The sequence below is a fragment of the Hyperolius riggenbachi genome, chromosome 1, assembly GCF_040937935.1.
Source record: "Hyperolius riggenbachi isolate aHypRig1 chromosome 1, aHypRig1.pri, whole genome shotgun sequence".
Taxonomy (NCBI): Eukaryota; Metazoa; Chordata; class Amphibia; order Anura; family Hyperoliidae; genus Hyperolius; species Hyperolius riggenbachi.
The window spans coordinates 161691891-161980248 of record NC_090646.1 but is presented as its reverse complement, the minus strand read 5'-3'; positions in this window follow the sequence as shown (position 1 = coordinate 161980248).

The following is a 288358-nucleotide window of genomic DNA, read 5'->3' as shown; positions in this document are numbered from 1 at the left end:
ATTTCCAACAGGTCCAATCTGATTTCCGATCACTTTTTTCGCCAAGCGGATAGCTCAAGTCCAGTCTTATCAGCTCAACGACAGACTGTACACATGCCCGATTTGACGTCCAAACGACAAGTCGTTTGTGAAAATCCAACGTGTGTATGTACCTTAAAGGGGAGCTGAAGAGAGAGGTATATGGAGGCTGCCATGTTTATTTCCTTTTAAGCAATACCAGTTGCCTGGCAGCCCTGCTCATCCTCTTCCTCTAATACTATTGGCCATAGCCCCTGAACAAGCATGCAGCAGATCAGGTGTTTCAGACTTTAAAGTCAGATCTGACAAGACTAGCTGCATGCTTGTTTCTGGTGTTATTCAGATAGTACTGCAGAGAAATAGACCAGCAGGGCTGCCAGGCAACTGGTATTGATTAAAAGGAAATAAATATGGCAGCCTCCGTATACTTCTTACTTCAGTTCCCCTTTAAGGGAACAACACACACCTAGTCATGGAACAGTGAAGAAGCCAATTGTCCCATTTCTTTTGTTTCCTTTACAAGTGGGAGGCACATATGCAAACTATTGTAATTCCTACACCGTTCACTTGATTTGTATGTAAATACCCTCAAATTAAAGCTGACAGTCTGCAGTTAAAGCACATTCTGTTTGTTTCATTTTAAATCCATTGTGGTTGTGTAGAGAGCCAAAAATGTTACAATTGTTTCGATGTCCCAATATTTAAGGACCTGACTGTAAATAGCTAATTAGAGCATTATTATACTTGATTAATAAAGCACCAACAAATTCTGTGGTGCTGTACAAATTAAGAAACAAACATGGGGTACAAAATAATACAGACAATGCTATACACCAATATATGAAATTACAAAATACAGAATCAATACAAAAAACAGAATTGGTAATTTCAGCGACAAAATCAATATGAATAAATGTGTAATAAATTCCAAGGCAAAAAATGGTTAGTGAGTGCTGTCCATGTGAGCTTACAATCTAAAGGAATGGGGGGGGGGAGGGGGTGAACAAGAGATGGAGTAGTATACAATATTCATACCTAGAGGTAGAGGCAGTGTGTTTTAGGTTACCTTGTAGGAAGTACAACTTGGCCAGAGGTCTGAAGAGGAATGGACCTAAGGTAGAGTGTATGCTTGACGAAAAAAGTGAGTCTCTTTAGGGAGTGCTTAAAGATATCAAAGGTTGGCGAGTGACAAATGTATTTTGGCAGGGGATTTTAGAGGAAGGGTAAAGCACGTGCGAAATCTTGTATACGTGAATGCAAGGAGGTGATTCTAGAGGAGGACAATAGAAGGCCATGTTCAGGTCTAAGATTGCAGTTGGGATGGTATCTTGAAATTATTAAGGAGATGTACAGGGGAGAGAAATAACGGAGAGCTTTGCAGGTTAGGGCTAAGATTTTTAAATGGATCCTCTGGTTAATTGGTAGCAAATGAAGAGCTTAACAGAGAGAAGCAGCAGAGGAAGATAGAGAAGAAAGATGAATGAGATGAGCAGCCGAGTTCAGTACAATTGGAGTGGTATCAGTCTGTTAGTTGGCGGTCCACAAAGAAGTATGTTACAATAGTCCAGAAGAGATATTATAAGAGCATGTATTTAAATTTTAGTAGTGTTCTGAGTGAAAAAAGGTCAAATGCGAGATATGTTTGGAGATGACAGGAGCTGGTAAGTGAATGAATGTGAGGAATAAAAGAGAGAGAAGAGCCAAATATTACCAAAGGAAAAAAAGAACACAGGAACACCTGGAGCGCAATCTGGGTTTTGTCGTACAAAAACCAAGGTATGATAAGAGTAAGTGATAATATATACTTACAAGGCTGGGTTGCTATCGGAGGCTACCACTCAAAAGAGCATGTGAGGTAGTACCGTCCCCAATCGGCCTTGAGGTTAAGAGGTAGTGGCACCAGGGAAAAGTTCACTTTTGGTAGAGTGCGTTTCCCTGATTCAGAGGTAGCTTAACCCTCCTGGCGGTTTGTCAAAATCCGCCAGGGGGCAGCAAAGCCATTTTTAAAAACCTTTTTTTTTTTCATGTAGCGAGACAAGGTCTCGCTACATGATAGCCGCTGCTCAGCGGCATCCCCCCAGCCCCCGGCGATAGGAGATCAGGAGATCCCATTCAAAGAACGGGATCTCCTGGAAGGCTTCCCCCATCGTGACATCAAAGGGGACTCCGATCCACCCCACAGCGCTGCCTGGCACTGATTGGCTAGGCAGCGCACGGGGTCTGGAGGGGGCGGCTGCGGTGCGACAGATAGCGGCGGATCTGCAGGTAGCGGCGGCGATCGGATTGCACACGCAGCTAGCTGTAGCAAAAAAAAATTATGCAAATCGGCCCAGCGGGGCCTGAGCGGTGCCTTCCGGCGGCATAGCCCGAGCTCAGCTCGGGCTTACCGCCAGGAAGGTTAAGGTAGTTAGGAAGTAACTGGAGGCGGACAAAAAGAACAGACAATGGCCTTGATTCACTTACATAGTTAGCACGCCTAAAAGCTTTGGACGTGCAAACTAGGGTGCTAAGTAGTTTGCACATCTAAAGCTGTTACTGATCGTGCGCAAAGTTTAGCAATGTGCGGTGCGCACAAAACATTGTACTGATGCGCGTGAAATGTTGCACCGTTCGTGTGTTAAATAGCTTATCAGGCTATTTAGCATGCAAACGGTGCAACGTTTTGTGCGCACCGGTGCAACGTTTCGCGCCCACCGTGCAGCGCTAAACTTTGCGCGTGAAAACTTTTTTGCGTGCGTATTAGCGTGTGCAAAGTGCCTTTGCACATGCTAAGGGGCTTTTCACTGGTGTTCTAACACTTAGCACCCTTTAGTGAATCAAGCCCAATATATGAAAAAAATGAAGGTAAGAGGATCCTTCCTTCAAGAAGTTGTTTTCACGTAGGGGTGATTCAAAAAGGTTCTTAATTTTATTGTACACTTTTATACAATGCATTTAACAGTGTAAGCCACTTCCTTAGGTCAAATTTCATGCCTTATAGGTAGATGGGAGTAGCCTCGGGCGCCTGTGGGAGGGCTTATTACATGTAGGGTCATCTTTGTTTGTTCTTTTTGTGTGCCTCCTGTTACTTCCTGCCTTCAGAGAAACAAGTTAGTCTAATGTTTAACCAGTTCGGCCTATCTGGACGAGCTTCCTCATCCAGATAGGCACTGCTGCTGCCGCCAGCTGGTGCGCGCGATTGGGCTCCCGCTGCCTGCCGCTAGCCCCCCGATCAGTGAATGGGAATATAATTCCCATTCACCGATCTAACTTCCCCGCAGAAATACCGACACTTTCTCTCCAGAGAGCGCAGTATTTCTGCCCCCAGGAAACTTCTCCCCAGCATTTTAGTTCCTGGATACGAGATTGTTTGCATCCAGGCCTTTTTTCACTGTGGCCATCTTGTGGCCAAATAGTAAACTGCACCCACATACATTTTTAATAAAAAAAAAACATTATTTTACATTTAAAATTAGCAGTTTCCCTCCCACACCAAAAATTACAAATATACACTTTTTTAAATAAAAAAATAAAAATAAAAAATACAATAAAAAAAAACAAAAATAACATAAATAGTTACCCAAGGGTCTGAACTTTTTAAATATGCATGTCAAGAGAATATGTTATTATATTATTTAAAATTATAAGCTTATAAATAGTGATGGACGCAAATTGAAAAAATGCACCTTTATTTCTAAATGAAATATCGGCACCATAAATTGTGATAGGGACATTGTTTAAACGGTGTAATAACCGGGACAGATGGGCAAATAAAATACATGAGTTTTAATTACGGTAGCGTACATTAATTTCAAACTATAATGGCCAAAAACTGAGAAATAATGATTTTTTTTTTCATTTCTTTCTTAATCTTCCTGTTAAAATAGATTTAGAAAAAAATAATTGTTAGCAAAATGTACTACCAAAAAAAAGCCTAATTAGTGGCGGAAAAAACAAGATATATATCAATTCATTGTGATAAGTAGCAATAAAGTTATAGGTGAATGAATGGGAGGTGAACGTTGCTCGGATGCATGAGATTTTCGGACTGCGGTGCTGAACCAGTTAAGCATGTGCTTAATTCTACTGAGAGTTTTGAGCACTACAAATCTATAAAGTGTTATCAAGTAAAAAATAACTCACACACATATTCAGGCACAGTTTGACTGAAAGCTTATGCCAGGTATAACAAACTGAGTTATAACAAACTTAGTTTAAGTCTAATGGGCAGTCTCCTACCTTTTACTATATTTCCTGCCCATTATGTAAATCAGGTGATGTGGACCTATTCTAGTATCTCTGGCATGAGATATTCAATATCCCTTCCTCCTGAGAACTTAATTGGCAGTATGCTTTTTCTGAGATCTTTATTCATAACGTACTATATTTCCTGTTTCAGAGATCTATAAGCAGTTAAGCTGAGACACTTCACAATACACCACTAGCCTAATAGCAGTAGGATATTTAACTGCATAATCTTTTCACTTTTTATTGTAACAACATAAAGATTTTTACACGTTAAGAAATATTTCCAAACGATTAGAAAATATATTTCCAGTAATTTGGACAAGTAAACTTTATCAATTGTCTTGAGAAAACAAACAACAACAAAAAGCTTCTTTGAGTAAATTGTAAGGTAAAAATTGAAAGCTTGAAGTAGTGTTTAAACATATTTGTACAAATATGCTCAAGATAACTTTGGAAATGTATGTTTTTAAAGTGAAATGTTTGATCAGTTAATCTGATTTTGAAAATCAACACTGTTGCCTGAAAGTTTCACCAAAAAATAATATGATTCAGTAAATATAATACTAAAAATGCCACTACCCACAATGCCCTTTTCTTCCTTTCGTCCTTTTCAGCCTGCATCAGATTTACTCATCATTTGCACAATCCATAGTAAGAGCAAAAGGTTGGTGCTGCCAACTGTAGTGTGGATGGTGCAACCACTCATAAGCCAAGCAAAAGAGATCCAGCAACCACTCTAATTCAAAAGTCTACATCAAACAGTCTCAATATTCAAAAATGTCAGGGCCACAAAAAACTTTTTTATCGAGGAAAATGGGTCTTGCAAGGGCAAGAGAATTTCAATAAAAGAATTGAAAACCAAAATCAGAATCAAAGATCCAGGAGAAGAGCAACCAAAGCCACAAACTATGTGCTTAAAGGGATACTGTAGGGGGGTCAGGGGAAAATGAGCTGAATTTACCCGGGGCTTCTAATGGTCCCCCGCAGACATCCTGTGTTGGCGCAGCCACTCCCCAATGCTCCGGCCCCGCCTCCGGCTCACTTCTGGAATTTCTGACTTTAAAGTCAGAAAACCACTGCGCCTGCATTGTCGTGTCCTCGCTCCCGCTGATGTCACCAGGAGTGTACTTCGAAGACACAGACCATACTGGGCCTGCGCTGTGCGCTCTTGATGACATCAGCGGGATCAAGGACACGGCAATGCAGGCGCAGTGGTTTTCTGACTTTAAAGTCAGAAATTCCAGAAGTGAACCGGAGGCGGGGCCGGAGCATCGGTGAGCGGCTGCGCGGGCACAGGATGTCTGCGGGGGACCATTAGAAGCCCCACGTAAGTTCAGCTCATTTTCCCCCGACCCCCCTACAGTATCCCTTTAAACAAAGATGAAAATAAAAACCATGAACTCAAACCAGCCTGCAATTCTATTAGTAACTGCTATGTCACCAAACATTGTGCTGCACAAGGTATAAACACAGGGAATACAGATACTAAGATACAGATACTAAGGCTGTATTTTCACGCTAGGCATAAGATCGCAATGCAACATAGCCAAAGAGTTGCATCACATGGTAGCATTGCAGTGCAACCATAAAGTGAGGCTTACAGTACAATGAAAGTACTGTGAAGTAGGTCTTGGCAGCAAGCTGTGTTTTGCTACAATTATGTTCTCCCACTTGTGGGCAGAGTTGTGATGAATCTTCTCCAGTTCTCCTACAAGTGGTTTGGCTATAACAAGAGCCTTTTCTTGCAAGTCGCTGCTTCTGTGTAACAAGTACAAGAGTAAACCTCTACGAATGTTCCCCTCTCTGGCATCGCATGATTTGTTTACTTTCTGATATCCCACCTTGAATTATATGAGTACCATTGTAGTGAGGAGTTAGATGTGGTGGCTCCTACTATTGGCTGGCTTCATTCTAAATTTTTACTGAATGGCTGTTTGTTAGTTACCAACAGCTCCAGGCTAGAGGTAAAATACCACAGGCTCTAATCTTAGTGTATTGAGGTATTTACCACACAAGTTAATCATTTACCCCAATCGTTGGTAATTTACCTCAATAGTCTAAAATTTACCTCACAAATCCATAATTTTAGTGTCCCTTGTGGTAGAAGCCCTAGTGAATTGACATTTGACAAACTGTTCAGTAAAATCAGCTGTTTTCTGCATTTAGGAATGTGGTAAGGCTTAGGAAATTGAAACTAGTGTGAAAGTATCTATCAACTGAAAATAAAAGCTTTGGATTGCATAAGTGAAACAGTGCAGATGTAATAGGCAAAAGGTAGAAATATTGCCCAGCTCAGTACTCAAATAAGTGAGGGTGAATTTACAGAAAGCACATTTGAGTACATAAGGCCACAAAATGCTAATAAGACAGTGTTTGGAAAAATTAACTTGCTTTTTTCACAGCCAGTGTTGATGAAAACCATATTTTTGGGGAACAGACAGTTGAAAAGCTAAAAGCATTTGCGAAATTGACACCAGTTTAGGTTCATACTACAAAAAACCCTTTTAATTTTATAAAAAGTTCTTCAATTATATTTTTGGGCATGCAGAAAGAAAAGTATTTAAAAACAAATGTTCACAAACAGAGCAAGTATTTGCTAAAAATGTATGGGGACTCAGAAATGAGGATTTCTGTAACAGCAATTCTAGTATTAACAGACTTTATGTGGCTAATAATTGTCTTTCTTATTTTTCTTGCGAAGCCCCATAAAATGGACCCTCCCAACGGCTGTGAATATTTTGCCTTTTTTTTAAACAGTAGCGTGTTCCTTAGATATTTGGTGCACTTTCTATGTTTTGTACAATTTTATTGCGTTTGACCAAAGCACAGCATAAATTTTCCCCTCATAGGCTGCAATGTGATTTGGAATCTTGTCCTACCTCACCCTAAATTTACAACCATTGTACTACCCAGCTAAGCTTCACTACCCTTGAATGGAGGTGAGGCAAGTTTGAGCAATACTTTTCATGTGGGACTAATAAACAAAAAAAAAATGCTTCAAATTGTCTTAGAATGACCTTTTTTAGTTTTTCCTTTCTTCATTGTTCAGTTTAAATGCATCCCCACAGTCCATATCAGTACTGGATAGCTGCACGGCCCACACACAATTCTCCTCATTGCATGTAATGATAATACTCAGCTATGCAAGTGTGTATAGATGGTAAAAGAGCACTGTCTTTATCATATATAATTATTATTATTTAGTAATTATATAGTGCTGACATCTTCCGCAGAGCTGTATTGTTTTGTCACTTAAAGGGGCACTACAGCAAAAAACTGTAAACTTTAAAAAATTTGCAAACATATACAAATTAGAAGTACGTTTCTTCCAGAGTAAAATGAGCCATACATTACATTTCTCCTATAATGCTGTCACTTACAGTAGGCAGTAGAAATCTGACAGAAGTGATAGGTTTTGGACTAGTTCATCTCTTCATAGGGGATTCTCAGCAAGGCTTTTATTCTTTATAAAGATATTCCCTAAAAAGGATTTAAACAATGATGCTGGCCAGCTTCCCTGCTCGCTACACAGTTTTTTGTCAGTTGGACAGAGCAACTGCCATTCACTAAATGCTTTTGAAAATAAATATATCCCTGAGAATCCCCTATAAAGAGATGGACTGGTCCAAAACCTGTCACTTCTGTCAAATTTCTACAACCTACTGTAAGTGACAGCAACATAGGAAAACAGTAATTTATGGCTCATTTTACTCTGGGAAAAAAATGTACTTCTTATTTGTATATGTTTGCACATATTTAAAATTGTACAGTGTTTCACTGTAGTGCCCCTTTAACTGTCCCTCAGAGAGGTTTGCAATCTACTCCTACCATAGTTATATGTCTATTTTTGTATCCTATAGTGCAGAGTTCCCCAACCCTGTCCTCAAGGCCCACCAACAGTACATGTTTTGCAGAAAACCACAAACATGCACAGGTGAGGTAATTAGTGTCTCAGCAGAGCTGATTAACTACCTCTGTGGATTTCCACAAAACATGCACTGTTGGTGGGCCTTGAGGACAGGGTTGGGGAACTCTGCTATAGTGCATGTGTCATAGTCTAGGGTCAATTTAGGAGAAAGACAATTGACATATCTGTATGTTTTTGGGATGTAGGAGGAAACCAGAGTGCCCACAGCAAACCCACACAGACACGGGGAGAACATGCAAACTCCATGCCTTGGCTTGGATTTGAACCAGGACCTAGCATTGCAAGGCGAGAGCACTAACCACTATGACACCATGCTGGCCATCTACTGTACTATGTTTTTTTACAGTCTAGCTGCTCTGTGACAGATTTTATTTTAACATTGTTACAAAAAATAACAGTTCAGCACAAGCATACTGTATAAAGGGGACTACATATTTATTAACACAAATAAATTATAAATACATACCGTATATAATAATGCATCACATATTTTTGAAAAATGTTAGTTCTTAGATAGTTTGCTTTCTTTGCTTGGCACATTTACTATTTTTTTTAATGAATGCATTTAGCTAAAGTGTTTATTTACTTGGCAACCAAAGTGTGAAGGATTGTTCATCTTCATTATTGTAACTCTGTACTATTAGATCCAGCATATGGCTAAATTGTCACCTTGAGCAAACATTGCAAATGATTGCATTTATTGTAAGCCTCCCACCAACTTGCCAGCTGACTTTCCCCATAACTTTATTAATTTGTGAATTCCTCTAGTTTATTTATGTTACCAGTTGTTGTATCACAATAGGGGAGATGCAATGAGCTAAGACACATATTAGAACTTCCCAGAGTGCAAAACCTGTCCAACTCACTTGTAATCACATAATTTAAAATAATGTTGGAAAGGCTGTCTTATGTTATAATGAGAAACAGTCTAAACATTTGGCTCTAAATAAATAGTTAATGGCTCTGCATCTCATTCTGGTTATTAGAACAGAATAAATTCAGTGGAGCCACAGCTGCTAACTGAGATTCCCTTGACCACAGTAGATGAGGGTGGATACTGTAACTTCACTGGCTACTAAGATATGAAGCTATTGGGCATATTAACCTTCTGGTACTTGCTAAAAGCTTCAACATTATTTGAAATTATTTACATACCTGTGTATAAGGACTGGATATTAAATTAAAGTCGATTCCACTTTTCTTTTTTTACAATTATTTTTACAGTCCATAGTAAAAGCCATGATTAGCAGCAATGAATAGTAATTGCGGCTTTTACTATTGTCTCCTATGGCGACAGTGGGGCAGTTTTAAGGGCTTAGGTTAGATACGTGGGGAAGTTTAAGGTTAGGTATAGGGTAGTTACGTTTAGGAATGTGGCAGTGGTAAAGGCAGCCAGGGGTTTGGTTAAGTTCAGGCAGCGGGAGGTGTGTTTAAAGTTAGGCATGGGGGAGGGGGCAGGATGATGTGGTTAGGAAGCATCAGGTAGTGTTCTGTCTAAGATAGGTAAGAGAGGTAATGTTCTGTCTAAGATTAGGGTTAGGTAACATCACAGTAAAATATTGGTAAAGATTACCGATATTTTACTATAGGAATTAAGTACTGACAGTTTCTGACTAACTATTTTTATTGGGCACCATTTTTATAGGTATGGGAGTATTTTTTGTCTTCATACATAATGGATAAATGGAAACATATATAGTAAAGATTGTACTTCATTTTGCACAAGATAATTTTTCATCTGGAATGGGCTTTTTTCCTTCTTATTCTTTTTGTGTGGGGCAATAAATGGTGTGAGGTGTGACCTATCATCTTCCTGCACTTTAAACTTTAGAGAAATTTGGCTGTGACTGTTTAACCCCAAACTGTGCTGTAAAATGTGTATATCCATGCTTTAACTGGCTGGCGACCACCCCACGCCAATGGGCGTCGCCACGGCGGCGGCAGCCCCAGGACCTCCTAACGCCAATTGACGTCAAGTCCTGGGGCTGCAGTTTGTGTGAGATCGCGCGCATCTCCTGCTCGTGGGCGATCGTCGCTCGGGAGACTGTTAGACAGCGAAACCGCCCTTCTTTATAGTTAGTATAGAGCTGCGATCAGCAGCAGCGCTGTACTGGGGACAGCCGTGGCAGAAGAGTGCGATCGGCTCTCATAGGCAGAAACCTATGACAGCCGATCGTCAGGATTGGCTGGCTGGGGGGGGGGGGGGGGAGGGAGGGGTTTAGAAAAAATAAGATATATAGTAAAAAAAAACACAACATAAATACTTATTACAAGAATAAACCGATGGGAGGGGGCGATAAGACTCCACCTACAGAAAGCTCTGTTGGTGGAAGAAAAGGAGGGGGGGATCACTTGTGTGCTATGTTGTGTGGCCCTGCAGCGAGGCCTGGTCTTTAGGGGAGTTTAACACTGCGGTCCTCAAGAGGTTAAAGTATTGTGACTTCACCCTAACTGAGAGTTAATAATATTTTTTGGGCACTTTACTACACTTTGGGATATATTTATTCCTGCATTTAAATGTTTTATATAAATAATTGTTAATTCTTCTGCACTTTCTAGCAATCATGTATTAAACTAGCTGGCAGTGCAAATTATTGTCGATTTTTCATCTACTCCAGTGTCCATTTTTATATGTTGTTATTATTATGGACTGAATAACAAACTATGTGGGGCCTTGTTTATAAAGGTTCATGAATTTAATTGATTGGTAGATTTTTTTTACTGGGGAGTTTGTCCCATTTTGTTGTCTTCCCAAATAGATATTGGCAGAGAGCCTTAGCAGGGGCTGGCTAGTGTGCAGATGCATGAACAACCACCCAAAGGCCAGATAACTACTTACCAATCCCTGGGAATGCAAATAATGTCACCTCTAAGTGACTTGGGATCTGATTGAACAGAAGCAATTGGTGAACAACAACATTTGTTAATGATTACCGGTATGTTGTGCAAAACAGCACTAGTTATCATAGTCTAGTGTTCTGCAACTGCAAACCTAATAGACTATGTCCCATGGAACAACGCTACAATGAGGTGTAAAAGTAGTTTATATCTATGCTATGCAAACAAGCAACTCTAATGCTTAATGTATAGCAATGTATTATAATAAGCCCGTTAGTACATAGCCATGAACAGATGTTTATAACACAGCTATTGTACACTACTAGTCCCAAATGAGTAGCATGAATAAGTTATGCTTCTCCTTCTCCAGCACAAAACTAGCTAGACTACCAGACAGCAGATGCCAGTGGTTAAAAAATATCTGTATTTAAAAGCGCCACTGGATGACCCCTATACCAGGTGATCACAGATGTTTAATAGGACAAACATGGTGTCCATGTTAGGAGATGCACATACTGTAGGAATTCATGTCCCTGCTTGTCTATGGCAACAAAGTGGATGCTGCTGATGCTCAGAGCATTATAGAATTCATGCATGTAATTAAGGCGCTAGGAAATTTGGGCACAGGGCAAAGCCGAAAAATGGCACACCCTGCTCCTGCGAAAGTCCCAGCGGTGTTAATTACTATTTCCCCTCCAGGCCCGTAAGATGAAAATTTGTCTGCCAGCTATTGCTGGTGGCTGAATTACACTTGTTTTTATAGTAATTTGGGTGCTTTCTTGGCCAAATTACTGTTTGAGCACCGATATATCCATAATTCACATTAAGGCCTATGGCAGAGCATGGTGTTCCCGCATTTCCTGTGCCGATTTTGCCTGTCTCATTATGCAACTGCCTACCAATGTTTCCTGCATACATCAGCTTGGTGGCATAGTGGTTCTCATGCTGCAGTTGTAGCTGGATCCCCGGTTTGAATCCCAGCCAGGTCAACATCTACAAGGAGTTTGTATGTTCTCCCCTTGTCTGCGTGGGTTTCCTCTGGCCACTCCGGTTTCCTCCCACATCCCGAAAAGATACAGATAAGATAATTGGCTTCCCCCTAAATTGGCCCTAGACCATGATACATGCACTATGCAATACATACATAGGCATATGACTATGGTAAGGATTAGATTGTGAGCCCCTATGAGGGACAGTTAGTGACAAGACAATATACTCTGTACAGTGCTGCCTAATATGTTGGTGCTATATAAAATACTTAAATATATAATAAATAAAATAAATCACAGTTGATCCACGATTGTTGCCAATCCTAAATAAAACAACAGGGATCAACAGGGATATGAGAGGGAGCAGGCTGGTGTTGTACATTGTTTTCTGGTTGAACTGGATGGACGTATATCTTTTTTCAACCCAAATAACTATGTAACTATGTAACATGGAATGTTATTGAAAAATGTTACTTTTCCACAAGCAGAAACACTGATGTTGATAAACACTTTTGATATTGGGAACAATGTACTACTTAAGCAAAGATATTCAGTAACAGTGGTGAATAATCTGTGGAGTTTGTGGAAAGCTAATCAAACTTCATGAACTAATTGTACATGTTTTACTTTCTTGTTTTCTGTTAGCAAGCTAAAAAAAATCTAATTTACATCAAAGCCTATTGAATTAAGATGTAGTCATTCAGCTGACTCCTCAGTATGCACTTTTGATAGTAATTAATTTTAATTTGAGCTAAATAAACAAATAGGGGGTTTCATTTGACATTACGGCTTTTGCAGACATAGCAGGGAGTACAGTAGAAGGAAAAATTTAATGAATTGGCTAGACTGTACTTTGCTGGACAATGAAAAAGGCATTAGTAAACCATATAGCTTTGATCAAATAAATACTGCTGCCAACGTATTGTGTTGAAATCAATTTGAATAAAGTTTAAAAGTGAAAGGGTAAACTATGCAGAAGTTATTGTGCTTTTGAAAAGGCTTTCCACATTATGGATATTTGCACTGGAATGACAAAAAAGGTTAGATACGTTTTAGATGCTCTTTAAAGTCAACACAGAAAGAAATAACTTTTTTTAAGCTTCATTATACCCAGAATAGAATGTCACTTTATGATCATCATGGGAAATCAACAACTGAGCATGTTAAATAATTCACTCATTACAAAATACTTGAATCTTACACATTTTGCTGTTGTTTAATGCTAAGACTTGAATGTAGGCAAAAAAAGAACACAAAATGTCAACTGGTAGTTATCACGTAAATGATTACTGAATAGGAAACCAGGTGTGTGTTGTGAAATGCTGCCCTCTCTCTACCTATGTCATTTAACTAGTTACCGTTTTGTAGACAGTATATCTACACCTAGAAGGGCTTCATTTATCATCCCAGGGATGTAGATAATTCTCTGCGAACTCTAATGTGTGGCGCGTGCAGAACTGTAAGCCAGCAACTCCCCCTGATGCAGAGTAGTGATTGGTAATTGGGAACGTGTTCCTATTCACAGATTAGAGGCCTGGTAGTGGATGATCATGATCCAGCATCAATAAGATGCCGTAGGTCATTCACAAAAACAAAAAGTAAACTCACATGTTTACACTACTTCCTGTTTACTGTTCAGTACACAGGATAGTGTGGTGACATCTAGAGGCCACAAATTTAAATTACACACACATATACACATACATATGTGAAATTAAATGAAAACAAAATCCTGTATTAATTTTAACCTTTTACTTACCCTTTTGCTATAGTTACCAAAATAAAAAAAAATGGTTTAAAAAAAGTATAAAAAAATTATTAATAGTTATGTTAGGGACTCAGCTTTTTAATATGTATGCCATTAGGGTATATTACTGTTTCTTTTTAGTAAATAAGGGCTTGTAATTATTGACCAGACACAAAAAAATGTTATGATAGCTGGGACTAAAGGTCAGATAACATGTGTGGGTTTTATTTATAGTAGCATTGCTTATTTTGTGAAAACTACAGAGATGGAATTGGAGAAATAGTGTATTTTTTCTTTTTTTTCTTGTTTTTACCTATAAAATGCATAGAAAATACAGTAATTACTGAAAGCAAGAATCATCCACAAAAAGCCTAATTTGTAGTGAAAAAAAAATAAGGTAAAGATCATTTTGTTGTGATAAGTAGTAATAAAGTTATTGGCAAATGAGAGGAAGAAGCACAGGTGAATATTGCTCTGCTCCATTAGGGTACTAAAATCCCTTAGAGGTGGACCAGTTAAATATCTTCTGTTCTATTCATATAATCAGCAGATGCAATGATAACAGAAGCGTGTCTAGGTAATTTTACAGAAAGTATGTTTTTGACTACCCTGCTGGAGGGGCATCGTATTCTATGGTAAAGGTGTTTTCTCACTGTAAATACCAAGCTTTTCAGGTGAGTCAATAAAGATTTAATTTCTCTAGTGTAAAGTGTAAAGTAAAGTGTAATGATTATTGATGGGCTGGTTCCTTGTTTTTATACATGTAAATAATGCTTTATGTCTTCACGTATTTATTTTATTAAATGTTTTGTCCCTACACTGAAAAAGATCTTTGTCACTCTTTCCTGTTGTCATGTGCATGCATACATCTGTCAGCTATAGTTTTGAAAGTGACAACAGTGTTGACTGTGATGTAGCTGGAGAATGTTGGGAAAAGTTGGGGGCCTTGAGCATGAGTTGGGTTGGGCTATGGAGATAAAGGGCAGAGGAGGAATAATGTATAACAAGCAGCATCAGGCTAGAGGCACAGCAAGAGGCAACAGGAACCTTACACTTAGAGAAGAAACAGGGCAGAGGAGACATGCTATGAGCATCCATGTGACAGACAAGGAAGCCTAAGGATAAAAAATGATATGATGGTTTGGCAGAGGATACAGTATATCCTCAATAGGTGTGTGCACTTATAACAATGCAATACCCTACAATCTCTGCCTGTTTCCCATCATCTCCCATCCCCCCCCTCTCTCTCTCTCTCGATGCAGTCTCTCTCTTTTTTCAAAATCTTCTGACTTGCTCAATCTCCACCAACGATCTCCCTCTAAATAGCAATCATGTATGTGCATCATCTTTGGCTTTTGGCCACTCCACCAACCTACATCTTTGATTTCAGCCACTTTGCTCTCTCCCACTTGATGAGCTTCTTTACACATGCTTTCCATGCCTATAATGGTCTGATAAGCAGTGGGTAATATGGGCTCACACAGAGTGTAAAATTTAAGCAAACTCACTGGTCTGCAATAGAACAATCCACAAGGGGATCATGGCCTGGTGCTCCTAGTGAATTCCAGATCCTTAGGTGCCAAGTACTGCAAGGCTATGGCCCATAGGATCACTCCACTGCTGACTGGAGGTCCCTTAGGGCTCTTTCACATTAGGGCAGATTTTCTGCGTTTCAACGCAAAGGGTAAAGTTTGCGTTACCCAAGGTGAAATGAAAGTCCATAGACTTTCATTTTAGCTTTCACATATAACGCAGCCTTTTTGTGCGTTGCGTTACACTGCACCCAGGCGCAGTTTTTCGGCCGACGCTAGCTTTATGCGTTACAATGTTAGTCAATGTAAAACGCACACTATGCGCGTTTTTAATCCGTTAACGCAGGCAATCAGTCCCAGAATGCAACAGAGGAACAATGTAGAAAGTTGAAAACTAAAAGAAAAAAAAATTACCTGCGTTTTTCTATGTGCAGTAACGGATTGAAAACGGATTAAAAACGCACACTCACTGCAGTGCAACGCATATCAAAACGCATTAAAACGCATACAACAAAACGTATGCTTTGAGCATTCTCCAACGCAAGCTCTGATGTGAAAGAGCCCTTACTCTAGGGAGACAGGAGAAGAGGTAAGGCATCAGATTAGCCAATGCCAGGCAGCATTTAGACAATATGGTGAAAAAGTTGAGATAAGCTCAGACAATGTTCGATCACTATGGTAGACACACTACGGTTAGTACATAGAGAAGCAATTAAAGGTTAGTAAAACCAACTAGAGCTGGCAAATAAACTCAAGTCATGATGCACAGAGATGCTGTTAAGACCACAAAGCACCATGTCCTCATTGTCCTCATTAGGACCATGGCTTAATGCATTTCTGAGGTTTGAGACCTGTGGAGGCTGCCAAGTGTTACTTCATGAAAGTGACCGCGATTGCTGCTGGAACCAGGACAGGTAAGACATACTGACAGAGTATTGACAGAGTATTGATCCCCTGTGCCTGGTCACTGCAGGGGGAGTGGTTAACTGGAGGTAATCGGGTGGGGGGTTTGAACCCCAGGAAGGGGTTCCCTAAATAGTGTAGTTGGGAGGAGGAGGGTTAATGAGCACAGGCACGAGCTAGCATGGGAGCTGTCATATTGACATACACTGACTGACTAATATTCAAGTTGCTTGGTTTTCAATGGGTGAAATCAAAGAAGTAAATATACTGTATGTCAGTCTTACCGTTTATTAATGTTTCCCTGTCCATATCCTTATATTGATTGAAGAGCCTAAAACATTTCCACACTCACTGATATTCCAATGTTCTAATCTAAGAAACTTCCTTAGCAGGAAATTTACCATCTATAGCAAGCTCATATGAGCAATGATGTCATCAAGATGGTCACTGCAAACCACCTGATCCAGTCAACCAAACTAAGGCTTGGATCAATAAAAGCATGGGTTTTCATGGCTGGGACAAGGGAGGGCAGACATCTAGGAGCAGTTTAACATTACAGAGGGCGTCTAGATTCAACCATAAGTCAACTCAGAGGCGCTCAGTGTGGTTTTGATGCTGTTAAGCTGTATGCTCCTTTTTTCATTGGCCTGATGAAGCGGGATTGAGCCCGTGAAACGCGTTGCCTATTTTTACTGTGGAGTATAAATAAATTGTTGTTTGACTGTTGATGCCACAGTCCTTCCTTTGTTTGCTTTGTCCGCATGGATGGGATAGGCCCACCACTGCCCCATCGGTTTTAAGCTCGTTTAAGTGACTTTTATTCTATTGGCGCCTCTGGAAAGCTTCTACATATAAGTCAACTCATGGGAGTTACCCCCACATTCATGGGGTTGTTATAACCTTCTTCTTCCTGGGCAATGGAGGTGGGGATGAGTCCCTTGCTCCTAAACTTGGCCAGAGGTGATCTGCAAACTGTGGAAGGCTTTGCCATACCCTGTTTGCAGAGTGACCAGAATTTTATAAAGCACATGGGTTGGTGTAGATTCCCTGAAGAATACCAGCTTACTTGGGAGACAAAGCATTAAAATAGTTTGGGATAGGGGACCTTCCCCTCTCTATTTGTAAATGTTTAAGTTTTTAAGTTCACAAGTGGGTCAGTTCATTGAGCTGTGGAATGCACATCAGGTTTGTTTACCTTTGCTCATTTTTTAATATTATTTTACTTTATAGACCGTGCATGTCATGTATCTCAGTAGTTTATGCTCTTATAAAATACACATTTTATATACTATTTGTTTTACTTCTCAAAACCCCATTTATAATATCTTCTGCCTGCTATGGACATTTTTACTAAGTTCACAAGTGAACTGTTGGGGTGCAACTCAGCCCAAAAACCTATTGTACCTCCCCTTATTTTCACTAAAACTAATGAGATTTCTTACCTGCATGTCCTCAAAAGTAACCTTGATGCATTCAGGAGTTTTGCAATTAAGCCAGAAAGTCAGCACCTTAGGCTTCAAAGCAAAATACTCAGGATTTATGAGACTCATAAGTATGCAATGTCAGAATTTTGACAAATCAAAATTGGACAGTTGTAATCATTACTAATAGTCAGATGGAAAGGAAAAGGTTAGCATCGGAAGCAGATGGTCATTGTCAATGAAAAACAGTCAAATGAGTGCAACCTTAAGACAGGAGCATGCATCAAAAAAGGGCGTCTGGAAAAAAGGGCTTGTGATATAGCCGAAATTATAAGTTGTAATGTAAAACAATATTTTTCGTTTATAGCTTATAAACAAAAATCTAGTGCTAAATAGGTTATATAAATGAAAATGAAAGGGCAAAATACCATCTATAACAACAAACGATATCGGAAATGAAACGTCAAATAGTGTCTATAACAGAAAATGATATTTACACTTGTATTAAGCATAGTAATACAATGGTTGATTTTACAGGTATTTTACTGCAATTAAACCTAACTGTAGGCTCTCACAGATCTCTCCCTATCATTATCCCTAACCCCTAGACTCCCCTTTGTGTAAATATACATAATTTAATAAATTGTATATATTACAAATATTGTACTGTAACTATACCTAACCCTACTCTCACACAGAACCCTCCCTGTACCTATTCCTAACCCCTAGACCCCTCTGGTGGTGCCTAACCCTAAAAACCCCCTGGTGGTGCCTAACCATAGGACCTTCCTGGTGGTGCCTAACCCTAAATCTTCCCTGGTGGTGCCTAACCCTAACCACTCACCTAGTGGTGCCTTAACCTAACCATCCCCCTGGTAGTGCCTAACCCTAACCACCTCCACTGCACAAACACCCTTACACACATGTAAACAATAATATATTTAAAATACTTCATTATAAATAACTTGAATAGAATAATTCATATATTTGTAATAAAATAAAGAGCCTTAAAATCACGTACAGATTAATAATAGTATATATATATATATATATATATATATACATATATATATATATATATATATATATATATATATATATATATATATATATATATATATAAGAATTAATAGCCTTACAATCACGTCCGCATTAAAAATCTTAAAATAACGGTAATATTAAAACCAATATATTAGTAAGTTAATAAATCTGAAAACTATCATCTACGCATTATAAGTGTAAAAAACTAAGATAATACCAAAAGTGATGTATTTCTAATAGAATAAGGTTGAGAACGATATTTAACCACTTGCTGACCGCACACTCATACCGTGCGGCGGCAAAGTGGTAGCTGGAGGACCAGCGACGCAAATCTGCGTCGCCAGGTGCCTCCCTAATTAATCAGGAAAGGCCGCTCGCGCGAGCGGCCGTTTCCTGTTAGATCACGGAGCGGGTCTCCGTGAATAGCCTGCGAGCCGCTGATTGCGGCTCGCAGACTAAATGTAAACGTAGGAGACATATGTCTCCTTTGTTTACATTGTACGGCGCTGCTGCGCAGCAGTGCCGTAATGCAGATCGACGATCCCCGGCCAATCAGCGGCCGGGGATCGCCGCCATGTGACAGGGGACAGCCTGTCACTGGCTGCACAGGACGGATAGCGTCCTGTGCAGCCCAGATCGCCAGGGGGGACAGGGAGGAGATGGAGGGGGAAATTTGCCGTGGAGGGGGGCTTTGAGGTGCCACTGCCCCCCTCCCCCGCAACACCCAGGCAGGCAGAAGAGATCAGACCCCCCCTGCACATCATCCCCATAGGGGGGAAAAAAGGGGGGCAATCTGATCTCTCTGCCTGCTACCTGATCTGTGCTGGGGGCTGCAGAGCCCACCCAGCACAGATCACTAAAAACAGCGCTGGTCCTTAAGGGGGGGTAAAGGGTGGGTCATCAAGTGGTTAAGCATTATACGTATGAAAAATAATTTTAAAATGATAATATAAGTGTAAACGAAAATTTACTTGTTACAGTCGTGAAAGCAAAATTTAAAAATGAATAATAAGTAAAACCTCCTATAAGCGAAATTTAAAAACGAAAAAATAAGTTAAACCTCCTTTAAGCGAAATTTAAAAATGAAAAAATAAGTATAACACAAAGTCAAAACCACTTTGTAAACGATATTTGTAATAAATCTTATTCTGTAAACACAAACTTTTGTTAACACGATCCCTGCAACTGCTATTTTTTGAGCGCTTAAATTTCCTGTCAGGCGCCCAATAGCCGATATTTTGCATTGCAGTCTATGGCCGTGCCCTTTTTGTCCATTAGCCATATGCACCCTTTTTTACTGCTTCCAAGACAGGATGCTGGAAACCAAAAACAAGCTTTAGTGAAGAGATTGAACAGAAGCTTGATGTATAGCTAAATGTTAGCATACAAAAAATAATGAAGGTCATATTTGTTTAGGTACAAAAGGTTTCTATACCATACTCACAAATTTGGTAGTAATGTAAGAAAAGTATTGAAAACATCTTAAGAATAGAGATGGCCCGAACGTCCGATTTTCGGTTCGTGAACCGAGAATGCGAACTTCCGCAAAAGTTCGATTCGCGCAAACTTTCACGAACCGCAATAGACTTCAATGGGGAGGCAAACTTTGAAAACTAGAAACATTTATGATGGCCACAAAAGTGATGGAAAAGATGTTTCAAAGGGTCTAACACTTGGAGGGGGGCATGGCGGAGTGGGATACACGCCAAAAGTCCCGTGGAAAAATCTGGTTTTGACGCAAAGCAGCGTTTTAAGGGCAGAAATCACATTGCATGCTAAATTGGAGGCCTAAAGTGCTTTAAAACATCTTACATGTGTACACATCAATCAGAGAGTTTAATTAGAGTACTGCTTCACACTGACACACCAAACTCACTGTGTAATGCACCGCAAACAGCTGTTTGTGTAGTGACGGCCGTGCTGGACTGGTGCGCACCATGGCAAGAGTGCAGGCGATAGCGGTTTTCAAGCCCATATGGTCGCCAGGCTGAGGTCACTCAATGACAGAACAACAGAACAACAGTGACTGTCCAGCTGATCAAATTTGGTCTGTCCACAATGAAGCAACGACCTTATTATCTTTGGTGTGCCACCCCCTGAGACACTCATTTAGCCGGCGGTCATTGCATCATCGTGATACGCAAGCCCGTTCACCGTGGCAAGTTAAAGATCACAAAGGGGAATTGACACATGTACATGCCTTTTGTTTTGTTGCATCCGCAGTGCAGCCAGAAAAAAATTTGGCAGGCAAGTACACGCACCAGAAAAATTATTATAGTAGCCGCTGCTAGAAGTGGCCTTAAAAATTCAGGAATTCGCCTGCACATTCCACTGACCGCCCCTGCAGCCATCTACCGGACTAATATCTGACATCAGCTGCAGCCGCTATGCTTATTGGCTTGCTTAGGTCACACCAGAATTATCTTCTGCTACACGCTGCTGTCCCTGCTAGAACCGCAATTGATCTACCGTAAATGTTGTATTACTCCTGTCCTGTTGTATTGCTCTTGTTCCGCTGTACTACTCTTGTTATGTTGTATTATTCTTGTCTGTTTGTATTACTCTTTCTGTGCCAACCAATGTGCCAAACCCAATTCTGGGCACGGTCCAACCGTGCTTGGCAAAATAAACAAATTCTGATTCTAACGCACTGCAAATATCTGTTTGTGTAGTGATGGCCGTGCTGGACTGGTGCGCACGATGGCGAGAGTGCAGGCGATGGCGGTTTTCAATCACATATAGTCGGGCTGAGGTAGCTCAATGACAACACAACAGTGACTGCCCAGATGATCGAATTTGGCCTGTCCACAATGATGCAACAACCTTATTATCTTGGGTGTGCCCCCCAACACACTCATATAGGTCATTGCTTCAATGTGATATGCAAGCCCCTTCACCGCAGCAAGGTAATGATCACAAAGGGGAATTGACACTTGTACATGCCTTTTGTTTTGTTGTTGCAGCCACAGTGCAGCCAGAAAAATTAGGCAGGCATGTACACGCACCAGAAAAATTATTACTCTTTTTGTTAGCAGCTGCTGCTAGCAGGAACCCACCTGGAGTCCTGAACCCTGTTGGTGGTGGCGGAGAAGGCAGTCAAGCAGCCTGCAGGCAGAGATGCTGTGTGGGGAGCGACTTAGTCATGGGGCAGGCAGTCACACGGTGTGCAGGCAGAGATGCTGTGTGAGGGGACTGAATTAGTTTTTAGGAGGGCAGTCGCCCTCTGGGATACATGCCTCATTCATTTTGATAAAGGTGAGGTACTGAACACCTTTGTGACGTAGGCGACTTCTCTTCTCAGTGACAATGCCTCCAGCTGTGCTGAAGGTCCTTTCTGACAGGACGCTTGAGGCAGGGTAAGACAGAAGTTGGATGGCAAATTGTGACAGCTCTGGCCACAGGTCAAGCCTGCGCACCCAGTAGTCCAAGGGTTCATCGCTGCTCACAGTGTCTACATCCACACTTAAGGCCAGTTGGTAGGCTACCTGCCGGTAGAGGCATTGGTGGAGGGTGGATCCGGAAGCGCTAAGGCTTGGACTAAAGAATTTCCACATGTCCGACATCACCATGAGATCTCTGGAGCGTCCTGTCCTTGCCTGCGAGGACATGGGAGAAGGATTACTTTATTGCATTGTGCTGTGACATTACCCTTAAATGCATTGTAAAGCATAGTTGCCAGCTTGTTCTGCAAGTGCTGCATCCTTTCTGCTTTCATGTGATTTGTGAGAAGAACAGTACCTAATAGCTGCCATTGAGTGGTATAGGTACACCCTAATGAATTCATTACACATGCTGAAATTCTTCAAGAACCTGAAGCTGATGCTCAGGACCACACCAGAAGAGACTGTAATGTTTAGTCAGCTGAGGTGTAGAGCAACTCGTCACCTATTAGAGCTGCACTGCTCCACAAGTGAAATCAATAAATAAATAATTAAAAAGGTCAATGCTATACTTGAGTAGAGATGGTCCGAACGGTTCGCCGGTGAACACCCTTTCTAATTGCTATACTGTGCCAGGCCCAGCACAGTCAGTCCTACTTTTTACTGCATCTGTGTGACTGCACATTGTATTATACCAGTCAGCGCATACCTTTCACCTCAGCTGTGACTGCACATTGTATTATACCAGTCACTGCATACCTTTCACTGCATCTGTGCGACTGGGCCTGGCACACTATAGCAATTAGAAAGGGCCAGCTGCGACAGACAGGGCTGTATATGCAGTGTCAGTGGCACACACACAAAAAAAACACATCACAAGAACATTAGCTCTCAAAAGAGCTTTTTGGTGGTGCTTTTCGGCAACAAATATCAGCAAGGAGCAAGCTAACAAGACCTAACTAACACATTCCCTATCTCTTCAGTAACCTCTCCCTTCTCTCACTAAGCAGGCAGCAGACAGAGTGAGAAAATGGCAGACGCAGCAGTGTTTTTATAGGGGGGCGGGGGTCCAGTAGGAAGTTCAGCCTGATTGGCTGCCATGTGTCTGGTGACTGTCATGTAGAGGGTCAAAGTTTAGCTCAATGATGTGGTATATGGGGCGGGTTGAACTCGCTATGTGTCCGTGGTTCGCCGTAAACGCGAACCGTTCGGGCCATCTCTACTCAAATATAGCATTGACCTTTTTAATCATTTATTTATTGATTTCAGTTGCAGTGCAGTCCAGCTCTAACAGGTGACGAGTTGCTCTACACCTCAGCTGACTAAAAATTACAGAGTCTCTGCTGGTGTGGTCCTGAGCATCAGCTTCAGGTTCTTGAAGAATTTTAGCATGTGTAATGAATTCATTAGGGTGTACCTATTCCACCCAATGGAAGCTATTAGGTACTGTTCTTTTCTCAAATCAAATGAAAGCAGAAAGGATGCAGCACTTGCAGAATAAGCTGGCAACTATGCTTTACAATGCATTTAAGGGTAATGTCACAGCACAACGCAATAAAGGTACCACTGCCAGTAATCCTTCTCCCATGTCTACGCAGGCAAGGACAGGACACTCCAGCGATCTCATGGTGATGTCGGACATGTGGACATTCTTTAGTCCAATGCCTCGCCTTAGCGCTTCCGGATCCCCCCTCCACCAATGCCTCAACCGGCAGGTAGCCTACAACCAGTGTGGATGTAGACACTGTGAGCAGCGATGAGCCCTTGGACTACTGGGTGCACAGGCTTGACCTGTGGCCAGAGCTGTCACAATTTGCCATCCAACTTCTGTCTTACCCTGCCTCAAGCGTCCTGTCAGAAAGGACCTTCAGTACAGCTGGAGGCATTGTCACTGAGAAGAGAAGTCGCCTAAGTCACAAAAGTGTTCAATACCTCACCTTTATCAAAATGAATGAGGCATAGATCCCGGAGGGCAACTGCCCTCCTAAAGACTAAGTCAGTCCCCACACACAGCATCTCTGCCTGCACGCCGTGTGACTGCCTGCCCCATGACTAAGTCGTCCTCCACACAGCATCTCTGCCTGCAGGCCGCTTGACTGCCTTCTTCACCACTACCAACAGGGCCCAGGACTCCAGGTGGGTTCCTGCTAGCAGCGGCCACTAACAAAAAGAGTAATAATTTTTCTGGTGTGTGTACATGCCTGCCTAATTTTTCTGGCTGCACTGCGGCTGCAACAACAAAACAAAAGGCATGTACAAGTGTCAATTTCCCTCCGTGATCATTACCTTGCTGCGGTGAAGGGGCTTGCATATCACATTGAAGCAATGACCTATATGAGTGTGTTGGGGGGCACACCCAAGATAATAGGTTATTGCATCATTGTGGACAGACGAAATTCGATCAGCTGGACAGTCACTGTTGTTCTGTCATTGAGCTACCTCAGCCCGACCATATGGGCTTGAAAACCGCCATCACCTGCACTCTCGCCATCGTGTGCACCAGTCCAGCACGGCCATCACTACACAAACAGCTGTTTGCAGTGCGTTAGAATCAGAATTTGTTTATTTTGCCAAGCACGGTTGGACCATGCTCGGAATTGGGTTTGGCACATTGGTTGGCACAGAAAGAGTAATACAAACAGACAAGAATAATACAACATAACAAGAGTAGTATAGCAGAACAAGAGCAATATAACAGGACAGGACTAGTAATACAACATTTACGGTAGATCAATTGCGGGTCTAGCAGGGACAGCAGCGTGTAGCAGAAGATAATTCTGGTGCGACCTAAGCAAGGCAGTAAACATAGCGGCTGCAGCTGAAGTCAGATATTAGTCCGGTAGACGGCTGCAGGGGCGGACTAAGTTCACGTTCACGGTTCGCAAACCTAAAATCTGAGGTTCGAGCCATCTCTATATTTGAGCCATCATTATCTAAATATGTATTTATGATTTCTAAATGGAGTGATATTCCCATTGTAGCCACAGTTTGAAGCAATGTTGTGGTTTCCCCTAGGGCTGTTTATGTCTGATTTTACACGCATGAATATGTATCTGGAATCTCTGCCTGTTGAAATCAATGGGATGCTTCCAAATTCAAGTTCATGAAAAAATTCTGAAACAGGGCTTCAGAATTCTGGATAACGTGTCCAAATCTCCATAGCCATGCATGAGACAGCTACAGGGACTTGGATGTGTGATTGGTGTGTGCAAGTTCTTGCATCCATCTCAGAGACGGAAGTTCGGCACTAGTGGAAATGCGCCCTTACTTCGTAACTAGAAGATTTTTGAATTGAAAAAAAATGATGAGTTGTCTGCTGCCAGACAGCTAACTTTCAATTGTGTAGCTTGGGAAAAAGATTTGGCACAAAAGTTGCAATTATTTCTGTTTTGGGTCAGGACTAGCATATATTTCAAAAGGAAGGTTTATTGTTATATTTGAAATAACTATGTAAGACAAGGTTCATGAGCCTGATTGATCAAAAGCTCTTTATATAATTAGCAATTATATGATTGCAGTACCTAAGCTACAAGAACACATGCAATACAAGAGGGCTTTGATTTAGAAAATCAACAATTGGAAGCTATATAAAAAGGTGGTAAATGTAACAGACATGCTTGAATATATAGCTACTCAGCTATGTGTATAATTTTATAGCTGGTCAGTATAAATGCACTATATTGAAGGCTACATTCAAACTTTCTCACAAGTTTAATGACCCATACTCACGGGCTACAATTGTCGCCGCAACAGGCGGCGCGCGCATGTTGTGGCGACAGGTCACCTGTGAGTATGAGGTGCAACACGGTCACGCACCCCGAACCGTCGCTGCTGTCGTCAGGCAATTGCCGCGGTCAATCGCCCAGCGACAGTTGCCGCCGCAACTGTCGCTAGTCCACGTGTGTATGCGGACTAGCGACAGCAACCTCTATAGAGACCACGGAGCCTCCAGCGGGGGGAGGAGGAACGTCGGTGACAGCTTCCGTCGCACCGCTGATCCCTCTTTCGCGTGTGTACGCGGAGGGACGTGGTGACGAGCTGTTGCCGAACTGTCGCGCACACGCTCCCGTGTGCTAGCGACAGTGAATAAAAGTTGCCCGTGAGTATGGGCCATAATGGTTTAATAAAAAAGAAGTTCCTTTAAAGCAGGTTCAAATGCAGTGAACAGCTCTGAAGGAAAGGACTGTTATCTTCAGAATACACAAGCTGTGACATAGTGGCTCTGATTTACTAAGACATCTTCAGAAGACTTCAGGCATCTCCAGGGGTCTAATACTATTACAATTATGCCATAATTATAAATAGCCTTGCAAAAAATAAAAAAATGCAGCTTTATAATTGCAAGATTCATGTGAACAAAGAGGTTCTAATCAATTGCAGAATTAGGGTAAACCTTGCAAAAGTGAGTACAGGTGGCAAGAGGCAAGGAAAATTCTCCCTCTCTGCTCATGTTTTCCCCACCACTGCTGCACAGGTATATGTATATATATATTGCCCAGAAACAGAAAAAGTGGGATCTGTAATCTCTTTGTTGTTCTACGTCACCTTTACTCACCTTGTCTTCCATCGCTTCTCCTGAGAAAACAGCCACACTTTACCACATTTTCACTTGAGCCATCAACCTATTTTCCTGTTTTACCAATGCTCAATCTCATCATGTCACCTACTGTGGCATGCTAAAAGCACGAAATACCTAAAAAGGCGTTCTAGAGTGGCCATGCACTGTTGGAGAACATGCAATACAGATAAGGACTTCCTGTTTTACAAACAAGATCTACATAACTTCATATATGCACAGCCACATACAAAGTAGTAGGTTTTATATTCCTTATTAGTCTAACAGTCCCTCTATCCAGAACAAGTGATTAGCACCTTTAATGTTTTTACTCCAATAATATCTCATTCTTCTACCTTCATATTTAACACATTTTCCACCTCTGTGTCTTACATCTAATTGTTCTATTGTGCAACAGAATAATAATAATAATAACAATAATAATAATAATAATAATAATAATAATAATTGAAGGCCTCAAATAAGCAATAATGGATAGTTTCCTTTATTTGGTTAAATTGTCCATATATGTCTATGTCACACTATTAAATTATGAGGATCTTTTCTTTATAGAGCATACAATGATTTTTCCGTCCTTTGCTTCTTCTTTCTGATAATAATAAAAGCAACTTCTGAAACAATTTTTTTTTTCAAATATAGTAGGCGGAATATAGAACAGTTTAAAACATCTGTAAGCATATGGCAAAAAAAGAAAGCATATGGCCACAAATGTTTTAAGTGATGGGTTAGGTACAGAAGACTGACATGTTATTTAGCAAAATGTATGCTTGGCATACATGCTGCTAGGGTTTTGGTAAATGCACTGAAATTATATGAAATGAAACAGCAAAAAAAAAGGGCATACTTATACTGCATTTGTAAAAGTCATGGCTGACATATTTTCTTTTAGAATTGTGTTTTCATTTTACTGGTTTCCATTTTGGCTGAAACATGAAGTTGTCCATAAAACTTTCTACATACTACGAAAGGGGGTTTATTTAACAACTTTATGAATGTGAAAATATACAATAAGAAAAAAAAAATCAACAATCTTTACATACAGCTAGTTATTAATAAATAAACAAAACTCATTGGTAAGAGTGACCAAACCACAGAAATAAAAAAAATGATTCTCGTGGGCAACAATACAGTTGTAGTGAGTTTTGTTCTCTTTGGAAAACCCTAAAAACAAATGTATTTATTTGTTAGCTATGATGTACATTACAAAACCAAGCTCCTCTGAGTCTTGCACAGTATGATCTATCTATCTATCTATCTATCTATCTATCCATCTATCTATCTAAGAAGTTTTAATTTATTGCCCTGTCTTGTGTTATCTATAATAAGTATATTTTAAGTCTATTACAGATTGTCACTGCAATGATCTATACATAAATTGAAGTGAAAAGATTTTCACTTTAGAATGATCACATTAGCATAAAGGGTGCCCATTGATGTTAGAGATTAAAAAAGAGGTTTAATCTGCAGCAGCTGAAAGGGTTCTCTATCAGGAATAGTTCTAGCAGACATAGTAGATACATTTAAAAAATAAATTGGCTCTTTTGTGTCAAATAATTAAGGGAGAGAACTATAGGGATTTTCAATAATAAGTTGTAGGATGTTGATCCACGGATTTTGTCGAATTGATTGGATCAAGTAGTTTTTCTGAGTTAGATTTTTTTTTTGCTGTTGATAATCTCACCGAACAAATGTCTTCTTTTACCTGCACTAATTATGGGATTCTACAATTCTGATTTATTGCTTTCTTATTTCAATTTATTATTATTATTGTTATTATTATTATAATTATTATTATTATTATTAATGATATAGCACCATCATGTTCTATAGCACTGTAGAATACAATCAGAAGACATGGATTCTTAAAAAAAATTCCAACACCAGCATAACAAATAATTTTCCAATATGTAAAAAGTCCAATAACTACACAGTGGTTACTAAAAACAATCAGGAAGAAAGTGTGATTACAGTCTAAAGGATCAGGGAAAATAACTACAAGGTTGAGTAGTAAGGAAGACCTTGGCCATGGTGTGCCCCCATTTTCTATTCTTGCCTGAAAATGTGAATTTTGAGGGATATAGACTTTAAAGATTTAGAAGTTAGGGGGTGATGAATGTGTTGGGGAGAACGTTCCAGAGTAGGAAAGAGGCCCAGTGGCATAGCAATAGGGATTGCAGAGGTTGCGACCACACCGGAGCACCTGCACCAGAGGGGCCCTCCTTCATCCATCTTATTAGCTTTTCATTGTTGCCATGCTGGTAATATACACCTCTATAAGTGCATTGTATAGTGGTAATCGTAAAACAAACTTACTTTTAGGGCCCGCTTCCACTAGGAGCGGTGCGAATTGGCTACATAGCCGCATCGCACTGCAGGTGTCCTGAAACACATGCACGGCAATGGAAGAGTTTCCATTGCGTGCATGTTGTGCGGAGTGGTGCGGAGCAATCCGAGAATCTGCAGCATGCTGCAGATTCTCGCACGGCCGCATCCGCCCGCAGCCGCGTCCCATCTCCTCAATTGACTTCCGCATCGGGAGATGCAGAAGTGATGCGGCCAGTGGCGGAAGTAATGCGATGTGGCTAGGTAGCTGCATTCGCATCACTAAGAAGTGGAAACGGGCCCTTACTCTGATTACATCTTTCAGACTCTGCAGCTGTCCTTGGTAGGTTTTGGTGCTCCATATCAATACAGTGCTTTCGGCCCCATGTAAAACTTGCACCGGGGCTCCAAGCTCCTTAGTTACCCCACTGGAGAGGCCCATGAGAAGTCTTGTAGATGTGGATGTGAGGAGATGATTCTAGAGGAGGATAGAAGAAGTTGCTTTGCAGAACATAGGTTGTGGCGTGGTTGGAACCTGGAGATTAATGAAGAGATAAATGAGGGAGACTGTCTGCATGTAAAAATATTTCTTGCTCACCCCACTTGCAAAACAGTGTCAGGTAGCTATACGATTTGCAGGTTACTGCTGAACAAGTCAGCACTATCAGTGTTCTTTGTTTTTCTCTTTTACCTTGAGTAGAAAACATTCCTAAAATGTGGTAACCCAAGTTGTGCTATACTTCTCACCGATATCAATTACAATCAAAATATTAAACAAAATGTGATAAAGGGCTTCACAGTGATAATTGTTATGTATTGTTTTTATGATTTCTAAGATGTTCTTTAAAATTTCAGTCTGATCAAGCTAAACTATCCCTTAATAAGTACCGTATGTTCATGAGAATATACATGCTGTGATTCATAATGTATATGAAACATGCATTAAATAGCCTTATCACTGACAGGGAGGCTCTTGATTAAGATGAGCTTTAATTAAGATAGATGAGATTTGCTGCCTCATCTCCTTGGAAAGATGAATTTTGCATTTTAAACATACTACTCAACATAATGAATATTTTCCTTTTTTTTTCTTGCTGCTGAAAGCAGAAATTAGATTTGTGCTGCGCTGCAAGCCCACCTGTGCTGAGTAAATACACATAGCAATGCATTGCCTCCACAATTTAATTACATCAATTTTAAAAGACTTCCAGGGCCAAACTAAGATGCAAGTCAGCAGATTTTAATCCAACAAAAAGTGTTTCTTAAACAAGGTTATGAATAAATGACAGTAATTAGAACCCTATTGCTTTCAAAATATTAACAAAGTAGCTTCTTCCATAGATTAAATAGCTCAGGTATAATCAGTTACGTTATTGATCAACAAATATGTATTGACTAGTGTTGGGCGAACATCTAGATGTTCGGGTTCGGGCCGAACAGGCCGAACATGTCCGCGATGTTCGGGTGTTCGACCCGAACTCCGAACATAATGGAAGTCAATGGGGACCCGAACTTTTGTGCTTTGTAAAGCCTCCTTACATGCTACATACCCCAAATTTACAGGGTATGTGCACCTTGGGAGTGGGTACAAGAGGAAAAAAAAATTTAGCAAAAAGAGCTTATAGTTTTTGAGAAAATCGATTTTAAAGTTTCAAAGGGAAAACTGTCTTTTAAATGCGGGAAATGTCTGTTTTCTTTGCACAGGTAACATGCTTTTTGTCGGCATGCAGTCATAAATGTAATACATATAAGAGGTTCCAGGAAAAGGGACCGGTAATGCTAACCCAGCAGCAGCACACGTGATGGAACAGGAGGAGGGTGGCGCAGGAGGAGAAGGCCACGCTTTGAGACACAACAACCCAGGCCTTGCATGAGGACAAGAAGCGTGCGGATAGCATGCTTTGTACCACCATGCAGTCATAAATGTAATAAAGATAAGTGGTTCAATAAACAGGGACCACGCGGCAACGCTAACCCAGCAGCAGCACACGTGATGGAACAGGAGGAGGCGCAGGAGGAGAAGGCCACGCTTTGTGAGACACAACAACCCAGGCCTTGCATGAGGACAAAAAGCGTGCGGAGAGCATGCTTTGTACCGCCATGTAGTCATAAATGTAATAAAGATAAGAGGTTCAATAAACAGGGACCACGCGGCAACGCTAACCCAGCAGCAGCAGCAGCAGCAGCACACGTGATGGAACAGGAGGAGGCGCAGGAGGAGAAGGCCACGCTTTGTGAGACACAACAACCCAGGCCTTGCATGAGGACAAAAAGCGTGCGGATAGCATGCTTTGTACCGCCATGTAGTCATAAATGTAATAAAGATAAGAGGTTCCATAAACAGGGACCGGCAACGGTAACCCAGCAGCAGCAGCAGCAGCAGCAGCACACGTGATGGAACAGGAGGAGGCGCAGGAGGAGAAGGCCACGCTTTGTGAGACACAACAACCCAGGCCTTGCATGAGGACAAAAAGCGTGCGGATAGCATGCTTTGTACCGCCATGTAGTCATAAATGTAATAAAGATAAGAGGTTCAATAAACAGGGACCACGCGGCAACGCTAACCCAGCAGCAGCAGCAGCAGCAGCACACGTGATGGAACAGGAGGAGGCGCAGGAGGAGAAGGCCACGCTTTGTGAGACACAACAACCCAGGCCTTGCATGAGGACAAAAAGCGTGCGGATAGCATGCTTTGTACCGCCATGTAGTCATAAATGTAATAAAGATAAGAGGTTCCATAAACAGGGACCACGCGGCAACGGTAACCCAGCAGCAGCAGCAGCAGCAGCAGCACACGTGATGGAACAGGAGGAGGCGCAGGAGGAGAAGGCCACGCTTTGTGAGACACAACAACCCAGGCCTTGCATGAGGACAAAAAGCGTGCGGATATAGCAGCAATGCTTTTTGCCGCCATGCAGTCATAAATGTAATACAGATGAGAGGTTCAATAAACAGGGACCGGAAACGCTAAACCATCCCAGATGTTCATCGGTCATGTTACTTGGTTGGGGTCCAGGAGTGTTGCGTAGTCGTTTCCAATCCAGGATTGATTCATTTTAATTTGAGTCAGACGGTCTGCATTTTCTGTGGAGAGGCGGATACGCCGATCTGTGATGATGCCTCCGGCAGCACTGAAACAGCGTTCCGACATAACGCTGGCTGCCGGGCAAGCCAGCACCTCTATTGCGTACATTGCCAGTTCGTGCCAGGTGTCTAGCTTCATGCCCGGTTTCAGGTCCAGCGGTGCCAGCCACAAATCCGTCTGTTCCTTTATTCCCCTCCAAATTTCCTCCCCTGTGTGCTGCTTATCCCCAAGGCAGATCAGCTTCAGCAACGCTTGCTGACGCATGCCAACAGCTGTGCTGCACTGCTTCCACGATCCTACTGCTGCTGGTGCTGGGTTAGCATTTCCGGATGAGGTACAGCTTTGAGATGCGTTGGAGGAGAAGGAGTCAGAGAGGTAGGTGCTGCTGTTGTTATCCAGCTGTTTGCGGCGTGGGCAACACCCGCGCCGTAGCAGGTGAGGAATCGCTGCCAGGCTCCACAAGGTTCACCCAGTGCGCGGTAAGGGAGATGTATCGACCCTGGCCGAACGCACTCGTCCAGGTGTCAGTGGTGAGGTGAACCTTGCAGGCAACGGCATTCTTCAAGCTTCGGGTTATTTAGCTGACCACGTGCTCATGCAACTCAGGCACTGCAGAGCGCGCAAAGTGGTAGCGGCTGGGAACAACGTAACGTGGGATGGCCACTGACATCATGCCCTTGAAGCTGTTTGTCTCCACCACTCGATATGGCAGCATTTCGCAGGCCAGAAGCTTGGCTATGCTGGCTGGCTGTTACTGCCACGGCCCGGGGGTCATTTGCTGGCAATTTCCTCTTGTGCTCAAACATCTCAGAGACAGACAACTCAACCGTAGCGCTGCACACCGAAGGGCTGTTGGTTGTTGTGTTTGATGAACACTGGGAGACCTCAAGAGCACTAGTCCGGAAAGTGACAGTGTCAGCATCGTCTGATGTTTGTGAATGTTGTGAACCACGCAATGGCTGGGCTACTGCTGCTGCTGAGGCGGGTCTGGTGGTGAGTCTGGTGAACCCAAGGGAGGCAGTGTTGCTGGTGGTACCCTGTCCTGCCGCGTTTGCCCACAGAGTGGGATGTTTGGATAGAATGTGGCGGCTCATGCTGGTGGTGGAGAGGTTGTTAATACTTTTCCCCCTGCTCAGGCGGGTCTTGCACACCTTGCAAATCGCCATGGTAACATCCTCAGTGCAGTCTTCAAAGAAAGCCCAGACTTTAACTGGCTGAGGACTCGGACCTCGTGCGTGATGTGCTGGTGCTGCTTAACCCACTGCTGGACGCTTGAGAGGTCATCCAAGTAATTATCTGGTCCTGTTCTTTTGGATCTGTGAGGGTTGTTGTCCTGGACAACATGGGCAGTATTGAGTGGGTTTTCTTGGGTGCTCCCCTGTGGCCTGTACGTGAACCGTCAGGGGAAACACCTCTTCCCTTGCCCCTCCCTCTTTCACCGGATTTCTTCCTCATTTCACTTATCCTTAAAGTACACGCTGACTGGCAGCAGTACAGTGGCAGTACAGAAATGCTATACAGTGGTGGGTGAGCGGTGTACCACTATTGTCAGCAGTGACACAGAGCACAATGCTATACAGTGGCGGGTGAGCGGTGTACTACTGTTCCCAGCAGACACAGAGTGGAAGTAAACACAATGCTATATAGTGTGGCTGAGCCGTGTACACAGAGTGGCATTAAACACAATGCTATATAGTCTGCTATATAGTCACCCCGAACAGGGTGATGTTCTGCAGAACCCGAACAGTGGCAAACACTGTTCGCCCAACACTACTGGGAGGGAACGCAGATTTTAGTACCTAAACACACGATACAACATGTTTTCCGGGGTCGGACTCTGAGGCACATACAGATGGTCCCGATCATCATCCTCATCATACAACTCTTCTCCTGAGTCTGACCCACCCACCACCTCTGCCACCCCAACATCCCCAGACACAGACCCCTCATCGTCCTCAACATTAACTTGGGATGCTGGCCTGAGCCAGACCTCCTCCTCCACATCAGGCCCCATCATCTCCTCAATGGCAGCCCTCATTAATCGCTCTGGCGACGGACTGATGGACACAACGTTCTCCTCCGGGGAGGGCTGCTGCTGACCACTGGCTGCTGGGGTGGATGTTATAGCTTGCGTGGGGCGTTGGCTGTTGCTGTTGTTGGGAGTGCTGCTCACAGCGGAGGTCTCTGGGGAACTCATGTTGAGCTCATATAGTGGTTGACGGTGAGTGGAGTATTACTGATCCCAGCAATATACACACTGACTGGCAGAGTACGCAATGCTATATAGTGTGGCTGAGCGGTGTACACAGAGTGGCAGTAAACACAATGCTATATAGTCTGGCTGAGCGAGCGGTGTACTACTGTTCCCAGCAGAATCAGAGTGGCAGTAAACAATGGTATATAGTCTGGCTGAGCGGTGTACACAGAGTGTCAGTAAACAATGGTATATAGTCTGGCTGAGCGAGCGGTGTACTACTGTTCCCAGCAGAATCAGAGTGGCAGTAAACAATGGTATATAGTCTGGCTGAGCGGTGTACACAGAGTGTCAGTAAACAATGGTATATAGTCTGGCTGAGCGAGCGGTGTACTACTGTTCCCAGCAGAATCAGAGTGGCAGTAAACAATGGTATATAGTCTGGCTGAGCGGTGTACACAGAGTGTCAGTAAACAATGGTATATAGTCTGGCTGAGCGGTGTACACACAATGCTATATAGTCTGCTATATAGTGTCAGTAAACAATGGTATATAGTCTGGCTGAGCGAGCGGTGTACTACTGTTCCCAGCAGAATCAGAGTGGCAGTAAACAATGGTATATAGTCTGGCTGAGCGGTGTACACAGAGTGTCAGTAAACAATGGTATATAGTCTGGCTGAGCGAGCGGTGTACTACTGTTCCCAGCAGAATCAGAGTGGCAGTAAACAATGGTATATAGTCTGGCTGAGCGGTGTACACAGAGTGTCAGTAAACAATGGTATATAGTCTGGCTGAGCGAGCGGTGTACTACTGTTCCCAGCAGAATCAGAGTGGCAGTAAACAATGGTATATAGTCTGGCTGAGCGGTGTACACAGAGTGTCAGTAAACAATGGTATATAGTCTGGCTGAGCGAGCGGTGTACTACTGTTCCCAGCAGAATCAGAGTGGCAGTAAACAATGGTATATAGTCTGGCTGAGCGGTGTACACAGAGTGTCAGTAAACAATGGTATATAGTCTGGCTGAGCGGTGTACACAGAGTGTCAGTAAACAATGGTATATAGTCTGGCTGAGCGGTGTACACAGAGTGGCAGTAAACACAATGCTATATACTCTGGCTGAGCGAGCGGTGTACTACTGTTCCCAGCAGACACAGAACAGTGAACAGAATGCTATATAGTGTGGCTGAGCGAGCGGTGTACCACTATTCCCAGCAGACACAGAACAGTGAACAGAATGCTATATAGTGTGGCTGAGCGGGCGGTGTACCACTATTCCCAGCAGACACAGAACAGTGAACAGAATGCTATATAGTGTGGATGAGCGAGCGGTGTACCACTATTCCCAGCAGACACAGAACAGTAAACAGAATGCTATATAGTGTGGCTGAGCGAGCGGTGTACCACTATTCCCAGCAGACACAGAACAGTGAACAGAATGCTATATAGTGTGGCTGAGCGGGCGGTGTACCACTATTCCCAGCAGACACAGAACAGTGAACAGAATGCTATATAGTGTGGATGAGCGAGCGGTGTACCACTATTCCCAGCAGACACAGAACAGTAAACAGAATGCTATATAGTGTGGCTGAGCGAGCGGTGTACCACTATTCCAAGCAGACACAGAACAGTGAACAGAATGCTATATAGTGTGGCTGAGCGAGCGGTGTACCACTATTCCCAGCAGACACAGAGTGGCAGTAAACAGAATGCTATATAGTGTGGCTGAGCGAGGTACACAGAGTGGCAGTAAACAGAATGCTATATAGTGTGGCTGAGCAAGCGGTGTACTACTATTCCCAGCAGACACAGAGTGGCAGTAAACAGAATGCTATATAGTGTGGCTGAGCGAGGTACACAGAGTGGCAGTAAACAGAATGCTATATAGTGTGGCTGAGCAAGCGGTGTACTACTGTTCCCAGCAGTGACACAATGACAGGGGGGACCCTGGCTAGCGTGGCTGGAGCGCGAACTACCCTGCCTGCCTACCCAAAGCTAAACCCACAGACAAATGGCGGAGATATGACGTGGTTCGGGTATTTATTTACCCGAACCACGTGACCGTTCGGCCAATCAGAGCGCGTTCGGGTCCGAACCACGTGACCCGTTCGGCCAATCACAGCGCTAGCCGAACGTTCGGGGAACGTTCGGCCATGCGCTCTTAGTTCGGCCATATGGCCGAACGGTTTGGCCGAGCACCGTCAGGTGTTCGGCCGAACTCGAACATCACCCGAACAGGGTGATGTTCTGCAGAACCCGAACAGTGGCGAACACTGTTCGCCCAACACTAGTATTGACCAGGAAATAATGTTTCTTCTAAATAATCTAATAATGTTTAATTTCACAGCATTATGCTATTCTTGAATTATACCGAGTGACTTTAGGAAGGGACTACTTTTTGCTTTTGAAAAAAAATGTCTTCTATTATTCTAAAATAGATAAAATACTAGTTTTGTCAGTATGAAAGATTCCAGATCATGATAAAGAAGAATCACGGAATTGTCATGCTCGTAGCTGAAGTTTTACTCACTTAACTAATATGAACAGAAGTAATTTGCACTTAAAATTTTTGAGACGATCTTTGTATTTGTTCATTTTTTTTGTTAGGCTAACAAACGTCTAAAGAAATTTTCATCAATGCCCCTCAGTGTGTATCAAAACGGCGACCTAGTACAAAATCTTCAAATCGTCAACCGGGAATTAATACGTACTGAGTTTATTACACTGCTGTCAGATTTGCTGCTGCTATACCACAAAGCTTGATGAAAGCTATAGCAATGGGAAAAACAGTGAATGGTTCCTAATGAGCTATAGCTTAATTCCACTCAGGGACCAGTGTTTTGATCACAGGGCCTGCTTAACTATACGGAGGCATTACATGTCAATCAAGTGATTCGGGAAAATTCAAATCATATATTAAAAAAGTTACTTGCTACCTGGGATAGCCCTTCAGGAATTCACACACTGATTCCCAATCATTGCTGTCAGTGTCTATGATCCAGTGAAAGCAAATAGCTGGCAAAGTTTATTTGTCAACAGATATTTTTCCCTCAATAAATATCTTTCTGATGAAAGAAACAGATTTTGACATGCAAAAATATATTTAAAAAATGTCCCTGCAAAGTAAAATAAGCATTATAATATTTTAATTTCTATTTTTCAAAACAATATTGTCCTCCTCCTCAACCTCTAACCATGTAACATTTGCACAAAATGGGATACTTATGTACACCAATTTACTTAACCTCCTTGGCGGTAACCCCGCTGAGGTTTTCTCAGGCCCTGCTGGGCCGATTTGCTTAATTTTTTTTTTTTGCTGCACGCAGCTAGCACTTTGCTAGCTGCGTCAACACACTGACGCCGCCGCCCCGCACTCGATTGCCGCTATCCGTCGCGCCGCCCCCCCCCCCAGACCCCGTGCGCTGCCTGGCCAATTAGTGCCAGACAGCGCTAAGGGGTGGATCGGGACTCCCAATGACGTCCATGGTGATGGGGGAAGCCCTCCAGGAAATCCCGTTCTTTGAGCAGCGGCTATCATGTAGCGAGCCCTGGGCTCGCTACATGATTAAAAAAAACAAAAAAACTGCTGCGCTGCCTCCTGGCGGAATTTTTTAGACTGCCAGGGGGTTAAGGAAGATTGAGAGGTGTGCAACACATTATATATATATATATATATATATATATATATATATATATATATATATATATATATATATATATATATATATATACAGGATCTTCTCAAAAAATTAGCATATTGTGATAAAGTTCATTATTTTCTGTAATGTACTGATAAACATTAGACTTTCATATATTTTAGATTCAAATACACACAACTGAAGTAGTTCAAGCCTTTTATTGTTTTAATATTGATGATTTTGGCATACAGCTCATGAAAACCCAAAATTCCTATCTCAAAAAATTAGCATATTTCATCCGACCAATAAAAGAAAAGTGTTTTTAAAACAAAAAAAGTCAACCTTCAAATAATTATGTTCATTTATGCACTCAATACTTGGTTGGGAATCCTTTTGCAGAAATGACTGCTTCAATGCGGCGTGGCATGGAGGCAATCAGCCTGTGGCACTGCTCAGGTGTTAGGAAGGCCCAGGATGCTTCGATAGCGGCCTTAAGCTCATCCAAAGTGTTGGGTCTAGCGTCTCTCAACTTTCTCTTCACAATATCCCACAGATTCTCTATGGGGTTCAGGTCAGGAGAGTTGGCAGGCCAACTGAGCACAGTAATACCATGGTCAGTAAAGCATTTACCAGTGGTTTTGGCACTGTGAGCAGGTGCCAGGTCGTGCTGAAAAATGAGATCTTCATCTCCATAAAGCTTTTCAGCAGATGGAAGCATGAAGTGCTCCAAAATCTCCTGATAGCTAGCTGCATTGACCCTGCCCTTGATAAAACACAGTGGACCAACACCAGCAGCTGACATGGCACCCAGACCATCACTGACTGTGGGTACTTGACACCGGACTTCAGGCATTTTGGCATTTCCCTCTCCCCAGTCTTCCTCCAGACTCTGGCACCTTGATTTCCTAATGACATGTAAACGTTGCTTTCATCTGAAAAAAGTACGCTGGACCACTGAGCAACAGTCCAGTGCTGCTTCTCTGTATATATATATATATTTATTATTATTTTTTTCATATACAAACATGCATAACCTATTCACTAGATTTAATAAAATAAAATGTAAAATCACTATTTAAAAACTACTAAACATATTAAGATTAACCTCATATATATATATATATATATATATATATATATATATATATATATATATATATATATATATATATATATATATATATATACTAGCTGGTCGCCCGGCGTTGCCCGGGTATGTATTTGGCTAGTGTTGGCTCTGCCCACTTTTCCTAACCCTAATACACAATTACTTAATGACCAAGTATGTAAGCTTTGTGGTCTTTGGCATCAATAATTTGCAATTAAATAAAATTAATCTGATTGGATGTAGCTCCACCCCTTCTCTGAATTTGAACCCCAATCACCCAATGGCTAACTGTACCAGGTACAGGTGATTAACAGAATGGCAGCAATTAAATATTCCTCTTAAAAATCAATAGGTGGATTTTGATTGGCTTTTATAGGCTCCACACACTTTTCTGAATATTAATCCCAGTCACCCAGTGACCAACTGTGCAAAGTTTGAGAACCCTACCATTAACAGTGTAAGAAGGGCTGCAGTTTACATTTGCGCAATGAAATTTGTATTTTTCTCCACCCACTTATTTCCTAACATTGTTCAGGTATGTATTTGGCTGGTGTTGGCTCCGCCTACTATTTCTAACCCTAACACACAATTACTCAAAAACCAAGTTTGTGAGCTTTGTGGTCTTTGGCATCAATAATTTGCATTGAGATTAAACAAATCTGATTGGCTGTTTGTGGCTCCACCCCTTTGTCTGAATTTGAACCTCAGTCACCCAATGACCAACTGTACAAGGTTTAAGGCTTGTGCCATTAACAGTGCAAGAATGGTAGCAATTACATATGCCCCTTGAAAATCAATAGGTGAATTTTGATTGACTTTTGTAGGCTCCACCCACTTCTCTGAATATTAACCCCAGTCACCCAGTAACCAACTGTGCAAAGTTTAAGAACCCTACCATTAACAGTGTAAGAATGGCTGCTGTTTACATTTTCCCAGTAAAATTTGTATTTGTCTCCGCCCACTTATGACCCAGCGTTGCCCACTTATGTATTTGTCTGTGTTGGCTGTGCCCACTTTTCTAACCCTAATGCACAATTAGTTAATTACTCAATTACCAAATGTGTGAGCTTTGCTGTGTTTGGCATCAATCATTTGCATTGGAATGAAACAAATCTAATTGGCTGTTTGTGGCTTCACCCCCTTTCTGAAATTGAACCCCAGTCACCCAATGATCAACTGTACCAGGTTTGAGGCTTGTGCCATTAACAGTGCAAGAATGGCAGCAATGTAAATATTTCCCTTTACAATCAATAGGTTAATTTTGATTGGATTTTATAGACTCCACTCACTTTTCTGAATATTAATCCCAGTCACCCAGTAACCAACTGTGCAAAGTTTGAGAACCCTACCATTAACAGTGTAAGAATGGCTGCTGTTTACATTTTCCCAGTAAAATTTGTATTTGTCTCCGCCCACTTATGACCCGGCGTTGCCCTTTTATGTATTTGGCTGGTATTGGCTGTGCTTACTTTTCTAACCCTAACACACAATTAATCAATTACTCAATTACCAAGTTTGTGATCTTTGCGGTGTTTGGCATCAATAATTTGCATTGAAATGAAACAAATTTAATTGGCTGTTTGTGGCTCCACCCCCTTTCTGAAATTGAACCCTAGTCACCCAATGATCAACTGTACCAGGCTTGAGGCTTGTACCATTAACAGTGCAAGAATGGCACTTCAAAATCAATAGGTTAATTTTGATTGGCTTTTATATACTCCACCCACCTTTCTGAATATTAATCCCAGTCACCCAGCGACCAACTGTGCAAAATTTGAGAACCCTGCCATTAACAGTGTATGGCTGCAGTTTACATTTTCCAGTGAAATTTGTATTTGTCTCCGCCCCCTTTTTGGTTATGGGAATAAAAAGTATCCTATAATTTATTCCAGGTAATGTACTATGTGTGTGCCAAATTTCATTTAAATCCATTCAGCCATTTGTGCGTTATCGAGTAACAAACATCCAAACATCCAAACATCCAAACTTTCCCATTTATTATATTAGTAGGATAACGACTAATAGTTGTCCTATGGACAGATTCCCCCACCTGAGCTGTAGATCTCTGCAGTTCGTCCAGAGTCACCATGGGCCTTTTGACTGCATTTCTGATCAGCGCTCTCCTTGTTTGTCCTGTGTGTTTAGGTGGATGGCCGTGTCTTGGTAGGTGTACAGTTGTGCCATACTCCTTTCATTTCTGAATGATCGCTTGAACAGTGCTCCGTGGGATGTTGAAGGCTTTGGAAATCTTTTTGTAGCCTAAGCCTGCTTTAAATTTCTCAATAACTTTATCCCTGATCTGTCTTATGTGTTCTTTGGACTTCACGGTGTTGTTGCTCCCAATATTCTCTTAGACAACTTCTGAGGCCCTCACAGAGCAGCTGTATTTGTACTGACATTAGATTACACACACGTTCACTCTATTTAGTCATTAGCACTCATCAGGCAATATCTATAGGCAACTGACTGCACTCAGATCAAAGGGGGGCGAATAATTATGCACACACCACTTTGCAGTTATTTATTTGTAAAAAATGTTTGGAATCATGTATGATTTTCATTCCACTTCTCATATGTACACCACTTTGTTTTGGTCTTTCATGTGGAATTCCAATAAAATTGATTCATGTTTGTGGCAGTAATATGACAAAATGTGGAAAACTTCAAGGGGGCCGAATACTTTTGCGACCCACTGTGTGTGTATATATATATATATATATATATATATATATATATATATATATATATATATATATATATATATATATATATATATATATATATATATATATATACATATATATATATATATATATATATATATATATATATATATATTCAAACACGTAACACTTAGAATTCTTTTTTTGAGCTTCAAATTAAATATTTAATAACCTAGAGGTTTACCTCTAACCTAAAGTGGAGCTCTTGGGACATATATATTTATTGAAATTAAACAACTCTTAAAGAGACTCAGAGATGAGTCATACTGACATTTTTACTTACCCGGGGCTTCCCCCAGCCCCATAAGTATGGATGTGTCCCTTGCCGTGCTCCCGCAGTCAACCCCCGGTATGCGGCTCAGTCAGGCTCAGTCTGACTGAGTGACGTCAGCCGGAGGCCTTGTACGCTTGTGCAGAAGGCCCCCCGCTGACATCACTGAGCCACTTACCGCAGAAAACTGCGGCTTAACGGAGGTGCAAAGGAGGATGGCGAGGGAACATCCATGCTTATGGGGTTGGAGGAAGCCCCGGGTAAGTAAAAAAACAGCAGCATGACTCATCTCTGAGTCTCTTTAACCACTTGAGAACCACAGTCTTTCTACCCCTTAAGGACCAGAGCCTTTATTCCCATTCAATCCACTGCAGATTAAACGGTTTACAGCTCGGTCATACAACCTACTATCTAAATGAATTTTCCCTCCTTTTCTTGTCACTAATACAGCTTTCTTTTGGTGCTATTTGATTGCTGCTGCTATTTTTAGTTTTTATTATATTCATCAAAAAAGACATGAATTTTGTCCAAAAAAATGATTTTTTTAACTTTCTGTGATAAAATTTGTCAAATAAAATAAAATTTCTGTATACATTTTTGTCCAAATGTATTGTGCAACATGTGTTTGATTAAAAAAAAAACATTCAGTGTATATTTATTGGTTTGGGTAAAAGTTATAGCGTTTACAAACTATGGTGCAAAAAGTGAATTTTCCCATTTTGAAGCATCTCCGACTTTTCTGAGCACCTGTCATGTTTCATGAGGTGCTAAAATTCCAGGATAGTATACATACTCCCCAAATGATCCCATTTTGGAAAGAAGACATCCCAAAGTATTCACTGAGAGGCATGGTGAGTTCATAGAAGATTTTATTTTTTGTCACAAGTTAGCGGAAAATGACACTTTGAGACAAAAAAAAAAGTTTCAATTTCTGCTAACTTGAGACAAAAAAAAAAATGAAATCTGCCACGGACTCACCATGCCCCTCTCTGAATACCATGAAGTGTCTACTTTCCAAAATGGGGTCATTTTTGGGGTGTGTTTACTGTCCTGGCATTTTGGGGGGTGCTAAATTGTAAACACCCCTGTAAAGCCTAAAGGTGCTCATTGGACCTTGGGCCCCTTAGCGCAGTTAAGCTGCACAAAAGTGCCACACATGTGCTATTGCCGTACTCAGGAGAAGTAGTATAATGTGTTTTGGGGTGTATTTTTACACATACCCATGCTGGGTGTGTGAAATATCACTGTAAATGACAATGTTTTGATTTTTTTTACACACAATTGTTCATTTACAGAGAGATTTCTCCCATCCAGCATGGGTATGTGTTAAAATACACCCCAAAACACATTATACTACTTCTCCTGAGTACAGCGATACCATATGTGTGGCACTTTTTTGCACCCTAACTGCGCTAAGGGGCCCAAAGTCCAATGAGTACCTTTAGCATTTCCGAGGTCGTTTTGAGACATTTGGTTTCAAGACTACGCCTCACGGTTTAGGGCCCCTACAATGCCAGGGTAGTTTAGGAACCCCACAAGTGACCCCATTTTAGAAAGACATCACCACAAGGTATTCTGTTAGGAGTATGGTGAGTTCATAGAAGATTTTTTTTTGTCACAAGTTAGCGGAAATTGTCACTTTGTGAAAAAAAAAACAATATAAATCAATTTCCGCTAACTTGTGACAAAAAATAAAATCTTCTATGAACTCACCATACCCCTAACGGAATACCTTGGGGTGTCTTCTTTCTAAAATGGGGTCACTTGTGGGGTTCCTATACTGCCCTGGCATTTTAAGGGCCCTAAACCGTGAGTTGTCTAGAAACCAAATGCCTCAAAATGACCCGTGAATAGGACGTTGGGCCCCTTAGCGCACCTAGGCTGCAAAAAAGTGTCACACATGTGGTAGCACCGTACTCAAGAGAGGTAGTATAATGTGTTTTGGGGTGTATTTTACACATACCCATGCTGGGTGGGAGAAATATCTCTGTAAATGAACAATTGTGTGTAAAAAATGCAAAAAATTGTCATTTACAGAGATATTTCTCCCACCCAGCATGGGTATGTGTAAAAATACACCCAAAACACATTATACTACTTCTCCTGAGTACGGCGGTACCACACGTGTGGCACATTTTTGCACCCTAACTGCGCTAAGGGGCTCAACGTCCTATGACTTTAGGATTTCACAGGTCATTTTGAGGCGTTTGGTTTCTAGACTACTTCTCACGGTTTAGGGCCCCTAAAATGCCAGGGCAGTATAGGAACCCCACAAGTGACCCCATTTTAGAAAGAATACACCCCAAGGTATTCCGTTAGGAGTATGGTGAGTTCATAGAAGATTTTATTTTTTTGTCACAAAGTTAGCGGAAATTGTTTTTTTTTTCACAAAGTGTCATTTTCCACTAAATTGTGACAAAAAAAAATAAAAACTTCTATGAACTCACCATACTACTAACGGAATACCTTGGGGTGTCTTCTTTCTAAAATGGGGTCACTTGTGGGGTTCCTACACTGCCCTGGCATTTTAGGGGCCCTAAACCGTGAGGAGTATTCTGGAAAGCAAAAGCCTCAAAATTACCTGTGAATAGGACGTTTGGACCCTTAGCGCACCTAGACTGCAAAAAAGTGTCACACATGTGGTATCGCTGTACTCAAGAGAAGTAGTATAATGTGTTTTGCGGTGTATTTTTACACATACCCATGCTAGGTGGGAGAAATATCTCTGTAAATGAACAATTGTGTGTAAAAAATTCAAAAAATTGTCATTTACAGAGATATTTCTCCCACCCAGCATGGGTATGTGTAAAAATACACCCCAAAACACAATATACTACTTCTCCTGAGTACGGCGCTACCACATGTGTGACACTTTTTTTGCAGCATAGGTGCGCTAAGGGGCCCAACGTCCTATTCACGGGTCATTTTGAGGCATTTGGTTTCTAGACAACTCACGGTTTTGGGCCCCTAAAATGCCAGGGCAGTATAAGAACCCCACGAGTGACCCCATTTTAGAAAGAAGACACCCCAAGGTATTCCGTTAGGTGTATGGTGAGTTCATAGAAGATTTTATTTTTTGTCACAAGTTAGTGGAAAAAGACACTTTGTGAAAAAAACAATAAAAATCGATTTCCGCTAACTTTTGTCATACACCTAACGGAATACCTTGGGGTGTCTTTTTTTCTAAAATGGGGTCACTTGTGGGGTTACTTTACTGCCCTGGCATTTTAGGGGCCCAAAACCGTGAGGAGCAGTCTGGAAACCAAATGTCTCAAAATGACTGTTCAGGGGTATAAGCATCTGCAAATTTTGATGACAGGTGGTCTATGATGGGGCAAATTTTGTGGAACCGGTCATAATCAGGGTGGCCTCTTAGATGACAGGTTGTATTGGGCCTGATCTAAAGGATAGGAGTGCTAGGGGGTGACAGGAGGTGATTGATGGGTGTCTCAGGGGGTGATTAGAGGGGAAAATAGATGCAATCAATGCACTGGGGAGGTGATCAGAAGGGGGTCTGAGGGGGATCTGAGGGTTTGGCCGAGTGATCAGGAGCCCACACGGGGCAAATTAGGGCCTGATCTGATGGGTAGGTGTGCTAGGGGGTGACAGGTGCTGACAGGAGGTGATTGATGAGTTTCTCAAGGTGTGATTAGAGGGGGGAATAGATGCAAGCAATGCACTGGCAAGGTGATCAGGGCTGGGGTCTGAGGGCGTTCTGAGGGTGTGGGCGGGTGATTGGGTGCCCTAGGGGCAGATAGGGCTCTGATCTGATGGGTAGCAGTGACAGGTGGTGACAGGGGGTGATTGATGGGTGATTGATGGGTAATTAGTGGGTGTTTAGAGGAGAGAACAGATGTAAACAATGCACTTGGGAGGTGGTCTGACGGCGGGTCTGCGGGCGATCTGATGGTGTGGGTGGGTGATCAGATTGCCCGCAAGGGGCAGGTTAGGGGCTGATTGATGGGTGGCAGTGACAGGGGGTGATTGATGAGCGATTGACAGGTGCTTGACAGGTGATCAGTGGGTTATTACAGGGAAGAACAGATGTAAATAATGCACTGGCGAATTGATAAGGGGGGTCTGAGGGCAATCTGAGTGTGTGGGCGGGTGATTGGGTGGCCGCAAGGGGCAGATTAGGGTCTGATCTGATCTGATGAGTAACAGTGACAGGTGGTGATAGGGGGTGATTGATGGGTAATTAGTGGGTGTTTAGAGGAGAGAACAGATGTAAACAATGCACTTGGGAGGTGATCTGACGGTGGGTCCGCGGGAGATCTGATGGTTTGGGTGGATGATCAGATTGCCCGCAAGGGGCAGGTTAGGGGCTGATTGATGGGTGGCAGTGACAGGGGGTGATTGATGGGTGATTGACAGGTGATTTACAGGTGATTGACAGGTGATCAGTGGGTTATTACAGGGGGGATAGATGCATATAGTACACAGAGGGGGGGTCTGGGGAGAATCTGAGGGGTGGGGGGGGGGTGATCAGGAGCTCCCAGACGGCAGTTTAGGGCAATAAAAACATAGCGTTGACAGATAGTGACAGGGAGTGATTGATGGGTGATTAGGGGGGTGATTGGGTGCAAACAGTGGTCTGGGGGGTGGGCAGGGGGGGAGTCTGAGGGGTGCTGTGGGCGATCAGGGGGCAGGGGGGGCAGATCAGTGTGTTTGGGTGCAGACTAGGGTGGCTGCAGCCTGCCCTGGTGGTCCCTCGGACACTGGGACCACCAGGGCAGGATGCAGCCTGTATAATACGCTTTTTATACAGTGCAAAGCATATTATATGCTTTGCATGCGGCGATCGTGGGGTTAACAACCCGCAGCGCTTCTGAACAGCTGGCGGGTTGTCGTCGCGGGTGGGCGGAGCCAAATGCCGGGGGAAGCGCGTGTCACCAGTGACGCGATCGCTCCCCGCACATGCTGAAAGGGCACAATGCGTATTGCAGTCCTTTCAGCGTCCACTTTGCCGCCCATCGGCTGTGGGCGGTCGGCAAGTGGTTAAACTCTAGACAATTCCTCTAAATATACTTTCTGACAATTTACTAATCAGAGTGACTGGATGATTTTTATTTTATCAAACAAGGTTTCAGAAGCAGTAAGGATTGTTTTTATTCAGCCTGCAAGGTGGTAGGGCCAAAGAGAACTCTCAGTGAAGACTGCATCCAGAAGTGAATTCTGGGCTTCAAGTCTGAATATCAGGTACTTTCAAAATATATTGTCTTCTGAAAACAGAAAGTATTTGCAATTATGCAGCTTTATGTGAGCAAAAAAGGTGTCCCAAGGTGCATCACTTCTGAATATACAAATCTTCTCTTTCTTAAAAGCGAGACACACATACTGAGCTGCTTGAGAGCAAAGTGTGTCCATGGCCTACTCATCCATACTTGATGTTGTTATGTCGCCATTCTGTCGTGTATGACTATCTGCAACTCCATGGACCATAGGGTGCCAACCCCCTCTATCCCCTGCTGACTCTTGAGGCTTGTCTAAGCTCATGTTTTTTGCTTCCATGATACTATATAGCTATCTCATTTGCTGCTGTCCCCTTCTACTTTTGACTCAATATTTTCCAGCATCAGGGTCTTCTCCAATGAGTTATGCCTTCTCATTGAGGCCCATATGCAATTAACTTTCTCTCCAAAGTTATCTCCTAGGAAATAATTTTCATATTATCTTTAAAATTACTTTTAGGCATTTTACAATTGAAAAAGTACCCCAAAGTTGGCTTAAAAAAAGTACTAATACAATTATTTTGAGGTTTTTCTTGCTTGCTAGTGGATTAAAAATAATTTTATGGCAAGGTATAAAAATATCACCCAGGAGAAAACTTAGGAGAAAAAGTGAATTACATATGGGCCAAAGTGAATTGCATATGGGCCTGTGTGTTCAAATTTAGCTTCAGCTTCAGCATTGCTTCTTTCAATGAAGTAATAATTTCTTTAAGGATTCCTTGGGGCTCACCCTTCTTTATGGTCCAACTCTCACAATCATACTACTGCAAAAAGCATGGCTTTGACTATATGAACCTTTGTTGACAAGGTGACCTCTTTGCATTTTATTACACTGTACACATTTGTCATTGCTTTCATTCCAAGCACTAAATGTTACCCTAGAACCATACTAGTCCAACATAAATATAGCTTTTTGGAATTGGTTGCTCCTCTTTAGTGCAAAGCATGGATAATACATACTTTCAAAGTGATATATTTAACTTCATCTAATACAAATAAGAACAAGCTCTACCAGCAAAGTGCCTACATAGGACTGTGTAAACTTTTGTGCATGGAACTGGGCTTGAAGTCACTGAACCAACTAGCATTAAAAAAAAAAATAAGAAACACTGCTGATTACTCCAGTTTTATAAATGTGTCCTTCTCTTGGTTATGTAAAACCACAGTGACCATAAAAAACAGAAATTTGCCTTCTTAAAACAGAAGGTATTTGCAATTACTCCGGTTGAAGTGAGCATATGAGGTCTCCCACAATGCATCACTGTTGAATTTGCAAATTCTCTTTGTTGTCCCTGAAAGCTAAACACACTCCAGAACCGATGGAATGCAATGGTGTGCTTGTCAATTGTACAAAGCCACACTAATTCAACATGCATACAGACTGTTTCGGGCTGGTTGGTCCTCAACAGTGCATGGCGTGGATTAATGAGACTCTATGAGGTAGAACCCTGGAAGAAAGTTTGTTCTATTTATATTATAAAGGATAGCCATATTTGAAAAGTAAATAGATATTATTCCCTGGAGTTACAGGTATGCTTTAAAAATACATTTTGTGTTCATGATTGGGAAGGAAATACTTCTTCTTTAAAAAAAATATTTAAACACTCTTTTTGTAAGGAATATTTTACATTTTACATTGAAAGTGTCATTTGTAGGCGTTACCCATATGTGTGGTTTTCAGTGGTTTAGTACTCTGCAATTTAAATAGTAATCACAGAACATAGAAATGCATATTTCCTTCATATGAGGGCTTGTTTTGCATTCTAATTTGCGGTTCCTGTCAAATGCTCTATGATATATTCATGACATTGTGTGACTTTGTTTAATGTATTGTTACTGAGCACTGACAGATTTTACTGCGGCTATAAATGATATGCGGACTAATTAGAACCCATCAGAATCATGCCACATATATAATGCACTGCACACTAATGCTGAAAATTTTACATATCATAGACTGACAAGATTAACCGCATAATTGCTGTACTTCTACACTTTGTGGGTCCATTTATGCTTTTGCTTTTAAAAACATTTCAAAATATATGGACTTGCAGGGAATGATGTAAATGGAATGTTGATCTGGATACATTTCTACTAGCATACATGAACTTAACATTTTGCAACAAAAGCTAATTGTGAGTTTCCCCTCACAAAGAAAAGTACACAAATACAATTTTTATGTATATTTCTTGATGTTCTCAGAAGATAATGGCCTTTTACACTATTGACTCAACAGGATTGACTCACAGCTTTACCATAATATCGGATAACAGCCTTTATGAAACAAAGACAACATATCCTGCAGGATCTGGCCAGCAAGATCCTGTGACAAAATACACTGGAAGCACAATGTTATGCAGGCATGTAAAGCACATTTATTCTGTATCTATAACAATAACATTTCTATAGTGCTTTTCTCCCATATGAATCAAAGCGCTTAGGCTCTCTCAGATTCAGTAATTGGTAGTAGGAGGAAGTATTACCAAATAGTGAGGGAAATACTGCACTCCACTGGAACAATAAAACTTTCAAAATCAGCGTTCACTTCACCTCCGCAGCTAATAGTACACAAATCACTGCGCCTGCTTGCAACCCTGTAAAAGAACCATATAAATGCACATAGTGCCCAGTACTGCTTATGTCAAGCCACACAAAGCACCCCGTGCTGCACTCCAGGGGGTAGTGCCACCACCTTATGAGGACAGAATCAGGATCCCCCTTTGTGGTATTTCTTCAAATGCCAAAGTTAACAGGTGGGTTTCCAGTCTGAATTTAAAAACGTCCAGAGATGGAGCTGTCCTGATCTGCTGAGGTAAGGAGTTCCATAATGAAGGAGCAGCATGACAGAAGGCTCTGTGACCAAAAGTTTTCAGGTGGACTTTGGGTATGATTACAAGAACCTGTGGATCTGAGATTGCAGGGATTGCTACACAGCTGCAACATTTCTTTAATGTATCCAGGGCCCAGATTATGTAGTGATTTAAATGTCAGTAGGCCGATCTTGAATAGGATCCTCCATTTTATAGGTAGCCAGTGAAGGGAGTGCAGGACTGGTGTTATGTGGCAGTGACGGGGTTGATCAACAGTCTGGCAGTGGTATTCTGTATCAGATGTAGGCTGTCCAAGTCCTTTTTTGGAAGGCCAGTGTGCAGAGCATTACAATAGTCCAGTCAGGGTGTAATGAAGACATAAACTAAGGTTGGCAGATCTTCTGAGAAGATGAGGTGCTTGATTTTTGTGATGTTCTTCAGGTGAAAATAGGAATAATTCACCACAGCACCACAAATTTCCATCAATTAGAACTCACAGGCTACATACATGCTGAGAGCTGTGTAGATCTATGCCTCCTATTCCCAGTAGTGAAGACTGCAAGTGAAGTTGTTTTGTTGTTGTGCACTGCCCTCCGATCAGAAGGTATTCAGTTTTATCTGCGTTTAGTCTCAGTCAGTTGTCACTCATCCATTACTATAGTTCGGCTAAGCAGTCATATATAGTTGCAGTTGAGTCTGTCACAACAGGCTTGAAGGAAATATAAAGTTGGGTGTCATCAGCATAGCAGTGGTATATCAGGTGGTGTTTTTTGGATTAGTTTTCCAAGCGGTAACATGTAAATTGTGAAAAGCAGGCTAGAAAGGATTGAGCCCTGGGGCAACCCATACTTAAGTGGTACAGAGGTGGACAGGAAGGGCCCTATAGGCACTGTTTGGGTTCTTCCACTCAAAAAGGATTGGAACCACTGGAGAATTATGCCATCAATGCAGTCTTTGTGTAGCCTGCTTATCAAGATGTCATGGTCAACTGTATCAAAGGCTGCAGAAAGGTCTAGCAGTATAAGGATGGAGCATTCTCTTCTGTCTCTTGCCATGAGCAGGTGGTTGCAGATTTGGATGAGGGCAGTTTCAGTGCTGTGGTGTTTCCTGAAGCCGGATTGGAGTGGATCATAAATGTTGGTTTATAAGATGCTGGCTTCTAACTAAAAGTATACGGCTTTGATTACCTTCCCCAGTAAGGGAAGGTTAGAGACAGGTCCATAGCCAGTCATTGCATCTGTGTCCAGGAAAGGTATTTTGAAGAGAGGCCTGATGATTGCTTCTTTCAGTAAAGTAGGAAATATCCCCAATTGTAAGGAACTATTTACAATTTTGAAGAATACCGGTATAAACAGGTTGGAACATTTTAACACGAACTTGTGTTGGGCCAGGACCCAGGTCACAGGTAGTTTAATGGAGGTGAAAGAGGATGCTTGATGTGGCGTCTTCATAAATTTCCTTGAAGTTTGACCAAGGTGTTACGTTGTCTCTGCTAATGGTCTTTGGTGCTATATTAGGCTCAAATGCTGTAAGATGGATGGCAGACCAGTTGATCACAGAGGTCAAATTGGGCAAATTGATCACAGAGGTCTTTTGAAGACTGGATATTACATTTTTGGGATGCTGAGTTGCAGAGTTTTTCCATTTTGCAGAACAGTTGAGCTGGTTTGTTGACTGCATTTGCAATCTTATGTGATAGAAAGGATGACTTTTTCTTGGTGATTACCTTTTGGTAGTTCTTCAAGTGGAGGATTAAGGCATGTTTGTCTTTTGGTGACTGAGACTTGCGACACAGGCTTTCAAGTTTTCGGCCTTGTCTCTTCAGCTCTTTTATAGAGTTATTAAACCACTGTAGATGATGGTGTTGAGCAAGGTATTTGGTGCACAGATGAGCAAAGGACTCAAAGGTGAACCAACATTTGTTGCTGCATGGAGGTGCGGCATGGTGGTGCTGCTGCTCTGACTGGCCTTTAATAAGATTAAATACGATTAAGATAGACAAGGCACCTGGCCCAGATGGCATCCACCCCCAGGTGTTAAAGGAGTTGAGTCCAGTTATCGATAAACCATTTTATCGTATTTTCTGTTATTCTCTTTCAAGTGGATCAGTTCCTTATGAATGGCATACATCTGATGTTTTCCCCCTTTTTAAAGGCGGAAAAAAAATAAGATCAAGGAAACTATAGACCAGTAAACTTAACCTCAGTTGTGTGTAAATTGTATGAAGGTATCCTATGGGATATTATACAAAATAATGTAGCACAGAATAATCATTTCAGTTCGACAGCATAGTTTTACTAAAGACAGGTCCTGTCTCACCAACATGCTCAGCTTTTATAAAGTGGTGAATGAAAATTTAGATCTTGGAAAAGCTGTATGTGTAGTTTATTTGGACTTGGCAAAGGCAGAATGCAGAATTATGCAGAATTATGAACACTGAGACTAATAGTGACATATTACAACAGGACCTTGAGTGCATGGCCATATGGGAAGGAATATAAATTTAATGTTGATTAATATGCACCTTGGACGTACCAATGGAAGATCATCATATAAAATAAATGGCATACAGCTGGGAACATCAGACTTGGAGAAGGACTTAGGAATACTGGTTGATAACAAGTTAGGTAATCGTATACAATGCCAAAAAGTGGTAGCTAAGGCAAATAAAATGTTGGGATGCATAAAGAGGGAAATAATAACTTAAGATGCTTATATACTAATACTACTTCCTCTCAGTGGTGCTCAAATACCCCTTTTTAAAATTCGAGTTTGGTCGAATTCGAATAGTAAGATATTCGAGGTCAGTCGAATATTCGAGTCGAATAATTTTTACTATTCGATTCGACCTCGGACTTCGAGCTCACTATTCGAGTCGGTATTTGAGCTCATTATTCGAGCTGACTATTCGAATTGGCCTTAAATAGCTTCCAACACTTGTTTTGAGGGTGAATGATGCAAGAAACATCTTTTTTTCCAAGTAACAACAGCAAGTGATTATGTGGGGATGTTCCTTTAAAAAAAAAAAAGGTGGAAAGAGAAGTTGTGGCCAAAATTCTGTTCAGTACTGTATATACTTCTTCTTCTTCTTCTTCTTTATCCTCTATATCTTCTTCTTCTTCTTCTATATCTTCTTCTTCTATATCTTCTTCTTCTATATCTTCTTCTATATCTTCTTCTTCTTCTTCTATATTGTCTTCTTCTTCTTCTTCATCTTCTTCTTCTTCATCTTCTTCATCTTCTTCATCATCTTCTTCTTCTTCTTCTTCTTCTTCTTCATCTTCTTCTTCTTCATCTTCTTCATCTTCTTCATCTTCTTCATCTTCTTCTTCATCTTCTTCTTCTTCATCTTCTTCTTCTTCATCTTCTTCATCTTCTTCTTCATCTTCTTCTTCTTCATCATCTTCTTCTTCTTCTTCTTCTTCTTCTTCTTCTTCTTCTTCATCTTCTTCATCTTCTTCATCTTCTTCTTCTTCTTCTTCTTCTTCTTCATCTTATTCTTCTTCTTCATCTTCTTCTTCTTCTCCTTCTTCTTCTTCTCCTTCTTTTTCTATATCGTCTTCTTCTTCTTCACTTATTTCTCTTTTCAATTTTTTTTTAAAGAAATGCAGCTATTTTTGAGCGTAACAAATAGCTGATGGCGCACGCATGTTGGAAGCGCCATTGTATGTGCTCCCTGGCAGTGGAAACACACAGACAGCAGGAGGTAAATTCAGCAGCAGGAGGAGGAGGATAAGTGTGTGGCAGCAGGCAGTCAATGAGGCAGGCAGCGTGACATAATAGCCCTGGTACCTATCGGTGATACCAGGGCTGTAAATAAACACAGCAGGCAGGAGGTCCCAGACAGCGGTCGTGCAGCCCACATCATGTCCAATACACAACTGGGACAACACAGTTTTCAACCCGGGCACCTCAGAAAAATTAAACCTTTTTTTTTTAATGGTTTTGTAGTTTTGGTTTTACAACCAATTACAGATATAGCTATTGTTTGATGTAATAGCTGGTGGCAGAGTGGCAGCAGAATGTAATTCTGTGTACCCTGGCAGTGGGAAACACAGACCGACAGCAGCAGCAGCAGGAGGAATGGAGGAGTAATTATGTGAGCAGCTATTGTTTGACGTAATAGCTGGTGGCAGAGTGGCAGCAGAAGGTAATTCTGTGTACCCTGGCAGTGGGAAACACAGACAGACAGCAGCATCAGCAGGAGGAATGGAGGAGTAGTGTGAGTGTGGCAGCAGGCAGGCAGCGTGACATAATAGCCCTGGTACCTAGCGGTGATACCAGGGCTGTAAATAAACACAGCAGGCAGGAGGTCCCAGACAGCGGTCGTGCAGCCCACATCGTGTCCTATACACAACTGGGACAACACAGTTTTCAACCCGGGCACCTCAGAAAAATTAAACCTTTTTTTTTTTTAATGGTTTTGTAGTTTTGGTTTTACAACCAATTACAGATATAGCTATTGTTTGACGTAATAGCTGGTGGCAGAGTGGCAGCAAAATGTAATTCTGTGTACCCTGGCAGTGGGAAACACAGACCGACAGCAGCAGCAGCAGGAGGAATGGAGGAGTAATTATGTGAGCAGCTATTGTTTGACGTAATAGCTGGTGGCAGAGTGGCAGCAGAAGGTAATTCTGTGTACCCTGGCAGTGGGAAACACAGACAGACAGCAGCATCAGCAGGAGGAATGGAGAAGTAGTGTGAGTGTGGCAGCAGGCAGGCAGCGTGACATAATAGCCCTGGTACCTAGCGGTGATACCAGGGCTGTAAATAAACACAGCAGGCAGGAGGTCCCAGACAGCGGTCGTGCAGCCCACATCGTGTCCAATACACAACTGGGACAACACAGTTTTCAACCCGGGCACCTCAGAAAAATTAAACCTTTTTTTTTTTAATGGTTTTGTAGTTTTGGTTTTACAACCAATTACAGATATAGCTATTGTTTGACGTAATAGCTGGTGGCAGAGTGGCAGCAGAAGGTAATTCTGTGTACCCTGGCAGTGGGAAACACAGACAGACAGCAGAAGGGCAGTACACAGCAGCCCACTGTAGGTGTAAAATGTGTGGCTGCAGGCGACGTAATAGTCAAAGTGAACCAGGCTGGCTTAGTGAGCAGGAGCCAGGAGGTGGTAAAGGGTGGTAAGGCACATTAACGATGGTTCTAAGTTCCGGCAGCCAGTTCATGTCCCCCTCTCGCCGACAACAGGGGCCAGGAACTCGCCTTCCACCCACGCCTGGTTCATCTTGAGAAACATCAGTCTGTCCACAGACTTGTGAGACAGACGTGAGCATTTCTCGGTGACCACGCCACCAGCTGCACTGAAGCAGCGCTCGGACAGCACGCTGGAAGGGGGACAGGACAGCACTTCCAGGGCATACTGCGCCAGCTCGCTCCAGATCTCCAGGCGCTTGACCCAATACTCCATGGGATCAACAGGGGCATCGCTGTCAATCCCGCTGTAGGACCCCATGTAGTCAGCCACCATGCGGGTCAGGCGCTGGCTGTGACCGGAGGAGGATGCTGCTGCATGCACCTCCTCTCTAGTCACTGCTGCCGGAGCCTCTACAGTCCTGTAGAGCTCGTTGCTGAGAGACAGCAGGTCTGTGGGGCGCTTGCTGCTGGATGCAGGCACCTGCTGCTGCCTCTGTGCTGGCTGGACAGTGGGGGTGGAAGGCTGGGGGAAGGCTTCCTCCAAGCGCTCAACAAGGGCCTGCTGCAAGCTCCTTATTTGTTGCGCTGGGTCTCCTCCTGCAGGCGGCAGGAACTGGCTCAACTTCCCCTTGAGGCGTGGGTCCAACATCATGCTGATCCAGATGTCCTCCCTCTGCTTCATCTGGATCACCCTGGGGTCCTTGCGCAGGCACGTCAGCATGTGCGCTGCCATTGGGAAGAGGCGGGCCACGTGTGCTGGCACATCGACGACAGTGCTGTCCTCATCCTCCTCCTCTGCTGCCTCATCCTCTCTCCACCCCCGCACCAACTCAGCTGCAATGTGCTGATCCCCCTCATCAGCAGCAAGGTCAGGGACCTCCACCAAGTCCTCCTCCTCCTCCCCCTCAGAGGTGGACTGTGCAGCTGCTTGCCGCTCCTGCTGGTCCAAGGCTGCCGCTCCCTGTTCCAGCAAAGCATCGAGGGCCCTGTTCAGCAGACAAACCAGGGGCACCCACTCGCAGACCATAGCATGGTCCCTGCTCACCATGTTGGTGACCTGCAGAAAGGGAGCCAGCACTAAGCACACCTGCTGCATGTGCCTCCAGTCGTCATCGGGGACGATGGACGGGATGTTGCTGGTCTTGTCCCTTTTCTGAGCGGCGGACACAGTGGCCAGGGCAAGGTACTGGTTGACAGCGTGCTTCTGTTCAACCAGACGCTCCAACATCGCCAGGGTGGAGTTCCAGCGAGTTGGAACGTCAATGATCAGCCGATGGCGTGGCAGCTCCAGCTCCTTTTGCACGTCTTCCAGGCTTGCACAGGCTGCAGCCGAGCGCCAGAAGTGACGCACAACCTCCCTTGCCGTTTCCAGCAGTTCGCCCATCCCCTGGTAGGTGTGCAAGAACTTCTGCACCACCAGGTTCAGCACGTGGGCAAGACAGGGGATGTGGGTCAGGTTTCCCCTGTCTATTGCGGCAACCAGATTGGCCCCATTGTCGGCCACCACCTCTCCGACTCTGAGGCCTCTGGGGGTCAGCCAAATCCTCTCCTGCTCCCGGAGTTTGGCCAACACATGGGTTGCCGTCAGCTTGGTCTTCCCAAGGCTGACCAACTGCAGCAGCGCTTGGCAGTGGCGGGCCTTCACGCTGCTGCTGAGGCGGGGGGTTTGGCCAGGTGTGCCGGAGGATGGCAGAGGATCGGAGGAAACTGCTGCAGTTCCCGTGACCCTGTGGGGGGCACCACCCACTGTGTTGCTGCTGCTGCTGCTGCTGTGCCCGCTGCTGCTCTCCCATCCTCACCCCCTTCCACCAAGCTGACCCAGTGGACAGTGAAGGACAGGTAGCGGCCTGTCCCGAAGCGGCTGCTCCAGGAGTCCATGGTGACATGGACCCTTTCACCAACTGCATGCTCCAGCCCTCGCTCCACATTGGCCATCACAAAGCGGTGCAGTGCAGGAATGGCCTTGCGGGCGAAGAAGTGTCTGCTGGGGAGCTGCCAGTCTGGGCTGCGCAAGCAAGCAGCGCACGCATGTCGCTCCCCTCCTGCACGAGCGTGTACGGCAGGAGTTGGGAGCACATGGCCCGTGCCAGCAAGCCGTTCAGCTGCCGCACGTGACGGCTGCTGGGAGGCAGAGCCCTAACCACCCCCTGGAAGGACTCGCTCAAAAGGCTCTGGCGTGGCCTTTTGCTGGCACGGGAATCAGCAGACACAGCAGAGGAGGCCACTGAGGACTGGCTGCCAGAACAGGCCTCAGTGTCGGCGGCAGGAGTTGCAGAGGGGGGAGGAGCAGTGCGTTTCCGCACTCCTGCTGGTGCTGCTGGAGGAGCAGGAGGGTGGATGGCTGCTGTTGCTGCTGCTGCTGCTGCTGAAGGCTGTGCAGTGATGGGTGTGGTGCCACTGCCAGCACCAGATACCTTCAGCCTCTGGAACTCCTCATGCTGGTGGAAATGTTTCGCAGCAAGGTGGTTGATGAGCGATCTCGTGCTGAACTTTAAGGGGTCTGCACCTCTGCTCAACTTCCGCTGACAGTGGTTGCAAGTGGCGTACTTGCTGTACACTGTGGGCATGGTGAAAAAACGCCAGATTGGTGACAAAAACAACCCCCTACGGCATGGAACCGCTGCTGCCTGTCTCCCTGTGGTGGTTGGGGGGGGGCTTGGGTGTGGCTGGTGGTGGTACTGGCAGATGCTGCTGCTGCTGCTGCTGAGCCTGAGACACCAGCAGGCTGTGGGACCTGCCTACTGCTGCCAATGCTTGCAATGATGCGCCTCCTTGCAAGGCCCACAAGCACATCCTCCTCCTCAGAGCTGCTGATGACGACATCCCCTAGAGCTGGTGGCACCCAGTCTCTGTCTGTCACCGTGTCATCATCATCCTCCCCCTCTTGAAACATGTCCTGCTGGGATGATGACCCCCCAAACTCCTCTCCTGATGCATGGATGGGCTGCTTGACTGTCGCCACAGTCTTGCTGTCCAATCCCTCATCCCCCAAAGTGCCCATCAGCATCTCCTCCTCCAAATCGCCAACAACAGCAGACAATTGACTCATCATGCCTGGGGTCAAAAGAGTGCTGAGTGACAGGTCGGCGACTGACGGTGAACTGGCCTCCTCCCCAGGCCCTGCTGGGCGGCTGCTGCGAACAGGGGTGGTGGTGGTGGTGGTGAGGGTGGAGGCCTCGGATGCAGAGCTGATGGCGGGCTGCTCATCCTCCGTCATCAGTTGCACCACAGTGTCTGCATCCTTTTCCTCAATGGGACGTTTCCGACCCGGCTGGAGGAAAATCGGAGCAGGTGCTACACGCTGCTGCTGCTGTGTCTCTGCAGCGTGAGTTGCAGATGCTCCTGCTGGGCGGCGCCCAAGGCATCCACGGCCAGTGGCTATAGGAGGAATGTTAGCCACTGACGCTGCTGCTGCGGAACTGTGCATGGTGGCGCGGCCGCGCCCGCGCCCGCGGCTTGCCACAATGCTGCTCCCTCTCCTCCTGATTCCCTTGCTGCCCTTACCCTTGCCCAAACCGCGCTGGCTGCCACTTCCAGACATCTTCGATGTTTTGGGCGTAAACACAAAAGTTTTTTAAAAGGGCGGGTGAAAAGTGGGGTACTTTAATGGAGTGGGTTGGTGGGTGAGGTGACTGAGTGAGTGTCTAGTACAGTAAGTAAGTAGTAACAGTCAGGAAGTACAACTAGCAGTTACAATAATCAGTAGTAATCACAAGGAAATTGAGTGTGTGTACACTACAGACAGTGAGTGCACGCACGCGCAAACACGCGCAGGAGCTGGCCTATGAACAGAGACTGAGTGAGTGTCCCTAGTACAGTAAGTAAGTAGTAACAGTCAAGAAGTACAACTAGCAGTTACAATAATCAGTAGTAATCACAAGGAAATAGAGTGTGTGTACACTACAGACAGTGAGTGCACGCACGCGCAAACACGCGCAGGAGCTGGCCTATGAACAGAGACTGAGTGAGTGTCCCTAGTACAGTAAGTAAGTAGTAACAGTCAGGAAGTACAACTAGCAGTTACAATAATCAGTAGTAATCACAAGGAAATAGAGTGTGTGTACACTACAGACAGTGAGTGCACGCACGCGCAAACACGCGCAGGAGCTGGCCTATGAACAGAGACTGAGTGAGTGTCCCTAGTACAGTAAGTAAGTAGTAACAGTCAGGAAGTACAACTAGCAGTTACAATAATCAGTAGTAATCACAAGGAAATAGAGTGTGTGTACACTACAGACAGTGAATGCACGCACGCGCAAACACGCGCAGGAGCTGGCCTATGAACAGAGACTGAGTGAGTGTCCCTAGTACAGTAAGTAAGTAGTAACAGTCAGGAAGTACAACTAGCAGTTACAATAATCAGTAGTAATCACAAGGAAATAGAGTGTGTGTACACTACAGACAGTGAGTGCACGCACGCGCACACACGCGCAGGAGCTGGCCTATGAACAGAGACTGAGTGAGTGTCCCTAGTACAGTAAGTAAGTAGTAACAGTCAGGAAGTACAACTAGAAATTAAAATAATCAATCAGTAATCAGAAGGAAATAGAGTGTGTGTACACAGACAGTTAGTGCACGCACACGCAGGAGCTAGTAGCCTATGAACAGTGACTGAGTGACTGTCCTAGTACAGTTACAGTATATAACTACAATACAAAATACAATCAATCAGTAGTAAAGGACAGCAGAAATACTGGTATAGATGAGAAATAAACAGAGAACAGGAGAGAACAGCTGCCCACACAGGCAAGGCCCTGAGGCCTAAAGCTGTAAGCCTGCAGCAGCTGTCTCTATATAGCACAAAAGCTACTAACTAAAATACAATGTCTATCTAACTAACAACAATATAGGTGTGTATAGGAGGTGTATGTGAGCAAAAACGCTAGGTAAATGACCACAATAGAGCTCTTGCTAAGCCAAAGCACAAAGGAGCAGATCTCTCTCTGTACAAGTCTCAGGCAAGGACGGAAAAACGGAACATGGCGGCCGCTATTTATAGGGTAGGGGCTGGCCAGGGTCCCCCTCTATGATTGGCTGCCGTCAGAGGGCCTGGGAGCCCTCTGATTGGCTCTAAGGACATCAATCTGGGCTATGACGCTATTCGAGCTCGGTATTCGAGCTCGAATAGCGCCGTTTGCTCGAATAGCTCGAATAGTGAATGGGCTATTCGAGTTTACTCGAATAGCCCATTCGAATAGCTCTAGCTATTCGGAGCTCGAATACCGAGCTCGAATAGCTGAAAAAGAGCTCGAATATTCGAGCTACTCGAATATTCGAGCTCTGCTGAGCACCACTGCTTCCTCTGTATATATTACTCGTGAGGCCACATCTGGAGCATGGAATATAGTTTTGCACACCACACTATAGAAAGGACAATGACCTTCTGGAATGGGTACAAAGACAGGCAACTAAATTAATCAGAGGGATGTAAGATCTCACTTACCAAGAAAGGTTGGACAAACTGGGCTTATTTAGCTTGAAAAAAGGCTACTGAGAGGTGACCTGAGAGGGCAATTCAAAAGCTTGGCAGATGAGCATTGTGTCCCTAGGGTTGTACAACAGACAAGGGGATAGGATTTGGGCAAGAGAAGCGCTCCCTCTACGTATCTCTCTGGCAGCTGCTGGGGAGATACGAGTGCACTTCTCTTGCGTCAGACTGGTCGCGACTGCAGGAATTTATGGGACCCGATCCCAAAGCAGGAGAAGGTTTAGGATGGTGGCGTGGGAGCGATCTGTGCGGTTGGGGCTGGAGGAATCAACTGGGATCAACTGGGATATGTGCAGGTTCAGGATGGTGTTTTATTTATTTATACATTTTATTTATTATTATTTTATTTTTTTCTGTTTGGACTTGATAGACGAATACATTTTTAAACCAATTTCTCCTGCTGGTCTCCTCATTCCCCTGCAGGCTCCCTTGTTTGGATTTCCCGCTGTGGGAAACTTCGGCAGTCTTCGCAAGCACTCAGGTTCCCAAAGACCGGCGGCTCTGTACTGCACATACACAAATGCGTGAGAGAGGAGGCTCGCGCATGCACAGTATGGATCGGCCCATCTTCAAAAGCCAGAGTGCTTCCGAAGACTTCCGAAGCCTACACAACGCAGAATAAAGCAGTCCACAACCGAACGGTCGTAGACTGCTAACGGGGGAGCCTGCAGGGGAACATGGGCACCAGCAGGAGAACGAGAAGGCTCTAGAGGACCCAGAGCCTTCCCTCTCCTTAGGTGAGTATCTGTTTTTTTATTTTAAAAATTGCTTCAGACTTCTCGTTAACTTAAGCAGAAACTTATTCAAATAACACTACCATCCAGATTCATGAATACATGAGCTTGATTAATTCGTCAGCACCATATTCACAAGTAATAACAGAAGAGAAAAGCCTTTTATTCTCAGATGTTTTGATCATCTTGGTCCTTCCTTTGGATCAGAAAAGGCTGGTTATCCTGATAAATATTACCTTTAACTTGGGAGCACTTATTGTTGTCAAGCCCATTTAATGAATTGTTGCTGTTCACCTTTATCTTGCCTAATAGTCACTCTTAGATCGCACATTAGTATTGTATAGAGTACAATGAAAAGTTTATTTCCCTAGTTTCTTTGAAAAACAATGTGAGATTGATAGCAAGCCTAATAGCAATCTAAATCTTCAATGTGTCACAGTGTGGCTAGAACCACTGATATTTTTACTGGTCCCCTACTTTTCAATTTGTAAGAATCAACCCATATAGAGCCATTCATTCCACATCACTCATTTAAATACAACATAATTTGGACAGGTAAGTATTTTTAAGATCAGCTCTCTTGATGCTCAAAAGAGAAAACTCCTTGTACTTTTTATATGGAAAAGTATTATATTGTCGATGCTTATTGTAGTTTGAAAGGATAGCCTTGCAGTTTATGAATTCTTACTATTTATTTAGATTTTTCTTTATCATTCCTTTAGCACAGTGCTGAATGCAGAGTAAGCTACAATCTCAAAATACAGATATACAAGGAAAGAATCCCGCTCACAGAACTGAAATAATTTGCACTTTCAGACAAGAAATATCACCGAGAAAAGAAAATAGAAATTGAATTATGTCTATATATATATATAAAAATGGAGTGTCCTAAAATAGCACCTGTTATAACACAGAAGTTGTTTTATTTATGCCAAATGTGTTCGTATGAAGTGAAAACAAGCACATTCACATTTCCTGTCCTGTGAAGACAAATATATAATGTGTTGGATGTAGCAGAATTTTCACTTTGCATTTCATACACAATGAGTGTGTGTAACTGCTGTCCCTGAGCTTATTGCCAGATATGTTTGTCTGTGACTCCTATGATAATGGAAATAGCTACACTATAATGAAATCTACACTTCAGTAATAATACACAGTGTTTTACCCTGCTGTACTGATTACAAAATTACTTAGATTAAAGAAGGAACATAGAAATAATCTTTCTTTTGCTATCTGTGTGCCTGCTGAGGAGATTTCTCCTCATTTCACTTTTTCTTTTTATGACACCCAGGGTCTGCAATATGATGAGCTTCCTGTTTCTCCTCTCTGAAAAGCATGTTTCATCTGTTCTTTTAGTGTTAAGCTACATACCAATAGAGGGATATGTAGCCAACTCTGTCAGCAAGAGTTCGGATACCGATCCTCGGCAGGCAACAGAGCAGCCATGATGCTGTACATACGCATCATTAGTCTCTGATTGACAACGTGTATTTTGCTATGTGGGGGGTGGAGGGACAAAGAGCACATGTGACGGAATGGCTACTGGTGGGAGGGGTAGTAGCGAGAACAGTGCTATAAGGTGTTGAACACCGCTAAAGATCTGACATGATAGATCTTTAGCTATGGTCATTGTAGCCATGCTGGTCTGACTGCCCTATTCTTGGGCAGGGGGGTCTATATCATACACCATAGCCAATTTCAGAGCAATGTGGGTATGGGCAGAAAGAAAACCAGTGTCCATGCAATCGACTCCTGGCAAGTTCTTTAAAAAAATAAATAAAACATGTCTATGAAAAGATGACACTTAATATCACATACAATATATTTTCAGTGAAAATATATTTTTTTAATTTTTGCAAAAGTTCCACACAAAAGGAGAGTTTTTGTGTTCTGTTACAAATAAATGACACTCAGTTGTATAGATAGTTTTGTTGAAAATAGACATCTCTCCATCAAGTCCATCAGGAGAAAGAAAAACAAAAAAAGGAGGTGCATTTCTGTTCTGCACCCTCACATAAATAAGTTGATAAAGAGTAAGGCAATAAACCCTTTAAGAGAAACAAAAATCCTTTTCGACTCTAAGTCGTAGTCAGATAAAATCCTTGGATCAACTTTGGCTCGGACATCCCCACTAGAGATGCATACATGTCTTGGTAAATACAGAGCTGCTGATATTATACTAAACGGCCAAGATAGTCACTAAAACAATATGTTTGGTCTAATTCAAGAGGAATACAATATAGTGGGCATCTCTGCTAAAAATGATGTATACCTGGCTTTGGTGCTAATTTTCTGAATCTATATTATTTTTTTCTGAATCCCTAACCTAGAAGAAGTATGCAAATAGTTTGTTCTAAATCCACTCATATTCCACTGTAGCATGTTTATTTCAAATGCATGGATAAGGAACTACTGGAGCCAAAAAGTTAGCATGACAGCCAAACAACTGCCATTGAAATACCCAGGCAGCCTTAATAGACCTCATAGGTCAGGTTTATACATTTTACCTGCCAAATATTTCACAAACTGAACTGAGATATGGCTGCATACTATTCACAACAATTGTTTTAAAACAATGATGCTAGGGAGAGTCTTATCAAGTCTTGCTGCATCTGTACTTTTTGGTACTGGAGTATAACCACAGCAATCAAAGCAACCAAAGCCACATACCTACATACACCATACTCCAGCCCACTGTAGAAAAGGTTTTCTTGCACTAAGGCATCTAGGGATGGGGCATGGATATTAAGCCACACCCATCCCACTTAGCTGAATAAGCTAGCCAATGCACAGGTTAGACTATGGTTGTGTGTAGATGCCTGATTGCACGCCAATAATGAGAAGTACAGATGCAGCTACAGCAGGAAATGAAAGAGGGCAATGCGACCTTTGTTTTTTCTGTTTTTTTTTTCTTCAATATGATCTGCAGAAAGGGTTTAAGACTGTATAGTATGCAACCTAAAGCCTGGTACACACTTTCAATTATTATTGGCCAATCGCTGACCAATTGTATCACCTCCATGTAGTATGAGGACCAACAGATATAGAATACTATGAGGAGATTGCATAGGTAGACCCTCATACTACATGTAGGTGGTTTATCATAATTGAAAGTGTGTACCTGGCTTTACCCTTAATCAATTTTTACAACTTAGGCCACAGGTTCATTCCATACACCTAACATAATGGTGCCAGAAGGTTTTGCATGAAATCTCAATGTATTTGCTGAGGCTAAAGCCTAGTACACACATCCAAATTTCTTTGCCCATTGATTGGCCAATTTTTAACACTACCGTGTAGTATGAGAGCTTACCTACATGATCTGCTCCGCATTCAAAATCTGTTGGCCCTTCTACTACATGGAGGTGGTAAAATTGGTAAGTGATTGGCCAATCAAAATTGGATATGTGTATGCACCACAAGAATGACTACTGCACAATCTGCTTAGATTATTTTGCATGATTTAGTAGGCCTCATAGGTCAGTTTTTTTAATTGTACCTGACAATTATTTCACAAACTGAACTGGGATATGGCTGCAAGTGTGTACCAGACATGACAGTGATTATTTCAATTAACTAGGGAGCTTGGTGGCTATTTTTATTTCACCACTTCACCCCAAAGGTGTTTTTACCCTAACAGGCAGGAGCGATTTTCACCTTTCAGTGCTCATCCCTTTCATTTGCCAGTAGCTTAATCACTACTAATCACAATGAAATGAGCTATATCTTGCTTGTTTCACCACCAATTAGGCTTTTTGGGGTTGATATTTGTTTTCAGTAATTACTCTATTTTCTATGCATTTTAAAGGGAAAAAAATGAAAAAATACACTATTTTTCCAATTTCATCCCATATAGTTTTAATAGAAACACTGCTACTGTACATAAAACCCACACATTTTATCTACCTATATGTCCTGGTTATTACAAGATTTGAATTATGTCCCTACCGTGTTTCCCCGAATTTAAGACCTACTCTGAAAAAAAGACCTAGCTTATATTTCGAGTATGCTCGAAATATAAGCCATCCTCCATATATAAGACCTAGTGCCAGGGACATAGCCTGCAATGGGGACCTGTTCCCCGACCCCCCGCCCGCCCGCTTTACCTCTTAAAGTGGACCCAAATTAAAAATACAAGATTTCAGAAATAAAATCTATTTTCTAAATTATAATAATAAATAGCAGCCTTTTTCAGCTGCATGATGACAAATATAAAATATTTTACATTTATTGGAGGAACCCCTCCCTTCCTTTCAAATTGCCGGGATTTTTCCTGCAAACTGGTGGAGTAGATGGTGTCTGGCAATGGAGGAATTGCTAATGGCTGCCCCCTGTATAACCCTAGCTATGAAAAGAGAAGGGTGAAAAGCATGCACTGAAATGATCATAGGTTTGAAGGAGTGTTTATTTATCTTTGTATGTGTCAGAGTGATGCAACTAAATATTTTTAATTAAAAAACTGTTTGGTTTGGGTCCGCTTTAAGTTCTCAGCTCCCAGTCCCCTCCATTAAGAAAGTCCGGATCCCCTGCTGCTTATCCTCCGCATAATTTACACCGCAGATCAGCGGTGACGTCAGCCATGTAGTCCGGTAACAGCGCCGCCCTGTACAGGAAGTAAACAGAGATGACTTACTGTTCAGGGCAGCGCTTACCAGACTACATGAGCTGCCTTTACTGCTAATCCGCGGTGTGAATTTTGCGGAGGAAAAGCAGCAGGGGATCAGGACTTTCTTAACGGAGAGGACCGGGAGCCTAAAATTTAAGAGGTAAAGCGAGCGGGTGGGAACTGAGGAGCGGCGGGCAGGCAGGCGGATCAGATTCTATACAATGGGGATTTAGCTATAGCCAGGAGGAATCTGGCTATATACTAATGGGAGATCTAGCTACCCCCCAGAATGTAAGACCTCCCCGAAAATAAGCCCTAGCACATCTTCTGAAGGACATATTAATATAAGACAGGGTCTTATTTTCGGGGAAACACGGTAGTACAAAGTATGGTGACAATATATTATTTGGAAAGAAAGGTGTATTTTTTTTCTGTGTTTTTTTACTGATCTCACGTGCACACGTGGGAGCGTTCATGGGAGCGTGGCCAAGAGCGCACGTGCATGCACGCAAGTGCACGCGCACAGCGGCAGCAGCGCTGCTTAAACCTCCCTGGCGTTCTGATTCCGTGCTGCGCATGGCTGCGGGAGGTTTTTTTTTTACCTAATTTTTTTTTCCAAGTAGCTAGCCGATCGCTAGCTACATGCTTCCTCCCTCTCTGCTCTATTCCTCCCACCCTTCTGATCGCTGCCAGCGTGAAGACCCGTCCGGAAATCCTGTTCTGAACGGGATTTCCTTTAGGGCTTCCCCCATCACCATGGTGACGATTGGACTGCCGTCATCGACGTTGTGACGTCAGACGGAGTCCCGATCCACCCCTCAGCGCTGCCTGGCACTGATTGGCCAGGCAGCGCACGGGGTCTGCGAGGGGCGGGCCCTCTTTCGCGTGGGGTAGTGGCGGATCGGCGGCAAGCAGCGGCGATCGGAGAAACATGCAGCTAACAAAGTCCAGAACGCTAGGGAGGTTAACGTATAAAAACGTCCTGGAGCCATTAAGAGGCTCCAGCAGGATGTTTTAATATGCCTGCTTATCTTTAAGTGGTTAAACTAGCAGACAAGTCAATTTTGTGTGTGAGAAATGAACATATATTGCTCTGCAGGGAAAGCTGAAGACGACTTTTGAATTTCCTTAGTCAACAGAACTTTTGGGAAAGGTGGAGATACAAGTAACTTTTTGAAAAGTATTTCAAAATATCTGCTGAGAAAAGAAATCTTATAACTGCAGTTTCATATTGTCTGAGAGATGGATTTATAAAATTACAATACTTACAGCAGTAATTTACAGCTGTAATATCACTACACTTTCTCTTTAATTTATTATTGTATTTATAGAACCACAGTGAATGAAATCTCTGCAGTGTGGAGCAGTGATAAAGGAAGCCCGTCCATTGCATTATCAGATAGCTTCCTGCAGTGATACGTCAATGCTAATGGCAACAGGAAGCCATGCTAAAACCATATTGTAACTGACAGGCAGGGAAATCAATTGATGCTTCTTTTTCATTAACTTGCATTGGTACCGTTGTCTCCAGGATGGCGATACTAATGCTGTGTAGATAAGCCAGAGATAATACTCATTGCTGCTTTATAAATATGGGATCCCTGTCTGAGTCTACAATATAAAAAAAAGTGCAATTGTAAATGAAGACTAAAAAAAAGGAAATCATGTGGTGAATAAAATATTCCTGAATTATTATGGCTTCCTAAATTGCCCCCCAAATGTTCAAGCTGATGTTATTCATCTAAAATAAGTTCTCTCTTAATCTGTTTTCCATAAGAATCACATTGTGAGTAAGCAGAGCACTTAAAACCATGTGTGCTTAGTTTGCATTACAATTTATGAAGAACCAAGAAGGTCACATTAAATGGATGTAACATCAAAAAAATCCCAAAGCATTATTTGTAAAGTGCATTAAAAGCTTTTAATAACAGTCACCAAATTGCTTCTCTTCACAAAGTAAACAGTGCACAGTTCCAAAATACTTTATTGGCTTGAAATATTGATTGTGTGATCTGTGCCCTGCTTACCAAAACAGGTAAGTTACTGTGAGGGAGTCTCACACAGGGAGAAAATAATGTAAGAGCCCCCATTCCCTTCTTCAGCCCCCACTCATTCCCTTTTCTTCAAAGGTATCAAACTACCTATGCAGCCTGTCCTAGGAGGTTTGGGAGGTTGAAGAACTTCTAAAGCCACAAGTATACAGTTGTGCTCATAAGTTTACATACCCTGGCAGAATTTATGATTTCTTAACCATTTTTCATAAAATTTACATGAGAAAACATTTTTTTCACTCATATGGTTGGCTGAAGCCATTTATTGTCCAACTGTGTTTACTCTTTTTAAATCATAATCACTACACAACTACTCAAGTGACCCTAATCAAAAGTTTACATGCCCCAGTTCTTAAAGGGACACTGTAGGGGGGGTCAGGGGAAAATGAGTTGAACTTACCTAGGGATTCTAATGGTCCCCTGCAGGCATCCTGTGCCCGTGCAGCCACTCACCGATGCTCCAGCCCCGCCTCTGGTTCACTTCTGGAATTTCAGACTTTAAAGTCTGAAAACCACTGCGCCTGCATTGCCGTGTCCTCACTCCCGCTGATGGCACCAGGAGCATACTGCGCAGGTCCAGTATGATCTGTGCCTGCGCAGTATGCTCCTGGTGCCTTCAGCAGAAGTGAGGACACGGCAATGCAGGCGCAGTGGTTTTCAGACTTTAAAGTCTGAAATTCCAGAAGTGAACCAGAGGCGGGGCCGGAGCATTGGGGAGTGGCTGCACAGGCACAGGATGCCTGCGGGGGAACATTAGAAGCCCTGGGTAAGTTCAACTCATTTTCCCCTGGCCCCCCTATAGTGTCCCTTTAATACCATGTATTACACTTCCGGTTCCGGCGCCCGCGAGGTGGATGTAACTGCTTGGAGCTCCTGAAAGCTGCGGCCCACGGAAGCAATTTTAGCAGCAATAAGCCTGCCATCAGTACTGCGCTAGTCTCCGGACACCCCACAGATCTCTTGGGCACACGCTGAGACACGGATGGAGTGATACCTCACACGCTCCGAGAAAAAACAGCGAGTAGAGCAAGAGGGGGAGGAACCCAAGATGGCGGGCGGGAAGACGAGCAAGAAGGCCGCTAAAGCGACTGAACCAGAGGCGGCACCACAAGAACAATACCACACCTCAGACGACTCAGGGGATGAATCTGCAGCCGACACCCGACATGGCACGCAGTTCCAGATAGACTACAAGAGACTGGCTGCGGAAGTAGGTAAAGCCCTCATGCCTGAACTCCAGGCCATCATACAGTCCACTATCAAAAAATCCTTGCAAGGAATCAAGCAAGATATACAACAACACAGTAAAAGACTGAAAGAGGCCGAACAGCGTGTAAGTACCTGTGAGGACGATTTACACAAAGCAAAAGACTTGATTGACATCTTACTAAAAGATAATGCTGAGTCACATGACAGAATTGAGGACTTAGAAAACCGATCTCGCAGAAACAACGTTAGACTGGTAGGCCTGTCGGAAGATATCCCACCTGACCAACTAATGGACATTTGTGCTAAAGAACTCCCAGCAGCGTTGGGAATAGACTACCCTCTAAAGGTGGAGAGAGCACACAGAGTGGGCCCGCTGAAAACCAAAACCACCCTTGCCTCTCCCAGAATGATAATAATTCGCTATCTAGATTTTGCTGAAAAAGCCAAACTGATGGCTGCTTATCGAGCGCACGATGACCATATGCTAAATCTCCAAAACTCTTCAGTGAGACTCTTTAACGACTACTCAGCAGCAGTTTCCAAAAAGAGACAAGCTCACGTCCCTCTCTGCAACACTCTGGCAAGCAGAGGCTTCAAGTTCATGCTGTTATATCCAGCCATATTGCGTATCACGGCTGCTGACGGAAAACAACTCACCTTTTTCTCTCCAGCAGAAGCAAGAAGATTTGCACAAAATGCCAACAGCCCTACACGCTCATCACGCTCGGCAACTACCTCACGTCAAGGATCACCTTCCCATGATGCAGACGACAACGATACCTGAGTCCTTATTTTAAAAGCTGCCCCTATTACAGTTATGCAAGTTTTCACATGAAAGGCCTTATCACATCCGTGGACTTGGCTGCGACGGAGCTACTACGGAGGAGAAGATCCGCCACCGGGAAAAAAGAGAAGTACTGTTACTGGAAATGTGTTATTTCTCCCCAATATACTTAACGTTTAATCTGCATTTAGACCTCCCCAGTTTAAAGGGGAATTCTCTTAAGGGGGTAGGGGTGAGGGTAAGGGTGGGCAAACGAGTCACTGATGTATAGGATAGGCCAAGTACTACTAATGTCTTATGGGTTAACAGCTTGCTCATTTTACCTTGTTGAAACTGATAAAACAAGCGTATAGTCTCATGGAATGTTAAGGGCCTTCAGTCTGCAGGCAAAATATCCAGAATTTTAACACATCTCAAAAAATTGTCTCCAGACATTTGTTTCTTACAGGAGACACACTTACAACAACACCAATTTAACTATATGAAAAAATACTGGGTGGGAGAAGTTTACGGAGCCCCGGCCTTTCATAATAAAGTGGGGGTCTTGATCCTGATCCATAAAAGATTACAACTAGAGATTAACGCATGTGAAGCAGATCAGCAAGGTAGATGGGTCACTATACACACAAATTTCGAAAACGATCCTTTTGTTTTCTGCAATGTATATGCCCCCAATGAGCAAAACCAAGGATTTTTTGATAGCTTGCTTGCCAGGCTTTCAAAGATTCCCACCACCAACCTTATTCTTGGTGGCGACATGAATTCAGTGGTAGATGTAAACGAAGACAGGTCTACTAAAGACCTTCTTGCTCGATCACATGACAAGAGACTTGTCGCTCTGATGGAAGCCACCAATCTTTTAGACTCATGGAGATTTTTAAATCCCTCTCAACGAGATTATACCTACTATTCTCATAGGCATAAGACACATTCGCGTATAGACCTACTGCTAATTAGAGGCAATCTATTGTCAAGATTGCAATCCGCAACGATTGAGGACATGATCATCTCGGACCATGCACCTATCACCTTAAATCTCCTAGACCTAACTCCCAAAGGCACTGACATAATTTGGAGATTTCCATCCAAATTATACCAGGATGAAAATTTCAATACCCTACTAAATAACTGGTGGCTTGAATTCATGAGCAACAATGCTCAACATAATGATAATCCAATATTGCTTTGGGAAACTTCTAAGGTGGTACTCAGGGGAAAGATCATAGCCTACCTGAAAGCAAAAAAACTCGAAACAGACACACAATATGCAAATGCAGTTAGCGAAGTAAGACAGGCTTACAAGCCCAGAGCAGACCCCAATGATACAAACCGTAAAATTTGGATAAAGAGCAAAATAGCAGGCGATACTTGGTTTAGAGTAAGAGAAGAATTCTATAGACCTTATAGCACCCTATATTTTTACAAACATGGGGAAAAGATAGGTAGACTTCTGTCTACTCTATCTAAAAACATTCAGACAAATAGAAAACCTATATCGGTCAAAGACAGACAGGGAACTTTAATTCATCATCCTGCCAAAGTCACTGAACTTTTTGCTGAATACTATAGAAATCTATATTCTTCCAATTCTAATCCACAACCTGGAATTAATGCCTTCTTAAATAACCTAAAGCTTAAAACCCTTAAACAGGAGGAATGCGAGACACTAAACGAAAAAATAACAATTGCAGAAGTCAAAATGGCTATCACTTCACTGGCTCTGGGCAAAGCGCCAGGCCCGGATGGCTTCTCTGCAGAATACTTCAAAATCCTAAAAAAAGATATAGCTCCAACCTTGGTCAGGGTCTACAATCAAATCATGCTAACTGGCAAATATCCTACCACGGGCCATTTAGCCCACATTAAAATCATACCCAAAGGAGGAAAAGACCCGCACCTAGTTAGTTCCTTCCGCCCAATTTCCTTAATTGACCTTGATGTCAAGCTCCTATCAAAAATATTGGCGAATAGACTGGCAGACATTATGCCACGCTTAATCCACCCAAACCAAGTGGGTTTCACTAGGGGCAGAGCTGCAGTGTCCAACATTCGTAAGCTCCTGACAGTCCTTGAGCAGGTCAGAGCCTTTCCGGTCTCCTATCGCTCGGCTGCCATATTAAATATTGACGCAGAAAAGGCCTTTGACCAGGTGGAGTGGGGTTGGCTCTTTGGGGTACTCAAGAAGCAGGGCTTTTCTGGGCCTTTTCTCAGCGCGATTCAAGCTATGTATGCGAGGCCCAGGGCACAGATTTCACTGCCAGGCTTTCTATCTAAACCTATAGAGCTAAGGAGAGGAACAAGGCAGGGCTGTCCGCTCTCACCACTACTTTTCAATTTAGCCTTGGAACCTTTGGCAATGCTGCTCAGGTCACGCTTAGGGGTATAAATATTGGGGATAAAATCGTCCAGCAAGCCCTGTTTGCAGACGATATCCTGCTATTTTTATCTGAGCCAATTACACAAGTTCCAATCGCTCTACAAACTATTCAGGAAGTTGGAAAATTCTCGGGCTTCACGATAAACAAAACAAAAAGTGAATTACTGCCCCTTTCCTCCAGAGCTGACACCACAGCTTGGAGGTCCCTGGGGGTCAAATTGACAACCACTACTATTAAGTATCTGGGTATTCTCTTCTCTAGAGATCCCACCCAATTGTACAACTTAAATTACACACCCCTGATAAGTAGTATAAAGTCTCAATTGGAGAGGTGGCAGAATCTGCCTTTGGGCTTCGCAGGTAGAGTTGCACTGATAAAGATGGTCTCTATGGGAAGACTCCTCTACCCTTTGCAAACAATCCCGCTCCTCCTGAAGCATAGGGATATTAAACTTTTGAACTCACTGTGGTCCAGGTTTATATGGAGAGGTGGAAAACCTAGAATTGCAAGACAAAATCTAGCCCTCCCAAAAATTTTAGGAGGTCTGAATCTTCCTTCTTTAAGAGATTATAATCTGGCCTCCCTTCTTAGGCATGTCCATAATTGGATCACTGGAAGTGAATGCTACTCTAATACCAAACTAGAAAATGAACAAAGCCAACCGTGGTCATTAACAGGTCCCCTTCATGCTCAGTACAAAAATTTACCAGTGAGACTAAAACACAACGCAGTCTTTAGAGACACAATTGCCACATGGAAGGCAGTACGAAAAAAGTGTTCCCTCCCCTTCAAAATCTCTAAATATCTACCTCTCTGGGGCAATCCAAATTATCCTCCTAGTATTCAGCAGAAACAATTTGCAAGGTGGGATGACAAAGGCCTGAAAACACTAGGTAACATGTTTGACATACAAAAAGGAAACTGGCTGTCCTTTCCTGAGTTAAGGCAAAAATATCAACTGCCCACTAGTGATTTTCTCTCTTACGCCCAGATTCGCTCGATGGCTGCCCAAAACCTCTCATCATTAAAATCCATCATGACACTCACTAAGTTTGACGTCCTTCTCAAGCCAGGTGACAACACCCGCTCTCTGGCAAATTTCTATCAGGCCCTGAAGGAAATAGATAATAACAATATCTCAGCTAAAGCTATGAAAACATGGGAGCACATCTTGCAAGAAGAAGGAGTCGGGGAGCGCATACTAGCAGGAAACATGATGGTTAGGAAGGTTATAAAGGATGAGAAGTGGAGAGCATCTCATCTTCTGTTCATACATAGAGGAAAGTTCGCATTTAACATAAAATATAACAACCCCCCTATCCACTATAACCCTTGGTGTCCCAAGTGCAGATTTATGAATGCAGATTTACTTCACTGTATGTGGGAGTGTCCCATGATCCAGATCTTCTGGGGTAAAGTACTCAAATACGCAAATAAAATTTGCAAGAAAAAAATTGGGAAAAATAGGCCCCTGCTCTTGTTTAACTACTACAATGCTGCTTCGGCTGATCCCGCCTGTGCGCCATCACAACTGTACCATACAATCTTAATAGCTGCACGTCGAGCTATTCTGTGTAAGTGGATTGATTCCAAACCTCCAAGTATAGAAATGCTCAAGAAAGAGCTCTCATACATCTTCCAAATGGAACGTCTAAATACCCTTCAGGCTAAAGAACAAAAACTTTCTTTAAAACCTGGAAGAACTTTGTAACTCGACAATTCACACCGCCACAAATTCAAGCCTTAATGAGAGACTTCATGTGGACCTCTTGGTATTGCCTTGAAGACCTAGGAGACAATCTGGGACCACTCAAAGTTGCCTCTAGACGCTAATTCCTGGAATTATCTATCTATCTCCATAACTAGGAACTTCATAATACACAGTGACTCGTAGGGTGGAAGGGGTGGGGTGGGTGGAAAGTTTGGGTCAGGGGGGGTTTACTTCTGTATTGAGGGAGGGTTATAAGGGGGAAAAATTGTGGTTGCACTCACTGTACTTATCACCTTGCGATTTCATTTTTCGATGATGTAAATGGATATGTGTGAGCTACCATATAATAAAAATCTTTAAAAAAAAAATACCATGTATTACCCTCTTTAAAGGGGCACTATGGCGAAAAATTATGTTTTACAGTCACTGTACTATGCATAGCTGTTTGTAGAGCATAGTAGTTAACATGTAGTGAGTCGCAGGTTTTTTTTTCTAAAACACTGACATCAGCATGTTATACATTTGCAGTCATGTCGGCAGAAGTACCTTTCCGACGCGACTCAGCCTGATCCATGTAGCTGTAGGAGGCATCTTTCCCTGTTGCTGTAACTGACTCCCCTCTCTGCAGCGCTGGAAGGTTTGTTCTAAATTTCAACTGCATGATCGTGCAGTTATACTGTTCCCCATGTGCCGTAAAGAGAAGCAGCTTTTCTGCTGTGCGGGGAGTGGAACGCATCCTCCCTCTTAGGTGGGACGCAACTGCGTGTGAGGAGGACTGTGGAGGAACGCATCATCATTACTGATGAAGCTGCCCGGCAAGGACCCCTGTAGCGAAGCTGGCATAGAAACAGACACCTAATGTTGTCCGTTTCTATGGCTACCAGGCTTCGCTCTGTGAAGTGCGCAGACAGAGCGGCGGCGGCTTGCAGAGCAGACACAAGTTATTCAGCAGAGTAATAAAAAAAAATGAATAACTACCTGCAATTTTCTTTAGAAAAAAAATACTGAAAAAACGATTGGGTAAAAAAAAAATTCACCACAAAAAAAACAACAATCACAACTACTGTACAATTAGCAGGACACAGCTACAGCGCTTGTGTCTGCTCTGCAAGCCGCTGCCGCTCTGTCTGCGCACTTCACAGAGCGAAGCCTGGTAGCCATAGAAACGGACAACATTAGGTGTCCGTTTCTATGCCAGCTTCGCTACAGGGGTCCTTGCCGGGCCGCTTCATCAGTAATGATGATGCGTTCCTCCACAGTCCTCCTCACACGCAGTTTCGTCCCACTTAAGAGGGAGGGTGCGTTCCACTCCCCGCACAGCAGAAAAGCTGCTACTCTTTACGGCACATGGGGGAACAGTATAACTGCACGATCGTGCAGTTGAAATTTAGAACTAACCTTCCAGCACTGCAGAGAGGGGAGTCAGTTACAGCAACAGGGAAATATGCCTCTTACAGCTACATGGATCAGGCTGAGTCGCGTCGGAAAGGTACTTCTGCCGACGTGACTGCAAATGTATAACATGCTGATGTCAGTGTTTTAGAAAAAACCCCTGTGACTCACTACATGTTAACTACTATGCTCTACAAACAGCTATGCATAGTACAGTGACTGTAAAAGATAATTTTTCACCATAGTGCCCCTTTAACATCAATAACAGCTTGAAGTATTTTGTGGTAGTTGGTGATAAGGCTCTTTATCTTCTCAGAAAACCATCAGTGCAGCGCTGGATGAAAGATGCAAGGGTCTGTCAGGAGTCCAGAAACTCACTGACCTTTTATAAACACCCACTAAATACAAGCAAACAGATCACAGGTGAGGATGGTTACCTTTAATAGCCATTAAAACCTGTTTGTGTCATGTTGAGTGCATGATATCAGGCCAAATCACCAGGGTATGTAAACTTTGAATCAGGGTAATTTGGGTACTTTGTGTAGTAATTATCCCATTGCAACTGCCAGCTCTTTAAACTGATCCTGATAACTGATTTCTTGAAAAAGGGAGTTTCTCAAGAAGGGTGGCATTAAATATGAAGATTGCATGAGTATGGTATAGTCCCCTATTCACCTTCATTTACAAAGATAAATCTAGGAGGGTGAGCTAAGATATAAAGACCTGTTAATCATAAAATAATAATTACTTGGTAAAAGGTGCTGTTCTGTCAAGCATGTTATTATGAACAATTAAAGCGGACCTAAACATTAGCAGCATTATATACACAGCAGCATATATAAGTGTAAAGAAAAAAATACAATGCTGTACCAATTCTGATAAGGTAATTAAAGAGTTAATTTTCTGATCCACCCTTTTGTTATCTAAGGCCCGCCCCTCTAGTCACTCCACACCACGGAACAGTGCATGGCATCATCGGAGCACACTTTCACTCCTGCTGCAGAGATATAGTGGGTGGTGGGTGTCAGGACACCTTCTGGAAAAAGACACAAGGAACAAAAAAACGGGGAGCCCAATGGTGCAGTACGTCAAGATAATTAGGTAATTGTAGAAAGTAAGAATCTACTCACAAAGGTGGGTTGCAGGGGGACAACCGACCGCAGAAAGCAGGTGGAGACAATGAACCCGACTCCACTCGGGGAGGTCACAAAGGACCTGGTTGCCATCGCTCTCCTTGGGAAAAGAAAGGGGACAGATGTCCACCATGGTAAACACCACATGTGGTCTGTCTCCAACCCTCAAACGGGAACCGCGTGGGGGTACAAGTGCACTAGACGATTGTAAAGAGGCACCCTGGAGGTTGATAAAAGCATCTAAAAGCAGTTTAAAAGTGACAAAGTGTTGAGGTGGCTTACCTCACTGATGACAATCCTTGTAAAAAACAAAAGATTTATTTGTAGCACAGACAACGCGTTTCGCGGGTCCAAGCCCGCTTCCGTAGGCCAATACAAGTGCCAAGCTAAATGGAATGTTTAGCTAAGGGAGCCTCTAGAGTTCCCTTGGCTCCCTTAGCTAAACATTCCATTTAGCTTGGCACTTGTATTGGCCTGAGGAAGCGGCCTTGGACCGCGAAACGCGCTGCCTGTGCTACAAATAAATCTTTTGTTTTTTACAAGGATTTGTCGTCATTGAGGTAAGCCACCTCAACACTTTGTCACTTTTAAACTGCTTTTAGATGCTTTTATCTACCACCAGGGTGCCTCTTTACAATCATCTACTGCTGCAAAAATGCCTGATCTACAGCTTTGAACCGCACTGTCATTTCAATTGTACACCATTCATGGCTGCATATCAGTGAAATGTTAGCAACAGGCAATTAGCCACACAAGTGTTTGAGATAGCAGTACAGGGGAGAGATAGAGCAATGAACACAAGTGAGGGGGAGAGAGAGGGAGATGGAGACACATTTTCACTATTATTTTAGCTTTCCTGTGCATAATATAATGTAATGGACATGCATTATTAACTTTGATTTATTCAGTGTTTAGCCACTTTAAGCAAGGAAAGGTGATATGTAGCTTGCTATGCCATTGACCACTAACTGATCACTAACACATTGATGCCCCCACTAACCACTAGTCTGTACAATTGCAAAAATCATTCTGGTCAGGGAATCAGGGTAGCTTTTTAAAGGTTGCCTGGTTGCCTGGGTGATTGTTTTTCTTTCTTGTACGGGGGTGGGGGGGGGGGGGAGTGGGAGTGGGATACAAACTTTTACTATCAGGCCCTGAGACTTCTGGTTATTCTGCTATCAATGCCGATCTGGGCAAATAAGTCTGGTGTACAATATTGTACTGCAAGAGACAAACGAGAATCAAATTTCTTTAAAGTAGATAGGAAAAAGTTCCCATTTCAAAATGTCTTGTTGGAGAAATGTATTAATAGTTATATCTGCTTTGCGCAGTAAGCCTATTGTTGTTGCCAGTGATATGAATCAAAGTGAACTCTGCCACTGCTCTTTGTAAATGCCATTTTGAAAGTTTTTTCCAGACATGACATTCTAAATAAACAATACCGCTCACACATATTAAGCAAACAAAAGTTTAAAAGTTACTATGGAAACCTTTAATGTCACTGGAATGAAGTAAATTTAAATCGCTCAGCATCATTTTAAATAAAGAAAAATGCTTTCAAAAGCTTTGGCTATTGTTGTACGTTAATACTGAGCAACTTTTCACAAAAAAACAATTGCCTTCCTTCCACAGTATACATTTTGACTTGATAGAATAAAAAAGTATAAAATAATAGCTTATCCTGGCATAATAGCTTGATTTAAAGACTGCTGAGCTTCCGCTAACTAGAAACATAATTTCCAGCATAAAATTAATAAACTAATTACAGGTGAGTTATCTAAAGTTCAGAGATGGATTAAGATCTAATGGGGCCCTAGGCAAGGTAGTAGATTTGGGGTCCCCTTGTGGTCCTTCTGGATAATGAAGTGAAGAGAGGTCAAAGAAGGTGGCAGGTGTGCCCATTGTCACCCACTAGGTTTCAAACACCTGTCTAGGTCACCTAGAGGATGAACCTGCTCTGCTTAAAGCGGAACTGTAGATTGCTAATAACCACAGTGTTTCACTTACCTGAGGCTTCCCCAAGCCCCCAGCAGCTGTCCTGTCCCGCGCTCCTCCTCAACAAGCCTCCGTTCTCCCGCCACCACTCGGTCCCGTACCTCGACTTGTAAGTCGATGCCAGCGCAGCTCTGGCCAAGTGTATCCTTTCTTTGTGTTCCCCTCTGCAATAGCGGGGAACGCAAAGAAAGAATACACGTGGCCAGAGCCGCGCAGGTGAAGTGGCCCGACGGTGAAACTGAAACTAGCTGGCGTTGGGCGAACAGAGGCTCATTGAGGAGCGATGCGGGACAAGATGGCTACTGGGGGCTTGGGGAAGCCCCAGGTAAGTGAAACACTGTGTTTATTGGCAATCTACACTGAGGCGCTAATTCCGTTACTACAGATCTCCTGTTGTCCCCAATTTTTGCCTGATGAAGCGGGCTTGACCAGTGAAACGCGTTGCACTTTTGTTTGGGGTACCGTATAATAAATTAATGTATTTATTTATATAAAACAGGTTATCTTGTCTGCTTTTGGGAGGCAAGCCCACCACTTCCTCCAAGCATTTTTAAAGATTTTATGAATTTTTATCCTGCTGGCGCCTCTGTTCCACATTCTAATACACTGTGTCCACTCCTGGTGGAGGGGAGTGCTACCCCCATTCTTGGTTCTTTTCTACAGAGAGCGACTTCTTAGCCCTGAGTGAGGACAGGCCTATTCTCCTCACCTGCCTTTATAGTGGTTGTCTGAACGGTAACCCACGTTTGTGAGTATATACTTCTCACTTTACCATTAAATCATTTGTCTCAACATACTACACCATATTGGGCTCTCGGTTTTCTCTTTTACATTAGCAATCTACAGTTCTTCTTTAACCACTTGCCGACCGCCCACTGCACAGAGGCGGCCGGCAAGTGGATCCTGCAAGGACCGCCGCATGTACAATTGGCGGCGGTCCTTGTACGGGCATGGGCGGAGCGATCGCGTCATCCGTGACGCGATCCTCTGCCGGGGATCGACAGCCGGACATTTAGCCTCTAGCTCGCCGGCCAATTAGCAGCGCCGGCGAGCGGAGGAATATAGAAATCCGCCTATCAATGAGTATAAGGCACTTTGTTAGGTAAACAAAGTGCCTTATACATGCTTCCTCCTCGCCTCGCGGTCTCATTGTTCCAGAGACCACCAGCGAGGAGGAAGCTATTGTGAGTATACACTACACATTGTTTTTTTATGCACCTAGCCCCCCTGATCTCCCACCCCAGCCTTCAGACCCCCCCTAATCACCCCAGCAGACCCTGCCAGCACCCTTGCACCCCTCTAAAACCCCCACCCCTCCCACCTGCCACTAACTATCGGCGCTATCCCTTAGATTAGGTCCCTAACTGTCCCCCTAATCACCCTTGACCCCCCCTACCTTTAGATCACCCCCAGACCCCATCCCAAACTACCCCCTTGTATACTGTATACATCTGTATACAGCTACCTTACCCCCTGATCCCCCCCTGATCCCCCTCTGATCACATGTCTATCACCTGTCCATCACCCCTCAGCACCTCCACCCATCAGAGCAGACCCTAACTGCCCCGCGGGGGCAACTGATCACCTGCCCAGACCCTCGATTGCCCTCAGACCCCCCTCCTGATTACATCCCCTGCGCATTGTTTACATCTGTCCTCCCCAGCAATCACTAACTGATCTTCGATCAGTAACCCCCTGTGTCTGCCTCTCATCAGATCAGGACTCAGTCTGCCCCGTGCGGGCTCCTGATCAACCCCCCACCCCCTCAAATCGCCCTCAGACCCCCCCCCCCATCACCGAGTGCATTGTATTTGACTGTGCTGTGATTGTATTTGATCGTGCTGCGATTGTATTTGATTGTGCTGCAATTGTATTTGATTGTCCTGTGATCTGCTTCGGTTGTCCCGTGATTGTTTGATTGCCTCTGAGACCCCACTTCCCACCAACCCCCACGCCACCACCACCCCCACCCCCCCATCGCCTTCCGAGTGCATCAGGTTTGATTGTGCGGTGATTGGATTTGATTATGCTGTAATTGTATTTGATTGTCCCGTGATCTGCTTCGATTCTCCCGTGAATGTTTGATTGCCTCTGAGACCCCACTTCCCGCCACCCCCAACCCCACCCTCCCCCCCACCACCTCCAACCACCACCTTCCGAGTGCATCAGATTTGCTTGTGCTGTGATTGGATTCGATGGTGCTGTAATAGTATTTGATTGTCCCGTGATTGTTTGATTGCCTCTGAGACCCCACTCGCCACCACCCCCAATACCTCTCAAATACTCCCATTTTGCTAGGTAGGTGCTCTTTTTTTCTGGGTAGTCTCGGAGGAAAACCCCATAAATTTAGCAGTCCACAATGGCAAGAAGGGGGATTTTCGATGAGGAGGTATACAGGTACATGGACCAGTCGGATGAGAGCGTTTGGGAAGACTCAGGCGACGAATCATCCGGGTTCGAATTTGAACCTGTAGAAAGCAGTGGTTCTCTGACCGAAAGTGATGACGAGGTTTTGGTCCCGGCTAGAGCCAGGCGTACCAGACCCCATGTCGTTAGACCGCAGATGGCGCAGGATCCGCCTCAAGGGCAGCAGGGTGGTGCTAGCGCTGATGAGAGTTTTCTTGGTGAGGCAGGCACCAGCAGCGCAGCATCTCCTGGACTTAGTACCAGTACTTCCGTAGACCCTGGTGAAGTGGTGAGCGCCAGCATGGAAGTTGAAACTGGTACGGTGGCACGTGCAGTAGTACCCCCGTCGCAGCCACCAAGAAGAAGACGGGCCCGTAGTACCCTATAGACTCCCAGAGGTGCTGGCACATCCAGATTGGCAATCCCCTGATTCCGCCGCACCTGTAGTGCCCCCTTTCACCGCCCAGTCTGGAGTCCAGGTGGTGACAGCTCATCTAGGAACGGCCCTAGACTTTTTGCAGCTGTTCATCACCCAGGTTCTCTTGGACTTAATTGTGGTTGAGACCAACCATAAAGCCACACAATTCATCACCGAGCACCCGGAGAGCAGCTATGCCCAGCCTTTCCGGTGAAAACCAGTTCAAGTTTCCGAAATTAAAATCTTTTTGGCCCTTGTCCTTCACTTGGGACTAATGAAACAGAATATATTGTGGTCGTTTTGGTCTACGAACCCAGTACACCATGTTCCTTTGTACCCTGCTGCCATGTCCAGGACACGATTTGAGTCCATCCTGTGCTTCCTGCACTTCAATGATGACAAAACCTGTCATGAAAAGGGCCACCCTGCTTATGACAGGCTCCACAAAATTCGGCCCCTCATAGACCACCTGTCATCAACATTTGCAGATGCTTATACCCCTGAACAGAACATCTGCGTAGACGAGTCCCTCTTACGCTTTACCGGGCGCCTTGGCATCAAACAGTACATCCCAAGCAAGCGCGCCCGGTATGGGGTGAAACTGTATAAGCTCTGTGAAAGGGCCACAGGCTATACATGTCGTTTTAGGGTCTATGAGGGAAAAGACTCAAAATTGGAGTCGGTCGGATGCCCTGACTACCTGGGGAGCAGTGGAAAGGTTGTGTGGGACTTGGTGTCACCCTTGTTCCAGAAGGGGTACCATCTTTATGTGGACAACTATTACACAAGTGTGGCCCTCTATCAGCACTTAAAGTTAGAAGGAATCTGATGCTGTGGCACTGCGCGGCCTAGTCGCCAGGGCTTCCCCCAACGGCTTGTTACCACCAGACTTGAATGGGGGCAGAGGGCCGCCTTGCGTACTGAACCTGCTCGCGGTGAAATGGAGGGACAAGAGGGACGTTTACTTTCTGTCCACTATTCACACAGACACGACAGTCCAAATTCAACGGCAACTGAGGTCATTGAAAAGCCCCTTGTCATCCACGAATATAATGTCAACATGGGAGGGGTGGACTTCAATGACCAGAGGTTAGCGCCCTATTTAATTTCCCGGAAAACAAGACGCTGGTATAAGAAAGTGTCTTTTTATCTGATTCAATTGGCAGTTTACAACAGCTTTGTTCTCTACAGTAAGGCTTGGAGAACTGGATCTTTCCTTCAATTTCAGGAACAGATCATTCTGGACCTCCTGTATCCAGGAGGTGCCAGCCCCCCCCCCCCCCCCCCCCAGATGCAACTAGCCGACTGTATGGAAGGCATTACGCCTATCAGCTTCCGAGTGCCCCAGGTCAACGCATCCGAAGAAAACATAGTCGTGTCTGCAGCAGTGCTAGAAAGAGGGCTGACACCAGTTTTTATTCTCCTAAATGTCCTGACCAGCCTGGCCTATGCGTAGGGGAATGCTTTGAGAGGTACCACGAGCAGGTACACTATTAGAACCTAGGGAACTCCAGATACAGGAGTAGGCACACACTCAGTGGTATTTCGCACATTGTCCCAGGGGGAGGAAAGGTAAGCTTGAAAACCAAACAGGTAAGCATAAAAGTCGGAAGAAGGATCAGTTTCCATGCTTGATATTGCTGATCTGTCCTGGGTTGGTGATATAAGACGGCATGTTTGAATTTCCCTTGAGTGTTGACACTCCCAGTTTATATGTGATTTACTTTGGGCTTATGATGATACTTTAATGCCACACAGAGTCATCTATATTGGCAGGCATATTGCTGTATACTACAGGCATAATGCTGTATACTAAAGTTCTGAGGCCCAGTCACATAAGTTGGTGGCTCACCCTGAGTGCAGGGTGGCACGGGGTGTCTCTCTCCTGAGGTTATCACTTCCATTGATGTGGAGGAAGATCTGCCATTGATGTGGAGCAAGGTATGTTTGCCATTCATTTTTCCTTTCAGCCTAGAGTGCATTACCCGTATACCCAATATAAGGAGTATAGCACTCCTAATACTGGTCATACATGTAATGATTGCAGTGACCCTAAAATGCCAGGACAGACCCCACAAATGACCCCATTTTGGAAAGAGGACACCCTAAAGCAGGGGTCTCAAACTCGCGGCCCGCGGGCCATTTTGCGGCCCTCGGGCCATTTTGCGGCCCTCGATACAATATTTTGTGGCCCTCGCCTGCAAAAGCTTCCTTATAGTTCGCTTCAGTGCTCCCAAGTAATCTGCTGCATCCCTGCCGCTAAACAAGGGCTGCAGAGCCCCCAAATTGCCTGGGGGGCAATGCACCGGCATTTTCTGGAAGGAGCAGAGCTTTCAGCTTCAGCTCTGCCCCTCCTGATGTCAATCGCCGCCTCTCCCCGCACCTCTCTGTGAAGGAAGAGTGAGAGGGGCGGGCAGAGGCGGCGATTGTGAAATTCCTTATGCGGCCCAGCCTCATCCTGACTTTGCCTCCTGCGGCACCCCAGGTAAATTGAGTTTGAGACCCCTGCCCTAAAGTATTATGTGAGGTGCATGGTGAGTTTTGTCACAAGTTAGCAGAATTTTTTTTATTTTTTTTTATTTTTACAAAGTGTCATTTTCCGTTAACTTGTGACAAAAAATACAATTTTCAATGACGTTACCATTCCCCTTATGGAATACCTTGTTGTGTATTCTTTCCAAAATGGGGTCATTTGTGGGGTTTGTTAACTGTCCTGGCAAGTGGGCGGGGTGCTAAATTTTGAGCACCCCTGTAAAGCCTAAAGGTACTCATTGGACTCTGGGCCCCTTAGCGCAGTTAGGGTGCAAAAAAGTGCCACACATGTGGTATCGTCGTACTCGGGAGAAGTAGTACAATGTGTTTTGGGGTGTATTTTTACACATACCCATGCTGGGTGGGAGAAATACCTATGTAAATGACAATCTTTTGATTTTTGTACACACAATTGTCCATTTACAGAGATATTTCTCCCACGAGTACGGCGATACCACATGTGTGGCACTTTTTTGCACCCTAACTGCGCTAAGGGGCCCAAAGTCCAATGAGTACCTTTAGGATTTCAAGGGTCATTTTCCGGCATTTGGTTTCCAGACTACTCCTCACAGTTTAGGGCCCCTAAAATGCCAGGGCAGTATAGGAACCCCACAAATGACCCCATTTTAGAAAGAAGACATACCAAGGTACTCTGTTAGGAGTATGGTGAGTTCATAGAACCTTTTATTTTTTGTCACAAGTTAGCGGAAATTGATTTGTATTGTTTTTTTGTGTGTATTTTGGGGTGTATTTTTACACACACCCATGCTGGGTGGGAGAAATACCTCTGTAAATGACAATCTTTTGATTTTTTTACACACAATTGTCCATTTACTGAGATATTTCTCCCACCCAGCATTGGTATGTGTAAAAATACACCCCAAAACACATTTTACTACTTCTCCCGAGTACGGCGATACCACATGTGTGGCACTTTTTTGCACCCTAACTGCGCTAAGGGGCCCAAAGTCCAATGAGTACCTTTAGGATTTCACAGGTCATTTTGCGGCATTTGATTTCCAGACTACTCCTCACGGTTTAGGGCCCCTAAAATGCCAGGGCAGTATAGGAACCCCACAAATGACCTCATTTTAGAAAGAAGACATCCCAAGGTATTCTGTTAGGACTATAGCGAGTTCATAGAAGATTTTATTTTTTGTCACAAGTTAGCAGAAAGTGACACTTTGTGAAAAAAAAATACAAATCAATTTCCGCTAACTTGTGACAAAAAATAAAATCTTCTATGAACTCACCATAGTCCTAACAGAATACCTTGGGGTGTCTTCTTTTTAAAATGGGGTCATTTGTGGGGTTCCTATACTGCCCTGGCATTTTAGGGGCCCTAAACCATGAGGAGTAGTCTGGAAACCAAATGCCGCAAAATGACCCTTGAAATCCTAAAGGTACTCATAAGACTTTGGGCCCCTTAGCGCAGTTAGGGTGCAAAAAATTGCCACACATATGGTATCGCCGTACTCGGGAGAAGTAGTACAATGTGTTTTGGGGTGTATTTTTACACATACCCATGCTGGGTGGGAGAAATAACTCTGTAAATGGACAATTGTGTGTAAAAAAATCAAAATATTGTCATTTACAGAGGTATTTCTCCCACCCAGCATGGGTATGTGTAAAAATACACCTCAAAACACATTATACTATTTCTCCCGAGTACGGCGATACCACATGTGTGGCACTTTTTGGCACCCTAACTGTGCTAAGGGGCCCAAAGTCCAATGAGTACCTTTAGGATTTCACAGGTCATTTTGCGGCATTTGATTTCCAGACTACTCCTCACGGTTTAGGGCCCCTAAAATGCCAGGGCAGTATAGGAACCCCACAAATGACCCCATTTTAAAAAGAAGACACCCAAAGGTATTCTGTTAGCACTATGGCGAGTTCATAGAAGATTTTATTTTTTGTCACAAGTTAGCGGAAAGTGACACTTTGTGAAAAAAAACAATACAATTCAATTTCCACTAACTTGTGACAAAAAATAAAATCTTCTATGAACTCACCATACTCCTAACGGAATACCTTGGGGTGTTTTCTTTCTAAAATGGGGTCATTTGTGGGGTTCCTATACTGCCCTGGCATTTTAGGGGCCCTAAACCGTGAGGAGTAGTCTTCAAACCAAATGTCGCAAAATGACCCTTGAAATCCTAAAGGTACTCATTGGACTCTGGGCCCCTTAGCGCAGTTAGGGTGCAAAAAAGTGCCACACATGTGGTATCGCCGTACTCAGGAGAAGTAGTTTAATGTGTTTTGGGGTGTATTTTTACACATACACATGCTGGGTGGGAGAAATATCTCTGTAAATGGACAATTGTGTGTACAAAAATCAAAAGATTGTCATTTACATAGGTATTTCTCCCACCCAGCATGGGTATGTGTAAAAATACACCCCAAAACACATTGTAATACTTCTACCGAGTACGGCGATACCACATGTGTGGCACTTTTTTGCACCCTAACTGCGCTAAGGGGCCCAATGTCCAATGAGTACCTTTAGGATTTCAAGGGTCATTTTCCAGCATTTGGTTTCCAGACTACTCCTCACAGTTTAGGGCCCCTAAAATGCCAGGGCAGTATAGGAACCCCACAAATGACCCCATTTTAGAAAGAAGACATGCCAAGGTACTCTGTTAGGAGTATGGTGAGTTCATAGAAGCTTTTATTTTTTGTCACAAGTTAGCGGAAATTGATTTGTATTGTTTGTTTTTCACGAAGTGTCACTTTCCGCTAACTTGTGACAAAAAATAAAATCTTCTATGAACTCACCATAGTCCTAACAGAATACCTTGGGGTGTCTTCTTTCTAAAATGGGGTCATTTGTAGGGTTCCTATACTGCCCTGGCATTTTAGGGGCCCTAAACCGTGAGGAGTAGTCTGGAAATCAAATGCCGCAAAATGACCTGTGAAATCCTAAAGGTACTCATTGGACTTTGGGCCCCTTAGCGCAGTTAGGGTGCAAAAAAGTGCCACACATGTGGTATCGCCGTACTTGGGAGAAGTAGTACAATGTATTTTGGGGTGTATTTTTACACATACCCATGCTGGGTGGGAGAAATACCTCTGTAAATGACAATCTTTTGATTTTTTTACACACAATTGTCCATTTACAGATATATTTCTCCCACCCAGCATGGGTATGTGTAAAAATACACCCCAAAACACATTTTACTACTTCTCCCGAGTACGGCGATACCACATGTGTGGCACTTTTTTGCACCCTAACTGCGCTAAGGGGCCCAAAGTCCAATGAGTACCATTAGGATTTCACAGGTCATTTTGCGGCATTTGATTTCCAGACTACTCCTCACGGTTTAGGGCCCCTAAAATGCCAGGGCAGTATAGGAACCCTACAAATGACCCCATTTTAGAAAGAAGACACCCCAAGGTATTCTGTTAGGACTATGGTGAGTTCATAGAAGATTTTATTTTTTGTCACAAGTTAGCGGAAAGTGACACTTTGTGGAAAAAAAATACAAATCAATTTCCGCTAACTTGTGACAAAAAATAAAATCTTCTATGAACTCACCATAGTCCTAACAGAATACATTGGGGTGTCTTCTTTTTAAATGGGGTAATTTGTGGGGTTCCTATACTGCCCTGGCATTTTAGGGGCCCTAAACCGTGAGGAGTAGTCTGGAATCCAAATGCCGCAAAATGACCCTTGAAATCCTAAAGGTACTCATAAGACTTTGGGCCCCTTAGCGCAGTTAGGGTGCAAAAAATTGCCACACATATGGTATCGCCGTACTCGAGAGAAGTAGTACAATGTGTTTTGGGGTGTATTTTTACACATACCCATGCTGGGTGGGAGAAATAACTCTGTAAATGGACAATTGTGTGTAAAAAAATCAAAATATTGTCATTTACAGAGGTATTTCTCCCACCCAGCATGGGTATGTGTAAAAATACACCCCAAAACACATTATACTACTTCTCCCGAGTACGGCGATACCACATGTGTGGCACTTTTTGGCACCCTAACTGTGCTAAGGGGCCCAAAGTCCAATGAGTACCTTTAGGATTCCACAAGTAATTTTGCGGCATTTGATTTCCAGACCATTCCTCACGGTTTAGGGCCCCTAAAATGCCAGGGCAGTATAGGAACCCCACAAATGACCCCATTTTAGAAAGAAGACACCCCAAGGTATTCTGTTAGGACTATGGCGAGTTCATAGAAGATTTTATTTTTTGTCCTTAAGGGGGGTAAAGCCTGCGGCCCTCAAGTGGTTAAGGTCTTTAAAGAGGAACTGCGAAAAAAAAATGACCTGATTCTATTTCACTTACAAAAAAAATGTAATAAATTTTTTTCCAGAGTAAAATGGTGAAACTTCTAACATTTTAAGTGGCAGATCACATTTAAATATACACTAGAAATACAAATATTACTTATTGTTGAAAAAAAAAGAAAGACAAATATTACTACCCCCTCTTTCCCAGTCTCATGTCATGGACCATGGGGGCTGGTATAGTTGTAATAATGACAGCTTGCATGTGGTACAAGAAATTAAAAGAGACTAAGGCTAGGTTCACAGTGATCAGTTACATAATGCAAATTTTACAATGTGTATGAACTGCAATGGAGACTGGACATATTTTGCACTGTGAACCAGGCCTAAGGAAGGAGTGATGCCTATGGCCGACAGACTCAATCCCATTCTGGTTAACCTAATTAACAATGATCAAGTTGGGTTTATACAAGGTAGGAAGGCAGGAGATACTACTAAGAAGGCTATTAATTTGATTGAATTCTCTGTTCCTGAGTTTGGCAGAGAAGGACTTAGACAGGTTGTTGTGTTCCTTCCTGTTTGCTGTACTGGAACACAGGGCTTTTCAAGTCCGTTTCTTACCTGATTAAATTCCTGTATTCCATTCCGACTTTGGTGGTTAAGCTTCCATCTGCTGCTCCTTCCTACTTTCCAATTAGAAATGGCATACACCAAGGGTGCCCCTATATCCAATTATTTTCGCCATAAGCATAGAACCCTTGGCATGTCATGTGCCATTTGAAAGAATGCAGACATACAAAAGGACAATGGGAACATAACATTTCCTTATTCGTGGATGATTTTTTTTCTTACTTAACTCCCCCAATGACTTCCCTTCCTCCCCTTCATAAGCTTTTGAAGGAATATAAAGTGCTCTCAGGCTACAAGCTTAACCATGACAAAATGGAGGATTTACCAATAAATATACCCCACCCTTCCTTGACCCAGCTACAGCAAACCTTCCACTACCACTGGAAATCTCACAAATTCAAAAGAAACTCCGATCAAGAATTGAACTTTATCCCAATCAGTAGCTGATACCCCCTTTTACATGATTAATCTATTCCTTTTCACAAACAGACCATCAGGGGTGCTGTATGGCTAATATTGTGGTGAAACCCCTCCCACAAAGAAGTTCTGAGTACGTTCTCTTGGCAGTTTCCTGTCTGTGAACCGTGTTGCATTGTGGGAAATAGCTGTTTACAGCTGTTTCCAACTGCCAAAACAGCAAGCAGCAGCTACATCACTTGCCAGCATTAAAAATGTCACCATGTGATAAATATCAGAATATAAATTTTCCAACTGCCAAAACCTTAAAGAGAACCAGAGATGAAGCACCCTCATGTATTTTATTACATTTATCAGTGGGAACATGACAGTAAACACCTACCCTGCTTTCAGTTTCATTGTTATCTGCTTAATTAGTCTATTAGCAGCTGTGATAAGAATCCACCGACTATTCAGTCGAGGTTTGACCTGGAATCATTATAGCTGAGTCACTCTTCTGTGAAGTGTTTTCAAGCCCAAGCCTTCCCCTCTCCTGGCTTAGATTTCCTGCTTTGCATACTGAGAGCTGTGATGACTGGGAGGGGCTGCTCTGCTGAGAGAGAAGCTCTGTGGCTGTAATATGATCCCTGTGTGCTCTGTCTGCATAGATACTGATCACTGCAGTTTCATTCCTATGAGAGACACTTCCTACAGGCAGTACATCATACCAAAATGAAAGCACACAGATGAGCCTTTCTCATATAGCCTAGATAGCAGCCTAGTCTCATATAGCCTAGACAGCACATCCAGAACAACTCATATAACCCGGAAGGAGAAGGGATATGAGCTGGCGGCCATATTTGATTTTTCCTAGAGCAATAATGGATAAAAACACTAAAAAAGGCACACCAGAGCGGCAAAATTATCAGGTAGAGCATTTATTCTTTACAAGCTATCAACTAATATGTTTATTTTGTGTGAAACGTTCATCTCTGGTTCCCTTTAAAATAAGGATTTTGGGGGGAGCAGAGCAAAGCACAGTTAATACAGTTTGGTAAACGGACAATATTTTAGGTTCATACAAAGTTTAGTTTGACTTTAAAGGGAACCTGTACTGAGTAAAAATTATTTAAAATAAACACATGAGGTAACTTCAAATGAACATTAAATAGTTGCCATCAGTTCCTCTCAGAAGCTCACCATTTTCTTCTGACAATGATCCCTTCCAGTTCTGACAACATTTTGTCAGAACTGAAATACAGTGGTGTGAAAAACTATTTGCCCCCTTCCTGATTTCTTATTCTTTTGCATGTTTGTCACACTTAAATGTTTCTGCTCATCAAAAAACGTTAACCATTAGTTAAAGATAACATAATTGAACACAAAATGCAGTTTTAAGTGATGTTTTTTATTATTTAGTGAGAAAAAAAACCTCAAAACCTACATGGCCCTGTGTGAAAAAGAAATTGCCCCCTGAACCTAATAACTGGTTGGGCCACCCTTAGCAGCAATAACTGCAATCATGCGTTTGCGATAACTTGCAACAAGTCTTTTACAGCGCTCTGGAGGAATTTTGGCCCACTCATCTTTGCAGAATTGTTGTAATTCAGCTTTATTTGAGGGTTTTCTAGCATGAACCACTTTTTTAAGGTCATGCCACAACATCTCAATAGGATTCAGGTCAGGGCTTTGACTAGGCCACTCCAAAGTCTTCATTTTGTTTTTCTTCAGCCATTCAGAGGTGGATTTGCTGGTGTGTTTTGGGTAATTGCCCTGCTGCAGCACCCAAGATCGCTTCAGCTTGAGTTGACGAACAGATGGCCGGACATTCTCCTTCAGGATTTTTTGGTAGACAGTAGAATGCATGGTTCCATCTATCACAGCCAGCCTTCCAGGTCCCGAAGCAGCAAAACAACCCCAGACCATCACACTACCACCACCATATTTTACTATTGGTATGTTGTTCTTTTGCTGAAATGCTGTGTTACTTCTATGCCAGATGTAACGGGACACGCACCTTCCAAAAAGTTCAACTTTTGTCTCATCGGTCCACAAGGTATTTTCCCAAAAGTCTTGGCAACCATTGAGATTTTTTTTTGCAAAATTGAGACAAGCCTTAATGTTCTTTTTGCTTAAAAGTGGTTTGCGCCTTGGATATCTGCCATGCAGGCCGTTTTTGCCCAGTCTCTTTCTTATGGTGGAGTCGTGAACACTGACCTTAATTGAGGCAAGTGAGGCCTGCAGTTCTTTAGATGTTGTCCTGGGGTCTTTTGTGGCCTCTCGGATGAGTTTTCTCCGTGCTCTCGGGGTAATTTTGGTCGGTCGGCCACTCCTGGTAAGGTTCATCACTGTTCCATGTTTTTGCCATTTGTGGATAATGGCTCTCACTGTGGTTCGCTCGAGTCCCAAAGCTTTAGAAACAGCTTTATGACCTTTACCAGACTGATAGATCTCAACTACAGTACTTTTGTTCTCATTTGTTCCTGAATTTCTTTGGATCTTGGCATGATGTCTAGCTTTTGAGGATCTTTTGGTCTACTTCTCTGTGTCAGATAGCTCCTATTTAAGTGATTTCTTGATTGAAACAGGTGTGGCAGTAATCAGGCCTGGGGGTGACTACAGAAATTGAACTCAGGTGTGATAAAACACAGTTAAGTTATTTTTTAACAAGGGGCGCAATCACTTTTTCACACAGGGCCATGTAGATTTGGAGTTTTTTTTCTCACTAAATAATAAAAACCATCATTTAAAACTGCATTTTGTGTTCAATTATGTTATCTTGGACTAATAGTTAACAGTTTTTGATGAGCAGAAACATTTAAGTGTGACAAACATGCAAAATAATAAGACATCAGGAAGGGGGCAAATAGTTTTTCACACCACTGTATATCAGTTGCTGTCAGCTATATATCAGTTGCTGTCGGTTATAGCTGAGTGGACAAGTGATGTTCCCGGTAATGTCCATGTTGCCCTATGGGCCAGGTGGACGATGTTACAGTTTAACAGTGTGCAGACCAGAAAGCTGTTATGGGGTAATGGTCATTTTCAAAATGGAGGATGGAGAATTCCCTTGATCACAGTGGGAGAGGAGAAAGAGATTGAGGAGTAGACTACACGGGAGTTAAGTATGACTTGTGTATGCTTATTTTGACTTTTAATTTTCAGTTCAGTTTTTCTTTAAGGTGCCCATACATCTAGCGATGTATGGGCAGATTCGACCAAGAGACAAATCTCTTTCTTATTGAATCTGATAAGAGAGAGATCTGTCATCTGCCCATACACCATAGGTGGGTTCCTGATCAATTTCAGCATGAAATCTCTCTGGAATTGGCCTTATGCGCCAAAACAGCCGCCTCGGAGCTGTCCCCTAACGTCAATGTCCCCCCAGTGCCCGTGTAAAGTGTATTACCTCTCTGCAGCCTCCGCTTGTCCCCCACTGTCTTCCAGGATTCCTCCTCTCCATACACGCACGCCCCACGTGGTTTCCTAGTAAGGGCGCGTGTGTGTGACGTCACACGCACACCCTTACTAGGAAACCATGTGGGGAGTGCGTGTATGGAGAGGAGAATGCTCCCGGAAGACAGCGGGGGACAAGCGGAGGCTGCACAGAGGTAATCTCTACGCTTTACACGGGCACTGAGTGAACATTGAAATTCGGGGAGACAGCGTTAGGAGTTTTGCCGTGTTCGTTGATCATCAGGAAATTGCACGTATTTATTGCTGCGTGCCCCATCAAGCAACATCTTGCAACATGCACAATCAAGAATGCGACCAATTTGCGTCCCTAATTGGTCACATTGCCGGTCGATGATGCACAATTCTTAGTTTTCTTCGTTTTTTTAAGTGTTCGACCTATTGGAATTTTTTAATCAGACCTACCGTACACCATTCAATTTTCAACCCAATAAACCTGATTTTTCCAACACATTCAATCAGATTTTATCGAAAAAACTGAATAATCAATCATTTTTTTATTGATCAAAAAAAAATCTTTTTGATTTCTTCTCTATTCCATGGTTTTGGTCGAATAAATTGGAAAATTGAATTATTTGATTGTACCATGTATGGGCACCCTAAGACGTCTTTAAAAATGTGTTTTAAGGTTCTGTGTAAAGAAAAGTTAATATTTAAAGCAAGGTACGTGAGCCACTCCCTCTGCTGTGGACCTATTCCATTAAACAATTCTAAAACTGAACTAAGGCACATTCAAACAACAGCAACTATGTTGAGTAAATTAAGTATGAATGAGCACAACCCATAAACATATACATACATGTCCACACACATATATTTACAACATATCCCTATTTAAAGGTATTACCATTTCTAATTCACTATCAGTTTCAGTTACAGAGATTGTCTTTCTATTAATTTCCATCTCTGCTTTTTTTTTTTTTAACAGCATTGGAAAACTCCCAAGGGATTTTATCATACACAAAGGCTGGAAGGGTCAGAGCAACTGAATCACAATTTTCTGACTTCTTTTCTTTAGACACTGACAAGAGGAACTAAGTAAACAACTTCCATATTTCTTAATTTTCAGGCAATGATAACAGCCAAAGCTTTAGTATCCCACGCTTACAATTTAAAAGCGAGTGGGGTCAGACACCTTTTAGTGACATCTGACATGTTTGTACACTGTAGTCAAAAATTGCTTAAGCAACTGTAAATCTTTCACATTATATTTACACTGATTTATATTTTCAGCTAAAATTGTCGTATGTTTTATATGCTATTTATCTTACACTGCCCAGGGTAGTCTTTCAATTACAAAATCGTTCCCGCTCTGCCATTTTTTAAGTGTTGAATCTTCAGCTAATGGATGATTGTCAAGGCTGTCAGGTAGGTGGAAAACACTGGGGACATATAAACTTTAATTTATAGGATGCTGCAATGCTTTTAGCGTCCTTTAAATCTTGTTTTTGTATTTCTTTTCTATTCAAGTAATTGGTATAGAAGTAATAAAAATGAAGACTTGAGATCTTTATTCATATCACAAAACTTAGAAAATAGACAGAGGAAAGAACATAAAATAGAAATCATCACATAAACTATGCCAAGCTCTAAAGATTTAAACATTTTAATGTCTTCAAAATGATCAGCATGTTAGAAATGTCTACAATACTTGTTATGATCTGTTCTTTGCTCATACGTCTTACATTTTATCTCGTCAGTGATATTATTTCCAGGGTACTAGTGCCATACTGAAAAAATGTATCCACACTTCTAACAGTCTGGCAACTGTTGTTTTCTGTGTTGTTTACTTTGTTCATCAGTGCTGTCAAAATATGTTATTGGTACACCTGCTCAACAATGCTAGGCAACCCAAAAAGAGACTTTATATAAATGGGATCTGCATTTTCTTTTGATACTCTTATTGGTGCTCCACTTTTTTAGTACAATCAAAAAACTTTGAGTTTGAATGTGCATGACTGTGGTAGAAAGATTAGTTTGAAGGTAATGAGAGCAGCAGATGGCCATCGGAGAGTCTGTGAATACTGATACACAATTGGCCAATTTAATAAATGAAAAAAACTTTCCCAAAATGATTGCTAGACATACAGGATCTTCTCAAAAAATGTGCATATTGTGATAAAGTTCATTATTTTCTGTAATGTACTGATAAACATTAGACTTTCATATATTTTAGATTCAAATACACACAACTGAAGTAGTTCAAGCCTTTTAATGTTTTAATATTGATGATTTTGGCATACAGCTCATGAAAACCCAAATTTCCTATCTCAAAAAATTAGCATATTTCATTCGACCAATAAAAGAAAGTGTTTTTAAAACAAAAAAAAGTCAACCTTCAAATAATTATGTTCAGTTATGCACTCAATACTTGGTCGGGAATCCTTTTGCTGAAATGACTGCTTCAGTGTGGGGTGGCATGGAGGCAAGCAGCCTGTGGCACTGCTCAGGTGTTATGGAGGCCCAGGATGCTTTGATAGCGGCCTTAAGCTCATCCAGAGTGTTGGGTCTTGCGTCTCTCAACTTTCTCTTCACAATATCCCACAGATTCTCTATGGGGTTCAGGTCAGGAGAGTTGGCAGGCCAATTGAGCACAGTAATACCATGGTCCGTAAACCATTTACCAGTGGTTTTGGCACTGTGAGCAGGTGCCAGGTCATGCTGAAAAATGAAATCTTCATCTCCATAAAGCTTTTCAGCAGATGGAAGCATGAACCCACTTTTGAACCAGAAACAGCGGCAGAAGCGCCTGACCTGGGCTACAGAGAAGCAGCACTGGACTGTTGCTCAGTGGTCCAAAGAACTTTTTTCGGATGAAAGCAACTTTTACATGTCATTCGGAAATCAAGGTGCCAGAGTCTGGAGGAAGACTGGGGAGAGGGAAATGCCAAAATGCCTGAAGTCCAGTGTCAAGTACCCACAGTCAGTGATGGTCTGGGGTGCCATGTCAGCTGCTGGTGTTGGTCCACTGTGTTTTATCAAGGGCAGGGTCAATGCAGCTTGCTATCAGGAGATTTTGGAACACTTCATGCTTCCATCTGCTGAAAAGCTTTATGGAGATGAAGATTTCATTTTTCAGCACGACCTGGCACCTGCTCACAGTACCAAAACCACTGGTAAATGGTTTACTGACCATGGTATTACTGTGCTCAATTGGCCTGCCAACTCTCCTGACCTGAACCCCATAGATAATCTGTGGGATATTGTGAAGAGAAAGTTGAGAGAAGCAAGACCCAACACTCTGGATGAGCTTAAGGCCGCTATCGAAGCATCCTGGGCCTCCATAACACCTGAGCAGTGCCACAGGCTGATTGCCTCCATGCCACGCCGCATAGAAGCAGTCATTTCTGCAAAAGGATTCCCGACCAAGTATTGAGTGCATAACTGAACATAATTATTTGAAGGTTGACTTTTTTTGTTTTAAAAACACTTTTCTTTTATTGGTCGGATGAAATATGCTAATTTTTTGAGATAGGAAATTTGGGTTTTCATGAGCTGTATGCCAAAATCATCAATATTAAAACAATAAAAGGCTTGAACTACTTCAGTTGTGTGTATTTTAATCTAAAATATATGAAAGTCTAATGTTTATCAGTACATTACAGAAAATAATGAACTTTATCACAATATGCTAATTTTTTGAGAAGATCCTGTATATCAGACAATCATAGAAAGAACATAAAACAAAAAGATTAGCCGCCAACTGCATGAAAGTGTGGTAGCCTGCTTGTATCTTCATCAAATCCAATAAAGATTGTAAAGAGTATTCAAGGCATGTATACAACCCCTCAGGGTTGAAACTTACCCTCCTTCCATCTCTCATATGCACCATCCGGTTGTCTACCACAGGTGTGCTCCCAGCCTGCAACAATTTCCCGATACCCTCTGCTCTGATCAAAATCCAGTGACTGGCCAACTATTTAGTGTATGAGAAGCTTCTCCCCCACAGGAACTTTGGGGCTTGGTGTGTGACATCACTGTATGCACTTAAGAGCCCCACCAACCTATGTGCATTACAGCATGCGTATTCCATAATAGTGTGGTCATGAGGATGGCAAAGCCTTGCTCCTCCTTTGCAGTGCGTCCATGTTCAATATTATAGACAAGGAGAGCATCTTCATTGCTAATGTCAAGCCAGTGATGAGGGTAACTACCACCACACACAGTATAATGTAGGCTCTTGGTAGTAGAGATGTCACGAACAGTTCGCCGGCGAGCAGTATTCTGTGAACATCGGCTGTTTGCATTCACAGCGAACATTTAGTGTGTTTGATTCACCCCCTATACATTATCATTGAGCTAAACCTTGACCCCTTACCTCAAAGTCAGCAGACACATGGCAGCCAATCAGCTAGAACCCCTTCCTGGACCTCCCACCCACCTATCAAAAAGCAGTTTTGGTGGCCATATTGGATCAATCCTCTGCTGGCTGTGGCTGCTGACTGTTAGTGAGAGCAGGGACAGACTTGCTGCAGACAGGTAGGGAAAGCGTTAGCTAGGCCTGTGTTCTTGTTCCTCACTTGCTGTGAAAGCACTTCAAACAACCCTATTGAGGGCTAGCACATCGGTCTCCTGTGTTTTTTTTGTGTGTGACATTCCACAGCCCACTGACACCCAGAGCTGTGTGCACACGACTGCTATTGCTACATTAAGTTTCAGGCACAGAACCACTCCAGTACATTATTATGTTACTGTATTTTGATAGTACTGTAATAAACGGTGTCAGCACGCAAAGAGAATCTGATTATTGGTGATCTGCAGTATCACCAAGAATGCAGATATATACCCGATTATTGATGATCTGCAGTATCACCGATAATCGGATATATTGCTAACCTCTGAACACCTATAGATATGTGAGCGTTTGGTGTAACAGTAACACTTTGAATGAGAACCACCAGAGGAACTGGAGGTCGGAAGATGAAGGGAATTCACCCCAGACTGTGGGTGAATCCCAATAAGCCCAAAGGCTCCCTAGGAGAGGGGCCTGGGCTAGGTTGCAGGAAGCCCTGCTGCTAAATGAACAAACTTGCCCTACTGGATGAGAGATCCTGGCTCTCTACACCCTAGTGGTGGGCTAAAGTAGTAAAGATACACAGTGCTAGTCTTGGGTGTGAGGAAAGTAGTTACAGTACCCTAGAACTAGCATACATGACTTAACATTGACACAGTTTCCTAAGCTTGGGTGTGAGGTCCGTAGTCACAACACCCTGGAACTAGTCTATAGCATAGCATAGCATTAAGACAGTTTCCTAAGCTTGGGTGTGAGGTCCGTAGTCACAACACCCTGGAACTAGTCTATAGCATAACATAGCATTGAGACAGTTTCCTAAGCTTGGGTGTGAGGTCCGAAGTCACAACACCCTGGAACTAGTCTATAGCATTACATAGCATTGAGACAGTTTCCTAAGCTTGGGTGTGAGGTCCGTAGTCACAACACCCTGGAACTAGTCTATAGCATAACATAGCATGACAAAGCGAGAGGATCTAGCTCAGTGTGATTTCCCAGGTCCGTCCTGGTTCCAACACACTGTAGGATCTGACTGAGGTCTGTGTGCTAACACATTAAGCATTTGCAACGGCAGACAACGTGAGACTGAGGGACGAGTGGTTATATAGTGCAGCGCTGATCAGCGCCGCCCAGTCCCTTCCAGCCAATCCGCATGCATCCTAGGATCAGCTGACCAAGGGAGTCAGCTGATCCCTTTCTGTTTCCCATAAAGCTTCTGCCTCTCCGCGCACGCGTGTATTCCTCAGCCTATGTGCACAGGAAGGCTGCACTAGATCAGACACATGTCGCCACGCGTAAACCGCCAGACTAGATGCGGAACAGCCGCCCGCCATGCCGTCAGAGCATGGCGGCATGGCGGGCACTTGCCACCCGGCTTCCCAGGATGTAAGTCATGGAACTCTTTCCTCAATTCCTCTGCGTGCATGCGGCAGTTCTATCCTCCACACCATAACCTTTCCAGTGTACCAAATATTGCACAGAATTTTGCACCAGCCGAGAGTCCAGAATCTTCTCAACGTCATACTCGGGTTGATCATCAATTAATACGGGGGGGGGGGGGGGGGTGGAATCCACCTGTACTGCCGGCTTGAGCAATGACACGTGGAATGATCTTACACCGCGCATACTGGTAGGAAGATCAACAGTATAAGTGACAGCATTAATTCTTTTGGTGACTGGAAACGGCCCAATAAACCTAGGCCCTAATTTGGGTGACAGTTGTTTCAGTGCCAGATGTCACGTAGACACCCAGACCAAATCTCCTGATGAAAAGTCCCATTCAGCAGAGCGTCTCTTGTCAGCCTGCTTTTTCTGAGACTTGAAAGCCTTCCCCAAATTTGTTTTCACCAGTGCCCAAATTTGTTTTAACGCCACCTGCCAATCCTCTAATGCTGGGAAAGGAGTAGATACCACGGGCAAGGGAGAAAACTTAGGAGACCTTCCTGACACCACCTGAAAAGGGGAAAACCCAGAGGAAGAACTCTTCAGGTTGTTGTGCGCAAACTCCGCGAAAGGCAGAAATTTTACGCAGTCAGTTTGTGCATCAGCCACATAGCACCTGAGAAACTGCTCCATGGATTGGTTGACCCTCTCGGTCTGGCCATTTGTCTGTGGGTGGTAGCCTGATGAAAATGAAAGATCCATGCCCATAAGATGACAAAATGCCCTCCAGATCTTAGAAACGAATTGGACTCCCCTATCTGACACTACATTCTCCGGAATGCCATGCAGCCGGAAAATGTGCTGGATGAAGAGATTAGCCAGCTCTTGGGTGGAGGGGAGTCCTTTCAGAGGGATAAAATGGGCCATCTTGCTGAATCTGTCTACTACCACCCAGATGACAGTCATGCCCTCAGACGTGGGGAGTTCACCCACAAAATTCATGAACAGATGGGTCCATGGTTCATTTGGAACCGGCAAAGGCTGTAAGGTCCCCACTGGAGCCTGTCGGGAAGGTTTGCTCCTAGCACACACAGCACACTCTCTCACAAACTCCTTACAATCTGTGGCCAGAGATGGCCACCATGCACACCTGGCAAGGAGATCCTGTGTCCTGGTGGCCCCGGGATGACCAGCGTTCTTATGGGAGTGAAACAGCTGTAAGAGCTGTAAACGAAAGGGCAGGGGCACAAACAACACTCCCTTGGGCTTTCCTTCTGGGACATCCTGCTGATAGGGGGCCAGAGTGGCAGCCCAATCCTTCCAGGTCTGTGTGGCTGCCAAAACCACCCTCCGAGGCAGAATAGTCTCGGGTGCCGAGGACTGTGCCGTCTCGGGCTCAAAACACCTGGACAAGGCATCAGCCTTAACGTTTTTGCTACCAGGAGTGTACGTAATTATAAAGGAGAATCTGGAAAAGAACAGTGACCACCGGGCCTGTCGAGGACTGAGTCTCTTAGCATTCTCTATGTACTCCAAGTTCTTATGATCCGTGTAAACTGTAATGACATGTTCTGCACCCTCTAACCAATGTCGCCATTCCTCAAAGGCTAACTTGATGGCCAGGAGTTCACGGTTGCCTATATCATAGTTTCTCTCTGCTGGAGAAAACCTACGGAAAAAGTAAGCGCAAGGATGAAGCTTACTCTGCAAACCGGAACGCTGAGACAGCACAGCCCCCACCCCCACCTCAGAGGCATCAACCTCTACAATGAAAGGGAAGGTGACATCGACATGTCTCAGGATAGGGGCAGAACAGAACAGTTTCTTTAGGGTGTCAAAAGCCGTGAGGGCTTCCTCAGACCAGTGGTGAGTATCAGCCCCTTTCTTAGTGAGACTGGTGAGGGGCGCAACCACCGTAGAGTACCCCTTAATAAATCTCCTGTAGTAATTCGCAAAACCCAGGAATCTCTGGAGGGCCTTCAGACCTACAGGCTGTGGCTAGTCCAGTACTGCAGAGACTTTCCCAGGGTCCATAGAGAGGCCCGAGGTAGATATTACATACCCCAGAAATGCCACAGAGGTCACCTCAAAAATGCACTTTTCCAGTTTATAATTGATTCTGTCTTAGTCTTTCCAGCACATACTTAACATGTCTCCGATGCTCGGCCAAAGTGGCTGAAAAGACTAGTATATCATCGAGATATACTAATGCAAATTTACCCAGAATTGGTCTGAAAACTTCGTTGATCAGCTCTTGGAAGACGGCCGGGGCGTTACACAACTGAAGGGCATCACTAAGTACTCATAATGCCCATCGGGTGTATTAAAGGCTGTCTTCCACTTGTCACCGTCCCTGATGCGCACTAGGTTGTATGCACCCCTTAAGTCAAATTTCGAGAAAATTTTAGCATTGGAGATCTGGGAGAATAAATCGTCAGTCAGAGGCAACGGGTAACGATTTTTCACAGTGATCTTATTCAAACCCCGATAGTCTATGCAGGGACGGAGGCCTCCATCTTTTTTTTTTACAAAAAAGAACCCAGCGCCCGCAAGTGACCGGGAGGGGCGAATGAAACCCTTAGCTAAATTTTCTTTGATGTACTCCTGCATTGCCAACTTCTCTGGCCCGGACAAGTTATAAAGGTGACCCCTAGGGGGCATACAACCAGATCTTAATTAAATTGGACAATCAAAGGGACGATGGGGGGGGGGGCAATCTGTCTGCTGATTTAGGACAAAAGACATCAGCAAAATCTTTATACTGCTCCGGCAATCCTTCCACCTGAATACTGGTGTTACCCATGGTTACCTTTGCCAAACAATGATGAGAGCAGCGGGTAGACCAGCTCTTTAGCTGACCAGAGGCCCAATCAATCTGAGGGGCGTGAAGTCGTAACCATGGCAGACCAAGGATAATGGTGGAAGTTGCCATCCGTAACACAAAAAACTGAAGACTCTCCTTATGTAAAAACCCTATGGTGACCCCCAACTCTGGAGTCTGGGACAGAGGGTATTTACTCTGCAGAGGAGAGCCGTCCACCGCAGTAACCAACACCTTATGACTTAATGGAACAATAGGTATTCCCAAGTTTCTAGCAAAATCATAGTCAATAAAATTGGCGGCCGAGCCAGAGTCGACAAAGGCCTCAGTAGAAACTGTCTGGTCCTTCCATGAAATGGCGCATGGAAGGAGCAGTCGATCGTCTTTAAGAGGTAAATTCTGCGCGCCTAGGGTGTTACCTCTGACCACTCCTAGGCGGCAGCGTTTCACGACTTTTTGGGACAGTTCTGCGCTTTATGCCCCTCCTCTGCACAGTACATGCAGAGCTGGTCAGCTTTTCTACGACTCTGCTCAACTTGGGACAATTTTGACCGTCCAATCTGCATGGGTTCAGGGGGGGTGACGTAGGTGGAGGAGAAGCATAGGTAATGTATCTCACACTACTCCTACCCCGACTTTGTCTCTGGTACCGTAGGCAACGGTCCACTCTGATCGCTAGAGAAATGGCTTCATCAATAGTTTTAGGCTCAGGATATCCCAGCATCAGATTAGACACTGCATCTGATAATCCTGACAAGAAACAATCTAACAATGCAAATGAGCCCCATCTAGCTGACACCGCCCACTTCCTGAACTCCGCTGCATAATTCTCCGCTGAATCTTTGCCTTGCCGCAACATCTTGAGCTTCTGCTCAGCGGTCGAGGCAAAGTCCGAATCATCGTAAATTATAGCCATCGCTTTAAAGAATTCCTCCACAGAGGTCAGGGCCCCATCCCCTGGTTGAAGGCCATATGCCCAGGTCTGGGAATCCCCAGTCAACAGTGTTTTAATAAAGATAATTCTCTGTGCAGCAGTACCTGAAGTATTAGGTCTCAACTCAAAGTAAGATAACACTCGATTTTTAAAGTTTCGAAAGTCAGATCTATGACCAGAAAATTTCTCGGGCACCGGCATGCGTAAGTCTGTAACAAGAGGGGATCGCACTGTATTAACAGTCATCTGAAGGGCTTGTATAGACCCAGACAAGGCATTGATCTGGGTCTGATGACTATCCAGCACGCTGATGCAATTCTCCACCGAGGTGGTGAGTGCAAGCAGACGACTGTCAAGTGTGTCCATATTGTTTTGGTCTGCCATTCTGTAATGAACGGTGTCGGCACGCAGAGAGAATCTGATTATTGGTGATCTGTAGTATCACCAAGAATGCAGATATATACCCGATTATTGATGATCTGCAGTATCACCGATAATCGGATATATTGCTAACCTCTGAACACCTATAGATATGTGAGCGTTTGGTGTAACAGTAACACTTTGAGTGAGAACCACCAGAGGAACTGGAGGTCAGAAGATGAAGGGAATTCACCCCGGACTATGGGTGAATCCCAATAAGCCCAAAAGGCTCCCTAGGAGAGGGGCCTGGGCTAGGTTGCAGGAAGCCCTGCTGCTAAATGAACCAACTTGCCCTACTGGATGAGAGATCCTGGCTCTCTACACCCTAGTGGCGGGCTAAAGTAGTAAAGATACACAGTGCTAGTCTTGGGTGTGAGGAAAGTAGTTACAGCACCCTAGAACTAGCATACATGACTTAACATTGACACAGTTTCCTAAGCTTGGGTGTGAGGTCCGTAGTCACAACACCCTGGAACTAGTCTATAGCATAGCATAGCATTGAGACAGTTTCCTAAGCTTGGGTGTAAGGTCCGTAGTCACAACACCCTGGAACTAGTCTATAGCATAACATAGCATTGAGACAGTTTCCTAAGCTTGGGTGTGAGGTCCGTAGTCACAACACCCTGGAACTAGTCTATAGCATAACATAGCATGACAAAGCGAGAGAATCTAGCTCAGTGTGATTTCCCAGGTCCGTCCTGGTTCCAACACACTGTAGGATCTGACTGAGGTCTGTGTGCTAACACATTAAGCATTTGCAACGGCAGACAACGTGAGACTGAGGGACGAGTGGTTATATAGTGCAGCGCTGATAAGCGCCGCCCAGTCCCTTCCAGCCAATCTGCATGCATCCTAGGATCAGCTGACCAAGGGAGTCAGCTGATCCCTCTCTGTTTCCCATAAAGCTTCTGCCTCTCCGTGCACGCACATGTATTTCTCAGCCTATGTGCAGGGTACAGGAAGGCTGCACTAGATCAAACACATGTCGCCGCGCGTAAACCACCGGACTAGATGCGGAAACAGCCGCCACGCCATCAGAGCACGCGGCGGCTATTCCGCTATCCTTCACAGTACCCCCCCCCCGAGGAGTGGACTCCGGACACTTGACACCCGGCTTCCCAGGATGTAAATCATGGAACTCTTTCCTCAATTCCTCTGCGTGCATGCGGCATTCTGGTACACAAGTTCTATCCTCCACACCATAACCTTTCCAGTGTACCAAATATTGCACAGAATTTTGCACCAGCCGGGAGTCCAGAATCTTCTCAACCTCATACTCGGGTTGATCATCAATTAATACGGGAGGGGGGGGGGGGGGAGTGGAATCCACCTGTACTGCCGGCTTGAGCAATGACACGTGGAATGATCTTACACCGTGCATACTGGTAGGAAGATCAACAGTATAAGTGACAGCAGTAATTCTTTTGGTGACTGGAAACGGCCCAATATACCTAGGTCCTAATTTGGGTGACAGTTGTTTCAGTGCCAGATGTCGCGTAGACACCCAGACCAAATCTCCTGATGAAAAGTCCCATTCAGCAGAGCGTCTCTTGTCAGCCTGCTTTTTCTGAGACTTGAAAGCCTTCCCCAAATTTGTTTTCACCAGCGCACAAATTTGTTTTAACGCCACCTGCCAATCCTCTAATGCTGGGAAAGGAGTAGATACCACGGGCAAGGGAGAAAACTTAGGAGACCTTCCAGACACCACCTGAAAAGGGGAAAACCCAGAGGAAGAACTCTTCAGGTTGTTGTGCGCAAACTCCGCGAAAGGCAGAAATTTTACCCAGTCAGTTTGTGCATCAGCCACATAGCACCTGAGAAACTGCTCCATGGATTGGTTGACCCTCTCGGTCTGGCCATTTGTCTGTGGGTGGTAGCCTGATGAAAATGAAAGATCCATGCCCATAAGATGACAAAATTCCCTCCAGAACTTAGAAACGAATTGGACTCCCCTATCTGACACTACATTCTCCGGAATGCCATGCAGCCGGAAAATGTGCTTGATGAAGAGATTAGCCAGCTCTTGGGTGGAGGGGAGTCCTTTCAGAGGGATAAAATGGGCCATCTTGCTGAATCTGTCTACTACCACCCAGATGACAGTCATGCCCTCAGACCTGGGGAGTTCACCCACAAAATCCATGGACAGATGGGTCCATGGTTCATTTGGAACCGGCAAAGGCTGTAAGGTCCCCACTGGAGCCTGTCGGGAAGGTTTGCTCCAAGCACACACAGCACACTCTCTCACAAACTCCTTACAATCTGTGGCCAGAGATGGCCACCATGCACACCTGGCAAGGAGATCCTGTCTCCTGGTGGCCCCGGGATGACCAGCGTTCTTATGGGAGTGAAACAGCTGTAAGAGCTGTAAACGAAAGGGCAGGGGCACAAACAACACTCCCTCTGGCTTTCCTTCTGGGACATCCTGCTGATAGGGGGCCAGAGTGGCAGCCCAATCCTTCCAGGTCTGTGTGGCTGCCAAAACCACCCTCCGAGGCAGAATAGTCTTGGGTGCCGAGGACTGTGCCGTCTCGGGCTCAAAACACCTGGACAAGGCATCAGCCTTAACGTTTTTGCTACCAGGAGTGTACGTAATTATAAAGGAGAATCTGGAAAAGAACAGTGACCACCGGGCCTGTCGAGGACTGAGTCTCTTAGCATTCTCTATGTACTCCAAGTTCTTATGATCCGTGTAAACTGTAATGACATGTTCTGCACCCTCTAACCAATGTCGCCATTCCTCAAAGGCTAACTTGATGACCAGGAGTTCACGGTTGTCTATATCGTAGTTTCTCTCTGCTGGAGAAAACCTACGGGAGAAGTAAGCGCAAGGTTGATTCTGTCTTAGTCTTTCCAGCACATACTTAACATGTCTCCGATGCTCGGCCAAAGTGGCTGAAAAGACTAGTATATCATCGAGATATACTAATGCAAATTTACCCAGAATTGGTCTGAAAACTTCATCAATCAGCTCTTGGAAGACGGCCGGGGCACAAGGGCATCACTAAGTACTCGTAATGCCCATCGGGTGTATTAAAGGCCGTCTTCCACTCGTCATCGTCCCTGAAGCGCACTAGGTTGTATGCACCCCTTAAGTCAAATTTCGAGAAAATTTTAGCATTGGAGATCTGGGAGAATAAATCGTCAATCAGAGGCAGCGGGTAACGATTTTTCACAGTGATCTTATTCAAACCCCGATAGTCTATGCAGGGACGGAGGCCTTACAGACCCCCCCTCCCCCGTATGATCCATTCAAGAAAAGGTAAAGATTTCTCATGGGAAAGGACGTATCGGCTACTGATTGGGACAAAGTTCAATACTTAGTTAAAGTTCATCTTTAATTAACTACTTAACAACTGCACCACGCCAATTGGCGAGTATGCAGTGGCAGCCCCAGGACCACCGAACGCCAACTGGCGTGAAGTCCTGAGGGCCGGAGATTGCAGGGGATTGCGCACGCTCATGCGTGTGCATCCCCGCTTGAATGAGGAGCTCTGCTCTGTCATCAGTCTCCCAGCGGCGATTGTCGCTAGGAGACTGTTACACGGCGAAACCGCCAGATATTTACATTGTACAGTGCTGCAATCCACAGCAGCTCTGTACTGGGGACAGCCATGTTACTCGGCTGTCCCCTCTACAGTCACAAGAGTGACTAGGTTCTCAAAGGCTGATGTCTATGAGAGCTGATCGCAGGGATTGGCTGGCGGGAGGAGGGAGGGTGGGTCTACAGTAAAATAAATAAAAGAAATAGCACATTTATTAAAAAAAAATAAAAATAAAAAAAATAAACATCCCAGCAGGGATCAGAGCCCACCCACCAATAGAAAGCTCTGTTGGTGGGCAGAGAGGGGGGATCCCAGGTGTGCTGAGTTGTACGGCCCTGCAGCAAGCCCTTAAAGCTGCAGTGGCCTAAGTTGTAACAAATAGCCTGGTCCCTGGGGGGAGGGGGGTAATGCCTGTGGTCCTTAAGTGGTTGCTTGTGGCAAGAATATTGACTGATCCAGTTGAGGTGTAGCCTAGAAACCCTGCTGAATTATATAATTATATCATTCAGCTGTTTCCATAGACTGGGCAAAGTCCCCAGAAAACAGCATGAAATGTTATTGTTTCATGTATGTCACCAAAGCTAAAAGCCGTTCACCCTGGCCAAGTTACTTATGGAATGGGTTTGGACAGTATTTAAAAGAGGAAGAGGGAAAGGTTAAAGAGACTCCCGTGCTTTTTATCCCTGAAGAAGAAAAATCCTGTTTGGTTAGCATATATCAGAATGCAAAGTTGTAAAAATCCTCCCAAAAAAGGATACTAATACAGTTATAAATATCTCATAAATGTCTCAAAACAGATCCACACATCCTAAATCAATAGATTAGGCATAGAAACAGGAGGACAAAGTAGTAGGACTTTTTAGGGAAATAAAGAATAATCTCTATTTTAAAATGAATTTCAACACAAACAGGACCTTTGAGATATGAAATTAGGGTTTATTTATATAGGAGTTAGAGGTAGGGGGTATAGCTGGGTCAGTGCCGGCTCCAGCCCGGGGGTGGAGGTGATAGAGGAGTTATTAGTTTGGTGTGATGTGCTAACTTTTTTGCATTGGGTCTTGGGTGCAGGTGTGTGTGTATTGTTGCGGGCGGGCGGTGCTTGTCCCAATGTGAGAATTGGTATGGGGATGTCAACACTTGTGGCGGTCGTTGTGGTCATGTCTATGGGTAGTGGCAGTGTGTTGGTGGGAATAAGAGGTGTTTGACCGAAACTTGGTGGCGGTAGAATGTGTTAGGGAGGATATCTGAATGGGGGTGGAGGAATGGTGAGGCTCATGAGAGGGACCGAGGGTGGTGGTGGAATGGTGCTTGGCTATCCCTTCCTCCATCTACTATTACCCCAAAAATCAGACACCACCTATAGTAGATCGCCAAGCCTCAAAAACAGCCCCGACTACACACACCACTTACTGTTGGCACTGCGAGGACCTGCCAAGCCTCTGGTTGCTACCCCTGTAACTAGCCCGCTGCACAGCCTTCAAATTTATTCGAACAGATGTCAACCTCACCTCAAATACCACCAAGATACAGTACCCGATTAGTAGTCATCTCACATGTGAATCAAAATATGTCATATACCTAATATCCTGTCCTTGCCAGCTCCAGTACGTGGGGCGGGCCACCCAGACGACACGCAGCAGAATTGGCCAACATAAAAGAAACATCATTAACAAATTTCCCCTTCACAGTGTCTCACGTCACTTCTGCACTCACCACAATCAAGACCCTGACCTCTTTCAAATTACACTCATTGATTCAGTACGTGCACATCTGCCAGATGCCGTTGATTGACTTTGTATTGGATGTATTGGATCCAGATATTGAGGACCCTTGTTCCAGACTCCAGAGGGCCTCAATGAACAACTGGAAAAAATACACTAATTCATTACCATTACCTATCCGTCATTTTATCCTTGATGCTCTCTTTTAAAAATAATTCCCTCATCATACTTTATAATTTTATTATTTCACCATGAGCATTAGATCAGTTATAGGTTTGATGTCATTAGAAAGGCTGTACCTATTTCTATATACAAGTATATCCATGCTATTAATCCATAACAGACATTTTAACATGGACTATTACTATACAATATTGCATTACAGCTGAATGTCTAATATCATTTAACCTCCTTGCCGGTTATCCCGAGCTCAGCTTGGGGTAACCTGCGCAGAAGGATTTCTCAGGCCCCACTGGGCCGATTTTCACAATTTTTTTATTGCATGCAGCTAGCACTTTGCTAGCTGTGTGAAATATCTCGATCGCCGCCGCTCACCGCCGATTCGCCGCTACCCCCCGCGTCGCACCGCCCCCCCCCAATCAGTGCCAGGCAGCGCTGAGGGGTGGATCGGGATTCCCTCTGACGTCCCGACGTCCATGACGTCGGTGATGTCATCCCGCCCCGTCACCATGGCGACGGGGGAAGCTGAGCAGGAAATCCCGTTCTGAACGGGATTTCCTGCTTGCAAAGAGCGCTGGCGGCGATCGGAGTATGTAGGGGGATGCCGCTTGTCAGCGGCTATCATGCAGCTAGTGCTAGGCTAACTACATGTATTAAAAAAAATGTAAAAAAAAAAGTGCTGCGCCGCCCCCTTGCCAACATAATTGGAATGGCAAGGGGGTAAAAGAAATTGTTTTTATACTTCTATTTTTTTTGTGTGTGTGTGTGTATATATATATATATATATATATATATATATATATATATATATATATATATTCATGCTTTGTTTTAATATCTGGTATGTCTTTTTTATGTTTATGCAGTTTACAGATACCCTCTTTGCACTATTTTTAAGAGATGCAACAGATGCAATTCTAGACCACTGCCACTAGATGGCAGCAATGTCAGTTAATAGATAGACCATGTGATTATCCCTTCTGTGTCTATATATCCCTTGAGCTGTGGACTACATTTAACACTAAGTCCACTCCTTTTTTGTTCCCTATGAGCAGTATATTTACCCCCAACATCACACCCTGCACACCACTTCCCCCCATTATTTTCACACACAATTAGTTTGCCCATTATTTCTGCCCACATTCAACATGGCCACCCCGGGCGCTCCCGCTCTACAGCGCATGCGCCCCCTTTTTTGTTTAGCCACGTCTGACCGCATCAACAGCGCAAACCTAAAATGTTATTTATTTTCTGGTATGCATTTTATGCGCCTTTTTGGTAGCATCCGCCGCACCTCTCGCAGTACTTTGCATTAAGAATAGTGCGCCGTTATTGGCAGAACGTTTATACACATGTCAGCAGCCGATTGGCTGCTGACGCTTCCCTCCACACAATCCGGCCCCACCCACCGCTTCCCCGTGGCCTCCCCTGATTGGGAGCCCTGCTGCTAATTACCTAATTTAAGGAACATACCGCCCTCAACGCCCTACAGAGGCGCTATACGTGCTGTGAATTAGCTACCGGTAAGTTACCTGTTATTATTTATTTATTTATTCTTTTCCCTTTACACCTCATCAGTCTTTCTGGCCCATGTAAATAGCTTGCATTTTTACCAGATACTCTCCGAGTTTTTATAACCTAAATCATTATATCTTGACTTATATTCACTTATGCTTCTTCTTTTGGTTGTAACTTGTGTCACATGTATATGTATGAAAAAGTGAAAAGGGTTTAAAAGAACCCCTTCTTTTGTTCTCATATATTCATTATATGTGTACATATCTTTTATTCCTTTATTTTATATTTATATTTCTTACTACCTATAGGCTGCTATTTTTGCACTACCACACTTTATTCAAGGATACGTATGACTGCACTTTACTGAGTAACATTGCACCAGTCACTTTGGCAATTTATCACTCCTTGAAATGTACTATTCTTTGCATATTGCCTCCTTATGAGGCCCTCGTCTCTCTACTTGTTTTCTCATATAGAAATACCAGAAAAATAGTTTATCGTATTTCGGCCAATCCATTAAATTTATGTATATTGAATTAGGTCGACACACTACATACAACACCTATGCAACATACTTGCAACTATTTTGCACCTTACACAATGTACGAGATATATGTTTTTCTTTTTATATAAAAAAATCACCCTTGCAAATGTAATGACCACAGCAATGTATTTTGTGCCTTTGTCTACAGTTTGTCCCCTACCTATTGCCTAATCAATAGGACCTTATCCTGCGAAACGCGTTGCATCTATTGGGGTACCAATAAAGTATTTATTTATTTATATCAGACAGTTGTCTAGTCTGCTTTTGGAGGTAAGTCCACCACTTCCTCACAGCATATTTTAAAACTTTAAGTGATTGCTTTTATCCTCCTGGCGCCTCTGCTTACCTACGAGTTTATAGTGTCCACCCTTGGCGGAAGGGGGACCCACCCCTATCTTTCTTCCTTTCTACAGAGAGCGACATCTTAACCCTGAGTGATGACAGATCTAATCTCCTCACCTGCATTTACAGTGGTTGCCTTAGCGGCCGGTGACCCTTGTTTGGGAGTATAATTTTTCTCACATTTCATTATATCAACTTACCCTCCACATACTACACTATATTGGGCTCTCGGTGCCTCATTCTTATTGATGCAGGATGATACGCCCTCTCGCTGCCAAGGACTGTAGTGAAGCGGCGCAGGTGCATATGTGCGAGATCTGAGAGGCAGAGAATGAGGTAAATAGGATACATGGCTGGATCAGAAGGGTGAAAGAGGCGTGTTTTATGGGCACAGCGTGATCTATTCTTCGATACTGCTCTGATAAACAGGTAGAAAAGGAGAGCTGACCAATCGACTTAGGGTCAGGGAGAGTTGACCAATCCAACCAGTGAATTGCCTATATACTGTTATATACTGGGTACCACATACAGTACAGCATCAGTATCTGTTCATACATAGCACCATATGATTTTTGAAAATGTGTTTTGGGTGTGCGTAAGAAGAGGGGTAGTCTTATATGGCGAGTATATCACAAACGCTATATTTTAACTGGAAAAGTTGGGTGTCGTCTTATATGCCCAGTCGTCGTATACACTCGAATATACAGTAATTGGAAACGGTTTTCTCTTTGTTAAGCATCCAATAACAAACATCTCATAAACGTATATATTACTATTCAGTAAAATCAAGCATTCCAAAAATCAGAGAAAAAGTGAAATATTTTAAATCAGAGTAAGGACATTTAAGATATTTGGTCATTTGTCTTCAAGCATTACACAGAGGTTTGTCCAAAGTATATTTTTATAGTTAGGTGATGATCAAAAAAAAATGTCAAGTAGCCATAGATCTTTAGAATTATAACTTCAGTTCTAATGCTTAGCTTATCTCAACAGCCCTAATTTGCAGGTCTCCTATTAGTCTAGGGATTCATTTGATATGTATTCCTTTCACATTTTTCAGAGACATGTAAGCACTTTTCACTTGGGTACTAAATCTTAGTCAGCCAAGGAATAACAAAACATTTAAATATCCCCCTGTGTAATAGTTTCTTAACACACAGCCTACATTAGCTCTCAAGTGAAAATAGTGGTGTATTTCAATAAACAAACCTAAGGATGCTGTTTAAAATAGTTTTTTTTAAAATAGGTTTTGTTTTTCAATACAACATAGTTGGTGAAATCATTCATTTATAATGGTATGTACGTAAGGTTTTCTGTTTGTCATGAATTATTGATTAAAGTTGGTCTCTCAAATGAAAAAAAAGTGCATATTAGGCTTCTTTTGCATTGCAAATTGCAATTCCAATTTACGATTCTGATTCCTTTTTTTTATATAAAACTGGATGCTAGTAACACAGGAAGAAAAATGCATAAAAAAACACAGCATGCCTGAATTGCATCAAAATTGGAATCGATTGAAGTGTAAGGCCAGTAACCCACTAGGAGCGATTTTCTGAGTGTTTTGTGATTTGAAAACTCTTGCTAATGTAATGCTATAGGCCTGATCCCACTTGAGCGATGTGATTTTATAAAAATCTCCCATAGCATTGCATTAGCAAGAGCTTTTTCAAATCGCTAGTGATTAGCAATCGCTCCTAGTGGGTTTCTGGCCTAAAAGAGTCTTCACACAAATTGCGTTAATCAGGTTATGCACACAGCATATAGATTGTAGCATTTAGGTTCATGACTGGCTGAATGGGTCATTCTATAGTACACACACCAGCTGCAGAATACAAGTTATGCACATAAGATATGCTGTAATTCACATTAAATACCGTACTTCATGCAATGCCCACTAATCTTTATGTGCATCATCAGTTCACCATACGGGTATTAAGTGCATCTAGCCCACAGTTTCTTAATGAGTATATACAGTAAGGTTTAGGCAGCGCAGAGTATTACTTTTAAAAGATAACACACTTTAATTGGTATCAAAACAGGTACCATACAATAATATTATATATAAACAGTTAAAATCAACCATAAAACAATATTGGAACATCCTCTTGCATTCACATGCCAAATACCCAAAGTGCCTTTTGCCTTACCTGTTATATTATAATTACACCAACTTTTAGATTGTAAGCTTAATCAGGCAGAGTCCCCTTCCCCTGTGTCACCGTCGCAGATTGTGTATATTATGTACAGTATGCAGGTGTGTCATCTACTCCTCACTTTGATTGTACAGTAATGTGTAATATGTGAGAGCTTTATGCATAAAATATTAAAAAAAGAAAATGCAGATATGATAGTGAGGCAGAAACTAGTGCTGTGTTATTTTGATCAGTTAATCTTTGGCACACTATTTCAGGAAAAATCAATGTTCTTGTCATGCAGGCCAATAGGAGCACTACTCTACTACTATTGCAGGTGGTTGAGAAAGGTCAAAAAACAAAAATACTGTTTATTTACCTGCTATATCTGCTGTGGGAAGTTAAGAATGCACAAGGCTACAGCCTTTGCAGTAGATCGGGATTTTGAGCACAAAGAAGTCCGAAACAAAAGAACACTGATCAAATACCTTGCATTTTCTAGATAATTGTTGTTTTCTAGGAAATGTCAATGTTCTTTCAGATCTTTCTTTCACTACTGTTGAACATTTACTAGAAGAATCTTTATGCTACCATGCATGAATTTGGGCAAATATTTTCACACCTTGAATATATCATCTTGGAGTATTTTTAAGTCAGTCCACTGTGTGATAAAGTATGCATACAAAATATTATTAGTAGCAAATTTTTCATTATCATGTCTTCAATAGGAATGAGCAGGTGAAATTGTCAAATATGAATTTGTAGCAATTTTTGCATTATAAAATACTGTGAAACTAGGCCTAAGGCCAGTTTTAAAAGGGTGTTATACTGTGGCCGTGAAAAAAAACATACAGATAAGTTAATTGGCCTCCCCTAAATTGGCCCTAGACTACAATATATGTACTACACAATACATACATAGACCTATGACTATAGTAGTGACTAGATTGTGAGCCCCTCTGAGGGACAGTTAGGGACTAGACTATATACTCTGTACAGCGCTGCGGAAGATGTCGGCGTTATATAAATACTAAATAATAATAATTCCCCCCAGCTCTCTTCAGTGTCTCTGTGTCCCTCCCTGCACATGCACAGTGCAATAACTCACTGACACAGGGACAAAACAGGACTCAGAGACACAGGCAAATTATAGAAATATATTACTGCCAAAGCTTAGCATTTCCATTCAAGTCTATGCAACTGAATTTTGTGGTTGATTGCAAAGCCCCATACATTATATCACCACAAAATTTGGTATTTTGTTGATTTATATACATTACTGTTAGTATGGTGCATGAGGATGCAATATTATATGTTATGATAATGAGGAGCATATGTAGTTAATTAATCAATATGGACGCTGCCTTACTATTTAAAGGTATTTTTTTTTCTAAATAAAATGTCTTTTTATGGTCCACCTTTGTCACTGCCATTTGCCATTACTGTCAGCCATGTTTTCTACTGCAATGCTGGGAAATGTAGTTTGGCTTCTATTGTTCTTTCCACTTTGAGAGTAACATGATCACCCCTTACTAGTGTTGGGCGAACAGTGTTTGCCACTGTTCGGGTTCTGCAGAACATCACCCTGTTCGGGTGATGTTCGAGTTCGGCCGAACACCTGACGGTGCTCGGCCAAACAGTTCGGCCACATGGCCGAACTAAGAGCGCATGGCCGAACGTTCCCCGAACGTTCGGCTAGCGCTGTGATTGGCCGAACGGGTCACGTGGTTCGGGCCCGAACGCGCTCTGATTGGCCGAACGGTCACGTGGTTCGGGTAAATAAATACCCGAACCACGTCATATCTCCGCCATTTCTCTGTGGGTTTAGCTTTGGGTAGGCAGGTAGGGTAGTTCGCTCTCCAGCCACGCTAGCCAGGGTCCCCCCCAGTCATTGTGTGTCGCTGCTGGGAACAGTAGTACACCGCTTGCTCAGCCACACTATATATATAGCATTGTTTACTGCCACTGTGTACCTCGCTCAGCCACGCTATATATAGCATTGTGTTTTCTGACACTCTGTGTACACGGCTTAGCCTAAATATATAGCATTGTGTGTACTGCCACTGTGCACCTCGCTCAGCCACGCTATATATAGCATTGTGTTTACTGCCACTCTGTGTACACCGCTCAGCCAGACTATATACCATTGTTTACTGACACTCTGTGTACACCGCTCAGCCAGACTATATACCATTGTTTACTGACACTCTGTGTACACGGCTCAGCCTGACTATATAGCATTGTGTGTACTGCCACTGTGCACCTCGCTCAGCCACGCTATATATAGCATTGTGTTTTCTGACACTCTGTGTACACGGCTTAGCCTGACTATATAGCATTGTGTGTACTGCCACTGTGCACCTCGCTCAGCCACGCTATATATAGCATTGTGTTTACTGCCACTCTGTGTACACCGCTCAGCCAGACTATATACCATTGTTTACTGACACTCTGTGTACACGGCTCAGCCTGACTATATAGCATTGTGTGTACTGCCACTGTGCACCTCGCTCAGCCACGCTATATATAGCATTGTGTTTTCTGACACTCCGTGTACACGGCTTAGCCTGACTATATAGCATTGTGTGTACTGCCACTGTGCACCTCGCTCAGCCACGCTATATATAGCATTGTGTTTACTGCCACTCTGTGTACACCGCTCAGCCAGACTATATACCATTGTTTACTGACACTCTGTGTACACCGCTCAGCCAGACTATATACCATTGTTTACTGACACTCTGTGTACACGGCTCAGCCTGACTATATAGCATTGTGTGTACTGCCACTGTGTACCTCGCTCAGCCACGCTATATATAGCATTGTTTACTGACACTCTGTGTACACGGGTCAGCCAGACTATATAGCATTGTGTGTACTGCCACTCTGTGTACACGGCTCAGCCAGACTATATATCATTGTGTGTACTGCCACTCTGTGTACACCGCTCAGCCAGACTATATAGCATTGTGTGTACTGCCACTCTGTGTACACCGCTCAGCCAGACTATATAGCATTGTGTGTACTGCCACTCTGTGTACACCGCTCAGCCAGACTATATAGCATTGTGTGTACTGCCACTCTGTGTACACCGCTCAGCCAGACTATATAGCATTGTGTGTACTGCCACTCTGTGTACACCGCTCAGCCAGACTATATACCATTGTTTACTGCCACTCTGTGTACACCGCTCAACCAGACTATATACCATTGTTTACTGACACTCTGTGTACACCGCTCAACCAGACTATATACCATTGTTTACTGACACTCTGTGTACACCGCTCAGCCAGACTATATACCATTGTTTACTGACACTCTGTGTGCACGGCTCAGCCTGACTATATAGCATTGTGTGTACTGCCACTGTGTACCTCGCTCAGCCACGCTATATATAGCATTGTTTACTGACACTCTGTGTACACGGGTCAGCCAGACTATATAGCATTGTGTGTACTGCCACTCTGTGTACACGGCTCAGCCAGACTATATATCATTGTGTGTACTGCCACTCTGAGTACACCGCTCAGCCAGACTATATAGCATTGTGTGTACTGCCACTCTGTGTACACCGCTCAGCCAGACTATATAGCATTGTGTGTAATGCCACTCTGTGTACACCGCTCAGCCAGACTATATAGCATTGTGTGTACTGCCACTCTGTGTACACCGCTCAGCCAGACTATATAGCATTGTGTGTACTGCCACTCTGTGTACACCGCTCAGCCAGACTATATAGCATTGTGTTTACTTCCACTCTGTGTCTGCTGGGCCTGGGAACAGTAGTACACCGCTCACCCGCCACTGTATAGCATTGTGCTCTGTGTCGCTGCTGGGAATAGTGGTACACCGCTCACCCGCCACTGTATAGCATTGTGCTCTGTGTCGCTGCTGGGAATAGTGGTACTGTATAGCATTTCTGTACTGCCACTGTACTGCTGCCAGTCAGCGTGTACTGTAAGGATAAGTGAAATGAGGAAGAAATCCGGTGAAAGAGGAAGGGGCAAGGGAAGAGGTGTTTCCCCTGACGGTTCACGTACAGGCCACAGGGGAGCACCCAAGAAAACCCACTCAATACCGCCCATGTTGTCCAGGACAACAACCCTCACAGATCCAAAAGAACAGGACCAGATAATTACTTGGATGACCTCTCAAGCGTCCAGCAGTGGGTTAAGCAGCACCAGCACATCACGCACAAGGTCCGAGTCCTCAGCCAGTTACAAGGAGCCAGTGGGCACAAAGCTGACACAACCGGCAGCGACACCACGCACACAACTGCCAGATAACCAGTCCGATGAATTACCTCAGGACACAATGGGGTATTCGCAGGAGCTATTCCCAGCCCAACAAACTTCCACCTTTCAAAGGTCAATGGAGGAACAGCCAGAAATGTTGTGCCCGGATTCACAACCATTAACTGTGGGAAATGCACCGCGCACTGAAATACAAGGCGAGTCCGAGGAGGACTCGGAAACCCAAATCCCAGAGCAAGTTGGGCAGGAGGGGTTGCAATTGCAGGAGGTCGGCCAACAAGATCTGGAAGACGACGTTGGAGTGAGCTGCGTAGAGGTTGTTCTGGGGAGCTCTACTCCACGGCGGCGGCCCCCCACAATGACATATGATGAGTTTGAGGAGATGGAAGAGGAGGGTATGGACAATGTGGACATAGACCCAGATTTTGTTTGTGAACGAGAACATCGCCGTCATAGCAGCAGCACAGATAAGTCTGTTGAAGAACCCACTGCTGCACGAGTTCACCTTGTGCCACAAGGTAGGCGGCGTGCAATTTCAGGCACCACAAGCGTGGAAGTTCAAGTGAGAGGCAAAAGAGGAGCAAACAGAAATCGCCAGCAAGGAGGCAGGTGCTCCAAAGTCTGGGCTTTCTTTGAAGACTGCACTGAGGATGTTACCATGGCGATTTGCAAGGTGTGCAAGACCCGCCTGAGCAGGGGGAAAAGTATTAACAACCTCTCCACCACCAGCATGAGCCGCCACATGCTATCCAAACATCCCACTCTGTGGACAAACGCGGCAGGACAGGGTACCAGCAACACTGCCTCCCTTGGGTTCACCAGACTCACCACCAGACCCGCCTCAGCAGCAGCAGTAGCCCAGCCATTGCGTGGTTCACAACATTCACAAACATCAGACGACGCTGACACTGTCACTTTCCGGAGTAGTGCTCTTGAGGTCTCCCAGTGTTCATCAAACACAACAACCAACAACCCTTCCGTGTGCAGCGCTACGGTTCAGTTGTCTGTGTCGGAGATGTTTGAGCGCAAGAGGAAATTGCCAGCAAATGACCCCCGGGCCGTGGCAGTAACAGCCAGCATAGCCAAGCTTCTGGCCTGCGAAATGCTGCCATATCGAGTGGTGGAGACAAACAGCTTCAAGGGCATGATGTCAGTGGCCATCCCACGTTACGTGGTTCCCAGCCGCTACCACTTTGCGCGCTCTGCAGTGCCTGAGTTGCATGAGCACGTGGTCAGCAAAATAACCCGAAGCTTGAAGAATGCCGTTGCCTGCAAGGTTCACCTCACCACTGACACTTGGACGAGTGCGTTCGGACAGGGTCGATACATCTCCCTTACCGCGCACTGGGTGAACCTTGTGGAGCCTGGCAGCGATTCCTCACCTGCTACGGCGCAGGTGTTGCCCACGCCGCAAACAGCTGCACCGCCGTCCCTCCCACTGGATAACAACAGCAGCACCTACCTCTCTGACTCCTTCTCCTCCAACGCATCTCAAAGCTGTACCTCATCCGGAAACGCTAACCCAGCAGCAGTAGGATCGTGGAAGCAGTGCAGCACAGCTGTTGGCATGCGTCAGCAAGCGTTGCTGAAGCTGATCTGCCTTGGGGATAAGCAGCACACAGGGGAGGAAATTTGGAAGGGAATAAAGGAACAGACGGATTTGTGGCTGGCACCGCTGGACCTGAAACCGGGCATGGTGGTGTGTGATAATGGGAGTAATCTCATTCGCGCTTTAAGGTTGGCTAAGCTGACACACATCCCTTGCCTGGCGCACGTGATGAACCTAGTAGTTCAGCGGTTCCTGAGGACATACCCAGGTGTGGCCGATCTTCTGTTGAAGGTGCGTCGAGTGGCCAAACATTGTAGAAATTCCAGTACTGCTTCGGGGGCACTCGCCAAGATGCAGGAGCGCTTCAATCTCCCCCACCATCGCTTGCTGTGTGATGTCCCTACGCGCTGGAATTCTACGCTGCACATGCTAGCCCGCTTTTGTGAGCAGAAGAGTGCAGTGGTCCAGTACATGACGGCGCAGTACCGAGGCGCATCCGGACAGCTGCCAAGCTTCTGTGGATCCGATTGGGCCAACATGTTGGACCTCTGCCAAGTCCTCCAAAATTTTGAGCAATCCACGTTGCTTGTGAGCAGTGACAACTCTTCAGTCAGCATTACCATACCACTGCTGTGTTTACTGAAGAGGTCAATGTTGAAAATCAAGGAAACAGCTGTCATGATGCAACTGGGGGAATCTGAAGGAGAAAACGATCAGCGTGATGGTACCAACATCAGGCCATCCGCCTCAGGGAACGCTGGCCCCAGCAGCTATGACGAAGAAGAGGAGGAGGAACAGCTGGAGTTGGAGCAGGAATTTCATGCCACCACTGACGAGGGCCAGAGCGGTGCACGTTGGACTTCCACAATTCAGCGCGAATGGTCAGCAGAAGCAGACCAGGAGGAAGGTGACGACTATGATGCATCACAACAACTATCACAACGCTCACAAGAGGATGATGAGGATTCTGGTAGGACTCTGGCACACATGGCTCAATTCATGCTAGACTGCATTGAACGCGACCCACGCATTGTGCGCATTCTGGACAACACCAATTACTGGGTTTATACCCTTCTGGATCCACGGTACAAACACAATGTTCCAAAACTGCTTGAAGAAAGAGTCAGACAGGTCAAAATGGAAGAATACCAGCAGGCCCTTGTGGAGACTTTAGAGAGGAGATTGACATCCTCCCCCTCCTCTAGCCAGTTGTACGCCGACAGACTGACTTCCGCAAACCCAGGATGACCAGGAGGGCAGCAAACAACGCAAGCCGCAGCTAGTGCCCAAAAGGGAATGGTATCGGCAGTGTCCTTGGAGTGGGAAAATTTTCTGACACCCATGCAGCAGCAGCCCACTGAACAGCAAGCGTGCAGATCCACCTCCAACACCGATCGCCTGGAGAAGATGGTCAAGGACTACATGTCAGATGACGTAGCTGTGTCGAACAATCCATCTGCACCCTTCAACTATTGGGTATCGAAGCTAGACACCTGGCACGAACTGGCAATGTACGCAATAGAGGTGCTGGCTTGCCCGGCAGCCAGCGTTATGTCGGAACGCTGTTTCAGTGCTGCCGGAGGCATCGTCACAGATCGGCGTATCCGCCTCTCCACAGAAAATGCAGACCGTCTAACTCAAATTAAAATGAATCAATCCTGGACTGGAAATGACTACGCAACACTCCAGGACCCCAACCAAGTAACATGACCAATGAACATCTGGGATGGTGTAGCGTTTCCGGTCCCTGTTTATTGAACCTCTCATCTGTATTACATTTATGACTGCATGGCGGCAAAAAGCATTGCTGCTATATCCGCACGCTTTTTGTCCTCATGCAAGGCCTGGGTTGTTGTGTCTCAAAAAGCATGGCCTTCTCCTCCTGCGCCTCCTCCTGTTCCATCACGTCTGCTGCTGCTGGGTTAGCGTTGCCGCGTGGTCCCTGTTTATTGAACCACTTATCTTTATTACATTTATGACTGCATGGCGGTACAAAGCATGCTATCCGCACGCTTTTTGTCCTCATGCAAGGCCTGGGTTGTTGTGTCTCAAAAAGCATGGCCTTCTCCTCCTGCGCCTGCTCCTGATCCATCACGTGTGCTGCTGCTGCTGCTGGGTTAGCGTTGCCGGTCCCTGTTTATGGAACCTCTTATCTTTATTACATTTATGACTGCATGGCGGTACAAAGCATGCTATCCGCACGCTTCTTGTCCTCATGCAAGGCCTGGGTTGTTGTGTCTCACAAAGCGTGGCCTTCTCCTCCTGCGCCTCCTCCTGTTCCATCACGTCTGCTGCTGCTGGGTTAGCGTTGCCGCGTGGTCCCTGTTTATTGAACCACTTATCTTTATTACATTTATGACTGCATGGCGGTACCTCATGCAAGGCCTGGGTTGTTGTGTCTCACAAAGCGTGGCCTTCTCCTCCTGCGCCTCCTCCTGTTCCATCACGTCTGCTGCTGCTGGGTTAGCGTTGCCGCGTGGTCCCTGTTTATTGAACCACTTATCTTTATTACATTTATGACTGCATGGCGGTACAAAGCATGCTATCCGCACGCTTCTTGTCCTCATGCAAGGCCTGGGTTGTTGTGTCTCACAAAGCGTGGCCTTTTCCTCCTGCGCCTCCTCCTGTTCCATCACGTCTGCTGCTGCTGGGTTAGCGTTGCCGCGTGGTCCCTGTTTATTGAACCACTTATCTTTATTACATTTATGACTGCATGGCGGTACAAAGCATGCTATCCGCACGCTTTTTGTCCTCATGCAAGGCCTGGGTTGTTGTGTCTCAAAATGCATGGCCTTCTCCTCCTGCGCCTGCTCCTGTTCCATCACGTGTGCTGCTGCTGCTGCTGGGTTAGCGTTGCCGGTCCCTGTTTATGGAACCTCTTATCTTTATTACATTTATGACTGCATGGCGGTACAAAGCATGCTATCCGCACGCTTCTTGTCCTCATGCAAGGCCTGGGTTGTTGTGTCTCACAAAGCGTGGCCTTCTCCTCCTGCGCCTCCTCCTGTTCCATCACGTCTGCTGCTGCTGGGTTAGCGTTGCCGCGTGGTCCCTGTTTATTGAACCACTTATCTTTATTACATTTATGACTGCATGGCGGTACAAAGCATGCTATCCGCACGCTTCTTGTCCTCATGCAAGGCCTGGGTTGTTGTGTCTCACAAAGCGTGGCCTTCTCCTCCTGCGCCTCCTCCTGTTCCATCACGTCTGCTGCTGCTGGGTTAGCGTTGCCGCGTGGTCCCTGTTTATTGAACCACTTATCTTTATTACATTTATGACTGCATGGCGGTACAAAGCATGCTATCCGCACGCTTTTTGTCCTCATGCAAGGCCTGGGTTGTTGTGTCTCAAAAAGCATGGCCTTCTCCTCCTGCGCCTGCTCCTGTTCCATCACGTGTGCTGCTGCTGCTGCTGCTGGGTTAGCGTTGCCGGTCCCCTGTTTATGGAACCTCTTATCTTTATTACATTTATGACTGCATGGCGGTACAAAGCATGCTATCCGCACGCTTCTTGTCCTCATGCAAGGCCTGGGTTGTTGTGTCTCACAAAGCGTGGCCTTCTCCTCCTGCGCCTCCTCCTGTTCCATCACGTCTGCTGCTGCTGGGTTAGCGTTGCCGCGTGGTCCCTGTTTATTGAACCACTTATCTTTATTACATTTATGACTGCATGGCGGTACAAAGCATGCTATCCGCACGCTTCTTGTCCTCATGCAAGGCCTGGGTTGTTGTGTCTCATAAAGCGTGGCCTTCTCCTCCTGCGCCTCCTCCTGTTCCATCACGTCTGCTGCTGCTGGTTTAGCGTTGCCGCGTGGTCCCTGTTTATTGAACCACTTATCTTTATTACATTTATGACTGCATGGCGGTACCTCATGCAAGGCCTGGGTTGTTGTGTCTCACAAAGCGTGGCCTTCTCCTCCTGCGCCTCCTCCTGTTCCATCACGTCTGCTGCTGCTGGGTTAGCGTTGCCGCGTGGTCCCTGTTTATTGAACCACTTATCTTTATTACATTTATGACTGCATGGCGGTACAAAGCATGCTATCCGCACGCTTCTTGTCCTCATGCAAGGCCTGGGTTGTTGTGTCTCAAAAAGCGTGGCCTTCTCCTCCTGCGCCTCCTCCTGTTCCATCACGTCTGCTGCTGCTGGGTTAGCGTTGCCGCGTGGTCCCTGTTTATTGAACCACTTATCTTTATTACATTTATGACTGCATGGCGGTACCTCATGCAAGGCCTGGGTTGTTGTGTCTCACAAAGCGTGGCCTTCTCCTCCTGCGCCTCCTCCTGTTCCATCACGTCTGCTGCTGCTGGGTTAGCGTTGCCGCGTGGTCCCTGTTTATTGAACCACTTATCTTTATTACATTTATGACTGCATGGCGGTACAAAGCATGCTATTTGCACGCTTCTTGTCCTCATGCAAGGCCTGGGTTGTTGTGTCTCATAAAGCGTGGCCTTCTCCTCCTGCGCCTCCTCCTGTTCCATCACGTCTGCTGCTGCTGGGTTAGCGTTGCCGCGTGGTCCCTGTTTATTGAACCACTTATCTTTATTACATTTATGACTGCATGGCGGTACCTCATGCAAGGCCTGGGTTGTTGTGTCTCACAAAGCGTGGCCTTCTCCTCCTGCGCCTCCTCCTGTTCCATCACGTCTGCTGCTGCTGGGTTAGCGTTGCCGCGTGGTCCCTGTTTATTGAACCACTTATCTTTATTACATTTATGACTGCATGGCGGTACAAAGCATGCTATCCGCACGCTTCTTGTCCTCATGCAAGGCCTGGGTTGTTGTGTCTCAAAAAGCGTGGCCTTCTCCTCCTGCGCCTCCTCCTGTTCCATCACGTCTGCTGCTGCTGGGTTAGCGTTGCCGCGTGGTCCCTGTTTATTGAACCACTTATCTTTATTACATTTATGACTGCATGGCGGTACCTCATGCAAGGCCTGGGTTGTTGTGTCTCACAAAGCGTGGCCTTCTCCTCCTGCGCCTCCTCCTGTTCCATCACGTCTGCTGCTGCTGGGTTAGCGTTGCCGCGTGGTCCCTGTTTATTGAACCACTTATCTTTATTACATTTATGACTGCATGGCGGTACAAAGCATGCTATCCGCACGCTTCTTGTCCTCATGCAAGGCCTGGGTTGTTGTGTCTCAAAAAGCATGGCCTTCTCCTCCTGCGCCTGCTCCTGATCCATCACGTGTGCTGCTGCTGCTGCTGGGTTAGCGTTGCCGGTCCCTGTTTATGGAACCTCTTATCTTTATTACATTTATGACTGCATGGCGGTACAAAGCATGCTATCCGCACGCTTCTTGTCCTCATGCAAGGCCTGGGTTGTTGTGTCTCACAAAGCGTGGCCTTCTCCTCCTGCGCCTCCTCCTGTTCCATCACGTCTGCTGCTGCTGGGTTAGCGTTGCCGCGTGGTCCCTGTTTATTGAACCACTTATCTTTATTACATTTATGACTGCATGGCGGTACCTCATGCAAGGCCTGGGTTGTTGTGTCTCACAAAGCGTGGCCTTCTCCTCCTGCGCCTCCTCCTGTTCCATCACGTCTGCTGCTGCTGGGTTAGCGTTGCCGCGTGGTCCCTGTTTATTGAACCACTTATCTTTATTACATTTATGACTGCATGGCGGTACAAAGCATGCTATCCGCACGCTTCTTGTCCTCATGCAAGGCCTGGGTTGTTGTGTCTCACAAAGCGTGGCCTTTTCCTCCTGCGCCTCCTCCTGTTCCATCACGTCTGCTGCTGCTGGGTTAGCGTTGCCGCGTGGTCCCTGTTTATTGAACCACTTATCTTTATTACATTTATGACTGCATGGCGGTACAAAGCATGCTATCCGCACGCTTTTTGTCCTCATGCAAGGCCTGGGTTGTTGTGTCTCAAAATGCATGGCCTTCTCCTCCTGCGCCTGCTCCTGTTCCATCACGTGTGCTGCTGCTGCTGCTGGGTTAGCGTTGCCGGTCCCTGTTTATGGAACCTCTTATCTTTATTACATTTATGACTGCATGGCGGTACAAAGCATGCTATCCGCACGCTTCTTGTCCTCATGCAAGGCCTGGGTTGTTGTGTCTCACAAAGCGTGGCCTTCTCCTCCTGCGCCTCCTCCTGTTCCATCACGTCTGCTGCTGCTGGGTTAGCGTTGCCGCGTGGTCCCTGTTTATTGAACCACTTATCTTTATTACATTTATGACTGCATGGCGGTACAAAGCATGCTATCCGCACGCTTCTTGTCCTCATGCAAGGCCTGGGGTGTTGTGTCTCACAAAGCGTGGCCTTCTCCTCCTGCGCCTCCTCCTGTTCCATCACGTCTGCTGCTGCTGGGTTAGCGTTGCCGCGTGGTCCCTGTTTATTGAACCACTTATCTTTATTACATTTATGACTGCATGGCGGTACAAAGCATGCTATCCGCACGCTTCTTGTCCTCATGCAAGGCCTGGGTTGTTGTGTCTCACAAAGCGTGGCCTTCTCCTCCTGCGCCTCCTCCTGTTCCATCACGTCTGCTGCTGCTGGGTTAGCGTTGCCGCGTGGTCCCTGTTTATTGAACCACTTATCTTTATTACATTTATGACTGCATGGCGGTACAAAGCATGCTATCCGCACGCTTTTTGTCCTCATGCAAGGCCTGGGTTGTTGTGTCTCAAAAAGCATGGCCTTCTCCTCCTGCGCCTGCTCCTGTTCCATCACGTGTGCTGCTGCTGCTGCTGCTGGGTTAGCGTTGCCGGTCCCCTGTTTATGGAACCTCTTATCTTTATTACATTTATGACTGCATGGCGGTACAAAGCATGCTATCCGCACGCTTCTTGTCCTCATGCAAGGCCTGGGTTGTTGTGTCTCACAAAGCGTGGCCTTCTCCTCCTGCGCCTCCTCCTGTTCCATCACGTCTGCTGCTGCTGGGTTAGCGTTGCCGCGTGGTCCCTGTTTATTGAACCACTTATCTTTATTACATTTATGACTGCATGGCGGTACAAAGCATGCTATCCGCACGCTTTTTGTCCTCATGCAAGGCCTGGGTTGTTGTGTCTCAAAAAGCATGGCCTTCTCCTCCTGCGCCTGCTCCTGATCCATCACGTGTGCTGCTGCTGCTGCTGGGTTAGCGTTGCCGGTCCCTGTTTATGGAACCTCTTATCTTTATTACATTTATGACTGCATGGCGGTACAAAGCATGCTATCCGCACGCTTCTTGTCCTCATGCAAGGCCTGGGTTGTTGTGTCTCACAAAGCGTGGCCTTCTCCTCCTGCGCCTCCTCCTGTTCCATCACGTCTGCTGCTGCTGGGTTAGCGTTGCCGCGTGGTCCCTGTTTATTGAACCACTTATCTTTATTACATTTATGACTGCATGGCGGTACCTCATGCAAGGCCTGGGTTGTTGTGTCTCACAAAGCGTGGCCTTCTCCTCCTGCGCCTCCTCCTGTTCCATCACGTCTGCTGCTGCTGGGTTAGCGTTGCCGCGTGGTCCCTGTTTATTGAACCACTTATCTTTATTACATTTATGACTGCATGGCGGTACAAAGCATGCTATCCGCACGCTTCTTGTCCTCATGCAAGGCCTGGGTTGTTGTGTCTCACAAAGCGTGGCCTTTTCCTCCTGCGCCTCCTCCTGTTCCATCACGTCTGCTGCTGCTGGGTTAGCGTTGCCGCGTGGTCCCTGTTTATTGAACCACTTATCTTTATTACATTTATGACTGCATGGCGGTACAAAGCATGCTATCCGCACGCTTTTTGTCCTCATGCAAGGCCTGGGTTGTTGTGTCTCAAAATGCATGGCCTTCTCCTCCTGCGCCTGCTCCTGTTCCATCACGTGTGCTGCTGCTGCTGCTGGGTTAGCGTTGCCGGTCCCTGTTTATGGAACCTCTTATCTTTATTACATTTATGACTGCATGGCGGTACAAAGCATGCTATCCGCACGCTTCTTGTCCTCATGCAAGGCCTGGGTTGTTGTGTCTCACAAAGCGTGGCCTTCTCCTCCTGCGCCTCCTCCTGTTCCATCACGTCTGCTGCTGCTGGGTTAGCGTTGCCGCGTGGTCCCTGTTTATTGAACCACTTATCTTTATTACATTTATGACTGCATGGCGGTACAAAGCATGCTATCCGCACGCTTCTTGTCCTCATGCAAGGCCTGGGGTGTTGTGTCTCACAAAGCGTGGCCTTCTCCTCCTGCGCCTCCTCCTGTTCCATCACGTCTGCTGCTGCTGGGTTAGCGTTGCCGCGTGGTCCCTGTTTATTGAACCACTTATCTTTATTACATTTATGACTGCATGGCGGTACAAAGCATGCTATCCGCACGCTTCTTGTCCTCATGCAAGGCCTGGGTTGTTGTGTCTCACAAAGCGTGGCCTTCTCCTCCTGCGCCTCCTCCTGTTCCATCACGTCTGCTGCTGCTGGGTTAGCGTTGCCGCGTGGTCCCTGTTTATTGAACCACTTATCTTTATTACATTTATGACTGCATGGCGGTACAAAGCATGCTATCCGCACGCTTTTTGTCCTCATGCAAGGCCTGGGTTGTTGTGTCTCAAAAAGCATGGCCTTCTCCTCCTGCGCCTGCTCCTGTTCCATCACGTGTGCTGCTGCTGCTGCTGCTGGGTTAGCGTTGCCGGTCCCCTGTTTATGGAACCTCTTATCTTTATTACATTTATGACTGCATGGCGGTACAAAGCATGCTATCCGCACGCTTCTTGTCCTCATGCAAGGCCTGGGTTGTTGTGTCTCACAAAGCGTGGCCTTCTCCTCCTGCGCCTCCTCCTGTTCCATCACGTCTGCTGCTGCTGGGTTAGCGTTGCCGCGTGGTCCCTGTTTATTGAACCACTTATCTTTATTACATTTATGACTGCATGGCGGTACAAAGCATGCTATCCGCACGCTTCTTGTCCTCATGCAAGGCCTGGGTTGTTGTGTCTCATAAAGCGTGGCCTTCTCCTCCTGCGCCTCCTCCTGTTCCATCACGTCTGCTGCTGCTGGGTTAGCGTTGCCGCGTGGTCCCTGTTTATTGAACCACTTATCTTTATTACATTTATGACTGCATGGCGGTACCTCATGCAAGGCCTGGGTTGTTGTGTCTCACAAAGCGTGGCCTTCTCCTCCTGCGCCTCCTCCTGTTCCATCACGTCTGCTGCTGCTGGGTTAGCGTTGCCGCGTGGTCCCTGTTTATTGAACCACTTATCTTTATTACATTTATGACTGCATGGCGGTACAAAGCATGCTATCCGCACGCTTCTTGTCCTCATGCAAGGCCTGGGTTGTTGTGTCTCAAAAAGCGTGGCCTTCTCCTCCTGCGCCTCCTCCTGTTCCATCACGTCTGCTGCTGCTGGGTTAGCGTTGCCGCGTGGTCCCTGTTTATTGAACCACTTATCTTTATTACATTTATGACTGCATGGCGGTACCTCATGCAAGGCCTGGGTTGTTGTGTCTCACAAAGCGTGGCCTTCTCCTCCTGCGCCTCCTCCTGTTCCATCACGTCTGCTGCTGCTGGGTTAGCGTTGCCGCGTGGTCCCTGTTTATTGAACCACTTATCTTTATTACATTTATGACTGCATGGCGGTACAAAGCATGCTATCCGCACGCTTCTTGTCCTCATGCAAGGCCTGGGTTGTTGTGTCTCATAAAGCGTGGCCTTCTCCTCCTGCGCCTCCTCCTGTTCCATCACGTCTGCTGCTGCTGGGTTAGCGTTGCCGCGTGGTCCCTGTTTATTGAACCACTTATCTTTATTACATTTATGACTGCATGGCGGTACCTCATGCAAGGCCTGGGTTGTTGTGTCTCACAAAGCGTGGCCTTCTCCTCCTGCGCCTCCTCCTGTTCCATCACGTCTGCTGCTGCTGGGTTAGCGTTGCCGCGTGGTCCCTGTTTATTGAACCACTTATCTTTATTACATTTATGACTGCATGGCGGTACAAAGCATGCTATCCGCACGCTTCTTGTCCTCATGCAAGGCCTGGGTTGTTGTGTCTCAAAAAGCGTGGCCTTCTCCTCCTGCGCCTCCTCCTGTTCCATCACGTCTGCTGCTGCTGGGTTAGCGTTGCCGCGTGGTCCCTGTTTATTGAACCACTTATCTTTATTACATTTATGACTGCATGGCGGTACCTCATGCAAGGCCTGGGTTGTTGTGTCTCACAAAGCGTGGCCTTCTCCTCCTGCGCCTCCTCCTGTTCCATCACGTCTGCTGCTGCTGGGTTAGCGTTGCCGCGTGGTCCCTGTTTATTGAACCACTTATCTTTATTACATTTATGACTGCATGGCGGTACAAAGCATGCTATCCGCACGCTTCTTGTCCTCATGCAAGGCCTGGGTTGTTGTGTCTCACAAAGCGTGGCCTTTTCCTCCTGCGCCTCCTCCTGTTCCATCACGTCTGCTGCTGCTGGGTTAGCGTTGCCGCGTGGTCCCTGTTTATTGAACCACTTATCTTTATTACATTTATGACTGCATGGCGGTACAAAGCATGCTATCCGCACGCTTCTTGTCCTCATGCAAGGCCTGGGTTGTTGTGTCTCACAAAGCGTGGCCTTCTCCTCCTGCGCCACCCTCCTCCTGTTCCATCACGTGTGCTGCTGCTGGGTTAGCGTTACCGGTCCCTTTTCCTGGAACCTCTTATATGTATTACATTTATGACTGCATGCCGACAAAAAGCATGTTACCTGTGCAAAGAAAACAGACATTTCCCGGATTTAAAAGACAGTTTTCCCTTTGAAACTTTAAAATCGATTTTCTCAAAAACTATAAGCTCTTTTTGCTAATTTTTTTTCCTCTTGTACCCACTCCCAAGGTGCACATACCCTGTAAATTTGGGGTATGTAGCATGTAAGGAGGCTTTACAAAGCACAAAAGTTCGGGTCCCCATTGACTTCCATTATGTTCGAAGTTCGGGTCGAACACCCGAACATCGCGGCCATGTTCGGCCTGTTCGGCCCGAACCCGAACATCTAGATGTTCGCCCAACACTACCCCTTACCACTCCTGGTTTGCCCAAACCTCAGCTAAAGCCAGGCAGGAAGCAAATTGTACCACAGTGGCAAGCATATTTCTCCCATGAAAAATGTATTTTATGCATATTTTGATTTTTGCACACATTTTTTACTCATCTGTCATCCTGATTGCTATTAGAATTTGCCTTATTCTTTTTAGAGTTTAGTTAGTCTAAAGAATCATGCATAAGATCTGTGTCACAATCTCACCTGGGGCATCTTCTGTTTGTTGCAGCTGAGTTGCAGCCAGCCAGTACTGAATTCCTTGAACGCGTGCTGCTGCATAGTGTTGCATGCTTTTACAATGAGTGTAATCTGCAATCATCCTGCAGTCTTCAGTCAAAGAAGCACAGGATGGATTACCATTCAGCTGTGTTGGAATTTGCATGTCTGCTTTCATTAGTGGGTGTCCATATAATAGCTTTTTCCTGCTTAATCACTTTGCATGTAATAGGGATCATCTTACACTATAGCTGCAGTACTTGGTATTGTATAATTACTATTTGTTACCTTGCATTGCTCATCTCTAAATATGCTATTTTGGTGAATAACAGAGTTCTCTCCAGCTTTGTTTTGTGGATGTACCATAGCTGCGGTTGTTATAGGTGATGCTTCTACTAGTCCTGCCTGTCTGGACGTGGCCATCACTGCAGTTGGGATTGACAGTCCTGCGGTGTGGATGTTACAAACAGCTGCAAACTCTAACACTCCTTCTAGTTTTTCCTGTTTGGACATTGTGGCTGGATAGTGTAATGGTTAAGGGCTCTGACACTGGAGACCAGGGTTTGAATCTTGGCTCTGCCTGTTCAGTAAGCCAGCACCTATTCAGCAGGAGACCTTGGGCAAGTCTCCTTAACACTGCTACTGCCTATAGAGTGCGTTCAAGTGGCTGCAGCTCTGGCGCTTTGAGTCCACCAGGAGAAAAGCGCAATATAAGTGTTTGTCTTTGTTATCACTGTGGTTGTGATTGGCAGACGCTCCTTCTTGTCCTGCCCTGTTAATATTACAACAGCTGTGGTTGCTATTGATAATGCTTCTTCCTGTCTAGTCCAGTATTGAGCCTACTGACGGGGTTGTGTCCGCTTTTCAGTTACACATCAATGTAGCAGATGCTGAAAAGTGAACAGAAGCAGATACAACTGTGTCAGTGAGCTCAGGCCTTTTGGATGTTTTCCATTCCTACAGTAGATTGGTAAATGCTCCATCCTGTCTGTCTTGTTCATTGTGGTGCTTACCAGAAGCTTAGAGCTGCGGTCACTCTGAGAAACCATCCTTGTCTTGTTTATTGTGGCGATTAACAGAAGCTCAAAGCTGCGGTGAATCTGAGCAACCTTCCTCCTCTTGACTGTCTACTCTTGTTGTGTTCTTCTAATTCACTCCTCCCCAATGCATTCTGCACTACTTCCTGATATTAGCCAGTAATGCCAGCCCTTGTCCTGAGGGTTCTGGTCATTCTCCTGTCTTCCTGTCCTCTCCTCTATACTTTGCATGCTGAATTCCTGTGCGGTAGCCATAGTTGGGTAGTGTACTTGTCTCCTGGTCACGTGGGGGCTTGGCTTTAGGTGAAGAGCGTGGTGTCAGATTGGCTTTAAGGGATACTGTAGGGGGGTCAGGGGAAAATGAGTTGAACTTACCCGGGGCTTCTAATGGTCCCCCGCAGACATCCTGTGTTGGCGCAGCCGCTCACCGATGCTCCGGCCCCGCCTCCGGCTCACTTCTGGAATTTCAGACTTTAAAGTCTGAAAACCACTGCGCCTGCGTTGCCGTGTCCTCAATCCCGCTGATGTCATCAAGAGCGCACAGCGCAGGCCCAGTATGGTCTGTGTCTGCGCAGTACACTCCTAGTGACATCAGCGGGAGCGAGGACACGGGCGTGCAGGCGCAGTGGTTTTCTGACTTTAAAGTCAGAAATTCCAGAAGTGAACTGGAGGCGGGGCCGGAGCATCGGTGAGTGGCTGAGCCAACACAGGATGTCTGCGGGGGACCATTAGAAGCCCCGGGTAAGTTCAGCTCATTTTCCCCCGACCCCCCTACAGTATCCCTTTAAAGAGGCTAAAGGAAAGCGAGAGATCTGTCAGGCCTTGCAATCTGAATTGCAAGCCCTAATAGAAACAGCACAGAAGACTAGAACATTATGCATTACCCAGCAAAGAAGTTGTAAATGCTGCTGGCTTTTTAAAAAGGATGTCCTCTTTGGTTAATGGAATAGCAAACATAACAGCCCAACTACAGGGAGGCTAAATAGTACATTAATGCAGTCGTTATTCCTGCAGAGTCATTCTCCCATTTAGAAAATAACCTGACCATATTTGTTTTCCTGCAGAGTTTGCACACTGATTGTCCCTGTTCTGTCATTGCTATGCTTCACTACTGCCGGCTGTGGAAGGGTTACTGGTGGTGTACATTCCTCACCTGGGATGCAGTGCTTTTATAAAGAGCCTCAAAGTCAAGGCGAGGTGCAGGAAGGAGAAAAAGGTGGGACAGGTCCTTTATGTCTTTCTGGCGAAATTTGCAGGTTTTTTTTTAAAGAGAAACTTTACTAAATACAACTTAACCCCCTTGGCGGTACGCAGCTTCTGACTCTGCGTCCACCGGGAGGTTTTTTGACCCCAAATTTTTTTTTGCCGCTTTAGCTAGCATTTCGCTAGCTAAGCGTATGCTTTAGGTTGCTCCGGTCCCCCCCCCATGCCCGCCGATCGCCGCTGGCTATACGTACCTTGCCACGATCCCACGAAGAGCGCAGTTTCCTGATCGGCTTCCGGCGTTGCTATGGCGACGATTGGAGCTGACATCATGATGTCATCGACGTCATGACGTCAGCCGCAATCCTGATCGCCGCCATCGCGATGCCTGGAGCCGATTGGGCGGCTGCACCTGCGTGGGAACGCTGGGGGGTACATATCCCGGAAGTAACTGCGGGCGATCGCAGGGGACCGGAGCAACTTTGTGCATATGCTTAGCTAGCGAACCGCTAGCTAAAGCGTATTGCACCAGTTTCTTTGTTTTTTTAAGTCCTGGGGCCATGTGATCCTCTGGGGCGACTACCCCGTGTGTAGCACGGGGTTACCGCTAAGGAGGTTAATGAATAAAGTAGCTTTTTTTTTTTTTTACATTATTACTTTATCATTAATTGTGTCAGAGTTTGCCCACTGTAAATGCTTTCCTTACCACGACATGCTTTCTATAGTGGACCTGAACTCTTGCACAAGACACAAGGAAAACAGAGAGAAATGCACCCCGAGTGTTCTTAGAAAGAAAAGCATGTCTAATTGCCCCTCATCTGTAAGTAATAGCAAGTGTAATTTGATCTCTTAGCTGTGTCAGCACAGGAATTTGGCAGTCTTGGCAGACACAGCTAATATGTAAACACAGGAGGTTAACACTTTTTCTTCTTCCATTAAACCATGAAGTAGACACGCTGCAGATTTATTGCAGGATTTATGTAAGCTATAACAAAGAAATTATTTTCTTTAAAGGTTATTATGCTGTTGCTTATCTGTTAGAGCAGAGAGGAAGTTCTGAGGTTTAGAGTTCAGGTTGGTTAAAGGACAACTGTGACAAGAGGTATATGGAGGCTGCCATAGTTATTTCCTTTTAAACAATACCAGTTGCCTGGAAGCCCTGCTGGTCTATTTCAGAATCAGAATCAGATTCATTCAGAAACTTTATTTCGCCAAGCACGACTGGATTGGGCCCGGAATTGGGCTTGGCACGTACAGGGTACTGATACACAATATAGTTACAGATACAGGACAGGACATGCAGTAGGAACAGAACATTTACAGAATACAGAACATTATATAACCTTTATGCAGAGGGAGACAATGTGGCATAAGTTACAATACAAAAACAACCGAATGGTATGCTTGAGCTGGAGCGCCGTTTATGTGCAGAGTGCTTCAGTGCGTCATGGTATTGTGGGGTGTGGATGGGTATTCCCATGGAGAGAGTTCAGGAGGTTGACAGCTGAGGGAAAGAAGCTGTTCTTGTGTCTTGAGGTCCTAGTGTAGATGGATCGGAACCGGAGCTTCTGGCTCGAAGGGCGCTGATTAAAGAAGCGTTAGCCTTGCTGCAGTAGTGTCTGAATCACACCAGGAAGAATCATGTTGATAATAATCTTGTAAGATTTGACAATAACGACAGAAACACCTGATATGCTGCATGCTTGTTCGGGGTCTATGGCTAAAGTATTAGAGGCAGAGGATCAGCAGGATAGCGAGGCAACTCGTTCACATTGTCACATGCAGATGGCTGTACGATCAGAATGCAATTCGTACGATTGAACACCATCTGCGGTTCCATGCGTTTTGCTAAAAAATGTGTGCATCATGCGTTCATGCACCGCGCTGGTGCGGAATGCATGCAGTGTGAACATCAGACAGTGCAGTCTATGCACTTCTGTTGTTCGTGCGTGTCTGTCTCTTATACGTGTTGCCAAAATACCAACGGTAACACGTGTAATGTGAATGAGGCCTAACTCATTACATGCAGGCTGTGTAATACAGTCTATGTGCAGTCTCCATTGCAGTTCAGACACATTATAACACATTCTTTATGTAACTGACCACTGTGAACATATCCTAAATGAATTCCCTGTGTGCTCTGGGCAGTGGCACTAGAGTTTTAGGGTTGAGGGCCATGTCTTGTGTGTTCTTTTTAGTCACAAACTGAATAAAAAGCAATTACATTTTCACATATTCTGTACCAAGATAAAAGACATGTAAAAGGAAAACAAAGTGGCAGAATATAAATGAAAAAAAAAACATATATTGTTACCTTACTTGGCATTTTAAGTATGTATACCATAAGGGTATATTACTATTATTTTTGCAAATAAGGTCTTGTAATCATCAATAGTGTACAATAGAAAAGCAAAAAACAAAAAATGAAAAAAGGCACATTTATTTCCAAATACAATATTGTCACACCATACTGTACATTGTACTAGAATCATAATCTATATGTTGTAATAACCAGGATAGATACGCACATAAAATGTGTGGGTTTTACTTATAGTTAGTACTGTTTATTGTAAAGTTTTAATGGATGTAAATGGAGAAATATTGTATATTTTTTCCCTATTCCCTATACTGAACAAAATTATCACACACTAAAAGCCTAATTTGTCCTGAACAAAATATATATAGATTATTATTATTTAGTATTTATATAGCGCTGACATCTTATGCAGCGCTGTACAGAGAATATAGTCTTGTCACTAACTGTCCCTCAGAGGAGCTCATAATCTAATCCCTACCATAGTTGTATGTATCGTGTAGTGTATTTATTGTAGTCTAGGGCCAATTTAGGGGGAAGCCAATTAACTTATCTGTATGTTTTGGGGATGTGGGAAGAAACCAGAGTGCTGGAGGAAACCCACGCAGACACGGGGAGAACATACAAACTCCTTGCAGATGTTGACCTGGCTAGGATTTGAACCAGGGATCCAGTGCTGCAAGGCGAGAGTGCTAACCACTACGTCACCATGCTGCCCATATATAGATAATCTATGTGTGATAAGTAGTTGTAAAGTTATTGGTGAAGGTATGAGAGCAGCACTGAAAATTGCTCTTTCCCTGAAGTGGTTAAAAGAAAACAGTACGCTTTCAGTTTGTAAGCTTTCTTCAGGCTGTATTCCTGTTGAATGACAATGTTAGAACACACAATCAGAAGAAGGCAGGGAGATTTTTTTTTGCAAATATAAGTGTCATCCGGATACATTAATTACAAGGGATCTTGAAAGGATTATGAGGAATTTATGGCAAATGGATAAGACCCTTGATTTACTTAATGCCTACACAGACTCAGGCTGACATGGACATGGAGAGTTTATTTGCACAGCCACATCCTGTTCACTGTATGTGCTGGAGCCTGGAAACAATTATATGTATGCTATAGAGCATTTTGGGGCACTCAGGGAGGCACAGTGATTCCCAGGGGCGCCAATGACCCAGCATGCCCCAGTGTAGTGCCGGCCATGGCTCTGGGGCAGAAAACTGTGTGACATCATGGCCTAATTTAAGCATCACTAGGAGGGTGGAGTTACAAACCAATACACAGCAATATATAGTAATAAGAAGTGCTTGTGATGCTGAAACCAGTATAAGTAAAGTAAGAATGGGAGTCTTGAATAATGTATTGCATTCCACTATATCTCCTTGTGGTTCCTCTTTAAATTGAACAAACCTTATAGAAAAAAATATTTTCAGCCATTTACAATGCTATCAAAACTGTCAGAAGCAAACAGAAAAGACAAATGATTAGTTGTATTAGACATTGTCACTGTACTGTATATCTCACGCAAATATAATGTACAGTATTTTTGACTCATGCTCCTTAGTGCTTTTTATTTGTTTTCCACAGAGCTATACTCTGACTATGACCACATGCCCTTTCTCGCTAGCTTTCAATAAAATATTAAAGCATGTATCTGTTATTGATAGTCATCCTTAAGAGACCAGTACTCTTTATAGAATGTTGCTGTATATTTTAATGAATTAGTAAAGAATAAATATGTTCTGCAGCTTGAGTATTTAACCTTTGTTCTCTGGGAGCTTTGAGATTTCTATGTTATACAGCAACATGAGCATAGTTCAGTATATTTTTTCTTTTTCCTGTATGTTTCACATGAGTAGTTTTATATTTAGAAATGGGAAACATTTGTGGCTGTATTGCTTTTCTTGAGTTTTCCCTTCTCCCAGGTTTAGGTCACAAATGTGGTGTTATAAATACAATTATATAGCTTTTATTACAAGCATATAAAACCAGAATTTAATTACAGAAACAGACCATTTTAACAAAAGTAAACATCACGCTGAAAAATAATATAAAAAGAGCAGCTTTACTAGGGCGCTGGATTTCTGAATTTCCTGTTATGTTTTTCTTTTTGTTGTTTTTAATTAATTCATGTCCTCCTCTCTCTCTCTCTCTCTCTCTCTCTCTCTCTCTCTCTCTCTCTCTCTCTCTCTCTCTCTCTCTCTCTCTCTCTCTCTCTCTCTCTCTCTCTCTCTCTCTCTCTCACTCTCTCTCTCTCTCTCTCTCTATATATATATATATATATATATATAAAATCTATACAGGAATGGTAGTTCAGGAAGTAGTGTTCATGAAAACCATGACTACAGTGCTTGGCATTGATGCTTAAACTGCTTTGTCTCTCCTCAGATGTCTGAGAAGATTACAATGGACAGGCAATGGATTGAGCGTAAATTGAAGTGATAGCTGTAGATGGAGAAAACTAATTTTCACTTAGTGGTAGGCATTCTTTAAAGGACTTACGAGGCCAAATGCTAAAAAAAGTTAAATACCTGCATCCTATTTTAAGGCACGGAGGACGCAGTCGGCCGCCGGGTCCCCGCCTCTCAATAACCCCCCGGACTGGCTCACGACCTCACGGCCCGGGTCGGGCTCTCCTGCCTGCAGTAAGATGGCCGTATAAGCTGGCCGTGGCTGCGCAGTCTGCATAGCCGCGAGTGCGGCTGTGCAGCTCTAGGGCCAACCCCCCGATCCACGCTACAGGAAGCAGCCTGTTGCGCGGATCGGGGGGTTGGCTGTAGAGCTGCGCAGCCGCACTCGCAGCTATGCGGACTGCGCAGCCGCGGCCAGCTCATGCTCATCGTGAGCCGGCCCGGGGGACTATTGAGAGGCGGGGACCTGGCGGGACGTCACGGAGGGTGCCGACTGCGTCCTCCGTGCCTTAAAATAGGATGCAGGTATTTAACTTTTTTTAGCATTTGGCCTCGTAAGTCCTTTAAGAAATATAGGATTATCCTGTAGGGTAGGCCACCTTTATTAAGGTAGCCGTACACCTAGTGATGATGGGCAGATTCAACCAAAAGACAAATTTCTCTCTAATTTAATCTGATTAGAGAGAGATGTATCACCTGCCCATAGACTGCAGGCAGATTCTTGATCACTTTCGACATGAAATCTTTCAGGATTTTGCCGCATTCGCTGCCTCACTGATATTCCCCTAATGTATGTATATGTATATATATATATATATATATATGTGAATTTATACACTACCTGTCCTGTGTCAAGGTGCCCATCCTGCTTCCAAATCCACCACTCTTCGCTATACAGGCACATGTGTGACATCACATGTGCACCGGTGTGCTATACGCTGGCAGCATTTATGGAAAGTGTAACGGAGAGCAGCAGATTCAGGCACCTCGACACAGGACAGGTAATGTGTAAAATGCACATACACATACATACACATTTATACACTTGGGAAACAGCACCACGAGTTTAGTTGCTTTTCCCAATATCATTGTCATTACCACTGTGCACCTGACCGACTATGATGGCTTGACATATTGCAGCATGTCTGACCAACTAATGCGACCAATTTCGGCCTGAAATTGGTCGCATTTTCAATCAGGCATGCACTTGGCAGCACTGATTTCTGTCCGATTTGATTATAATAATTGGAATTGGATGGCCGATCGGCTACCAAGTCGCCTGATGTATAGCCACCTTAAGAGTTAGAAGGTTAAAATTAGGCATCAGGAAGAAGGTTTTCATGAAGAGCAAAGGTTAAGTTACAACAATTAAAAAAAAAAAAAAAAAAAGCTGTAGGTAAGTAGGGCATTAGAAAGGAGGGACTCTTGGGGGTGGAAGGTTAGGGTTAAAATAACAATGCAGATCAGATGACAACACTAGGATGAAAGCAGTGTTGCAGAGCTGCAGCAGTACATAACTGTAAGCTGAAACATGGTTATAACCAGATCCGTACACATGGGCTCTGTTTGAGATGGTTAGACTCTAAGGGCATTGAAAACTTGATAGGTGTAACAGGCGGCAGGGATACCGCTGTGGCGGAGAGCGGCATGGACGCCGTCTCCGCGTATCAGCCGGCGGCGGTCCTCGCCTCGCTACACCACACAGGTCCTTCGGCCGCTCACAGGGCACGCATTACGCGTGCGCGCGCCCAGCAGCAGGACCTTTATTCAGCTAGACGGAGAGTTTGCTGACTCGCCGGTCAGCTGACTCAAGCTAGCTCTCGGATTGGCTGGGCGGCTGGGCGGCGCTGCACAAGCGCTCCCAGCATATAAGGAGCTATGTGTCAGTTGCTCCTTGTCTGCTGTCGTAAATACTTAGGTGTAAACGCTCAGACCTTAGTTCAGTTCCCTAGGTGTTGATACCAAGGACGTCACACCTCAGTTTAGGATTGTATTGTATATTTACCTGTGTCTTGACTCTGGCTATCCCTGACTACTCTCTTCTCTTATCGATCTTGTACCTCTGCCTATCTGATTCAAAGTTGCCGACCCTGCCTGTTTACTGACTCTGAATCAGCCTTCCGTTCCTGTACTGCTGCCGTCTTTCTGTTGCCGAACCTCTGCTTGTCTGACCTTTCTCCCCCCAGAGGAACTTCTCCCACTGGTGGGCTATCTCTGAGGCTTGCCTCTTTGAGACGCTTGCCCTAGCAGATTGTTACTGCTAGAGGCTGAGACTCCTCTTCCAGCCTTTTAGAGGATCTCACATACGGGGTTCCCATTCAGAGGTAACCACACCTCTGAGGAATCGCTGTGTGGTGGACACTTCCACGATCTTGTGTTTTGACATTGTCATTATTGTTATCACTGTTTTAGGTGTCCTGAAGTTAGTCATACTTGTATTATTGGTGATTCTGCAGATCATCAATAATCAGGTATACATCTGTATTCTTGGTGATACTGCAGATCACCAATAATCAAATTCTCTCTGTGTGTTGGCACCGATCGTTACAATAGGTATTTTGGTTGACAAAATCTTGCCTAATCACAGCTGCAAGAAGAGAGAACTGAGCAAAAGTCAATTATTGAGTTAGGATCTTGGCTTTTGGTAATGTATCGATGCAGCTGTTTCACTTTGTACACAGTCAGCATCACATGAAAGTATTAGTACCTTTTGGCTGTTTAGGCTTCTACAGAGTAAATGTGGACTTAACCATTTACCGCCATCCTAACGTATTAAAACGTCATGCTTACCGCTATTAACAGCAACATGACGTTTTAATATGTCGCGCATTCCCGCCGCTGCTACCGCCGTGTGTCCGCCGCTACCGCCGCCATTACCGTCGGGATCCCGTGCTGGGAGGATTGGGGAAGAGGACTGAACAGTCCTCTACCCAATCGCAGTGCCTGGAGTGAATGGACGTGACCGCGAACAGCGGCTACGTCCATTCACATAAACAGGAAATGTAACAGTTTAATAAAGTGTGTAAAAAAAAAAAAAAAAAAAAGTGAACACGTCCTATGAGTGTTCACCAGCGCCATCTTGTGGCCAAAAAGTATATTACACTTACAAAATACATACATTTTCAAGTATATACACATCATTAATAAAATTACACTTCCAACCCTCCCCCCCAAAAAAAACACTTGTAAAAAAAAAAAATCAGCTTAAAAAAAATAAATAAATAGTTACCTTAGGGACTCAGCTTTTTTTATTCTATATTTTATGGGGGAAAATTAATTTTAATTTATTACATAGGGGCTTGTAATTATGGCCAGAACAAACAGAAAAATAACCACTTATATTTCAAAATAATATACTGTCGCCATACATTGTGGTAGGGACATAATCTAAACGGTTTAATTATCGGGACCACTGGGCAAATAAAACGTGTTTGTTTTATCCACAGGAGAATGTTTAATTTTAAAACTATAAAGGCTGAACACTGAGAAATAATGATTTTTTTTCTTTTTTTTCTGTTTTTCTCATTAAAATGCATTTAGAATAAAAAAATTCTTAGCAAAATGTACTATCCACAGAAAGCCTAATTGGTGGCGAAAAAAACGAGGTATAGATCATTTTCTTGTGATAAGTAGTAATAAAGTTATTAGGGAATAAAAGGGAGGAGCGCTGACAACTGAAAATTGCTCTGGTCCGTTAGGATAAAAACCCTTGGGGGTGAACTGGTTAAAAAAAAAACAATCATAGCACACTGGATTTGCTTTTTGATTTAGTAGCATTCAATATTCTATTCTTAGTGAATATCATGTATAACTGTTACATCATATCAGAATTCCAGAATTGCTACTATTTAATCATCACCATTTTACATTCACTGTCACTTCTATTTTCTCCTTGAGATTCTTAGTACTTTATTCTGTGAGTAACTCTTATGTTTCCCAAGGTAACACAAAGTTTCATAGAAAGTCACTGCTTTTCATCCTTTAGCCTGGTTTCTCATTTCCAAAATATCCCCAGAGAGCTGCATCAGGTACAATATCTAGAACATTTCTGAATAAAAGTAATGTGACTTTCATTTTTTCTTTCATATTTCCTTTCAAGGACACAGTAAGGATGCCAGATGTGCTTATTGCAACTGGCCTGCATTTTGATTGCCCAATACTTTGGTTGAAGTATAAAACCTTATGTGTCACAAAAACAAGTAGGAAATGAATGATTTACAAATAAATACATAATGAAAACAGCTAACATTCAGTAAATATTAAAATCACAAATATACGTGTGTCTATCTATCTATCTATCTATCTATCTATCTACAGTGGGATGCGAAAGTTTGGGCAACCTTGTTAATCGTCATGATTTTCCTGTATAGATCGTTGGTTGTTACGATAAAAAATGTCACTTAAATATATCATATAGGAGACACACACAGTGATATTTGAGAAGTGAAATGCAGTTTTTATAGGATTTACAGTCAGAAAGTGCACAATAATTGTTTAAATAAAATTAGGCAGGTGCAAAAATTTGTCATTTTATTGACAAAACCTTTAGAACTAATTATTGGAACTCAAATTGGCTTGGTAAGCTCAGTGACCCCTGACCTACATACACAGGTGAATCCAATTATGAGAAAGAGTATTTAAGGGGATCAATTAGAAGTTTCCATCCTCTTTTAATTTTCTTCAAAGATTAGCAACATGGGGGTCTCAAACCACTCTCAAATGACCTGAAGACAAAGATTGTTCACCATCATGTTTTAGGGGAAGGATACAGAAAGCTGTCTCAGAGATTTCAGCTGTCTGTTTTTCTCAGATAAACAAAAGTGACAAATGGGGAGAACAGTCAGAGTCAACCCACAGACCAGCACCAAAAACCTACAACATCATCTTGCTGCAGATGAAGTGACTGTGCATTGTTCTACCATTTAGCACACTTTGCACAAGGAGATGCTGTATGCAAGAGTAATGCAGAGGAAGCCTTTTCTCCACCCACAGCACAAACAGAGCCTCTTAAGGTAGGCTAAAACACATTTGGACAAGCCAGCTTCATTTTGGAATAAGGTGCTGTGGACTGATGAAACTAAAATGTAGTTATTTGGGCATAACAAGGGGTGTTATGCATGGAGGAAAAAGAACACAGCATTCCAATAAAAACACCTGCTACCTTCAGTAAAATATGGTGGTGGTTCCATCATGCTGTGGGGCTGTGTGGCCAGTGCAGGGACTGGGAATCTTGTTAAAGTTGAGGGATGCATGGATTCCACTCAGTAATAGCAGATTCTGGAGACCAATGTCCAGGAATCAGTGACAAAGCTGAAGCTACGCCGGGGCTAGATCTTTCAACACGACAACTACCCCAAACACTGCTCAAAATCCACTAAGGCATTCATGCAGAGGAACAAGTACAACGTTCTGGAATGGCCATCTCAGTCCCCAGACCTGAATATAATTGAAAATCTGTAGTGTGAGTTAGAGAGCTGTCCATGCTTGGAAGCCATCAAACCTAAATGAACTAGAGATGTTTTGTAAAGAGAAATGGTCCAAAATACATTCAACCAGAATCCAGACTCCCATTGGAACCTACAGGAAACATTTAGAGGCTGTAATCTGCAAAAGGAGGATCTACTGATGATCGATTTCATTTCTTTGTAGGGGTGCAAATTTATTCACCTGCCTAATTTTGTTTAAACAATCATTGCACACTTTCAGTAAATCCAATAAACTTCATTTCACTTCTCAAATATCACTGTGTGTGTCTACTATATTATATATTTAAGTGACATTTTTTATCGTAACAACCAACGATTTATACAGGAAAATCATGACGATTAACAAGGTTGCCCAATCTTTCCCATCCCGCTGTACGGGATGCCATACATATAAAAATGGCACCAGGAAATTTGGGCACAGGGCAAAAGTCCTGGTGGCTTTAATTACTATTCCTCCTCCATGTAGGTCACCATGGACTCAGGGGAAAGATGTAATGTGGCTTCCAGCTATTACTGGCGGTCAAATCTGAGCACTGCTATAGCTGTAATACACATTACAACCATTGGTGGTGCATGGTGTGCCTAAATTTCCTGTGCTGTTTGTGCCAGTCTCAAAGCAGGAGACCTCTTGCTGCAGCCCTAGAGAATAGGAAAGCTCCATACCTCCATACTGCATAGAATTGCTGCATCAATCTATTCACTGTCTTTACATTAGCTATCAAAAAAAGAGTAGACAGGGATTTGTCAGTGGTCATTGCATTTATCATGCCCAGGAACTGGTAAAACAAAATGTATTGATATACAGTGGGTTGAAAAAGTATTCGGCCCCCTTGAAGTTTTCCACATTTTGTCATATTACTGCCACAAACATGAATCAATTTTATTGGAATTCCACATGAAAGACCAATACAAAGTGGTGTACACATGAGAAGTGGAACGAAAATCATACATGAGTCCAAACATTTTTTACAAATAAATAACTGCAAAGTGGTCTGTGCATAATTATTCGGCCTCCTTTGATCTGAGTGCAGTCAGTTGCCTATAGACATTGCCTGATGAGTGCTAATGACTAAATAGAGTGCACCTGTGTGTAATCTAATGTCAATACAAATACAGCTGCTCTGTGAGGGCCTCAGAGGTTGTCTAAGAGAATATTGGGAGCAACAACACCGTGAAATCCAAAGAACACACAAGACAGGTCAGGGATCAAGTTATTGAGAAATTTAAAGCAGGCTTAGGCTACAAAAAGATTTCCAAAGCCTCGAACATCCCACGGAGCACTGTTCAAGCGATCATTCAGAAATGGAAGGAGCATGGCACAACTGTACACCTACCAAGACAAGGCTGTCCACCTAAACTCACAGGCCGAATAAGGAGAGCGCTGATCAGAAATGCAGTCAAGAGGCCCATGGTGACTCTGGACGAGCTCTCTAGGGGCTTGATTCACAAAGCGGTGCAAAGTGTTTGCACGCCTGTGAAAAGCCCTTTATCACGCCTAAACTCAGTTTAGGAGTGATAAGAAGAAACTCGCGCGATCTCCCGCGCGCAAAGTTTTGCGCGCGTAGTGCACCGCGCTGCGCGCGCAGTGTGCCGTGCTTCGCGCGCAGCGTCCATTGAGCCCTATGGGACTTTGCGCGCGGGAGCTTCGCGCGAAGAGCAGCACAAATCGGTGATAACTCAGCTTTGCACCGCTTATCACGCCTAAAGTCCTTTAGGCGTGATAACTGAGTTATCACCACTTTGTGAATCAAGCCCTTGATGTGCAAAGCTGGTAGAGACATACCCTAAAAGACTGGCAGCTGTAATTGACTCAGGGGGCTAAATAATTACGCACACCCCACTTTGCAGTTATTTATTTGTAAAGAATGTTTAGAATTAAGTATGATTTTCTTTCCACTTCTCATGTGTACACCACTTTGTATTGGTCTTTCGCAGGGAATTCCAATAAAATTGATGCATGTTTGTGGCAGTAATGTGACAAAATGTGGAAAACTTCAAGGGGGCCGAATACTTTTGCAACCCACTGTACACAGTGGAATTCAGGATTTGGGGTTTACTGTACATATCCTAGTCCTTATGCTGTATATACAGTATTGTATTACATATGTAAATGTAAATTGTCATGTCCAACTTAGGTGAAGGATGGAAAAATTGCTGAAGTATACCTGTGTCTGCAGACTCATCATTATAATTTTATGGACTCCATTGTTTTACATACTAACATGTTTGTAGTTGGACGGGGCAGCAATTCTACACAGTATGGAGATTTCTCTTCCTCTAGGGCTGCAGCAGGAGGTTACCTGCTTCGAGACAGGCACAATGGTGCAGGGAAATTTGGGCGCACCATGCACTGCCATAGACCGTAATGTGAATTACAGCTATAGCAGTGCCGACAGTAATGTTCCAAATGTACTCTAGCATTATGAATGAATCTATATAAAACAGCAGTTCTCATAGACAGCAAAATGCTCATGATTACTGTGATGTGTGAAATATTCTAGTTTGAAGTTCAAGTAAAAACAAAACCTTTTTTTAGATAGAGTATGGAACTCTGTTTTACTGTTGTCTGTGTACACATTAGGGATATTTTTTCACTCTATTCTTATTCCTTGTGGGGGTTATCATTGTTACTGGGACAGAAAGTGAAGTTATTTAACAAACGTATGGATAACACAGAGAAAAACATTGGGATCCCAAACTGGTATCCCAACGAGGACCGTCAACTTTTTTTTAACTATACTTTTTTATTAAATGACACTACAAGGGCACTACTGATTGAGGTTCGGATGTCTGGGAGGTGAAACAAGCATGCCTCACCCTATCCATCTTGCCTTTCTTGAAGGACTTGAGGGACCCTGCAGGGCACCAAGGTGTGGGGTGTGGGGAGTGTTAAGTGGGGGGGGGGTATTGTGGTTAGTCACTTAGTCCTTTCCCATTATTTTCTATGAGGGGAGGTGCATCCCAAGGGACAATGCAGTTACCAGAGAAGACAATGGACAGTCTGTGCCTAGATATGGTCATATGCCCCCAGAATTTAAGAACTCCACACGTGAGAATGAAGTATGAATGGAATTCTGGGTGTTCAAATGCATCAGTGTAAAAATAGTGATTGTTAATTTGGCTGTTGATCAACTATCGCAAATGATGTTCAAATAACAGCTTAACCATGAGAAGTTTTTTAAACGCTATTACCGTAGCTTGAATGTTGGATAAAGCAGATAGTAGAATATCTGTAATATGTTTACAATATTCTACAATTGCTTCCCCTAACCTAACTCTCACATTGCCTCTCTCCTACCTATGCCTAACACTACCAACGCCTAACACTACCCCCCATATATGTCTAACACTATCTCCCCTCACCTATCCCTAACACTATCCCTACTCTTTGCTTCAAGCCACTGCTGCTAAACTAGAGTTTAGCTACATAATCCCTCACACTTTGCCCAATGTCACTATCGGCAGTAAATTACACTGCGACTGTTGATAAATAGTAGCTGGAGTTTGGCTATATTATAGCAAAACTCAGACAAACCATTCACAAACCTACTACCACCACACAATTATGCCGCTACCACCGTTAAAAGTAGCTAGAGATCAGCTATACTGTAGCTGACCTCCGACTCTGCCCAAATTTCCCAGTTGGTGTGAAAACAATGAAATTACTGTGGTGCTAAAATGGTAAAATTGTTGCGGTACCAACATTATATAAAATTGTATTGCCATGAATGGGGTACCCTTTTGAACTGGAACTATTATTAAATGTTTTTGTTCAAGGACCCATACTTATCTTGTGATTTGCCTTATGAAAATGAATGACTTTTACAGGTGTTTTTTTAAACCTCAGCAATAAAATATACATTGTAATGTACACATATTGCACTCCATACTTAGCTAGTAATACAGACTAGCATAATCTTAGCGTATGACCTAGATTCATTCATGCAGAATTATTTTTCAGAGCTAAAAATGAATGCTGTGTAATTAATTTGTAAGTGAAACAGAAGTCAGATTCTTCTCCACTTCTAATTAAATTTCCTTCATAAACAAAACCCATGCACAAGTTAAAAGGCAAAAAAGTAATAATGTATTTTCAGTCTTAATATAATTATTTCACTTTAAATACCACTGGTTCAAGTCACTGCCTTTTGACTTTTTTGATTAATTAGTTTGTTGGTCTGTTTGCAAGTCAAATTTGGATATACTCAATACAGGAGATTTATGCTTAATTATTTTGCTAAAATTAAAAACAATTAACTGCAAGATATCTTTCACAATCAGGGCAATAGGTTTATGATTTGGGCTTCAAACCACTCCACAATTAATAACTTTCATATGTTAATTTTTATTTGCCTTTAGCTTTTCAGGACCAGGTGGTTCTGGCTAGAGATGGCTCGAACTTCAGATTTTGGGTTCGCAGACCGTGGCCGTGAACTTCCGCAAAAGTTCGAGTTTGCGTGAACCGGGCGAACCGCCATAGACTTCAACCTACAAAGACTGTTTCTGGCCACAAAAGTGATGGAAAAGTTGTTTCAAGGGGTGTAACACCTGGAGAGGTAGACATCTAATAGAAGGCACTCCAGTACTTGTTTGAGACGATGTGCCAGGTCAAATGGGAAAGTCAGCACTCCATTCCCGCATTCAGTAGTAGTAGATGAAGACCGCCACCATCTGTATTTTTCAAGCTTTTTTATTTAATAAAAGACACATAACAGTTGCAATGGCGATGTTTCAGAGGGCTATCCTCCTTTCTCAAGCCCTGTAAGTGTCTGACGCAACAAGCTACACATTTCCTTTATACAGTATACCTATTAACATGGAGACTTTACCCAATCAGAATGCATTGCCACTATGTCGCGACCGATCCCCTTCTGTCTCACACTGCGGACCTTATGGGGAACTACTAATTAATATGCATGTCTGTATGCGTGCACTGACGCATCACATCCTACTAGAGTTGGGCCGAACCCCCGATTTTCGGTTCGCGAACCGGGTTCGCGAACTTTCGCGAAAGGTTCGGTTCGCGTTAAAGTTCGCGAACCGCAATACACTTCAATGGGGATGCGAACTTTGAAAAAAAAAAATAATTATGCTGGCCACAAAAGTGATGGAAAAGATGTTTCAAGGGGTCTAACACCTGGAGGGGGGGATGGCGGAGTGGGATACATGCCAAAAGTCCCCGGGAAAAATCTGGATTTGACGCAAAGCAGCGTTTTAAGGGCAGAAATCACATTGAATGCTAAATGACAGGCCTAAAGTGCTTTCAAACATCTTGCATGTGTATACATCAATCAGGTAGTGTAATTAAGGTACTGCTTCACACTGACACACCAAACTCATCGTGTAACGCACCGCAAACAGCTGTTTGTGTAGTGACGGCCGTGCTTTACTGGTGCGCACCATGGCGAGAGTGCAGGTTTTGGTGGCTTTACAGCCCATATGGTCACCTGGCTGATGTAGCTGAATGACAGAACAGTGACTGTCCAGCTGATCAAATTTGGTCTGACCACAATGAGGCAACGACCTTATTATCGTGGGTGTGCCCCCCGAGACACTCATCTAGGCGCCGGTCACTGCTCCATTGTGATACGCAAGCCCCTTCACCACGGCAAGGTAATGATCACGAAGGGGAATGGGCGCATGTACATGCCTTTTCTTTTGTTGTTGCAGCTGCCCGCAGTGCAGCCAGAAAAATTAGGCAGTCATGTACACGCACCCGAAAAATTATTACAGCGGCCGCTGCTAGCAGCGGCCTAAAAAATTCAGCAATCCGCCTGGAGTCCCGGACCCTGTTGGTGGTGGCGGAGAAGGTAGTCAAGCGGCCTGCAGGCAGACATGCTGTGTGGAGGGACTGGGAGCGACTTAGTCTTCTTGGGGCAGGCCAGGCAGCCAGTCACACGGCGTGCAGGCAGAGATGCTGTATGTGCGGGGACTGACTTAGTCTTGGGGCGGGCAGCAGCCCTCCGGGATCCATGCCTCATTCATTTTGATAAAGGTGAGGTACTTAACACTTTTGTGACTTAGGCGACTTCTCTTCTCTGTGACAATGCCTCCAGCTGCGCTGAAGGTCCTTTCTGAGAGGACGCTTGCGGCAGGGCAGGAGAGAAGTTGGATGGCAAATTGGGACAGCTCTGGCCACAGGTCAAGCCTGCGCACCCAGTAGTTCAAGGGTTCCTCATCGCTGTTCACAGCAGTGTCTACATCCACACTTAAGGCCAGGTAGTCGGCTACCTGCCGTTCCAGGCGTTGGTGGAGGGTGGATCCAGAAGGGCTACGGCGAGGCGTTGGACTAAAGAACGTCCGCATGTCCGACATCACCATGAGATCGCTGGAGCGTCCTGTCTTTGACTGCGTGGACACGGGAGGAGGATTAGTGGCAGTGGTACCTTGCTGGCGTTGTGCCGTCACATCACCCTTAAAGGCATTGTAAAGCATAGTTGACAGCTGGTTCTGCATGTGCTGCATCCTTTCCACCTTCCGGTGAGTTGGTAACAGGTCCGCCACTTTGTGCCTGTACCGAGGGTCTAGTAGTGTGGCCACCCAGTACAGCTCATTCCCCTTGAGGTTTTTTATACGGGGGTCCCTCAACAGGCAGGACAGCATAAAAGACGACATCTGCACAAAGTCGGATCCAGTACCCTCCATCTCCTCTTGCTCTTTCTCAGTGACGTCAGGTAAGTCAACCTCCTCCCCCCAGCCGCGAACAATACCACGGGAAGGTTGAGCAGCACAAGCCCCTTGCGATGCCTGCTGAGGTTGTTCTCCTGCCGCTGTCCCCTCCTCCTCCTCCTCCTCCTCCCCCAAAGAAACACCTTGCTCATCATCCTCTGAGTCTGATTCGTCTTCTGCACACGACTTCTCTTCTTCCTCCTCCTCCCCCCTCTGTGCTGCCGCAGGTGTTGAGGAAACAGCTGGGTCTGATGAAAATTGGTCCCATGCCTGTTCCTGCCGTAACGGTTCCTGGTCACGCTCATTCACAGCTTCATCCGCCACTCTACGCACAGCACGCTCCAAGAAGTAAGCGTAGGGAATTAAGTCGCTGATGGTGCCCTCACTGCGGCTCACCAGGTTGGTCACCTCCTCAAACGGCCGCATGAGCCTGCATGCGTTCTCCATCAGTGTCCAGTTGTCGGGCCAGAACATCCCCATCTTCCCAGACTGTTTCATTCTACTGTAGTTGTAGAGGTAGTGGGTCACGGCTTTCTTCTGTTCTAGCAGGCGGGAGAACATGAGCAGGGTCGAGTTCCAGCGAGTCGGGCTATCGCAAATGAGGCGTCTCACCGGCATGTTGTTTTTGCGCTGAATTTCCGCAAAGCGTGCCATGGCTGTGTAAGACCGCCTCAAATGCCCACAGAACTTCCTGGCCTGCTTCAGGACATTCGCTAAGCCAGGGTACTTTGCCACAAATCTTTGAACCACTAGATTCATGACATGTGCCATGCAGGGTATGTGTGTCAGCTTCCCCATATGCAAAGCGGCAAGCAGATTGCTGCCGTTGTCGCACACCACGTTGCCTATCTCCAGGTGGTGCGGGGTCAGCCACTCATCCACCTGTTTCTTAAGAGCAGCCAGGAGAGCTGCTCCAGTGTGACTCTCCGCTTTGAGACAAGCCATGTCTAAGATGGCGTGACACCGTCGTACCTGGCATGCAGCATAGGCCCTGCGGAGCTGGGGCTGTGTAGCTGGAGAGGAGAACTGCCACTCAGCCAAGGAGGAGGAGGACAGCGAAGAGCATGTAGCAGGAGGAGAGGAGGTGGCAGGAGGCCTGCCTGCAAGCCGTGGAGGTGTCACAATTTGGTCCGCTGCGCCCTGCTTGCCATCGTTCACCACCAGGTTCACCCAATGGGCTGTGTAGGTAATGTAGCTGCCCTGCCCGTGCTTGGCAGACCAGGCATCCGTGGTCAGGTGTACCCTTGACCCAACGCTCTTCGCAAGAGATGACACCACTTGCCTCTCAACTTCACGGTGCAGTTGGGGTATGGCCTTTCTCGAAAAATAAGTGCGGCCTGGCATCTTCCACTGCGGTGTTCCGATGGCCACAAATTTACGGAAGGCCTCAGAGTCCACCAGCCGGTATGGTAACAGCTGCCGAGCTAACAGTTCCGCCACGCCAGCTGTCAGACGCCGGGCAAGGGGGTGACTGGCCGAAATTGGCTTCTTCCGCTCAAACATTTCCTTCACGGACACCTGACTGCTGCTGTGGGCAGAGGAGCAGGAACCGCTCAAGGGCAGAGGCGGAGTGGAGGAGGGTGCCTGTGAAGGTGGAAGGGAGAAAGCGGCAGAAGCAGATAATGCACCTGATGGAGGAGGAAGAGGAGAAGGAGGGTGGCTTTGCTTTTGTGTGCTGCTGCTGCTTTTGCTCAGGTGGCCATCCCATTGCTGTTTGTGCCTTTTCTCCAGGTGCCTTCGTAAGGCACTTGTCCCTACGTGAGTGTTGGCCTTTCCACGGCTCAATTTTTGTTGGCAGAGCGAACAGATGGCTTTGGTCCGATCTGAGGCACACACATTAAAAAATTTCCACACCGCTGAGCCACCCTGGGATGTGGGCACTATGGGGACCTCAGCAGCTGATGCTGAAGGGCAAGTTGGCTGGCTGTACATAGGTGGCAATACATGGTGCCGGACACTGCCACCAGCTGTTTCTGACGAAGAGCTGCCCCAGCTTCTTTCAGCAACTTCTCTCCTCCTCCTACTCTCTGACTCCCCCTCTGAACTGTCCCCCTCTTCATCTCCTTTATTGGGTACATACAGAGGATCCCTATCATCGTCATCATCGTAATCATCCTGCCCAGCTTCGCTTGCCTCAGACAAATCCAAACATGCACCAACATCAGTAGGTCCTTCATCCTCCTTACACGTTACATCCATAATGTTGCCGCGTAACTCAGACATATGAGCTGGTGAAAATTCATCTGGCTGTAACAACAATGGCTGTGCATCAGTGATTTCACCACTAAATAATTCTTGCGAAGTGTCAAATGCAGCGGAAGTGGTGCTAGTAGTAGCACTGGTGGCTGAGCAAGATGAGGTGTTCTGTGTCGCTAAATACTCAACCACGTCCTGACAATCTTGGGAGGTGATGGGACGTGCCTTCTTCCGAGCACTGTACTGTGGGCCAGGTCCACACGAAATTACATTTACACGACCTCGCGCAGACCTGCCGGGTGGCCTTCCTCTGGCTCTGCCACTACCTCTTCCTCTACCTGTTTTGTCCATATCGGGTATGCACGGAGTGGTATATCACACTGCGTGCACTCACGTAGGTAGGTGGGTTCACTTAACTGCACAGGTATGCGCACTGATGCGGTGGGTTCACTGAACAGAACAGGTATGCAGTGGCGGGTTCACTAAACAGAACAGGTATACAGTGGCGGTTCACTAAACAGAACAGGTATGCAGTGGCGGGTCCACTGAACAGAACAGGTATGCAGTGGCGGGTTCACTTAACTGCACAGGTATGCGCACTGATGCGGTGGGTTCACTGAACAGAACAGGTATGCAGTGGCGGGTTCACTAAACAGAACAGGTATACAGTGGCGGTTCACTAAACAGAACAGGTATGCAGTGGCGGGTCCACTGAACAGAACAGGTATGCAGTGGCGGGTTCACTTAACTGCACAGGTATGCGCACTGATGCGGTGGGTTCACTGAACAGAACAGGTATGCAGTGGCGGGTTCACTTAACTGCACAGGTATGCGCACTGATGCGGTGGGTTCACTGAACAGAACAGGTATGCAGTGGCGGGTTCACTAAACAGAACAGGTATGCGCACTGATGCGGTGGGTTCACTGAACAGAACAGGTATGCAGTGGCGGGTTCACTAAACAGAACAACTGCACAGGTATGCGCACTGATGCGGTGGGTTCACTGAACAGAACAGGTATGCAGTGGCGGGTTCACTAAACAGGACAGGTATACAGTGGCGGTTCACTAAACAGAACAGGTATGCAGTGGCGGGTCCACTGAACAGAACAGGTATGCAGTGGCGGGTTCACTTAACTGCACAGGTATGCGCACTGATGCGGTGGGTTCACTGAACAGAACAGGTATGCAGTGGCGGGTTCACTTAACTGCACAGGTATGCGCACTGATGCGGTGGGTTCACTGAACAGAACAGGTATGCAGTGGCGGGTTCACTTAACTGCACAGGTATGCGCACTGATGCGGTGGGTTCACTGAACAGAACAGGTATGCAGTGGCGGGTTCACTTAACTGCACAGGTATGCGCACTGATGCGGTGGGTTCACTGAACAGAACAGGTATGCAGTGGCGGGTTCACTAAACAGAACAGGTATACAGTGGCGGGTTCACTAAACAGAACAGGTATGCGCACTGATGCGGTGGGTCCACTGAACAGAACAGGTATGCAGTGGCGGGTTCACTAAACAGAACAGGTATACAGTGGCGGTTCACTAAACAGAACAGGTATGCAGTGGCGGGTCCACTGAACAGAACAGGTATGCAGTGGCGGGTTCACTTAACTGCACAGGTATGCGCACTGATGCGGTGGGTTCACTGAACAGAACAGGTATGCAGTGGCGGGTTCACTAAACAGAACAGGTATACAGTGGCGGTTCACTAAACAGAACAGGTATGCAGTGGCGGGTCCACTGAACAGAACAGGTATGCAGTGGCGGGTTCACTTAACTGCACAGGTATGCGCACTGATGCGGTGGGTTCACTGAACAGAACAGGTATGCAGTGGCGGGTTCACTAAACAGAACAGGTATGCGCACTGATGCGGTGGGTCCACTGAACAGAACAGGTATGCAGTGGCAGGTTCACTAAACAGAACAGGTATACAGTGGCGGTTCACTAAACAGAACAGGTATGCAGTGGCGGGTTCACTGAACAGAACAGGTATGCAGTGGTGGGTTCACAGCACAGGTATGCAGTGGTGGGTTCACAGCACAGGTATGCAGTGGTGGGTTCACAGCACAGGTATGCAGTGGTGGGTTCAATGAACAGGTATACAGTGGCGGGTCCACTGAACAGAACAGGTATGCAGTGGTGGGTTCACAGCACAGGTATGCAGTGGTGGGTTCACTGCACAGCTATGCAGTGGTGGGTTCACAGAACAGGTATGCAGCCAGACAGGAACAAGCTAAGCCTAACTAATCTTTCCCTGAGAGACAGTCTGCAGCAGCTCGCCCTACTCTGACTAATGCAGGCACACGAGTGACCGTAATGGCCGCCGCTGCCTGCCTTATATAAGGGGGGGTGGGGCTCCAGGGGCTAGTGTAGCCTAATTGGCTACACTGGGCCTGCTGACTGTGATGTAGAGGGTCAAAGTTGACCCTCCATGTGCATTATGGGGCGAACCAAACTTCCGCAAAGGTTCGCCTGCGGGACGCGAACGCGAACCACTGAAGTTCGCATGGAACCGTTCGCAGGCGAACCGTTCGGCCCAACTCTACATCCTACACAATTGGGCGGGAAGGCTGAGCTGAAGAACCCGAGCATCCGCCCGGCGTTATTATATACCTATTAACATGGAGACTTTACCCAATCAGAATGCAATAACAGGAGCTCAGTAGATGACATCACCATTTGAATCCACCTATTCTTGTGGAAATCAGATGGAGATACATAAAAAACAGATACAGATCATCAAACGTGAAAAGTTTCAAAGGGATGCTCTTGATTACACTACAGGATATGTATATGGCTAATGGCTGCAGTGGCTGGATAGTGTACTGGTTAAAGGCACTGCCTTTAACATGGGAGACCAGGGTTCGAATCCTGGCTAGGGTCTGTACCTATTCAGTAAGGAGTTCAAGGCAAGACTCCCTAAAACTGCAAGGTGGCCTCATGAGCGTGTCCCAGTGGCTGCAGCTCTTGAGCACTTTGAGTCAGACAGGAGAAAAGCGCTATACAAATGTTCATATTATTATTATATGTGTGGCAGAAACCAATTACAAAAAGGAAGAGATTTGTCAAAGGAAAAGGCTATGAACCTCGTCAGCAGATCCATCAATGAGATTCCACAGGTTTTTTGATACAAACGACTTCATCAGAGAATGTGTCCAGCACAGAAGAGACCATCGAGGGGGCAAGTGGAGGAAATATAAAAGAACGCCTGAGGCAAAGATCGAGACAGCCCAGAGCGAACAACCTGAAGACACCATCACAGAAACCATAGTAGTTAACATTTCTGCTAAGATTCTGACACCTGCCCAACAACGATTTCTGGAAAAAGGACTGTCATTTGCACCTACAAACTGGCCAACTCGTGTACATCTGGACATAGATCTTTCTAGATTCTATCGATTAATACGACTTAAACATTTTTTCAGCTTGCCACAGGAGAGATACCTGCATTATGAATGAGAGAACAGCCAGGACAACTTAAAACTGGAGGACACAAAATTATACATTAAGAGCACTTTTAATCCACCATCATGTCAAATTATTGACAGATATACCAAGAACGTTGCCGAGGAGATCAATAATTTATTAACAACTACCAGTATGGGCCCCAACTTGAGAATGATACATAACCTCAATGAACAGGAACGACAAACTTTGCAAGAATTAAGTGAGGACAAGTCAATAGCCATAAAACAGGTGGAAAAAGGTGGAGCTGTGGTGATTATGGACAAGCAATATTACAAGAAGGAGGTGTACCGATTATTATTAGATATGGCAACATATTGCAAATTGGACATGGATCCTACAATAGAGTTTTTTAACTCCATAAAGCAAATGATTGCGCAAGCATACCAAGAAAACATCATGAATGCTAAATTAAGTCAATATCTTATACAAAAAGATCCTGTCATTCCAGTATCTTTCGAAAGGACAATTTTCTACATATCAGCGAATTTCAAGAACCCCCACTTATGTCATATAGACGTACCCCTTCCCTAAAAGACAAATTGGTTCATGCAAGTCTAGGTACTAACAAAAATAAAATTTTGTCTACAAGACCGAGCGGTACATATCAGAGGTAGTTATGTTGTACATCCATATTCTGGGAAAAAAATTCTATATCAATGGCCCCTTTGATTGTAACTCTAGAGATTCCATTTATTCTTTAAAATGCCCATGTAGTTTACTATATGTGGGACAAACCACACAAAGGATGAAAGATAGATTGTCAGCTCATACAAGTACGATAAGAAAACCAGCTGTGGAATTATCAGTACCATATCACTTTAAACAGGCAGGCCATTCGGTCAATCAGCTTAGATTTCAAATTTTGGAACAGGCATGAAGTTGTTATATTGGGAGTCAATTTGGATTAGAAGATTAGATACTCTGGAGCCAAGATGTCTCAATAAAGAATACAATATAATAACACTAATGTAAATTTAGCTTAAAGGAAAGACCGCACTGGAAATATAAAACAAACTGCACTTACCTGGGGCTTCTTCCAGCTCCTGGCAGTTGATCTGTGCCCTCGTAGCAGCTCCTGCGTCTCCCGGTGTCCAGCGGTGAAGAAGCCGACCTCGCCAGGTCAGCTTCCGGGTCGGCTTCCAGTGCGCTCCACGGCACAGGTCACGTGACATGTAGTAGTTCTGCGCCTGCGCAGTAGAGACCCGGTGACGTCACGTACACCACGTGACCCGCGCCGTGGAGCGCACTGGAAGCCGACCCGTAAGCCGACCTGGCGAGGTCGGCTTCTTCACCGCTGGACACCGGGAGACGCAGGAGCTGCTAGGAGGGCACAGATCGACTGCCAGGAGTTAGAAGAAGCCCCAGGTAAGTGCAGTTTGTTTTATATTTCCAGCGCGGATCTTCCCTCTAAATACATTTTTGCAAAGGAAATCTACAAAATCTGCTAGCATTGGTTTTTTCTATGTCTATTATGTTGTAAATTACTTAATATGGCTCCTATTTATCCTGTCATATTGTATATGTTTATACTGTGTTTATTGTTGCCAAGGTTACGCTCTGCCACTACGCAGTGGGGTGTAGGGCGTGTCTTAGAGTTCCTGACACCGTCTTACTAGTCAAGAGTGCGGAATGCCATCACCGCACACATGACCTAGTGACGCTGGACTAGAGGGCGGCTCTTTGAGCGGCAGCAGTGAGCTTAGTTCCCCATCTGGTCTGCTTTAAGAGTAGGCGGATTCAAATGGTGATGTCATCTACTGAGCTCCCGCTATTGGTCGGATGCTCGGGTTCTTCGGCTCAGCCTTCCCACCCCATTGCGTAGGATGTGACGCGTCAGTGCACGTGTACAGACATGCATATTAATTAAAAGTTCCCCCACAAGGTCCGCAGTGCAAGAAAGAAGGGCATTGGTCGCCACATAGTAGCAATGCATTCTGATTAGCTAAAGTCTACATGTTAATCGGTGTATAAAGGAAATGTGTAGCTTGTTGTGTCAGACACTTACAGGGCTTAAAAAAAGAGGATATCCCTCCGAAATGTCGCCATTGCAACTGTTATGTGTCTTTTATTAAATAAAAGAGATTGAAAAATACAGATGGTGCCGGTCTTCATCTACTAACACCTGGAGGGGGGCATGCCGGAGTGGGATACATGTCAAAAGTCCCTGGGAAAATTGCATATTTGACGCAGGGTAGGATTATAATCCCTAATGGGCAGAAATCACATTGCATTCCTAAATTGGAGGCATAAAGTGCTTTAAAACATCTTGCTTGTGTATACATGGATCAGGCAGTGTAAGTAGTGTACTGCTTCACAGTGACAGACCAAACTCACTGTTTAACGCATATATAAGCCCTCAAAAGGGCTTTTGTTTTAGGGTGCTTTTAGCAATAAAGAACAGCCTAGCTAACTGTCCCTGTCTCTCTGTGGGCTGTATGCAGTGTGTCACCCACAAAGAGAGCTATGCTATAGTAAGTTCAATCACAAATCCAGTGGAAAGATATGCACTGTTATAATACAGTGTGATGGCGGACTACAAATGCCAGCTGGGACTGTGGGCTGTATCTATGCAGTGTGTGACCCACACAGACCTATGGTATAGTAAGTTCAATCACAAATACAGTGGAAAGATATGCACTGGTAATACAGTGTTCTGGCACAGTACAGCAAGGGCCAGCTGTGACAGGGCTGTATCTATGCAGTGTCAGTGTCACACATAAAAAAAAACACATCAGAAGAATATTAGCCCTCAAAACAGCTGTTTTGGGGTGTTTTCAAAAACACATTTCAGGGAGGAGCAAGCTAACAAGAGCCTAACTAACTCCCTATCTCTCCAGCAATGTCTCTCCCTTCCACTCACTACAACAACAGCCAGAACCTGAGAACATGGCCAATGCTGCTGCGTTTTTATAGGGGGTGGGGGCGAGAGTCCAGGGGGATTGGCTGCCATGTGTCTGCTGACTGTGATGTAGAGGGTCAAAGTTTAGCCCAATGACGAGGTATAGGGGGCGGGTGGAACGCGCTATGTGTTGGTGTCCCACCACGGACGTGGACAGCTGAAATCCGCGCGAACTACCCTCAGGGCAAGCCGTTCGGGCCATCTCTAGTTTTGGCACCTTAAGGACCAGAGCCATCCTTTCCCTATAGTAAACAGTGATTATTGTGTTTGATTTGCAGTAATCAAGGGGTCAGGAGCCTATGTCCCTGTGACCACAGAACAATTGGGCTGCAGCATCACTGGATCTGCAAAAACAACAGGAAAAACATGAGTGCGCAGAATAAAAATATGAAATACACCCCCTGTCAGGGATAAATGGACACAAACAGGGTATAGATTTTAACTAGCATTACTATAGAAAAGCTGTCACTGCTCTAGCCTGATGTAATGATCTGTCAAAGATCAGTGTCACACTCAGAGTCTTGATTATTAGTGATCTGCAGAATCACTAATAATACAAGGATTGGCCCGATTATATAGCAATCTGCGGAATTGCTAATAATGCGGGCTGATCAAAAGGTAGTAGACACACGAAACAAATGTAGCAAGATACAATACAGTGTAAATTCACAAGTTTGTGGAAATGTCCATCACACGGTAATTCCTCAGAGGTGTGGTTACCTCTGAATGAGAACCCCGTGTGTGAGATCCTCCATGGGAAGCAGTGGAGGAGTCTTGGCCTCTAGCAGTAACGGTCTGCTAGGGGCGGGCGTTTCAGAGAGGCAAGCCTCAGATAGAGACCCTACAGTGGGAGACGTTCCACTGAAGGGAGAAAGGTCAGACAAATAGAGGTTCGGCAACAGTTCAGGCAGCAGCAGTACAGAAACATGAGACAAGAGAATAGTCAGAAACCAAGCCAATAGTCGATAACGGTATGGGCTGGTGAAGTACAGAATCAGGAAGCAGAAGACTAGTCAAGACAAGCAAAAAGTCATACACAATAAATCAATACGGTTCAATATGCGTATGTATTGGTGATAAACCAGTATATAACGCAATATCAAATACAAGACTAGCTAGGTGTGACAAGAGCCAGGGTCCTGCTGGCTATTTAATCACATGGGAACTGACTAGGTCTGAGTGCTGACACAGGGTATCGCAAACACAGACGAAGTGTGACTGAAAAGCACTTCCTTAAATACTGCCTGGGAGAGAAGTCCCCACCCCAAGCAGCAACCAATCAGGGTAGGCTAAAAATGTCAGCTGACCTCCAGGTCAACTGACACGCTTTTTAGGGGTATAAAGGCGTGCCTGGCGTGCGCACGCACCCCCTAGAGGAAAGATAGCAGAGCCCTGATGAGCAGCACGCCGGTGAGTTTGGCGCGGTGCGCCCGGAGGATCTTGCGTGGCGGATGCGGACAAATTTCCGCATTCCGCATTGGAAGGTCCGCCTGCCGGAATGGATGCGACCATATTTCCCCAATCCGTCCGGCGTCATGGAATTTTCTTTACAATACCCCTCCCTCTAGAGGTGGACTCCGGACACGTCCCACCTGGCCTGTCAGGATGAAGCTCATGGAACCGTTTCCTAATATTATCTGCATGTAAATCATCTGCTGCAACCCAGGATCTTTCCTCAAGACCTTACCCTCTCCAATGCACCAAATACTACAGCGAACTCCAAACTCGTCTGGAGTCCAAGATCTCCTCAACCTCCCACTCAGGTTCACCATTAACCATGACAGGGTGAGGAGGGGAGGAATCTACCTGAACAGCCGGCTTCAAGAGCGACACATGAAAGGCTCTCCCCACCTTTAGAGAATGAGGCAAACTGACTTTGTAAGTAACACGATTAACCCTTTCGGAAATTGGATATGGTCCAATGTACCTGGGTCCCAGTTTTGCGGAAGGCTGTCTCAGAGCTATATGACGAGTTGATACCCAAACTTTGTCTCCTGGTTTAAACTCCCACTCCGCAGATCGTCTCTTATCTGCCTGCCTCTTCTGTATGCAAAAAGCCTTTTTAAAATTTTCTCTGACATTAGCCCAAATCCTTTTAAAAGATTCCTGCCACTCCTCCAGAACAGGGAACGGAGAGGCCGTCACGGGCAAGGGAGAAAATTTGGGAGACTTCCCATTGACTATTTGAAAAGGCGCATACCCAGAGGACTCATTCCTGAGATTGTTATGTGCGAACTCTGCAAATGGTAGAAACTCTGCCCACTGGTGTTGAGCGTCCGCCACATAACATCTCAGGAACTGTTCCAAGGACTGATTGGTCCTTTCCGTCTGACCGTTGGTCTGCGCATGGTAATAACCCGATGAAAAAGACATCGACATACCCATCCTCTTACAGAAGGCCCACCAGAATCTCGAGACAAATTGGACCCCTCTGTCCGAGACGACATTTTCCGGAATGCCGTGTAATTTGAAGATGTTTTGAACAAAAATATCTGCTAATTCTTGTGCAGTAGGGAGACCACTCAAAGGCACAAAGTGGGCCATCTTACTGAATCTGTCTGTGACTACCCATATGACAGTCTTTCCATTGGAAACCGGAAGTTCTCCCACAAAGTCCATGGAAATGTGCGTCCATGGCTCCTGATCGGAGGGCAGAGACTGTAAAGTTCCGGCTGGAGGAGGGTTTGCTCCTAGCACAGACGGTACAAGCTTTAACAAATTCCCTGCAATCAGGTTGTAATGATGGCCACCAGACAGATCTACATAACAACTCTTGGGTTCTGGTAATGCCAGGATGTCCGGCATTCTTATGTCCATGAAACAATTGCAGAACTTTGGGACGCAAGTGACAAGGAACATACAGAACCCCTTCTGGTTTCCCTTCTGGGACTAATTGAAAAGTACTTAGAAGGCTAGCAAGATCTTCAACTATTTCAGTGGCTGCCAGGATGATCTCTTTGGACAGAATATTTTCTGGAGAAGGAGATGGGGCTGTTTCAGGCTCGAAACAACGTGAAAGAGCATCTGCTTTAACGTTCTTACTCCCTGGTGTAAATGTAATTATAAAATTAAAATGGGAGAAAGAGAGCCCATCTAGCCTATCTGAGGGTGAGTCTTTTAGCTTTTTCAATGTACTGTAAATTTTTATGATCCGTGTACACAGTTATTACATGCTCTGCCCCCTCCAACCAGTGGCGCCACTCCTCAAAAGCAAGCTGGATGGCCAGCAATTCCCTGTTTCCAACATCATAATTTCTCTGGGCAGGAGAGGACTTCCTAGAAAAAAAAGCACAGGGATGAAGCTTGTTTTGAAGTCCTGAACGTTGAGACAACACTGCTCCAACTCCGAGGCATCCACCTCCACTATAAATGGTTAAGCAACATCTGCATGACGTAATATAGGAGCAGAACAGAATGCCTCTTTCAGAGAGGAAAATGCCGCACATGCTTCCTCGGACCAATGAGTGGCATCAGCCCCTTTTTTCGTCAAATTAGTAAGCGGAGTCACCACAGAAGAGAAACCCTTAATAATTTCCTATAATAGTTTGTGAATCCCAAGAATCTCTGTAGTGCTTTAAGCCCAGATGGTTGTGGCCAATCCCTCACAGCAGAGACCTTCTTGGGATCCATGGACAACCCTGTCATGGAGATAATGTATCCCAAAAAGGCAATCTCCTTTACCTCGAAAACACATTTTTCCAATTTTGCAAATAATTGATTCTCCCTGAGTTTTTGTAGCACATACTTAACAGGTTGGCGATGTTCAGTGAGATTTTTAGAAAATATCAAGATATCATCTAAATATACGATTACAAAGTGACTCAGTACCTCCCTAAAAATCTCGTTAACAAACTCCTTAAAGACTGCAGGAGCATTACACAACCCAAAAGGCAGCACCAAGTATTCGTAATGCCCCTTGGGAGTGTTGAACGCTGTCTTCCATTCGTCTTCTTCCCTAATACGGATCAAATTATAGGTCCCTCTCAGATCTAATTTTGTAAATACAGAAGCCTCGGAAACTTGTGTAAGCAGATCATCGATTAGCGGCAATGGATAACGATTCTTAATCGTGATCTTATTTAGACCCCTGTAGTCAATACAGAGGCGCAAACCTCCGTCTTTTTTCTGAACAAAAAAGAATCCCGCTCCCACAGGAGATCTTGAAGGGCGGATGAAACCCTTCTGTAGATTCTCCTGAATATAATCATCCATGACCAGTTTTTCCGTGTGAGAGAGGTTATATAGGTGGCCCCTAGGAGGCATGGTTCCTGGCTTCAAATCAATTGGGCAGTCAAAAGGTCTATGGCGGGGTAATTGATCTGCTGCCCAAGGACAAAAAACATCAGAATAGTCTTGATATTGTGGAGGCACTCCTTCCACATGAACCTTAGTAGAACGCAAAGCTATACTCTGTAGACAATGCTGTGAACAATAAGGAGACCAAGTAGTCAACTGCCCATCCCTCCAATTAAACTGAGGAGAATGTAACCGTAACCAGGGTAGGCCTAATATCACCGTAGAGGTAGACATTTTTAAAACAAAGAATTGTATGATCTCTTTGTGCAGAGCTCCTACTTGGAGCGAGAGAGGAGGTGTCTGGCACAGTGGGGACTTTCCTTGTAAAGGAGAGTCGTCAATTGCCGTAACGTACAAATGTTTTTCTACAGGAAGCACAGGAATATTTAAACTTAAAGCAAAACTCAAATCTAAAAAGTTGGCAGTCGAACCAGAATCCACAAACGCTGTGGTAGGAAAGTTTCGCCCCTCCCAATTTATGGAGCAGGGCAATAAAATGTTTTCTTGTTTTGGAGGTGAAACTAGTCCGCTTAGGGTGGTACCCCCAACCACACCTAAGCCGAAGAGTTTTCGGACTTCCTACCACAGTTTTTTGCAATGTGGCCCCTCTCTCCGCAGTACATGCAGAGACCCTCTCTGCGTCTTCTTGTCCTTTCAGCCTCCGTGATGCACCCGTGGCCTAGCTACTTAGGCTCCTCAGTCTCAACTGTTGCTGAGATACTAGCACTTGAACCCCTAGGATACATAGAGTACCTGCCCTCCTTATTGTACCTAAGATGTCTATCTATTCCAATAGATAACGTTATAGCCTCATCTAGATCTTTAGGCTCTGTATAGCTAACCATCACGTCGGTTACCGCTTCCGACAACCCATCTAGGTACCTATCAAGAAGTGCATATTGCTCCCATCTAAAGGATACAGTCCATTTCCTGAATTCTGACGCATATTCTTCTGCTGTACTGCGTCCCTGTCTAAGATTTTTAAGTTTGCGTTCAGCTGTGGCGGCACTATCCGGATCATCATAGATGACCGCCATGGCCTTAAAAAGCTCTTGGACAGAAGAAAGAGCAGGATGCTCATCAGGTAAGCCATAAGCCAAAGTTTGAGAATCTGCATGCAAAAGAGTCTTGATAATAGTGACCTTCTGAGCCTCGGTTCCCGAGGACACAGGTTTCATCTGAAAATATGACAGGACTCTGTGGCGGAAATTCTGAAAGTCTGACCTAGCGCCTGAAAATTTCTCAGGAATTTTCATTTTAGGCTCACTAGGAGCCGGGGGAGGTAGGACGTTTAGTGGTGGTTGCAGCTTCTGGACAGTCTCAGTCAGCTGGGTAATCTGAGCCTCCTGTGTAGCCACAGTAACCTTCAGCTGTTCTAACTCTGCCCTTATGGTCTGAAGCTGATTGACCACCCCCTCCATCTCACTTCTTTATGGTCTGTGTTTATGTAATGATCTGTCAAAGATCAGTGTCACACTCAGAGCCTTGATTATTAGTGATCTGCAGAATCACTAATAATACAAGGATTGGCCCGATTATATAGCAATCTGCGGAATTGCCAATAATGCGGGCTGATCAGAAGGTAGTAGACACACAAAACAAATGTAGCAAGAAACAATACAGTGTAAATTCACAAGTTTGTGCAAATGTCCACCACACGGTAATTCCTCAGAGGTGTGGTTACCTCTGAATGGGAACCCCTGGGGTGAGATCCTCCAACGGAAGCAGTGGAGGAGTCTCGGCCTCTAGCAGTAACGGTCTGCTAGGGGCGGGTATCTCAGAGAGGCAAGCCTCAGATAGAGACCCTACAGTGGGAGACGTTCCGCTGAAGGGAGAAAGGTCAGACAAATAGAGGTTCGGCAACAGTTCAGGCGGCAACAGTACAGAAACGTGAGACAAGAGAGTAGTCAGAAACCAAGCCAATAGTCGATAAAGGTATGGGCTGGTGAAGTACAGAATCAGGAAGCAGAAGACTTGTCAAGACAAGCACAGAGTCATACACAATGGGCCTGATTCACAAAGCGGTGCAAAGTGTTTGCACGCCTGTAAAAAGCCCTTTTATCACGCCTAAACTCAGTTTAGGTGTGATAAAATGAAACTCGCGCAATCGCGCGGCGCACGGTGTGGTGCGCGCGATGCACCCATTAAACCCTATGGGCGCTGTGCGCGGAGTTGCGCGATTGCGCGCGGGACTTTGCGCGCGATAAAGAGCACAAAACGGTGCTAACTCAGCAGTGCAAAGGTTATCACGCCTAAAGTCGCCTTTCACGCCTGCGCAGTACAGCCCGGAGGACGTCCGATGACGTCAGCGCGCACAAGTGACACGCAACTTGGAGCGCAGAAGCAGCCCGACCTGGCAGCCGGCCTGGCCAGGTCGGGATCGCCACCGGAGACCACCGGGAGCCTGCGGAGCGGCGCCGAGGGCACCTCCTGCCTGCCACGGGCTGGAGGAAGCCCCAGGTAAGTGGATTTGGATTTCTATTTTTTACAGCTCCTGCGTGAACCTTCCCTTTAAGAGCAGAGAGGAAGACATGAGTTTCAGTCCACTTAAAGCGTCCAGAGTCTATTAGCTCAGAAAGGGTTAAAATAATATTCTAAATTAATCTTTTCTGATTATTACAGAGGCTCACATATATTGAAAAACATCAATCCAGTTTTTTTCTATTTACCATTACTTACCGTTCCGTAGCATAGCTCCCCGTATTGTAAAGAAGATATTTCTATCTTGATACCATTACATAGGTATTGTTATTAGAAGATAAAAGAAGTGTTTACATACACAATCACAGATCTGGTAAATAGCACATTGTCCTTGGACATCTGAAATGCTTGGAAAGGAATTATATCCACAAAGAAGATAGAAAACAACATATTGTATGGATATTACAGTACTAGCTGAAGGTGTTTACATATTTTTCTATTGCTTATCTATGCATCTAATTTTTCATACACAGTATTTTAAAAGCCTTCTCCACAATTTTCTAGGAGTTATACCGTAATCCATGATTTGTGCGGCTGCCAGGGCCGGCCTTAGGTTTCTCAGCGCCCTGAGAGTGTAACCAGATTTTGGTGCCCCCCCATTCATCCTCCTCACACGTGCGCGCACACGCACACAAGCACACGCACATAGGCCCATATGCAATTCACCTTTTATCCTGAGAAATCGCACAATTCACAGCAGATGTGTGGGTGGTGGCTGGTGGCTCGGTGACAGAAAAGTGCAGGTAGTGGGTGGTGGCTAGGTGACAGTGCAGGTAGTGGATGGTGGCTGGGTGACAGTGCGGGTAGCAACTGGTAGTGTGGGTGGGTGGCTGAGTGAGGGTGGTGGCTGGGTGACAGTGCAGGAAGCGACGGGTAGTGGATGGTGGCTGAGTGCCAGATAGTGGGTGTTGGCTGGGTGACATTGGAGGAAGCAAAGAGTAGTGGAGGGTGGCTGCCAGGTACCAGATATTGGGGGTGGCTGGGTGACAGTGCGGGTAGTGCAGATAGTGGGTGGTGGCTGGGTGACATTGCAGGAAGCGAAGAGTAGTGGAGGGTGGCTGCCAGGTACCAGATATTGGGGGTGGCTGGGTGACAGTGCGGGTAGTGCAGATAGTGGGTGGTGGCTGGGTGACATTGGAGGAAGCGAAGAGTAGTGGAGGGTGGCTTCCAGGTACCAGATCTTGGGGGTGGCTGGGTGACAGTGCGGGTAGTGCAGATAGTGGGTGGTGACTGGGTGACAGTGCAGGTGGCGACAGGGAGTGGGGGGTGACTTATGACAGTGCAGGTAGTGACAAGTACCGGGGGGTGGCTGGATGACAGGAAGCAACAGGTAGTGCGTGCGGGGGCTGGGTGATAGTGGGGTTGCGTCAGGTTCTGGGGGTGACAGTGCAGGTAGCGACAGGTAGTGGGGGTGGCTGGGTGACAGTGCAGGCAGTGGGGGTGGCTGGGTGACTGTGCAGGCAGTGGGGGTGGCTGGTTGACTGTGCAGGCAGTGGGGGTGGCTGGGTGACAGTGCAGGCAGTGGGGGTGGCTGGGTGACAGTGCAGGCAGTGGGGGTGGCTGGGTGACTGTGCAGGCAGTGGGGTGGCTGGGTGACTGTGCAGGCAGTGGGGGTGACTGGGTGACTGTGCAGGCAGTGGGGGTGGCTGGGTGACAGTGCAGGCAGTGGGGGTGGCTGGGTGACAGTGCCGGCAGTGGGGGTGGCTGGGTGACAAATAGCGCAGGCAGTGGGGGGAGGCTGAGTGAATCACAGTGCAGGCAGTGGGGGTGGCTGGGTGACTGTGCAGGCAGTTGGGGTGGCTGGGTGACTGTGCAGGCAGTGGGGGTGGCTGGGTGACAGTGCAGGCAGTGGGGGTGGCTGGGTGACTGTGCAGGCAGTGGGGGTGACTGGGTGACTGTGCAAGCAGTGGGGGTGGCTGGGTGACAGTGCTGGCAGTGGGGGTTGCTGGGTGACAGTGCTGGCAGTGGGGGTGGCTGGGTGACAAATAGTGCAGGCAGTGGGGGGAGGCTGGGTGAATCACAGTGCAGGCAGTGGGGGTGGCTGGATGACAGTGCAGGCAGTGGGGGTGGCTGGGTGACTGTGCAGGCAGTGGGGGTGGCTGGGTGACTGTGCAGGCAGTGGGGGTGGCTGGGTGACTGTGCAGGCAGTGGGAGTGGCTGGATGACAGTGCAGGCAGTGGGATGGCTGGGTGACAGTGCAGGCAGTGGGGGTGGCTGGGTGACAGTGCCGGCAGTGGGGGTGGCTGGGTGACAAATAGTGCAGGCAGTGGGGGGAGGCTGGGTGGCTCACAGTGCAAGCAGTGTGGGTGGCAGTGGGGGGTCACTTGGTGACAGTGCTAGGAAGTGGCATAGTGGGAAACCTCACAGAATATGTGACCTGGTCCTACCTATCTCTGGTGGTAGTCAGTAGTAGGACTGCCAGTGTGACAGGCAGCAGTTATAAAGTCAGAACCTCTTCTCCCTTCCAGCCTCGCAGCCCAGCTCTTCTCCATGTGCAGGGGGCTGACCCTCTCCCCAGGCTGGCAGCTGGGCGGGCTTCACTGTTAGAGTGACAGCTCCCCGAATGCAGGCAGACATGAGGGAGGCAGAGCCTGTTATTCCTTAGCCCCCCTCTTAGCCTGCCGTGTACCCAATCACGCGGCGAGGGCGGGGTTTAGGAGGTGGAGCTAGCACCTGGGAAAGTGCCGATGGGTCTTCTAGGGGCAGCTGCAGCTCACAACAGTTTGTTGGTCTTCGCCCCAATCACCCTCTGCGGCACCACGGGGCGGGGCGAGACAGAGAGAGCGAGTCGGACCCAGCCGGAACCCACAGCCAGGAGCCAGGCAGATATGTGGCCAGAGCGGCAGGAGCGCCCCCTGGAAGCCGGCGCCCTGAGCGATCACTCTGGTCGCTCAGGTCAAAGGCCGGCCCTGGCGGCTGCTGAGAAGTGAAAGTCGCCTCTTGCACAGTAGTTTTTCTACTGTGCTGTAAGCTTCCCTTCGTAACACCTGGGGCTTAAAGTTCATTCATTTTTTTTTTTTGCTGAGAACTTAAATGTATCAGTTACTTCCAGAACTTGTAGTTAATCAATGGAACTGGGGCCTGTTATTCATTTCATGGGCGTGGCTGCTACCTTTGCAGTTGGTGAAAGTGTACAGAAAATCCTGCTCTTCTAGCACCTTTACAAGCATTGGGTTGATTTATTATAAAAGCCAAACTTTTCTCAGTCATGATAAAATGTATTATTTTGAAAAGAGGGGAAAGACATTCTAGCTAACTGCCACTTCCAGTGAGAGTGGACATACCTTCAACTGTTCAAATGGTTTGAAAATAATTTCTAAAATGAAGTGAGATGTTCCACAACAACCAAACCAAATGAAGGTATATGAGGTTGAATTTGAATTGCACTTGCCAGAATCTGTGTAAAGTTGAGTTTAGAAAAGGTTCTATTCAATATTGCATTATTAAAGTGGACCTGAACTCAGAACGTCCTCTCTGCTGTAAAAGCTATGCAACAGCATAATAACCTTTGAAGCGGATCCGAGATACAAAACTACCTGTAACAAGTAACTTGTCTATATAGCTTATCTAAAGTTTAGATAGTTTACACCGCAAATCTAGCTGCAAACAGCTTCAACATTATATGATTATTTCTTCCTGTGGTACAATGAGAGCAGCCATGTATTGTTTGTGATCATTACACACAGGCAAGCTGATCTGCATTTCCAGCCCTCAGCCTGTGAAAACTTCACTCCCGTCTCCTCCTCCCTCCTCTGCCTCTGAAATCTCTGGCTAATAACACCTCCTCCTCTTCCTGCCCAGACTGAGCTCCCATACGCTCTTGCTACATGGGACTGAGAGTGCCAAGGCACTGGAGAAGCTGTGGGCAAGGCTTGTTTAATTTATAGGGAATTAGAGTATTGAAACAAAAAAAAAGTACCAGGCTTGAGGAATGCCCTATAAACTATATGAAAGGAACACCATTATGCAATGAGTAAACGTTTATCTTGAATCCACTTTAAACAAAACAAAAAAACAAACATTTCTTTGTTACAGCTGATACAATTCCTAAAATATATCTGCACTGTTTCTACTTCCTGATTCATGGAAGCAGACATATTGTTAACATACTGTGCTTTCAAATGAGCGTATCTGCCATCTCTGCCATGGCAGTCATGTGACACAGGGAATAGATACAATTACAACTTGTGATTAGACACAAATAAGGGGGAATTAGACAGGCTGCATTTCTCTATGTTTTCCTCCTGTTCAGTGCAAGAGTTCAGGTCCACTTTAAGTTCCTGTAGACCTATAAATCCACAAGCAGAAGGAAATTCCAATACCATTTGTATATGGAGACCTGGTTTTTGCACTGCTTTTTTATATAGTAGGAAATATGTATATATGGTTTTACCTTTTGGATATGTACACTTCTTCATCAGCTGTGACACTTTGGAAAATGCCAGCCCTTCAGCATATGTATGAAATGTCACCTATTTCAGGTGACATTTAATCATGCATTGCACATTCCCCTTTCAGCTCTTGTGTGGTATATAAGAAGAACATTACTATTCCTATCCATCAATAACATGAATTTAGTATTTTGTGACACTTCATGATCTGTATCAGAGTCCTCTTTTTCTTCACTGAAACTCTGGGTTACAAAACCTGTCAGTTTCAAAAACGAGGGCAGGCATTCTGGCTGAAGGTTATAATTTCCAGATGACTCCTAGACACACCACAAACTTCAAAAAAGTTTGAGCATGGTTTCAATAGAAATGTCACAGTCCTGTGCCCTTTTCTTCTGTCATTTCTAAAAAGTTACTTATATGTTTATTTTCAGTGGTACAGTTCATTGGCATGTTTATAAAAAATAGTCACAGATGAATAATTTAAAAATAATGGTAATTAAATGTAGCCTATTTACAAAATATACAAATAATGAAATGAGAAAAAAGACAAAAAAAAAAAAGAGACTGGAAACCTATTACTCAGCTTGGGTGCCAAGACAACCTGGGCCTGATTATTTAGACTTCCTCAGTTTAGGAGGCCTCCTCATCTCCACTGTCCCACATTTGTTGCTTGGTCAATGACTAAAAGAAAGCATAATCTTCCTAAACCATTGTTTTTGTGTCTTTTTTGTGGTTGTCTTTCTTTTCTTTTTCTTACTTCAAGGTACCTTTAATTTGACATCACCCAACTTATCTGCGAATGATACTTTTTCCACTTTCCTCTGATTTAAAATATTGGTTCCTAGAAAATTAAAGGTTTTTCTTTTCTTCTTCACCCTATGTCCGTCTATCATTTAAAAAAATTGTAGTAGCAGTAAGGTATTGTACCGTGTTAGCCATCAGTATAAGCAAGAAGTTTTAAATCAGGATGATACCATTTATTGGCTAACTAAAAATGAATAAAAATAAGCAAGCTTTCGGCCTTGCAGCCTTCATCAGGCAAACATCCTGTACAGGATGTAAGCCCGACGAAGGCTGCAAGGCCGAAAGCTTGCTTATTTTTATTCATTTTTAGTTAGCCAATAAATGGTATCATCCTGATTTAAAACTTCTTGCTTTTAAAGAAATTGAGACACTCTATCCCTCTGATCAATTAAGTTGCCTGTCTTTGTACCTGTCTTTGAACGTCACTTTCCTTTCTATAGTGTGGTACCCAAAATTGTATTCTATACTCTAGATGTGGCATCACAAGTGATTTATACAGAGGGGGTAGTATAGTAGTATCTCATGATTTTATTTTCTGCTTTATGCATCACAGAATTTTATTTGCTTTAGCTACTGCTTAGCATTGTATACAATTACTTAATTTTTTATCATCCAGCATTCTCAAGTCCTTCTCTAAGTCTGATGTTTAAAACTCAGCTGTATGACAGTCATTTTTATATGGTGCTCTACCTTTGGCATGTCCAAGATGCATTAATTTACATGTATCAACAATTCATTTCATCTGCCATATGCCTGCCCATATGGCCTTGTTGTTTTATGTCCCCATCCGGCTTAGTTTTAGTAATTCTGCATAATTTTGTATCATCTGTCAAGATAGCAACAATAATTAAGGTGAACAAAAAGAGGTAAGGTCTTCCTAGTTAATGGCAGGCAACAGCTAGCGTGGATTGAAAATGACAATTAGATCACAAACCTCAATTTAAACTTATGTGTCAGTGTCCATTGAGACTTTCAGATGCAGTTGAAATAAGCAAATTCCTTTACATTGGCACACAAAACAGTGAGCTGTTTGTGAAGAAGACATTGCAAATCTTTGCAGAATAGAGCTGTAATTCTTTTCACCCTGTTCACCAAGGTGACACACACATAGCACAATAATGCTAATCTAATGTGTCATCAGTTTATATAAATTACTTCCTCAGCCAATTTGGGAATTTATATTTGAACCCCATGAGCTTTAAGAAGTCTAATATTTATAAAATATCTACAAATGCACAAGATGTGCTTCTCGTGTTAGGAAATTAATTACTTATGTAATTAATCTTTGAAGAATAATCCGTGAAAAGGTGAATGTTAAATATCCATTAAATATGTACTTGAAAGGCTAACAGGGTGGTCAAGGATACAGTATGTATTAATTAACCACTAGGGACAATCTAATTTACACAGTGCTGCTATTAATGTCACTGAGATCTTAATTAGTGTTCTTTCATTCACTAAGATACAGAAGGGTCTGCTAAAAGCTTTAAAACTGCAGCTGGACCAACTTAATTTAAAAAAAATGAATATGTTTCCAGAGTAAATGAATATCATTTTGCTATTTTGAGGTATACTACTAATATTACTACTAATTATCATCATTAATATTGTTATTATTATTGTTGTAAACAGTAAGGATTGATATGCTCATTAATTCTTCAAACTGAAACTAGAACAACACATTTTACTTTGACTGTATTGCATTTGTGTTGCTTCAACAGTGTTTTCACACAAATTGCTAATTTGTACATAGACCAGATATGTAGGCAAACTGCAAGCATCTGTTTTATATAGAAAATAGCTTTTCTGAAAATCAGTCCAATTGCATTTACATATTATATGCATAAACCCAATATACATTTTCAGATTCTTATGTTATAATTTTTTTTGTAATAATCATTAAAATTACTATGAGATGGAGCTTTGCCTTCAAAGACAATTACCCCACACCACGCTTGTGATTTTACAAATATAGACAAGTACATATTGGATCTGTTACTAAGATGAAGGATTGAAAATTGCGATTCTTTGGCTTTGGATTGAAAATTGTGATACTTTGGATTTGGGTTGAAAATTGTGATTCTTTGGCTTTAGTACTCTGGTTGTGGCTGCAGTTGCCCGGATAGATATGATCAAATTTAGCCAAAGCAGAGGGCAGATGCAGTGTGCAGAAACCATGGACTCTTGCAGCTTTCTACCAATCAGGAGCTGCCTTTAACAGATTCCATTGAAATCCAGATGGAAAAGTACATGTATATGTATATTTTCCCAAATTATCACTGGGTGGGCAATGGGCATCACATTGCCTAGTGGGCAGTCCCTTGCACTCTATACTCAATTTATACTATTTTAAGCAGAGTTTCAGATTATCCACACTATCCACACAGCTCCAGGATTGCATTGTCTTTAAGTGGAATGAAAATAAAATCTCATCTATAGTCTAAAGTATTGAACAGAGCATAAAACTAATAAGGAAAAAATATAGTTGTGATGCTACTGGAAGGGTTAATACTCATTCCATTGCTTCACTTCTTCACTCATAAGCTAATCGATAGTTGTGCTACTGCCATACTGAAATTATCAGATGTTCAGCTTATATTTGTGTTCATCTTACAGTATATTGAGCTGTGTAAATAATGCAGACAATCTTCTCCTGTATCCAGGGGGAAGCAAAGAACTTTCAGAGCACAAAAATGGTCTTATGGTCAAACTGAGTCCTCAAAAGGACTATTGGGAGGGTCCCTAGTGGGTGCACTTCAAGTGGCAGAGCACCTAGAAATCAGCTACCCAGCACAATATCACAAATACAGTCTATCTAACACTGTCCCTGTATTAACAACAGCAGCTCCTCTCCCTACACTAACTACAGATAGAGTGAAAATGGCTGCTGGGATTGTACCTTTCATAGAGAGGGGAGTAGCCCAGGTGGTGATGCTGTCTGATTAGCCGTTCTGCCCCATGTAAGTTCAGGGTGAAGGGTCAAAAAAAATGGCTCCATGGAAAAGAATAGGGAAGTTGTGAACAGCCCATATAGTTTGCATTAGATGAGAGTGGGCAAACAGTGGCCATCCAGCGGGAACTGTTTGCCCGGCCAATGGTCCTGCCATCATTATTGCTCAGTTATTACTTAATTACAAGTCAATCTGATCATTTGGCCTGCAACCGACAAGCCTAAAATTAGCTGCTGTGATGTGTAATTATGCCTTGGAAAGATATCAGATCAGTCATTTTATGTTTTACTATAAATTATTTTCTGTTTAATGTTTCAGAGCAAAAAAATAATTTTGAGTTTCATACCGCTTTAACCAGTTCCAGATTTCTGCTACGTATATATACGCCCCTGTGTTTACCTCTAGCAGATCAGGGGTGTATATATACGCACTGTTTACTCACCGCCGCCAATCGCGATTCCAGCGCCGTTTCCGCCGCATCCCCATTCTTCTGTGTTCAGGGCATGAGAATAATCCATTCTCAGCCCTGATCCCTGTGCCGATATGAATGGGAGAGAGAGCATCTCTCATTCATAACCCCAAGGAAACTGTTACAAACAGTTTCGTTCCTATCTGCTGTAAACAGCAGACAGTGAGCTAAGTGTAGTGCCATCTTGTGGCCAAAAAGTAAAGTACAACCATATACACCCCAATATACCATAATACACTCTTACATTCAAACATTTATTTAAATATTTACTATTGTTAAACCCCTTCCACCCCTAACCCATAGTTACCAAAATAAAACTTGTAAATAAAAAATAAAAAAAATTACAACATTAAAAAAAAACATACATAAATAGTTACCTTAGGGACTTTTTAAATATGTATGTCATGTCGATATATTAATGTTGCTTTTGTAAATAAAAGCCTATAATTATGTTTATAGTATAAAAAAACACTAAACTGAAAAAATACACCTTTGTTTCAAAATAAAATATTATCGCCATACGTTGTACTAGGGACACAATTTAAGTATTGTAATTAACGGGACAAATGGGCAGATAAAATGTGACTGTTTTACCTACAATAGCACTTTTTTTTAAACTACAATGGCTGAAAACTAAGAAATGATGAATTTTTGCAATTTTTCTCTTCTTCTTCCCTGTAAAATGCATATATAATAAAATAATTCTTAGCAAAAAGTATTGCCCAAAGAAAGCCTAGTTTGTCCTACAAAAAACAATACATAGATCTTTTCAGTGTGCTAAGTAGTCATAAAGTTATTGGCGAATGAATGGGAGGTGCGTTATGTGAAAATTGCTCTGGTCTTGAAGTGGAAAAAACCTGTGGTAGGGAAGTGGTTAAAATAGAAAAAAAAAGTGTCAAGTACCTGTATTTTAGACAGCTGATGATTAACTAACTTTCTCCACTGCAACTGAAACTTTCCATGAATTAAAGTTCAAGGGTATATAAAAAACGGTACTATTCCATTTGCCGGGCGCAACTGAGTTAAGTAATGTACCGATTCATATTTTTACTGGCCATCTCGCTGCAGCCAAATGTATCAAAAGTGAGTTAATTGAATTAAATTAAGCCGGGGGCGATGTAACAGATGAAGCCGCCGGCTTCGGCTCTGCCTCCTCTCCTCCCCCTGCCTCTCTCCTATAGGACACTGGCAGCCGGGGGACACACATGTCCCCGAGAGTCGTTCGTCGCAAGAAACAAGCAGAGCCAGGAGGCTGCAGACATTGCTTCTGCCAGCACCCGCTCTGCAAGAACGAACGACAGGATTCCCTGCCGCGATGAACGACTCTGGGGGGACACGCATGTCTCCGGCTGCCAGTATTGTATAGGAGAGAGGCAGGGGGAGGAGAAAGAGCTGAAGCCTTTGATACATTTGGCCGCAGCGAGACAGCCAGTGAAAACATGAATCGGTACATTACTTAGCTCAGTTGCGCCCGGCTAACGGAGTAGTACCTAAAAAACTCCTCCTCCCCCACCCTCTCATCTACCAAGCATTCTTTATTAAAAGTAATTTATTAAATATTTTACTTTAAATGCCATTATTGTAGTTTCTGCCCAAAAAATATGTAACTACTGATGTCTGCTTTACCAGCCACACTGATAAACCACCTCCTGTCCTGTCCAAAAGCCTAGCCATCCATTCTATAAACTCCTCTAACAGGATTTTGCTCTATAGAAGAGGTTTTTGCTACTCCCATAAGCTGGTTCTGAGTTATTTTCCTCTGTGGCACAAAACGTGCAGGAGAGAGAGGAAGTGGAAAAGAAAGAGCCTGGTGGCAATAAGCCGAGCACCACAAAGATGTCCATGAAAGTATCTACAACCTATTTTTTTCTAAATGCTGTTACACAGAGACTGTCCGGAGTAGGGTAGGAAGAATAAGCAGTGTTTTACCTGTTGCTTTTGAACTGTCTCAAGTTATCTGAATCATATCAAAAACTAGACAGTATTACAAATTGTATATTAGGCTGTTTGCCCAGTGTTCAGCTGTAATGCATTGCCGCAAAGAATTGTATCGGTTTCTGCAGACATCTAAAACCACAAATGTCATTATTTAAGGAGCTTGTTTATAAAAAGTAAAACAGGCTTACAAAATGAATTTCAGTCCCTAAGCATACATCTTCCCTGTCATAATTTGTCCATAAATCTAAGCACTGACTGGAGAAATACAAGCTCTGCTTGCAAATAAATAAATTAGGTTCATCACCTTCAGCTTTGATATTTCACTAAAGCTGGCAAACTATATACAACTCCACTGCTAGATGGCAGTTCCCTTACACTATCCTTCCAATAAGAGAACATGTAATATCCCATCTTGAAGGTGGTGCATTAGAAGTGTCGTCTTTTGGGGCATAGCAATGGGGAATGCAGAGGTTGCAAGAGGTTCTGCACTGCGGTCACTGGACAACAGTAGCCCACCAGAGGCCTTTCTGCAACTTCTGCATTAGCTCTTCATTAGCACTACGCTGGTAATAGTCATCTGTAAATGAGCTATGCATCATAATTAACCACTTTGCATTCCGGGGTTTTTACCCCTTAAAGTGGACCCAAATTAAAAATACAAGATTTCAGAAATAAAATCTATTTTCTAAATTATAATAATAAATAGCAGCCTTTTTTCAGCTGCATGATGACAAATATAAAATATGTTACATTCATTGGAGGAACCCCTCCCTTCCTTTCATATTGCCAGAACAGAATCCAGCAAACTTGTGGAGTAGGAGGAATTGCTAATGGCTGCCCCCAGTATAACCCTAGTTGTGCAAAGAGAAGGGTGAAAAGCATGCACTGAAATTCCCATAGGCTTGAAGGAGTGTTTATTTATCTTTGTATGTGTCAGAGTGGTGCAACTAAATATTTTGAAATAAAAAAATGTTTGGTTTGGGTCCGCTTTACGGTTCATGACAATTTTGGTATATCAGCTGTGTCACTATTAATACAGCAATAACTTTGTTTGTTTCAGGACATTCTATGATTTCTTTAGGTAATATTTTTTCCCAAATATTTCTTACTTTAACAGGCACCTAATCAAAGAAAATTAGGAGTAAAGGCAAAAATTACACATTTTTCCATGTTTTCCCCTTCTTAATTTTTAAGTGCCACAATTGTAAAACGCATCAAAATAAATAATTTTGCTCATCCCCAGATAAAATGATACCAAACATGCCATCCTTCATCAATAGTTAGACATGTAAAGTTCCATTATCGCCAGCCGGTATGTCTGTAGCGATTGCTAGAGTGCACAGTTTGGGGACTCCAGTACTGTATACATGCATTGCTAGGCAACAATATTTCAATGCATCCATATAGTGTTGTGTCCCAGAGCTGTCACCTTAGTGATCGCATCCGATCCCTATTGGCGGCAGCTATTACACGTGTTCATGAATCTTAGCGCCAAGCATAGGTGACACAAGGGTATTATTAGGTAGGGGTTAAAACTTAAAAAAAAGAAAAAAAGAAAAAAAAAAAACAACTTTATTCTTTAATGGGCTCACTGTCCCTTTAAACTTAAAAAAAACAACCCCCCCCCCCCAAACTTTATGTGAATGATTGCTGGTAGCAGCAATTACAGAAGAGTGCACCTGAACGTGCACGCGGACAGGGGCGCACACATGCGCAGGCTGGGCGGCATTCTGCACTGGACATACCTCTTACATCCAGGAACATAGAGAGGCACAGATCTGGACATACACGGTCCAAAAAATGGGAAGAGGTTAAAAAACGATTCCCTTTCCCCATTTGCACCTCTGGCACTGGAGCTGTCCTTGGTAGGTTTTGGTGCTCCATATCAATTGTAGTATATAGAGTGCTTGTGGTGGCCCAATGTTAAACTCCCATGGGGATGCCACTGCTCAGCTTTATAGATAGGCTAGCTATATTCAAGCTGTTAAAACAATGTATAAGCTAATTACAATGATGGCAGCTTGAGTAAATTGTCACTACTCACTACTCTTTTATAGAACAGAATTGATTTAGAATTTTTCAAAAATTGTCAAATAGGCAACATTTATAAATAGAGATTTTAGTGTAAGCCTTGTCTACTCACCATTTGCACATATGCAGTAGTAAGATCTGCTGAGCCTAACCCTTTGGCTAAAAACACATAACTTAGATAGCTAACTAGTACTTAGCAAACTTGACTCCTTACATTAAATACATCTGACAAGTTAATGTGAGATTCAAATCAGTATTGAGTCATTTTTAACTATCATTGCTCTGAAACCAAAGTTGCTTTTTTTTTTACTTCTGTTTATGTAAAAAATATGGTTCTGCTCTGTTGTCGGCTAATTTACTTAAAGTGACATTCTTTCACAAAACACACCTTTCTCTTGCTAGAATATAAGATTTACAAAATGGTAACTGCTTCATGCTTTATTTGTTAAAAATGCATTTGTTAGGAACTCGTCAAGGCAGATATGTGTTCAGCTTCATTATTATTAAGGTGAAGTCAAAAGCTATTAATAACGAAATGTTGAATTAGCACCTGCGGGTGAATCCAGTATGCTTGTCATTCATATTAAATTCATATCAACTTCAGAGACATTTATCATCATTACTCTTTCATAGCAATGTTACAGCTTCTCTGCCTGGAGGAGGTAATGTACTTAATGTGACTTTTTATGAAGCTTACCTGCTATACTGATTAGATGCCTCTTCTAAAATGTGTTAAACAGGATGCAGTAGAGGTACATCATTTATCATCATCATCATTTATAATATGCTTGAACTGATGGGCAAAAAATGAAGTAATTTTGACAGCCCTCCATATGATTGCAGAATGCACCATATTGCATGTTTTGTTACATTTTCAAATATGCATATGTATTGTATATAAAGTTTGGTAAGTTTTCAAATACTTAAAAAAAAATTTTTTTTAAATACTATGGCAGAAATGTTAACTATACTTCTTTAGGTTTAAAATGAATGTATGAAGATAGAAATAAATAAAAAATAAACACTGAGGTACAAGCTCCAAGGCTTTAGTCCTGAACATGGCTTTATTAGGCATTTGAGTCAATAACCTTGAACAACTGTGTTGTCAGCACTGCCCTGTTTCCTGGGCGCATGGGAGGCTTACACAAGGTGCCCTTGTTGAGATGCAAAGTATTTTGCCTGGGCCAACTCCTGCGGACAGGGCATAGCAGGTAGGTAGTTTTAGACCCTGCCCATTCTGGCAAGCAGATGCAATATGCATTTGCTGTGCCTCTTTAAACTTGTCAATAGACAGTATATAAGTCAGGTGACTCCTGGTATGAGCCACACCTCTTTCTCTTTTGGATGCGGTTGACCAACTGTGTTGTCTGTAAAGTCTGAGCTCCTATCTTGCCTTTTTGCTCCAGATCAATGATTGACTGGACAGTAATTAAGGCAAGAATCCGAGTAGAAACTATGTAACTTGTTACCTCAAATACAAATTTCAATGGTCAATAATTAGTTTTTGATATACTGGGTTAGAGTTCCTAGGTTCTGAACTCGATTTTTTTAAATTGTCTGCAATTAGGTGTTGAAAGTTTGCAGTCCTTGCCTTGGCATTTCAGACCATAGCAAGGATTTAATAGGTGCTGCAACAACATATAGTAGAATGTACTACATTGTTCGATATGGTGCACACTACGCTGTATGAGTTGCTGGCACGGGGAGCCAATGAGCTCTGCAACCAATCAGCGCCATGGCCACAGTGAACCGTTGTGGCCAATAACTGTAGCGCTGCGTAATATGTTGGCGATTTATAAATACAATAAATAAATAAATAAATAATGTGAGCTGCACTAGCTTTTGCCAATTAGATACATTCTTTAGATTATAAACTGACATTTTAGATTGTAAGCTCGCAAGGGAATTTGTTATATGAATTTGTTAGGGAATTGGAATTTGTTATACATTTTATGCATCTTGTTACAATTAAGTTGTATGATGTTACATATTTTTTATCGATTCTGTATTTTGTTACCAATTGTGTATTTTGTATATTGGGGTACTCCATTGTCTGTATTATTGTGTACCCCATGTCTGTTTTTCACTTTGTACAGTGCCACAGAATATATTTATAAGTCAAGAATAATAATTATTATTATTATGGTGGAGCAGGAGGGTGTGTGTGTGTGTGTGTGTGTGGGGGGGGGGGGGGGGTTGCAGGGCACACAGACAGACTTAAAGGAATACTATCGATGTATGCATTTATTTTTAAATGCTGTATGTTGTAGCACACATTAGGGCAAGTACTAGGAGCCATTTCCTCCGTCAGTTTTGGCGTCAGTGTTGGATACAAATGTATCTAATACTAAGGGCTCCCAGAGGGCTAGACCATATCTCTGCAAAGGGGAGATGCTATCAACTCCTCAGTTTATAGTTTAATTATCACCTTGCTGAAAGAATCTTGTTGATATGGTGGTAAGGGGTTAAAGATTCTAGCAATGTGTGTTTATTATCTTTGCTTCTCTTTACTGATAAAGATACTAATAATGCTAATTGTAGACAGTGGTCTGCCCCTCTCAGCAGCTTGTAAAGTGGATGCAGCCTGGAGTGAATGCCTCAAGCAGGCAGCCAGTCTGAGTGTAAACACAGACTATTGTTATAGCTAGTTATATTCCAGCAATATTACAGCTCATTTAGTTACCTGTTACCACCTCAGATCAGCCTATTTCTCCTCATGTCTGCTGCATGCTGTGAGTGACACAGTGAAATATATTTGTGAGCTGTGTGACAGAGTAACCAAGCAGCACAGGGTGACCCAAACTACTATGAGCTGTGTGAGAAATGAATTTTTAAGCAGGGATAGTGAGAGAGAGACCTGGGTGAATAAATAAAGTGCCCCTAGCACTAGTGGTAATGTGTACACTAATATAGAGTATTAAAAAAAAAAAAGTCGTTTCAATCGATAGTACTCCTTTAAGGCAAATGGCATGGAAATTATAGATACCCAATTTTACATGAATTATTCTGGTTTCAGCATCAAAACATTTCCTCTATCTATATATTGCTGAATATTGGTGTGCAACCCTGCTCTCCCAGTGATTTTTTGAGACCCGATCAGGCTCAGCTGTTTCCACTGGAGCCCAAGTGGAAATCTGCTAGTGCGCCTGTGCAGCTAGGTAAAAGTTAATATTATTGTTGTTGCTGGTTCAGGGGTCCAAGTGCTGGAACGAGCTGGCTGAGGAGGACGGGGAAGTCTCATTAGGATCCAGAGGCTTCTTCTTCCTGAGGTAAGTATCAGGTTTTATTTATTTATTTTTTACCTCACGGATCCTCTTTAAGGCTTTTAAACCTTTGCCACCTCACAGTATTACAGACTATCCAGAAAGCTTATGGTGAGCCAGAAATCCTAGGAATGTGTAAGGGGCTACAAAGGACCAAAAAGCTCTCTTACTAAAATGTTATGCAAAACAGAAGTTTGCTCACTCCAACCTGAATTATTACCTTCTGTTTTAAGAAGGCAAACGTTTGTCACCTCACAGTACACATATTAATTCAAACCATCGTTTCTGAATCTCTTCAGTTCTTACTTTTTACTCTTTTGATCTCAAACCCTTGAGACACTTGCTCCAAACCTCCTCAGCTCAATCCATCTTGAGCTTTTTGTAATGAAACCAAAAATGCATCTTATAAAATATAAATTCCTTCTGAGAAACATTTATGACAGCACACAGATATATTAAAGTAGGTGCCAATATTTCCCTTCTTTGGAGAAAATGTTGACTCGTGTACAGCTCTACAAGATTGTATGATTGCTTCTGGCGTGCTCAAGGTTATACAGAGGCATTACACTATTTACCACCTACCTAACGTAGTACCATGAATAACTAAAGTAGTAGGGGTTACATAATCAGCACTGTAGACTGCAGACAGAACTCAAGTACTGATCTTAAAAGATATGAACTTATAATGTTTACCTGTTTACCTTGGGGCTGCCATTCGCTCATTTGACAAAGAGTGGCATCTTTGTATAATCTGCAAGATTGCCTTCCTTTAAGCACACAGAACTGTAATAAGGTATTGAAAGGTGAATTTCATAAGCCAATGAGGAAAAACAAAAGATGTGCAATCTTGCGCTAACGCAGGTGAGAGGTCAAAGTGGACCGCAGACTGATCACACACTGGCAGCTCCTCAAACACTCGGCTGTGAGCGGACTACTGGAAAAGGAAGCAAAAGACAGGAGGAGCGCTCCGTAGTGTGATACCGTTTAATAAAATGAAAACTGCGCAATAAAAGATACACTTACTAGATGTGTATGAACAGTAGGCATTTAAAATTGGCATATAGCCCAGAATAAAAAGGACATCCCCTCTTGGAAGCGAAACCTGAAGCTGCAGTGGCCAGCGGCAGCAAGGATCCAGATGGTAAATGGATGACAGGTGTCCCTTCGGGGTGACTGTGTGCAGGTTACGTCAAGACGCGTTTCGGCGTGTCCACGCCTTCGTCAGTTAACGTACCTGCATGCACACTATGCTCCTATTTATAACAGGAGTCAAGGGAATGGCTTCCCAGAGCAAATTGAGGTTAACGAGGGTGAGAGGGTAGGGGGCGGGGTTGCAAAGTACTGCAAACAAAAACCCTATATTTTCCAGCCTCCTGACGGAAGCTCAACTCTAAATCACCAGGGCATAAAGCCCTGACGGCAAATGACTGATTGATTCAACTGCAACAGTATGAAGTGTTGCAAGAAAAAAAAAAAAAAACGGTGACCCCAGCATCCCTGTAGAGGCAACGGGGGCGGGTCAACAGCGCTGATGGCAGTGAGTTGCAAAGTGCAGCAAACAAAAACCCTATATTTTCCAGCCTCCTGACGGAAGCTCAACTCTAAATCACCAGGGCATAAAGCCCTGATGGCAAATAACTGATTGATTCAACTGCAACAGTATGAAGTGTTGCAAGAAAAAAAAAACAAAAAAAAAAAAAACACGGTGGCCCCAGCATCCCTGTAGATGGAAAAAAAAACAAAAAAAAAACAAACAAAAAAAACGGTGGCCCAAGCATCCCTGTAGATGGGAAAAGCTGGAGCTGGAAACCTCGGCTTCCCTGATGGCATGTTGACTCTCCAGGTGTGCTGGAGGGGAGGAAGGCGAGGGACATGACTGGTGGCCCCCAAGTGCAGGAATATTTACCTCACGGGCAGGGGCGTGGTCAGTAGCGCAAGTGGCAACAGAGGGCGTGGCCAGCGGTGCACACATATGGTAGCCTTGGCCTTCCAATAGAGACAAGGGAGGGGGGTGTGGCCGACAACCCAAATGACAGCGGGGGGCGTGGCCAGCGGCGCCTGTGTATACAAGTACATGCCTCGGCATCTCTGTTGGCATGGGTATATTCTGTATGGGCTGAAAGGGGAGAGATGCAGAGCCCTGCCCAGGGGGCTGTGGCGCTGGATGTCATAAATGCAATTTTGGGCAGCACTGAGAGTGCTGCACATGAAACCCAGCAGCAAGACTGTATAGAAAACGCTGGCCACCGCAACAACAATGAGTCTTATGTACAATGCAATAAACAGTACATGAAAAACATATATACAAGATATATATATATATATATATATATATAAGCGAAGGACCAATATAAATGAAAGTATAAACAAAAACAATAAACAAAAAAGTGTATGAGCACACAAGAAAGGCAGCGTATACAGTGTTTTACATCGGACATGCAGGCATCTGTGTATGTATACACCAGTGTCTGCAATGTCTGTGCCTGTGTCCATCTACATACGGCCATATTTCCCACCAGCTGCAAAGTGCGGAGGGGGGGGGGGGGAGAGGCAAGATTTGGGATGGCATGAGAATTGGGAACTAGATCAATGGGAACCCGGTTGGAGGTGGACCCAAGTGGTGGTGCATGGCAAGTCGTGCTGCACCTGGAGGGAATCATATAAAGTTGGCTGTTTCTACCTCCTCGTTCAACCCTGCTGGACACAAGGTGTTCAGTCTGAAGATCCAGTATGCTTCTTTTTCGCACAGTTTCCTGTATCTTAGGCCCATGGGTAGTCCAGATGAAATGGCCTCCAGACCCATGATTGTTAGGTGGTCAGTGGACTGGTCATGGTTCTCAAGGAAGTGCCGAGGGACACTATGAGTCTGCAGTCCATCCTCGATTCCTCGTCTGTGTTCCCCAAAACGTTCCCGTAGTGGGCGTGTGGTGCGGCCGACATAGTATTTTGGGCAATCACAAGATGGTAGATACACTACATACGGAGTGCCACAGTTTATAAATTGTTTCACCTGGATGGTGTGCTGGTCTGTCTGTACAAGCTTCTGGCGATGTTGTATGAAGGGGCAACATTTGCACCTGGCTTTTCCACAACGAAAATTTCCAGTTAGCCCAAATGCGTTTGGACGAGAGTCTCTTTGATCTTTGGAGCCGATATTACTTTTTGCTATCTTGTTCTTGAGGGATTTCGCCCTCCGGAAAATGGTGTTTGGTTTTGTGGGTAGATGACGGCTAAGAACAGGGTCACGCAAGAGGAGGGGCCAATTCGTGCGAATGATGTGATTGATATTGCCTGCTCTGTTGTTAAACGTGGTTACAAACTGCGGTCCTTTAGTAGGGGTTCTTTCACCTTCTGTTCCTTTCCTTTTGGGGGTTTTCTTGTCTCTGTATTCTGATCTAGCCTTCTCTATATTAGTTGTGTCATAGCCTTTGTCCAGGAATTTTTTTGTTAGGTATGCCCCCTGTTTGTCATAGTCTTCCTTGATGGAGCAGTTTCTGCGGAGACGGCAGAACTGGCTCCTTGGGATGTTGTTGATCCACCTTGGATGGTGGCAGCTCTCTTTGTGTAGGAAAGAATTCCCAGCAGTCGGCTTGAAATGTGTTCGCGACGTGATTTGACCATGGTCATTGTGACCCAGTTCCAAATCAAGGAACACAATGTTGCTTTCATCTGATACTGAGGTGAACTGTAGACCAAAGGTATTGTTATTGCAGTATTCAACAAACTTGTTGAATGTGTCCTCCGGTCCTTCCCAGATGATGAGGACGTCATCTATATACCTAAGGTATAGGGCGAGGTTTGCCCCGAACGGGGAGTTGGACCAGATGTAGTGGTCCTCCCAGTAAGCCATATATAGATTTGCGAAACTCGGAGCAAACCCCGCCCCCATCGCCGTCCCACAAGTCTGTAAGTAGAAATCTCCAGCGAATGTGAAATGGTTGTGAGTGAGAGAAAACTCCAAAAGATCCAGAATGAATTGGGCCTGGGTGTGATGTATGCAACCATCAGAGGTGAGGAAATGGCTTACAGCATCTAGACCTTTCTCATGTGGGATGCACGTGTAGAGTGAGCTGACATCCAATGAAGCCCATCTGTAATGTTTACTCCACTGTACATCCCGAAGAATGTCCAGAACATAGCTTGAGTCTCTTGTGTATGCTTTGGTGTTCACCACTATTGGTTGTAAAAAGTGGTCCACATATTCTGATAGGGGGGCTAGAATCCCATCCATACCAGCAACTATTGGTCGGCCCGGAGGGGAATTTTCGTCTTTGTGGATCTTGGGTATATGGTAGAAGTACGGAATTAATGGATGTTCATTGATAAGAAAACGGGATTCATCCTTACATATCGTCCCCATCTGCAGGGCTCGTTGGACTAGAGTTTTGAGTTCTGTCAGATATTCTACTGTAGGATCTTTGCTCAATTTTTGATAAGTTGAAGAGTCTTTGATAAGTTGAAGGGTTTTTGTTTGCTGCACTTTGCAACCCACTGCCATCAGCGCTGTTGACCCGCCCCGTTGCCTCTACAGGGATGCTGGGGTCACCGGTTTTTTTTTTTTTTTTTTTTTTTTTCTTGCAACACTTCATACTGTTGCAGTTGAATCAATCAGTCATTTGCCGTCAGGGCTTTATGCCCTGGTGATTTAGAGTTGAGCTTCCGTCAGGAGGCTGGAAAATATAGGGTTTTTGTTTGCAGTACTTTGCAACCCCGCCCCCTACCCTCTCACCCTCGTTAACCTCAATTTGCTCTGGGAAGCCATTCCCTTGACTCCTGTTATAAATAGGAGCATAGTGTGCATGCAGGTACGTTAACTGACGAAGGCGTGGACACGCCGAAACGCGTCTTGACGTAACCTGCACACAGTCACCCCGAAGGGACACCTGTCATCCATTTACCATCTGGATCCTTGCTGCCGCTGGCCACTGCAGCTTCAGGTTTCGCTTCCAAGAGGGGATGTCCTTTTTATTCTGGGCTATATGCCAATTTTTAATGCCTACTGTTCATACACATCTAGTAAGTGTATCTTTTATTGCGCAGTTTTCATTTTATTAAACGGTATCACACTACGGAGCGCTCCTCCTGTCTCTTGAATTTCATAAGCCATAGGGCTTTATTCCTTTAGGTTGCATTCAAACGCAAAGGGTTTATACTGGAAATCTGCAAGTATGGCACATAAAGAAAATGTGTGAGATAAAGTCAGTAGAGGAAAACAGGAATTCCTAATTTTCTTAGAAGCTCTCAGTATTGATGGCAAGAAGTTTTGAATCAGGATGATACCATTTATTGGCTAACTTAAAAGTATATATAAAAAAGTAAGCTTTCGGCCCTTGGGCCTTCGTCAGACTGAATCCTGTAGGCTTATAAGACAGCTTTATACATGCAGCATCAAAGGGGATACATGGATTTTTTTTAGGAAACATAAATACATGTCATTATGATGCCTTCATTGAAACTAAACATCCAAAATGGTGTCAGAGGCTGTTAGGTTGTAATTACAAACAGATAAGACACAATGGGCTCAATTCTGGTAGTTATGCAAGGTGAAGTAAACACTAGTCGGGAAAATACCTCATTCGTTATTTTTTTTTTTGCTTTGTTTAACCACTTGAGGACCTAGGGCTTTCTACCCCTTAAGGACCGGCCACTTTTTTTCCATTCAGACCACTGCAGCTTTCACGGTTTATTGCTCGCTCATACAACCTACCACCTAAATGAATTTTGGCTCCTTTTCTTGTCACTAATAAAGCTTTCTTTTGATGCTATTTGATTGCTCCTGCGATTTTTACTTTTTATTATATTCATCAAAAAAGACATGAATTTTGGCAAAAAAATGATTTTTTTAACTTTCTGTGCTGACATTTTTCAAATAAAGTAAAATTTCTGTATACATGCAGCGCGAAAAATGTGGACAAACATGTTTTTGATAAAAAAAAACCCATTCAGTGTATATTTATTGGTTTGGGTAAAAGTTATAGCGTTTACAAACTATGGTGCCAAAAGTGAATTTTCCCATTTTCAAGCATCTCTGACTTTTCTGACCCCCTGTCATGTTTCATGAGGGGCTAGAATTCCAGGATAGTATAAATACCCCCCAAATGACCCCATTTTGGAAAGAAGACATCCCAAAGTATTCACTGAGAGGCATAGTGAGTTCATAGAAGATATTATTTTTTGTCACAAGTAAGCGGAAAATGACACTTTGTGAGGAAAAAAAAAAAAAAAAAAGTTTCCATTTCTTCTAACTTGCGACAAAAAAAAATGAAATCTGCCACGGACTCACCATGCCCCTCTCTGAATACCTTGAAGGGTCTACTTTCCAAAATGGGATCATTTGTGGGGTGTGTTTACTGTCCTGACATTTTGGGGGGTGCTAAATTGTAAGCACCCCTGTAAAGCCTAAAGGTGCTCATTGGACTTTGGACCCCTTAGCGCAGTTAGGCTGCAAAAAAGTGCCACACATGTGGTATTGCCGTACTCAGGAGAAGTAGTATAATGTGTTTTGAGGTGTATTTTTACACATACCCATGCTGGGTGGGAGAAATATCTCTGTAAATGACAATTTGTTAATTTTTTTTACACACAATTGTCCATTTACAGAGATATTTCTCCCACTCAGCATGGGTATGTGTAAAAATACACCACAAAACACATTATACTACTTCTCCTGAGTACGGCGATACCACATGTGTGGCACTTTTTTGCACCCTAACTGCGCTAAAGGGCCCAAAGTCCAATGAGTACCTTTAGGATTTCACAGGTCATTTTGAGAAATTTCGTTTCAAGACTACTCCTCACGGTTTAGGGCCCCTAAAATGCCAGGGCAGTATAGGAACCCCACAAATGACCCCATTTTAGAAAGAAGACACCCCAAGGTATTCCGTTAGTAGTATGGCGAGTTCATAGAAGATTTTATTTTTTGTCACAAGTTAGCGGAAAATGACACTTTGTGAAAAAACACAATTAAAATCAATTTCCGCTAACTTTTGACAAAAAATAAAATCTTCTATGAACTCACCATACTCCTAACGGAATACCTTGGGGTGTCTTCTTTCTAAAATGGGGTCATTTGTGGGGTTCCTATACTGCCCTGGCATTTTAGGGGCCCTAAACCGTGAGGAGTAGTCTTGAAACGAAATTTCTCAAAATGACCTGTGAAATCCTAAAGGTACTCATTGGACTTTGGGCCCTTTAGCGCACTTAGGGTGCAAAAAAGTGCCACACATGTGGTATCGCCATACTCGGGAGAAGTAGTACAATGTGTTTTGGGGTGTATTTTTACACATACCCATGCTGGGTGGGAGAAATTTCTATGTAAATGGACAATTGTGTGTAAAAAAATCAAACAATTGTCATTTACAGAGATATTTCTCCCACTTAGCATGGGTATGTGTAAAAATACACCCCAAAACGCATTATACTACTTCTCCTGAGTACGGCGGTACCACATGTGTGGCACTTTTTTACACCCTAAGTACGCTAAGGGGCCCAAAGTCCAATGAGTACCTTTAGGATTTCACAGGTCATTTTTGTTTCAAGACTACTCCTCACGGTTTAGGGCCCCTAAAATGCCAGGGCAGTATAGGAACCCCACTAATGACCCCATTTTAGAAAGAAGACACCCCAAGGTATTCCGTTAGGAGTATGGTGAGTTCATAGAAGTTTTTATTTTTTTGTCACAAGTTAGCGGAAATTGATTTTAATAGTTTTTTTTCACAAAGTGTCATTTTCCGCTAACTTGTGACAAAAAATAAAATCTTCTATGAACTCACCATACTCCGTACGGAATACCTTTGGGTGTCTTCTTTCTAGAATGGGGTCATTTGTGGGGTTCCTATACTGCCCTGGCATTTTAGGGGCCCTAAACCGTGAGGAGTAGTCTTGAAACCAAATGTCGCAAAATGACCTGTGAAATCCTAAAGGTACTCATTGGACTTTGGGCCCCTTAGCGTACTTAGGGTGTAAAAAAGTGCCACACATGTGGTACCGCTGTACTCAGGAGAAGTAGTATAATGCGTTTTGGGGTGTATTTTTACACATACCCATGCTAAGTGGGAGAAATATCTCTGTAAATGACAATTGTTTGATTTTTTTACACACAATTGTCCATTTACATAGAAATTTCTCCCACCCAGCATGGGTATGTGTAAAAATACACCCCAAAACACATTATACTACTTTTCCTGAGTACGGCGGTACCACATGTGTGACACTTTTTTGCAGCCTAGGTGCGCTAAGGGGCCCAACGTCCTATTCACAGGTAATTTTGAAGCATTTGTTTTCTAGACTACTCCTCGCGGTTTAGGGCCCCTAAAATGCCAGGGCAGTATAGGAACCCCACAAGTGACCCCATTTTAGAAAGAAGACACCCCAAGGTATTCCGTTAGGTGTATGGCGAGTTCATAGAAGATTTTATTTTTTGTCACAAGTTAGTGAAAAATGACACTTTGTGAAAAAAAACCAATAAAAATTAATTTCCGCTAACTTTTGACAAAAAATTAAATCTTCTATGAACTCGTCATACACCTAACATAATACCTTGGGGTGTCTTTTTTTTCTAAAATGGGGTCACTTGTGGGGTTCCTATACCGCCCTGGCATTTTACAGGCCCAAAACCGTGAGTAGTCTGGAAACCAAATGTCTCAAAATGACTGTTCAGGGGTATAAGCATCTGCAAATTTTGATGACAGGTGGTCTATGAGGGGGCGAATTTTGTGGAACCGGTCATAAGCAGGGTGGCCTTTTAGATGACAGGTTGTATTGGGCCTGATCTGATGGATAGGAGTGCTAGGGGGGTGACAGGAGGTGATTGATGGGTGTCTCAGGGGGTGGTTAGAGGGGAAAATAGATGCAATCCATGCACTGGGGAGGTGATCGGAAGGGGGTCTGAGGGTTTGGCCGAGTGATCAGGAGCCCACACGGGGCAAATTGGGGCCTGATCTGATGGGTAGGTGTGCTAGGGGGTGACAGGAGGTGATTGATGGGTGTCTCAAGGTGTGATTAGAGGGGGGAATGGATGCAAGCAATGCACTGGCGAGGTGATCAGGGCTGGGGTCTGAGGGCATTCTGAGGGTGTGGGCGGGTGATTGAGTGCCCTAGGGGCAGATAGGGGTCTAATCTGATAGGTAGCAGTGACAGGGGGTGATTGATGGGTAATTAGTGGGTGTTTAGGGTAGAGAATAGATGGAAACACTGCGCTTGGGTGGTGATCTGATGTCGGATCTGCGGGCGATCTATTGGTGTGGGTGGGTGATCAGTTTGCCCGCAAGGGGCAGGTTAGGGGCTGATTGATGGGTGGCAGTGACAGCGGGTGATTGATGGGTGGCAGTGACAGGGGGTGATTGATGGGTGGCAGTGACAGGGGGTGATTGATGGGTGATTGATAGGTGATTGACAGGTAATCAGTGGGTTATTACAGGGGAGAACAGATGTAAATATTGCACTGGCGAATTGATAAGGGGGGGTCTGAGGGCAATCTGAGCATGTAGGCGGTCGATTGGGTGCCCGCAAGGGGCAGATTAGGGTCTGATCTGATAGGTAACAGTGACAGGTGGTGATAGGGAGTGATTGATGGGTGATTGATGGGTAATTAGTGGGTGTTTAGAGGAGAGAATAGATGGAAACACTGCGCTTGGGTGGTGATCTGATGTCGGATCTGCGGGCGATCTATTGGTGTGGGTGGGTGATCAGATTGCCCGCAAGGGGCAGGTTAGGGGCTGATTGTTGGGTGGCAGTGACAGGGGGTGATTGATGGGTGATAGGTGATTGGCAGGTGATTGACAGGTGATCAGTGGGTTATTACAGGGAAGGACAGATGTAATTAATGCACTGGCGAATTGATAAGGGGGGGGGGGTCTGAGGGCAATCTGAGCGTGTGGGCGGGTGATTGGGTGCCCGCAAGGGGCAGATTAGGGTCTGATCTGATAGGTAACAGTGACAGGTGGTGATAGGGGGTGATTGATGGGTAATTAGTGGGTGTTTAGAGAAGATAACAGATGTAAACGATACATTTGGGAGGTAATCTGACGGCGGGTTTGCGGGCGATCTAATGGTGTGGGTGGGTGATCAGATTGCCCGCAAGGGGCAGGTTAGGGGCTGATTGATGGGTGGCAGTGACAGGGGGTGATTGATGGGTGATAGGTGATTGGCAGGTGATTGACAGGTGATCAGTGGGTTATTACAGGGAAGAACAGATGTAATTAATGCACTGGTGAATTGATAAGGGGGGGTCAGAGGGCAATCTGAGCGTGTGGGCGGGTGATTGGGTGCCCGCAAGGGGCAGATTAGGGTCTGATCTGATAGGTAAAAGTGACAAGTGGTGATAGGGGGTGATTGATGGGTGATTGATGGGTAATTAGTGGGTGTTTAGAGGAGAGAATAGATGTAAACAATGGATTTGGGAGGTGATCTGATGTCGGATCTGTGGGCGATCTATTGGTGTGGGGGGGTGATCAGATTGCCCGCAAGGGGCAGGTTAGGGGCTGATTGATGGGTGGCAGTGACAGGGGGTGATTGACGGGTGATTGATGGGTGATTGACGGGTGATTGACAGGTGATTGACAGGTGATCAGGGGGATAGATGCATACAGTAAACAGGGGGGGGTGGTCTGGGGGGGGGGGTCTGGGGAGAATCTGAGGGGTGGGGGGTGATCAGGAGGGGGCAGGGAGCAGGGGGGGGGATAAAAAAAAAATAGCGTTGACAGATAGTGACAGGGAGTGATTGATGGGTGATTAGGGGGGTGATTGGGTGCAAACAGGGGTCTGGGGGGTGGGCAGGGGGGGGGTCTGATGGGTGCTGTGGGCGATCTGGGGCGGGGGGGGGAGAAAATCAGTGTGCTTGGTGCAGACTAGGGTGGCTGCAGCCTGCCCTGGTGGTCGCTCGGACACTGGGACCACCAGGGCAGGAGGCAGCCTGTATAATACACTTTGTAAACATTACAAAGTGTATTATACACTTTGTATGCGGCGATCGCGGGGTTAACATCCCGCCGGCGCTTCCGTATAGCCGGCGGGATGTTGCGGCGAGCGAGCGGTGACAGGCGCCGGCGGAGGATCGCGTCACGGATGACGCGATCGCTCCGCCCATGCCCTTAAATGGACCGCCGCCTCTGTGGGTGAGGCCGTCCTGCAGGGCTCCACTTCCCCGCCGCCCCTGTGTAGTGGGCGGTCGGGAAGTGGTTAATACTGGTACATTTTCCCACCTGCTGCTTATGTTCGCTAAATTACAGACACAGGGGGAAAACATGCCATACCGAGTGCTATTCACTCGGAAAACAGTGAGGTATTTTCCCGACTGCTAAGACTACCCTCCCGACCCCAGCCTCTCATACTGCTAAGACCCCCTTCCCGACCCCAGCCTCTCGTACAGCTCGGAACCCCCTACCGACCCCAGCCTTTCATACTACTCCGACCATCCCCCGTCCGCCTCTAACAGTGCTCTAACCGCCTCTATGTTCTGATAAGTAAAATGTAAAAGTGTGCAAACCCTCTTCATCTCTAGCCCCTTGCCCCCGACTCCACAAAACTGCCACCCAACCCCCCTGCCTGACCGCACGCCCCCCCCCCCCCCCGCGACCGCAGCACCCGGCTGGACAAGCAGCTGGGTACGTGGCTTGATGACGTCATCAAGCCACTTCCTCGGTATGGTAAACAGCCGGAGCTGTACGGAGAATAGTGCCCGTTCAACGCAGCATAACGGTGAGTAGTAGCACCTACGCATTTTCTAGCGCTGCAAGGGGAACCGGTTTGATTTGATTGGGAGGGGGATGGATGGAGATGAAGAGGGTTTGCCACTGTTACTTATCAGAACATAGAGGCGAATGGAGCACTGTTAGGGGGGTGGGGTGGGGGGGTGGAGCACTGTTAGGGGGTGGGGGGCGGAGCACTGTTAGGAGGGTCAGAACACTGTTAGAGGGGTTTGGGGGGGATGGAGCACTGTTAGGGGGGTGGGGTGGTCGGAACACTGTTAGGGGGGAGCAGTAAGAAAGGCTGGGGTCGGGAGGGCGGTCGGAGCAGTATGAATGGCTGGGATCGGGAGGGGGTTGGAGCAGTAGGAGAGGCTGGGGTCGGGAGGGAGGGGGTCTGAGCACTGTTAGAGGGGGGGTCAGAACACTGTGAGGGGGGGTCAGAACACTGTTAGAGGCTGGAGGGGGGTTGGAGCACTTTTACTTTTAGAGGGGGGGGTCAGAGCACTTTTACTTTTAGAGGTTGGGAGAGGGAGTCAGAGCATTTTTAGAGGCTGGGGGTCAGGATGGGGGGGGGGGGGGGGGTTGGAGAACTTTTACTTGTAGAGGCAGGGGGTTGGGAGGGGGGGTTGGAGTACTTTTAGAGGATGGTGGTCAGAGCACTATTAGAGGCTGGGGGTCAGAGCACTTACTTTCAGAGGTAGAGGGCCGGAAGCGGGGATGGTTGGAGCACTTTTAGAGGCTGGGGTTCGGGAGGGGGAGTCGGAGCACTTTCAACGGAATACTGTAGGGGGGTCGGGGGAAAATGAGTTGAACTTCTACAGACACACAGACATCCTGTGCCCACGCAGCCACTCACCGATGCTCCAGCCCCGCCTCCAGTTCACTTCTGGAATTTTAGACTTTAAAGTCTGAAAACCACTGCGCCTGCATTGTCGTGTCCTCACACCCACTGACGTCACCAGGAGCGCACTGCGCAGGCCTAGTATGGTCTGTGCCTGCGCAGTATGCTCCTGGTGATGTCAGCGGGTGCAAGGATACAGCAATGCAGGCGCAGTGGTTTTCAGACTTTAAAAACTGAAATTCCAGAAGTGAACCAGAGGCGGGGCCGGAGCATCGGTGAGTGGCTGCCTGGGCACAGGATGTCTGCTGGTGACCATTAGAAGCCCCGGGTAAGTTCAACTCATTTTCCCCTGACCCCCCTACAGTATTCCTTTAAACTTCTATATAATCCCTTTATGGGGGGGCGGACAGTCTGACTATATATACTGGCTATATATATGGTGTATCATGCAAGAACACAGTACCACCTTCTATCACCAAAGGTGTTAGATTACACAATTCCACCTTGTACAATCTTCCTGCACATGCAACCAGTATGCACCATATTAAATTCAATAGTCCCACACTGCATACAGCTAAATAAGTCCCACGGTGCATATTGGTTGCATGTGCAGGAAGATTGTACAAGGTGGAATTGTAGCACCCTTTGTGGTAGAAGCTGGTACTGTGAGCGCCAAGCTCTGATACTATACATATATCTGGTATAGACTGGGGAAAACATTTTCAGGCTACCTGTAATGGGGCAGCTATTCCACGCTACCTACACGGGGGCACCTATACCTGGCATTACCCGCCACAATCACTTTTTTGGGGAGTTCATTAAATACCCAGCACCCGTGTCGTCCCTGCTGGGGACACTTAAAGGAGTCGTCAAACAATATTTCCTATGCCAGATCTACTTACCTGGGGCTTCCTCCAGCCCCTTGCAGCTGACATGTCCCACACGCACATCCGCTCTCAGCCACCGGCTCCGCACGGTGTCTCGCCAGGCTGTCCTCCACTGCGCCTGTGCAAGCGCAGCAGTCGATCAAGTCCACGTCCGGACTGTACTGTACAGGCGCAGAACTACTGTCGCCCTCTGCACCAGTGGGGACCCCAGGCCTGCAGCTGAGATCGGAGCTGCAGCATGGGATATGTCAACTGCGAGGGGCTGGAGGAAGCCCCTGGTAAGTAGATCGGGGGTAGGGAATATCACTTGATGACTCCTTTAATAAGTGTTTTTGCTACACTGGTTAAAGTTATCCCTGTCTTTGCTATACTGGATACATTTTTACCTGTCTTATACAGTGGTGTGAAAAACTATTTGCCCCCTTCCTGATTTCTTATTCTTTTGCATGTTTGTCACACTTAAATGTTTTTGCTCATCAAAAACCATTAACCATTAGTCAAAGATAACATAATTGAACGCAAACTGCAGTTTTAAATGATGGTTTTTATTATTTAGTGAGAAAAAAAACTCAAAACCTACATGGCCCTGTGTGAAAAAGAAATTGCCCCCTGAACCTAATAACTGGTTGGGCGACCCTTAGCAGCAATAACTGCAATAAAGCGTTTGCGATAACTTGCAACAAGTCTTTTACAGCGCTCTGGAGGAATTTTGGCCCACTCATCTTTGCAGAATTGTTGTAATTCAGCTTTATTTGAGGGTTTTCTAGCATGAACTGCCTTTTTAAGGTCATGCCACAACATCTCAATAGGATTCAGGTCAGGGCTTTGACTAGGCCACTCCAAAGTCTTCATTTTGTTTTTCTTCAGCCATTCAGAGGTGGATTTGCTGGTGTCTTTTGGGTCATTGTCCTGCTGCAGCACCCAAGATCGCTTCAGCTTGAGTTGACGAACAGATGGCCGGACATTCTCCTTCAGGATTTTTTGGTAGACAGTAGAATTCATGGTTCCATCTATCACAGCAAGCCTTCCAGGTCCTGAAGCAGCAAAACAACCCCAGACCATCACACTACCACCACCATATTTTACTGTTGGTATGATGTTCTTTTGCTGAAATGCTGTGTTACTTCTACGACAGATTTAACAGGAAACGCACCTTCCAAAAAGTTCAACTTTTGTCTCAGCGGTCCACAAGGTATTTTCCCACAAGTCTTGGCAATCATTGAGATGTTTTTTTAGCAAAATTGAGACGAGCCTTAATGTTCTTTTTGCTTAAAAGTGGTTTGCGCCTTGATATCTGCCATGCAGGCCGTTTTTGCCCAGTCTCTTTCTAATGGTGGAGTTGTGAACACTGACCTTAATTGAGGCAAGTGAGGCCTGCAGTTCTTTAGATGTTGTCCTGGGGTCTTTTGTGGCCTCTCGGATGAGTTTTCTCTGCGCTCTTGGGGTAATTTTGGTCGGCCAGCCACTCCTGGGAAGGTTCATCACTGTTCCATGTTTTTGCCATTTGTGGATAATGGCTCTCACTGTGGTTCGCTGGAGTCCCAAAGCTTTAGAAATGGCTTTATAACCTTTACCAGACTGATAGATCTCAATTACAGTACTTTTGTTCTCATTTGTTCCTGAATTTCTTTGGATCTTGGCATGATGTCTAGCTTTTGAGGTGCTTTTGGTCTACTTCTCTGTGTCAGATAGCTCCTATTTAAGTGATTTCTTGATTGAAACAGGTGTGGCAGTAATCAGGCCTGGGGGTGACTACAGAAATTGAACTCAGGTGTGATAAACCACAGTTAAGTTATTTTTTAACAAGGGGGGCAATCACTTTTTCACACAGGGCCATGTAGGTTTTGAGGTTTTTTTCCTCACTAAATAATAAAAACCATCATTTAAAACTGCATTTTGTGTTCAATTATGTTATCTTTGACTAATAGTTAACGTTTTTTGATGAGCAGAAACATTTAAGTGTGCCAAACATGCAAAAGAATAAGAAATCAGGAAGGGGGCAAATAGTTTTTCACACCACTGTATACCTGTCTTAGCCATACTGGGGACATGTACAGTATACCTGTTTTAGCTATACTGGATACACTTATACCTGTCCTAGCTATACTGGGGACACCTATATCTGTCTTAGCTTTATTGTGGACTCTTGTACCTTTCTTAGTTGTATTGGGGACACATACCTGTATTAGCTATACTGAGGACTCTTATACCTTTTTTAGCTATACTGGATACAATTATACCTGTCACAGAACTGCATTTACCATGTGGTAGAGTTAGGTCTAATTATGTGAGGTAAAAGACATGCAAACATGCCCCTTATTTCACTTCAGGATTCAAGTGTGAGGTATTTTACTACTAAATACCGCACATTTTTAGTCGAAAATTACCACACGAATTACTGTACCTCATGAAATTATATGAGGTAAAATTTTACTTAAACTGCTAGAATTCAAAAGTTAATTTTCCTCATGAGGTAAATCAAATTCCACAATGTAATTATCCACTAAACGCTACCAGAATTGGGCCCTTTGTTTACTAAGTTCTCACACAACTGAGAGACTGCCAGGTACACAGGCATCATAAATTCCTTGTTCAAGAGTTCTGTTCAGTTTGTCTGGGCTGAGAAAGAAACAGATGATTGTCAGAAGTTCTTTGAATAGGCCACAACATAATGGAACATCGCCCTGCCAACAAAAAAGGTGTGAGACCTGCAGACACATCTACTCCACTGACATGATATCAATACCAGGTACACAACAGGAATACAAGGTAAAAGGCAAGTTTTCCTGTGACTTCACTAATCTGGTGTATCTGATCATGGGCTTGATTCACAAAGCAGTGCTAACCTACTTAGCACGTCTAAAGTCTTTAGACATGTTAACCAGGGTGCTAAGTAGGTTAGCACCAGATTTCTCAATCAGATCGCACGCAAAGTTTTGCGCGCAAAGTTTTCCGCGCGCAAAGTCCTATGCGCGTGCTAAGTCCCATAGGCTTTAATGGGCACGCAGTGCGCGCGTAAAGTTTTGCGCGCGAAAAGCTGGTTTAGACGTGCTAAGGGGGCTTTCACAGGCGTGCTAACAGTTAGCACCGCTTTGTGAATCAAGCCCTATGTGTGCAAAATGCCCCAAAGGAACTTATGTGGGAGAAACTGGACAAACTCTGCATAAACGTATGAACGGACACAGATCCACTATTAACAATACCCAATCCAAACTCACAGTCCCCATGCACTTTCGTTCCTATGGACACAGCTTGAATGATCTTCGGGTCACTGTCCTGCAGGGTGGCTTTACATCACAAAATGAGAGACTGATAGCAGAGACAAAATGTATACATTGGTTCAAATCTGTAGATGAGTGGTGCTCATCCAGATCTCGTGATCACAGATAACCCGTGATCATGAGTTTTTCATGATCACGGGCTTGAATTCGGATCCCGTGATCGATACAGATCACGGGTCAGAATTCAAATGCACCCGGATTTTGCACTCGAATCCGGCCGTGATCACGAATCCAGATTCTGCTAGGCGTGCGGTATTCAGGGGATGACGTTGTTGGGCCTAGCTATAGAATCAATACTAGCTATTTTTTTTTACAACAAAATGTAGCTATTGTAGTGGCATAATAGCTAGTATTGATTCCATAACAGCTATAATGATTCCAGAGCAAAGGCAGACTGAGTTCTCAGTTGGGGATTTTATCAGGGCTGATAACAAGCAGAATGAGCAGTGAAGAATAAAACCGAGAACAGGGTAGTTGTTTTCTCTAATGTCCCCACTGATATATATGGTAAAATACATGAGGGTGCTTCATCTCTGAATCTTCTTTAAGTACCTAATATAATAAATTTCATAGCCGCATTTACTAAAACTAATTAATAATGCTACTCTTTTAAACATTAATCACAAAACAAATACCTAAAGATGCTACCTAATAAGATGCATTTAGTAAAATTACCTGCTCAGACACATCAAATTGCAATACCTTATAAGGCCCACCCAGCTACATTGTAAGACAATATTTTATACGCCTTAATAACATGCACATAACTTTGCTACCTTATATAATGCATTTACTTACACTGCCTAAGGCACCTACTTACATCACTTCATAAGATATACCCACCTATGCTACCTAATAATGTGCACTTTCCGTATATGGCATAATAAAGTGCACCTACATACACTACCTTATAATATGCACTTACTCACACTAAACCCCTAATTTACATGAAAGAAAAAGTGGCAAGAGTAGTTGGCACTACAGCGAAATATAGCGATTAGAACACAGGAGGGGGTATGTAGAGTACATCCACATCAAACTTTAGAGCAGTGTGCTCTGACTATTGCAGCAGTTCTGTAGTGCATGAAAAGAAGCAAGAAGTCTGCACCAGGGCCGGTTCAAGTAATAATTGGGCCCTAGGGCAAAATTAGCCTGGGGGCCCCCCAACAGACACCTCTGACCAAAAAGCGTCATTAGAGGCCCTTTGTTGCAGCCAAATTTTTCCTCCTGGACCCCTGAGCTGGCTGCTGACCCTTCCCCAATCACCCCCCAACTTAACATACTCTGCAGAGTCCCTGGGGAGCAACAGTTAAGGGGAGGGACAACTTGGAGGCCCTGGGGCAATTGCCCATTTTTTTCCTATGGTAGCTCCGGCCCTGGTCTGCACTGCTGATCACTGTTCTCATTGCAAGATTGTGCATATAAACATAACACTTGTGTAAAGAATAGCGGAGATGCTGCCACATGGGCAAGCGGCATGGCGGCCATCTCCGCGTTCCAGCCGGCGGCTTCTGCCGCACAGCTACATGCTGCTGGTTCGCCTGGTCCTTCTAGTGCACACAGATTAAGAGCTACCGCGCCAGGTGACAGGACCTTTATGCAAGTAGAAGGGGAGTCAGCTGATCAAGCCGATCAGCTGACTCCAGCTATGCTCCGTATTGGCTGAGTGACTGGGGAGGCGCTGTGGAGCGCTCTGGGTATTTATAGGACTTGCCTGTCAGTTGCAAGTTGTCTGCTGTTGTGAATGCTTACATGTGAGCGCTCAGACCCTAGTCAGATCTTACAGTGTATTAGAACCAGCCGGAGCTGGGAATTCACACTTAGTCAGATTCTGTTGATAGCTTTAAGTACTATCATATAGTAAGACATGTGTACCATTCTTTAGTCTAGTTCCCAGGTGTTGAAACCAAGGACTTCACACCTAGACTAGGATATTGCTATATTACTATTGTTTATCTGTTATGATCTTTCGCTCTCCTGACTACTCTCTTGCTTACTGATTCGGTACTTCTGCCTATCTGATTACTGTTGCCGACTCTGCCTGTACCTAGATACCGAATCAGTCTTCGCCTCTGTACTGTATCTGTCCGTTCATTGCTGACATTGCTTGTCTGACCTTTCTGTCCTCACTAATGGGGTTACCACTAGTGAGGGAAATCTTAAGGGCTGTCACCTAACCCTTAGGTGATCAGCCTTGCTGTACTGTCTGTGACACTTGTTCTTCAGGTGTCTGTTAGCTGCAAATAGTGTTTGTTGATCACCTGCTCCTCAGGAGATCATCTTGCAGCACAGTCAGTGGTCCCTGCTCCTCAGGGGTCCACTGGCTGCAGAACAGTCTGATTCCCTGCTCCTCAGGGAATCCTTGGCTGTAGTACAGTCATAATCACTCATTCCACCTGTGACCTCACTTGCAGCACAGTCAGTTCTTGGCTGCAATATTGTCTGTATCTCCCGCTCCTCGGGAGAGAACTTCTCTTATTACTGTTGCACCAAACACTATACCACATAAGGTGTCCTGTGTCTAGCTTTACTAGTATTATTGGTGATTCTGCAGATCACCACATAATCAGGTATAGCATCTGTATTATTGGTGATACTGCAGATCACCAATAATCAGAAAAATCTGTGTTGCTGACACCAATCGTTACAACTTGATAGCGGTAACAAAGTTGCACAGATGTTACTGTGAAGTGGAACAAAGATGTGGTGGGTGCTGGGCACTGGAAGCCTGCCATCCGTTTCGTGCTAACCACCATTCTACAGAGACTGAGCCCATAGAAGCCTCCGTAGAAGCACAGTTAGCGCAAAAATGCCTGACAGACTTCCAGTGCCCAGCACCTACCGCATCTTTGCTCCACTTCACAGTACTGGTATGTGCAACTTATCTTACCACTATCAAGTGTTATGTTTATAGGCACAATCTTGCAATTAAAACAGTGACCAGCAGTGCCGACTTCTTCCTTCTTTTCATGTACTATCTTATAATTTACTCCTGCCTACACTATATAACTGACATATTTCCTTGCCAACTAGTACTTATACTTGCACCACTTAATAATATGCAATTACTTAGGCTACCTAACAAAATTACCCACTTATGCTACCATAATGAGACACTTGAGCTTACACTAACTAAAAGGATACACCTGCTTCCACCTATAAAATGTACTATCTTACAGCTGCAAGGTGCAGCATGGGACTGGAGACAGCACACATGGGACCATGCAACAGTAGGAGAGCTGTGGTCAATAAATTAGCCTTCTTGCAGGGGAAATATACTACAAAGATAATACGTTATATTGCAGTGGTGGTAAGGGATTAATTTTGGCACAGTCTGCAAAGGGCAACCTATATCAAGAAATCTGGGAATGACCTGAATTGTTCTTACTTACATAAGTTGATATAAAATTAAATCTGAATGGATGCCATAGTTAACTGAACATTTTACACTACCTAACAAAATAAAGGGCCAGATTTATCAAGAGTGTCTGAGACAAAATATTGGTAGGTTTTTAGAAATCCACGCAGAACTGTCTCAGGCATCTTAAAAAATCATTAGTTAGTGCAGATTCCTTCTAAAACAGTTGTAAAATAGGAGGAGCTAGGCAGAGTCTCTCAGACAGTGCAGTGCGTGAGGGGAATTGCTGTTGCTGAGGTAACCAACACACCTGCTGTATTGATAGCAGCAGGCTCTGAGGAGGAGTTCAGCTGGGGGAGGAGCTCATCACAAATCATGTATAGCCTGCAGACTACAATCATGTCTAGCCTGCAATTCTACATCTTTAGAACTGCTATCAAGCACTTCTTAATCTGCGCCAGTTTAGGGATGGATTTGCACTTCTCTTAACTGTAGTGCAGCTCTAGAAATCCACGCTAAACTGCCACTATTACTAGAATTTAAGAAGGTTCTTATTATCATGCAGAATTGTTCTTCCTGCTGGTTAGAACAGATTAAGAAGAAAAAACTGTCGGTAATGCGTTAATAAATCTCCCCCAAAGTTTTTAGATATAAGGGGCTTCCATTTTCTTACGTTGGGTTATTATTTACACTTGCAGCACAACTTAATAATGACTTTGACACTTGTTGAAGAGTTACACTATATCAAATCTGCAGTAAATTATTAAGTACCAGCATCACTAGAACGAACTCATCACAACTTTGTGAAAGTACACAGAGAACATTTTGTGTTCCGTCTTATCTGTTTTTGCAATATTTGCATACGGCTGACTGCCTAACATAATTGTCAAGGGCAAATGTAAAAACGAATGCAATGGAAGTATGGAAAGTAAGTAAATTTGACGGGCTCATAAATCATTTAACCAATTTAAGAGTTTGTAGAAGGAGAGAGTGAAAGACATTCTATGGTCAAAATGGCATTTTACATTTATTAATATGTTCATGTTTTATAAAAATGAGTATTATGCTGATTAAGTAAATAAACAAATTACCATTTTAATTATGTCTGTGCAGTCAAGCTATACTTACACGAATAGGGTTTTTATTCATTGCTTCCTACACAGTTTGGAAAATACTAAACTGACACTCAAAAGAGAAGATTTTTTTTTTTTGCAAGATAGAATAGAGTAATATTTGTGTAGCTCATAACCTTGAAATAAATCTTAATGTATTTGGAATACAAAAGAAAAAATCAGATTCAATATAAAATATGCTAAGCTGTATGAAAGACTGGGTACGATTTCCATGCTTAAAGGGACTCAGAGCTTATATAAATAAAAAGATTTATGCATGCCTGCGGCTTCCTCCAGCCCCATATGCTCCGAACGCTCCTACGCCGCCATCCTCAGTCTTCTGCAGGATACCGGGTCCCCGCACTTCTGTCACTCGGCTCCAGTCTATGCAGGATAAGTGCGCTCTTTGTGTATCTCTCCAGCAGCTGCTGGGGACATACATAGAGGGCATTCTTCTCTTACGTCAGACTAGCTCCAACTGACGGAAGTGCCGGGACCCGGTATCGGAGCTGTGGGAAGACTGAGGATGGCGGCGTAGGAGCGATCGGGGTGTATGGGGCTGGAGGAAGTCCCAGGTATGTATAAATCTTTTTATTTATATGAACTCTGGTACACTTTAACGTGCAACAGGTTATTCCAACAGGTTACTAGTTAGAAGATGAAGAGCGGGTACTGGAAATAAATTAACCCTTTAATATTTTAAAAGCAGCTTCATAAACAATATCAGTGGTGGGTGCACTGTTAAACTGTGAACATAACATATTAACCACTTTACCCCCCCAGTGCTAAATTTCTCCGTCCCTCAGCGCACTGCTTCACCCCCAGGGACGGAGAAAGGCGCACTTGTTTGTTTACTGGATGGGAGTGGGCGGGGACCTCGCGCGCACACTCCAGCCAGCCAGCACAGCAGGTGACTAATTGGATGTTAGGAACAAGCGTTCCTAAATCCAATTAGACGCACCGATTGCGGACACAATGGAGACTGCTTCAAACAGAAGCAGTCTCCATTGATAACAATGAAATGTAAACAAATGTGCAGCGCGCGATCGCACGCCCCCGCGACCCGCGCGCGCACACCCCCGCTCTGCAGTGCAATGATTGGTTATGGGGACCCCAGTCCCCAATAACCAATCATATCACAGAAAACAATCAATGGAAGCAGCGCTGCAAAGTACAAATCGTGCTGGTGCTTCAGGGGTAAAACCCCTCCGTTGTGAAGTGGTTAAAATAAAATGGAATGATTACTATTAAAAAATACTGGGGTAATGCTGGGTTAGAAAATATAAGCACACTAGCCAGTTTTTTTCCCCCAAAGCTCCCATAGTTCCCTTAATTGCTACCAGTATCACCAGTATTATTATTTAGTATTTATATAGTGCTGACATCTTATGCAGCGCTGTACAGAGTATATTGTCTTGTCACTAACTGTCCCTCAAAGGAGCTCACAATCTAATCCCTACTATAGTCATATGTGTATGTATGTATCATGTGGTGTATGTATTGTAGTCTAAGGCCAATTTAGGGGAAGCCAATTAACTTATCTGTATGTTTTTGGGATGTGGGAGGAAAACGGAGTGCCCGGAGAAAACCCATGCAGACATGGGGAGAACATACAAACTCCTTGCAGATAGTACCCTGGCTGGGATTCGAACCTGGGACCCAGCCCTACAAAGCACCATGCTGCCCATCAGTATATCAGAGAGTCTTCATCGTTCACAGTAGCCAAAGAATTATTCTTTACCTTACTATGGCAAAGTTCTTCCAGTTGCTTTGCATTGCTTTGATTTTAACCAAGGAGGAAGGAGGAAGCTGCCGCGGAGAAGGTTAAATTACCTGCATGACCTCATCTTGCATTTGCACTCCCCCATGCATTAATCCTTCTGATACTTCCTGCTTCACACCGGAAGTTGCAACTGTGATGCAGGAAGTAATGGGCAGCGCAGGGACCATAATTGGAAGTGGTAAGTAAATAGTACATATATATATATATATATATATATATATATATATATATATATATATATATATATATATATATATATATATACACCAATGATCTGCAAGTGAAGTACACAGGGGCGTATATATATGTACCAAGGATCCGGAACTGGTTAATGGTGCACATGGTAGGTTTAGGTCATTTAGTGTAGATGTGGAAAGTTTAGTTTGACAATCTTGGATTAGAATGAATTTATTTTCAACTTTTCTTAAGAATCAGAATAAAACAAGTATTTCTTACCACTTAAATATGAATTGTTAATAAGATGAAAACAGTAGATGGACTTGGGATTTTAAATGCCATAAAAAGACTGTCCTGTGGAAATGGGGCACTTGGGAATTGAAGCTTTTTATGAGCTGTTCATGAAAAAGGCATGTTCTTCAGGTATCCCTGCAGACCTAAATGACAGGACTTTAATGTATTTTCACCGTAGGATATACAAGTTACAAGAGAGTTACAGCGTACTGTAGTTTAGATCATTAGAGACATCCAGCCTAGAATACATTTGCATATAATTGTATATTTCACCAGATCACAACTGACTAAACTGACTATTCTTTAAAAAAAATGTTCTTTCACTTTTTAGGAAAAGAGATTCAGTCACAGAGAGCAAATCTCTCCCATGTGCAAAGCAATTGTTATCGCTTGATGAGCTCCGTGTGGTGCTATTATGACTCCTTACTAAATACAGGTGAGATTGCCCAATGCCCATCTCCTCGATGCCAGAATGTATGTGTACTTGTTCCAGTTTCTGCCAATACTGTGCTTTTGTTTTCTTAAAGCAAACTATATTGGGGTCAGCAGGTTGAACAAAATTGCCCCCTCACACAAACTTGTGAAAAGAAAATCAACTTTCAGTGCACCTGACATCTACCAAATAGATTAAACATTTAGCAGATATATCTTTATTTTTTCAACTGACTTGATACCTTCTGATGTAATTTTTTTGTCAGCATTTGCAGGGCTGCAGTAATCAAAGTTAATTCAGCACTGATCTATGCTTTTATGTATATTAAGTGCTTTGTCTTGAGAGTAAACAAACCTCTAAATAGCTACTCTGGTAATTCCATCAGTTTGTATACCTGCCACCACTGGGGCTAGCTTCCAAAGAGGAAGGATAGAAAATTTGATGCAACCTTAGTAAAGCGCCAGTAACTCAGTAATTTTGTTGAACACCAGTCTTTTTGCCATTTTTGAATCCACGATTGAAGGTGTAATATGCAGGAGTTAGTGGGCCCATGGCTACCTGTCAAACCGTACTGCTCTGGGTGTGTTGAAAGGGAGATGTCATACAAGTAGATGACCACCCATTCTCCACTGAATTAATTAAGGGATCATTTCCAAGACCCCTACTAAATCACTAGCGCCACAAGGATTTAAAAAAAATCTGATTACGTGACATGTTTTCTAAAACCTAGTCAATCCATGTGTTCTCCTAAGTTTCCTCCTAGGAGATTCTCTACCTTTTTCTAAAAATAACCTTTCAGCACTTGGCTACTGAAAAAGTACTGTCAAAAAATTCAGAGTACCATACCTTCTTGCATGATGGGGCATAATCTGCTTTATTCAATGACATCAATTTCAGAGACCTTTACATGTAATTTTGTAACTATTCTGGATGTATAAAGCACTTTTCAATGAACTGTAAGGGTGCCAACACAGTCTATGTGTGCACATATGAATCCTTGATTCATGGAATTCATCCTTCATGTGAGGTCAGGAAGGATTTATTCTTCTTTTAAGGTAGTTTTTTTCCCCACAGAGGGGCTTGCAATATAATCCCTACCATAGTCATATGTCTACGTAGGTATTGTGTAGTGTATGTATTGTAGTCTAGGGACAATATAGGGGAAGCCAATTAACTTGACTGTGTGTGGTTTTTTTTGTTTTGGGGGGGGGAAACCTGAGTGCCCAGAGGAAACCAACACAGACATGGGTAGAACATACAAACTCCGTGTAAATAGTGCCCTGGCTGGGATACAACAGGGGACCCAGCGCTGCAAGGCCATCTTCCTATGATGGCTTCTGTTGCCTTTCTCTGGATCAACTTGAGCTGAATAGTGAGACTAAATTTAATGATTGTATCTCATTTCAGCCCATGTTACCTCTTCTACTTTTGGGAAAAAAACTGAGGAAATAAAAAACAACTATTTGCAACCATTTCTATTACAATGGCAAGATTAGATAAAAATCTACAGCCCCAAAGTTGAATTTTTCATTATTTAAAAATGACAACATAATTTAAAAAAAATACTTTAAAGAACCATTATTATAAACTACCAAACTGTCAAAAAGCTACTTTTCCTTCCTCACAAGCCAAAAATATCAACTTTGTAGTTAGGATTTCTTAAAATTCTTTCCTATTTTTTACAGGGTTCATTTCTTTACGCAGATCATGTTTGCATAGTGCTTGTAGTCAAATCCCCTTATTACACTACAGGGACTGGTTAAGTAATTATAGTACAGGGAAAAACTGCAACTCAACAGTAATTTTCATTAGTTCAGCAAATAGAGGGAGTGTTATTTATTATCTTTAGAACAGAGGAATTTAATTGAGAATTCAACTTCCATTTAAAGAAAGTCATAGACATAGATCAATGTCATACACATCTTTTTTGCACTTAAATGTAATAGAACCATATGTTTAGGATAAGAACCAGAGGCGCCAAAAAGAGTAAAACAATACTAAGTTTAAAAACTAGGGGGGAGACGTACTCACCACCCTTTCCGCAGACCAAAAGCCAATGGAAACCACAATATTTGGTCAAAAATTCACAATTTATTAGTACTCCCAGGTGCTACGCGTTTCACGGGATTATCCCGCTTCCTCAGGCAATCAAACAGGAGTACAAGCTACAAGAAATACAAAACAATAACATACATAAATGAAGGCCCCAAATGCTTGTAATAATTTAAACAATTCAACACAGGAGTCAATACTCCACAGAATAAAGTGCAAGTCACAGTGCAAGTATATAGCTTAGATACATGATCATTGGGAATCATTTGAACATCAGTATAGACAAGTGTTCCAAAACTATACCTTAGATACAGATGTATATACTGTGTGTCCTATAGGCCACCATTTCCAGTGTCATAACTAATGGCTCTTTTTGCCTACTAACTGGTAGTTTATAATAGCCAAAAATGATGGTGATAGTCTATTGCCGGATACAGGTAACCAGGTTAAAAAAGGCTTAGCTTAAATGGAGTAATCATCAAGTATATACTTTAATGCAGTACTATGTGTCCATATTAAAGATCCTGTCTAGCGTGGACAAAGACTTACCAATTGGGGGTCTGGAGCAAGCTAAAGCGCCTCAGTGGGAGAGCGAGGCGCACTGGGTACTATAAATAGCTTCAATGTGTGGAGAACGCCGCCTCCGCAATGTCCTGTTCAACTTCCGCTACGCTAGGCGGAAGTGATGTATATCGCGCATGCGCCGGAAGGTGTCGGCGCCATTTTGGAAATGGGATGCTGTGGGCATCACGTACGCCGCTCGTACGCGGCCATCCAACGCTCCTAAGCGTCCAATGTGACGCGTGCATATACAAATTATTGGCGCTGCATGCGCCTTAATGCCAAAGAAATGCCACAACATTTTTATGTGTAAATTATGCGGATTGGCCAGGTTGTGGGAGCTCTAACCAGGGGGATCTAGGCGGGTGCCTGGATACTGATTAAAATGTAGTTTAATGTAAGACTAGAGGAATTCCATTTAATGGAATTTGACATTCAAAATCCCATTTTACGCATTTATCACAAACAAAAATGGAGAAACACAAAACCCGCAGGTGAACAAACAAGAATCACACAAAACACAAATTCACAAAAATAGAAAGATAAATAAACAGATAAATATATGAATCCATATTATATAAAACAATAAACTGGAACACCCATATAAATGAACATAACATAGGTTAAAATAGAACAGAAATAAAATGAATAAAATTGTAATAGCAAAAGTCATTATTAACTCAGTGAATCAAAATCGATAAAAAATAGGACACATATAATAAAACTTTGTCAATCGTGGTGCAGCTTATGGCACACATAAAATGAGTATTGTTTGGGTATAAATACCGTCTTTATCTTTTAGTCTAAAATGCTTTCTCCAAAACCTCGTTAAGACCGTTAGGGACCAGACTTTTTAGGATATTAATCCAGTAAATCTCCTTCTGGCGCAAGGCTTCAAAAGTGTTAGGGATGTGTGGGGAAATCGCCTCTATAAAGGTAATGCGGAATAGCAACGGATTATGATCATGATGTGTGCCAAAATGTCTGGAGACGCTGTGAAGTCATTGATAATGTTCCTCTTGTGTTGGCCGACCCTGCTGCGGGGCCTCCTGGGTAGTGCGGCCCACATATTGGAGGCCGCACGGACAGGAGATGAGATAGACAATAAACCGGGAGTCACAATTGATGTATTGTTTGATGGGGTAAATGCTTAATGTGACAGCAGAATGGAAAGTATTGGTCTCATTTACAAACTAATCTACGTAATCTACTTGCACCAAGCAGGCTCAGGAATGCACAGCCCAAATGTAACATGGATCCCATCCATGTAACAAGCCCCGCTGCACAGCCTGTCAGTTTGTAAATGAGGAGGCCCGCAGCAGGGTTGGCCAACACAAGAGGAACATTATCAATAATCTAGCACTTCACAGCGTCTCCAGACATTTTATTCATTTTATTTCTGTTCTATTTTAACCTATGTTATGTTCATTTATATGGGTGTTCCAGTTTATTGTTTTATATAATATGGATTCATATATTTATCTGTTTATTTATCTTTCTATTTTTGTGAATTTGTGTTTTGTGTGATTCTTGTTTGTTCACCTGCGGGTTTTGTGTTTCTCCATTTTTGTTTGTGATAAATGCGTAAAATGGGATTTTGAATGTCAAATTCCATTAAATGGAATTCCTCTAGTCTTACATTAAACTACATTTTAATCAGTATCCAGGCACCCGCCTAGATCCCCCTGGTTAGAGCTCCCACAACCTGGCCAATCCGCATAATTTACACATAAAAACGTTGTGGCATTTCTTTGGCATTTAGGCGCATGCAGCGCCAATAATTTGTATATACACGCGTCACATTGGACGCTTAGGAGCGTTGGATGGCCGCGTACGAGCGGCGTACGTGATGCCCACAGCATCCCATTTCCAAAATGGCGCCGACACCTTCCGGCGCATGCGCGATATACATCACTTCCGCCTAGCGTAGCGGAAGTTGAACAGGACATTGCGGAGACGGCGTTCTCCGCACATTGAAGCTATTTATAGTACCCAGTGCGCCTCGCTCTCCCACTGAGGCGCTTTAGCTTGCTCCAGACCCCCAATTGGTAAGTCTTTCTTACTTTGTCCACGCTAGACAGGATCTTTAATATGGACACATAGTACTGCATTATAGTATATACCTGATGATTACTCCATTTAAGCTAAGCCTTTTTTAACCTGGTTACCTGTATTCGGCAATAGACTATCACCATCATTTTTGGCTATTATAAACTACCAGTTAGTAGGCAAAAAGAGCCATTAGTTATGACACTGGAAATGGTGGCCTATAGGACACACAGTATATACATCTGTATCTAAGGTATAGTTTTGGAACACTTGTCTATACTGATGTTGAAAAGATTCCCAATGATCATGTATCTAAGCTATATACTTGCACTGTGACTTGCACTTTATTCTGTGGAGTATTGACTCCTGTGTTGAATTGTTTAAATTATTACAAGCATTTGGGGCCTTCATTTATGTATGTTATTGTTTTGTATTTCTTGTAGCTTGTACTCCTGTTTGATTGCCTGAGGAAGCGGGATAATCCCGTGAAACGCGTAGCACCTGGGAGTACTAATAAATTGTGAATTTTTGACCAAATATTGTGGTTTCCATTGGCTTTTGGTCTGCGGAAAGGGTGGTGAGTACGTCTCCCCCCTAGTTTTTAAACTTAGTATTGTTTTACTCTTTTTGGCGCCTCTGGTTCTTATCCTAAACACAATGCAGTCCACCCGGGGTGGCAAGGATTTTTCCTAATTTCTTCTACAGAGAGCGACATCTTATACCTGAGTGGGGTCAGGTTCTAATTCTCCCCACCTGCATATGGAGTGGTTGCCTAAGGGCAACCCATGTTTGTGAGTATAAATCCGTTTCTATTAACTGTGTCCCTTTTCCTTGATATACCACACCATTTGGGCTCTCGGTCTTTTGTTTTTGTCTCTAAAGTGTAATAGGACCATAGGCTTACACCCCCCCCCCCCCCCCCCAGTGACCAGGCTATCTTTTAGAATTCAGAACACTGCAGCTTTAACAGTGTTAAAGCACGGCCATACAACTTAGCACACAAATGAGTCTGCCCCCCCCCCCCTTTTCTGGCCACCAACTGAGATTTCGGATCGTGGGCTCTGATCGCTGCTGCAGGTTTTTTGTTTTTTTTTATAAATGTATTTGTTAATTTATTTTTTAATAAAAATGTGTGTTTTATTTTTTTTCCCCTCTCCCCAAGAACTAATCAGGGCGGTCCTCTCTCATAAGCATCAGCCTATTAGAGGGGATCGCGTCATGAGCCAATCTAGGGGAAAGCCAAGTGATCGCAGCCCTGTACAAATAAAAAAAAACATCCGTTTGCCAGCAACGATCACCGCTGGCAGACTGTTGATGGAGCGGAGCTCTGTCACTCAAGTGGGGATGCGTGATCCCTGCTAATCTCCTCCCCAAAGACTGCATTAGGCGGTCCTGGGTAAGCCACCCTGCAGCCACCAATCGGTGTTAGGCAGTCGTAAGTAGAGATGAGCGTAATGACCTAATTACGATTTTGCGAAATTTCGCGTAATTAGTGTAATTACGATTATGGCCGTAAGTACATAATCGTAATGAAGAAGGATTTCGCGAAATTTCGCGTAAGCGTAATTTTCGCGTAATTTTTGCATTACAGTCGTATCATGCCGTAATTTCGCATTAAACGCTACCGTAATTTCACGTTAAACCGTAACGCTCCGTATAATATAAAAAAGCCGCCGACTTTAAGGGTTAATAGCAAAGCCCCCTTAAATGCTAAGAGCCTCAAATTTGGAGAATATATTAAGGAGATCAGGAGGAATAAGAGGAAAATTTTTTTTTTCAAAAAGACCTTATAGTTTTTTAGAAAATCGATGTTAAAGTTTCAAAGGAAAAATGTAAACATTTAAAAACCCGCCGACTTTAACGGTTAATAGCAAAGCCTGCTTAAAGTTTAGGAACACCAAATTCCCAGGGTATATTAAGGGGATCAGTGGGAATAAGAGGAAAAAAATTTTTTTCAAAAAGACCTTATAGTTTTTGAGAAAATCGATTTTTAAGTTTCAAGGGCGAAAATGTCTTTTAAATGCGGAAAATGTCAGTTTTTTTTGCACAGGTAACAATAGTGTATTATTTTCATAGATTCCCCCAAGTGGGAAGAGTTTTACTTACTTCGTTCTGAGTGTGGGAAATATAAAAAAAAACACGACGTGGGGTCCCCCCTCCCAGACCTCTTTAACCCCTTGTCCCCCATGCAGGCTGGGATAGCCAGAATGCGGAGCACCGGCCGCGTGGGGCTCCGCACCCTGACTATACCAGCCCGCATGGTCCATGGATTGGGGGGTCTCGGAAGGGGAGGGGCAGCCAAGCTTTCCCCTCCCCCTCCGAGCCCTTGTCCAATCCAAGGACAAGGGGCTCTTCTCCACCTCCGATGGGCGGTGGAGGTGGAGGCCGCGATTTCCTGGGTGGGGGGTTCATGGTGGAATCTGGGAGTCCCCTTTAAAAAGGGGTCCCCCAGATGCCCACCCCCCTCCCAGGAGAAATGAGTATAGAGGTACTTGTAGTACCCCTTACCCATTTCCTTTAAGAGTTAAAAGTAAATAAACACACAAACACATAGAAAAAGTATTTTAATTGAACAAAAAACATAACCACGAAAAAAGTCCTTTAATATTCTTAATTAACCATTAATACTTACCTGTCCCTTTAAATAAATGATCCCACGCAATATCCTCGGAAATGTTCTATTAGTTACAATGTAACAAAGTTATTATGTAACAACTTTGTTACAATGTAACTACGCCGCACCCGACGCCACTCGCCGCTCAGCCGCCGCATATGCGTCCGTGCAGGACGCTAAGTCCCCGCAGCTCCCGCTGTCCACCCCGCCCACATCTGTCACCCACATGTCACCCACATGTGGGTGACATGTGGGTGACATGTGGGAGAGGCGGGGAGGGCAGCGGAGCCGGCGGGGACTTAGCGTCCTGCACGGACCCGACAGAGCTCTGAGCTATATAGCTCAGAGCTCTGAGAAGCATCTTTGTATTTGGGCTCCAAGGAGCCCCATTGGTCCTTAGCAGACCAATGGGGTTCCTTCAAATCAGAAGGAACCCCATTGGTCTGCTAAGGACCAATGGGGCTCCTTGGAGCCCAAATACAAAGATGCTTTTGAGAGCTCTGAGCTATAGCTCAGAGCTCTGTCGGGTCCTGCAGCGCAGACGCGGCAGCGGCGGCGGCGGTGAGTGACGTCGGGTGCGGCGTAGTTACAATGTAACAAAGTTGTTATATTGTAATAACTTTGTTACATTGTAACTGATAGAACATTTCCGAGGATATTGCGTGGGATCATTTATTTAAAGGGACAGGTAAGTATTAATGGTTAATTAAGAATATTAAAGGACTTTTTTCGTGGTTATGTTTTTTGTTCAATTAAAATACTTTTTCTATGTGTTTGTGTGTTTATTTACTTTTAACCCCTTAAAGGAAATGGGTAAGGGGTACTACAAGTACCTCTATACTCATTTCTCCTGGGAGGGGGGTGGGCATCTGGGGGACCCCTTTTTAAAGGGGACTCCCAGATTCCACCATGAACCCCCCACCCAGGAAATCGCGGCCTCCACCTCCACCGCCCATCGGAGGTGGAGAAGAGCCCCTTGTCCTTGGATTGGACAAGGGCTCGGAGGGGGAGGGGAAAGCTTGGCTGCCCCTCCCCTTCCGAGACCCCCCAATCCATGGACCATGCGGGCTGGTATAGTCAGGGTGCGGAGCCCCACGCGGCCGGTGCTCCGCATTCTGGCTATCCCAGCCTGCATGGGGGACAAGGGGTTAAAGAGGTCTGGGAGGGGGGACCCCATGTCGTTTTTTTTTTATATTTCCCACACTCAGAACGAAGTAAGTAAAACTCTTCTCACTTGGGGGAATCTATGAAAATAATACACTATTGTTACCTGTGCAAAAAAAACTGACATTTTCCGCATTTAAAAGACATTTTTGCCCTTGAAACTTAAAAATCGATTTTCTCAAAAACTATAAGGTGTTTTTGAAAAAAAATGTTTCCTCTTATTCCCACTGATCCCCTTAATATACCCTAGGAATTTGGTGTTCCTAAACTTTAAGCAGGCTTTGCTATTAACCGTTAAAGTCGGCGGGTTTTTAAATGTATACATTTTTACTTTGAAACTTTAACATCGATTTTCTCAAAAACTATAAGGTCTTTTTGAAAAAAAAATTTTTCCTCTTATTCCTCCTGATCTCCTTAATATATTCTCCAAATTTGAGGCTCTTAGCATTTAAGGGGGCTTTGCTATTAACCCTTAAAGTCGGCGGCTTTTTTATATTATACGGAGCGTTACGGTTTAACGCGAAATTACGGTAGCGTTTAATGCGAAATTACGGCATGAACGAAACGCGAAATTTCGCGTTGAAAATTACGCTTACGGTATTTTCAATTACGATTTTAATGGCAATTTCGCTACGCTAATTTCGCATCGTAATCGCAAATTTCGCATGCGTAATTATAGTAATGCGAAATTACGAAAATTTCAGCTCAACTCTAGTCGTAAGGAGGTGAAGAACTCTTTTCCTGTTTCAACCTGCAGCAGTTGAAGAATTTCCAGCATTAACATTGGTCACGTTGCCTTTCTCTGCAACCTTTGCAACAGTGTTTTCAGTTCATGAGAGGGGAAAAAAAGTAGTTTGAATTTGATCAGCTCTGTATACTTAGCATGGATATTAACAAGCTTTATAATGGTGTTTTAAATGTTTTGGTTCTGGAGATAAAAAAAAAAAGTCTAAGGGAATAAAAGTAATTATTAGTGATCAGTCCTAGGGTTGGAAATATATACATTTTGGTATCCTGGCATCCCTTCAGGTGTTTAATTTTAGCAACCACATAGATTAACATTTTCCAGAACCTTGTAATTGAAATCTACACCCTGCTTGTGGTTCTGCGACTCTAACAGGATGTAGATTTCAAACATTTGCTGCTGCTCACTCCTGTTGCTCACACCATTTGCATCACTCTGAGATCAATGTGTCCTGTTCACTCAGCTGTCATAGTGACAGCAAAGCTCTGTGCGATGTTCAGGAGCTGACTTCATTGGTGCCTGACCCTGTGATCACTGTGAGCCAATAACGGTGATCACAACTCCGATTTTTTATCTTTAAGACTGTGGTCCTTAAGGGGCCAAAGGCCTACAGTTCGGAAGTGGTAAAGAAGCGATGTTGAGAATCTCAAAAAACTGCTTGGTAATGTATAACATTTTTATTTCTGCTTTGTTGTAGAAGGTGAGGGTATTGATACAAAAACACAAATCTGGAAAATGTTAGACACAAAATAGTATATTAGTACCATGGTTTCAAACCAGCTTTATTGGAAGTTCGGGCTTCTTAAGAAAGTTATAGCTAACAACACAATGAAATAGACATATTGATTTTTACGGCATTCAATTACAGAGCGCTTGTTTAGAATTGTGTTGTTATATACACTTTTCTAAAGAAAGTGAATATTTCCTTTCAGACTGTTTGGAAAAACCAGAATCTCATTCTTTAAATATATCCTTTATAAAGCTTTAAAAGTTCATTTTTAAATGTATTTTATTACTGTGTGCACCATTAACATCATTATAAATTCTGTATAGTTTTGTTTACCACCTGTTGAAAGGGCACTCAGAACATTACACTGTACATTTTTAAGAATTTTCTATTCAAGGCAAGGTTCTACTGTTTTTTGGCAAGATATCACTTTTTTAAATTCATTTTTCTTTTCCATCAATTTATCTTGGTATCTCTCTCCACAATCTCTCTCTCCTATATATTTCCTTACTTGTTTCCAGAATCTCAGATCTTCCCATGTCCTCCTCTAGAATCACCATCTTGAATTCATATATACAAGACATCTCATGTTCTTCACCCCTCCTCTGGAATACCCTTTCACAACACATCTGTCACTCTCCAACCTTTGAAATCGTTAAACACTCCCTCCTTTCACTTTTTCTGAAAAGCATACGCTCTAACTTAGGACATTCACCCTTCAACATCTGGCCTAGATTTACTAGATAACCTAAAAACACACTGCCTATATAAATATTGAATACTGCCCCTTCCCCCCTTGCCCCCCTCCTTTGGGTTGCAAGGGCAGGGCTTGCTCAGCTTTTTGTGTCCTGCAATTTGATAATAATTTTGAATCATGCAATATGTTATACATTTTATTCATTATGCACATTTATCACTGTAATTACCAATTCTGTACCTGTTTGTATATTACTTTTGTACCAGTGTCTATATTTGGTGTATACCATTATCTGCATTATTATGTACCCCACATTTGTTTCTTACTTCGTACAGCACCACAGAATATGTTGGTGCTTATTAAATCAATAATAATAATATATGTTTATGCAGCTGCTATTAATTTTATTTGGTACAGTGTAGTTACATTTGTTTTTGGTTATACTTTATAATTGTAGACTGAAGGATGTTTGACTTTTCAAGAGTAACTCAATGTATTTTAAAGGACAAATGTATTTTTATGAAGGTTGTAATTGCACAAAAAGGTTTTATTTCCTATTCTGAGATAAAGTTTAAATTGAGTGTTTAAGAAAAATAGATTACCTGTCATAGAAAGGAAGGATGTGTTTCGATGATAAGGCTTCCAATCAAGTATTGACTGACTAGATTTACAACATGATAATAAGACGTTTAAATGCAAGGATAACATTACAGCTCTTGCAGGCAAATTCAGAGATAGTCTGAAAATATTATACACAAGTCTTAGTTGCAAAGCATTTTGTGTATAGGTCAATGCTCTTCTGTATAACCCAATTTCATGAAAAATAAACATTTCTCCAGATAAACCATATGAACCTATTGCAATTATGCATGTTTTCATTAATGTTTTTATTTTATGATTATTTCATTATTTTTGTTTCAGATGTGAAGATTTAATTGGAAGGATTTATCTTCTATAGAGATGGCCTGAACCTCCGATTTTTGGTTCGCGAACCACGAGTTCAGTTTGCGTGAACTGTCATGAACCGCAATAGACTTCAATAGGGAGGTGAACTTTGAAAACTAGAAACATTTATGCTGGGCACAAAAGTGATGGAAAAGATGTTTCAAGGGGTCTAACACCTGGAGGGGAGCATGACGCAGTGGGATGGATGCCAAAAGTCCCGGGAAAAAATCTCGATTTGACGCAAAGCAGCGTTTTAAGGGCAGAAATCACATTGCATGCTAAATTGGAGGCCCAAAGTGCTTTAAAACATCATACATCAATCAGGGAGTGTAATTAGAGTACTGCTTCACACTGACAGACCAAACTCACTGTGTAACGCACTGCAAACAGCTGTTTGTGTTGTGATGGCCGTGCTAGACTGGTGCGCACCATGGCCAGAGTGCAGGCGATGGCGGTTTTCAAGCCCATATGGTCGGGCTGAGGTAGCTGAATGACAGAACAACAGTGACTGAGTGTCCAGCTGATCGAATTTGGTCTGTCCACAATGAAGCAATGAACTTATTATCTTGGGTGTGCCCCCCCCCCCCCCCCAAGACACTCATATAGCTGGCGGACATTGCTTCATTGTGATACGCAAGCCCCTTCACTGCGGCAAGGTAACAATCACGAAGGAGGATTGACTCATGTACATGCCTTTTGTGTTGTTTTTGCAGCTGCAGTGCAGCCAGAAAAATTAGGCAGGCATGTACACGCACCAGAAAAATTAGTACAGCGGCCTTAAAAATTCAGGAATCCACCTGGAGTCCTGGACCTTGTTGGTGATGGCGGAGAAGGCAGTCAAGCGGCCTGCAGGCAGAGATGCTGTGTGGGGAACCACTTAGTCTTGGGGCAGGCAGCCAGTCACTAGGCGTGCAGGCAGAGATGCTGTGTGTGCAGAATCACCAATAATACAGACACTATACCTGATTATGTGGTGATCTGCAGTATCACCAATAATACAAGTATAGCTGGCAGAATACAAAGTATGTAGTGCTTGGTGCAACAGTAACAAAATAGTTTAGCTAGACCTCACCAGAGAAGCTTGTGGACACTATTGATACACAGTAACTGAATAGTTTGACAAAACCTCACCAGAGGAGCTGGTGGGTACTATTAGAACACAGTAACTGATTAGTTTGGCTTAACCTCACCAGAGGAGCTGGTGGGTACTGTTAGAAGAGCACCTCACCAGTGACAAGGGCTCACTGGTGAGTAGAAAGGTCAGACAGGCTAGGATCAGTAACAGGCGGGCAGGTACAGTACAGAATCGGCAGGCAAGAGAGTAGTAAGATATCAGGCAGGGTTCAGCAACAGAGTCAGATGGGCAGAAGTACAGAAACGATAAGCAAGAGCAGAGTCAGAGGGTAGCCAGAGTCATACACAGAATATCAAAATACAGTAATACAATAATCCTAGTCTTGTGTGAAATCCCTGGTTTCCTCCCAGATCAAGGCACACCGGATACTATCTAACAGCAGACAAGTTGTGAGTGAACAGTGAAGGCTTTTGAAGCAGAGGAGACCCCACGGCCGCGCCCACAATAATCAGCCAATCCGGAGCGCTGTGAGTCTCCCCTGACGTCAGCCGACCGGCCGGTCAGCTGATGCGCCTTCTCCCCCCATAAAGGTCCTGTCTCCGTGAGCGCCCGCGCGATACGGCAACCCTATGTGCAATAGACAAACCCGTCCTCAGCGTACAAGACGCCAGAGGCACGGGCGAAGTCCCTGAGCAGTAAGGTCTGCCTCTGGGTCTGCCCCTGCCTCTGCCTCTACCTGCGTTGTCCATATCTGGGGGGATGAAGTGAAAGGTATGCACTGACTTGACTAATACAATGTGCAGTCACACAGAATCAGTGAAAGGTATGCAGTGACTGGTATTACAATACAATGTGCAGCTGTCACACAGGTGCAGTTAACAGGTATGCTCGGAGTGGTATATTACACATCATGCGGTCACACAGGTACTGTGAACAATTATGCAATGACTGGTATTATAAATGTGCACCTGTCTCACACACACACAGGTACCAGACGGGCACAGTGACACTGCATGCACTCACATAGGTAGGTGGGTGCACTGAACAACAGGTAGGTATATGCAGTGATGAATATTACAATGTGCACCTGTCACACACAGACAGGTACCAGACAGGCACAGTGACACTGCGTGCACTCACGTAGGTAGGTGGGTGCACTGAAGGGAACAACAGGTAGGAATATGCAGTGATGGGTATTACAATGTGCACCTGTCACACACAGACAGGTACCGGACAGGCACAGTGACACTGCATGTGCTCACGTAGGTAGGTGGGTGCACTGTGAACCAGTGTTGCTTGCGAATTTTCGCCAAAGCCATTTTCGCATCAAAAATCCCATTTTCGATTTCGCCGAATTTTCGCGAAAATAACTACTATTTTCGCTTCAAAGGGCGAAATTTCGCATTAATATTTTCGCATTAATTTTCGCCTAAAGTCCGTTTTTTCGCGTTGAATATCTAAGCCCCCTTACAAGCTAGAATCACCAAATTTGCAGGGTATATTAAAGAGATATGTGGGTACAAGAGGAAAAAGAAATTTTTCAAAAAGACCTTATAGTTTTTGAGAAAATCGATTTTAAAGTTTCAAAGGAAAAAAGTATACATTTAAATGCAGTAAATGACAGTTACTTAAAGGGATACTGTTGGAGGGGTCGGGGTAAAAGGAGTTGAAGTTACCCGGGGGTTCTAGCGGTCCCCCCCAGACATCCTGTGCCCACGCAGCCACTCCCCAATGCTCCGGCCCCGCCTCTGGTTCACTTCTGGAATTTCAGACTTTAAAGTCTGAAAACCACTGCGCCTGCGTTGCCATGTCCTCACTCCCACTGATGGTACCAGGAGCATACTGCGCAGGCCCAGTATGGTCTGTGCTTGTGCCGTGTGCTCCTGGTGACATCAGGGGAAGCAAGGACATGGCAACGCAGGCGCAGTGGTTTTCAGACTTTAAAGTCTGAAATTCCAGAAGTGAACTGGAGGCAGGGCCGGAGCATTGGGGAGTGGCTGCGCGGGCACAGGATGCCTGCGGGGGACCATTAGAAGCCCCAGGTAACTTCAACTCATTTTCCCCCGACCCCCCCCCCCCCTACAGTATCCCTTTAAGCAAACCTAGAGGTAGTGTAAAATTACTAATATCAAAAGAAAGGACCAAGTGCCAAGTGCAAACTGCCAAGTGCAAAGGGCCAAGTGCAAGGGCCAAGTGCAAAGGGCCAAGTGCAAAGGGCCAAGTGCAAAGGGCCAAGTGCAAAGGGCCAAGTGCAAAGGCCCAAGTGCAAAGGGCCAAGTGCAAAGGCCCAAGTGCAAAGGCCCAAGTGTCAAATGAAAAGGGCCAAGTGCAAAGGCAAAGGGCCAAGAGCCAAGGGCTCTTTGCACTTGGCCCTTTTCATTTGACCCTTGGCCCTTTGCACTTGCACTTGGCCGTTTGCACTTGGCACTTGTTCTTGGCACTTGGCCCTTGGCACTTGGCCATTTGCACTTGGCACTTGCTCTTGGCTCTTGGACCTTTGCACTTGGCACTCGGCCCTTTGCACTTGGCAGTTTGCACTTGACACTTAGCCCATGGCACTTACACTTGGCCCTTTCTTTTGATATTAGTAAATGTACACTACTGCTAGGTTTGCTACAGTAACTGTCATTTACTGCATTTAAATGTATACTTTTTTTCCTTTGAAACTTTAAAGTCGATTTTCTCAAAAACTATAAGGTCTTTTTGAAAAATTTCTTTTTCCTCTTGTACCCACATATCTCCTTAATATACCCTGCAAATTTGGTGATTCTAGCTTGTAAGGGGGCTTAGAAATTCAACGCGAAAAAACAGACTTTAGGCGAAAATTAATGCGAAAATATTCGGCGAATTTTCGCCTTTCGAAACGAAAATAGTACTTATTTTCGCGAAAATTCGACGAAAAGAATATTTGCATTTTCGCTCATCACTGCTGTGAACAACAGGTAGGTATATGCAGTGATGGGTATTATAATGTGAACCTGTCACACACAGACAGGTACCGGACAGGCACATTGACACTGCATGCGCTCATGTAGGTAGGTGGGTGCACTGTGAACAACAGGTAGGTATATGCAGTGATGGGTATTATAATGTGAACCTGTCACACACAGACAGGTACCGGACAGGCACATTGACACTGCATGCGCTCACGTAGTTAGTAGTGTTGGGCAAACACCTAGATGTTCGGGTTCGCGAACGTTCGCCGAACATCGCCGCGATGTTCGGGTGTTCGCGCCGAACTCCGAACATCATGGAAGTCAATGGGGACCCGAACTTTCGTGCTTTGTAAAGCTTCCTTACATGCTACATACCCCAAATTAGCAGGGTATGTGCACCTTGGGAGTGGGTACAAGAGGAAAACAAATATTTGAAAAAGACCTTATAGTTTTTGAGAAAATTGATTGTAAAGTTTCAAAGGAAAAACTGTCTTTTAAATGTGGAAAATGTCATGTTTCTTTGCACAGGTAACATGCTTTTTTTCGCCATGCAGTCATAAATGTAATACAGAGAAGAGGTTCCACGAAAAGGGACCGGTAATGCTAACCCAGCACCAGCAGCAGCAGACGTGATGGAACAGGAGGAGGCGCAGGAGGAGAAGGCCACGCTTTGTGAGACACAACAACCCAGGCCTTGCATGAGGACAAGAAGCATGCGGATAGCATGCTTTGTACCGCCATGCAGTCATAAATGTAATAAAGATAAGTGGTTCAATAAACAGGGACCACGCGGCAACGCTAACCCAGCAGCAGCAGACGTGATGGAACAGGAGGAGGCGCAGGAGGAGAAGGCCACGCTTTGTGAGACACAACAACCCAGGCCTTGCATGAGGACAAGAAGCGTGCGGATAGCATGCTTTGTACCGCCATGCAGTCATAAATGTAATAAAGATAAGTGGTTCAATAAACAGGGACCACGCGGCAACGCTAACCCAGCAGCAGCAGACGTGATGGAACAGGAGGAGGCGCAGGAGGAGAAGGCCACGCTTTGTGAGACACAACAACCCAGGCCTTGCATGAGGACAAGAAGCGTGCGGATAGCATGCTTTGTACCGCCATGCAGTCATAAATGTAATAAAGATAAGTGGTTCAATAAACAGGGACCACGCGGCAACGCTAACCCAGCAGCAGCAGACGTGATGGAACAGGAGGAGGCGCAGGAGGAGAAGGCCACGCTTTGTGAGACACAACAACCCAGGCCTTGCATGAGGACAAGAAGCGTGCGGATAGCATGCTTTGTACCGCCATGCAGTCATAAATGTAATAAAGATAAGTGGTTCAATAAACAGGGACCACGCGGCAACGCTAACCCAGCAGCAGCAGACGTGATGGAACAGGAGGAGGCGCAGGAGGAGAAGGCCACGCTTTGTGAGACACAACAACCCAGGCCTTGCATGAGGACAAGAAGCGTGCGGATAGCATGCTTTGTACCGCCATGCAGTCATAAATGTAATAAAGATAAGTGGTTCAATAAACAGGGACCACGCGGCAACGCTAACCCAGCAGCAGCAGACGTGATGGAACAGGAGGAGGCGCAGGAGGAGAAGGCCACGCTTTGTGAGACACAACAACCCAGGCCTTGCATGAGGACAAGAAGCGTGCGGATAGCATGCTTTGTACCGCCATGCAGTCATAAATGTAATAAAGATAAGTGGTTCAATAAACAGGGACCACGCGGCAACGCTAACCCAGCAGCAGCAGACGTGATGGAACAGGAGGAGGCGCAGGAGGAGAAGGCCACGCTTTGTGAGACACAACAACCCAGGCCTTGCATGAGGACAAGAAGCGTGCGGATAGCATGCTTTGTACCGCCATGCAGTCATAAATGTAATAAAGATAAGTGGTTCAATAAACAGGGAACACGCGGCAACACTAACCCAGCAGAAGCAGACATGATGGAACAGGAGGAGGCGCAGGAGGAGAAGGCCATGCATTTTGAGACACAACAACCCAGGCCTTGCATGAGGACAAAAAGCGTGCGGATATAGCAGCAATGCTTTTTGCCGCCATGTAGTCATAAATGTAATACAGATGAGAGGTTCAATAAACAGGGACCAGAAACGCTACACCATCCCAGATGTTCATTGGTCATGTTACTTGGTTGGGGTCCTGGAGTGTTGCGTAGTCATTTCCAATCCAGGATTGATTCATTTTAATTTGAGTCAGACGGTCTGCATTTTTTGTGGAGAGGCGGATACGCCGATCTGTGACGATGCCTCCGGCAGCACTGAAACAGCGTTCCGACATAACGCTGGCTGCCGGGCAAGCCAGCACCTCTATTGCATACATTGCCAGTTCGTGCCAGGTGTCTAGCTTCGATACCCAATAGTTGAAGGGTGCAGATGGATTGTTCGACACAGCTACGTCATCTGACATGTAGTCCTTGACCATCTTCTCCAGGCGATCGGTGTTGGAGGTGGATCTGCACGCTTGCTGTTCAGTGGGCTGCTGCTGCATGGGTGTCAGAACATTTTCCCACTCCAAGGACACTGCCGATACCATTCCCTTTTGGGCACTAGCTGCGGCTTGCGTTGTTTGCTGCCCTCCTGGTCGTCTTGGGTTTGCGGAAGTCAGTCTGTCGGCGTACAACTGGCTAGAGGAGGGGGAGGATGTCAATCTCCTCTCTAAAGTCTCCACAAGGGCCTGCTGGTATTCTTCCATTTTGACCTGTCTGACTCTTTCTTCAAGCAGTTTTGGAACATTGTGTTTGTACCGTGGATCCAGAAGGGTATAAACCCAGTAATTGGTGTTGTCCAGAATGCGCACAATGCGTGGGTCACGTTCAATGCAGTCTAGCATAATTTGAGCCATGTGTGCCAGAGTCCTACCAGAATCCTCATCATCCTCTTGTGAGCGTTGTGATAGTTGTTGTGATGCATCATAGTCGTCACCTTCCTCCTGGTCTGCTTCTGCTGACCATTCGCGCTGAATTGTGGAAGTCCAACGTGCACCGCTCTGGCCCTCGTCAGTGGTGGCATGAAATTCCTGCTCCAACTCCAGCTGTTCCTCCTCCTCTTCTTCGTCATAGCTGCTGGGGCCAGCGTTCCCTGAGGCGGATGGCCTGATGTTGGTACCATCACGCTGATCGTTTTCTCCTTCAGATTCCCCCAGTTGCATCATGACAGCTGTTTCCTTGATTTTCAACATTGACCTCTTCAGTAAACACAGCAGTGGTATGGTAATGCTGACTGAAGAGTTGTCACTGCTCACAAGCAACGTGGATTGCTAAAAATTTTGGAGGACTTGGCAGAGGTCCAACATGTTGGCCCAATCGGATCCACAGAAGCTTGGCAGCTGTCCGGATGCGCCTCGGTACTGCGCCGTCATGTACTGGACCACTGCACTCTTCTGCTCACAAAAGCGGGCTAGCATGTGCAGCGTAGAATTCCAGCGCGTAGGGACATCACACAGCAAGCGATGGTGGGGGAGATTGAAGCGCTCCTGCATCTTGGCGAGTGCCCCCGAAGCAGTACTGAAATTTCTACAATGTTTGGCCACTCGACGCACCTTCAACAGAAGATCGGCCACGCCTGGGTATGTCCTCAGGAACCGCTGAACTACTAGGTTCATCACGTGCGCCAGGCAAGGGATGTGTGTCAGCTTAGTCAACCTTAAAGCGCGAATGAGATTACTCCCATTATCACACACAACCATGTCCGGTTTCAGGTCCAGCGGTGCCAGCCACAAATCCGTCTGTTCCTTTATTCCCTTCCAAATTTCCTCCCATGTGTGCTGCTTATCCCCAAGGCAGATCAGCTTCAGCAACGCTTGCTGACGCATGCCAACAGCTGTGCTGCACTGCTTCCACGATCCTACTGCTGCTGGGTTAGTGTTTCCGGATGAGGTACAGCTTTGAGATGCGTTGGAGGAGAAGGAGTCAGAGAGGTAGGTGCTGCTGTTGTTATCCAGTGGGAGGGACGGCGGTGCAGCTGTTTGCGGCGTGGGCAACACCCGCGCCGTAGCAGGTGAGGAATCGCTGCCAGGCTCCACAAGGTTCACCCAGTGCGCGGTAAGGGAGATGTATCGACCCTGGCCGAACGCACTCGTCCAGGTGTCAGTGGTGAGGTGAACCTTGCAGGCAACGGCATTCTTCAAGCTTCGGGTTATTTTGCTGACCACGTGCTCATGCAACTCAGGCACTGCAGAGCGCACAAAGTGGTAGCGGCTGGGAACCACGTAACGTGGGATGGCCACTGACATCATGCCCTTGAAGCTGTTTGTCTCCACCACTCAATATGGCAGCATTTCGCAGGCCAGAAGCTTGGCTATGCTGGCTGTTACTGCCACGGCCCGGGGGTCATTTGCTGGCAATTTCCTCTTGCGCTCAAACATCTCCGACACAGACAACTGAACCGTAGCGCTGCACGCGGAAGGGCTGTTGGTTGTTGTGTTTGATGAAGACTGGGAGACCTCAAGAGCACTACTCCGGAAAGTGACAGTGTCAGCGTCGTCTGATGTTTGTGAATGTTGTGAACCATGCAATGGCTGGGCTACCGCTGCTGCTGAGGCGGGTCTGGTGGTGAGTCTGGTGAACCCAAGGGAGGCAGTGTTGCTGGTACCCTGTCCTGCCGCGTTTGCCCACAGAGTGGGATGTTTGGATAGCATGTTGCGGCTCATGCTGGTGGTGGAGAGGTTGTTAATACTTTTCCCCCTGCTCAGGCGGGTCTTGCACACCTTGCAAATCACCATGGTAACATCCTCAGTGCAGTCTTCAAAGAAAGCCCAGACTTTGGAGCACCTGCCTTGCTGGTGATTTCTGTTTGCTCCTTTTGCCTCTCACTTGAACTTCCACGCTTGTGGTGCCAGAAATTGCGCGCCGCCTACCTTGTGGCACAAGGCGAACTCGTGCAGCAGTGGGTTCTTCAACAGACTCATCTGTGCTGCTGCTACGACGGCGATGTTCTCGTTCACAAACAAAGTCTCGGTCTCTGTCCACATTGTCCATACCCTCCTCTTCCATCTCCTGAAACTCGTCATATGTCATTGTGGGGGGCCGCCGCCGTGGAGTAGAGTTCCCCAGAACAACCTCTGCGCAGCTCACTCCAACGTCGTCTTCCAGATCTTGTCGGCCGACCTCCTGCAATTGCAACCCCTCCTGCCCAACTTGCTCTGGGATTTGGGTTTCCGAGTCCTCCTCGGACTCGCCTTGTATTTCAGTGCGCGGTGCATTTCCCACAGTTAATGGTTGTGAATCCAGGCACAACATTTCTGGCTGTTCCTCCATTGACCTTTGAAAGGTGGAAGTTTGTTGGGCTGGGAATAGCTCATGCGAATACCCCATTGTGTCCTGAGGTAATTCATCGGACTGGTTATCTGGCAGTTGTGTGCGTGGTGTCGCTGCCGGTTGTGTCAGCTTTGTGCCCACTGGCTCCTTGTAACTGGCTGAGGGCTCGGACCTCGTGCGTGATGTGCTGGTGCTGCTTAACCCACTGCTGGACGCTTGAGAGGTCATCCAAGTAATTATCTGGTCCTGTTCTTTTGGATCTGTGAGGGTTGTTGTCCTGGACAACATGGGCAGTATTGAGTGGGTTTTCTTGGGTGCTCCCCTGTGGCCTGTACGTGAACCGTCAGGGGAAACACCTCTTACCTTGCCCCTCCCTCTTTCACCGGATTTCTTCCTCATTTCACTTATCCTTACAGTACACGCTGACTGGCAGCAGTACAGTGGCAGTACAGAAATGCTATACAGTACCACTATTCCCAGCAGCGACACAGAGCACAATGCTATACAGTGGCGGGTGAGCGGTGTACCACTATTCCCAGCAGCGACACAGAGCACAATGCTATACAGTGGCGGGTGAGCGGTGTACCACTATTCCCAGCAGCGACACAGAGCACAATGCTATACAGTGGTGGGTGAGTGGTGTACCACTATTCCCAGCAGCGACACAGAGCACAATGCTATACAGTGGCGGGTGAGTGGTGTACCACTATTCCCAGCAGCGACACAGAGCACAATGCTATACAGTGGCGGGTGAGCGGTGTACCACTATTCCCAGCAGCGACACAGAGCACAATGCTATACGGTGGCGGGTGAGCGGTGTACCACTATTCCCAGCAGCGACACAGAGCACAATGCTATACAGTGGCGGGTGAGCGGTGTACTACTATTCCCAGCAGACACAGAGTGGCAGTAAACAGAATGCTATATAGTGTGGCTGAGCGAGCGGTGTACTACTATTCCCAGCAGACACAGAACAGTAAACAGAATGCTATATAGTGTGGCTGAGCGAGGTACGCAGAGTGGCAGTAAACAGAATGCTATATAGTGTGGCTGAGCGAGCGGTGTACTACTATTCCCAGCAGACACAGAACAGTAAACAGAATGCTATATAGTGTGGCTGAGCGGTGTACCACTATTCCCAGCAGCGACACACAGCACAATGCTATACAGTGGCGGGTGAGCGGTGTACCACTATTCCCAGCAGCGACACAGAGCACAATGCTATACAGTGGCGGGTGAGCGGTGTACCACTATTCCCAGCAGCGACACAGAGCACAATGCTATACAGTGGCGGGTGAGCGGTGTACCACTATTCCCAGCAGCGACACAGAGCACAATGCTATACAGTGGCGGGTGAGCGGTGTACTACTATTCCCAGCAGACACAGAGTGGCAGTAAACAGAATGCTATATAGTGTGGCTGAGCGAGCGGTGTACTACTATTCCCAGCAGACACAGAACAGTAAACAGAATGCTATATAGCAGCCTTTCTCAACCTTTCTACCCTGGAGGAACCCTGCAAATAGCTTTTGGATCTCAAGGAACCCCTGCAAACAATTTTTTGATCTTGAGGAACCCCCACATTTATTTTGCAGGAAGCATGGTCTTTAAAAGTATGTGTGGCTGTTTATTTCACTACCCCTATTACACTGCCACTCATTATACTACCTCCTAAGCCCCTAATTTAGTGCTTCTTGTTACAGTACCACCTATTATAGTGTGCTCCATTATACATCCCCACGATGGGGGAAAATGCCAAGGAACCCCTGCAGAGTCCTCAAGGAACCCTGGGGTTCCAGGGAACCCTGGTTGAGAAAGCCTGCTATATAGTGTGGCTGAGCGAGGTACACAGAGTGGCAGTAAACAGAATGCTATATAGTGTGGCTGAGCGAGCGGTGTACTACTATTCCCAGCAGACACAGAACAGTAAACAGAATGCTATATAGTGTGGCTGAGCGGTGTACCACTATTCCCAGCAGCGACACACAGCACAATGCTATACAGTGGCGGGTGAGCGGTGTACCACTATTCCCAGCAGCGACACAGAGCACAATGCTATACAGTGGCGGGTGAGCGGTGTACCACTATTCCCAGCAGCGACACAGAGCACAATGCTATACAGTGGCGGGTGAGCGGTGTACCACTATTCCCAGCAGCGACACAGAGCACAATGCTATACAGTTGCGGGTGAGCGGTGTACTACTATTCCCAGAAGACACAGAGTGGCAGTAAACAGAATGCTATATAGTGTGGCTGAGCGAGGTACACAGAGTGGCAGTAAACAGAATGCTATATAGTGTGGCTGAGCGAGCGGTGTACTACTATTCCCAGCAGACACAGAACAGTAAACAGAATGCTATATAGTGTGGCTGAGCGGTGTACCACTATTCCCAGCAGCGACACAGAGCACAATGCTATACAGTGGCGGGTGAGCGGTGTACCACTATTCCCAGCAGCGACACAGAGCACAATGCTATACAGTGGCGGGTGAGCGATGTACCACTATTCCCAGCAGCGACAAAGAGCACAATGCTATACAGTGGCGGGTGAGCGGTGTACCACTATTCCCAGCAGCGACACAGAGCACAATGCTATACAGTGGCGGGTGAGCGGTGTACCACTATTCCCAGCAGCGACACAGAGCACAATGCTATACAGTGGTGGGTGAGCGGTGTACTACTATTCCCAGCAGACACAGAGTGGCAGTAAACAGAATGCTATATAGTGTGGCTGAGCGAGCGGTGTACTACTATTCCCAGCAGACACAGAACAGTAAACAGAATGCTATATAGTGTGGCTGAGCGAGGTACACAGAGTGGCAGTAAACAGAATGCTATATAGTGTGGCTGAGCGAGCGGTGTACTACTATTCCCAGCAAACACAGAACAGTAAACAGAATGCTATATAGTGTGGCTGAGCGAGGTACACAGAGTGGCAGTAAACAGAATGCTATATAGTGTGGCTGAGCGAGCGGTGTACTACTATTCCCAGCAGACACAGAACAGTAAACAGAATGCTATATAGTGTGGCTGAGCGAGGTACACAGAGTGGCAGTAAACAGAATGCTGAGCGAGCGGTGTACTACTATCCCCAGCAGCGACACAATGACTGGGGGGACCATGGCTAGCGTGGCTGGAGCGCGAACTACCCTGCCTGCCTACCCAAAGCTGAACCCACAGACAAATGGCGGAGATATGACGTGGTTCAGGTATTTATTTACCCGAACCACGTGACAGTTCGGCCAATCAGAGCGCGTTCGGGTCCAAACCACGTGACCCGTTCGGCCAATCACAGCGCTAGCCGAACGTTCGGGGAACGTTCGGCCATGCGCTCTTAGTTCGGCCATGTGGCCGAACGGTTTGGCCGAACACCATCAGGTGTTCGGCCGAACTCGAACATGATGTTCTGCAGAACCCGAACAGTGGCGAACACTGTTCGCCCAACACTAGTAGTTAGGTGGGTGCACTTTGAACAATAGGTAGGCATATGCAGAGATGGGTATTATAATGTGCACCAGTCACACACAGACAGGTACCGGACAGGCACAGTAACACTGTGTGCGCTCACGTAGGTAGGTGGGTGCACTGAAGTGAACAACAGGTAGGTATATGCAGTGATGGGTATTACAAATCTGCACCTGGTACAGTAGTAATTACCACCGCCAAGGGGCCAAAGGCCAGCTCCGACTGACTGACAGGGCTGTATATAATGCAAGTTGGCAACACAAAAAAAAAAAAAATAGATCACAAGAACAAGATTAGCTCTCAAATGAGTTGTTGAGGGGTGCATTTTTTAGCAATAAGAATCAGCAAGGAGCAAGCTAACAAGCCTACAAGAGCCTAACTAAACTTTCCCTATGAGAGTCTGCAGCAGCTCTCCCTTCTCTAATTACTGTAGGCACACAAGTGAGTCCAATGCCTGACACTGCCTGCCTTTTATAAGGGGGGGGTGGGGCTCCAGGAGGGAGTGTAGCCTGATTGGCTACAATGTGCCTGCTGACTGTGATGTAGAGGGTCAAAGTTGACGCTCATGATGCACTATTTTTTTTGTACTTTCATTCTACTGTAAACTTGCCCCTTAAAGTGACTCAGAGCTGAAGAAAAGAAAAAATGTTATACATACCTGGGGCTTCCTCCAGCCCCATCTGCTTGAATTGCTCCCACGCCGCGTCCTCCGCTGTCTGTAGCTCCGGTATCGGCTCCCGTCACTTCTTTCAGTCGGGGTCAGTCTGATGTAAGTGATGTGCGCTCTTTGTGTATTTCTCCAGCAGCCACTGAATAGATACGTAGAGGGCGCTCTTCTCCTGAGTAGACTGTCCCTGACTGGCTGAAGTGATGGGACCTGGTACCGGAGCTGCAGACAGCGGAGGACGGCAACGTGGGAGCGATCCGAGCGGATTGGGCTGGAGGTAGCCCCAGGTAAGTATAAAGCTTTTTCTTTTCAACAGCTCTGGTACACTTAAATTTCCCTGCTCCAGACTAGGTTACCTCAAGATCTAATGTCTCCTTTAATTCTTCCTTTTTAAACTCCATCAGGAAATGTCACTTCTTCTCAGCTTGAGAAAAAGCATAACAGTTTACCATTTTAAGGGTTAGGTAGTGATCACTCCACTGCACTTTCTAGGAACCATATGAGATACAGTGAGTATATTATAAGTACCTTATAACAGCCGAGTGGAAGATAGAATAGCCACAGTTCAGAATAAAAACAAACAAAAAAAGAACCACTTTGGGGAATCCCTTTCTGCTGTAATTATACAATTGAATTGGTTAGGATACTTTTCTACCAGCTGTGCATACTGTAAACTGTGAAATATTTCCGCATTCTTGTTTACCAAGCTTTACAAATGCAGTCAAATTGAATGATGACAATAAGGTAACTACAATCTTTAAGTCTTTATGCAGCCTTTGTAATAGGTTTAAAGGACCACTATTGTGAAAAAAAAATTAAATACATATTTAGAAAAAGTACGGTACATCTATCCCAGAGTAAAATGCACTATAAATTTATCTTCTTCTATATTGTTGTCACGGCAGGTAACAACAGTCTGACAGATATGTCAGGTTTTGGATTAGTCCATCTCTTCATAGTGAAATCTCAGTATTTGCTTTATTCTTTACAAAAGCACTGCCTTGAAAGGATCTACATACTAGATGCTGGTTGCAAACTATTTGGTAAATTGGACTAAACAAGTAAGTGTTTTTGAAAATGAAGAAAACCCTCATGAGGAGATGGACTACTCCAAAAGCTGTCAAATTATTACAAGCTACTGTTTGTGACAGTGACATAGAAAAAAAACAATTTATAGATAATTTTACTTTGCAACAAATGTGCATTTTATACATATGCATAAAATGCAGTATGATTATTTCCAGATTTTAGGGTCTTTTTAAAAAGTTTTAGACTGTAAAATCAGTAAAACATTATTCTGTCAGAATGCCTGCAGCTGCCCCCACTCTCACTCACCTCCCTGGGCTCCAGCACTGCAAATTTACCTCCTCCAGGTAGCACTGTAACTCTGTGGTGAGATTGATGACAGCAATCTCAGCAGAGTGATTTAGAGCCTCGGAGGACAGAAAGGAGAATGACTACCGACGTCTGTATCCCCCAGGAGGTGAGTAAAAACACCCACTGCACGATATACTCTGCATAGAGCTCTGAGAGGCTAGCCCAAGCATAGCTCGAGATTGCCGCCATGGAGGTTACTTTATTTTCAAGTGTCTGATGCGCGGTTAAGTGGAATGCATAGACCTGAGATTTACAGAATCACGTTCAGGGTGAGAAATCAGGGTGAAGAATCATCTAACCTAACAGTAAAAATATAATCTAAAATTGTTTAAACACTTCCCAAAAAATTGTTACCTTTTGCTAGCATTCCTGTTTCAGAGCTATGGGCATTCATTGAGTCTCCCTATTGAGTGAGATGGAAGATGACTTTTTTGTCCCAGTCAGGGTAATGTTAGTAGTCAGCACATTTAGTTTGGGTGTCAGCCTCCAACAAAGGACCTGATTCATGTACTGCTAGTAATATTACTAGTATATTCCTATATTAGTAGTAATAGTACTACTTATAGTGGGAAGCATAGATCATGGGAGTAGTGAACGATAGTTTCTGGAGATTAATGTGCGATTAATATGGAAATATATGGAGGTGACTACTCATGTAGAACATTTCCCTCATGCCAGATCCCCTTCCTGATACCTAATCTTAATCTCCCCTAACCTAAGCCCCTCCTGATGCACAGTCCACAGATTTGCATGAGCTGCAGAAAAATTAGGTAGATCAATTTGCAAAAAATTGCAGTGGGCAAATAGAAAAAAATGATGAATCCAAGGCCCAAAAGAAAATGACTGCAATGTGACTCAAAAATATGTGTGTGTGTGTGTGTGTGTGTGTTCATATACCATACATCATACATACATATATATATATATATACATTGATGCCAACTCAAAAAAACTATTAAAGTGCTGATTATAGTGCTCAAACTGAATGGACCAGCATACAACTGTACTGACCAAGGTGCGATGTGAGCATAAAGTGCATATACTAAACTGGATTCAACAAGGTATCAATGTCTCTTCAATATGTTAACATCCGGAAGGAGACCGGGGATAAACCTCTCTTACTCCCATGTAGTGGAGGTATTAAATCCTGCTTCCTCATGGGCAGTATGAAAGCTGCTAAATCCAATGAACAATTGCATCAGCTGCGCTATAGATGAAGCAGCACTCAATCTATGTAGCTAAATAGTCTTTAACTCTCTAACTCTCACTCACTCTTTCTGTTTCTCCTTCTAGCTATTGTATTACCCATTATTTTCTATTCCTCTGTCAGTTTAACTTTTCTCTCAACTTACTCTCGCCAACAAATGTTATTTTGCATATGGACGCAAAATTTCCTAACCTGAAATAGAAATAACCTTGATTATGCCTGTTCTAAGACTGAACAGAAAACATGAATTCAACAGACAAAAACAAAATGTGAATGTGTGGAAAGGCTTATTTTCCATGACAGTAACTACAGCACTCATTGTTCTAGTTGTATTTTTATTAACCAAATTCATATTTAGTAAGCACAATTTCACATAAGCAGAACATAATTTTCTGTGCATGTGCAACACTGATGTCTTGATCTGCAATATCAAATAGCTATGGCTTTGGTTACATTAAGCTTCCTTACAATAAACGACCCCCTGGTGGATGTAATCAAGACATTGCTGGACACCATGGGGTGATGCATTCATTGATCTTCAGTCCTACACTGGGAGACATGGTCATAGAAAATGTACTATTAGATCTTTCATTATTTGACAGGATATGGAAGAAAGTGTTCCAAGATCTACAAGGAAAATATAAAAATATGTATGTGTGCATTATATATATATATATATATATATATATATATATATATACATATATATATATATATATATATATATATATATGTGTGTGTGTGTGTGTTTGTGTGTGTATTGTATCAAGTCAGAGTAGAAGAGGGGGTTGTTGATTGGTTTCAGCTGCTTTGGTGTTAAGGAAATTAACAAAATTAACATTAGGTGCACTAAAGGGGAACACTGAGATTTCTGTCAAAATAGGGATGGTCTAATAAGTGGACTCCATTGAATTTTTTCCTCCCTAATCTTTTTTATGTCTTGCTTTTGTTTTTTTCATAGTTTTCTATCTGTCTAAGGTCAGTATTACTTCTGGTAGCATGAAATGGTACAAGGACCCTACAGAAATTGCACAGGTAGCCCAACTGCTCCAGGATGGCAACTCAATGGGCCTGATTCACAAAGCGGTGCTAACAGTTAGCACGCTGGTGAAAAGCCCTTTATCATGCCTAAACTCAGTTTAGGCATGATAAGTTTAGGTGTGATAAGTTTAGGTGTGATAAGTTTAGGCATGTTAAGTTTAGGAGAGCTTTAAGAGATGTAGTGCTGGAAAGACTGGAATTCAAGTTGGCAAGAGCAACTGAAAAGGAAATCAAGCTTTTTTGGTCTATCGCGTCGTTTGAACAGTATGATGATAAAGGTTATGCTTCCAGAGGTTTTCGTAATTACCAGGAACCACTAGAATACCAGGATGATCCAGTTTTCATGGAGAAATGGCGTGGAGCACATATATCTCATGCAAAGAATTTAATGAATATAGTACAAGAACGTACCAAAATAGAGCATAAGAAGGTGAAAAGTGAAATTGCAGAGTTGCAAGGACAACTGAAAGATCTTATGCATGATGATTATTATAAATCATTGATGACAAAAATCGATCTAAAAGGGGCCACAATACAAAAAGAAACTAAAGATAGAAAGTTACGGAAGTTTTTAAGAGATCAAGATGATTTTCAGAAAGGGAGAGTTTTTCAATGGGGAACAGGGAAAAGAGGTTTCCAGGGATGTCCTTGGAGAAAACGTTTCCCCAAAAAACCTAAAAAGCGGGATCACTGGACCTCAGGGTCAGGGTCAGATAGTCCAGATGAGAAAGAGAGTGATGGGGTTACAAAAAATAAACAGAACAATCCAAATAATAATAATAAAAAAAGGGGAAGTGCCCAAAAAGAGGAGGAGACGGGGGAGGAGAAAGAGGAGGAGAAACGGATCAGAATCCTCAGGCAGGGATACTGAGACAGGTTTCCTGGAAAGGACTCTCCCTGCACAAGAGAAATTAAGTAATGATATAGAAAATGAGGACACTAACTAAAGTTAATGGTTGTGACCAGTTAATGGACTCTGTCGTTAAGAAGGAAGAAAAATTGACCGTTGTGAATTTAACAGGGGTCGATTTACCACGAGAATGTATTGAACTTTTGGGAAAAGGTTTGAATTTCGGACTCACTCAAGAATTCGATTTTCATAAATTTGAAGTGGATCTATATAAAGCAACAAGGAAAATTCAAATTGATCGGGTGTTTGGTAAAATACAGGGAGAATCTGCGAGTATAATTCCTAATCCGTTAGGTCATGGCATCTCGAGAAATTTGGGATTTACTTTAAAAGTGCAAGAAAGTGACTCAGCCGTATTGAAGGATCTTTGTGATCTGCTTGAAGAAACGGATAAGGGGGACATTAGTATGACCCTTAAGCCAGAGGAAGATAATGAAGATGCAAAAGAACCTTTTTATATTAAATCAAAAACTCCTTTCCCTCTTCCACCAGGGTCCCCAGTCGATATCTTTCATGAGGCAGTGTTAAGGGACGTTAAAGCTCAGATCTATCCTGGAGTTTCATCAAATTTAAATGAGAAAGAAGCTAATGCACTAAAATGGTTAAAATCTAGACAAGACCTTATTATTAAAAAATCAGACAAGGGGGGGGGAATATAGTGGCCATGAGCCGGGATTATTATGTTAAAGAAGCCCACCATCAATTGCTAGATAAGGATTCTTATTTGAAATTAAAAACTAACCCTACAAAGAAATTCCAGGATGGGCTGCGCACATTGCTTAGAAAAGGTGTTACTAGAAATTTCTTGAGTCAAAAATTAGGTGAAAAATTGTTTGTAGAATACCCACGGCATCCCGTGTGGTATTTCTTGCCAAAAATCCATAAGTCCCTGGTCGATCCCCCGGGGCGACCAATCGTGTCTGGAAGGGGCTCAGTGACTGAGCCCCTTTCCAAGTTCCTCGGCCACACCCTCAGACCCTTCTTAGAGGAAATTCCCTCTTATTTGAAGGATTCAACTGCAGTATTAAAATTAGTAGAAGAGTGGGAGTTAGGTGATGAGTACAGTTTGGCTAGTATTGAAGTAGTCAATTTATATATTAGCATTCCACAGGAGAAAGGAGTTATGGTTGTTGAAGAAATTCTAGGAAGAAAACATAAGGATTGTGGTTATGTCTCCTTTATTGGAGAATGTCTCAAGTGGGTATTAAGTTCTAATGCCTTTAAATTTAGGGGGAGTGGTTTCAGCAAGTGACGGGGACAGCGATGGGGACCCCTGTGGCCCCTGTCCTCGCAAATCTGTACCTTTCCCTTTGGGAAGAAGAATATATTTACAGTTCCCGAAATCCATTTAGACAATATCTGGGGGTGTGGAAGAGGTATGTGGATGACATCTTGGTCGTCTGGGGATCGACCAGGGATGAGTTTTTAGAGTTTGTAGAATTTATTCAAGATAATGCATTTGAATTGTCTTTCACAAGCGAATGGGGAGGACACGAAATCACCTTTTTGGATTTGCGATTGGTTGTTGAAAATCACAGAGTGGTGACGGAGGGATTTAGAAAACCGACGGCCACCAATTCAGTTCTGCATGGAGAGAGTTACCATCCGAGACATACAGTCGAGGCTATTCCCTATAGCCAGTTTGTAAGGCTACGCAGGAATAATTCAGAATACTCTAAATTTGTAGAACAGGCTATGGAGTTAAAAGCGAGACTTTTGGCCCGAGGTTACCAGGAGTTAAATATTCAGCAGGCATTCGAGAAAGCTTATAAATTGGATCGATTGGGATTGCTCAATTATAAGACAAGGAAAAAGAATAGAGACAGATTTCCGTTTGTATTTGATTATAACCCGATGCATAAAAGAATTAAAGAGATTATTTTGAGACACTGGCAAATTTTGAAGATGATAGAGAGATTTCCCAAGATAAAAAACAGAGTCCCTTGATTACGTTTAGGAGGTGTGAAACAATAGGAAGCAGAATCACACAGAGTGAATTTCGGAATGTCAGTCAGGGTACTTGGTTAGACAATATGAGATATAAAGGCTCCAGGCCATGTGGCCATTGTGTGGCTTGTCCCAATATGGCAAGATGTGATAGGGTCTGATTAGGCCCTATTGATTGGAAAATTAAGTCCTTGATTACATGCAGAATGGAATTTGTGGTTTACGCGATCTTATGTAGTTGTAATCGGTACTATATAGGCATGACAACCCGTAATTTACGGAGAAGAATTAAAGAACACGTTAAGTCGATTAGTTCAAAAGAAGGTTGTCCACGACTAATTGAACATATGAATGAGTTTCATGGAGGGAGGACCTCAGAAATGAGAGGTTTAGGTCTATTACATATTCCCCTAAATAGTAGAGGGGGAGATAGGGAAAATATTTTGTTACAGAGGGAGGCATGGTTGATCAGTATAACTGAAGCCCTGGGTCCTCTTGGACTCAATGAGCGGAACGACCTGACGTGTTTTCTATAATAAGTTATAATTTGGATTTATAATTGACAGTGTTGAGATATTTATTTAGATCTAAGCCTTCTCTTTCCTCTCTTCCCTGTTATCCTCCTTTCTCCCCCCCCCCCCTTCCTTTTTTCCATCCCCTAGAGTATGAAAACAACTTCTTTTCCCTTCCTCCTTCTCTTCCCTTTCAGTCCGATCTTGGATATGGAGATTAATGAAGTGAAAAATGATTGATTGGCCTCTTTTTTTATGGTCAGATTTGTAGTCATACTTAATGCCACTCACTTTTTGTACCTGGTATAATGTCTAACTAAACTAATTCTAAATTAATCTATATTTATGGAACAAATGGTGTAAATTTACGAATTATAATAGAATATGGAGACTTTAGACGCGATAGTTGATGAAAAGTCTTGTCTTTTTACAGTTAGTATTTTTTGAATGAGTAGATGATTAGTGTTTAAAGGGTGATAGTCTTAATAAGGACCTCTTTGCACTTTCCCTTGCCACTTTGGTTTCCACGCTCATTCTTCCTGGATCTGGCTGATGAAAGCACTGATGCTCTCTTAGGCATTTTTTCCTTTTTTCAAGATGCAGTTTGCATCTTGTTAGACAAAAAACGAAAGGGCAAGCACCATCAACCACTCTATAAATTACACGTATTATCATGAGAGTGTGCAGAAGGGAACTAAAACACAATGAACATCACAAAAAGAACAGTAGTTCCCTAAATAACCGCACCACTCGAATAATCAATAAACTCATCATCTTTATTCAAAAAGTCATTAAAAACACTTAAAAACATAAGATGGCCGCCATGCAATAACAATATAAGTCAATTATAAATAAATAATAATCAATATATGAAAAAAGCTCCACGATATGCAAGGGTATCAGACAGAAAAAAAACAATAAATAGTAAATACCCACAGTCAAACAGATAATCTCATGGATAATATATAGGTAAGAGCAGCAAAAAAGTAGCAAAAAAGTGATAGCAAGTAACAACCAACAAACTTAGGGCGAGTGTGCTAAGAAGGATGAATAAACAAAGTGCCAATGTGCTTAGAGCAGCTCAGGGAAGCTGCTGATAGAGGAAGTGCAGCGAAAAAAGTGACAGGTGCAGGAGGACAGCAACGTCAGCGCTGAGGAAGGCTGGTGCTTACCGGGCAGAAATGGTGTGGAGCATGTAGGGCATGGCGTGCCAAACACCGCCGTCGCGATTCGCCGCCACTCAGGTACGGCGGCTTCCACTGGGCTAAGGATCTGAAGTGTTATCGGCATTTAAAGAGAAGGACCTAGGTGGGCGGGCCTAAAAATAAACCTATCAACTTGTAGTGTGCACGGCCGCGCACAGACAGGGAAGACTCTGCAGCGCTGATCAGCGCTACATCACTTCCCCTTCCTGAACCTAAGAACTCTGGGAAATGTAGTTGCCGAGTAAAACTAAAAAAGAGGAGAATAAAGAAGAATGAATACGGCTAGTGAAGCCAAGATAAATAGATCAACAAGAAAGGCTCATGGATAAGTTATCAAAAGGTGTATACAATAACACCACCTTATACTTAAAAATAAAACAAAACTATTAATCATCAATAGTGCTATTGGATAACGTGGATAAAGGTCGCCATCATGTGGACAAAAGCTATGACTACAACATTATTTCCACAATGTTCTAAACAGGCATCAAGTTCAGTATGAGGCCAAATTCTTCTGGAAAAGAACCGAAAACCGATGAAGGAGGATGCATAATCTTCAACAATTCTTTCCTCGAGATGTAGATCCCAGCAATATGCAGTATAGGTTCCTAGGCACCCAAAAACTACAAACCGTTCTAGAAGAGGATAGAAAAATAAAGAAAAATGAATGAATATATCTTATTGTACATAAGCATCCGTATTGACCAAACCGATTCGTTCGGCCAACGAGAGCAACTCCCCTTAAACCCGTCTGTAAAACCAAGGTGAAGCACAAAAGTACACAGGACTTGTGACCATACATTCGAAGGGTCAGGAGGACTACTCACAAATCCTCTAAAGATCAGTACAACTCTGTTAGTTAGTATAATGACCAAACCCACAGAGTGAGAGTGAGACAGGCACTCAAGCATCAACCAATAATATGTGTAGCAAACCGACACCCACATTTCTGTAGGGAGAAAGGAGAGAGAGGTAGTGGTTGGTGAACCTGAGCTGCTCTAAGCACATTGGCACTTTGTTTATTCATCCTTCTTAGCACACTCGCCCTAAGTTTGTTGGTTGTTACTTGCTATCACTTTTTTGCTACTTTTTTGCTGCTCTTACCTATATATTATCCATGAGATTATCTGTTTGACTGTGGGTATTTACTATTTATTGGTTTTTTTCTGTCTGATACCCTTGCATATCGTGGAGCTTTTTTCATATATTGATTATTATTTATTTATAATTGACTTATATTGTTATTGCATGGCGGCCATCTTATGTTTTTAAGTGTTTTTAATGACTTTTTGAATAAAGATGATGAGTTTATTGATTATTCGAGTGGTGCGGTTATTTAGGGAACTACTGTTCTTTTTGTGATGTGCAGTTTGCATCTTGGCCACAAGATGGCAGTAGGCGCTTGTTTTTCTTCCCACACGCTGGCGCGGAACGGTAGCTTGGCAACCGTGGAGCGCACGCGTAAGGCGGAAGGACGTGGGCAGAAGGTAGGAGGTGAGCGTGACGCCTTAAAGGCGGAAGACGCCGGCACGATACACCAGCAACCCACGATGCGCCGATACCGGACGTAGAAGCCGGAGGAGCCACCACAACACCGGGACCCAGATAGTGCGACACCGCCCCTCTGATGAGGCCCACGGATAGCTAGGGCGAAACGGCTGTAAGGGCAGTCACCCTGGAGAATCCCTGAGCAGTGGTGCTCAGCAGAGCTCGAATATTCGAGTAGCTCGAATATTCGAGCTCTTTTTCAGCTATTCGAGCTCGGTATTCGAGCTCCGAATAGCTGGAGCTATTCGAATGGGCTATCCGAGTACACTCGAATAGCCCATTCACTATTCGAGCTATTCGAGCAACCCGGCGCTATTCGAGCTCGGTACCGAGCTCGAATAGCGTCATAGCCCAGATTGATGTCCTTAGAGCCAATCAGAGGGCTCCCAGGCCCTCTGACGGCAGCCAATCACAGAGGGGGACCCTGGCCAGCCCCTACCCTATAAATAGCGGCCGCCATGTTACGTTTCTCCGTGCTTGCCTGAGACTTGTACAGAGAGAGAGTTGCTCCTTTGTGCTTTGGCTTAGCAAGAGCTCTATTGTGGTCATTTACCTAGCGTTTTTGCTCACATACACCTCCTATACACACCTATATTGTTGTTAGTTAGATAGACATTGTATTTTAGTTAGTAGCTTGTGTGTTACATTCGAGACAGGCAGCTGCTGCAAGCTTACAGGTTTAGGCCTCAGGGGGGCCTTGCCTCTGTGGGCAGCTGTCCTCTGTTTATTTCTCTCATCTATACCAGTATTTCTGCTGTCCTTTACTAATAGTATTGTAGTTATACTGTACTAGGAGTAGGACACTCACTGACTGTCACTGTTTATAGGCTAATAGCTAGCTCCTGCGTGTGTGCACTCACTCACTGTCTGTGTGTACACACACTCTATTTCCTTCTGATTACTGATAGATTATTGTTAGTTAGTTGTACTTACTTACTACTTACTCTTACTGTACCCGTAGGGACACTCACTGTCACTGTTCATATAGGCTACTAGCTCCTGCGTGTGCGCACTGCACTCACTGTCTGAGTGTACACACACAACACACACTCTATTTCCTTCTGATCGCTGATTGATTATCGTAATTAGTTAGTTGTACTTACTGTTACTACTTACTCTTACTGTACTAGGAGTCTAGGACACTCAGTCACTGTGTTCATAGGCTACTAGCTCCTGCGTGCGTGCACTCACTGTCTGAGTGTACACACACCCACACTCCATTTCCTTCTGATCGCTGATTGATTATTGTAATTAGTTAGTTCTACTTAGTGTTACTACTTACTCTTACTGTACTAGGAGTCTAGGACACTCAGTCACTGTGTTCATAGGCTACTAGCTCCTGCGTGCGTGCACTCACTGTCTGAGTGTACACACACCCACACTCCATTTCCTTCTGATCGCTGATTGATTATCGTAATTAGTTAGTTGTACTTACTGTTACTACTTACTCTTACTGTACTAGGAGTCTAGGACACTCAGTCACTGTCCATAGGCTACTAGCTCCTGCGTGCGTGCACTCACTGTCTGAGTGTACACACACCACCCACACTCTATTTCCTTCTGATCGCTGATTGATTATCGTAATTAGTTAGTCCTACTTACTGTTACTACTTACTCTTACTGTACTAGGAGTCTAGGACACTCAGTCACTGTGTTCATAGGCTACTAGCTCCTGCGTGCGTGCACTCACTGTCTGAGTGTACACACACCCACACTCCATTTCCTTCTGATCGCTGATTGATTATTGTAATTAGTTAGTTCTACTTACTGTTACTACTTACTCTTACTGTACTAGGAGTCTAGGACACTCAGTCACTGTGTTCATAGGCTACTAGCTCCTGCGTGCGTGCACTCACTGTCTGAGTGTACACACACCCACACTCCATTTCCTTCTGATCGCTGATTGATTATTGTAATTAGTTAGTTCTACTTACTTACTGTTACTACTTACTCTTACTGTACTAGGAGTCTAGGACACTCAGTCACTGTGTTCATAGGCTACTAGCTCCTGCGTGCGTGCACTCACTGTTTGAGTGTACACACACAACACACACTCTATTTCCTTCTGATCGCTGATTGATTATTGTAATTAGTTAGTTCTACTTACTGTTACTAATTACTCTTGCTGTACTAGGAGTCTAGGACACTCAGTCACTGTTCATAGGCTACTAGCTCCTGCGTGCGTGCACTCACTGTCTGAGTGTACACACACAACACACACTCTATTTCCTTCTGATCGCTGATTGATTATCGTAATTAGTTAGTTGTACTTACTGTTACTACTTACTCTTACTGTACTAGGAGTCTAGGACACTCAGTCACTGTGTTCATAGGCTACTAGCTCCTGCGTGCGTGCACTCACTGTCTGAGTGTACACACACCCACACTCCATTTCCTTCTGATCGCTGATTGATTATTGTAATTAGTTAGTTCTACTTAGTGTTACTACTTACTCTTACTGTACTAGGAGTCTAGGACACTCAGTCACTGTGTTCATAGGCTACTAGCTCCTGCGTGCGTGCACTCAGTCTGAGTGTACACACACCCACACTCCATTTCCTTCTGATCGCTGATTGATTATCGTAATTAGTTAGTTGTACTTACTGTTACTACTTACTCTTACTGTACTAGGAGTCTAGGACACTCAGTCACTGTCCATAGGCTACTAGCTCCTGCGTGCGTGCACTCACTGTCTGAGTGTACACACACCACCCACACTCTATTTCCTTCTGATCGCTGATTGATTATCGTAATTAGTTAGTTCTACTTACTGTTACTACTTACTCTTACTGTACTAGGAGTCTAGGACACTCAGTCACTGTGTTCATAGGCTACTAGCTCCTGCGTGCGTGCACTCACTGTCTGAGTGTACACACACCCACACTCCATTTCCTTCTGATCGCTGATTGATTATCGTAATTAGTTAGTTGTACTTACTGTTACTACTTACTCTTACTGTACTAGGAGTCTAGGACACTCAGTCACTGTCCATAGGCTACTAGCTCCTGCGTGCGTGCACTCACTGTCTGAGTGTACACACACCACCCACACTCTATTTCCTTCTGATCGCTGATTGATTATCGTAATTAGTTAGTTCTACTTACTGTTACTACTTACTCTTACTGTACTAGGAGTCTAGGACACTCAGTCACTGTGTTCATAGGCTACTAGCTCCTGCGTGCGTGCACTCACTGTCTGAGTGTACACACACCCACACTCCATTTCCTTCTGATCGCTGATTGATTATTGTAATTAGTTAGTTCTACTTACTGTTACTACTTACTCTTACTGTACTAGGAGTCTAGGACACTCAGTCACTGTGTTCATAGGCTACTAGCTCCTGCGTGCGTGCACTCACTGTCTGAGTGTACACACACTAAATTTACTTGTGATTACTACTGATTATTGTAACTGCTAGTTGTACTTCCTGACTGTTACTACTTACTTACTGTACTAGGGGACACTCACTCAGTCACCTCACCAACCAACCAACTCACCTCATTAAAGTACCCCACTTTTCACCCGCCCTTTTAAAAAACTTTTGTCTATACGCCCAAAACATTGAAGATGTCTGGAAGTGGCAGCCAGCGCGGTTTGGGCAAGGGCAAGGGCAGCAAGGGAATCAGGAGGAGAGGGAGCAGCATTGTGGCAAGCCGCGGCCGCGGGCGCGCCACCATGCACAGTTCCGCAGCAGCAGCAGCGTCAGTGGCTAACATTCCTCCCATAGCCACTGGCCGTGGACGCCTTGGGCGCCGCCCAGCAGGAGCATCTGCAACTCACGCTGCAGAGACACAGCAGCAGCAGCGTGTAGCACCTGCTCCCATTTTCCTCCAGCCGGGTCGGAAACGTCCCATTGAGGAAAAGGATGCAGACACTGTGGTGCAACTCATGACGGAGGATGAGCAGCCCGCCATCAGCTCTGCATCCGAGGCCTCCACCCTCACCACCACCACCACCACCACCCCTGTTCGCAGCAGCCGCCCAGCAGGGCCTGGGGAGGAGGCCAGTTCACCGTCAGTTGGCGACCTGTCATTCAGCAGTCTTTTGACCCCAGGCATCATGAGTCAATTGTCTGCTGTTGTTGGCGATTTTGAGGAGGAGATGCTGATGGGCACTTTGGGGGATGAGGGATTGGACAGCAAGACTGTGGCGACAGTCAAGCAGCCCATCCATGCATCAGGAGAGGAGTTTGGGGGGTCCTCATCCCAGCAGGACATGTTTCAGGAGGGGGAGGATGATGATGACCCGGTGACAGACAGAGACTGGGTGCCACTACCTCCAGGGGATGTCGTCCTCAGCAGCTCTGAGGAGGAGGAGGAGGATGCTCTTGTGGGCCTTGCAAGGAGGCGCATCATTGCAAGCATTGGCAGCAGCAGTAGGCAGGTCCCACAGCCTGCTGGTGTCTCAGGCTCAGCAGCAGCAGCAGCAGCATCTGCCAGTACCACCACCAGCCGCACCCAAGCCCCCCAAGCCCCCCCCCCAACCACCACAGGGAGACAGGCAGCAGCGCTTCCATGCCGTAGGGGGATGTTTAAGTCACCAATCTGGCGATATTTCACCATGCCCACTGTGTACAGCAAGTACGCCACTTGCAACCACTGTCAGCGGAAGTTGAGCAGAGGTGCAGACCCCTTAAAGTTCTGCACCAGCTCGCTCATCAACCACCTTGCGGCTAAACATTTCCACCAGCATGAGGAGTTCCAGAGGCTGAAGGCATCTGGTGCTGGCAGTGGCACCACACCCATCACTGCACAGCCTTCAGCAGCAGCAGCAGCAACAGCAGCCACCCGCCCTCCTGCTCCTCCAGCAGCACCAGCAGGAGTGCGGAAACGCACTGCTCCTCCCCCCTCTGCAACTCCTGCCGCCGACACTGAGGCCTGTTCTGGCAGCCAGTCCTCAGTGGCCTCCTCTGCTGTGTCTGCTGATTCCCGTGTCAGCAAAAGGCCACGCCAGAGCCTTTTGAGCGAGTCCTTCCAGGGGGTGGTTAGGGCTCTGCCTCCCAGCAGCCGTCGCGTGCGGCAGCTGAACGGCTTGCTGGCACGGGCCATGTGCTCCCAACTCCTGCCGTACACGCTCGTGCAGGAGGGGAGCGACATTCGTGCGCTGCTTGCTTGCGCAGCCCCAGACTGGCAGCTCCCCAGCAGACACTTCTTTGCCCGCAAGGCCATTCCTGCACTGCACCGCTTTGTGATGGCCAATGTGGAGCGAGGGCTGAAGCACGCGGTTGGTGAAAGGGTCCACGTCACCATGGACTCCTGGAGCAGCCGCTTCGGGACAGGCCGCTACCTGTCCTTCACTGTCCACTGGGTCAGCTTGGTGGAAGGGGGTGAGGATGGGAGAGCAGCAGCGGGCACAGCAGCAGCAGCAACACAGTGGGTGGTCAGGGGAACTGCAGCAGGTTCCTCCGATCCTCTGCCATCCTCCGGCACACCTGGCCAAACCCCCCGCCTCAGCAGCAGCGTGAAGGCATGCCACTGCCAAGCGCTGCTGCACTTGGTCAGCCTTGGGAAGACCAAGCTGACGGCAACCCATGTGTTGGCCAAACTCCAGGAGCAGGAGAGGATTTGGCTGACCCCCAGAGGCCTCAGAGTCGGAGAGGTGGTGGCCGACAATGGGGCCAATCTGGTTGCCGCAATAGACAGGGGAAACCTGACCCACATCCCCTGTCTTGCCCACGTGCTGAACCTGGTGGTGCAGAAGTTCCTGCGCACCTACCAGGGGATGGGCGAACTGCTGGAAACGGCAAGGAATGTTGTGCGTCACTTCCGGCGCTCGGCTGCAGCCTGTGCGAGCCTGGAAGACGTGCAAAAGGAGCTGGATCTGCCACGCCATCGGCTGATCCTTGACGTTCCGACTCGCTGGAACTCCACCCTGGCGATGTTGGACCGTCTGGTTGAACAGAAGCACGCTGTCAACCAGTACCTTGCCCTGGCCACTGTTTCCGCCGCTCAGAGAAGGGACAAGACCAGCAACATCCCGTCCATCGTCCCCGATGATGACTGGAGGCACATGCAGCAGGTGTGCTTTGTGCTGGCTCCCTTCCTGCAGGCCACAAACATGGTGAGCAGGGACCATGCTATGGTCTGCGAGTGGGTGCCCCTGGTTTCTCTGCTGAACAGGGCCCTCGATGCTTTGCTGGAACAGGGAGCGGCAGCCTTGGACCAGCAGGAGCGGCAACCAGCTGCGCAGTCCACCTCTGAGGGGGAGGAGGAGGAGGACTTGGTGGAGGTCCCTGACCTGGCTGCTGATGAGGGGGATCAGCACAGCGCAGCTGAGTTGGTGCGGGGGTGGAGAGAGGATGAGGCAGCAGAGGAGGAGGATGAGGACAGCACTGACGTCGATGTGCCAGCAGACGTGGCCCGCCTCTTCCCAATGGCAGCGCACATGCTGACGTGCCTGCGCAGGGACCCCAGGGTGATCCAGATGAAGCAGAGGGAGGACATCTGGATCAGCATGATGTTGGACCCACGCCTCAAGGGGAAGTTGAGCCAGTTCCTGCCGCCTGCAGGAGGAGACCCAGCGCAACAAATAAGGAGCTTGCAGCAGGCCCTTGTTGAGCGCTTGGAGGAAGCCTTCCCCCAGCCTTCCACCCCCACTGTCCAGCAGCCAGCACAGAGGCAGCAGCAGGTGCCTGCATCCAGCAGCAGCAAGCGCCCCACAGACCTGCTGTCTCTCAGCCACGAGCTCTACAGGACTGTAGAGGCTCCGGCAGCAGTGACTAGAGAGGAGATGCATGCAGCAGCATCCTCCTCCGGTCACAGCCAGCGCCTGACCCGCATGGTGGCTGACTACATGGGGTCGTACAGCGGGCTTGACAGCGATGCCCCTGTTGATCCCATGGAGTATTGGGTCAAGCGTATGGAGATCTGGAGCGAGCTGGCGCAGTACGCCCTGGAAGTGCTGTCCTGCCCCCCTTCCAGCGTGCTGTCCGAGCGCTGCTTCAGTGCAGCTGGTGGCGTGGTCACCGAGAAACGCTCACGTCTGTCTCACAAGTCTGTGGACAGACTGACGTTTCTCAAGATGAACCAGGCGTGGGTGGAAGGCGAGTTCCTGGCCCCTGTTGTCGGCGAGAGGGGGACATGAACTGGCTGCCGGAACCATCGTTAATGTGCCTTACCACCCTTTACCACCTCCTGGCTCCTGCTCACTAAGCCAGCCTGGTTCACTTTGACTATTACGTCGCCTGCAGCCACACATTTTACACCTACAGTGGGCTGCTGTGTACTGCCCTTCTGCTGTCTGTCTGTGTTTCCCACTGCCAGGGTACACAGAATTACCTTCTTCTGCTGCCACTCTGCCACCAGCTATTACGTCAAACAATAGCTATATTGGTTGTAAAACCAAAAACCAAAAAACCATTAAAAAAAAAAAAGGTTTAATTTTTCTGAGGTGCCCGGGTTGAAAACTGTGTTGTCCCAGTTGTGTATTGGACACAATGTGGGCTGCACGACCGCTGTCTGGGACCTCCTGTTGTGTTTATTTACAGCCCTGGTATCACCGCTAGGTACCAGGGCTATTATGTCACGCTGCCTACCTGCTGCCACACTCACACTGCTCCTCCATACCTCCTCCTGCTGCTGCTGCTGCTGTCTGTCTGTGTTTCCCACTGCCAGGGTACACAGAATTACCTTCTTCTGCTGCCACTCTGCCACCAGCTATTACGTCAAACAATAGCTATATTGGTTGTAAAACCAAAAACCAAAAAACCATTAAAAAAAAAAAAGGTTTAATTTTTCTGAGGTGCCCGGGTTGAAAACTGTGTTGTCCCAGTTGTGTATTGGACACAATGTGGGCTGCACGACCGCTGTCTGGGACCTCCTGTTGTGTTTATTTACAGCCCTGGTATCACCGCTAGGTACCAGGGCTATTATGTCACGCTGCCTACCTGCTGCCACACTCACACTGCTCCTCCATACCTCCTCCTGCTGCTGCTGCTGCTGCTGTCTGTCTGTGTTTCCCACTGCCAGGGTACACAGAATTACCTTCTTCTGCTGCCACTCTGCCACCAGCTATTACGTCAAACAATAGCTATATTGGTTGCAAAACCAAAACCAAACAAACCATTAAAAAAAAAAAAGGTTTAATTTTTCTGAGGTGCCCGGGTTGAAAACTGTGTTGTCCCAGTTGTGTATTGGACACAATGTGGGCTGCACGACCGCTGTCTGGGACCTCCTGTTGTGTTTATTTACAGCCCTGGTATCACCGCTAGGTACCAGGGCTATTATGTCACGCTGCCTACCTGCTGCCACACTCACACTGCTCCTCCATACCTCCTCCTGCTGCTGCTGCTGCTGCTGTCTGTCTGTGTTTCCCACTGCCAGGGTACACAGATGATTTACCTTCTGCTGCCACTCTGCCACCAGCTATTACGTCAAACAATAGCTGCTCGCCTACTCCTCCATTCCTCCTCCTGCTGCTGCTGTCTGTCTGTGTTTCCCACTGCCAGGGTACACAGAATTACCTTCTTCTGCTGCCACTCTGCCACCAGCTATTACGTCAAACAATAGCTATATTGGTTGCAAAACCAAAACCAAACAAACCATTAAAAAAAAAAAAAGGTTTAATTTTTCTGAGGTGCCCGGGTTGAAAACTGTGTTGTCCCAGTTGTGTATTGGACACAATGTGGGCTGCACGACCGCTGTCTGGGACCTCCTGTTGTGTTTATTTACAGCCCTGGTATCACCGCTAGGTACCAGGGCTATTATGTCACGCTGCCTACCTGCTGCCACACTCACACTACTCCTCCATACCTCCTCCTGCTGCTGCTGCTGCTGTCTGTCTGTGTTTCCCACTGCCAGGGTACACTACACAGATGATTTACCTTCTGCTGCCACTCTGCCACCAGCTATTACGTCAAACAATAGCTGCTCACATTACTCCTCCATTCCTCCTGCTGCTGTTGCTGTCTGTCTGTGTTTCCCACTGCCAGGGTACACAGAATTACCTTCTGCTGCCACTCTGCCACCAGCTATTACGTCAAACAATAGCTATACTGGTTGCAAAACCAAAACCAAACAAACCATTAAAAAAAAAAAAAGGTTTAATTTTTCTGAGGTGCCCGGGTTGAAAACTGTGTTGTCCCAGTTGTGTATTGGACACAATGTGGGCTGCACGACCGCTGTCTGGGACCTCCTGTTGTGTTTATTTACAGCCCTGGTATCACCGCTAGGTACCAGGGCTATTATGTCACGGCGAGCTGCCTGCCTCATTGACTGCCTGCTGCCACACACTCATCCTCCTCCTCCTGCTGCTGAATTTACCTCCTGCTGTCTTTGTGTTTCCACTGCCAGGGAGCACATACAATGGCGCTTCCAACATGCGTGCGCCCACCAGCTATTTGTTACGCTCAAAAATAGCTGCATTTCTTTAAAAAAAAAATTGAAAAGAGAAATACGTGAAGAAGAAGAAGACGATATTGAAAAAGAAGGAGAAGATGAAGATGAAGAAGAAGATGAAGAAGAAGATGAAGAAGATGATGAAGAAGAAGATGAAAAAGAAGAAGAAGATGAAGAAGATGAAGAAGATGAAGAAGATGAAGAAGAAGAAGATGAAGAAGAAGAAGATGAAGAAGATGAAGAAGAAGATGAAGAAGATGAAGAAGATGATGAAGAAGAAGAAGAAGATGAAGAAGAAGAAGAAGAAGAAGAAGATGAAGAAGAAGAAGAAGATGAAGAAGAAGAAGAAGATGAAGAAGAAGAAGATGAAGAAGATGAAGATGAAGAAGAAGATGATGAAGAAGAAGAAGAAGATGATGAAGAAGAAGAAGAAGAAGATGATGAAGAAGAAGAAGAAGATGATGAAGAAGAAGAAGAAGAAGAAGAAGAAGACAATATAGAAGAAGAAGAAGAAGATATAGAAGAAGAAGATCTAGAAGAAGAAGAAGAAAGATAAAGAAGAAGAAGAACAAGTATATACAGTAACACTACTGAACAAAATTAAGGACACAACTTCTCTTTCCACATTTTTTTTTAAAGGAACATCCCCACATAATCACTTGCTGTTGTTACTTGGAAAAAAAGATGTTTCTTGCATCATTCACCCTCAAAACAAGTGTTGGAAGCTATTTAAGGCCAATTCGAATAGTCAGCTCGAATAGTGAGCTCGAATACCGACTCGAATAGTGAGCTCGAAGTCAGAGGTCGAATCGAATAGTAAAAATTATTCGACTCGAATATTCGACTGACCTCGAATAATTTACTATTCGAATTCGACCTAACTCGAATTTTGAAAAGGGGTATTTGAGCATCACTATCCCTGAGCATCGGTGCTTTTATCCAGATCCACACCTGCCACCACAGGGGTCACGCAAGTATAGCCTGCAGTGCATAAGTCTACGCTCCCTGCATGTCATGTGCTTTGCAAATCTGCTTTGTTTATGCTGAATATGGGGCATGTTTTGAACTGTATGGTCTGAGGATCAGAGTGTATCGTCACAAGGTGCTTGATGCATAGCAGTGACTTTGAAGCCTATCAATGTGTGAATAAAGTGGTGACAGCTTTTTATCCTGAAGTGCTTGCCAAGCCAGTCTCTTCTTTTTTTGATGTTAAGTTTAGGTGTGATAAGTTTAGGCATGATAAGTTTAAGCACCAACTGGGTTAGCACCGCAGTGCACAGCTGATCAAAAGTTTTGCGCTAGCAAAGTCTGGTACACTTCGCATAGAGTTTAATGGCGCTGCTTTGTGTGCGGGACTTTGCGTGCGATCTAAACTTATCTAAACTTAGCATGCCTAAACTTATCATGCCTAAACTTATCACGCCTAAACTTATCACACCTAAACTGGCTTTTCACCAGCATGGTGCAATGGTTATCAGGCCTAAAGTCTTTTAGGCGTGCTAACTGGGTTAGCACCGCTTTGTGAATCAGGCCCAATACATTTAATATCATGAAAAAGAGAAAGCACAGGGACAATGGGAGCCCAATCTGGGGTGAGGGACAAAGTAGACTAGCAGAAATAAGAGGCGCCCAAGTTATAATCCAATAATATAATCAACTCTATGTGATAAAAGAGTGGATATCAGCCTACCTTAATTATGACAATTAAGGCAAAATTATAAACATAATTTTATTTCGGCACTGTAGACAATGCATTTCACAGCTTTAATGCCACTTCATCAGGTCAGTAACGTGCCTGATGGTTAAACGTGTGAAGCCTGGCATGCTGGGTCTCCTCCTATTTCTGTTTCTATTAAAATTGGTGCTTTTTTATTTTTTGTGCAGTTATAGTGACTAACTAAGGTAAAGGATTTTAAAGAACCATTTATTGGCTACCTCAAAAGATTAAGAGTAAGCTTTATGTGACTGACTTATTATAGCAGACCTTACCTAATATTTCAACTTTTTGTATACCCTAGCAAAAAGAAGCACTAATTCTCCTTTCTTTAGTTATTCAGGCAGGATTGATGCTTTTGCTTGGCTGTTTTTATTTCAATTTAACTCTTTGTGGAAATAGGTAAGAGGTATTTAGTACCCCTATTTTGATTTCACCTGGGGAGGAGGCAGACATCTTGGGGTCCCATTCTTAAAGGGGACTTCCAGTTGCCACCATGAAACCCCCAGCGTGTTGTCGATCCCACCTCCTCCTGAGCACTGAAGGAGGGTAAGATGGATTGGACAAGTGCTCTGGGGGAGAGGGAGAGGCTTGGCTACCCCTCTCTTCCAGAACCTCCCCATACCATAGACTATGCAGGCTGGTATAGCTCAGGGTGCGAAGCCCTATGTGGCCAGGGTTTAGAATTCTGGCTATCCAAACCTGAATGTGGGACATGAGGGTGAACAGGCTCAGGAGGGGGGACCCCACCACTACTGCGTACTGACCACCCCATCATGAAATTCTATGCTCTTTATATATATATATATATATATATATATATATATATATATATATAAGTTTACAGCACCGATAGGTTGATACATTATCTGTCATTTAATTGCATTAAACTATACTTTTTTTCCCTATTCATAACTTTAAAATCAATTTTCTTAAAAATGACAAGGTCTATTTGAATTCTTCCCTTGCACCCACTATTCTCCTTTAAATATACAGCAAATTTGATGATTCAAACTTGTATGGGGGCTTTGCTATTAACCCCTTAAATTGGCAGCCATTGGCATTTTTTTAAATCTATTCATTAAAAAAGTGTTTGCATAAAAGATGTGCTGTTGGTGACTATTCTGCACTTAATCCACCTCTCCCATGCCTTTTGTCTGGGTGTTTACAGAAATTGTGGCTGCAGAAATGCTCTGAAGGTTTTAGAAGGTCACCTGCCATGAAAGTCTATAGAGCTTGTTGCTCTATATAAACTATTGGTTTGTGAATTTTCATGTTCATGAAATAGTGATGTTCGACCATCCCTAATAAACAGTATTTAGTAACACTTTATTTTTTATTTTGACAAAATAATTTATAGGTATATTTCAAACTATATTATTATTATTATTATTATTATTATTATTATTATTATTATCATCATCATCAGCAGCAGCAGCAGTATATTTTACATATGAATCACCATCATATTATGTAGCGGCAATCCAAACGGGTAGGCTGACACCACCATATGTAAAAAGGCTCTTTTATTCAAATATATAAAAAGACAGCATATCTTATATATGCTGATGACCTAGTAGCAAGGGCTGCCTATACACAGTTATAAACCTAAAGCTGTTCAGTGATTAACCCCTTCACTATCACTACACTATAGATAAATCGTTAATTAGCTTAATTTTATTGTGTGACTGACAGTCAGAGTATGAGCTCCAGTGCTGCTGCAGCTGCTATGTGACTGTGTGTGTGCTGTGCATAGACTAGGCCAGCTGCTGCCTGCTGGCCAGCTATTAGCCTTAGCTAGCTACAGTTTAGGTTAGGTTAGGGATTAGGGAATAGCATTACTGTGTAATTGTGTAGTTACTACTAGTAGTTAGTACTGTAGTACTGCAGTCAGTGCTAGTAGTTGTTAGAGTAGTAGTACTACTGTGTTAGCTTACTACAGAACTGCTGTGCTGCTGAGCAGTGCCAGTGTGACAGTTAGTGTCCTCTCCTCTGCTGTCTGACTGTCACTCGGGACGTGGCACTTGCCGAGTGCAAAGAGCCACGTGCCACATGCAAACACGTGCAAAGTGCCACGTGCAAAGTGCCAAGTGCAAAGTGCTACGTGCAAACACGTGCAAAGTGCAAAGTGCCACGTGCAAAGTGCAAAGTGCCATGTGTAAACATGTGCAAAGTGCCACGTGCAAACACGTGCAAAGTGTAAAGTGCCACGTGCCACGTGCAAAGTGCCATGTGCAAAGTGCCACGTGCAAAGCGCCACGTTACGTGCAAAGTGCCACATGCAAAGTGCAAAGTCACGTGCAAAGTGCAAAGTGCCACGTCACATGCAAAGTGCCACGTGCAGAGTGCAAAGTGCCACGTGCAGAGTGCAAAGAGCAAAGTCATGTGCAAAAAGCAAAGTGCAAAGTGCAAAGTGCCACGTGCAAAGTGCAAAGTGCCACGTCACGTGTAAAGTGCCAAGTGCCACATGCAAAGTGCAAAGTGCCACATGCTACTTTGCACTTTGCATGTGGCACTTTGCACGTGATATGGCACTTTGCACTTTGCATGTGGCACTTTGCACGTGATATGGCACTTTGCTCTTTGCACGTGGCACTTTGCACTTTGCACGTGACTTTGCACTTTGCACGTGACGTGGAACTTTGCACTTTGCACGTGACTTATCACTTTGCACTTTGCACGTGGAACTTTGCACTTTGAACGTGACTTTGCACTTTGCACGTGGCACTTTGCACGTGACTTTGCACTTTGCACGTGGCACTTTGCACTTTGCACTTTGCACGTGGCACTTTGCACTTTGCACATGGCACGTGGCACTTTGCACTTTGCACATGGCACGTGGCACTTTGCACTTTGCCCTTTTTGTACGTGACATGGCACTTTGCACTTTGCACGTGGCACTTTGCACGTGGCACTTTGCACTTTGCACGTGACTTTGCACTTTGCATGTGCAATGCAAGGTGCCAAGTGCCAAGTGCCACATGCCAAATGCCAAGTGCCTGGTGCCATGTGCCAAGTGCCACGTGCCAAGTGCCAAGTGCCACGTGCCAAGTGCCACGTCCGGCATGCTCCTGGCAGACGTTACACCTGCTGCGGCTGCTGCTGCATTGCCCTGCTCCTGCTGCCTTTACTGCTCCCACCGCCAGGGTGCCACAGGCCACTGCTGCTGTGCTGATATCACCTATATTTAACCCAAAACACAATTGCTGCATAATTTATTGGAGGTGTCTGGGCTGAAAATTGCCATGTCCCAGTTGTGCGGTTGGAGTTTGGACACAATGTGGGCTGCACGACTGCTGTCTGGAACCTAGGCCTGATGTTAATTGACAGCCATTTTTTTTTGGGGGGGGGGATTTAAAGTCCCCACATCATCAATTGGTGTTCCCCTTTACAAAATAATGATGCTACATGCCTCATTTCCCCTAAAAAACATTTTTAAAGCAATGTAAAGGCCACTTCCGTTTTTTCTATCCAGATATCCGAATCCGGCCAGATACCCTGGATACTAGGGTCGGATATCCGATTCGGATCTGGATTGGAAAATTTTGAACTCGGATATCCAACCCGGATCAGATATCGAGGTATCCGGATACGGATCCAATCCGGATTTTGAAAAGGAGTATCCGAGCAGCACTGACAGCGAGCTGTTGCTGGGAGTAATTTTTAAAATATAGATCCTTTTCAATTCACTTTTCCTCCTAAAGTCTCTCAAAGAAGATACTGTTTCAGCAATGTTTTTTTTGGTTGCTGGTGGTTTAAAAGGCATTTTATTGATAAGGTGTGAAAATATCCCTTAGGAGAAGTAGAAAAATTGAATTGAATAAGGGCCATTATATATTTGAATAAAATAATATTCTTTTGCCTATGGTGGTGCCAGCCTACTCCTTTGGACTGCAACTACATTATAGTCATATGATACAGTGACCAGAGGCTTTGGAACACCTACATCCTTGGTACATGAATGCTACCCCAAACCAATTGTCCCCATCACATTATGTTGCATTAAGCAATGAATCGTAGGCATGGCAATTTATTACAATCACAAATAAAATGTCCTATCTCCCTGTGTTGTCTGGAGGTGATGGCTGTTAGCAGGATATGACAGACTTAGACAGAGCCTGATAGACATGAACAAGCATGACCAGTAGATGTCTCCCAAATGTATCAACTGAAAAAGAAGAGGTTAGAAATCCATTCCATTAATGGTAGTCGTAGAATATCATGTATTTTCATAAGTGTCAGAAACAGCTCAGATATTCCTATGACATGAAGGTACAAATTTGTCCAAATGTCAAATATATTAGTGGGAAAATAAAAACTGGAAAGAAACTTCAATAACCGTTTAGATTTTATGATGGAAGCCATGAAAGAATACTATTAGTCTTAGCTATATTGGTGTAAACAAACAGATTGATCTGATTAATGAGAAGCTCATTCCTTATAATTATTTGTCAGCAAGGATACTGAAAAAGTGTATAGAAAAGGTTAACAGAGCAATTATAATTAAGGAAGAAAAGAAGCTCAACAGAGACCAGTAGGTAATTTTCACAAAAAAAGGCATAAATATTTCACTCATTTAGTTGCACCAATAAGCAAATAAAAATAAAACAATCATGTTATTAATCATACAGTGAAGATGACACTGAATATATCTTCGCTAGTGGCATTAATATGTCCTGAGATTTATTCATTCACTTTAAAGGTAAATTACAAAAGTGAAGGTCTGTTCTTTCTTGATAAGGCAAATAAATATACGTATACTAGTATTTTACACCAACCGCATACCCAGGGGCATAACGGTCATATGTGCCTTGCTGCCTTTGTATTCCTGCTGGTGGCAGCATTATCGACTTTGTATGGACTTCTGCTGCCCACCAGCAGGTGTCTTTCGTTGTACTGAAAACTCTGCACTCTGTCACCTGACCATTGTGCAGAATTTAAGCCTGCTTCTAGCATTAGGACATTATTAGGGGTACAGTAAAAAAGGGCGCAGGAGGCTAGTGGACAAATCGGGCGCCGCCATTCACTCCTATAATAATTATCGTTTAATGGGCGCCGAACAGGAAAAAAGGGCGCCCGAGAATAATAACGTTTTTCAACGGCGCCCGAAGATTTTTCATGTTTTATAACTGCTTGTGATGATTTACGTTTCTTATTTCAATAAAACATTATTTTAAATGTTATCCCTTACTGTTTGTAAAACATTATTATTCACGAAACAAAGCGATCAGCACGTAATGTAAATTGTAATATATTTTATCCCTTACTGTTTTTAAAACATTATTCTACACACAATACAGTGAGCACTAAGGAGGGTCTTAGGTTTAGGCACCAACAGGGTGGTCTTAGGTTTAGGCACCAACAGGGGGGTCTTAGGTTTAGGCACCAACAGGGGGGTCTTAGGTTTAGGCACCAACAGGGGGGTCTTAGGTTTAGGCACCAACAGGGGGGTCTTAGGTTTAGGCACCAACAGGGGGTCTTAGGTTTAGGCACCAACAGGGGGGTCTTAGGTTTAGGCACCAACAGGGGGGTCTTAGGTTTAGGCACCAACAGGGGGGTCTTAGGTTTAGACACCAAGAGGGGGGTCTTAGGTTTAGGCACCAACAGGGGGGTCTTAGGTTTAGGCACCAAGAGGGGGGTCTTAGGTTTAGGCATCAACAGGGGGGTCTAGGGGTTAGGGGTAGGTACAGGGAGGGTTACTTAGTAAAAAAAAAATTAAACGTTATTATACGTTTCACTATTTAAACGGAAGATTAACGTTTTTACAATTGCCGATTTAATGCACATTATTTAATGATTTATAACTTTATAAAACATTAATTTTAAACGAATTACAGTACAATACATTTTTAAACGTTATCCATGCTTATCGTTTAAAACCCTGCGCCCTTTTTTCCCAGCGCCCCTTTTTTACGTACACCATTATTAGATCATTTTGCTAGATTTCTTGTGATTGTGGTCATCGCCCCCCCTGTACCATGCTCTCGTATCTGATTCCTTGTTAACTCACCTCATGCCTGCATGACTATCCTTATTGCCTACTGTCTGCATCTTGATCTATCTGACGATTCTCCTGTGTGCTGATTTTCTTATACGATCCTGTACATATTTCATGATCATTGCTATTGAATATTTGCCTGATCCATGTTTCTGTGAAATACCATTGTATATATTGTGTAAACCGTGCTCTGGCATATTTGTTATAATATATATTAATTTAGCTACTTAGGGTGGTTAAGTTAATGCACCATGTGTTTCTCATTAAACGACTGTATGCATATTGTTGTGTTCATATATATGTATAAATTTCACTTTTTTTTTCAGTGATCGATCTAACATTTGGAATGACCAATTACCTATACTATAGCTGTGTGTGTGTGTGTGTGCGTGCGTGCGTGTGTGTGTGTGTGTGTGTGTGTGTGTATGTTACATAGTTACATAGTTATTTGGGTTGAAAAAAGACATACGTACATCGAGTTCAACCAGAGAACAAAGTAAAACACCAGCCTGCTCCCTCACATATCCCTGTTGATCCAGAGGAAGGCGAAAAAACCCTTACAAGGCATGGTCCAATTAGCCCCAAAAGGGAAAAAATTCCTTCCCGACTCCAGATGGCAATCAGATAAAATTCCTGGATCAACATCACTGGGCATTACCTAGTAATTGTAGCCATGGATGTCTTTCAACGCAAGGAAAACATCTAAGCCCCCTTTAAATGCAGGTATAGAGTTTGCCATAACTACTTCCTGTGGCAATGCATTCCACATCGTAATCACCTTACTGTAAAGAACCCTTTCCTAAATAAATGGCTAAAACGTTTTTCCTCCATGCGCAGATCATGTCCTCTAGTCCTTTGAGAACGCCTAGGGACAAAAAGCTCATCCGTCAAGCTATTATATTGCCTTCTGATGTATTTATACATGTTAATAAGATATCCTCTAAGGTGTCTTTTCTCTAGACTAAATAAACTCAGTTTATCTAACCTTTCTTGGTAAGTATGTGTGTATGTGTGTGTGGGAGTGGGGGATGGGGGGTATCGGGGTAGTAGCAGTTAGTGTTAGGTGGAGATAGATGTGAAGTTATAAAAGTGGTCACCAGTTTTTGAAAAGTGGAGAACAGATGTGGAGGTCACCACATCTTTATAAATAAGCTCTAATTTAGCTGTTGTATACATATGGAGGTATTGGGTAGGATCATTTAATAGGAGCATGAACTAAAAGGGGCACAACATTATTTTATTGGAAATTTCACCCAGGGAAGCAGTAATTGTGGCTACAACTGCAGGCTGTTGCCGCATTATAGTAATACATCATAATTTAGTGGCACCTGTAGGTTATCAGGTTAGTGTTATGGTGCCCATACACGGTACAAAAAAAATTAAATTTTCCCATTTATTTGACCAAAACGATCAAATCAAATGAAAGTCAAAAAGAACCCCTTTTTCAATCAAAAAAAAAAAAAACAACCCAAATGATTATCCCCGTTTTCAATAAAAATCTGATCGGTCATGTTGGAAAAATCTTTATATTCAATACTAGAATAATCAAACAAAATTATCAAATAAATTAAAAATTGTACCATGCATGGCCATTATTTGGTGTATATAAGTGGGAGATTAGTGTTACGCATAGGTAGGTGAGGGGCTGAGGGCTAGTGTGAGGTTTACAGGGAGGTGTAGTAGAATATTGGAATCAATCATTACCAACATAATACTCCTGGGGATAGAACAATATTGGTAAAATTACTAATATCTTAGTATTGGCATTACCCTACATCCTTTTTTACCGGGCGTCTTTATTAAATGTACTCTATAAAACCCACTTCTTAACCTGCCTGGCGTTCTATTAAGATCACCAGGCAGGCTGCGGGAGGGTTTTTTTTTTTTTAATAAAAAAAAAACTATTTCATGCAGCCAACTAAGCCCACTAGAGGGCGTTCCGGAGGCGTTCTTCCGATTGCCTCCGGCGCCCAGAATAAACAAGGAAGGCCGCAATGAGCGGCCTTCCTTGTTTTGCTTACATCGTCGCCATAGCGACGAGCGGAGTGACGTCATCGACGTCAGCCGACGTCCTGACGTCAGCCGCCTCCGATCCAGCCCTTAGCGCTGGCCGGAACTTTTTGTTCCAGCTACGCTGGGCTCAGGCGGCTGGGGGGACCCTCTTTCGCCGCTGCTCGCGGCGGATCGCCGCAGAGCGGCGGCGATCAGGCAGCACACGCGGCTGGCAAAGTGCCGGCTGCGTGTGCTGCTTTTTATTTGAGCCAAATCGGCCCAGCAGGGCCTGAGCGGCAGGCTCCGGCGGTACTGGACGAGCTGAGCTCGTCCAGACCGCCCAGCAGGTTAAGGTCAATTTCCAGTGCCTTCCATGGGAACATCTGAGCATTAAAGCAGATGAGTGCTGAGAAGGTAAGTGTAAAGGACAGGGAAAAGTTCTAATTATTCTTATAGTAGTCAAAGGAATTAGGGTCAGGTTAGGTCAGGTTACATCAGGCAGTGGAGAAATGTCTAAAATAAAAGGGATAGAACTTTGACCCAGTTATCTCACTACCAGGTGACAAAACATTAATTTTCTATCCTTGAGCCAATACATACATTAATGTGTTTGTAATTAACTTCAAGAAAGTTTAGCATGATTAAAGCCATTGGCAGTCTCTGTTCCAGAAAAAAATCACTGTAACAGCAAGTGTTTTGTTTGTAAATTCACCTAAAGTAACACTTGATACAACCTGAATAAACTATGGTGAACGGTTTCCTACAGGACATGTTCCTGACCTTGATAAAAATAATTTAATGGAATGCTTTCCCTTTGTTTGCAGTATGCACTAAATACATTTGACAGGTATTATCTTCAAGAAGGTCAGTGTTGTAAGCTACAATATTGTACTTGACTATACATTACTCTGGATATAGGTAAGGGCTATCAAAGGCAAGGGCTTATCAAAGATTTAGAAAGCCTCTTGTAAATTTTTCTGCCAGTTCAATATGTTTTCTTTTTCCTCTAAACTTGGAAGATGACCACTTATGTAAAGATTTGACCCAGTAATTATTGTCATGAAGACGATTTGATCAGGATCTCTTAGGCTGGAGACCTTTACAGAATATAAGAAAACCTACATTTCGATCTGTTTTCAATACAAAATTAATATATTTTTGACACGATTTAGGCCTCTTGCACACTGCAAGTGATTCCGATTCAGATACCGCTTTTTAATCAGTTTTTACATCCGATTCAGATTCCGATTTGCAGTTTGCTCCCTGCACACTGCAAATCGGAATCTGAATCGGATGTAAAAACTGATTAAAAAGCGGAATCTGAATCGGAATCACTTGCAGTGTGCAAGAGGCCTCAAGCAGATAACACTTTGTAAAAATCAAGTGAGAGTTGAAGCTTTTGCTGCTTAATAGCATATTTTAAGAAAAGAAAATCAGTTGTGATCCTCATATCTATAAATAAATCTGCTACCATCATCAACAAGTTCTTTAAAGATATGATCGATAATGTGATCATTCAGGATTGATTTTGCCCTCCAACTTCTCTGTTTTATACAATAGGATTGATTGGATAATTTCATAGAAAAAATGATCGCTTGCTAAAATGCAAAAATTGTAATATTAATTGGCACTTTTAGTTTGGAGGATCACCTATGTCTTCCTGTTTCCTACTGTCCATGTAAGACTAAGTAAATGAGGTTCATTGTACTAACACATTGCTTGTTGTGAGTTTTGAAGTAAAACATACTAATCTGCTAGCATCAAAGCCAAACTCCAACCACATTTTCTTATTGTAAGCTTTTATCAGTGTATGCAACGTTTGGAACAATGGATTTTCATTGCAGCACATGGAGAGATTCTCCTCACTTCCTGTGTTTGATTAGTGTGCTGGTAGTGAGGAAAATCACTCCAGCAGTGCCACATGTTGCATTAAAAATGTGACTTAAGGTGACCATACACTGGTCGATTTGCCATCAGATTGACCAACAGATAGATCCCTCTCTGATCGAATCTGATCAGAGAGGGATCGTATGGCTGCCTTTACTGCAAACAGATTGTGAACCGATTTCACTATGAAACTGATTCACAATCTGTGGAGCTGCCGCCCCCCCCCCCCCCCCCGCATACATTACCTGATCTGGCCAGCGCGAGTCCCCTGGTCTCCACTGTCTCTTCTCTGCTCTGGGCTCCAGGGCTACAGCTTTACTTTACTTCCTGCCGTGGAAGTTTAAAAAGTAGAGGGCGCTCTACTGTTTAAACTTCCTGTAGGGACAGGAAGAAGTGAAGCCTGCCTGGAGCCCAGCGGAGAAGGAACAGCAGTGACAGCGGGGAGACATGCCGCCTGGAGAAGGTAATGTATTACCACTAGCGTCGGTCATCGGACATTCGAATGCCGCTATCGATGCACTCCCGACCCGCCAGCGATCGATTGAAATCTACCCCCGGGACGGATCGACCGGAACGATCGATTTTGGACAGAAATCGATTGTTTGGTCAGCATTTGCGCAACAATTTTACAGCAGATTCGATCACAGCGGGAAAATCGTTAAGTGTATGGGCCCCTTAACATTTAAAAGCAGTGATTTCTTTTTTTGCTTTCTTCATCCCAGTTGCAAATCTGCCTTATTTCCTGTGCCGTGACACTGGGGGTTGTAAAAGTAAAGCCTACCAATCATGTCAGAGACAATGCTGAAACAGACATGTTTTCTTTGCTCCATGTAAAACTATCCAATATAGCTAAGCTAGTGCTGAGACTTAACCTTGTGGGGACCGCATGTAGTAAATCCTACACCACACTTGTGGCTGTCTAACTCTGATGCGATGTAGGATTTACGCTACCTGCCATTTTCACTCCCAACACGATTGTGCGCACCTGAAAGGGGAGATTAAGCTGTCATATGGCAGCTGACATCTCCCCTCAGTGATCAGGAGCCATTGGATCCTGATCATGTGATTACTACAATCGCTGGCCGATTGTAGTGATCACTATTGGCAGCGGCAGTCTGAGGGGGAGAAGAGGACGGGGACTCGCCTTCCTAACATTCCCCTAGGGATCATCACTCCCCTCTGCTCTGGCCGGCATCCCCGCTCACTCTGTCTTAAGTGTCTTGTCCCGGCTTGTTGACATCCTCAAGCCGTGACCCGGAACTTAGCAGCAGTATAAGCGGGGATGGTGGCCAGAGCAGAGGGGGCTAGAGCTGCTCATCCCTGGAGCCTGGGAGGAGAGTAAAGGCTGCTGGTGATACGGGGGACACCTGGCTACACTGAGGGCACCATACCTAGCTAACTATACTGGGGATCCAGCTGCCTGACCCCTCCAAACACTCACTTCTGCATGTAAAATGGCCTGGTCCTTAAGGAGGGGTTAGGCAGCCAGTCCCCAGATGGTTAAAGTAGCCAAAAACTAGCTATTTAAATTAAAAATATAATGATGTGGAAGCTTTTTTTGGGGGGGGGAGGGGGGAGCACAAATCCAGTGTTTTGTATGGCCCTTTCACCTTGCCAAGAGGGGTGTGGGAGATTGCAATATATGATCCCCACCTCTCTGCTAGTGGTCATGCCAGTGACATATTGCACTATTACACACTACATTCATGAAAGGAAGTGCACATTATTGAGGTGACCACAGAGAACTTCAGGAGAAGAAGCATGATGGCGACACCAATAACGAATAATTTGTCTTACTCAAGAGCATATGGAAGTACAAAATATGTCACATAGTTTGAGTAAAATTCGGTATATACTTGAGAAAGGCTATATCTGAATATTTGGCTGTAAAAATAATTTACCTAGAAGCGCGCTTTAAGAAGTACCCAATGTTTTGATAAAAGTTGATGTAACTTGTATCATTGATATGACTGGCATTTTGTAATATGAATACTATAAAGTTTACTTATTAATCTTAGTTTGGGGCCAGTTATGATGTTTTAGCAATATAAAAATATTTTAAACATGCTTCTTTGCTTCTATGGCAACAGTTTTCCCCCTGGTGAGTGGCTTAATCCAGTTTACTCAATCACAAACCATAACCTACATTTCTGAGCCCGTCAACAGATATATACCTGCCCGTCCCCTCCGGTCCTCCAATGATCTCCGCCTGACCTCCCCACGCATTTCTCATTCCCATACACGCTTACAAGACTTCTCAAGAGCTGCCCCCACTTTATGGAACTCCCTTCCACTCCCCCTCAGACTCGCTCCTTCCTTCAACACCTTCAAGCAAGCCCTCAAAACACATTTCTTTAACCTCCTTGGCGGTCTGATTCTTTCCAGATTTTAGGGTCTAAAAGCGGTGCAATTTTTTTCCACTCTTTCAGACCCTAAAACCTGAAAAAAATCATTCTGGCAGGGAGATCTGCAGCAAAAAAAAAAAAAAAAGTACCTTCCTGGGCTCCTGTGCTGCAGTTTTCTCTTTGCCCACAAGATGGCGCTAATATACAAATAAACGAACTTCTCTATATTTCTCTAATATAGAGAAGTTCGTTTTCAATATTAGCCCCGCCCCCGATGACGTCACGCTGCCACCACCGCTCTGCTGCTGCCACCATGGCTGCGCTGCTCCAACTGGCTGCCGGGTCCCTGGAAGAATAGCGGGGACATGGGGGATCCCGGCGGCCAGGGAAAGACCCCACACTGCCGGGGAGAGAGGCTGGAGTCCCGCTGCACAGCGAGATCGCGCGCGGGACTCCAAAACTACAGGTAAAGCTCTGCAATGCCTACCCCGACCTGAGCTCGGGATCACCGCTAACAGCTTATTTTTTCTACCCCGAGCTCAGGTCGGGAAAACCGGCAAGGAGGTTAAAATAGCCTACCCGACATCTACCACACTCTAACTCTCTGTCAATCACCCTTTCCACAGTCCTACCTTATGTGTCCCCCCACTCTTTAGATTGTAAGCCTTGGAAGGGCCTCCCCCATCCCTTAGTGTGTCCCTCTTACTTTTACTTACTTTTACTACCCCGGCAATTACACCCTTCTCATAGCAATTACACCCTTCTCGTACTTGTTTTGCCGGGTCTCTGTAAACCGCATTTTATACCCTGATTGTATGTATAACCTTGTGCTATGTTGTATAACCATTTGCTACCTCTCTGTCTGTCACCCCTTGTTGCAATGTATGTATCCCTATTTATTGTCCAGCGCTGCGTAATATGTTGGCGCTTTATAAATACAATAAATAATAATAATAAATAATAATAATTAGCTGGTGATCTTCAGACATAACCAGTTAGCTGATACTCTCAGGATACCTGTCTTCTACAACAGGCATGATGTTTGTCAAAACAATTGTAATGCATAACATTGACTTGGAATGAAGTTCTTTCTTGAATGTTAAATGCAGCATTTGTGCGGCTGAAAATCACAAAAAATAATCATAAAGGATTATTGTTAAAGAATTATGCATGAACAAGTCAGGTGAATGCTACCTTGAACTAAACTGTACAATGCAGTTTGAAGGCATTTATAAAATGCTTTAGTTCCTTTGTGCCTGCATTGGTCCACAATGCGTTATGTCATATATTTGAATAAAGGGAATAAAGGTGGATATAAATATATACGTATGTAGAAGAGAGAGAAGAGATAGAGAGAGCCAGACTGTATTTGCACACGGACTTAACAATCTTTGAACAAAGCCTATATCATTAACATGAACCTACTTTAAATATGTACTTGACTGATTACAGATTCTTACTTGTGGTGTTCTTATTGGCATCCTATAATTCAAAACTTTCCTGACCTTAAAATGCTTAGAATCTTTAATAAAAATTGATCATCTGTCCAAGTTAGATATCTTCAAAATAAACAATCTTTGCAGCACTACATTATATCCTTCACGGATGAGCAGGCCTGACAAGCTTGCAAACCAATAGAACAGAGGTAAACAAGTTAGAATAAATTTGAGACTTTGTCAAAGCCTTTTGAAAGACTTCCAGCAGGGCGAAACTGGATGATCAGCGGAACTGTGACACCTCCAGCATTGTAACATCAGGAGCAATAATAAATGTCAGAATTATAAAATTGGTCATGTACTGCAAAAAAAACTGATTGATGTTAACTAATGGATAGATAGCTGCAATATAGTAAAGGAGAGTTTGAATCAGCATGAATTTAAATTGTTTTTTCTCCGATTGTTTTGTTTTGTTTTTGTATGGGATTATTATTAACATTATTCATTAATATGGTGTTCAGCAGAGTTTTAAAGTGAACATCAAACTTTTAACATCAATAATTGTTTCTCAGCAAAGCCTACAATCCAATGTTCATGACACAGTCCCCAGGCAGTTATTTTTTGGGAGAGAAGTCCTATAACCGACCATCATTTTTTTAGGGTTGTAGGAACAAAACAGGACATCTACAAAAAACCAACCCAAACATGGAAAGGACATACAGAGGGTGAATTAATAAGCTAAAGAATGTACTACTTATAGTTTAATACAGCCATACTCATGAGGTAGGATGTAATGATCACATCTGACAAGAGCAGAGGATGGTGCTAATGAGCATAAACTATGGGCTACTGCAGCTTTCAGTGTTTGAAAAGTGAGACTTGCTCAAAATTTCACTTTAAAAATAATAATAAAACAGCACTGGTCCTTTTTTTGAGTCTCCACCTCCAAAGTATACCACAATTACGTAACAATAAAGTGACACTGAAGCAAAAACAACTGATGATATCATGAGTTGTATGTGCAGTATGGATAATTAATAGAACATTAGTGGCAAGAAAAAGAGTCTCATATTTTTTTATTTTCAGTTATAAAGCTTTTTTTATATAGCATTGCATCATTCTGTCACATTTGCGATTAACAAACCACACTATGTATTTGAAACTAAGAGAAGAGCTAATGACCCTTTTAACTTCTCCGCAGTAAAACCTTATCTTAAGCTGTTTTTCACTGTATCTTTGATGTATATGTGCTTCAGAAAACAGCACTGTAGTGGACCCAAGTTGGGTCAGAGAGCTCAGAGAAGATCTTTTGCATAGATAACAAATGAAGCTTCTATAACACGTGTAATGGTTTTTGCGCGCAAATGGGAATTTTCACATCGTTTGGCATTAAAATTTGACCATTTCTGCACAATAATTCGCATTTTGCATGTGAAAATTCACGATTGCGCGCAAAAACCTTATGTGCGTTATAGTGTGCGACCGTAATAGGAGTTATCACGTCTTTGTGAATCAAGTCTCTTATCTGTTGGTCCTGCATTCCAGCTTCCTTAATTCTTTACCACTGGCACAATGGTTATGTGACTGTCATGACACATTACCATCATTCCGTGATAATGAAGGAACACGTCAGAGGCCAGAACTGAAGACAGATGTACAACAAATAAAGAGGAAATAGCAAAATCAATGACATAATTATAACCAACATGCTCATTCCAGTCTCTGCAAGGGAATGTGACTGCATATTGAGGAGAGTCTCTAAAATTACAAGCACTTTTTGCCAGTCATTTTATTTTTTACGTGCCTTATAGCACCACATTCTTTTGTGCCTCCCCAGCCTGCCAGTGTGCCTCCTGCACCCTAATGCAGAGAGGGTGCACTTGATATTTATCTGATATGTGCAGGGGTCGAGTCCTGCGTGAACGCGGGTGAACGGCGTCCACCCACTTTTTCTTCAAAGTGAACGCCGTTCACCCTGGCTTGTGTGGAGGGGGGCAGAGCAGGGAAGGCGAGCTATAGGGACAGCGGGGATGGGCGGACATCTCCCCACCCCATCCCTCACCTTTGTGCTCCCCTTCCTGCCTCTCCCCTCCAACGTTTTTAAGTGTCGGGCCGGCGGCGAAAGTGGGCGGAGACTTCCTGCGTTCCAGTCGCATGGGAAGCTCCGCTCTGTGTGCGGCTAGAAGACCAGACTAGCCGCACACAGAGCGGAGCGTCCCATGCGACTGGAACGCAGGAAGTCTCCGCCTACTTTCGCCACCGGCCCAACACTTAAAAACGCCGGAGGGGAGAGGCAGGAAGGGGAGCACAAAGGTGAGGGATGGGGGGGGGGGGGAGATGTCTGCCCATCCCCGCTGTCCCTATAGCTCGCCTTCCCTGCTCTGCTCCCTCAGGGTGGGGGGCTGGGGGCACACCTGGCTACCTGGGCACATATACACCTGCCTACATATACTGGGGACATATACATCTGCCTACATATACTGGGGACATATACACCTTCCTACATATACTGGGGACACATACCCCTGCCTACATATACTGAGGACATACCCCTGCCTACATATACTGGGGACATATACACCTGCCTACATATACTGGGCACATATACACCTGCCTACATATACTGGGGACATATACATCTGCCTACATATACTGGGGACATATACACCTGCCTACATATACTGGGGACACATACCCCTGCCTACATATACTGGGGACATACCCCTGCCTACATATACTGGGGACATATACACCTGCCTACATATACTGGGGACATATACACCTGCCTATATATACTGGGGACATATACACCTGCCTACATATACTGGGGACATACCCCTGCCTACATATACTGGGGACATATACCCCTGCCTACATATACTGGGGACATATACACCTGCCTACATATACTGGGGACATATACACCTGCCTACATATACTGGGCATATATACCCCTGCCTACATATACTGGGGACATATACACCTGCCTACATATACTGGGGACATATACCCCTGCCTACATATACTGGGGACATATACCCCTGCCTACATATACTGGGGACATATACCCCTGCCTACATATACTTGGGACATATACCCCTGCCTACATATACTGGGGACATATCCCACTGGCTACATATACTGGGCACATATACCCCTGGCTACATATACTAGGCAACTATACCTCTGGCTACATATACTGGGGACTACTATACTCATGGCTACTTATACTGGGGACACCTATAGACCTGGCTACCTGGGGGTACCTATTTTGGGGGAACTGCTGTCAGATTATCTGCATTTTTGTGGAATCGCTGTTATGTATTTTGGGGAACAGCTGCCAGATTATGTGTATGTTAGGGGAACGGCTGCTGCCAGATTACGTGTATTTTGGGGAACTGCTGCCAGATTGTGTATGTTTGGGGGACCACTACTGCCAGATTATGTCTTTTGGGTGTTACGTGTATTTTGGGTGATCCGTTGTCAGGTTTCGCGTATTTTGGGGAACTGCTTCCAAATTATGTGTATGTTGGTGGAACTGCTGTTGCCACATTGTCTATTTTGGGGGAACCACTTCCATATTATCTGTATTTTGGAGGAACTTCTACCAGATTATGTGTCTTTTTGGTCAAATGCTGTCAGATTACATAAATTTTTGGGGGATACACAACGGCAGAGCTTAAACTTCCTTGGCAGACCTTTTACATCACTGCTAAGGTCATGTATATTTGGCCCCACCTATGACCACGCCCACGGTGTGCTTGACCACGCCCATTTTTGGCACGCCGCACGAAGGTTCTCCAGGTGAGTCCACTCACTTCTCTTTCCAGGACTAGACCCCTGGATATGTGTGAGGGTTAGCAGGAATACCGCCGCCACTGTCAGTAGTAGGGCGGCGGTTTCTGCATCTCAGCTGGCAGTTTCCACTGCACAGTCATGTTCCTACATGCTGCCTCAGGGCAGCAGGGATACCGTCGCCGCGGCCGGCGGCATGGCGGCGGTTCCCGCGACCCAGCTGGCAGTTGCTCTCTCTCATGTTAACACAGACTCTGGCCAGAGCCTCTCTGACACTCAGAGGCTGAGGCTTACGCGCGCGCGGGCCAAGCAACAGGACCTTTATGCAAGTAGAAGGGCTGTCAGCTGACCAGGCCGGTCAGCTGACTCCATTCGCCCTTCTGATTGGCTGAGTGACTGGGGCGGAGCTGGGGAGCACTCCCAGTATATATAGGACCTGTATGCCAGTCATTCCCTGTCTGCTGTTGCGAATACTATTGTGCTAGCTCTCAGACCATAGCTAGATTCGACAGTGTGCCAGAACCGGCAGGAGCTGGGAATCCACATTTAGTCAGATACTTGATAGCTTAAAGTACTAATTGAACTGTATTATTTGTTATGACCTTCTGCTAGCCTGACTACTCTTCTGTTTACTGATTCTGTACCTTTACCTATCTGATATAGTTGCCGACTCTGCCTGAATCACTACTCTGATCTAGCTTTCTGTTTCTGTACTGTCTCTGCCCGTGAATTGCTGAACCTGCCTGTCTGACTACGCTACCCTCAGCACTAGGTTTACCTAGGCTGGGGGGTCTGAGTATTTCCGCTCCTCGGAAATCCTTTGCTGCATTAAGGTCTGAATCACCCATTTCCACCTAGGTGTTCTCAGCCTTAACCGAGATCTCCTTTTTGGTGATCTTTGGCTGCAGTAGTGTCTGTTGCTCATTTTTGTTGCTGAGACTCCTGCTCCTCAGGAGTTCCTATTTAGTTCCTTGTGTGTTCTTTGATACTGTTGCACCAAGCACTTACACTTCAGGTGTCCAGAGGTTAGCAAATACTTGTATTATTGATGATTCTGCAGATCATCCATAATCGGGTATATATCTGTATTCTTGATGATTCTGCAGATCATCAATGATCAGATTCTCTCTGTGAGTTGACACCATTCGTTACAATATGATTGATTGGCAGCCCCAAGTTATTCTACACAAAAAAAAAACCTACAAAAACAACAACTCAATCATGGCAGCTAAGAGGTTAAGGGACATAGGCCTCGATTCATCAAGACTTATCGAATTAGTTAACGACAGTTCGTTAAAATACTGAATTCGTTAAGTTGATTTCAGGATTCATCAAATTTATCTACAGCTGTTGGCGAGCATTCGGTAATAATTCAGTAATCATTCGTTAGTGATGCGTTAAAACGGAAGAAAGTGCAATTCATAAAAATGAAAGTGGGCGTGGTTTAGCGTTACATTTAGGATTAGTTATCTCCTTCACTGCTTTGTCGTAATTCCTGTCAGATCATTGCTGACAGAGAAGATGGAGCCATTTGAAGTGGTTATGTATCAGCTGAGAGTGATTCAAAGGCACAGAAGGGCAAGAATAAGGTCTAGAACCATATCAATTTGCAAGAGAATAGATTTATTTGCTATAACAGGACATCTGCATTTCTCTTGCATCATCTTGTAAGAGAACACAGGCAGTGCTAGGGCTAACTAAATTGCTAGCTGCACTATATTTTTTTAGAAAAGGCTCCTATCAAGCCGCAGCTGGGAAAATTGTGGGATTGTCCCAAGCCACTTCCAGAATCCTGGTCCAGGTTTTAAGCCCTATTCAGAATGTTGCTATGTAGTGTTCAAAGGACTGCCTTTTACCCACAATTCCACGGGAATCTTATGGCCTTGTGTTAAATTACTGCTGTAAAATGGAAATATGGACACGTTACCGAATGGTTACCGAATTGTTATCGATATTTTATCGAATTTACACCGAATGCGGAAAAACCTTGATGAATACAACTAGAAATCGATAAACTTTGAATTCGGTATTTTAACAAACTGGAAAAAGTTATCTCAAAGACAATGATGAATTGGGGCCATAGCAATAAACAGTACAAAAATGTTTGTGTATAGTGCCCCCCACCCCAGCAGTAAAGCTCTATTCTTTATATCCTAAGTCCTCCACATTCTAGTTGGAAGAAGGTTATTTGGGTACAAGTGCATTGGAGGCAGTTCATTTGGGTACTACCACATATCCCAATGTAAGATTGTGGCTTACTTTGAGTGTCCCTACTTGACAATGCACAAAAGAAAAGCGTTTGTCTGGTGCACGGTTGTTCAATAGCTGAAAACTGACACTCAAATTATAAATATGACAAGGAAAAAAGATGGAAGGGGAGTATTATTGGGTATCGAATAAAGGTTAGAGTTAGGTGAGGTTATTGTTATGGATAGGGAATAGGTTAGAGGGACGGAGAAAAGATTTAACAATTTGTTAGGTTAGGGTTCAGTGTTAAGAAGTGTTGTAGTTGGGGAAAGGAGGTTAAATTTAGGCACCAGGAAAGCTTTTATGTTACAAAGAAGATTAGGCATTGGGGGGGGGGGGGACTTTTTGTTAAGAAGGTTAGGTTTTTCAAGAAGAGCATTAGGGTTAGCTATTAAGAAAGATAAGGGGATTAACTAAGGATAGCTAACCAATGTAGAAGAATCCCGGAAAAATCTGAAAAAAAAGATGTTGCAAAGTTAACAGTAAAACGTATTGCATTTTTTGGGGGGGATATGGATGACTGAGAAAAGATTGGTAAATAATATTGTGATGAATTGGGCCATTCTTGCTCACCGAACAGAGGCCCAGGGATTTGCCATGCGGTACTTTTTGCAAATGAGCATGGGCAAAACTAGGCGATGGTAGAGCATTAAAATTTCAGCGGGAAGCATGGAATCATTTGCTCCTAGGATGCACAGCAAAGCCTAGAAGCCAATGAGACAGAGACAGGGAAAGAGGCATATGTTCAGGAAAAGAGTGCTTGTAGTTAGGTTTCTGTTTATAGTGTGCAGAGCTGTTATTTGTAGGATGTATTGTATGCTCAATTGGTTAGGTAGAAGTGTGATCATTACACTACGTACATAAGCCTGTATTGCCCACTACTGAGAAAACTGTCAGCTATAGGCTTTATTCAGTGTAACCACAAAGGCATTTAGGAACATTTTTCCCTCACTGCGACTCTTACACGTACACATACATGTATAGTGGCCTTGCTATTAATTGTTAAATTTGTCTGACTGACTTTAATGGAGCTTGAGACTCAGCTTTGACAATAATTCATTGCACCACCCAAAATTTGAAGACATTTTTGTTAGACTGCCAGAGGCATTCTCACTCATCCCTACTTTTATTTATTTGCACCCAGATTATCAAATGCCTCAACAAAACGTATGCTCCTAGTTTATTTTCTCTTCAGGAAAAACGTTCTAATTACAGTAGCTAAAATACTTAAACTTCTATTGCTCCTAGATAATATTTATGTACTCCTTTGTTAGGCCATATGTTAAGTATGTTAGGTGTCTATCTACCAAGGTTAAGGTGTGTTTTATTAAAGAAAACATATTTATTTTTTCTCGCTTATGACATAAGGACCATATGCACATGCATGCACAACACTGTCAAAATATTATCAGCAGCCGTCATACAGCGTGACTGCCACACATTACTACCGTACAATTATTTGAAAATTGAGTAAAGGGTCAGCCAACTGAGCAATGTGCTTGTGATGAATGCTAAAAAGTACATGGGCTTGGTAGTTCACTGCGTGCGTAAATGGCAACTGCTCGCCTGTTGCTTAGGCAATCATATTAGCACTAAGCTGCAGGATTAGGATGTGCATTTACCCTTCCTGATAAGTAACTTTTCAAGCTTCCACGTGTGCATGTAAAAGTTGTGCAGCCATCCAAAAAGCAGCGCAACGTTTGAATAATTATGAATGAGGTTATTTAATTGCTTATCATTATTATTTTTTATAGAATTAACATATTTATAATTTTAGCTCATATAGCATACTTAATGTTTCTGTTTAATACTAATAGTTTCAATACATTACAAAAGATAGAATATGAATATTTAAATATTAGTATTAGGTAAAGTAAAATAATAAAAGTAATATAATAATTTAATAAATAAAAATATTAGTTAAATAAGACATTTGCTAATAAATTTAATCAAATTAATTACCGAACAAAAACAGTTTGGAACACAGTGCCGTGACTCAATTACAAGACTAGTGAATATACCTGACACCAGACTCCTAGATACATTCTTTGCCATCACAGTTTAAAATGTTAAATATACAAAAATAGCAGTTCTGCCAGGTGGCATTACAATGATAAGATAGAATCTAAATATTTAAAGTGGATCCGAGATAAACTTTTACTCATTGCATAATTGTGTTCCTTTCATATAGTTTATAGGGCATTCCTCAAGCCAAATACTTTTTTGTTTTTGTTTTACTACTCCAATTCCCTATAAACTAAACAAGTCTCGCCCACAGTGTTTCAGAGTGCCTTGGTATTTTCAGACAGTAGCAAGGTCTTATGGGAGCTCAGTCTGGGCAGGAGGAGGGGGAGGTGTTACTAGCCAAAGATTTCAGAGGCAGAGGGGAAGAGGGAGGATGGGGAATTAGGTTTTCACAGGCTGAGGGCTGGAGATGCAGATCAGCTTGCCTGTGTGTAATGTTTACAAACAGAACATGGCCACTGTCATTGTATCACAGGAATAAATAATCATATTCTGTTGAAGCTGTTTGCAGCTAGATTTGCTGTGTAAACTATCTAAACTTTAGATAAAATATATAGACAAGTTACTTATTATAGTTAGTTTTTCATCTCGGATCCGCTTTAAAGAATGAAAAAAAGCTAAAACAATAGAAAAGAATGAGATTATTATTATTGGAGTATTAACTCCTACTTCTTTCTAATTCATTTGTTTTGTATAATTAGTACTATATCACAGTGATATATGTTATCTTATCAGCAAAAACAATGTACGTATCTCTGCTCAGTATAATCTGAATTCAATGTTTCTGTAGAGCTGAAATATATTTTCTAATTGCGTAATAGAAAAATAATATTTTTTCACTTGTTTTCATTGTATGTGAAGGTTTGAAAAATAACTAGACTTCTTCACATTTTAAATGAGAAAAAAGAAGGGCTGAAATAAGTAATGGCTCATTAGCAACAACAGTAGCAGTGTGTGCTCTCCCTAGGGATTACAAATGACTGAGCAATACATTGGCATGAGCAGTATTAGTTAAAGAGGACTTTTGCTAATAAATTTAATAAAATTAATTTCCCAACAAAAACAGTTCGGAACACAGTGCCGTGACTCAATTACAAGACTGGTGATTATACCTGACACCAGACTCCGAGATACATTCTTTGCCATCACGGTTTAAAAAGTTAAATATACAAATATAGCAGTTCTGCCAGGTGGCAACCCAATGATAAGTGGTGTACGTCACTTGCATTTTGTATTACAATTAATTAAAAATAACCATGCACATTTCTAATTTAGGAATCATTTGCTCAGCGAAGAAATAAGACAGCACTTAGGAGCCTTCAGCAGTTTGTGTTTAGGCATTTCTCTCTGTGTTTTTCGTTTTTTTTTATGAATGCTCTTGAAAAACCTCCAAACCCGAGCTTGCAGCACTTTGTAAAATGGCTATATTTGCATACTCTAATTGCTGAATACATAGCATTACGACTAAAATGATAAAGATGAAATGGGTGGAACTAATAAAATGTATAATATCGTTTTTCTTGTTTTTTATCACATAGACAAACAACTTAGCCAATTCTACTGGTTTGGTGGCTTGACAGGGAAAAAAAATAACACCTTTCAGTAATTTGATACGACAAATTAAGGTCGACCTACAGCTAGCTATATGAACCGTTTTTCCTGCTTTCATTATTATGGTTCTCTACAGCTCTTCTTGCCATGCTGTAGAAAGGAGGGTATTCTCATTATGCGTTACTGAAGCACTACAGTTTCAGATAGATTGAAGGACTTCTGAAAAGTTATAACTCAAGGGAAATTGAATGTAAATTGTTTACATTATATTCTTAGGGCCAAAATAGGGTACTAATACTTAAGGAAACAATGTTTAGATTAGATTCTTGCCTGCTTTAAATCCTCGTTTCTGTTTCTGTTTAACCACTTGAGGACCCACCCTTTACCCCCCCTTAAGGACCAGCGCTAGTTTGATTGATCTGTGCTGGGTGGGCTCTGCAGCCCCCAGCACAGATCAGGGTGCAGGCAGGGAGATCAGATTGCCCCCCTTTTTTCCCCCCTATGGGGATGATGTGCTGGGGGGGTCTGATCTCTGCTGCCTGCGAGTGGCTGGCGGGGGGGGCACCTCAAAGCCCCCCTCCGCGGCGAAATGCTCCCCCTCCCTCTCCTACCTGGCCCCCTTTGGTAAGCTGGGCTGCACAGGACGCTATCCGTCCTGTGCAGCCAGTGACAGGCTGTCTCCTGTCACATGGCGGCGATCCCCGGCCGCTGATTGGCCGGGGATCGCCGATCTGCCTTACGGCGCTGCTGCGCAGCAGCGCCGTACAAATGTAAACAAAGCGGATTATTTCCGCTTGTGTTTACATCTAGCCTGCGAGCCGCCATCGGCGGCCCGCAGGCTATTCACGGAGCCCCCCGCCGTGATTTGACAGGAAGCAGCCGCTCGTACGAGCGGCTGCTTCCTGATTAATTAGGCTGCAGCTGGCGACGCAGTACTGCGTCGCTGGTCCTGCAGCTGCCACTTTGCCGACGCACGTTATGAGTGTGCGGTCGGCAAGTGGTTAAAATATTTTTATTAATTTGCTTTACAACAGCAATATATCTTAATAAACATAACAAATGTCAGTCAAGTATCATCATATACATTAACCACTTTACCCCCCGCGGTACGAATTTCTCCGTCCCTTTTTTCCCCCCTAAAAAACCAGGGACGGAGAAGTCCGTACATTCTGCGCTACTGCCGCTGTCCGCGCTCCCGCCGCTCGTGCGCGTGCTCCCACCACTCGTGCACGCTGCCGCCCGCTCGCCCGGAGATCAATAAACGGGAAAATCCATTTCCATTCGTTAATCTAAGCCCCCACAATGATCCGCTGCTTCTATTAGAAACAGCGCGTTCATTGTGATCTTCCCAGCCTCTTACTGCTTCCTGTAAGCGTCCTTCCGGACGCTTACAGGTCGCATGTATACAAACACACTGTGGCCATCTTGTGGCCAAATAGTAAAACTACACACTAAAGCATTTTACATATACAAACACATAAGTTTTACACAATAAATTAACTCATTACCTCCCACACTCCCCAATAACTTTTTTTTTGTAATAATAAAAAAAAATACAATTAAAAAAACCATAAATAGTTACCTTAGGGACTGAACTTTTTAAATATTTATGTCAAGAGGGTATAACACTGTTACTTTATAAACTATGGGCTTATAATTAGGGATGGATGCAAAACTGAAAAAAAATGCACCTTTATTTCCAAATAAAATATTGGCACCAAACATTGTGATAGGGACATAATTTACACAGTTTTATAACCGTTTTTTTTTTTTACACAGTTTTATTAATTACAGTAGCGTGCATTATTTAAAAACTATAATGGCCGAAAACTGAAAAATAATAATTGTTCCCACATTTTTTCCTATTTTCCCATTAAAGCACATTTAGAATAAAATAATTCTTGGTATAATGTCCCACCTAAAGAAAGCCTAATTGGCGGAGAAAAAAACCAAGATATAGTTAATTTCATTGTGATAAGTAATAATAAAGTTATAGACGAATGAATGGAAGGAGTGCTGAAAGGTGAAAATTGCTCTGGTGTTCAAGGGGTAAAACCCCTCAGTGGTGAAGTGGTTAATCATAAACAACAACAACAACAGTGTAACATGTGTAAACATAAACAAGGACTGAAACAGTTCTGCCAACATGAGCTTAATTTATGCTTCAGAGGACTACAGTCTGCTTTCTAAAGCATGTAGTAGGCTAGGTAAGAGAGCTAGTCCAGTCGGAAAAGGACTAGTGGGTTGTAGGACTTTGGTGATCTGCGTCCTGTGAATAGGCAAAACACCAAAAGAAGGTGTATTGAGTCTGGCAATGGAGCAAAGAGTAGGAAAGGAAGAAAAGTAAGAAAATAACGATGGGGGTCTATCTCACAGCCTCGTAATGAAAGCGTCTTCCAATGAGGGTTGTTCCAGTTTAAGCCAGGTATCCCAGATTATTTTCTAATATCTTATGCGTACAGTGGCTTGCAAAAGTATTCGGCCCCCTTGAAGTTTTTCACATTTTGTCATATTGCTGCCACAAAAATGAATAAATGTTATTGGAATTCCACGTGAAAGACCGATACAAAGTGGTGTACACATGAGAAGTGGAACAAAAATCATACGTGATTCCAAACATGTTTTACAAATCAATGACTGCAAAGTGGGGTGTGCGTAATTATTCAGCCCCCTTTGGTCTGAGTGCAGTCAGTTGCCCATAGACATTGCCTGATGAGTGCTAATGACTAAATAGAGTGCACCTGTGTGTAATCTAATGTCAGTACAAATACAGCTGCTCTGTGACCGCCTCAGAGGTTGTCTAAGATAATTTTGGGAGCAACAACACCACAAAGTCCAAAGAACACACCAGACAGGTCAGAAATAAAGTTATTGAGAAATTTAAATCAAGCTTAGGCTACAAAAAGATTTCCAAAGCCTTGAACATCTGACGGAGCACTGTTCAAGCGATCATTCAGAAATGGAAGGAGTATGGCACAACTGTAAACTTACCAAGTCAAGGCCGTCCACCTAAACTCACAGGTCTAACAAAGAGAGCGCTGATCAGAAATGCAGTTAAGAGGCCCATGGTGACTCTGGACGAGCTGCAGATATCTACAGCTCAGGTGGGGGAATCTGTCCATAGGACAACTATTAGTCATGCACTGCACAAAGTTGGCCTTTATGGAAGAGTGGCAAGAAGAAAGCCATTGTTAACAGAAAAGCATAAGAAGTCCTGTTTGCAGTTTGCCACAAGCCATGTGGGGGACACAGCAAGCATGTGGAAGAAGGTGCTCTGGTCAGATGAGACCAAAATAGAACTTTTTGGCCAAAATACAAAATGCTATGTGTGGCCGAAAACTAACACTGCACATCACTCAGAATGCACCATCTCCACTGTCAAATATGGTGGTGGCAACATCATGCTCTGGGGGGTGCTTCTCTTCAGCAGGGACAGGGAAGCTGGTCAGAGTTGATGGGAAGATGGATGGAGCCAAATACAGGGCAATCTTGGAAAAAAACCTCTTGGAGTCTGCAAAAGACTTGAGACTGGGGCGGAGGTTCACCTTCCAGCAGGACAATGACCCTAAACCAGAGCAGGGACAAGGTCCTCCAGCACCCAAGGCTGAGACACCAAAGTGCGCCCCTCCATCCCTCCCACCCCAGCCGTCACACACTGATTGCTATTAGACTAAGAGGGCCACAGGGCCCACAACCTCCCCAACACCTTAATCTCTAGTTATCTGGCTTGCAGTCACTGCTATGTATCCCCTTTTCTTATTTCTTTCTGCTTCATACACAATTAGGAATGACAACTGAATGAATTGTGCACCCCCCTCCTACACTGCGCCCTGAGGCTGGAGCCTCTCCTGCCTATGCCTCGGCCCAGTCCTGCCCTAAACATAAAGCCAGGGCAACAATGCAATGGTTTAAAACAAAACCAATTCATGTTTTAGAATGGCCCAGTCAAAGTCCAGATCTAAATCCAATCGAGAATCTGTGGCAAGATCTGAAAACTGCTGTTCACAAACACTGTCCATCTAATCTGACTGAGCTGGAGCTCTTTTGCAAAGAAGAATGGGCAAAGATTTCAGTCACTAGATGTGCAAAGCTGGTAGAGACATACCCTAAAAGACTGGCAGCTGTAATTGCAGCTAAAGGTGGTTCTCCAAAGTGTTTACTCAGGGGGATGAATAATTACGCACACCCCACTTTGCAGTTATTGATTTGTAAAAAATGTTTGGAATCATGTATGATTTTCGTTCCACTTCTCACATGTACACCACTTTGTATTGGTCTTTCACGTGGAATTCCAATAAAATTGATTCATGTTTGTGGCAGTAATGTGACAAAATGTGGAAAACTTCAAGGGGGCCGAATACTTTTGCAAGCCACTGTATCTTTCAGGATATTGGTCAGTTTTTTATTGATCATAAAGGAATTTATCTGGATTTAACTCCCCCCGAACTTGAATCTTCTTTTCTTTTTGAATTCAGTCCCTTATATTCAAGTTGTTGCTGCAGTTACACTTTATTTAATTATACAGCTTGGTAATGACTAATTCAACTGGGAGACACGAGTCTGACCCCCTCCTCACCTCATGTGACCAAGTGCCCACCCTCTACAGACGTTTATGCCACCTATGATAATGTCATTGTGTTTGCATGCCATATACTGGAGAAATATTGGGAATCAGAGAAGATAATGGTGTGACTGAAGAACAGTGAGCAGAGAGGTGGATGTACACTGCCATATTGCCCCACTGCAGCCTCATTACTAATCAATGTTTTTCAAGAACAAATCAATCTATCAGTATTCAATACACAATGAAGATAAAATTATGATCTGCAACTGTCCTGGAGATATGTAAATAAAAGGAGGAAATATTATTTTTTTTTGGGGGGGGGCGTAACAGAAACCACTATTTTTGTGACACTCGGTTTCAAAGCAATACAATGAATTAGAAATGATAAAATATATTTGTTTAGATAGTTATATCTCCAAGGAGAGTCAGTATTTGTTCAGACCTTAAATGATCACACAAAAAGGACATTAATATTCATAGGCATGAATTATGAATACTACCCACAAGGTCAAATGCAACTGTAAGGTGCCCTGACACTTAACTGGTAATAAGCTTTCATACTTACCATTGTGTTTTAGATTGTAGAAACAGAGTAACCAAGCAGCTCGGGGTGACCCAAACCACTAGGAATGTATAGGGGGATAAAAGAGACTGAAAAGCCCTCCTACTAGTAATCAGCAGTGATCAGCAGTGATGCTCTGGGAGACATCTCTAGCTCACTCCAAACTGAATTATCGCAAATTCTTTTTGTTTTACTAGTAAGCAATGCTTGGTGAAATTTGCCTTCTTAAAACAGAAAAAAGTTTGCAAAAAGATTGTGGAAACAAGTTTTTGAACTAGGAAAAAGCCAAATTAACCCTCCTGGTGGTCTATTAGAAACCGCCAGGGGGCAGCGCAGCAGTTTTTTTATTTTTTAGTTTTTTTAAATCATGTAGCGAGCCTAGGGCTCGCTACATGATAGCCGCTATGCAGCGGCATCCCCCCACCCGTTTCGATCGCCTCCGGCGATCTTTGATCAAGAAATCCCATTCAAAGAACGTTATCGACATCGTGATGTCACAGGGAGTCTCGATCCACCCCTCAGCGCTGCCTGGCACTGATTGGCCAGGCAGCGCACGGGGTATGGGGGGGGGGCGGCATGGCGCGGCAATCAGCGGTTAATTGGCGGGTAGTGGCGGCGATCAGAATGCACACGCAGCTAGCAAAGTGCAAATCAGCGCAGCAGGGCCTGAGGAATCCTCCTGCGTGGTATAGCCCGAGCTTAGCTCGGGCTTACCGCCAGGAAGGTTAAGCACATATAAATTAGTGGCCTCATACTATCACCCTAGCATTGCATGTGGCACCGGCTAGACATTAATCACTGTGCTGTCACTGCTTCAACAGTCATGTTTAATCTCCCTGCTTGATGACACTTAATCAAGTCATAGTTTAGTCTTCAATTTTACAGTGGCTGAATAGTGTACTGGTTAAACGCATTTTTGATGTAGGAGACCAGGGAGTGAGTCCTTGCTAATTACCTTATACTCCCAATACCCACCAGGATGACTTGCTGAGCTTTAGTTATTCAAGCTACCTTGTGGTTTAGGTCCCACAAGAGAAAGTGCTTTACAAATGTTGATATATCACACATTTTCTTTAATTACTTTTTACTGCACTTTTTACAGTAAAAAATTGAATGTACCTGAAAAAATGCCTCTGCTACCTCTATGTTACTTGTAGAGAGAGATTTTCTTCATCAGCAAAAGGCAAATCAGCAGATCCAGTCCAACTCCTCTGACTACTTATAGAGATTCATTTTTGCAGGGCACTGGCCAACAATGCAACTACAGGTCATACTGTTTAGTGTGTAACTACCGGTAATACTTCCATCAATTTCCTCAGTGTATTTATAGCATTCATATAAACCTTCTCATCAACCTTATCTTCCTGCAATGAGAAAAATATTTGTCAACTTTATTCTACTTTTTATTTATTAATACACTGCAGTGGGTACAGGTTGGGTGCATGCTTTATTACACACTGAGAAGGGAGAACGTAGACAGGAACTGATGATGGGAATCTTCAGAGTTATACTGCTGTAATGTTGTCTACAAAGATTTCAACTTTCAGTGGCACAGAGGGAAGGTGGACAGCAAATTTTGGGAGTTCAAGATATTGGGGTATTTCCTACATTAACTGTAATTATAGGTGAGGGGACAACAAGAGATGTAGGAAATATCACAATTTCTGTTTGTTCATTTTAAAATTGAAGAAACAGGATTGCAGAAACAGCAGAACAAGAGTTAGAGACTTGAGATAATAGTTTAAAGAGGTCAGGAGCTGAGATAGCGGAGATAGATTTGAGTGCCATTCGTGTAGAGGTGATATTGGAAATCAAAACAGAGTATTAATTGTTCCAGGCAATGAGTATAGATGGAGAAGATAGAAGGAGAAGAGGTCCTAGAAGGAAGTCTTGTCGTACACCAACAGATAGCGGGTGTAGAGACTGGTGGGGAGTTAGTGTTGGAAAAGAAGACAGTGACGGAGTGTTCAGACATGTTGAGTAAATCCAAGAAGTCAAAGCCAAAGCAAAGGGCAAGGAGTATTAGTACAGTAAATTGGCTGTTGGATTTTGCAATGAGGAGGTTGATTGCAATATTGGTTAGGACTGTTTAAAGGGATTCCAAACTCATCTAAAAAATAAAAGTTGTACTCACCCGGGGCTTTTTCCAGCCCAGTGCTGGTCGGGAGGTCCCACGACGGCGTCCTGGCTCCTCTCCTACTCCTCGCTCCGGAATGGCTGACAGGCCGCAGCCCGGGCGACACTTGGCCAATGTCGGGCTGCTCCTTCCGCGTATGACGCGGCTGACGTCACACGCCGGCCGCCTCACGTCATCACGGCGGCCGGCGTGAAAGTACTGCACATGCGCGATTAAAGCGCGCATGCACGGTACTGCCACGCCGGCCCCCGTGATGATGCGAGGCGGCCGGCGTGTGACGTCAGCCGCGTCATACGTGGAAGGAGCAGTCCGACACTCGGCCGAGTGTCGCCCGGGCTGCGGCCGGTCAGCCATTCGGGAGCGGGGAGTAGGAGAGGAGCCAGGACGCTGTCGTGGGACCTCCCGACCAGCACTGGGCTGGAAAAAGCCCTGGGTGAGTACAACTTTTATTTTTTAGATGAGCTCGGAGTACCTTTAAGTAGTGTTGGGCGAACAGTGTTCGCCACTGTTCGGGTTCTGCAGAACATCACCCTGTTCGGGTGATGTTCGAGTTCGGCCGAACACCTGACGGTGCTCGGCCAAACCGTTCGGCCATATGGCCGAACTAAGAGCGCATGGCCGAACGTTCCCCGAACGTTCGGCTAGCGCTGTGATTGGCCGAACGGGTCACGTGGTTCGGACCCGAACGCGCTCTGATTGGCCGAACTGTCACGTGGTTCGGGTAAATAAATACCCGAACCACGTCATATCTCCGCCATTTGTCTGTGGGTTTAGCTTTGGGTAGGCAGGCAGGGTAGTTCGCGCTCCAGCCACGCTAGCCAGGGTCCCCCCCAGTCATTGTGTGTCGCTGCTGGGAATAGTAGTACACCGCTCGCTCAGCATTCTGTTTACTGCCACTCTGTGTACCTCGCTCAGCCACACTATATAGCATTCTGTTTACTGCCACTCTGTGTCTGCTGGGAATAGTAGTACACCGCTTGCACAGCCACACTATATAGCATTCTGTTTACTGCCACTCTGTGTACCTCGCTCAGCCACACTATATAGCATTCTGTTTACTGCCACTCTGTGTCTGCTGGGAATAGTGGTACACCGCTCGCTCAGCCACACTATATAGCATTCTGTTCACTGTTCTGTGTCTGCTTGGAATAGTGGTACACCGCTCGTTCAGCCACACTATATAGCATTCTGTGTACTGTTCTGTGTCTGCTGGGAACAGTAGTACACCGCTCGTTCAGCCACACTATATAGCATTCTGTGTACTGTTCTGTGTCTGCTGGGAACAGTAGTACACCGCTCGCTCAGCCACACTATATAGCATTCTGTTCACTGTTCTGTGTCTGCTGGGAATAGTGGTACACCGCTCGCTCAGCCACACTATATAGCATTCTGTTCACTGTTCTGTGTCTGCTGGGAATAGTGGTACACCGCTCGCTCAGCCACACTATATAGCATTCTGTTTACTGTTCTGTGTCTGCTGGGAATAGTGGTACACCGCTCGCTCATCCACACTATATAGCATTCTGTTCACTGTTCTGTGTCTGCTGGGAATAGTGGTACACCGCTCGCTCAGCCACACTATATAGCATTCTGTTCACTGTTCTGTGTCTGCTGGGAATAGTGGTACACCGCTCGCTCAGCCACACTATATAGCATTCTGTTTACTGCCACTCTGTGTACCTCGCTCAGCCACACTATATAGCATTGCGTACTCTGCCAGTCAGTGTGTATATTGCTGGGATCAGTAATACTCCACTCACCGTCAACCACTATATGAGCTCAACATGAGTTCCCCAGAGACCTCCGCTGTGAGCAGCACTCCCAACAACAGCAACAGCCAACGCCCCACGCAAGCTATAACATCCACCCCAGCAGCCAGTGGTCAGCAGCAGCCCTCCCCGGAGGAGAACGTTGTGTCCATCAGTCCGTCGCCAGAGCGATTAATGAGGGCTGCCATTGAGGAGATGATGGGGCCTGATGTGGAGGAGGAGGTCTGGCTCAGGCCAGCATCCCAAGTTAATGTTGAGGACGATGAGGGGTCTGTGTCTGGGGATGTTGGGGTGGCAGAGGTGGTGGGTGGGTCAGACTCAGGAGAAGAGTTGTATGATGAGGATGATGATCGGGACCATCTGTATGTGCCTCAGAGTCCGACCCCGGAAAACATGTTGTATCGTGTGTTTAGGTACTAAAATCTGCGTTCCCTCCCAGTAGTGTTGGGCGAACAGTGTTTGCCACTGTTCGGGTTCTGCAGAACATCACCCTGTTCGGGGTGACTATATAGCAGACTATATAGCATTGTGTTTAATGCCACTCTGTGTACACGGCTCAGCCACACTATATAGCATTGTGTTTACTTCCACTCTGTGTCTGCTGGGAACAGTAGTACACCGCTCACCCGCCACTGTATAGCATTGTGCTCTGTGTCACTGCTGACAATAGTGGTACACCGCTCACCCACCACTGTATAGCATTTCTGTACTGCCACTGTACTGCTGCCAGTCAGCGTGTACTTTAAGGATAAGTGAAATGAGGAAGAAATCCGGTGAAAGAGGGAGGGGCAAGGGAAGAGGTGTTTCCCCTGACGGTTCACGTACAGGCCACAGGGGAGCACCCAAGAAAACCCACTCAATACTGCCCATGTTGTCCAGGACAACAACCCTCACAGATCCAAAAGAACAGGACCAGATAATTACTTGGATGACCTCTCAAGCGTCCAGCAGTGGGTTAAGCAGCACCAGCACATCACGCACGAGGTCCGAGTCCTCAGCCAGTTAAAGTCTGGGCTTTCTTTGAAGACTGCACTGAGGATGTTACCATGGCGATTTGCAAGGTGTGCAAGACCCGCCTGAGCAGGGGGAAAAGTATTAACAACCTCTCCACCACCAGCATGAGCCGCCACATTCTATCCAAACATCCCACTCTGTGGGCAAACGCGGCAGGACAGGGTACCACCAGCAACACTGCCTCCCTTGGGTTCACCAGACTCACCACCAGACCCGCCTCAGCAGCAGCAGTAGCCCAGCCATTGCGTGGTTCACAACATTCACAAACATCAGACGATGCTGACACTGTCACTTTCCGGACTAGTGCTCTTGAGGTCTCCCAGTGTTCATCAAACACAACAACCAACAGCCCTTCGGTGTGCAGCGCTACGGTTGAGTTGTCTGTTTCTGAGATGTTTGAGCACAAGAGGAAATTGCCAGCAAATGACCCCCGGGCCGTGGCAGTAACAGCCAGCCAGCATAGCCAAGCTTCTGGCCTGCGAAATGCTGCCATATCGAGTGGTGGAGACAAACAGCTTCAAGGGCATGATGTCAGTGGCCATCCCACGTTACGTGGTTCCCAGCCGCTACCACTTTGCGCGCTCTGCAGTGCCTGAGTTGCATGAGCACGTGGTCAGCTAAATAACCCGAAGCTTGAAGAATGCCGTTGCCTGCAAGGTTCACCTCACCACTGACACCTGGACGAGTGCGTTCGGCCAGGGTCGATACATCTCCCTTACCGCGCACTGGGTGAACCTTGTGGAGCCTGGCAGCGATTCCTCACCTGCTACGGCGCGGGTGTTGCCCACGCCGCAAACAGCTGGATAACAACAGCAGCACCTACCTCTCTGACTCCTTCTCCTCCAACGCATCTCAAAGCTGTACCTCATCCGGAAATGCTAACCCAGCACCAGCAGCAGTAGGATCGTGGAAGCAGTGCAGCACAGCTGTTGGCATGCGTCAGCAAGCGTTGCTGAAGCTGATCTGCCTTGGGGATAAGCAGCACACAGGGGAGGAAATTTGGAGGGGAATAAAGGAACAGACGGATTTGTGGCTGGCACCGCTGGACCTGAAACCGGGCATGAAGCTAGACACCTGGCACGAACTGGCAATGTACGCAATAGAGGTGCTGGCTTGCCCGGCAGCCAGCGTTATGTCGGAACGCTGTTTCAGTGCTGCCGGAGGCATCATCACAGATCGGCGTATCCGCCTCTCCACAGAAAATGCAGACCGTCTGACTCAAATTAAAATGAATCAATCCTGGATTGGAAACGACTACGCAACACTCCTGGACCCCAACCAAGTAACATGACCGATGAACATCTGGGATGGTTTAGCGTTTCCGGTCCCTGTTTATTGAACCTCTCATCTGTATTACATTTATGACTGCATGGCGGCAAAAAGCATTGCTGCTATATCCGCACGCTTTTTGTCCTCATGCAAGGCCTGGGTTGTTGTGTCTCACAAAGCGTGGCCTTCTCCTCCTGCGCCTCCTCCTGTTCCATCACGTGTGCTGCTGCTGCTGCTGCTGCTGGGTTAGCGTTGCCGCGTGGTCCCTGTTTATTGAACCTCTTATCTTTATTACATTTATGACTACATGGCGGTACAAAGCATGCTATCCGCACGCTTTTTGTCCTCATGCAAGGCCTGGGTTGTTGTGTCTCACAAAGCGTGGCCTTCTCCTCCTGCGCCTCCTCCTGTTCCATCACGTGTGCTGCTGCTGGGTTAGCGTTGCCGCGTGGTCCCTGTTTATTGAACCACTTATCTTTATTACATTTATGACTGCATGGTGGTACAAAGCATGCTATCCGCACGCTTCTTGTCCTCATGCAAGGCCTGGGTTGTTGTGTCTCAAAGCGTGGCCTTCTCCTCCTGCGCCACCCTCCTCCTGTTCCATCACGTGTGCTGCTGCTGGGTTAGCATTACCGGTCCCTTTTCCTGGAACCTCTTATATGTATTACATTTATGACTGCATGCCGACAAAAAGCATGTTACCTGTGCAAAGAAAACAGACATTTCCCGCATTTAAAAGACAGTTTTCCCTTTGAAACTTTAAAATCGATTTTCTCAAAAACTATAAGCTCTTTTTGCTAAATTTTTTTTTCCTCTTGTACCCACTCCCAAGGTGCACATACCCTGTAAATTTGGGGTATGTAGCATATAAGGAGGCTTTACAAAGCACAAAAGTTCGGGTCCCCATTGACTTCCATTATGTTCGGAGTTCGGGTCGAACACCCGAACATCGCGGCCATGTTCGGCCTGTTCGGCCCGAACCCGAACATCTAGATGTTCGCCCAACACTACCTTTAAGTGGAATGGTAAGAGTAGAAGCCAGATTGATGGGGGTCTAAGAAGGAGTTAGTAGGCAAGAGGTCAGACAGTTCTGAATAGATGTGTAGTTCCAGAAGTTTGAAAACGAAGGGAAGAAGAGAGACTGGACAATAATTAGAGAGTGCTTTAGGATCCAAAGAAGGTTTTTTGATTAGTGGTCTTGTGATTGCTTGTTTAATTGAGGAAGGGAAAATGCAAGTTGAGATGGAGAGGTTGAAAATAGTGGTTAGAGCAGGGATGAAGGAAGAGGAGAGCTGGGGTATAAGATAAGAGGGAATAGGATCCAGAGCACAGCCATTGAGATGAGCTTTAGAGATTAGTTAACAAAGGCACTGTTCAATTAAAGCAGTGAAAGTTGTTACAGAGGGTGAAGTCAGAGTGAGTGATTGGCCAGGTAAAGAGAGGGAGGGGCAGTTTCTGGTGGGTGAACAACTACAGGCGAGGAAGGTTGATTAGATAGTTGGACTAATGCTGGAAGTCTTCTGCAGTATTGCTTTTCCTCCACCGTTGCTCTGCCACTCTGAACAGTCTTTTTACAGTAGTTGTTTAATATGTTGTCAGCCAGGGCTGTCTGTTGATGGGGGCAACTGTTGGTGAGGGGGCAGGTGAATTAATGACAAGACAAGACAGAACATTTATATTGCGCTTTTCTCCTGGCGGACTCAAAGCGCCAGAGCTGCAGCCAGCCTGAAGATCGGAGAAAGTGCACTTTTTGATTTTTGCATTGTTTAATTTTTCCTAGAGGGCCCCTTTATGCCAGCGGCATTTTGTATTGGTTGCTGGGGCAACCAGGAAGCCGCACTGGGTTGGATTTTGCTGGGCGTGACCTGTGTGATGTAAGCTGCCGTGTGCTATACATTCATGGCAGGTGAGTGGCGGATTTGCATGTTATATAGTTCCCTCTCAGGTCCGTTTCTGTTGTTCCTTCTACTCCTTGCTTTGTGATTGGTGTTTTGCTGGTTACTGGGTGGGGGGAAATGGTTTATATTGTGTGTTATCATGTTGTATTCATTTGTGACTCTATGCAGCTTGAAAAAGGATGGATGTCTGAAACATTCTATTTTGTTTTTGTAGATTCAATAAATGTAACTGAGCTATAATGAGCTATAATACTTGTGGAGGTGCCGACCTTTTTGGATACTAATAGGATGGGCTTATAGGCAGTAGCAGTGTTAGGGAGTCTTGCCCAATGTCTCCTACTGAAAAGGTCCTGCTTACTGAAAAGTTCCGAGATTTGAACCCTGGTCTCCTGTGTCAGAGGCGGAGACCTATGTTGGAATGATAAGTGGATGCTGTCTCCTGGTCTGTGTAAGATGACAGATTGCTCAAGGATTTTAGAGATTCAGCCAGGAACTGGAGATGAAGGTTTCCATAATTCCTATGTGAGTGGGGTGCAGTGCTGGGGAAAGAGGAGACAGGGAGGAAAAGATTGTGAATGATATAAGGTTCTGGTCTGAGGGGGGAAATAGAGAGTTATTAAATTGCATTACATGAATCACTCAGCACAGGACCCAGAGAGTATAATTCACTTGCATTTGAGTCTGAGTCCAAGTGAGATCTTCAAGATGTTAAATAAACGTAATACATGTTACATGAGGATTCAAATCACATCTTCAAACTTTCACTTTCGATGGTATTCTTGAAACTCACTTATTTCTGGTTACATAATTAAACACATTCATAACAATAGGAAAAATGTTCATGCAGCAATCCTATTTTTTAGGAAACGATACAAAATTAAAAAAACTTTTTTTTTTTTTTTTTTTGCTGCAAGGATAGTTATCAGGCATCAAGTAATGTAACTACAGTTGAATAATGCTTTTAGCAAAAAGAAGACAGGTAGTAAGATGTTCCAAATGGCAATGCCAAATTATGTTATAAATCACATTTCAGAGGAGGAGGGGAGCATGGGGTTAATCTGTTTGATTCACTGTACATGACTGGAGAAATACATTATGCCTCTTCCTAGTAAGCAGTCTATTTTTTTCAGCCTTGAGGAAAAATGTTCAGGAAAGAACAGCGCTATGAATTTTAAACAACCCTATTGATCTTTTGAGACTTATTGTTGTTTTGTCTATTAAAATGCTTAATAACTGAATATAATAAACTGGCTGGTGTAATATATCAGCTTCACTATACACAATATGAATACTTCACAATGCCTTGGAAAAAAGTATAATCCAAACCTTACAATTATTGTTTTCTTTATTATGACATTGTTTTGGTAAGTAAAATCTTCAGAAAAAAATCAATATGTTGTATACTAAATATTGAATATTGAACACCCAAAGTTTTCTCCTAGCTAAGAAAATACTTTAAATCATTTTGACAGTACTTTTTCAATCTCAGAGTGCTGACAAGTTATTCGAAACAGAAGATGAAAATTATCTCCTAGGATATAATTTAAAGAGGAACTCCAGTGCACATTTTAGTGTTAGCAGGTGATGTAGCTGCTGCATGGTTTTTGGCAGTTGGAAACAGCTGTTAGGGCTGGAACCCACAAGAGCGTTTTTTTGAGCATTTTGGCAGCGCTGCGATACGCTAGCGTTTTGCCAAAACGCTCAGCTGATGTTAATGGATGGGGCAACTTCCACAGGAGCGTTTGCGTTTCCCAGAAACGCAAACGCAGGACATGCAGCATTTTGGGAGCGTTAGCGCTTCAATGTAAAGTATTGAAACGCTCAGCAAAACCTAAACTGAGCGGTTCTGCTAGCGTTTTGCGGTTCAGCACACTGTAACAAAATGAAAAATAATTCACAGGACCAATCAGGATAAAAACGCAAAACGCAAAACGCTAGGCACCCGCTGGGGAAAAAAATACAATGTTGCAAAACACAACCCAAAACGCGCATGAATCCGCTTGCAAACCGCTCAGACAAAACGCTAGCGGTTGCGTTTTGCGTTTGCGTATTTCAGTGGGTTCCAGGCCTCACTGCTATTTTCCACAATGCAACAAGGTTCACGGACAGGAAACTGCCAAAAAAGTTGGAACTTTTCTTGTGGGAGGGGTTTCTTGTGGGAGGGGTTTCACCACAATATCAGTCATACAGCGCCCCCTGATGGTCT